We start from the raw sequence: 231,207 nt of genomic DNA, 5'->3' as shown, positions 1-231,207 counted from the left end.
AGTATAACAGAAATACGAGTTACCTAGGATGAGGATTGACCTTAAGGTGGCTACAACTGACCCTGTGGATATCTCCCCTACATGGGCCTTGGCTTTTTTAGACCAGAGATCATTAAGGAGAATTACTTCCTCATTTTGACTTAACTGTAAGTAACCAAGAGTTCCCCACAGCACATCCTTATCACCTACCTCTGGAGCTGTGACACATGCTGTGGGGGGACATGGAGACGTGCTGTCCTCACTTCCCTTCAAGGACTTGTTGTTCAGCTGCTGGAAGTGCTGCCAGTGGGCAGTCTTCAGTCACCAGTTTTTCTGAAGGCAGCTTCTATGCAATGACCTGTCCAGGTAGAGATATAAAGCCCTGGCCAGTGGACATGTCAGAATAACCTTGAAAGGCCATCTTCACTCCAGAGCCCCCACAGGGTCAGATAAGGTTGCCTGGCCAATATTCCAGCTTGACTTTTTCCCTCTGTATCCTTATCCCATTTCTTCCCTCTTCATTCCACAAGTGTTGATGCCAGGGGCACCCCTAATACGCATGCCAACACTTAGCAGCATCCACGTCTGCATCTCAGAGAACCAACCTGCACGAGGTATCAAAAAACATTCCAGTACTTGGGGAGGATTTTTATTTGAACATTACTGTTTATATATATAACATTTTTAAATTGCCAAATAAAATGGTGGAAACAAGGATTTGTGAATGTGGTTACCTTTGGTTTAAAACCCTCAATCTAAAGTTGTCTGACCAAAATGAAAGTTATATATTAATAATAAAAGAAAACTATCATGTTGAACTATATGAAAGTACCATTTTATAGGTTAAAAAAAAGGCTGAATGATAGCAGTTACATACACAGAGTTCAATCTAACAGAAAAAATCGATTAACATTTAAATTTAGAGAACTTTACACTTATTAATAACTCATGGATAAAATATATAATTAATGAATCAAATTAGAAATCAGAAACTACATAATACTATGGTTATTGATCAGTGCCAAGTACCAAAACTTGTAGGCTGCAGCTAAAGTGGGACTTAGGGGGGAAAAAAAGGCTCTATGTAGTATATAAAAAGAAGTAAGTTAAAAATTAATGTTTCCAATTTAACAAATTAGAGAAAAAAATCTCAAATGTGGAGGGAAATAAAGAATAATATGAACTAGAAAACAAAAAAAAAACTAGAGAGATTCAATCAAGCCAAAAAAATTGATTCTTTGAAAATAGGAAAAAGTCATGTAAGACTATTCATAAAAGACTCAAAGAAAATTAAAAAGCATTAAACCACAGTTATAGATGCTGCAGAAATTAAACATAAGATATTGTGAATAACCTTATGCTAATCAAGCTTAAAATTCACAGAAACAGATTCACTCCTAGAGAAATGAAACTTAACCAAAATTAACTCTGTAGAAATAACAAACTGAATAGTCCTAAAATAATTACCAGAAATTAGCCAGACATTGATGGTTACACAGCATACTGAATATGATTAGTGCCACTGCAACTGTATCTTCAAAAACAGTTATGTGGCAAATTGTTATACATATTTCATGATTTAAAAAATGTAAAAAAATCCTCAATCTAGAAGATAATAGATCATACATATTTTCTTATTTACCAAATCACCTAGAAGGGCTCCTATTTTCAAAAAGTATATTTCTCTCCCTTCTCTTTTAAAATATATAATGTTGTCCTTCTGTATTTTTTCTTTTCCCTGGAGGAAGGATGCCCTGCTCTCATATAATGTCACTTAAACTAATCTACATTTTTTTGTTTTTCCCATTTTCTCTGTACTGTTTTAACCAGAGGTCTTTGGGTAGGATAATAGAGCCCAGTCCTGTTAAAAGAAGTGGTGAGACAAAAAGGCAACTTCACATAGTCTTCAAGTAAATAGAATCCTGTCTAATATAATTGGACAGCAGTATATAATTTGGGGAGAAGCCAAAATCATCTGTGATGACTTCAAATTGTACCTTAGAGAATGAGCTTTGGCTCTGGAGTCGCTCAAGGCACAAAACTTTGTAGACAGCTTTTGCTGGTGGCCTGCATCTCTGATTTGGATAAGAAAAAAATAGTATTATATACAAATAAAAATTGCAAGAGCTTGGGATCAAATTAAGATTTTGTATCTGTAAATATTTGTTGCTGGTGTAAGGAAAATACAATACAGCTTATGCAGTGCAAAAACTATTGGATAAATGCCTTTAGAATAGATGTGACCTTATGGTAGAATTACAATGCTGACTCCAAAAGTAAGTCTGAGGGCTGTCCATTGAAAGCCTTCATAATCACCTGGTCACTGTGAGTGCTATCTGGCTATTTTCTTTTAAAGTGCACCTGAGGAGAAAAAAGACAAAAACAACATGTTTAGAAGTTTTAAGGTCCTCCTCTCTAAGGCAATGTATTTCTAGGCTTCCCCAGTGGTCTAGTGGTAAGAATTCACTTGCCAAAGCAAAGGGACACAGGTTTGATCCCTGGTCCAGGAAGATCCTGCATGCCGTGAAACAACTGGGCTCATGCACTACAACTACTGAGGGTGTGTGCCACAACTACTGAAGCCTGAGCACCCTGGAAGCTGTGCTCTGCAACAAGAGAAGCCACCTCAATGAGAACCCCAAGCATCCTGGAAGCTGTGCTCTGCAACAAGAGAAGCCAACTCAATGAGAACCCTGAGCACCCTGGAACCTGTGCTCTGCAACGAGAGAAGCCACCGCAATGAGAACCCCGAGCACCCTGGAACCTGTGCTCTGCAACGAGAGAAGCCACCGCAATGAGAACCCCGAGCACCCTGGAACCTGTGCTCTGCAACGAGAGAAGCCACCGCAATGAGAACCCCGAGCACCCTGGAACCTGTGCTCTGCAACGAGAGAAGCCACCGCAATGAGAACCCCGAGCACCCTGGAACCTGTGCTCTGCAACGAGAGAAGCCACCGCAATGAGAACCCCGAGCACCCTGGAACCTGTGCTCTGCAACGAGAGAGAAGCCACCGCAAATGAGAACCCCGAGCACCCTGGAACCTGTGCTCTGCAACGAGAGAAGCCACCACAATGAGAACCCCGAGCACCCTGGAACCTGTGCTCTGCAACGAGAAGAAGCCACCGCAATGAGAACCCCGAGCACCCTGGAACCTGTGCTCTGCAACGAGAGAAGCCACCGCAATGAGAACCCCGAGCACCCTGGAACCTGTGCTCTGCAACGAGAGAAGCCACCGCAATGAGAACCCCGAGCACCCTGGAACCTGTGCTCTGCAACGAGAGAAGCCACTGCAATGAGAACCCCGAGCACCCTGAAGAAGCCCATAGTCCACACTTGCCACAACTAGAAAATGCATGCACACAGCAACAAAGACACAATGCAGCCAAAAATAAGTAAACAAAATTTTAAAAGTTGACATTCTGACAGCTTGTTCTCTTAAGAGGATTAAGCACATGCAGAAATAATGTCAAGAAGATACTCAACTGGGATGGGAATCAGGATAAGTATTTTGTTATGTCTTTCCATAGAGGTGACCTGAGCCAGTGGCAGGACTGAAATCCAACACTGATGTTCTGTCACCCTGTGAACCTGGGTGATGGTCCAGCCTTGGCTACCATGTGACAGAAGGAGCAGTGTTCTCAGACTTGACACAGAACGCAGTATCTAGGGCAGCCCTCAGCCTCCCCCAGTAATTGCCCCTCTGTGATCCCTGGACCAGGTGACCTTGGGTGAGCCCTGGACCCAATCTCCAAATCTATGATATGGATAAAAATGGACCATCATGAGATTAAGCAAAATCATACATGTGAGAACAATGTACAATAAATTATAAAGAACTAGACAAATGTAACTTACCATTAATATTGTTAGAGTAGGTGCAGGATTACTAGACCAGGAATACAAGATTTCTAGTTCTATGACCTATGTTTACTTCTGCATGTATGTTATACTTGATTTAAAACATTCATTGAAATAAAAGGTTTTTAATTCTGTATCTGTTGCAAACTTAGCTTAACACCAGTTATATATTAGTACATAGGGCCATCTGCCTTCTAAGGGGTCTTAGTTTCCTCACCTGTAAAATGAGGGTGTTGAATCGTATTATCTTATATGGACCTATCTAAAATTCTGTGATTAATTTCCCATTACTCAGATCAGATCAGATCAGTCACTCAGTCATGTCCGACTCTTTGCGACCCCATGAATCGCAGCACGCCAGGCCTCCCTGTCCATCACCAACTCCCGGAGTTCACTCAGACTCACGTCCATCGAGTCAGTGATGACATCCAGCCATCTCATCCTCTGTCGTCCCCTTCTCCTCCTGCCCCCAATCCCTCCCAGCATCAGAGTCTTTTCCAATGAGTCAACTCTTCGCATGAGGTGGCCAAAGTACTGGAGTTTCAGCTTTAGCATCATTCCTTCCAAAGAAATCCCAGGGCTGATCTCCTTCAGAATGGACTGGTTGGATCTCCTTGCAGTCCAAGGGACTCTCAAGAGTCTTCTCCAACACCACAGTTCAAAAGCATCAATTCTTCAGCACTCAGCCTTCTTCACAGTCCAACTCTCACATCCATACATGACCACAGGAAAAACCATAGCCTTGACTAGATGAACCTTTGTTGGCAAAGTAATGTCTCTGCTTTTGAATATGGTATCTAGGTTGGTCATAACTTTCCTTCCAAGGAGTAAGCGTCTTTTAATTCCATGGCTGCAGTCACCATCTGTAGTGATTTTGGAGCCCAGAAAAATAAAGTCTGACACTGTTTCCCCATCTGTTTCCCATGAAGTGATGGGACCAGATGCCATGATCTTCGTTTTCTGAATGTTGAGCTTTAAGCCAACTTTTTCACTCTCCACTTTCACTTTCATCAAGAGGCTTTTGAGTTCCTTTTCACTTTCTGCCATAAGGGTGGTATCATCTGCATATCTGAGTTTATTGATATTTCTCCCAGCAATCTTGATTCCAGCTTGTGTTTCTTCCAGTCCAGCGTTTCTCATGATGTACTCTGCATATAAGTTAAATAAACAGGGTGACAATATACAGCCTTGACGAAATCATTTTCCTATTTGGAACCAGTCTGTTGTTCCATGTCCAGTTCTAACTGTTGCTTCCTGACCTGCATACAAATTTCTCAAGAGGCAGATCAGGTGTTCTGGTATTCCCATTTCTTTCAGAATTTTCCACAGTTTATTGTGATCCACACAGTCAAAGGCTTTGGCATAGTCAATAAAGCAGAAATATATGTTTTTCTGGAACTCTCTTGCTTTTTCTATGATCCAGCAGATGTTGGCAATTTGATCTCTGGTTCCTCTGCCTTTTCTAAAACCAGCTTGAACATCAGGAAGTTTACGGTTCACATACTGCTGAAGCCAATGTCTTGATAATATACAATAGTAACAGTTTTTAATAGAAGACTTTGACACATAGGTGAGGACACTTTTCTTTGATGTGAAATACCTAAGCTCAAAAGACCAAAAGGGTTTGGGAGATTCCTGGCTGTTCTGTGACTAGGTTATACAGGGAATCACAAATGACTATCAAATGTTCAGAAGTACGGTTTGACTGGGAGACACACTAGAGTGGTTGAAAGCACTCTGATTTTCAGGCATAAAAATATATATAGGACACCAAGTGCAGCTACTCTATACCTGCATACAATATAAGTACTTTGAAAAGTTCAGAATACAGACTGTCATCCCTGAACCTAAATTTGAATGACTCTGTCAACCATTCACCCAGTTCTGTGACCCTGTGCAATTTCCTACCCTTTGAACAGTGGAAGGTACAGCTTTTCATTTCTTCATTTATGAGGAGGAAGAATGAGATGAAACAGGAACAGATGGAACTTAGGCTATATTTTAGATAAACTTTTCATAAAGAAGTACTTACATACTGGGACATGTTTTATTTAAGTGATATTTTAAATATTACACAAGTAATTTTATTCTACATACAAATGAATATCTGGGAAATGCAGAAAAGTATAAAGAAGGAAATATGACCCATGATTTACTGTCCAGAGATAAAGTTTCAATGGGAAGCTTCATTCCACCCTGAGCCATGCATCTCAAGGGGCAAGAACACCAGACCTTCCCTCCCTCCATCAACCCCACTCCCACCTTGTTCCAGAAAGAATTACAGGAAGCTACATGACATTGGCTAAGTCCTTCAACCAAACCTCAGTTACCACATTTGTAGGACCTGACCATTGTTAGGAAGATGCCACGTGACCTGAATGCTATCCATTGAGAACCCTTCTCACACTCTGTACACTGCTTAGTACTTCACACACGTCATTTCTGAGAAAGTGCTTTGTAAACCTTCAAGCACCATTCTGACTATGGAGTTAGGTATTGTGAGTTCTTGATTTGTCCTGATGACTATTTCATCTTCTAGAAGGTAGAGGAAGCATGGGGGGTAACTGGACCTCAGTCTAAACAACAGAGAATTAGGGAGAAAGGGACAGTATCAGGTAGATATTTTCTCTACAGATTAGAAAACAGAAGAGACCTACACTTTTCCCTGGTAGATCTTAAACCTAAAATATTCCAAAAATTTTTCCTTAAACTCTCAAATTTGCTGGATGTCCCTTGATAGCACTTGTATTACAAATGTGCTGAGCACCAATCAGAATGAAATGTAAAGGTTCTGCAAGATGAAAGTGTTCTATGCTCCATGCGAATCAAAATCCAGAGTCCAAGCGTGTGGGAAGTCCAATCTGCCATCTCTCACTTATTAACGTGAGTGAGCACACATCGTGACCCCACCCCACCACTGCTGCGTATTCTCAGATCTGCCTTCCACCTGCCACATGTTATTAAGACCCAGTCATGAAGCTTAGTTTCTGGAAGCTTCTAATTGAAAAGGGCACAAAGTTCTTGTTACCAGACCCCTAGTGTTAAGAGTGAACCCTAGAGACGAACTTTAATCACAACTCTCTGCAGCAGGCTCACCTCTTTTGCTCTTTGAGCGAGAGCAGCAGCCTCAGTCTCGCCCAGTTGTTGTGCCATCTTGTACAATAGACTGTTTTTATTGTGCATCAAAATATGTGGCTTATCATATTCTTCCAGTTTCCCTGAATCCAAGACCTGTTAATCAGCAGAAAAAAATAAAACCCATAGTATACAGTGTTTTGCAATAAAGTATTATAACTCAGACAATATTTTGTAAAGGGACAGGAGGAGAAGAATAGAGAAAATTTATTTGGGTGGTAGACCTGGCTGGTGTTTTAATGGTTTGATTGCCTTGTTCTACTAGGCAGACAAAGGCCTAACGTGACCTTTTATTATAACATTATAGGAAAGAAAGAAAAATGAAAGTTTTCAGCAGTGTGAAATATTTTAAATTCTGCCAAGGGGATTTGGGGTGGTTATCATTAGTCTTTTAGCTCAAACTCTGAGCTTTGAAGGTTATTTATACATATACACAGAGTTGGGAAATTTCCTGGTTCAAGAAAATCAAACTCAATTTATGTAAAAACCAGGTTAATTTCAGACAAACCAGATGGCAGTGACCTGACAGCAAATTAATTGTCAAGTTGGTTTGATCTGAACAATATTTGGGAAAAAAGTAAATGTCTCCAGAATTTCATTAGGGTTGTAAACTAAACAATTGCTTGCAGTATCACCAAACAGAGGACATTGCAACCATCAAGCCACCACAACTCCGGGAGTTGGTGATAGACAGGGAGGCCTGGAATGCTGCAATTCATAGGGTCACAAAGAGTCAGACACGACTGAGCGACTGAACTGAACTGAACTGAAGTGGGGCAGAATACCTTGTCTGAGAGGTTAAGATGCTTCTTTAGCTTAACTTTGTAGTTTATTACTCTCAGAGTGAAAGACTGGCAAAAGGAGCTGCTACATAGCAGCATTAGCAGAGGTGCTCTATACAGAAGAAATCTCTAGAAATCCAATTTTTTCTTTGAATAAGGCTAAAGAAGCAAGTAAGAAATTGAGCTTCAAATTCTAATGCTCATAGCCCACACACAACCCGGGTTGGTAGCCCAATCTGAACTGCAGAGGATTTGAATCTGTTTTCACAAATTGTCTTTCTTTGCTCCTTTTTTTTTTTTAATTTCTTCAGGGCCCTGTCATTTGGCCCTTTTGTGCACACTGATATTCCCCTAGCTGAAAATTAAGAGGGAGAGGAAGAGGCTCTTAACTCTGCCTTTATATTTATTAGTGACTTTGCGTAATGGTTTTACAGTAGAAAAGAGAGTCTGAAACCACTGGCTTAAATGACATAGCTATAAAAATACTTCTGATGTTAGGTGGTACTTAGTTCTTCATTTAGGTCATATTTAGAGTAACTGTATCTTAATAGAATACACTGAAACTCTAAATGAGAAGCAGGTTGTTTTTTTCCATATCTAGGTATCACAGTTAATTCCATCCCATGGCATCTAATTGGAAACATTGTCTCATTGTCCAGTTAATTTTTTGTTTACTCCTGTGAATCATTGCTAAGGATGGCAATGATTCACAGGAGTGAATCTCTCTTGAATCTCCCTGCCATACCCCTGCCCTTGTCTACCCTTTCTTAGATTAATTTACCACAGGTGATAGAGACCTGTGTTTTAAAACTGCATTTTTTCTTCTTCAACATCAAGAAGAGTAGTTATGTTTTATTGTGCTATGTTTAAGTAAAACTACACAATTGGGGTCATCTAAAGTGACACGGCATATTATAGAGCTTTTAAATTACTATGTGGATGTGACTGGCAACCCACTCCAGTGTTCTTGCCTGGAGAACCCCAGGGACGGGGGAGCCTGGTGGGCTGCCGTCTATGGGGTCACACAGAGTCAGACGCGACTGAAGTGACTTAGCAACAGTGACAGACTCAATTATTCTTGAACACTTTTGAGAAAGCCATCCTTAGCAATGATTCACAGGAGTAAACAAAAAATTAACTGGACAATGAGACAATGTTTCCAATTAGATGCCATGGGATGGAATTAACTGTGATACCTAGATATGGAAAAAACAACCTGCTTCCTGTTTAGAGTTTCAGTGTATTCTATTGATACAGTTACTATAAGTATGACCTAATTCATGTTGATGTATGGCAGAAATGAAACCAATATTGTAAAGCAATTATCCTTCTATTAAAATACATTAATTAAAGAATATAATATATATATATATATATATATATATATATATAATGGAGAAGACAGTCTCTTCAGCAAGTGGTGCTGGGAAAGCTGGACAGCTACATGAGAATCAATAAAATTTGAATACTCCCACACATCACATACAAAAATAAAACGGTTTAAAGACCTAATATAAGACACGACACCATAAAACTCCTAGAAGACAAATATGAAAGACATTCTCAGACATAAATTGTAGCAATGTTTTCTTAGATCAGTCTCTCAAAGCAAAATAAATAAAAGCAAAAATAAACAAATGGGACCTAATCAAACTTAGAAACTTCTACACAGAAAAAGAAATCGTCAACAAAATGAAAAGACAACCTACAGACTGGGAAAAAATATTTGCAAATGATGCCATCGACAAGGGGTTAACGAAAAAGTAAGGGGTTAATATCTATAGACAGTTCACACAACTCAATTTTCCTTTGAGGGATGATTGTCTTATTTTATAATGCCACATCCTAATGTTTATAAACCAGCAGGGAAAGAACAAAGAAAGATAGAAGATGAAAATGAGAGAGAGGAGGAATAGAAGGAGGAAGGAAGGAAATAAAGCTAAGGAAGGAAATTATTGGATTATTAAATTACTAAGGAAGAAAGAACCAATGAAACCTGGAAGATACTAGACGGACATCCAGAAACCAAAACTTGGAGCCTGCTGTGTGTGTAGTCCAGATCTACCGTGTAAGAGAGCTGCTGGTTGTTTATCTGTAGTATCTCAGCCCCCATCCACTTTTCTTTTTCTACTCTCATCTGTGATGCAGGGGCTGGGTTTCTGCAAATCACGTTTCAGAGTACCCTTGGTCTGCTGGCCCACTGTTAGGTTCTGCCAGTAGCTGGCACTCAAGGAACACTGAAAGTGGGAGTCAGAGCCAGTGGTCTATCTGGTTTCTGCTCCTCATGCAGCATCACCTCAGCAGTGAGATGTGACTCCAGCTCCCAACTCCTATTAGCACATGGAGAACCAGCCCCATTCTGCTCCCTCACAAATACGACCAGAACCTGGGCAGGGACTTCTCCTTGGAGGTCTGAGCACTGACTCTTTAGAGCTTCTCCTCTGAGTTCTTAGGTCTGGAGATCTCTCCTAGGACATGATAGCTGCTTCCTAAAATTATTACCCCAGTGTTTCATTTTTCTAGCCCTCTGATTTCTATGTAGCAAATTTCCTGTATTAAGTCCTTTCTGTAGAAACACTTTGTTTTTCTCATTAGGCCCTTTGTTCTCATAGACTCACCTCTGACAGCAACAGCTGTGAAATCCTGCAACCTTAGCCAACAACTTCTCAGCAGTCTAAATGAAACGCTAATTTTTTGATTAAGGGAATACAAAAATGCTGAAGCAGTTGTGACTCAGCCAAAATGATGGTGTTCTACCTCTCTGAAATACGAAGTCATAACTTGGATTTGGCATATTTTCAGAGTTGGACATCTTTTAAAAAAATGACAATTTAATAAATTTTTAACTCATTATTGACCAGAGATGCATTGATACATCTTTTGTTACCTGAATGTTACTGACCAGAGATGTTTCAATATTCACTTACATAACAAATCACCAGCCATGGTGTTAGTTTTTGCAAAAATCCCCTGGTCAATAATGTGTTAATATAAAAATAAGAAATTCCTGGATATATTATTTAATAGCACATTCTTCATGAAAGTATAGTTGAGTACTTGAGTTATTGTCAGGAATGAGAGGAGAAACCGAGAAAATTAAATTACTGGAGGTTCCTGTCACATTGTGCAAGGAAGGGTAAGTTGAAGGACTGAGCATAAATGGAAACAACTGAGACTCTGCAAGTGAGGGGTCTTACCATTATCCTGTTACTGTCAACAACGCTGCTCAATCTGTTTGTGATGGTTAGCACAGTGCACCGAACAAGTGTCCCATGGATTATTTTTTGTATTAACTCATCAGTTCTAGAATTAAAGAAGTGAATTTCATTCAGTACTGACTGGAAAAGTTGACTTAAGATTTTAAAATATCATATGATATTTTTATAATGTTTTTATTTATTTTTTTAATTTATTTATTGTTTTTAATATAAATTTATTTATTTTAATTGGAGGCTAATTACTTTACAATATAATGTTTTTTAAATGGACACTTTAAGGCAAAATCTTATTCCTAAAAACATAAGTATAAAAGCTCTTAGAAGTTTACAATTTTTCATAAAACAATGGGAAATAGTCTTCCCTTAAAATTGCTTGAAAGTATCAGGAGCTGGATTTAGGAATCTAGCTCTCTCAGGATGCCTCATAATAACATTAACACCATATAACATGTCTTGGTTTCTTCTTTTGTTTCCTGGAATTAATATTAACAAGACATACATTTAAGGGAATGAGAGCTCTTAGAAATTTTTCTTAGCATCACTAAAAGATTTCCATTTACCACATTTCAATCTTGGATACCAGGTTTTATAGATCTCAGCTCATTACCTTGGATCCACGTTTGATGTGGCTTCATCCATAATCAGTATCCTACTTTTCCTGAGAATAGCCCTGGCAAGGCACAACAGCTGTCTCTGTCCAACACTCAAGTTTGATCCTGATTCTGCTAATTCAGTATCCATTTTACCAGGAAGACCTTGGATGGTTTCTTTAAGTTGTACCTGTGGATACAGAAAGAACGTTTTCCTAAACAAACTACTACTGAATAGATAAGCCTCCTGGGCTTCCCTTGTGACTCAGCTGGTAAAGAACCCACCTGCAATGCTGGAGACCTGGGTAATCCCTGGTTGGGAAAATCTCCTGTAGAAAGGAAAGGCTACCCACTCCAGTATTCTGACCTGGAGAATTCCGTGGACTGTATTGTCCATGGAGTCGCAAAGAATCAGACACGACTGAGCAACTTTCACTTTCACTTAGACATTAGAGCTTTGAAGTCCTTACGACTTCTTATGTACATGTACAGCCAGATAATGGAGAGAGCTATTACCAATTGGTGTTCACTGAGAAAGATGGTAGAGTCTAGTTAGGACAGAAAGATTTCAGTGTCCCTTACATTTTGTGGAAGCTTCTTCTCAAAAAGAAAGGCTAGTGTGGGCAGGATCAAGCCCGTGAAATGCCATTAATAGATGGGGAAGTGCTTTTACTAGAGCAGGACAGCAGTAAATGAAGTAAAAGGAGAGCCTGTTCACCCAAGGCCCGGGTAAATGGACAGGTGATCTGTCACCACTGCAAGGACTGAACCACGTGGTTCCTGATGTACAGGCTATTGACACTCAGATTTCTGTATCTTGGTTTCCTGTGTGATGAGACATACTTGCATCCTAACAGAGACACTATCAATGTTGAACATTTAACTGCATGCTCCCAGTTTGGACATAACAGACCATGTTCTTAATTGTATATATCCTAGTATCTAAGGTGTTTTGCCCTTCCAACAAAAGCAACACATCAATGATTCATTTCCAGAGTATTATCTACTGTACTCTTTTAGCCTTTGAGTGATAAAGTGCTCACTCATATGAGTTCCTACTCATGTTATATCTGTAGAGCTGCCCTTGCTTTTTAGGTGCCCCAATTGGCACTAATTTCTGATAAGCCTTCTTCAGTTGACCATCAGCTGGCTATTATTCAACATATGAAAAATGTATTTTTGGCATATTCTGAAAAATAACCAAGATGAATTGGGCTCCATTCTTAGGACTGTCTTCTTTTTGAATGTCCATATTTGCCAAGAGTGAAGGAGGACATAGATTAAGGGAATTTAAAAACTTCTTTAAAAAGTATATTTTTCTTTTAATGGAAGTTCTTAAAGAAGAAAACATATTGGTGCCCTCCACTCACTTGCAGGTCAACTCTATGAGTTTGGGTCTGCAGGTTCCATTTAGAATCTTTTAAAAACCAATGACTTGGGTTTTTAGTTCACTTGAAAATTGACCTCACTGCTTTAGTGACAACTCTTAGAGTGAGGAATCATCCCATCATTCTGTTTCTCCAGAAATTATTTATTTATGACATTTGTATGTTTTTCCATGAAAGATGTGGTAGTTTTTCTTTTTAAAAGTCATAAAGAAACAATTCCTAGAGAAATAAAGTGGTGGAATGATTTCTTGCTCTAAGACATATCAACAAAGTAAAGGGTCAATTCCAGAAGCAATACATGGAAACTACTCGCTTCACTTTGTGAAATGAACTCGTGTTTATTGCTTTTCACAGAAAGCTCCAAATGTAGTTTAAATAAAGGTAGATCTTAGTGTTGTCTACCACTTCCACTACCTCATCATTTTCAGAATTGTGAGGGTACTAAATTTTGGCTGGTACAGATGAATTAAGTTTGGGCCAAGTACTAAGGTAGCTTTTGACAGGATTTGTCTCCCAGTTAACATTTCCTCTCTGTCCATGGAACAACGTGTTCTAAAATTCTGGAGTAATTTTAGTACCTGAGATCTTCACAGATCTTCACAGATCTTGAGCTGGGGAACAAATAGAAAAATAATTTTCCAGTACTTCTTTTTTTTTTTTTTTTTTTTTTTTTTTTTAAGACACCATGCTATCACCATTAAATATACCCTGTGGTTTCAAGATCAGTGGATCATTCTATCTTTATCTTTGACTGTTAATATACTCACTTCTTCTCTTCTAGAATTTCACTGTAGAAAGACTCACAAATTTAAATGAAATCAGGAGTGCACAACTTCTCAAATAGAAGGTGAAGTAGTCAGCCTGATTTAGGAAAATAAAATCCCCATGTTGTTGGAAAGCAGGGTGGGTGTGTAAAGACTGGGTGCTGACATCCTTCAGAAATCAGAATTACTGGCAGGAAATCATCAGGCCTCCAAATCTGCTTGCTCACAGTCAAAGTTCATCTGTATATTTCAGAGCTATCCTTGGAAGAATGACACTAAATGACAAATGCATCAATTCAAAACAACATGGACAACTGGTCATTTGGATTTGTGTAAAAAAAAAAAAACAACAAAAAAACAATTTTTTTTTTTAAAGAAATAAGCCACACTTCGAACCCAAAACAATAAAGTAAATGGCAATGGGATCATACTTATCAGTAATTACCTTAAACGTAAATGGGTTGAATGCCCCAACCAAAAGACAAAGACTGGCTGAATGGATACAAAAACAAGACCCCTACATATGTTGTCTACAAGAGACCCACCTCAAAACAGGGGACACATACAGACTGAAAGGGAAGGGCTGGAAAAAGATCTTCCATGCAAATAGGGACCAAAAGAAAGCAGGAGTAGAAATACTCATATCAGATAAAATAGACTTTAAAATAAAGGCTGTGAAAAGAGACAAAGAAGGTCACTACATAATGATCAAAGGATCAATCCAAGAAGAAGATATAACAATTATAAATATATATGCACCCAACACAGGAGCATCGCAGTATATAAGACAAATGCTAACAAGTATGAAAGGAGAAATTAACAATAACACAATAATAGTGGGAGACTTTAATACCCCTCTCACACCTATGGATAGATCAACTAAACAGAAAATTAACAAGGAAACACAAACTTTAAACGATACAATAGACCAGTTAGACCTATTTGATAGCTATAGGACATTTCATCCCAAAACAAGGAATTTCACCTTTTTCTCAAGCGCACATGGAACCTTCTCCAGGATAGATCACATCCTGGGCCATAAAGCTAGCCTTGGTAAATTCAAAAAAATTGAAATCATTCCAGGCATCTTTTCTGACCACAATGCAGTAAGATTAGATCTCAATTACAGGAGAAAAACTATTAAAAATTCCAACATATGGAGGCTGAACAACACACTGCTGAATAACCAACAAATCACAGAAGAAATCAAAAAAGAAATCAAAATTTGCATAGAAATGAATGAAAATGAAAACACAACAACCCAAAACCTGTGGGACAGGGTAAAAGCAGTCCTAAGGGGAAAGTTCATAGCAATACAGGCACACCTCAAGAAACAAGAAAAAAGTCAAATAAATAACCTAACTCTACACCTAAAGCAACTAGAAAAGGAAGAAATGAAGAACCCCAGGGTTAGTAGAAGGAAAGAAATCTTAAAAAATTAGAGCATAAATAAATGCAAAAGAAACAAAAGAGACCATAGCAAAACTCAACAAAACCAAAAGCTGGTTCTTTGAAAGGATAAATAAAATTGACAAACCATTAGCCAGACTCATCAAGAAACAAAGGGAGAAAAATGAAATCAATAAAATTAGAAATGAAAATGGAGAGATCACAACAGACAACACAGAAATACAAAGGATCATAAGAGACTACTATCAACAATTATATGCCAATAAAATGGAAAACTTGGAAGAAACGGACAAATTCTTGGAAAAGTACAACTTTCCAAAACTGGACCAGGAAGAAATAGAAAATCTTAACAGACCCATCACAAGCACGGAAATTGAAACTGTAATCAAAAATCTTCCAGCAAACAAAAGCCCAGGTCCAGACGGCTTCACAGCTGAATTCTACCAAAAATTTAGAGAAGAGCTAACACCTATCCTGCTCAAACTCTTCCAGAAAATTGCAAAGGAAGGTAAACTTCCAAACTCATTCTATGAGGCCATCATCACCCTAATACCAAAACCTGACAAAGATCCCACAAAAAAAGAACACTACAGGCCAATATCACTGATGAACATAGATGCAAAAATCCTTAACAAAATTCTAGCAATCAGAATCCAACAACACATTAAAAAGATCATACACCATGACCAAGTGGGCTTTATCCCAGGGATGCAAGGATTCTTCAATATCCACAAATCAATCAATGTAATACACCACATTAACAAATTGAAAAATAAAAACCATATGATTATCTCAATAGATGCAGAGAAAGCCTTTGACAAAATTCAACATCCATTTATGATAAAAACTCTCCAGAAAGCAGGAATAGAAGGAACATAACTCAACATAATAAAAGCTGTATATGACATACCCACAGCAAACATTATCCTCAATGGTGAAAAATTGAAAGCATTTCCTCTAAAGTCAGGAACAAGACAAGGGTGCCCACTTTCACCATTACTATTCAACATAGTTTTGGAAGTTTTGGCCACAGCAATCAGAGCAGAAAAAGAAATAAAAGGAATCCAAATTGGAAAAGAAGAAGTAAAACTCTCACTATTTGCAGATGACATGATCCTCTACATAGAAAACCCTAAAGACTCCACCAGAAAATTACTAGAACTAATCAATGACTATAGTAAAGTTGCAGGATATAAAATCAACACACAGAAATCCCTTGCATTCCTATACACTAATAATGAGAAAACAGAAAGAGAAATTAAGGAAACAATTCCATTCACCATTGCAACAGAAAGAATAAAATACTTAGGAATATATCTATCTAAAGAAACTAAAGACCTATATATAGAAAACTATAAAACACTGGTGAAAGAAATCAAAGAGGACACTAATAGATGGAGAAATATACCATGTTCATGGATTGGAAGAATCAATATAGTGAAAATGAGTATACTACCCAAAGCAATTTATAGATTCAATGCAATCCCTATCAAGCTACCAATGGTATTCTTCACAGAGCTAAAACAAATAATTTCACAATTTGTATGGAAATACAAAAAAACTCGAATAGCCAAAGCGATCTTGAGAAAGAAGAATGGAACTGGAGCAATCAACCTACCTGACTTCAGGCTCTACTACAAAGCCACAGTTATCAAGACAGTATGGTACTGGCACAAAGACAGAAATATAGATCAATGGAATAAAATAGAAAGCCCAGAGATAAATCCACGCACATATGGACACCTTATCTTTGACAAAGGAGGCAAGAATATACAATGGATTAAAGACAATCTCTTTAACAAGTGGTGCTGGGAAATCTGGTCAACCACTTGTAAAAGAATGAAACTAGAACACTTTCTAACACCATACACAAAAATAAACTCAAAATGGATTAAAGAGCTAAACATAAGACCAGAAACTATGAAACTCCTAGAGGAGAACATAGGGAAAACACTCTCTGACATACATCACAGCAGGATCCTCTATGACCCACCTCCCAGAATATTGGAAACAAAAGCAAAAATAAACAAATGGGACCTAATTAACCTTAAAAGCTTCTGCACATCAAAGGAAACTATTAGCAAGGTGAAAAGACAGCCTTCAGAATGGGAGAAAATAATAGCAAATGAAGCAACTGACAAACAACTAATCTCAAAAATATACAAGCAACTCCTACAGCTCAACTCCAGAAAAATAAATGACCCAATCAAAAAATGGGCCAAAGAACTAAATAGACATTTCTCCAAAGAAGACATACAGATGGCTAACAAACACATGAAAAGATGCTCAACATCACTCATTATCAGAGAAATGCAAATCAAAACCACTATGAGGTACCATTTCACACCAGTCAGAATGGCTGCCATCCAAAAGTCTACATATAATAAATGCTGGAGAGGGTGTGGAGAAAAGGGAACCCTCTTACACTGTTGGTGGGAATGCAAACTAGTAGAGCCACTATGGAGAACAGTATGGAGATTCCTTAAAATAGAATAGAACTGCCTTATGATCCATCAATCCCACTGCTGGGCATACACATTGAGGAAACCAGAAGGGAAAGAGACACGTGTACCCCAATGTTCATCGCAGCACTGTTTATAATAGCCAGGATATGGAAGCAACCTAGATGTCCATCAGCAGATGAATGGATAAGAAAGCCATGGTACATATACACAATGGAGTATTACTCAGCCATTAAAAAGAATATATTTGAATCAGTTCTAATGAGGTGGATGAAACTGGAGCCTATTATACAGAGTGAAGTAAGCCAGAAAGAAAAACACCAATACAGTATACTAACGCATATATATGGTATTTAGGAAGATGGTAACAATAACCCTGTGTACGAGATAGCAAAAGAGACACTGATGTATAGAACAGTCTTATGGACTCTGTGGGAGAGGGAGAGGGTGGGAAGATTTGGGAGAATGGCATTGAAACATGTAAAATATCATGTATGAAACGATTTGCCAGTCCAGGTTCTATGCACGATACTGGATGCTTGGGGCTAGTGCACTGGGACGATCCAGAGGGATGTTATGGGGAGGGAGGAGGGAGGAGGGTTCAGGATGGGGAACACCTGTATACCTGTGGCGGATTCATTTTGATATTTGGCAAAACTAATACAATTATGTAAAGTTTAAAATACAATTAAAAAAATATTTAATACCAAAAGACTGATTTGGGAGAATGGCATTAAAACATGTATAATATCATATAAGAAATGAATTGCCAGTCCAGGTTTGATGCAGGATACAGGATGCTTGGGGCTGGTGCACTGGGATGACCCAGAGGGATGGTATGGGGAGAGAGGTGGGAGGAGGGTTCAGGAGTGGGAACACGTGTACACCCGTGGCAGATTCATGTTGATGTATGGCAAAACCAATACAATATTGTAAAGTAATTAGCCTCCAATTAAAAAAATAAAATATTGAAAAAAATATTTAATACCTATTAAGGGTTACTTTTCAAAAGCAAAAGATTAATCTCGGTCCTATGAAAAATTGGAAAGTCTAACTGTATTTTAGAAGTCTAAATACAGTTTCTGCAATCAATTTGCAAAACTAGGGCCAATACACAAAATAATTTGTATCAAAGTATACAAACCAACAGCAAATTAACAAGTCAAAATCCTTTGCATGCAAGGGTGAGTAAATTCACAGAAGTGGACCAAAAGAACATATAATACAAATAACAGAAAATTCTCTAGAAATGAACATATCCATTAAAAAACTTAGCACATCTCCAGGGTCTCTAACCTACATTCATTCTGCAGCATTAAAAGAACCTGATTGTCAATAAGTAACTATCACATTCCAATTATATAATTTACCTTTATAGATACTTTCTTCTTAAACTTCATAGCATTTTATTAGTATGATCTCATTTGTCTTTCAGTTAATAATGAAAAACTACTTAGTTGCCTCAACTTAATTGATATTCCTTAAGACCAGAGGAGTAAAGTGAACATTGCAAGGTAATTAAGGTAAATAATTCACTTAGTCACTTAGTAGAATTTGAACCCATAATTATAAATTCTAGTTTAGTGTTGTATTTTAAGACAAGAAAATGTATCTAGTTGATTTGGGTATTAGGGGAAAAGCTAAAATGAAAGCATATGGCATTATCTTGTTGCTTTCCATCACTATTATATACATATTTTAATTTACTCATGTACCCATTTCATCAGTGTTCTCCTAGCAGGTAAACAAAGTCAGTTAAACCAATAAACTCTCTTTAATTACCTGAAAGTGAAAAGTGAAAGTGAAAGTTCCTCATTCGAGTCCAACTCTTTGTGATCCCATGGACTATACAGTCCATGGAATTCTCCAGGCCAGAATACTGGAGTGGGTAGCCTTTCCCTTCTCCAGAGGATCTTCCCAACTCTGCACTACTATAAGTGTACATAATCATATACTGATGCTAACAAGTTAATTTCGTTACAAAAATTACCTCTTCTAAGGCATTCCATAGATCCTCCTCCTTATGCTCTTTAAAGGGATCCAGATTTTTCTTCATTGTTCCAATGAATAAAACTGGTTCCTAAATATCCAAAAACAGGAAATGTTATTACTGTAACATCTTTCATCTTGTTTGTATGCTTACAGAACAGAATTAAAGTGCCAAAAAATATCCCCCTCACAATTCACTATAATCATTAATAATAAGGCTGCAAATGCTTGTTTATAAAATAGCATCTCTAAATTAACCTCCCACTGTAGAAAGTATGCTCCAAAATATCTCTGGACCATTGGACACTAACAAAAGAAAATGTTGAAAAGTGTCACCTTAAGAAGAAGAGAAAGGAAGATTTGATTTTTCAAAACTGCCTTCCTGGTAATGTCTTGCTATTCAGTCAGTCATGTCTGAGTCTTTGTGACCCCACAGACTGCTTCCTACCAATTATCTGCTTTTCCCCCAAATGTGGATGTACTTATTGGAGGAACTTTACATCAAGAAAACTAGATAAACTCATTGTCAATCCTGGTGTGATACTGGGAAATACCAACAGCACAATTAGTTGCAGTTTGTGCCTCAAAGCAAACCCATTAAATTTCCACACATTGGCAATGAAGAATGAACTAGGATATTTTCTCCATCAGTAAAACAGCCTTCTGGGGTAGGGACTTTCTCCACAGGTGTGAATGGAATATCTGCACCCATAACAAAGAGAACACCAGCTCCTGGGGTCTGGTTCCTCTGTCCATGGAGAGATCTCCTCTGATTCTGCACCAGCTGGTCCCCACGTTCTCTCACCTGTGCATCAGGATGACCTGCCTCACAGAACCTCATTACTAACTGCAAGGCCAGGAGGACCTGAAACCACTGTGACTTGTATCATAATAACATTATTTTAAATAGCTCTTCCTATTCATCTGCTTTGGGAGGAACCACAAGATAATTACTGTGGAAATATATGCCTTTCTGGGTTTCATGAGAAAATCTTGTACATAAGCCCATGTAGGCCATTTGCATTTTCCTCTGGAAGGCTCTAGTAAGCCATGTCACAAGAATGTGGGCAGCAGAGAAGAGCCCAATAGGCTCATTTCAGTGAAGGGGGCAGGACAAGAGGAGGCATATGTGTGGGAACAAGAGGAGACCTGACTCTTCCACAGTGCCCGGAACTGCTCGGAATCACCAGCCTCAAAATCCTGCCTGGCCTTGGGGCTAGCTTTTCTTCCTCACTTCACAAAAGCCTGAGAAGAAAGATGAAGAAGACAGACATTTCTTTTCCCTAGTCATGAAGAAGAATAATACTCAGTGAGCCTCCCTCTCTCTCCCTATTGTCTTTGTTTCAAGTCTGGTGAGAGAGAAATAGATGCAGAATTATATCCCACCAAAAAAGATGTATCCCTGAGCAAAATCCAAAATTAAAAATACATTATAGAGGGAGCTTCATTTGCCCAAAGTTGATTAAGTGGCTGATATACCTCCAACGCACTGAAAATCACTGGTCACATGACATTTCAAAATGATTATTGAATAGCACTGAAAAATATGAGGCACAAATTTAAGGTCTCCCTTAAAACTCTCTAATTTAGAATCAAAGACTGAACAACCATGTAAGCAATGGTAAGAGTTCCTCGTCAAGGGAATAATCATAATTCTACTTTAGATGTTTATAAAAAACTGCCTCTTGTAACTATTACCTTTAAGAGCCTAACATGCAGGCGATTTCCCTTCCTTTTAGCTATTCCCATTAGGTTTACAAAATCATGTAGATGTGGCCAGGCAAAGGGTGGAAGGCTGGCCCCCAATATTCCGTCCCCCTCCCCCAAGGGCAGGATTCTGCTTTGAGGTCCAAGATGAGAGATTCTTCAAGGACTGGTTTTTGAGGAGATGAAGGGCCCAAATGAGGCCAGGTTAAGGAATCAGCTTTGAATCCAGTTGGGAGACATGAGACGGGACTCTGTGTTCAGCAATGACAAGAACATTTCTTTCCTGGTCATGGCTTATAATGACCTGAACAGTTTTACCCTTCATGTTCCTCTCAGAGCAAATTTACATCTACTAAGAGGTCTAAGCTTTGAATTCTCCACCTGGTTTTTCAAGGTACACTCTGTACAGGCATTACCTGAGCTAATCTGTCAGTCTAAAAAGACATATTGGGCAATTATGTGTGTTTATTTAGCAGTATGAGATGGAATAACATAGTTTAGTAAAGCAAGAGTATTTCTCTTTGGTATGATATGCCAAATATATATTTTAAAATCAGTAAAATTTCAGTAAAAAGTTGAATGAAAATAATGATTCTTTAGGCAGCAATCATACAGGAAAAAAGAAGGTAAAGGTATCTAAATTGAAAGAGAAGAAGTAAAACTGTCACAGTATACAGATGACATGATACTATATATAGAAAACCCTGAAGACCATTACAAAAATTACTAAAACTGATAAATGAATTCCACAAAGTAGCAGGACACAAGATTAACATACAGATACTTGTACATTTCTTCACAGTAACAGTGAAATACCAGAAAGGGAATGTAAATTTTAAAAAATCCCTTTAAAAATAACATGAAAAAAAGTAATATACTTAGGAAGAAACCTGACCAAGGAGGTGACAGACTTATATGCTGAAGACTAGAAAATATTATAAAAGGAAACTGAAGATGATTCAAAGAAATGGAAATATAGCCAATATTCAAAGAATATGGAATGATTCAAAGTAATGGAAATGATTCAAAGAAATGGAAATACATCCAATATTAAATGCTCTTTAATTATAAGAATTAATATTGCTAAAATGACTATTATCCAAAGCAATCCACAGATTTAAGACAATTTTTAATCAAATTACCTATGACATTTTCCACAGAACTAGAACAAACACTCCTAAAATATATATGGAACCATAAAGACCCACAATTGCCAAAGTAATCCTGAGGAAAAAGAACAAAGTAGGAGGCACAACCTTCCAGACTTTCAGACGATATAGCTACATTTATCAAAATGGCATGATATTGGCATGAAAACAGACACTGTATAAATGGAACAGAAGAGAGATTCCAGAAATAAACCCACACACCTACCACCAACAGTCAATTAATCTTCAACAAAGGAGGCAAGACTATACAATGGGGAAAAGACAGTCTTCAGCAAGTGGTGTTGGGAAAGTTAGACAGCCACACGTAAACCAGTGTAGTTAGAACAAAAACCCTTAGACCATATGCAAAAATAAATTTGAAATGGCCTAAAGACTGAAACGAGATATGACACCATAAAACTCTTAAAAGAGAACACAGGCAAAATGTTCTCTGACATAAATCGTACCAATGTTTCCTTAGGCCAGTTTCCCAAGGCAATAGAAATAAAAGCAATAATAAATAAATAGGACTAATCGATGTGACAAGCTTTTGTACACCAAAGAAAACCATAAAACAAAAAGACAACCTGTAGAACGGGAGAAAATATTTGCAAATGATGAGACCAACTAGGCTTAATTTACAAAATATACAGACAGTTCATAAAACTCAACAACAAAAAACTCAAACAACCCAATCATAACCGGGGCAGAAGACCTAAACAGACATTTTTCCAAAGAAGATATACAGATGACCAACAGACACATGAAAAGATGCTCAACCTTGCTAATTATTAGAGAAATGCAAAACAAATCTACAAAGAGGTGCCACCTCACAAGGGTCAGAATGGCCATCACTGAACAGTCTACAAATAATAAATGTGGAAGAGGGTATGGAGGAAAGGGAACCCTCCTACACTGTTGGTGGGAATGTATTAAGAAGTTGATGCAGCCATTATGAAAAACAGTATGGAAGTTTCAATCCCACTTCTGGTTATATATCTGGTATGTGTGTTAGTCACTCAGTCATGTCTGACTCTTTGCGATCCCATGGACTGTAGCCCACCAGGCTCCTCCATCGATGGAACTCTCCAGGCAAGAAAACTGGAGTGGGTTGCCATACCCTTCTCCAAAGACAAACTATTCCTCAAAAAGACATGGAAACAACCTAAAGTCCACTGACAGATGAATGCATATAGAAGAGGTGGTGCATATATACAATGGAATACTATTCAGCCATAGAAAAGAAGGAAATGCCATTTGCAGCAACATGGATGGACCTAGAGATTGTCATACTAAGTAAAATAAATCAGATAGAGAAAGAGAAATACAGATAATATCACATATATGTGGAATATAAATATGACATATTTACATGTGCGTATAATCCAGTCTCCAAAATACTCAGTGAAATTTGTACTTGTTTAAGAAACAGAACAAAAGAAAATAGAATCAGAGCCCAGGAAGAGAAGGTCAATTCAATGCCCCACCATCACAGCAACCATATACTAGGTCTACATGAAGCATCCTACATATGCTGATCTATTTATATAGTCCTCAAAGCGGCTCGAGGAGTTGGTACTGTTAGCTGGCTTGCAAGGGAGAGAAAACTGAGGAGCACAGAGATGGAATTCTGTGCCCTGTGTTCTTTCTCACGATACTGTACTGCATCCCTGGTTAATAATTTATTAAGGGTTAAGTTCTGAGTTTCTCTACAGCATCAACACCCTGTAATTCTCAAAGCTCCACAGTTTCAAAGAAAGCCCTCAAAGACAATCACCTCTGAAAAAAGATAGCTTTATTTTCTACAGCAAAATTCCATCTGTAAGACACTTACAATTCATGTTTCCCTACAGGAGCCTCTCAAGTGTTAAACATTTATCATTTTGTTATTAGTATTATGTGGTTATCAGTGGGTAAAACTGTGGCATCTGAAGAAGTGTGAGTGCAGAAATCTGCCTGGGTAAGTTACTAAATCATAGGCTCACAGAACAGATGAAAAAACAAAAAAACAAACCCTGGTATCTGATGAAAATATCTGTTGAAAACACCTTTTATTTCTTTTTCTGCTCTGATTGCTGTGGATGCAGGTTGATGTATGGCAAAATCAATACAATATTGTAAAGTAAAAAAAAAAAATAATAATAATAAAAAAAGATTCATCCATTAAAAAAAAAAAATACCTGCTGCTATGATCTATTGGGGGAAAAGGGATCAACCCTTTAATGCAATTTGAAAAAAAAAATTATCAACATAAAAGCAATTGAACTTAGGTGCTTTATAAAAAGAATACATGAAAATGTTCTGACATGCATACCTGAGGTACAACTGACATTTTCTTCCTTAAATCATGAAGTCCAATACTGGTTGTCAAATTTTTATCAATCGAAATTGTACCTTGAAGTGTGAGAATCTGAAGAGTGCAGCAATGAGGGAACTTTTTCCAGCTCCTGTTTTTCCCACGATGCAAACCTGTAGAGAGATCCAGGAGGGATTAAGAATTAACAACATGCAGCCAACCTAGGAGAAACCCTGGATATTGATGATGAATTTTAAAAGTTCTATATAGAGTAGTCTATAAGTTTGTTAAGCATGGCCCTGTTGGCATTATGGGCCAGGTGATTCATTGTTTGGGGGGTCAGGGGACCTGTCCTGTGTATTATAGGTTGTTTAGCAGTAGCCATGGACTCTATCCACTTGACACCAGACACAACCTCCAAACTGTGACAACTAAAAATGGCAGATATTCACAAATGTCCCTGGTTGAGACCCCTGGTCCTCAAGAGTTAAAAAAAAAAAAAAAAAAACAGAATAAATCTACTGGCCTTGGAAAAGCCAGCAGTCTCCTAAGTGGTCCATAAGAAGTTCACCTTTAAATTAACTTTATTCCTACTCTCTAGGTTTTTTGACCTTGAGAACTACATGGATAATTTTAGAGATATCAACAAGTCAAGTCAGAAGTGTTATACACAAACAAGGACTTATTTTCTCAGGGATCTGTTATTCGAGAATTATTCCTTGACAGAGAAACTAAATCATTTCCTGATGGCAAATATATTAATTATATTCTAACTTGAAAGGAAACATCTTAAAATTATAAAATGCAGGTCTCAGTGTCTTAAAAGACATTGGTCTGTGATTAACAACATTTGCTCTTTATATGGGACCTTTCATTGGAACAGTTCAAAAGGCATTTTATAAACAACTTAATACAACTGTTTCTTGGAAAGATACATGCAAGTTTCAGTCTAGTTATTAAAACCCAAGTAGAGAGAAATTAAGTGCATTAAGAATAAGATTAAGGAATCAATATAATGCAGGTAAAATGCTGGTTAGGAATAAAATTATACTGTAAAAACTGGCTTACAGATGTGTGCATATAAACATGTACTATATAGAAACTGGCTTTTTTTTTTTTTTTTTTTAACCAATGAGCTTGCCCAGCTCCCTTGTGGAAGTTTCCAAGAGATGATTTCATTTCTCTTTCGGAATTTGAAATTGATGAGGGGTGTTAGACATGCTTTCAATGATTTGTAAATTCATTCAGTAATTTTTTTAAACCCATGGCTTTATACAAAGAGAACTAAATCTTTCTGAACATTGTAATCAGAACACTGGGAGCTTTTCACATTTGCTCATTTAAATGTCTCAAATGTCTGCAAATTCAATCATAGCATTTCAAAAAAGAATTTTTCTCTATAGAGATTAAATGTAAGAATAGTGAGTTTAGATATTTTTATTATTTTGTAGCCATTTTGTACTTTATGCTATACCCCAATTTATATAACACAGGCCATTTTCTGCTTATAGGCAGGGCCTAGCGTGTATATATATGATTCATGTTCTGTGTACCCACAGACCTTGACCATACTGTGGATTTAGTTCCAGACAACCATAATAATGTGAACATTGCAAAATACAGTAATTCATATTAATTTTTGTTCCTCTTTACATACAAAAGTTATGTTTATTCTATACTGTAGATGACTAATTGGATAATAGAATTGTGTCTGAAAAATAATATACATACCTTAATTTTCAAATACTTAAGTGCTAACCATCATCTGAGCCTTTACTGGGTTGTAACATTAAAGAACACTGACCACTGATCACCATGACAAATATGATAGTAAAGAAAATGTTTGAAATATTGCAAGAATCACCAAAATATGACACAGAGACAGGGAGTGAACTAAGGTTGTAAGAAAAATGACGCAGATGGACTTGCTGGATTCAGGGTTGGCAGAAACATTCAATTCATTAAAAATACACTATCTGTAAAGCGCAATCAAACCAGGTATGTCTGTATTTCTGGGTGCCAAGCTTGGTGCCAAGCCTTGAGGATTCTACTCCTCATGACTCAATCCCTCATTTTAAGGCCTACATTCAGTACCTGAATGCCAGTCTGTATCACCTATTAAAACACAAATTAAAGCAAACACTTTCCTTAATCATAATCAGTGCAAATGAATTTGAAAAGTAAATAAATTCTAACTATACTCTGATAAAAACCATTCTTAAGATGTTGATGTTTTTACTTTCTATACTTGTATGTGGCTGTGTTCATATATTTAAACAGAATGGGATTAACATGAACATACTGTTGTAATCTCTTTTCATTTAGTATTTCATAAAAGTATTTTAATGGCTACATAATATTACAGTGTGTATGATCATTTAACAAACCCCTGATTTCCAGGTAGTTAGATGGTCTCCAATATTTTACTATTATAAATAACTATTTAATATTCTTGAGGCTAAATCTTTGCAAACAACCTCCATAATTTCCTTCAGAGAAATTCTTAGATATGTAATTGACAAGAAACAGGTATGAACATTTTCAGAGGAAGCTGTTATGGAGTGGCAACCTACTTTCTAGAAATAAGATTTTTTTTTTTAGCTATGCCATGTGCCTTGGGGGATCTTAGTTCCCAATATGGAGATCAAACTCTGGGCTCCCAGCAGTGGAGGGGCCAGGTCTTAACCACTGGACCTCCAAGGAATTCCACATGCCATTTTCTACTCCCACTTGTTTCTCTGCACATTCACAAACCTGGGTGTTACAGCTTTGTTTTAATCAACATGAGTCTGATTCCAAAAAGTGGAGTCCCTTTCCCAGAACGTCTTACTGGAGACACAACAGCTATAGGCTCCCCGCCTCCCACATCTGCTGACTCTAGTCCACTTCTCAGGTTAAACTCCCAAAAGCCAGCTCCATCCCCATCACTCCACCCCAGGATGTCTCTTCTATGAAACTTCTCCCACTGACCTCTCCATCCTTCATCTCTACAAGTCGGCTTCCTTGGGGTCCTAGGTAGTTGTGAGGGTTGGACATGTAACTATTGCACACCTGGTGGTTCACTGCACGGAGGAGTGAACTGCCAGGTGCCTAGTTCTTCATTCATTGGGTCAGGGCACTACACCTTTGTTATGCGGGTCCCACTACCCGGAATGCCTTCCACATGCATTTCCACCTGATGAAATCCTAACCACACATCACTAAGTCTGTCTCACATGCCTAATTTCCCAGGAATTCTCTCTCTATCCTCTCCTGTCGACTTCTCCCCACCCTAACAAATGCTATATCATCTTTTCCCAAACTTCTATAAAAATCGTGATCACTTCTATCTTACAAAGCTAACTTAGTACTTTTCTTGTTTCATCAAGTGGACTAGATGTGTTGACAGCAGGATCTGTATTGGATTTGCCTTTGTGTTATTTATATTGTCTGTGGTATCCTGTGCAAAAGAGGCTTCCATGGGAGGGTGAGATTTTTAACTCAGACTGGAGAAATTTATGGAAAATTGATTGTCATATTGCTTACGTACATAAATAGACAAAGAGACAGGCATGGGAGATTAATCTTACAGCTATAAATACAGTTGCAAATGGCCAATTCCTCAGTTTCAACTGGATAAACAAAATTTTATACAGTGTAAGTGGTTAAGGTAATTTTACATTCTATGAAAATGACAACTATCTTTGCTCAAGCACTGGCTTGTGTGCTGGTCTTCATGCCAGGTGTTATGTGTCTTATCTTGTTTAAGTTGTTCAACAACCCTAAAGGTTAGGTCCTATCACTTGCATTTTGCAACAGAAAAGATTGAGGCTTATAAGAGAAATTAGTCTCCTGAAATAAGAGAGCCCATAAGTCACAGCATGGGACTCAAATCCATGTTTGTCAGGCTCTTTTCCATCTACTGATGGCCTCCTTATCACTGGGATGGCTTGACCCCTTAGTATGTCCCTCTGTCTAAGTAGAACAGAGAAAGTGGAAAGAGGTGTAGCTGCAGTTCAAACAACTAGCTTCACATATAGGTCCTATGGATAGACAACTTAGGCATGGCATCAATATTGGTGAGTATAACGTGGTGGGTGGGACAAGGGGGCTGACGTCACTGAGCAAAGAGGGTGCTTGAGGTCAGGTGAGCTGGCTGTCAGCAGGAAGAAATGGCACCCATAGCTGGGCTGGGAAGAGAAACCTGCAGCTAAGTGGGGTACATGGTTCCCCAGGAAATAGGCCAAACAGACCTCGTACCCTGCTTGGAGCAGCAAGACTCATTTTTGATCTGATCCCATCTGGTAGTGAAAGGATCTCACACTGTCTTTGTCTCCGGGTTCAGGCAGGGCTGAGCTTGTGGGAAATCCTTCCAGTCCCTGCAGAAGGCTGGTGTGGGGAAGGTGGGAGAAGGATGAAAACTGCCTGTGATGAAGACAGACTCCACGGAAAGATGCAAGGAAATGCAGTGGAATCACAGTGTATTAAATTATGATGCAAAGGCATGCTTTGCGGAATATAAAAGTGAATAAATCTGTAGGATAAGTGACAGAGAACCTTCTAGAGCCTCATGCTCAGTTACCAGAGAGGTTTATGTGATTCATGAGCTCAATTTCAAAATGTCAAAGGAAATATCTTGGAAATCACAGGTTATCAGTCATCAAAAACTGCCTATGGGAGAGAAAGGACTTTACTGGAAGGTCTTGTTCAAATGCGATGCTGAGTCAAGAGGTCTGGGTGAACCTAAGACTCTGCATTTCTAAGAAGCTCCAGGAGATAGAGGTGCTGCTGGCCCTGGCACCACAGTCTGAGTCACAGGGAATTAGGAAGCAGGCAGGGTAAGGGGGACAGTCTGGGACTGAGGAGAGGGGTTTCTGAGAAAATATCATGTAAAAAAGGAGCAAAGTTAGGAAACATATTTTTGCACATTATAGCAAGGTCTAGTAAGCATCTCTAAAAAATGGATTATCCAAGCAATAGCTCTGAGCAAGAAAAAAAAAAATCAATCTACCTCCAGTGATGGAAAATGCTCTAAAATGGCCCAGGACTCTCTAAAATGATCAAATCAATTACAAAATCATCTACATGAGAAATGCAGCCCATGTTCAGAATATACCCAGGAATTCTAGGGTGATATTTACCTCGTTTGGGGGCTTTATTTTTACTTGCTATTTCTTTCACGAATTAGAAACCAGCATAGTACCTTCTACACTTTCTTATTGACTCTATCGTCCAGGAATCAGGACAACAGGGGAAACAATGGAAAAAGAACAGACCCCCACTTCTGCTGGGCGGGCTCACTCCCATATCCCTTCCAGCAGCCTCTCCCAATCAAATCTAACACCAAAGGGGTGACCGGAGTGATGGGTTTGGGACAGGTGAGCAGGAGAGGGAACATGGGATGTGCACAGGTGGAGTGCAATGGTTTCATGAACACACTGCTGCTGCTGCTAAGTCCCTTCAGTCGTGTCCGACTCTGTGCGACCCCAGAGACGGCGGCCTACCATATTCTCCAGGCAAGAACACTGGAGTGGGTTGCCATTTCCTTCTCCAATGCATGGGAGTGAAATGTGAAAGTGAAGTCGCTCAGTCCTGTCCAACTTTTCGTGACCGCATGGACTGCAGCCCACCAGGCTCCTCTGTCCATGGGATTCTCCAAGCAAGAGTACTGGAGTGGGGTGCCATTGCCTTCTCCACTGACTGGGTATAATCTCCAAACTCAGAAATGAAGCTACTGGTGATGGTCTGAGTAGACCAAGACACCATGAAAAGTCAAGCTACCACAGTTACTAGCTCAGTCTCCAAATCTAATTTTCCCTCAAGCATTTCAGAATCTCAGGTTAACTCTAAGACTTTGGGGGTTTAAAATGGAAGAATAAAAGTATGTTTGTCTCTAAGATGTACTATAGAGTCATACAATAATAACTAATATTTTTGGCACCTGGGGAAATTTAAGATGGGTGTGAATGAACAGAATTACATTTGTAACGGGAAATCTGACAGACACATTGCTGAACATGAGCTCCAGTGAATGTTTTCCCAGCACAGGAGTCCTCACCTTCTCCCTGGCCTTCAGTGAAACTGGTAATAATAAGGAGAGAGCTTTTGCCATATGATTTACTGAAACTGATCATTTAGGCATCAAGGTGAATATTTTTTTCTATCGCAAGTGTTGTTTAGTCACTAAGTCATGGCTGATTCTTTTGCAACTCCATGGACTGTAGCCTACCAGGCTCCTCTGTTTATGTGATTCTCCAGGCAAGAATACTGGAATGAGTTGCCATTTCCTTCTCCAGGGCATCTTCCCAACCCAGGGACTGAACCCATATCTCCTGCTTGGCAGGTGTATTCTTTACCACTGAACCACCACTGAAGCCCATGTCACAAGGGTATCACTCATTAAATTATAGCTATACTCTACTAGATGCGTCTATGGTGGAAAGAGTTTTAAAGAACAGTTCTTAAAGTATTTAAAACACAAGGTAATCAGTTTATGGAGTTGTCTTGTGTGTGTTTTGGTTATTGGTTGCTCACACCTGTGTTACTCACTCACTCTCCCAGCCAGCAGTCCCTCAGCACCCCCTCGGTGCCCTGCAGAATGCCACTTTCAGGAGATGCTCTCTGATCTTAAGAAGCCTCAGGGTTCTGTGTGACACAGATCCAAAATTACAAAGCATGCCACGGGTGCTTTTATTGTTATAACATTTATCAATTCAACCATTGTTAAGTGGACAGTTTAATGTTAAGTACATTCACATTGTTGTACAAAACAACTTCAGATTATTTTTGCCTTGTAAAGCTATACCCATTAAAAAACATTTTCCCATTCTCCAGCAATCATCTTTCTACTTCCTGTCTTTATAATTTTTTTTTTTACTCTAAGAACCTCATATAAGTGGAATCATACAGTATTTATTTTTTTTGTGTCTGGTTTATTTCACATATCATGATGTCCTCAGGGTTCATCCATGGGTCAGAATTTTCTTCCTGTTTTAAAACTGAATAATATTGCATTTTAAGGATATAATACATTTTGTTTCTTCACTCACTTTGAAAACAGGGGCACTTGGGTTGCTTCCTACTTTGGCAGCTATGAACACAAGTGTACCACACACACTGTCTTAAAGAATATATAAGATCCTGTGGAAGCATAGAGGGGCATTAGAGTTGATTGTGAAAATGATACATCCACCATCTAGAGATGGAAAAGTGTCCCTGGGGTCTAGGGCAACATTCACACTGGAAGCTGGGAGGACAAGGTGCTCTGAGAGAATGTACACAAGACAGAGGCTGAGATGGTTAGATGGCATAAAGGACTCAATGGACATGAGCTTGAGCAAACTCAGAGAGATAGTGGAGGACAGGGAAGCTTGGCCTGCTGCAGTCCCTGGGGTCACAGAAAGTCGGACACAACTTGGTGACTGAACAACAACAACAACACAAGATCCAAGTGTAGGGGGTGTGTGTATGGACTCGAGGCTGGAGAGGTAGGTGGGGAAAGAGATTCCCACTGCCTTGTCTGTTATGGTTTATTCTTTTCTTAAGGAGTCAACCCTAGTCCCAGCTGAGGGTCCCAAGCTGAGTGTGAAAGGAACATCACCAGCAGACATGGACACTGGCAAGACCACAAACCCTTCTGCCATCTCCCAAGTGGATCTTCCCCTGCTCCTTTCATTTTGTTTTCATCCACTTTAAGCAGGTCTCTGGACCCTGCATCCAGCTGGGGGCTCTGGTTCCTCACCCTTGACGGACTCACGATTCTGGACTCTTCTCTGATGGCCCCAAGCTGGCCAAACAGTCCCTATTTGGAGTGTACCTAGGGGTGAACTATGGTTCCAGCATCATCTTACCCAGGCCAGTAAGGATCAGATCTGTGCTAAAGAAAAGAGAAGTCTGTGGGTGACAGCAGGGGTATGACAGCTCAGTGAGGGTGAGTGGAGGAAAGTCTCTGGGAAGGGCCAAGGGACAGAGGAGGAGGCTGCAACTGAAAGGTGTCATGGGAGGAAGAGAAGATTCCAGAGGCATAAAGAAGAAAAGATGGACAGGAAGGAGATATTGGAGAGTTATGGACAGGGCAAAAGGGTTGACTTCAGAGACTCCACATGAATAATCAGGTGAAACATATAGTATCCTGGGTCAGGTTAAGTTCCAGCTCCAGGATCCAGGGCCCACCAACCACCATGAGGGAGCTCACAACACAAAGAAGTGCTGGGATCCTCACTACATGGTTAGTTTCTAAGAAAGTTTCACCCACGATGCCACTGATCTAATCTGCATCCAAGAGGAACAAAGAGTTCCCTGACACATGGACAAGGAAGTAAACAGCAGATGTGGTGCTAAATTTAGATTTTAAAGAGGTAAATGGCATAAACAAACCTTTTCTTTTGGTTCAGTGCTTACTGTCAAGTCCTTCAATACCAGAGGCCCGTCTGGGCTGTACTTGAAATTCACATTGTTAAAGGCAATCATTCCGTTGTCAGGCCAGTATGCTGGTGGACGAAAGTCAAGTTCCCAGGGTTCTTCTTCCTTAAGCTCTGTATATTCAATCACCCTTTCTGCTGACATCATCTGAAAGATACATGACATCACATGGGTTAGGAACAGAGGGTCTGGTTTATGAATGTTCAGAGACTGTAAATGAGACATTTTGCTTTTTCATCTTGATATCTGCTTTTTTATGGTTAAGAATATCCCAGGTCTTATTATCCCCAAAGCACAGAAGTAGGAATCTAAGGAGGACTTTGATGATATGCCATTTTCTTGTAACACTTTCACTTATAGCTACTTCCTTCAACATGGTATTAAAACTAAAAACTTTAGAAATATGGTAAGATTTTATTGATCCACCTTTCACATCTGAATAAGCAAACAAGAGTTTTCTCAAAGAAAAGAATAATTATGAACACTAATCAGTAATGTATGGCTACAGAAGGGCCCTGTGTCATTGATGAGCAGAAATGGACAGTCATCAAGCCTCATTTTAATTATTAATCACTTTCTACTCTATAAGAAGAGAGAAGTGGAAAGATTTCATTTTTATTGCTTTTCTCCCTTTAGAAGAAGATGTAAATATTCAAAAGAGGAAAATTTTACATATTGATTAAGACTTACTAAACAACCACAATTCAACAAATTTGATAGCACATTTCGAGATGTAGCTTATCCTACAAGAAGGGACAACCACTAATTCAGGTGGTCAACAAGCATAAATGGTGAAATGGGAGATGGCTAGGAGATATGTTAATTAAACAACCAACCTCCAAATGTTAAATTTTACTTTTACCAAGAAAGAGAAATTACCCATTAAGGAACAAAAATAAACCCCTAAGAAATTAACATATCCTCTTCAGGATTTTAGAACTTCCTTCCTACAGTGACATTTATTATCTTTGAAGACATCTTGTGATGAATATAAAACCTGCTGACATGATACACATAAGACTGAAGAAAAGATATATGTATTTTATTTAACATTAATTTGAACAGATGGAGGAAGGATCTCAAAAACCCTTGTTACTACAATGTAAAAATAACAGCTTTACTACTTTATGCAAGAATTGCTTTTATGCCATTTAATGGCAAGGAGACTAGAAGAGGCTAAGAACATTATGATAAACATCACCATGTTCTCCACTTCGGTGCTTTGCCTGACACACCACTGGAACATCCTCATGAGTGTGAGGGTGAGAGACAGGACCAGGCCAATCTGCCCAGGAGTCCAAGCTAAACGAGGAAGAAGGGGAATAAAGTCAGTCCCATTCTTTTTAAAATTTTATTTTGTCAAAGTATAGTTGATTATCTTTGCTGTACAGTAAAGTGATTCAGTTATATACACATTTTTCATATTTTTCGATTGCAGTTTATCACAGGATATTGAATATAGTCCCTTGTGCTATACAATTAGACCTTGTTGTATATCCATATTATATGTAATAGTTGACATCTGCTAATCCCAAGCTCCCAATCCATCCCTCCCCCATAGCAACCATAAGTCTGTCCTCTATGTCTGTGAGTCTGTTTCTGTTTCACAGGTAAGTTCTTTTGAGTCTTATTTTAGATTCCTCATATAATGATGGGCTTCCCTGGTGCCTCAGTGGTAAAGAATTCTCCTGCCAATGCAAGAGACTTGAGTTCTATTTCTGGGCTGGGAAGATCCCTGGAGAAGGAAATGGCAACCCGCTCCAGTATTCTTGCCTGGGAAATCCCATGGACAGATGAGCCTGATGGGCTACAGTCCATGGATCACAAAAGAGTTGAACATGACTGAGTGACTAAACAACATCAACCACATACAAGTGATATCATGTGGTATTTCTATTTTACTTCACTTAGTATGACAATCTCTAGATCCATCCATGTTACTGCAAATTGCATTACTTCATTCTTGTTTACATCCATTGTATATATGTATCACATCTTCTTCATCCATTCATCTATTGATGGACATTTACATGGCTTCCATATCTTGGTTATTGTGAATACGGCTCCTATGATGCAGCAGGGTGCATACATCTTTTTGAGTAATAGTTTTGTCCAGATATATACCCAGGAGTGGGACTGCTGGATCATATGGCAACTCTATTAGTTTTTTGAGGAACCTCCACACTGTTTTCCTTAGTGGCTGTACCAATTTACATTCCCATAGACAGTGTTGGAAGGCTTCCTTTTCCCCACACCCTTTCCATCATTTGTTATCTGTAAGACTTCTTAACGATGGCCATTCTGACTGGTATGGCATGGGGTCTCATTATAGTTTTAATTTGCATTTCTCTAATAATTAGCAATATTGATCATATTTGCTTGTGTCTGTTGGCCATCAGTATGTTCTTTAGAAAAATGTCTATTTAGGTCTTGGAGAAGGAAATGGCAACCTACTCCAGTGTTCTTGCCTGGAGAATCCCAGGGATGGGGGAGCCTGGTGGCTGCCGTCTATGGGGTCACACAGAGTCGGACACGACTGAAGTGACTTAGCAGCAGCAGCAGCAGCACATTTTTCAACTGGGCTTTTGTTGTTATTGAGTTGTATAAGGCGTTTGCCTATTTTGGAAGTTAAGCCCTTGTCAGTCACATCATTTGCATATATTTCCTCCCACTCTGTAGGTTGTCTTTTCGTTTTGTTTATGGTTTCCTTTTTGATGCAGGAGCTTGTAAGTTTGATGAGGTTCCATTTATTTTTATTTCTATTGCCTTGGGAGACTGACTTAAGAAAACATTGGTATGACTTAGGTCATGGAATGTTTCGCCTATGTTCTCTTCTAGGAGTTTTATAGTGTCATATCTTATGTTTAAGTCTTTAAGGCATTTTGAGTTTACTTTTGTGTATGGTGTGAGGGTGTGTTCTAGCTTTATTGATTTACATGCAGCTGGCCAACTTTCCCAACACAGCTTGCAGAAAAGAGAAAGTCAGTCTTGTTCTTAACTCTAACCTTCTGTCACTATACCAGAAAAAGTCCTTTATAATATTTAAATCACCTGCCTATAGTGATTGGAGAAGGCAATGGCACCCCACTCCAGTACTCTTGCCTGGAGAATCCCATGGACGGAGGAGCCTGGTAGGCTGCAGTCCATGAGGTCACACAGAGTCAGACACGACTGAAGAGACTTAGCAGCAGCAGCAGCATATAGTGATATTATTACTTATACTTTTACTATCTATTGATTGAGACCATGATACAATGGAAACAAACAAACCAGAAACCCCACTATGAATCCAGAAAGACTATTAAATGAGTTTATTAATCCCAACAGGATTGAGGTACACTTGACAGCATTATACAAGTGAGAAATAATATCATCATTCAAACTTTGGTCATTATGGTTTCAAGAACCATCATCTAATTTCACTTTCTACATCCAATGCAGCTATAGGCAGAAACCACAGAAAACAAGGCAATGGATTCAAAGAGTCAGTGCTTAAAAATATAAAATACTACTCTCATTGTTCTATTATTAAAGACTGTGATTAAGTGTTGTTGTTTAGCTGCTAAGTCGTGTCCAACTCTTTGTGACCCCATGGACTGTAGTCTGCCAGGCTCCTCTGTTCATGGAATTTCCCAGGCAAGAATACCGGAATGGGTTCCCATTTCCTTCTCCAGGGGATCTTCCCAACCCAAAGATCAAACCTATGTCTCGCACTGACAGGCAGATTCTTTACCACTGAGCCACCTGGCAATCCCCAAATTTTTATTTATTTTCGCTCTTCCAGGTCTAAGTTGCAGCATGTGGAATCAGTGTTGTTAATATGGAATAATTACAGATGGTGAATTTATGCCACATGTCAACACCTGTACATCTGGTATCCAAACAGTGGTGAAGACATTGTTCTTTCATATAAAGAATCTTTATCACCCCAGTGCACCAGGCACCTGCAACCAAGAGATCAGAGAAGCCTTAAAGCTAAAACCTAAAGCCCAAGGGTGGACAAAATGCTTAATTGTAAACTTGGCTCTCTCCTCCCAACTACATAAGTCTGCTTGCTACAGCTATGTAGAACTTAACTCATTCAAAGAAAAAGAATAAAGGCCTCATCAAGACTCAAATGACTCCTCTATATGGGCCAAACTGTGGAATCACACACTGCAAATGCTTTACTACAATTCATTAGAACCAATGGTTTATGATGTTAAATAAAGTGGCAAGAGTTCAATTTAATAACTGTTAATACACCTAGAAATTATAATCATACCACAAATAGTTATTCACATCTGTACTTACATTCTTTCAGAATCAGGGCCCCAAAGGCAACACCGATGACCAAGATGGCACAGACAACATCCAGACACATGGCAAAACATTGGGACATGGTCAAAAGCATGAGCCAGCTCTCTGGATTTATGAACCATAATAAGCATAATAAATAAGTGGGAGAAAAAAAAACATGTTAGCTGCTTTGAATGAGTCAGTAAAGCTACATAAGATTTTTACACAACGTAGTAGATCAGCCAAGTGACACACCCACATAACTAGGTCTTGACATCAGACCATATATAGGACACGTACACAGGAATCAATCCAGGTGCTTTATGGGAAGCACCCACTGAAAATGTCAACCCACAGGTTAGAAACAGAAATGTGATCCTAATAAAGAAGATGGAGAAATGGTCTCATTGGTGCATTTCTTGCTGTGCTGGGTGTCAGAGTGAGGCTCATCCTCTCACAAAGTCAGCCGTTCCCAGCTCCCTGATAGAATGTGCAGCTCATACACTGCTTCCAGCACTGTCTGCACTTACTATACATGTTTACTCTGAGGAGCTGGTATCTAAAGGGCCATGAGTTAACAGGATTTTCAATGTGGCTTTCAAAGTTCCATTTTATCTTCAAAATACAATAAAGGTTGGAAAGATGGGTCTGAGTTTTACAGGCTTAGAGCACATTCTGAAATTTCTGCCCAGGAAAAAAAAATCACTGATACAAAGTATAATACATATCAACTGGGTGGGAAATCAGGAAATTATTTTCCTCAATTACATCTGCTGCCCTGAATGTTCTGAAAAGAGAGTCAGCAAACTACAGCAGGGGTAGGGGGCAGGGGAGGGTGGGGAGTGGCAAGAACAGTCCACCACTTGCTTTTATAAATAAAGTTTTATTGGAGCACCATCATGGCCATTTGCTGATGTATTATGTTTGCCTACTTTGGTGCTACAATAGCAAAGTTGAGCAGCTGGAACAGAGACAGTATGGCACACAAAGCCTACCATGTTTACTATTTGGCTCTCTGAAAAAACTGTTTGTTGACTCCTGCCCTAAAGGGACAAAGCCATAGGGCATACTGACAGTTGGACAATATAAGCCAGTTAGGAGAGAAGTGGGGTGTGACAGGGGGAGAGGGGAACACAGAGGGGATGCTGAGAGGAGGGTGGGAGAGGCAGGTGTGCAGGGAGGGAACCTGAGGCTGACACAGACAGAGCCGCTGGCCAGCAAGGCCACCTGAGAGGGGGGTCAGGACTCTGAAGGGAGCATATCCCATCCTTTGAAATCATTTCCAGAAACTTACAGACCTGAGTGCAAGTCTTGGCACGTCTCAAACAGTTTCTGAAACTTTTGTTTGGCTTTGTATGCCTGGATGGTCCGGAGTCCCTGGAGAGAAGATGCTAAGTGGGAAAATACTGGGCTTTGTTCTGTGGAAGCAGAGACAAACAACATAGATAGTCAGGGAGGCTGGATGTGAGGAAACCCACTACCTCCCATGTTCTTTGGTTGCGTGTCCTGCCAAAGGGCACATCTGGCGCTTCCTGGAGGGCTGCCTGGGGGAGGAGGGATGATGCCCTTTCTGGAGTGGATCCTCCACGTGACCCTCAAGCTCCTGCTCACACCAACCTTCACTTTAACAACCTGGAAATGAAAAATTCTCTTTGAACCTATCTTTGACTAAATTAAAATTGTAGCTAGTTTTAAATAATGAACTCAGATTTTTCCACTTAGTAGATACAGACAACCATGGGAAACAGTATATTTCTCTTCTTGGCTTTGTTTCTATAAAATGAAGTTTGCATTAATTTGCAATCACTATCCATAGTCAAGGTTTCTGATACAAACATCTTTCCTTACTTTTTTATAATCATCCACATTCCTTTTTTAAAAATCTTCTCTCCTTATGATTTTATGTTAATAATGATTAACTATATCTGTGCATTAACAATGAGATAAGCACTAGATAATTTCATCCTATGTGGTTACCTGTGGAATAGAATGAGTGAGTGAAAGTCACTCAGTTGTGTCTGACTCTTTGCGACCCCATGGACTATACAATCCATAGAATTCTCTAGGCCAGAATACTAGAATGGGTAGCCTTTCCCTTCTCGTGGGGATCTTCCTAACCCAGGGATCAAACCTAGGTATGATTAACTATAAATCATGCTCCCTATTATTCTAAAACTAGGAATTTGAATGTAGTAATAGACTAAATGGGTATTGAATAGATCCCCTTTCTTTGTTCTCCCAAGGTGGTTATTTTCAGCATTCATTTATATGAAAAGCCTTGGGGAAGGCGGCCACAGTGTGGCATCACCCCAAGTATTGGTGATGATAAAGAGCAAATCTTAAAATAACAGGGCTTATCTTTTCAAAACACTTAACAACTGCAACTTATTTGCCATCTTTGGAGTATGTGAGAGAATGTATTATCCAAATGTATCACCTCTGACATTGTGAATATATTTCCTGATGCCTCTTTTCCTTTTCCTAATCTTTTTCTTTCCTTATTTTTCGTAAGTCTGGGAAAGAAAAATTCCCTATTTTCCTTCTGCATTAATTGCAACATGATATAACATTTTATGTTTAGAAAAATGTTTACTGAGTGGCTGCTATGTCACGGAGTGTGCCGTGAGCTAGACAGAAGCAGTCCCTGTCCTCATGGGGCTCACATTCGCTTTCCTTGTGCTGAAATGCAAAAGCTGCAGGTGACCTGCCACCAGCTGTGCTTGCTTTAAGGGCCACACTGACTCACAAGGGCTATAATATGCAATTACCTAATATTGATCTAGGGAGAAATTCCAAGATAGAGTCTGCAGGATGTCAGGGGTCTGGGTAATTACGGCATAAACGGAAGCCAGCCTGCACTGCCACCCTAGCCTGAGAGCCCTGGTACTCACTTGCACATTCCAGGCGTTTGACATCTCCTGATGTATTTAGGAAATAGAGCTGAAGCAGGAAAAAAATGAGGCCAAGGAGAGCCAGGGGTATCACAGTCCAAGGAATCATAGCCACCATCACGATCACCAGGCCAATCACAAGTAGAAATGTCTGAAATAGTGAAGAAAGACACGGAGGCCTCCTTATGAAGGATTCTTTTCAAAGATAAACTTTAATAGATTGTTCTGTTAGGATTAAACTTCTTTCCTCAAAAGATGTGTTGGAATGGCAGGGAAAGCTTTCCTATCCAAAGGAAAAAAAATTATAGGTGCTCATTACAATATGTATTGCATGTGTCCAACACTATGATAAGAACTTTCTAGGTGTTAGCTCTTTTGATACACTCAGTAACCCTATGAGGCAGGCATTACTTTTTATTTTGGCCATGCCATGAATCTGGCGGGATCTCAGTTCCCTGACCAGGGATTGAACCTGGGCCACAGCAGTGAAATAAATCAATCCTAGCAGTCCTCACCAGTAGACACCAGAGAACTCCCCTAGGCAGTACTATTTTTAATGGATGAGAATGTTTGAGACTCAGAGGGTAGTTGTTGAATCCCAAACTATCAGGAGTCAGTAGGTGTTACTGATACTAAACAGATGAGCAAGAAGATATCACAGATGAGAAATTCAGAAACCTTAGCTATACACGCAGGGATAAAAAAGTGGTCAATTATAAATTCTAAGCCCAGTAAAAGGGGGGAAAATGGAAATGTCTACCTTTGGAAGTAAGAATTCCACTTTCTTGGTTTTCCATCCTTAGTTAATATATACTGAGTGCTGACTGCGTACAGGGCTGCACATTTGAAACTTCACATGTGTGAAGTCGATAATCTTTACAATAGCCCTATCAAGTAACAGTGTTATCTCATTTTACAGATCGAGACACTGAGGCACAAGAAGAGGAAAAGCAACTTGATGGAGACTGGAGACTGCAAAGCCTAAGTCATGGAGCCAGAGAGGTCATGTCTTGAGCCATTATGACATATTTAGGCTTGTTCCCAACATACAGCTAAGTAACATTATGCTAAGTATTTAAAATGTCCATTTCAAAGGTGAGTGATTATTGCAACAGCAGATACCATTTACCAGGTGTTTGCATGTGCTAAGAGTTCCACAAACATTTCACTTAGTCATCACCTCACCCCACAAGGTGATTTTATATTGGGAAGTGATCTTGGCCCAAAAAAGCAGCAGGTAGACTAAAAACTCAAGTCCTTGGCTGACTCTGATTTAAGTATCTTTATCAAGAAAAGTATAATATGATGGTGGAAAGCTTCAGGCAAGAATGCAGTCAACACTTAGCATCTGCCTGTTATGAAAGTGGAGTGAATAATGAACATGTGCAGATTTACATGGCCTGGACCAAGAACTCTGAAGGTTACAGACCTTCAGTTCAGTTCAGCCGCTCAGTTGTGTCAACTCTTTGCCACCCCATGAATCGCAGCACACCAGGCCTCCCTGTCCATCACCAACTCCCAGAGTTCACTCAGACTCACATCCATCGAGTCAGTGATGCCATCCAGCCATCTCATCCTCTGTCGTCCCCTTCTCCTCCTGCCCCCAAACCCTCCCAGCATCAGAGTCTTTTCCAATGAGTCAACTCTTCGCATGAGGTGGCCAAAGTACTGGAGTTTCAGCTTTAGCATCATTCCTTCCAAAGAAATCCCAGGGCTGATCTCCTTCAGAATGGACTGGTTGGATCTCCTTGCAGTCCAAGGGACTCTCAAGTGTCTTATCCAACACCACAGTTCAAAAGCATCAATTCTTCGGCGCTCAGCCTTCTTCACAGTCCAACTCTCACATCCATACATGACCACAGGAAAAACCATAGCCTTGACTAGACGAACCTTTGTTGGCAAAGTAATGTCTCTGGTTTTGAATATGTTATCTAAGTTGGTCATAACTTTCCTTCCAAGGAGTAAGCATCTTTTAATTTGATGGCTGCAGTCACCATCTGCAGTGATTTTGGAGCCCCCCAAAATAAAATCTGTCACTGAAGCAATGGATTGTTTCCCCATCTATTTGCCATGAAGTGATGGGACCAGATGCCATGATCTTCATTTTCTGAATGTTGAGCTTTAAGCCAACTTTTTCACTCTCCACTTTCACTTTCATCAAGAGGCTTTTTAGTTCTTCTTCACTTTCTGCCATAAGGGAGGTGTCATCTGCATATCTGAGGTTATTGATATTTCTCCCGGCAATCTTGATTCCAGCTTGTGCTTCTTCCAGCCCAACGTTTCTCATGATGTACTCTGCATATAAGTTAAATAAGCAGGGTGACAATATACAGCCTTGACGTACTCCTTTTCCTATTTGGAACCAGTCTGTTGTTCCATGTCCAGTTCTAACTGTTGCTTCCTGACCTGCATACAGGTTTCTCAAGAGGCAAGTCAGGTGGTCTGGTATCCCCATCTCTTTCAGAATTTTCCACAGTTTATTGTGATCCACACAGTCAAAGGCTTTGGCCTAGTCAATAAAGTAGAAATAGATATTTTTCTGGAATATTTTTTGCTTTTTTGATGATCCAGTGGATGTTGGCAATTTGATCTCTGGTTCCTCTGCCTTTTCTAAAACCAGCTTGAACATGTGGAAGTTCACAGTTCACATATTGCTGAAGCCTGGCTTGGAGAATTTTGAGCATTACTTTACTAGCGTGTGAGATGAGTGCAATTGTGCGGTAGTTTGAGCATTCTTTGGCCTTGCCTTTCTTTGGGCAGACCTTAGTTGGATACAAATCCGTGATGGTTTGCACAAGGCCCAGAGTGCTATGGAAACACAGGGAAGAATATGTGAACACTTTTCTTAGAGGATTCTAAGAAGACACTTCAGAAATGAATTTCACAGGCTGGTTTCTCTGTCAATATGAAGGCTTGCTTAAGCTTCTGATCTTTCTCCTAAGATGCTTCCCTCTCTCTGGGCAATCTTATCACCTTCACAGATTTAACTACCACCTGCTCAGTGAAGAATATGCAGGTGCCCTGCTCATCCCAGACTCTTATTTCATTATCTGCAGTATGCCTCAAGGTCCTAAGATCTAAGATAATTGAATTAAAACTGACAGACCTGGGATTGGAAATCAGAGAGACTAAAATTTTCTCTCCTCACATGACTGAGATTGTTTTACACTTAAAATCAAGTAGCATCTCTCCCTGTCCCTCTTAAAAAACATTCAAAAATATGTGATGGATTTGGATTTATGAGGGCTAATTAACCATGGGCTAAGCACACAGTGGGCCAGCCAGCTGTGGAAACTCAACCTTGGCTTAGTTTGCAGTAGCAAAGAGAATTCTTCACAAAAATTTAATGTAATTAATAATCACTGTCAAAATAGAATATTGATTTAGTGAGAAATTGATTCTGGGGATAAATTATATACCTAACCTACATGACTAATTTAGAAAATAAGGTTGCAGAGGAGAAAACAATCAGATATCTGTGCAGTAAAAACAGTCTGCCTCCAAGTCTCAGCTTAGCTCACGTTAGTGAACAGGAGAAAACTTTGTCCACAGGCTATGTGGCCTGCAGTCAGATAATCATTGCTGCATTTTTTTGTGTGCAATTTTTGATAAATGCATTTCATTTCCACAATTACTACTTGGAAATGAAAAAGTCCCCACAAGCTTGGTCACTAAAAGGTAAAAAGAATTAAGCAACAGGAGAAACATCCCACATGAACAACAGCACTGAATGAGATGAGAGCTGAAGTGACCCCAAATCATTCTTTAGAACCTCAAGTTTCACAGACAAAACAAAGGCAGTGTAATCATCTTTTGACAGGAAAGAGTTTTCTGTAGGAGGCACTCTTTGTCTTAATCTTAAACCAGATATCTCTATATTCTATGCATCTCTAGGCTTAGCACAACCTGCAGATCTTTTAGTCACATACTGTGCTGTGGTTAGTCACTCAGTTGTGTCGGACTCTTTGTGACCCCATGGACTGTAGCCCACCAGGCTCCTTTGTCCATGGGGATTCTCAAGGAAAGACTACCAGAGGGGTTTGCCATTCCCTCCTCCAGGGGATCTTCCCAACTCAGGGATCAAACCCAGGTCTGCTTTACTGCAGGTGGATTCTTTACCATCTGAGCCACCAGGGAAGCCTTGATCACACAATACCTTGCTTAATCTGTTGATTCTTTCCATGGGTCACAGTGGAAATGAAGAATGATTAATTAAAGGATGACTTGATCTCTTCCCTAGCTTCCCCTTCACTAATTTTGTGAATAAGATGGCATCTGAAGAAAGAGCATGAGAAGTCGACAAACTTGCACACAGTGGGGGACGGTGATGACTCTGACCTCCATCTCCCTGATCAACTAATTACTTCCCTTTTTCCCTTTAAAAACTTTCATGGCTGAGCATACTCTTCAGAGGTAGTTTCTGGGGGACGCTGAATCCACCATCTCCCCATCTCCCAATTGCTGGCATTTGGGTTAAAGACAATTATTCTTCCTACTAATATTTATGAGTATTGATCTTGTAGGTGGTGAGCAGTGGGACCTGGTTCCATAACATCTGGATAAAAGATATTTCTGTAGGGTTGTTTGTTTGCTTAAATACCTTAAGTTACAGCACTCAACATGTGAAAAGCTACCTACAAAAACAAAATTTCTGAGATGACTTTGATCCCATGCTCAAATTATGGGCTTAGATGCACTTTCCTTTAAAAGCTTTGTATCTTAAACAACTCCTCTCTACTGTCCTGGTAAAGGTATTCAGATCAGATCAGTCGCTCAGTCGTGTCCGACTCTTTGCGATCCCATGAATTGCAGCACACCAGGCCTCCCTGTCCATCACCAACTCCCGGAGTTCACTCAGACTCATGTCCATTGAGTCAGTGATGACATCCAGCCATCTCATCCTCTGTCGTCCCCTTCTCCTCCTGCCCCCAATCCCTCCCAGCGTCAGAGTCTTTTCCAATGAGTCAACTCTTTGCATGAGGTGGCCAAAGTACTGGAGTTTCAGCTTTAGCATCATTCCTTCCAAAGAAATCCAGGGTTGATCTCCTTCAGAATGGACTGGTTGGATCTCCTTGCAGTCCAAGGGACCCTGAAGAGTCTTCTCCAACACCACAGTTCAAAAGCATCAATTCTTCGGTGCTCAGCCTTCTTCACAGTCCAACTCTCATATCCATACATGACCACAGGAAAAACCGTAGCCTTGACTAGATGAACTTTTGTTGGCAAAGTAATGTCTCTGCTTTTGAATATGCTATCTAGCTTGGTCATAACTTTCCTTCCAAGGAGTAAGCATCTTTTAATTTCATGGCTGTAGTCAGGTATTATTTTCACCTTATTATTACATATCTTTATAAGTAACCACACCTGGCTTTATCCAAAACAAAACAAAAAAGTTGCAGTAAATATGTGTCCTTTGTGGTAATACAATGCATAATTTAGCTCATCTAAGCTATCTCTCTATGAGAGGTGCTTGTTTCTGTTATGAAATGTGCTCACAGTAAAGGAAATCCACACCAGACATCTGGAAGGCAGAGGGAGGATCACTTGCCCAGCATGTCGCTGCTTCAGACCAACCTCATCGTGACTGTGGAGCCACTTCTGCCCCAGGAGTTACTCATGTTAACTCAGCCTCCCTATCACAGCTGCCCCTTTCTCTCACAACCATGACCTTCTCTGAAGGTAACAAGCACATCACCAGGCTGAAAGCCCACCCTTAACCAGTGTGAAAAGGCCTTGAAAAACAGGCACTTTACTATTCCCTGTGAGAACTCTGACAGGACTGCTTTGTTACCTGGATTAAATCTTGAAATGTCAGGGGCAGTAAGTCATCCATAAGCCCAATGTCTTTGCAGAAACGATTTAAAATTCTTCCTGAAAGAACAGGATATGAGAAATTACTCATTTCCCCAGTCACACCCTTTAAGAGAAAGAATTCATGAACAATGAAAACAATATTTTTAAAGTACATATGTGTATATATATATATATATTTAATATATTACAGAGTCATAGGAAATATGCCAATGTCAGTGGTAAAGAAAGAGAAAATAGGATGATACCTAGAGAAATAAAAATACCAAATGACCGTTGGTGGGGAATTGAAATTGAGGCATTTTTTAAAAAGAATTGGTGGGGGGAATCTCGTGGCAGTATCAAGAAAGGTTGGTGGATTTGAGAAAGTTTCCTCCTTTATATCAATCCAACCTGAGATATCTACCAAGTGCCAAATTGGTAAACAGCTACAAAATACTTAAATTAATCCCAATTATTACACTAATTTTGCTGATACTTTTTAAATAAGCATAATTACAAACTCTCTAATTTTTTTTTCCTTAAAAAAGTTTATAGCACCTTACATTTTGAAAAATTGTGGATTCCTGCCATTTCCAAGTTATGAGCTAACTACACGGGTAATAAATCGTTATTTGCAGAGGTACAGCAGGTGGGGCAAACACAGACTCATGCTTAAGCATCCAAGAAGACCAGAGGCATATAGGTAGGAAAACAGAAATATTTCTTAATGACTAAAAGGTAACTTATCATCATTGATTTTATTTCCCTTCTCAGAATCCATGAAAACAATATATCCTAAAGACTGAAGGTTTGGAAGATTGTCACTGAGCAGGATCTCTGATAAAAGCTATGGAGCATGTCCACTGGAAAATGCCCATATGCATTGTTTTATGATTTGGGGGGGATTCTTAAACCATGAGCCATAAGAACTGGGGTGGCCATGAGAGACGTGGGCCAGGTGAGAACTGCTCATTCTGGGGGAACAGGACATCACCTGTCAGTTGACTCCTCCTGTCACAGGAATGCACTCCTAAAAAGTACATGCACTTTGTCTCCAAGAAGGGTACTTTTCCTGGCCCAGTGCACCTCGAATGCCCTTCAGGGCAAAATGCAGTCTGTGGCTCCTATCTTTGAGAGAATTATAACTGCCAAAAGTTGAAACCTCTGTCATGCAGCAGATCTCTGAAACATTAGATGGTATATGGAAACTACTATCACAAAAATCCTCTGAAGTTTTATAAGCTATTTTTGCTTTTCTTTTTCATTAAATGTATATAAGCGAGTTCTACAGGATGACAGAATCATTCATTTCAGAGTTTCAGGCCTTTCAGACATGATTGAGGCTGAATGTAAGACTCAGGACAAGTAGATGCTCCCTGCCTAACACACACAGCTACCTGACAGCCAGGTGTTCATCGAGTAAGTGCTCTCTGTCTTCACTCAGGTCTCTCTACCCAAAACTATGCATTTCTTCACCGACCTTAATGCCATTATATATCCCAAATGGTAAGTTATGACATTTACATGGTTAGTTTGCTAATGCTAATTGGGCAGTATTTATTCTGTTGTATTTATTCTGTTGCATTTGTTATGCCTTTAACAGCTTTAAAAATATAATCTACAGCTTATAAGAACTGACCAGGAATCTCATTTTTATCCCAGGTTGCTTTAACCATATTTTGCATAAAAGGAAGTTTTGAGGTATCAGACTGTCCATGTGTTAGAAATGCAGAAAGACTGCCTGGATTTAACCAGACTGAACAAAACACAGAATGTCTCTAAAAACATCCTGTAATGAAATTTGAAGCTTTGACAATCTAAAACTGTCTTAGGTCAACTTTAATTCTCACTTGAGAAATTTGTCATTTTTCATACTTTTTGAAAAAGCTGAATACATAGGCATTCTACGTTTTGACCAGTAATAACCTTTTTTAAAACTATAGTAAATTCCTGCTACTCTTAAAAAGTGCATCCACTTCCCTGGAATAATTCCAATGTTCATTTTAAATAGAACTTATAACTTTATAAAATTTCCAGCTGTCTATTACACAATAGACCTGTAAGAAACTTTTGCCTTATCATTTTCTTTCTTTTTTTTAATTTTTTTAAATTTTATTTTATTTTTAAATTTTACATAATTGTATTAGTTTTGCCAAATATCAAAATGAATCCACCACAGGTATACATGTGTTCCCCATCCTGAATCCTCCTCCCTCCTCCCTCCCCATACCATCCCTCTGGGTCGTCCCAGTGCACTAGCCCCAAGCATCCAGTATCGTGCATCGAACCTGGACTGGCAACTCGTTTCTTACATGATATTTTACATGTTTCAATGTCATTCTCCCAAATCTTCCCACCCTCTCTGCCTTATCATTTTCAAGCAAAAAGTAAACCAGATGTTTGGTGCTTATATGCAAAATTAAGCTCTCCCTCTGAAACCAAATTAAAATGAACTCATGAGTGAAGCAAAGCCCTGATGAAAACAGAAACAAGGACAAAACAAGTAAACAAAGAAAAAACATGCTGTGGATTTTTTGTGGTTTATTTGTCTTAGTTATTTTTCTATTTTTCCTTGCATCTGGGAAATCACACGCATCGTTTCCCATTCCCAATTGTTTTATCAAATTTATCATATTAATTTGGATTTTATAGAAGAAAAAGACCAAAAAATCCATAACGTTGCATCAGGTCAGTTAATCAAACAATCAGTTAATGCCAGCTATTTGCTATGCATTTCTTTAAATGCTTTACATGTATTAATTCTCCTTGTTCTCACACACAAAAACGTTGAGAATATTATCTCTACTTAGTAGAGTACTAAGTAATAGTTGAGTACTAGTAATAGTTGAGTACTAGTAATAGTTGAGTACTATTATCTCTACTCTACAGAAAAAGTTGAGGTCAACAGAGGTTAAACTTGACAAAGACCTGTCTCTTGGTGGCTGGAATGGGATTCACATTCAGAAGTTCAGTTCAGTCCAGTCGCTCAGTTATGTCTGACTCTTTGCAACCCCATGAATCGCAGCACGCCAGGCCTCCCTATCCATCACCAACTCCCGAAGTTTACCCAAATTCATGTCCATCGAGTTGGTGATGCCATCCAGCCATCTCATCCTCTGTCGTACACTTCTCCTCCTGCCCCCAATCCTTCCCAGAATCAAGGTGTTTTCCAATGAGTCAACTCTTCACATGAGGTGGCCAAAGTACTGGAGTTTCAACTTCAACATCAGTCCTTCCAATGAAAACCCAGGACTAATCTCCTTTAGGATGGACTTGTTGGATTTCCTTGCAGTCCAAGGGAGTCTCAAAGTCTTCTTCAACACCACAGTTCAAAAGCATGAATTCTTTGGTGCTCAGCTTTTTTCACAGTCCAACTCTCACATCCATACATGATCACTGTAAAAACTATACCTTATGTTGGCAAAGTAATGTCTCTGTTTTTTAATATGCTATCTAGGTTGCTCATAAGTTTCCTTCCAAGGAGTAAGCGTTTTTACTTTCATGGCTGCAATTACCATCTGCAGTAATTTTGGAGCCCCCAAAATAAAGTCTGACACTGTTTCCACTGTTTCCCCATCTATTTGCCATGAAGTGATGGGACCAGATGCCATGATCTTAGTTTTCTGAATGTTGAGCTTTAAGTCAACCTTTTCACTCTCCTCTTTCACTTTCATAGAGACTCTTTTGTTCTTCTTCACTTTCTGCCAGAAGGGTGGTGTCATCTGCATATCTGAGGTTATTGATATTTCTCCCAGCAATCTTGATTCCAGCTTGGGCTTCTTCCAGACCAGCGTCTCTCATGATGTACTCTGCATATAAGTTGAATAAGCAGGGTGACAATATACAGCCTTGACGTACTCCTTTTCCTATTTGGAACCAGTCCATTGTTCCATGTCCAGTTCTAACTGTTGTTTCCTGACCTGCATATAGGTTTCTCAAGAGACAGGTAAGGTGGTCTGGTATTCCCATCTCTTTCAGAATTTTCCAGTTTATGGTAATCCACACAGTCAAAGGCTTTGGCACAGTCAATAAAACAGAACTAGATGATTTTCTCGAACTCTCTTGCTTTTTCGATGATCCAGCAGATGTTGGCCATTTGATCTCTGGTTCCGCTGCCTTTTCTAAAACCAGTTTGAACATCTGGAAGTTTACAGTTCACGTACTGCTGAAGCCTGGCTTGGAGAATTTTGAGCATTACTTTACTAGCGTGTGAGATGAGTGCAATTGTGTGGCAGTTGAGCATTCTTTGGCATTGCCTTTCTTTGGGATTGGAATGAAAACTGACCTTTTCTAGTCCTGTGGCCACTGCTGAGTTTTCCAAATTTTCTGGTGTATTGAGTGCAGCACTTTCACAGCATCATCTTTTAAGATTTGAAATAGCTCAACTGGAATTCCATCACCTCCACTAGCTTTGCTCATAGTGATGCTTTCTAAGGCCCACTTGACTTCATATTCCAGGATGTCTGGCTCTAGGTGAGTAATCACATCATCATGATTATCTGGGTTGTGAAGATCTTTTTTGTATAGTTCTTCTGTGTATTCTTGCCACTTTTCTTAATATCTTCTGCTTCTGTTGGGTCCATACCATTGCTGTCCTTTATTGAGCCCATCTTTGCATGAAATGTTCCCTTGGTATCTCTAATTTTCTTGAAGAGATCTCTAGTCTTTCCCATTCTGTTGTTTTCCTCTATTTCTTTGCACCGATCACTGAGGAAGGCTTTCTTATCTCTCCTTTCTATTCTTTGGAACTCTGCATTCAAATGGGAATATCTTTCCTTTTCTCCTTTGCTTTTCACTTTTCTTCTTTCCACTTTTCTTCTTTTCACAGCTGTTTGTAAGGCCTCCTCAGACAGCCATTTTCCTTTTTTGCATTTCTTTTCTATTGGGATGGTCTTGATCCTTATCTCCTGTACAATGTCACGAACCTCAGTCCATAGTTCATCAGGCACTCTATCAGATCTAGTCCCTTAAATCTATTTCTCACTTCCACTGTATAATCATAAGGGATTTGATTTAGGTCATACCTGAATGGTCTAGTGGTTTTCCCTACTTTCTTCAATTTAAGTCTGAATTTGGCAATAAGGAGTTCATGTTCTGTGCCACAGTCAGCTCCCGGTCTTGTTTTTGCTAACTGGATAGAGCTTCTCCATCTTTGGTTGCAAAGAATATAATCAATCTGATTTCGGTGTTGACCATCTGATGATATCCATGTGTAGAGTCTTCTCTTTTGTTGTTGGAAGACGATGTTTGCTATGACCAGTGAGTTCTTTTGGCAAAACTTGGATGTGGGATAGCTCCTCTTGGCCGTGCCCCTGACCTCAGACGTGGGGTAACTCCTCTTGGCTGCGACCCCTGACCTCCCACATTCAGAAGAGCTGACTCCAAAGTCTGTTTTCTTTACCAAGGGTAATATGGATCCCACATGACATATTGGTTCAAAACCACTATTGAAAAATAACGAAAAACCATTCAATTTAGTCTGGGTAAAGTCTAGAGTCATTTTAATTTGCTGGTTAATTTTCAAACTTTAAATTTCACAACTCTTTAATAGAATCTAATAATATGGATCTTATTCCAGTGTGACAGTCTAATTCAAAAGGAGCCTTTCTCTCTCTCTCTCTCTGAATCAGTGATACCACTGATACCACTCTGAATCAGTGCTGCTTAAGATAACTGTGCTTCTGTCAAAAGGATCTTGACTGTGCCAGTGAAGTGACTGGCACAGCTATTACAAAGCTTTGTCCTAGCAGAACTGAGACACTGGAACATCTCTGCCTTCATCCCAACTCCATGTCTATTAATAGATTTTAAATGTATACTGATGACAATCAAAGTTTCCTCTCTTATCTGACATCAAATTTTAAAAAATGGACATAACAATTAAGGGAAGAGAAAAGATGAGGTATGTTTTAAAAAATACTCAATATTTATCCACAATTTATAAGGTACTCATTTTAGCACCTAAGACTTCAAACCTTAATCTCATCTAGAAAGCAGTCATTGGATACAGCAAGAACCAAGAGAAGACATACCTGAAAACCAGGCCAATTAAGCATGAAACTCCTACAGTTGCTTTGTGAAGGGAGATGGGAGTGGTTAGAAAATTTGGCACCAAAAGGAATTCAACCTCCTTCAGTTTTTAGAATTTCCCATTGTAGGAGTGAAATCTACTCACCTGGTCTAAAACATTGGTCAATTTGTTAATAAAACTAGCTGATCTTGTAAGATAAACCACTAATTGTCTAGGTTACACTGGTGCTGCCTTTTATACCTTTTGTTAATCTGGCTATTTGTGTCACAAGTGTTTACTTAATCTTAAATCAAGGAAAAAACAGTTTTCTAGTAACACTGATGACTCATCATTTTGAAATAGGTATTTATTTTCCTTCCATTCACAGGGCTATGTCAAGATTAACATTTAAAAATCAGCATTCCTCCCTTTTACCTTTTAAGGGCCTATAGATTATAAAGTAAAACAATTAGGTATCAAATATTTGATCCTCCTAAGATTCATCTTCAATGCACATTAAATCCCAGGGAAATGTATTAACTGTTTGGCAGTTTTGTCTCCTTTATTGACAGACAGCAGAAATTTGGTGACAGAAAACTGACAGAAAACAGAACTTGGAAGCTTGACCGACAGTCAACAGAAATTTATGGTTCCATGAAACAGCTTCTAGTGAACTAATATATGTGGTTTTCTCTTCATGACATCATATACCAGAAACAAAGTCCATCCTAAATTATGTATTACAAACTCTACTTTTGAAAATACGATAGGAAAGAGTTCAATTTAATCTACCACTAAGTGAGTAGATAATTGATTGACCCAAACCTTTTGGGCAAACTAGGCTTATCTTTGTGATACTTATTTGAGTTTGAATTTTCTTGAAGGAATGAAGTCCTGCTACTAGATATAGGAGGGGGAAGCAAGATAAACATTAGTGTGCTGGCTGCTCTAAGATCAGTGAACTTGAAGATTTAAACTTGGTCCCAAATTCTTGAATAATAAATGAACTAGTGTCTAGAGAAGCCTATAGGTCTTGAACATGAAGAACCTGGCTAACTGTGGTCATGAGACCTCAGAGGCTGAAATAATAGAAATTCAGTTCCTTTTAATGCTCCCAACTTTACAAGTGTAGTTTTCACATTAACAGGCAAAGTGGAGCAACTTCACAGCCATAATAGCATGGGGCTCCTCCAGTCACTTCCTTGTTCTAACTTCCTAATAAGATGTGATCTGTGTGGGCCACTGCATTTTACCATCCTGTGCTCCTCACAGTGCCTGGGCAAACAACATGCACTGAAAAATTTACACAAGACGCTGCCCTCAACATTCTTATTTAATCCTCACAACAGTCTTGTGAAACAGGAAGAGCAGCATCTCCACTTCACAGGAGATGAAGTTCCCAGACACCATGTCATCATTGTCACTAAGGCTCATTAGGCACCGACCATGTGCTAAGCACTGTGAATGTATTAACTAACTTGGCACAGTTATAAAAAATCTGACTGCCAATGCAGGAGATGCAAGAGACACGGGTTTGATTCCTGGGTAAAGAAGATGCCTTGGAGTCAGAAATGGCAACCCACTCCAGTATTCTTGCCTAGAAAATTCCATGGACAGAGGAGCCTGGTGGGCTATAGTCCATGGGGTCACAAAGAGTTACACACGACCAAATGACTGAGCACAACAACAATACCCACAACATTAAGATCAGTCAGTTTCATTCTTTTACAAGTGGTTGACCAGATTTCCCAGCACTACTTGTTAAAGAGATTGTCTTTAATCCATTGTATATTCTTGCCTCCTTTGTCAAAGATAAGGTGTCCATATGTGCGTGGATTTATCTCTGGAAGAACTAAATAGACATTTCTCCAAAGAAGACATACAGATGGCTAACAAACACATGAAAAGATGCTCAACATCACTCATTCTCAGAGAAATGCAAATCAAAACCACTATGAGGTACCATTTCACACCAGTCAGAATGGCTGCGATCCAAAAGTCTACAAATAATAAATGCTGGAGAGGGTGTGGAGAAAAGGGAACCCTCTTACACTGTTGGTGGGAATGCAAACTAGTACAGCCACTATGGAGAACAGTGTGGAGATTCCTTAAAAAACTGGAAATAGAACTGCCTTATGATCCAGCAATCCCACTGCTGGGCATTCACACTGAGGAAACCAGAAGGGAAAGAGACACATGTACCCCAATGTTCATCGCAGCACTCTTTATAATAGCCAAGACATGGAAGCAACCTAGATGTCCATCAGCAGATGAATGGATAAGAAAGCTGTGGTACATATACACAATGGAGTATTACTCAGCCATTAAAAAGAATACATTTGAGTCAGTTCTAATGAGGTGGATGAAACTGGAGCCTATTATACAGAGTGAAGTAAGCCAGAAGGAAAAACATAAATACAGTATACTAACGCATATATATGGAATTTAGAAAGATGGTAACAATAACCCGATTAATGACACAGCAAAAGAGACACTGATGTATAGAACAGTCTTATGGACTCTGTGGGAGAGGGAGGGGGGAAGTTTTGGGAGAATGGCAATGAAACATGTAAAATATCATGTAGGAAATGAGTTGCCAGTCCAGGTTCGATGCACGATGCTGGATGCTTGGGGCTGGTGCACTGGGACGGCCCAGAGGGATGGTATGGGGAGGGAGGAGGGAGGAGGGTTCGGGATGGGGAACACATGTATACCTGTGTCGGATTCATTTTGATATTTGGCAAAACTAATACAATAATGTAAAGTTTAAAAATAAAATAAAATTAGGAAAAAAAATAAGATCAGTCAGGTGTGAATAGAATCCTCATTTTTACAGGTAAGAAAACCAAGAAATAGAGAATTTAAGTAACAAACACATACGTATTAACATAATTATAAATTGCTATTACTATTAGTAACTAGCACCAGTACTGAACCCAGGCAGTTGGCTCGAGAGTCCATACTTTTAAATCAAGGCAGACAAATCCTACCTTGAGATCTGCCTGCCCAATAGTGTACACCTGCTTTGGCCTACAGTCCTGTGGCTAGTTGATGACTAGGTCAAGGCTACTTCTGTCTGACCTCCAGCCCACCTCCCTTAACAGGTCCTGTCAATTATTAGTTGCATAAGCAAAGCCACCCTGGGCCTCACAAAAAATCTAACCAATTAGATAAAGTGGGCATGTACACTGATGAACTAACTCCTCAAAGAAACCCAGTATAGAGGCTACCTTCCAAAACAGGATAGGTGAAAGACACAGGGTGGAGACATCAACCACTGGGAAACCTCCAGGGACACTCATATTGAGAAACTTACTACTGAACATCCACCTGCTACGTACCACAAAGCCTCTTCTTACATGTCAGCAAAAGTCCACTATAGAGTTAATTTCATTGAAGAGGATATTTACATTTCATCAATCTTCTAATTAATTTATCATTGCCATTTTAGGTAAACCTCAAAGTGTCCACACATGCCAGAAGCTCTGTGATTCCAGAAATGGATGGGAAATGAAAGAAAGAAATGCGCAGCCTGTCTCATGGAGAGAGATTCCTTGTAAGAAGGTCCTTCCTAAAGAATAACTTAGCTTGTGGGCTGTGCTTAGTCGCTCAGTCGTGTCTGACTCTTTGTGACCCCATGGACTGCAGCCCACTAGGCTCCTGTGTCCATGTGGATTCTCTAGGCAAGAATACTGAACTGTGTTGCCATGCCCTCCTCCAGGGGATCTTTCCAACTCAGGGATCAAACCTAAGTCTCCCACATTGCAGGTAGATTGATTCTTTATCATCTGAGCCACCAGGGAAGCTTAACACCACATAACACAGCCAACATTTTTTTAATTTCTTTTTTAATTAGAGGAAAATTGCTTCACAATGTTGTATTGGTTTCTGCCATACAACAATGTGAGTTAGCCATAATTATACATATACCCCCTTCCTCTGGAGCCTCCCTCCCCCCTCCCCATTGCACCCCTCTAGGTTATCACAAAGTGTCAGGCTGGGCTCCTTGTGTTTTATATCAACTTCCCACCAGCTGTCTATTTTACACATGATAGTGTTTGTACGTCTGTGCTACTCTCCTTCCCCTGGTGTGCCCGGAAGTCCATTCTCTACATCTGAGTCTCCACTCCTTCCTGCAAATAGGTTCATCAGTACCATTTTTGTAGAGTCCATGTATATGCATTAATATACAATATTTGTTTTAATCTTTCTTACTTCACTCTGTATAACGGCTATAGGTTCATCCACCTCACTACCACTAACTCGAGTAGTCAGCAACACTGAAATACACTTCCATCAAATATATGGTGTTTTGTATGCCAGGCAACAAATGGGTTCCTAAATCATTCTGCAAAGGGAATATTTATTTTTCCACAAACACAAATTGGAATAAAAGCTTATATGCTTCTATATTCATTTTCTCTGGTAGGAGGAAAAACATCAGCTTTTTATAGAAAATGGATCAACACAGGACAGTGATTTTCTTTCAAGTATCTCCTCCATTTTCAAACATAAGCTATAATAAGGCACAAAATGGGTTTGTTAACAACCATTTTTACTGAGAAAACTTGGTGTCTGACTTACCTATTGAGTTTCTATCGAAGAACACTACCAGAGATCTCAAAATGGACTCTACCATTTTGTTGTGCAAAATTTGTGAAGAACGAACAAGGATGTAGAATAAAACCAGAGATCTCGTGATGCCAAAAAGGATGGTAAATACATTTAAACCTGAAATAAAGAAACATCACTCAGCACAAGATCTCTGCTTTTTCTTCAATGATCCTAAAGCAGAGCAAACACTTTATAAGTGCATTATATATTTTATTCTATAATTTATGTATAAATTCATATATAATATATAAATTTATACATATAATAGATTCTATAAGAGTTTAATACAATCACAAATACATTTATAAAGAATATAAAAATCACTGTTTCTCATTAAATAGAAACCACATGGGGAAAACAGCAGGTGTAAGCTACAACTTCAGGCTTTCCTAATTCAAGTACAAGTTCTAATAAAACTGAGAAGAAAGAAAATGATAAAATGCAGTCATCTTTTTCTCTCTGAATATCAAATCTTACTAATTACAACATGTCTCACAATTTAAAAGTGAGGTATGTTTTGGTACCAAACAAAAGTTGGCTTTAAGGCAATAAATAGTAGACTGAATAATGCAGAAAATGAATATGTGATGTGAAAGATTGATCACGGGAAATCACCCAATCAGAACAGCAGACAGAAACACAAATGTAAAAAAAAAAAAAAAAAAAAAAAAATATGAGACCTATTTGATAATATAAAGCATGCCAATCTAGGCATAATAGAAATTCCTGAAGGAGAATAAAGAGGAAAAAAAGGATTAAAATGTATCTGAAGAAACTATGGCAGAAAACTTTCCAAATATAAAGAAGGAAACAGATATTTTAGTACAGAAGCAGAGGGTCCCAAGTGAGATAAGCCTGAACAGACCTAAACAAAGACATATACAATTAAAATGGCAGAAGTTAAAGAGAAGATTCAAAGGCAGCAAGAGAAAAACAAAAGTTAATTACAAAGGAATCCCACCCCCATCCCCAGCCCACCCTGGGCCAAGGCTATTAGTTGTTGTTTCTACAGAAAAGTTGCAGGCAAGAAGGGAATGGCAAGATATATTCAAGGTCCTAAAAGGGAAAAAAATCTGCAACCTAACATACTCTATCCAGCAAGATGAGCACTTAGAAGGAGAGATAAAAGTTCTCAGACAAGCAAACAGCAAAACAATACCAAACTGTCCTAAAGGATATACGAAAAGTGAAAATGAAAGTCGCTCAGTCTTGTCCTTTGTGACCCTGTGGACTACAGTCCATGGAATTCTCCAGGCCAGAATACTGGAGTGGGTAGCCTATCCCTTCTCCAGTGAATCTTCCCAACTCAGGAATCAAACCCAGGTCTCCTGCATTGCAGGCAGATTCTTTACCAACTGAGTTATCAGGGAAGACCGCCCCACCCCCAACCCACACACACCATATACTATAAGGTCTTCTCTAAACAGAAAAGAAGCAAGATTCCATGGGAAAGAGAATATCACAGTTGGACAGAAAATCACTTAAATAAGCCAATACATAGATTAAACATTTTTTTCTGTGAAATCGATGATAACCACATGAACAGCAAAAGGGTAAACATTAAGATGTATAAGAGGCACATCAAAATCATAAAATGGGATATGAGAGTAAGAAAATGCAGATATTCTTTCAGAATGTGTTTAAGCCTATATGTTGTTAAGTCATGTTGCTAAGTCATGTTTGACTCTTGTGAGCCTATGGATTACAGCCCACCAGGCTCCTGTATCCATGGATCTTTCCAGGCAAGAATACTGGAGTAGGTTGCCATTTCCTTCTCCAGGGGATCTTTCCCAACCCTAGAAGCCTTGTCTCCTGCATTGGCAGATGGATTCTTTACCACTGAGTCACCAGAGAAGCCCTAAGCTTATATGACTACCAGTTTAAAGCAAGCAGATATAGGAAGAAGTTAACATAATTGAAAAAGAGGGTAACCATAAATCAAAAACATACAATAGATTCCAAAGCCAAAAAGAAGAGAGCAGAAGCATAACACAAAAGAAAATCATCAAAACTAGAAAAGAAAAAATAAAAGATAAGGAACAAAGAAGAAATAAAAATCAACGAGAAAACAAAGTTGAAGATGGTGATAAATATATACATATCAAAAATTACCTTAAATGTCAAAGAACTAAACACACAAAATACACAAAGTGGCATACTGAATAAAAATAATAAGAGCATACAATATACAATATGCTGCTTATAAGAGACCTGCATCAGGGCAAAGGACACACATAGATTGAAAGTGAGGGGACAGAAATAGATATTTCATGAAATAACAAGAAAGTGGAGGCAACAATACTCATATCAGACAAAATAGACTTTAAAACAAAGATTATACTGGAAAATATAGAAGGACACTAGATAATGATGAAAAGATCAATATAGGAAGATAGTACACTTGTCAACATATATGCAACTAATATAGGAGCATCCAAATACATGGAACACATACTGATAGACATAAAGGGAGAAATTGATGAGGATGCAATAATAGTAGGAGCCTTGAACACCCCACTCACAACAGAGATCTTAAATGAAACCATAGAAAAATCAGACTTACTAGATATTTATAGGACATTATATCCCAATAAACCCTAACATACTCATTCTTTTCAAGTGCAGATGGACCATTCTCTAGGATGGACCCATACGATAGCACAAAACAAGCCTCAACAAATTTAAGAGGACAGGAATTATTTCAAGTATCTTTTCTGACCACAATTGCATAAAACTAGAAATCAACCACAGAAAAATAAGGAAAGAAAGATTACATGGAAACTAAACAACATGCTGGATTTTCCAGGTGATGCAGTGATAAAGAATCCGCCTACTGATGCAAGAAATGTGGGTTCAATCCTTGGGTCAGGAAAATATCCTGGAGTAGGAAATAGCAACCCACTCCCACTCCAGTGTTCTTGCCTGGAAAAGCCCATGGACGGAGGAGCCTGATAGGCTGCAGTCCATGGGGTCGCTAAGAGTCAGACACGACTGAGCGACTTCACTTTCATTTTTCACTTTCACGCATTGGAGAAGCAAATGGCAACCCACTCCAGTGTTCTTGCCTGGAGAATCCCAGGGACAGGGGATCCTGGTGGGCTGCCATCTATGGGGTTGCACAGAGTCGGACACGACTGAAGCAACTTAGCAGCCAGTATTCTTGTCTGGAAAATCTCATGGACTGAGTAGCCTGGTGGGCTATAGTCCATGTGGTCATGAAGAGTCGACACAGCTGAGCAATTGAGTGCACACACACACAAAAACATGCTACTAAGGGAAAAAAAATGGATCAATGATTAAATCAAGGAGGACATTTAAAAATACAAATGACAATGAAAACAGCCATACAAAATCTATAGAGTGCAGCAAAAGCAGTTCTTAAAGGGAAGTTCATAGTAAAGTAGGTCTTCTTCAAGAAACAAGAAAAACCTCAAATAAACAACCTAACCTACCACCTAAAAGAATTAGAAAAAGAAGAACAAAACCTAAAATCAGCAAAACGATGGACATAATAAATATCAGAGAGGAAATAAATATTTAAAAAATAGAAAAAAATCAATAAAACCAAAAGCTGGTTCTCTGAAAGGGTAAACAAAATTGACAAGCCTCTGGTTAGTCTTACCAAGAATAAAAGGAGAGAACCCAAATAAACAAAATAATAAATGAAAGAGGATAAGTAACAACTGATTCTACAGATACATAAATAAACCATGAACTGTATTTACTAACAAACTGGACAACCTATGAGAAATGGACAAGTTTCTAGACACATGTTGCTGCTGCTACTGCTGCAAAGTTGCTTCAGTCATGTCCGGCTCTGTGTGACCCCATAGATGGCAGCCCACCAGGCTCCTCTGTGTGTGGGATTCTCCAGGCAAGAATACTGGAGTGGGTTGCCATTTCCTTCTCCATTCTACAGCACACCAAAACTGAACCAAGAAGACATAGAAAATTAGAACAGACTGATCACTAAAATGAAATAGAATCTGTAATTGAAAAAAAAAAAAATCCCTACACACAAAAGTCCAGGATCAGATGGCTTCACAGGTGAACTTTACCCAACAACAAAGGAAGAGCTTATACCAATCCTCAAATTCTTCCAAAAGATTGAAGCAAAGGGAATATTCCCAAAGACATTCCATAAAGCCAACATCATCCTGATATCAAAACCAGTTAAAGATACTACCAAAAATGAAAATCATAGGACAATATCCTTGATGAATATAGATGCAAAAATTCTCCACAAAATATTAGCAAATTGAATCCAACAACACATTAAAAAAAAAATCATGCACTATGATCAAGTTGGATTTATCCCAGGGTTACAAGTATGGTTTAACATACACAAATCAATTGATATGATCCATCATATCAATTAAAGAAAACACAAAAGCCACATGATCATCTTAATAAATACAGAAAAAGTATTTGATTAAATTGAACATCCATTCATGATAAAAAAAAAAAAAAAAACCTCTTAAGAAATTAAGTACAGAGGAAATAAATCTCAACAAAATGAAAATTATTTATGACAAACTGAAAGTATAAGTCTTTCATTCATGTCCAACTCTGCAACTTCATGGACTGTATGCAGACCATTAGGCTCCTCTGTCCATGGATTTTTACAGGCAAGAATACTGGAGTGAGTAGCTATTCCCTTTTCCAGGGAATCTTCCCAACCCAGGGATCATGCATTGCAGTCAGATTCTTTACCATCTGAGCCACCAGGGAAGCCCATTTATGACAAAGCATACGGCCAATATAATACTCAGTGGTGAAAAGCTGAAAGCCTTCCTGTTAAAATTTGGAGAAAGACAAGGATGCCCACTCTCACTATTTCTATGCAGCACAGTACTTGAAGTCCTAGCTACAGCCATAAGACAAGAAAAAGAAATCAAATTTATCCACATTTTGAGGGAAGAGGTAAAACTGTCACTATATGCAGATGATAATATATATACAAAACTGTAAAGACTCCACACAAAAACTAATAGAACTGGTAAATGAATTCAGCAAGGCATAAGGATACAAGATTGACACACTGAACCAAGTTATTTTTTATACTCATAATGAAACATTATAAAAGGAATGTAAAAACAAATCAAAATCACATCAAAAAAACTTAAAATACCCAGGAATAAACATAATCAAGGAGGTGAAAGATTTATAAAACATTAAAAGAGGAAACTAAACATGATCCAAAGAAATGCAAAGATATTCCATGCTCTTGGATTGGAAGAATTAATACTGTTAATACTGTTAAAATGGCCATACTACCCAAAGCAATCTACAGATTTAACAAGATCCCTATCAAATTACCCATAAATTTTTCATGAAACTAACAAATACAGCTAAAACTTATATGGAACCACAAGAAATCTAGAACTGCCAAAGCAATCCTGAGGATAAAGAACAAAGCAGGAGTCATAGCCCTCCCAGACTTCAGATGATAGTACAAAGCTATAGTTATCAAAATGGTGCAGTTTTGGCACAAAAATAGACTATGAATAAATGGAACAGAGAGCCAAGAAATAAATGCATACACCTTCAACACCTGTTAAAGTTAATCGTCAACAGAAGAGGCAAGACTTGTTTATTATATACAATGTATATTATAAAAGACAGTATCTTCAGTAAGTAGTTTTGGGAAAGTTGGACAGCTGTATGTAAATCACTGATGTTAGAACAACTCTCACACAAAAATAAACTCCAAATGGCTTCAAGACTTAAATATGACATGACACCATAAGACTCCTAGAAGAGAACACAGGTAAAACTTCCTCTCACATAATTGTACCAATGATTTCTTAGGTCAGTCTCCCAAGGTGATAGAAATAAAACCAAAAATAAACAAATGGGACCTAATCAAACTTATAAGCTTCTGCACAGCAAAGGAAACCATAAATAAAATGGAAAGACAACATACAGACTGAAAGAAAACCTTTGAAATTGATGTGATTGACAAAGCCTTAATTTTCAAAATCTAAAAACAGCTTATATAATTCAACGACAAGCAAACCTGCTCAAAAAATGGACAGATGACTTAAATAGACATTTTTCCAAAGAAGACATACACAGATATATGCCAACAGATCTATACAAAGATACTTAACATTGCTAGTTATGAAATGAAAACTACAATAAGGTACCACTCAACATCAGTCATAATGACCATCATTGAAAAATACAAATAACAGATGTTGAAGAGGGTGTGGTGAAAAGGGAACATATGTACACTGTTGGTAGGAACGTAAACTGAGGCAATCACTGTGGCAAACAGTGGAGGGTCCTCAAAAAACTAAAAGTAAAGTTGCCAGCAGTTCAGTTCAGTTGCTCAGTCATGTCTGACTCTTTCAGACACCATGGACTGCAGAACGCCAGGCCTCCCTGTCCATCACCAACTTCCAGAGTTTACTCAAACTGATGTCCATTGAGTCAGTGATACCATTCAACCATCTCATCCTCTGTCATCCCTCTCTCCTCTTGCCTTCAATCTTTCCCAGCATCAGGGTTTTTTCAAATGAGTCAGTTCTTTGCATCAGGTGGCCAAAGTATTGGAGTTTCAGCTTCAACATCAGTCCTTCCAATGAACATCCAGGACTGATCTCCTTTAGGATGGCTTGGTTGGATCTCCTTGCAGTCCAAGGGACTCTCAAGAGTCTTCTCCAACACCACAATTCAAAAGCATCAATTCTTCAGTGCTCAGCTTTCTCTATAGTCCAACTCTAACATCCATACATAACCACTGGAAAAACCATAGTCTTGACTAGACGGAACTTTGTTGGCAAAGTAATGTCTCTGCTTTTTAACATGCTGTCTAGGTTGGTCATAACTTTTCTTCCAAGGAGCAAGCATTTTTAATTTTATGGCCAATGGCAACATCTTCAGTGATTTTGGAAATCAAAAAAATAAAGTCTGTCACTGTTTCCACTGTTTCCCCATTTATTTCCCAAGAAGTGATGGGACCGGATGCCATGATCTTAGTTTTCTGAATGTTGAGCTTTAAACCAACTTTTTCACTCTCCACTTTCACTTTCATCAAGAGGCTCTTTAGTTCTTCTTTGCTTTCTGCCATAAGGGTATTGTCATCTACATATCTGAGGTTATTGATATTTCTCCCAGCAATTTTGATTCCAGTTTTTGCTTCATCCAGCACAGCGTTTCTCATGATGTGCCCTGCATATAACATAAATAAGCAAGGTGACAACATACAGCCTTGATGTCCTCATTTCCTGAATTGGAATCAGTCTGTTGTTCCATGTCCAGTTCTAACTGTTGCTTCCTGACCTGCATACAGCTTTCTTAGGAGGCAGGTCAGGTGGTCTGGTATTCTCATCTCTTTAAGAATTTTCTACAGTTTGTTGTGATCCACAGTGTCAACAGCTTTGTCATAGTCAATAAAGCAGAAGTAGATGTTTTTTTTTTCTAGAATGCTCTTGTTTTTTCAATGATCCAATGGATGTTGGAAATCTGATCTCTGGTTCCTCTGCCTTTTCTAAGTCCAGCTTGGACATCTGGAAGTTCATGGTTCACATGCTATTGAAGCCTAGCTTGGAGAATTTTGAGCATTACTTTACTAGCATGTGAGATGAGTGCAATTGTGCAACAGTTAAAGCATTCTTTGACATTGCTTTTATTTGGGATTGGAATGAAAACTGATCTTTTCCAGTCCTGTGGCCACTGCTGAGTTTTCCAAATTTGCTGGCATATTGAGTGCAGCACTTTCAAAGCATCATCTTTTAGGATTTGAAATAGATCAACTGGAATTCCATCACCTCCACTAGCTTTGTTCATAGTGATGCTTCCTAAGGGCCACTTACCTTTGCATTCCAGGATGTCTGGTTCTAGGTGAGTGGTCACACCATAGTGATTATCTTGGTCATGAAGATCTTTTTTGTACAGTTCTTCTGTGTATTCTTGCCACCTCTTCTTAATATCTTCTACTTCTGTTAGGTCCATACCATTTCTGTCCTTTATTGTGCTCATCTTTGCATGAAATATTCCCTAGGTACCTCTAATTTTCCTGAAAAGACCTCTAGTCTTTCCCATTCTATTGTTTTCCTCTATTTCTTTGCATTGATCACTGAGGAAGGCTTTCTTATTTCTTCTTGCTATTCTTTGAAACTCTGCATTCTAATGTGTTTATCTCTCCTTTTTAAAAAATTTATTTTATTTTTAAACTTTACATAATTGTATTAGTTTTGCCAAATATCAAAATGAATCCACCACAGGTATACATGTGTTCTCCTTTGCCTTTCACTTCTCTTTTTCTCAGAGCTATTTGTAAGGCCTCCTCAGACAACCAGTTTGCCTTTTTCATTTATTTTTCTTGTATAGTCTTGATCCCTGCCTCCTGTATAATGTTACGAACCTCTGTCCATAGTTCTTCAGGCACTCTATCAGATCTAATCCCTTGAATTTATTTCTCACTTCCACTGTATAATCATAAGGGATTTGAATTAGGTCATACCTGAATGGTCTAGTGGTTTTCCCCTGCTTTCTTCATTTTAAGTCTAAAGTTGGCAATAAGGAGTTTATGATCTGAGCCACAGTCAGCTCCTGGTCTTATCTTTGCTGACTGTATAGAGCTTCTCCATGAGGTCGCTAAGAGTCAGACATGACTGAGTGACTTCCCTTTCACTTTTCACTTTCATGCACTGGAGAAGGAATTGGCAACCCACTCCAGTGTTCTTGCCTGGAGAATCCCAGGGATGGGGGAGCCTGGTGGGCTGCCGTCTATGGGGTCACACAGAGAGGGACACAACTGAAGCGACTTAGCAGCAGCATAGAGCTTCTCCATCTTTGACTGCAAAGAATATAATCAATCTGATTTTGGTATTGACCATCTGGTGATGACCATGTGTAAAGTTGCCATATGATCCTGCAATCCCACTCCTGGGTATACATCCAAAGACAACTGATTTGAAATGAAACATGCACCCTGTGTTCACTGCATTACTATTTACAGTAGTCAAGACATAGAAACAATCTAAATGTCCATCAACAGATAAATGGATAAAGAAGATGTAGTATACACACACACATATATAATGGTATACTGAAAGTATACACACACACGCGCACATATAATGGAATACTGATCAACCATAAAAAGAATGAAATAATGCAGCATGAAAATTGCAGCAACATGAATGGGCCTAGAGATTATCATATTAAGTGAAGTAAATCAGAAAGAGAAAGACAAACATCATATCACTTACATGTGGAATCTAAGATATGATACAAATAAACTTATCTACAAAATAGAAACAGACTCACAGAGAGAACAGACCTGTGGTTGCCAAGGGGAAGAAGGGTGGGGAGGGGTGGACTGGGAGTCTGGGGTGAGCAGATGGAAACTATTATACTGAGAGTGGATAACCAGATCCTACTGCATAGCACAGGGAATGGTATTCCATAGTCTGTAACAAGCCATAATGGCATATAATATGAAAAAGAATATATATGCACATATATATTCATATACACATATATAGCAATGGCATACAATATGAAAAGAATATATATGCACATATATATTCATATATGCATATATGCATATATAGCATTCTATATATATGAAACTGAATCACTTTGCTGTACAGCAGAAATCAACACAACTGTACTAAATCAACTATACATCAATAAAATAAATTTAAAAAGTCTTCATTCAATCTCTTTCTTCTAGTCAATTTTAAAAATAATCATTCCAATTAATTCACAGAGTAAATGCAACTGAGACTTAATCTGTTAAGACATTACTGAATTACTCCTGGAAGCCCTAGTTGCTTGCACAGGCTCACTAAAAGCATTTCACACTCCTGTATAATAGAGTAGAAGATTCAACTTTACCTGAATAAACTACTAAGTACCAGTTCAGATCGATCGTCTTCATTTCATTTCCTTGTCTACTAACATTGATGTGGTGTTCATTCGCCCTATGGAATAGGGAAGAGAAAAAAATGCAGTAGATAGAATTAGGTAAAGACAAAAAAAAAAAAAAACAAAAAACCTCAATTTAGGAGACATGGTTTATGCTGGAAAACAATTCCCAGCTCATGGGGCCTGGTGTCCCTCTATCTTATAAAAATTCAACTTGAATCATGAGTTTCAGTTCTCAAACTGTCTACGAGGAAGCTGCTGAGGGTCAGACATGGGGACAGACCATGGGAGGGTGGGGTCATATTCCACCAGCAAGAAACTTTTTCTTCAGGGAAACTCCGTGAGGGTTAGAAGAGGAGGCTGAACAAGCTCCACCGCCCTCCCTGGCTCTGTGGGAATAGGAGGGAGCTTCCTGTCGACTTCCAGCACTTTGGGTCAGACCAGGAATCACTCACCAGTCTAAAAGCCACCAATCCTGCAGGACATAGGCAACCTGGGAGCAGGAAACAACAGTCACTCACACACTGATGTTACTGAACCCTCACATCCTGCTCACTAGGATGGGGGACGGAAAGGCTCCAGAGCATGGAGACGGTCCTTCCAGCTCAGGTCTGTGCCAAGCCCCACACCCCAAATGACCACAGGACAGGGGAGGGCATGCTGCATTTTAATATCTCCAAAAGACATTGTTATTTTCCTAGAAGCTCTCTGTCATGTACACACAACACCAGTAAAGCTCACTTATTTAGCTCCCCACAAAAAATGCTTTTCAATGCAAATCCAGATGAACTGCAAATACAGTAATAATAGTGTAAATGTTGGAGTTTTTCAAATGAGAGAAACTTAACAGGTACTGTGATGGTCAGTTTTCTATGTCAGCTTGGCCAGGCCAGTCTCCAGTGATTCAGTCACTGGTCTAGACATTGCCATGAAGGTATTTTGTGAATGTGGTTCACATCCATCATGAGCATGGAAGTAAAGGGGATCACCCTCAACACTGTGGTGGCCTCATCCAGTCAGTTAGCCCTGAAGAGAAAAACCTGAGGCTTCCCGGAGGAGGAAGAAATTCTGCCTCAAGACAGCAGGGTCAGCTCCTGCCTGAGGTTCCAGCCTGCAGGCCTGCCTTCCTGATTTCACACTTACCAAGCTAGATCCCACAGCCTCATGGGCCAGTTCTTTAAATATCTTCATATACATACTAAGAATAATGATAAATAAAGTATAAGTGAAGTGAAGTGAAGTGAAGTCGCTCAGTCGTGTGTGACTCTTTGCGACCCCATGGACTATAGCCTATCAGGCTCCTCTGTCCATGTGATTTTCCAGACAAGAGTGCTGGAGTGGATTGACATTTCCTTCTCCAGGTGATCTTCCTGACCCAGGAATCGAACTGGCGTCTCCAGCATTGCAGGAAGACGCTTTACCATCTGAGCCACCAGGGAAGCCCATATAAAGTACAAATAATATGTAAATACCAAACTGAGGGCACAAAGCAAAATAAATGTCCTTATTTACCTGAGCTGCGATGTTCACTAGAATAAGGAAAATGATGATAGACCAGTGAGTACCAGCTGTGAAGTAATTCTTGTAGGTCTTACAACCAACTTGTCCCTTTGAATCGTCCTCCAGGGGTAGTTTAACCAGTATATCCTCAGTCTGTGAGGGGAAAAATGTCAGTGAGAGATAAAACATTAAGTAATTAATCCCCAAATATCAAAAGTTCAACAGTAACTTTCATTGCAAAAAGGTGGGGACACATACAAAACTCATATGCTGGCAGGAGTGAAAAGTCTGTCTTCTAAAGAGAAGGGTGTGGAAATACCTAGAAAAACCACATATGCATTTATGCTTGGACCCAGCCATCCCATTCCTAGGGATCCATTAGGGAAAAAAAAAAAAAAAACATCATCTGCATGAGGCTATTCACGGTTGGCTAGTTTTGCTTAAAGTCAATCATGATTCTCAACACAAGCACACCATACCCAATTCAAGTATAAATGCAGAAGCTTGTTCAAAATAATACACAAAATGATATTGAACTAATGTTTAGCTTGTAATCTTTTATTTTGTCACTCAATGATGGAAACATAAAACATAACTGAGCCTCAAAATACTAGTCAAATACAGTAAACTGAGCTTGCACAGCAAGTTGGAGTAAGGTGAATCTGGGTAGCAGGGGACAGCATGTGATCAAAATCTATGTGGTTCCTGAATTTCAGAGAGTGATTCCTGAGTGTGGAATGTGAGGGACTAATCTGAACACTTATCAGAATCATCCAGGCTCCTGGGTTTGGATATCGAGGAGGACCTGTGTATGTATAACTGGAGCAGATTGAAGGCCCACAAGGCCACCAAGAGCAGATGGATCTGGACATGTTGCAGGATGAGAAACTCACATCGTGGTCCTCTGGGGCTGCATCTTTCATTGACTGTGTGGAGGACTCTTGAGGCTGGTCTGGAGACTTGGAAGATGGTTCAGGCTCCTCAGTCTTCTTCTTTGAAAGGGAGTCAGAATCTATTCTGGATTTCAGGAACTCAGTGTAAGGCCCCTTTTCCACCATTTCACCCTAAAATTAAAAAAAAATCGAAAGGCATGTATTTGCATTTGTTAATACTAACCTAATATAAATGCTAATCAAGAGAAGTAAACGGATCTTAAGTTATGATTTTTGTAAGAAAGTGATCATTAGGTCTGAAATTCTGGAGGACAAATCTAGTTCGGTTCAGCTTGACATAGAACTGAGCATTGTGTTCTCTGCCAAACGCTGTGTTAGGTGCTGGGGTATATGAAAGAAATATGTTCTCATGTGTTAAAGATGGATATCATTAACATAAGAAATGGCAGGCCACTCCAGTATTCTTGGAAAATCCCATGGACAAAGGAGCTGGGTGGGCTACAGTCCATGGGGTTGCAAAGAGTCAGACATGACTGAGCAACTAAACAACAACATGTTTGAGAAATCTGAGCCCCACATTCCTAGGGGAGTGGAGAATCTACACATGGAACTACTTCTATGGAGTTAGAGATTGTACATTTTAATAATCTTTCCCAGAGTAGAACTTCACTTGATAAGTGAGGAATCTGGCCACGGGCCTGTGGAGCAGACAAGGGTTTAGGACACTGTTGCTGAGGCCCAGAGGCAAACAAGCCAAGACTGAAGCATCAACCAACCAGTAAGCCTGAAATATTCTCATTTATCTCCAGTCCACCACCAACCACACTAGGAGTTGTGGATTGAATGGTGGCCCCCCAAAAGTACGTTCAAGCCCTAAACATGACATCTGTGGGTATGACGTTATTTAGATACAGGCTCTTTGCAGATGTAATCAAGTAAAGATAAGGTCAGACTGGAACAGGGTGACCCTACATCCAGTAATACTCATGGCCTTATGAGAAAAGACCCAGACAGACACGGGGACAATGGCCATGTGACATTAGAGGCAGAAACCACAGTGCTGCAGTTAGAAGCCAAGGAACACCAAGGGAAGCAGATGAGCACCAGAGGCTGGAGGGAAGGATTCTCCCCCCGCTGGAGTCTTCAGTGGGAGAATGGCCCTGCCAGTACCTGGATTTGGGACCCATAGCCTCCAGAACAGGGAAATGACAAACTTCTGTTGTTTTAATTCACCCAGTTTGCGGCGCTTTGTTACAGCAGCTCTAGAAACTGACATCCTAGCTTAAGCCCATGCTGCTGTCTCCTCAGCATTACTAAGACTTGTAACTGCTTCTGCTGTTACCCCTCCAGTGCATCATAGGACTCTCTTAACTCTCACATCAGACCACATCCCTCCTCTGCTCTGGACCATCCAAGGCTTCCATCCCACTTCCGGTCCCCTGCCCATTGCTCAGAGACCAGCTCCCTCCTGTCCCCCTGCTCACTCTCCTCAGACACACTGGTCTTCCTGCTGTTCCTCCAACCTGCCAGGTCAGCCTCATCCTGAGGACCCCCTGCTTCAGACCCCCTCCCCCAGGTGACTGTGTGGCCTCCACCTTCATGTCACTCAGACCCCATGAGGCAGCAGCTCCTCAAAGAGGCCAGGATGTCACCCTTTCTGTCACACCCATCCCCATAAGAACAGGAGCCCCGTGAAGGCAGGGCCTTGACCTCCTGCTGCACAGGCTCCCACATGGATCAGGCACATAGAGACCTGCGGAGAGCTGCCCGTGAGAACGGGGTCCTTTGTCCGAAGGACACAGCTCTGGGAGCTGCCTCAGTCTTGAGGGTTTGCTTGCAAACATAGCTCTCTGTCCCGCCACCCCAGAGATTACGCGCTTATTTACTGCAGGCACCTGGAGTTCTGTGCAAACTTCTCACGCACAGAGAAATGTTATCTGGTGTAAGAAATAATAACAGGGTGCCATTCCCATGCTCTCAAGATTTCTTGTGACTGTTTGTAAGATGTATAGGTCAAACAAAGAAAATGTTAACTGTCTTGTCTTTCTCACGCTCTTCTGTATAAATATGAGATGCTGAATAAAGTTGGTGTCAGACTGCGTCCCTTCGTGGAGACGTGTCTGAACCTCTCGACCCCATCTTTGTTGTAGATTTCTCTTGCTTTAGTTTCTTTTCTCAGCCCCGCCGTGCATGTTCTCGGGACCTGATGGACTTTGCCGGCTGGCACCGGCAGAGACCTGCACAGGGAGACCAGCAACTGGAGACACCAGCAGAGTGGGCATCTCTGACCCAGGTGCTCGGCTACCCAGCCTCACTTCTGGTGCTAATGGAAGATGTTTAGCAAACTGCGTTTGACTATAACATGGTTACAATGGGTCTTAGTATCTATAATTTCCAAATTAGTATACTCTGACTCAAATCCTGGAAGGGGAAAACAAAATCTTGTATATAATATAGCATTATTATCCTTAACAAATTTCATTAGAACAGTGATGACTCAGTAATTCTACAGTAGCAATTTTATACACTTTAGGGTTTATGTGGCTTAGAGCATAATAGTGACATTTCTATGGTCTTTGAATTCATCCTCAGGGCATGAGTACCACCAGCTCTGGGAAGAAGGGGGCAAAAAACTGAGGGAGAAGAGGGCATTTATCATGACTCCTAGGAGAGTGCTAGCAAGCTCCACAGATTTCTAGAAACTACTTACATTTTCCAATTGCAGAATCTTACTTGCAGCTTTTAGGTACTGCAACTGATGAGTCACTAAAATTGTGACCTTATCTTTCAAGGCTTGGCAAATACACCTACAAATATAAAAGGTATGGCATGCAAAAGCACATTAATGGGGATATACCAAAGTAAAAATTTATACTTTTAAAACATAGTGAGACAAAGACAACATAATAGTCAAAAATCTGCACTTTAAATACCAAATAAATGACAAAATTTAATACAAACATAAATCAATGAATTTGGCAAGGTCTTCAAATTCATCAGCAGCAAGCTTGACTCCAGCTCCACTAAAAAATATTCTAAAAAGCAATCCAGTGAAGGAGGCACCAAGAGCTAACTTCTTTTACCTAAAACTCAGCTAAGCATTTATATATTTCATAAGAAAAGCAATTGAGCAACACTGAGATTCCAAAACTCAACTGAACTAAAACACTGTTATTTCTATGTGAGAATAGGAGAACAGGAATCTATGTCATATAAAAATGGTACAGGATGCTTGGGGCTGGTGCACTGGGATGACCCAGAGGGATGGTACAGGGAGGGAGGTAGGAGGGGGGTTCATGATGGGGAACATGTGTACACCTGTGGCAGATTCATGTTGACGTATGGAAAAACCAATACAATATTGTAAAGTAATTGGCCTCCAATTAAAAGAAATAAATTTATGTTAAAAAAACAAAATTATTTAACTCCTTGAAAAAAAAGTGTACATTTTTAGGCAGTTTTCTATGCGATTATTTATGATTTACGATGTACAGATTAACAACAAAAATGAATAGTTTCTTGATAACCTTTGCCAGAGTGCATATTTTAGACCCTTCCCCCCAAATAATATTAGACAGAAAATGAACGCTGGCATGGCCTCAACATTCTCTTCAACATTCCCAGTCCCATTCAGGAAGCAATTCTTCTTTCATTAGGACTGAACACCTTCCAAACATGGAAATGAAAGAACGGAACCCAAATGGCCCAAATCGGAGTGGAAATCAACCAACAAATCAAAAGACATACCAACTCTCTTAGCCAAGACCCCTGTGTGGTCAGACCACCCAAGATGGCTCTTCTCTTGTCCTCTCTACATCCCCTGCCTGACCCAGTGCCTGCTTCAACTACACCTCCTCACGTGACTGACCTTCCTATATGTTTGTCCCAGAGCCCAGCGAATGGCTGTTCTAGCTTTAGATCAGAACCCTCCACTATGCTTGTCAAAGGGGCAGGAGGGGCATGACCCTCTGCTGGTTTCCATGGTAACCAACAAGCCAACTGGATGTCAATTCCCCTGAAACTGGTAATTACCTCCTGCCTGTTAAGAGCAACAGCTGCTGCCAAGTTCTGCCAAGGTGTAACCCAACAATCCCCTCAGTGTCCTTCACATTATTAAGTGTCCTTTCACAGTAACCCCTCAATCTGCTCCTCATTTTATTTTTTTATTTTTTTTTAATTTTATTTTATTTTTAAACTTTACAATATTGTATTAGTTTTACCAAATATTGAAATGAATCCGCCACAGGGACTCAACCCGTTTCATCCTACTGGGTCCACAACTCCTCCAGGAAGTTATAGCCTGGGTCCAGGACTCTGGTGACCATAGGCAGGGCTCCAGAGAGGTAACCTGGGAGCCCAAGCCCCTTGCAGAGCAAATCTCAGAAACAAGGGCCAGAGCTCAGCCTGTGAGTGAGTCAGATGGAGAGTCTGGAGGCAGCAGACTGAAGCTCAGTCCTTCTCATGAGACTGACGATGTCAGACAAGCTACTAAACCTCAGTTTCTCCATCTCAAACAATGTCAATGACAACTCACCCACATGTTCTGAGAAATCAAACCATCAATCCGCCCAGTAAAGGTCATCCCCCTTCCCCACTCCTCCCTAACCACAGGCTGTCATGTACTTTGGACTCAGGACAGAAAAGTCCTAAGTGGACACTCTGGACACTGGTTCTGTGATCAGAGGATCACACCCTAGGATGTAGACACAAACACCATCAATTCATTAAATCCAAAAGGATTCATTTTTACCCTTTGAGATGTAGGAAAACCACTAGACCATTCAGGTATGACCTAAATCAAATCCCTTATGCTTATACAGTGGAAGTGAGATAGATTTAAGGGACTATATCTGATAGATAGAGTACTTGATGAATTGTGGATGGAGGTTCGTAACATTGTACAGGAAACAGGGATCAAGACCATCCCCATGGAAAAGAAATGCAAAAGCAAAATGGCTGTCTGGGGAGGCCTTACAAATACCTGTGAAAAGAAGAGAAGCGAAAAGGAAAGATTCAGAACTCTGAATGCAGAGTTCCAAAGAACAGCAAGAAGAAATAAGAAAGCCTTCCTCAGCGATCAGTGCAAAGAAGTAGAGGAAAACAACAGAATGGGAAAGACTAGAGATCTCTTCAAGAAAATTAGAGATATCAAGAGAACATATGCAAAGATGGGCTCGATAAAGGACAGAAATGGTATGGACCTAATAGAAGCAGAAGATATTAAGAAGAGGTGGCAAGAATACACAGAAGAACTGTACAAAAAGATCTTCATGATCAAGATAATCACTATGGTGTGATCACTGACCTAGAGCCAGACATCCTGGAATGTGAAGTCAAGTGGGCCTTAGAAAACATCACTATGAGCAAAGCTAGTGGAGGTGATGGAATTCCAGTTGAGCCATTTCAAATCCTGAAAGATGATGCTATGAAAGTGCTGCACTCAATACACCAGCAAATTTGGAAAACTCAGCAGTGGCCACAGGACTGGAAAAGATCAGTTTTCATTCCAAACCGAAAGAAAGGCAATGCCAAAGAATGCTCAAACTACCACACAATTGCACTCATCTCACACGCTAGTAAAGTAATGCTCAAAATTCTCCAAGCCAGGCTTCAGCAATATGTGAACTGTGAACTTCCAGATATTCAAGCTGGATTTAGGAAAGGCAGAGGAACCAGAGACCAAATTGCCAACCTCTGCTGGATCATTAAAAAAGCAAGAGAGTTCCAGAAAAACATCTATTTCTGCTTTATTGAATATGCCAAAGCCTTTGACTGTGTGGATCACAATAAACTGTGGAAAATTCTTCAAGAGACGGGAATACCAGACTACCTGACCTGTCTCTTGAGAAATCTATATGCACATCAGGAAACAACAGTCAGAACTGGACATGGAACAACAGACTGGTTCCAAATAGGAAAAGGAGTACATCAAGGCTGTATATTGTCACCCTACTTATTTAACTTCTATGCAGAGTACATCATGAGAAACGTTGGGCTGGAAGAAGCACAAGCTGGAATCAAGATTGCCAGGAGAAATATCAATAACCTCAGATATGCAGATGACACCACCCTTATAGCAGAAAGTGAAGAGGAACAAAAAAGTCTTTTGATAAAGGTGAAAGAGGAGGGTGAAAAAGTTGGCTTAAAGCTCAACATTCAGAAAACTAAGATGATGGTATCTGGTCCTATCACTTCATGGGAAATAGATGGGGAAACAGTGGAAACAGTGTCAGACTTTATCTTTTGTGGCTCCAAAATCACTGCAGATGGCTGCTCATGATTGCAGCCATGAAATTAAAAGACGCTTACTCCTTGGAAGGAAAGTTATGACCAAGTTAGATAGCATATTGAAAAGCAGACACATTACTTTGCCAACAAAGGTCCGTCTAGTCAAGGCTATGGTTTTTCCAGTTGTCATGTATGGATGTGAGAGGTGAACTGTGAAGAAATTTGAGTGCTGAAGAATTGATGTTTTTGAACTGTGGTGTTGAAGAAGACTCTTGAGAGTCTCTTGGACTGCAAGGAGATCCAACCAATCCCTTCTAAAGGAGATCAGTCCTGGGTGTTCTTTGGAAGGAATGATGCTAAAGCTGAAACTCCAGTACTTTGGCCACCTCATGCGAAGAGTTGACTCATTGGAAAAGACTCTGATGCTGGGAGTGATTGGGGGCAGGAGGAGAAGGGGACGACAGAGGATGAGATGGTTGGATGGCATCACTGACTCGATGGACACGGGTCTGAGTGAACTCCAGGACTTGGTGATGGACAGGGAGGCCTGGCGTGCTGGAATTCATGGGGTCGCAAAGAGTCGGACACGACTGAGCGACTGAACTGAACTGAGTTCAATGTTTGTAACTAAGTTCCTTGACTGAGTTAGCCCTCTTCAGTCTTATTACTAAAGCTTTTAATGTAACTGTTTCTCCTTAATTTAGAATTACTTGCCAATTGTCCCTGAAAGTGGTTGTAAATCAAATCTGATGGGCTGCTATGTCCAAGATAGATCAACCCAAAAGTTGTAAAATGTTTTCTTCCTAATATTCCATCACATATAATGTAATATAAATAATTCCAAAGTGACCAATTAAGGGCTTTACATTTTTTCTAAATAATGCTTTTTATTAAGCATTATTTATTTAGCATTATTATTGAGGACTGTGGGAAGACACAGGGCACAGGCACTCCCTGGAGGAGCAGGAGGCAAAGGCAGGACCCACCTTTCACCTTCCTCCTGTGTCCTGCTGCAGAGCTCCCTGGCTCTGGGACAGAGGGACCAGTGTGCACCGACAGACAGGGTGAGAAATGACCCCCACAGAGCCAGCACAGCTGGACACCAAGTGAGTAAGGGGACGAGCTGGAAAGGCTGATGGGGGCAGATGGCAAAGAAGCCTGTTCTCTGTTTGAGGACCTGGAGCTGCTTCCTGAACATGGGGTGGAGTGGCAGTGGCCTGTGAAGGGCTGGAGCAGGAGGGTGAGCCGTGTAGACAGGAGGGTAAGCTGTGTAGACAGGAGGGTGTGCTGTATAGATAGCAGTGTGGCAGTCTGATCAGGACAGACCTGAAAAGCTGATGACCAGGAGGTGAAGGTCTGGTGATGTGGTGCTGAAACACGTCGGGATCCATAGCATGGTGAGACAGCATCAGTTCGCCTAAGGCCTCTCACCTTCTTTAGGTGACAGAACCCACTTAATATTCAAGCATAAAGCAGTAAAACTTTAACAACCTGGGATATAGCCTCATGACTGAAGGAAACTCTTAATGTCAAGTAGAAGTGCGATTCATTCATATTTTTTTTTTCGATTCATTCATTTTTAATAAAAGCCTCCAGCTTCCACTACTGCTTCTATTCAGCACTTACTTATAAGCACAACACACTTATCCTGTGTTGAAACTTTCTAAAGCTTGACTCTGCTGACCTTTCCCCAGGCATCTGTCTTAACAAGCTCCATGTAGAGACAGGTTCCTTAGAGGCAGGAATGAGAGCTGGGCGTCCTATCTCCCTTATTCTGCCCAGTGTGGTCCTTCCCCTCTCCTGGCTCACTGTCCTCCTTATAAACTGAGAGGTTTTGTGCAGGGACATCTGTAAGGGCATCTAACTCAGTGCACACAGCAGGGTGTTAAGTGTAGCTGGAAGGCCCATTGTCTTTATAGGGTGAACAGCAAGGGAACTAACTCTGGGGGGAGATGTGGCGGCTGTTTCAGCAAAAGCAAGTTCATGAGGCTTTCAAGGAGGCCAATTTAGACTCCATCAAAGGCCTCAGTCAGTATATGTTAAGACATATTATACACAGAAAAGCATCGTAGTTGTTCTGTTTCAGGGATTCTATGGCCAAGCAAGAGCCACTGACACCAAATTCCAGAATCACAAATTGAGAGTCAGGATTTAAGAAAGATTCTAGATAACTAGATTCATGTTCAAGTTAACCCTATATTGTGGGTCTAAGTATTAATTCCACAAGCATCCATGAAGCAACATTAAATGATTGAAGCCATACTCTGATATCAAGTATGGCTCTGATAAGTTATTCCTGAATTCTAGACTTTGCTAAGTATTTTCAGACCTAAAGAATAATAAGCATAAGATAACAAGGCCTTTCCATGGAAGCTCTATGTCAGTACTGAAAACACTGTACCTTCTAATGTGCCTTAAATGATGAGGGAATGATGGAGGAAAAGAACTGGCAGCCAAGTATCAGATTACAGACTTCCACTCTATGATTTAAAAATCGGATAGCATCCTTCTGATTCCTGGGGTGTGGATCTGTCCACAGCATCTGGATCCATCAACTGCAAGTCACAGGGTAGAATCTGCCATCTATCCCTGACTCCCTAAAGCATGGACTCCACTGTGCTCCACACACTGGAAGCACCTGCTGTATTTTTCTGTCCTGACCTCAACATGATGCAAGATTTCTCTACAATGGATCTTCTTTTGAGGAAATAAAGGGAGAGAAGGACAGCAGCACACAATGAGCTGAGTCTCCTGAATCACAAAGGCTTTCCTGAGCTTCCTTCCCTGATCCCTACAGGGCTCTTGGAAAGAAGAAACGATAGAAAACAGGAGCAAACTCACTGTTCGAACAAGTGCCTGCTGACTTCTACATCCACTGCGCTGAGCGGATCGTCCAGGAGGTAGATGTCTGCGTCCTGATATACGGCTCTAGAAAATGTAGAGATGTCAGGATAGAATACTTCACACTCCCTGAGTCTCATCTCTGAATCATGATGGTGTCCAACAATGTCATGTTCATTCCAGGAGCCCAGGGAAAGGGCCAAGAGCCTGCTTCACCCAGGCCCACCTGGTGAGCGGGGTCTGCGTGCTCACGTCCACTAGGAGCCATGGAGGAGGAGGGGCGGATGGCAACTGAAACCCCATTTACCTGGCGAGGCTGATCCGGGCTTTCTGCCCTTCACTCAGCGGGGTTCCTCCATCTCCTATCACAGTTTGATCTCTTTCCTTCAAATTCTGCAAATTCTATAAGGAGATAGAAAAAGAAAAAGATTTAAAATGTGTTCTCCTAGCATCCTAACCTTTCAGCAGCTGTTCTCCCCACAAGTGTTTGATCAATGATAATGGGCTTATTTCATAGTGAATAACGATAACCTTGAACATTAAAACAACAAACCTCTCGGGGTTTTTTTTAATCTTTTCTTCATTCTGTAGTTTTCCACAGCATTTATGCATTTGACCATTTTAACAGATATTTACTGAGGACTGACTACATGCTAGACATTGTTCTGGGCACAGTGAATTCAGCCACGAGGAAACAAAGTCCCTACAGTTTCTTTTCATGTTGAGTGCAAGAACTAAGGACGAAAAGGAAAAGGAAGTCGAATGGAGAGTGAAGGAGGGAAGTGAGTCCATACTGGGGTGTGAGGACTCTGCTCAGAGGGGTTGTGAGCAGATCTGGGGAGGGGGGCTCTAGCAGACCTGGAGAGGCTGCTCCTCACAGAGGGAGGGGCGGGTGCAGGGGCCACAGGGAGGTGCCCAAGGGGTTCAGGACAAGGAGGCAGGAGAGCAGAGCTGAGTAAGAATGAGGGGAGTGAGGGCAGAGCCAGAGCAGGAGGAGCCCTGGGGTCACTCCAGTAAAGGAGGAAGGGGAGGACTGACATGGTCTTGGGTTTTTTAAGGAATCACTCCTGTGCTTTGCAGAAAACAGGCAGTAAGTGGGGAAGGGGAAGTATGAATATAAGTAAAGAGGCTACTGGAAAAATCTAGGTGAGAGATGACTGTGGTCAGGACCAGAGAGGGAGCACTGAGGATGCAGAGATGGCGTCACACTCCAGACACATTTGGAAGGTGTCCGTGTTCCGACCACGCAGACTAGGAAAGCAGTCCATGTTTATAATGGTCACATCATGTACAGAAGAATCGCTGTGCAGCCCGGTCCTGCAGGGCCCCTTCCCACCAGACACTGCAGCATAGACACCCGAGGGTGGGGGAGGCCCCAGAACACTGCCCACATTACTGGTCCAATCAGCCCATGTAGCTACGACAAAGCATTGACCCCCAGGGAAAAAGCTGAATATCAGCCGCTGTCCCATCTCTTCTGTAGAGATGCTCAAATGTGGGGAGAAAGAAGGGCTGAGCTTCACCAGTAAGGCAAAGTCATGAAAGAAACACCTCACCCTGGCCTGGGTTTCTGGAGTCTGATCTGGGCATTAGGGGCTGGAAGTGATTACAGTAAAGAGGAAATGCCTGAGATCTGTTTACTCCACACCCCACCTTATACCTTCATCTATTACCTGCTCTATGATCCAGAGAGATGGTATGGGGAGGGAGGTGGGAGAGGGGCTCAGGATTAGGAACACGTGTACACCGTGGGGGATTCATGTTAATGTACGTCAAAACCAATATGATATTGTAAAGTAATTAGCCTCTAATTAAAATAAATAAATTAAAAAAATTCTTCCTTATACATTTCCTCAACTGAGAGGCAGCACAGCACCAAGGACAAGCAGGGAGTCTAGAGTCATGCAGAAAGGGATCTGAACTTGAGCTGAGATGAGCTGTTTGATCCTCCAAGCCTTAGTTTTACCAACTACAAAATGAGGATGTTAATGCTGAAGACACTGATAAAGAATCAATAACTCATATACCCTCTTACATGTGTGCACACACAGGGGTGAAAGACAGAAAAATGATTTGTATATGGACTCTGAATAAATGGGAGCTACTGTTCTCACTGTTCTATATGCACTTCCCTCTTCTTTTCTTATACAGTCTCAACACCATTTAATACAAATCTAGCTCATTCCTACTAACTTGACATTAGAAAAGAAGCCCATTAAAGGAGCAATTCTGTTTTAACAACATTATTGTAAAATGCTACTCACATGATACAATCTATGATGTTTGAGCTGTGCTTCAAGCAAAATTACTATTTTCTATTTCCTCAGGAAGGAGGTTTTGGAGTCTTAACTCCTCACCTCTGAAAGTCTGTCCTGGGCTCTTTCTCACAGTATAGAAGAATACTCGGATGTACAGACTGGACTCAACAGACTCAAGGGGAACAACCCAGGAGAGTAACATACTGTTTAATCAGTATTTACATTGTTCTTCCTTTTTGCCAAATTACATTCCCCTCTCAAGTAAGTTCAATTTTCATCATTCATTCACTAATTTCATTTAAATCCCAAGCTAGAATTAAATGTTTAATTTTGTCATTTTCTGTGAAATGCAATGCCATTTCTGAAAACAATCTCTCCCCCAAAGAAAAGATGCAGTATTAAGAAGAAATGTTAAAGTATTCTATTTTCTTTAAATAAAAATACAAATGCAAGTCAAAACCAAGTGGAGAGGGAAACCTAGGGACTGAAAAGGCCTGAGGAGGCACGAGCCAAGGGTCAGGGGGGAGACCTCATGTGCAGGCTGCCTCCAGGGGCACTGAAGGAGATTCCTCAGTGAGATGACTAAGGACATGTAAACAGAGACTAGCAGGTCGATGACATTCAGGAATCTGGGTTATTTTTCAGGTGAAATAATGTGATTTTTTCCCAAAGGCTTTCCTATCTTTCAGAGAAAACTAATAATACATTTGCAGATGAACTAATCTGAGGTCTAGGATCTTTTCCAGAATAATCCGGGGTGGGGGTGGGGCTGGCAGAGTTGGAGATGCAGCCAGACTGGCCACCAGCTGTTCCTGGCTGAAGCTGGGGGGGTGGTACATGAGGGTTCATTACACCATGCTCTCTATTTTTTACAAAGTTTTGCAATTGTCCATTAAAAAAAGAAATTAAAAGTGAATGAGGAAATCCCCTGTTCACTGGTGGTCCAGTGGTTGGGACTCTGTGCTCTCACTTGCCAAGGGACCGAATTCAGTCTGTAGTCAAGGGACCGAGTTCAGTCTGTAGTCAAGGGACCGAGTTCAGTCTGTAGTCAGGAAACTAAGATTGTGGAAGGCGTGTGGCACAGCCCTCCATACCAAAAACAATGAATGAAATTTCACAAAATGAAACAACCACACAGCCCCCCATCAAAGTTATTCTGTGAGTGTTGTTATCACATCAGGATTAAAACAGCAACATATGTGCCTGCATATTTACCCAGAAGACCAGCAAATATATTGAGCAACAATCAAAGACTTTTCAAATTAAAAAGAAATTTCAACTAACTTCAGAGTTTAAACCAACATTATCACTATTTGAAATTTGAGTATATACAGCTCAAAAGTCATTATTCACCTTTTCCAAAGCACACGCCTTTATTACTTCTTTGTATCTGTCTTCTTCATATTTCTTCCCAAATAAAATGTTACTCCTCACAGTTCCTGGAAACACCCAGGGCTGCTGAGAAACATATGCAATCCTCCCGTGGACGTTGACATTTCCCTGGATCAAGGAAAGCTCCCCCAGCAAAGCGCTTAACAGTGATGACTGAAACAGATGGCAACACACAAATGAACAGGCAGCACTCAGGATGGAACATGCCCTGCAGCACAGCCGACCTCACCCTGGTGCTTGATACACAGTAGAACCCTTTCCTTCAGAACAGGATAAAGTACTGCTCTGGTGATTGTGATGAAAATAAAAATAAAAATAAAAATAATACCATTGGTCAAGGTAAACTAAAGGTTGATAAGGAATATGAATAGTATAACAATCTATGCTGCCTGAGTTTCCCCCAAATGAAGTGCTCTACTCAGCAAAGACTAATTAAGAATCTTTAACATCTTTTTCTAGTAGAGCAGCCCCACAGGATGTGTATTTCATATATCTGATGTTTAATGCAGTTGTTCCTACATCCGGGATATCCTTTATTTGACAAATACTTGTTCTTAAAAAGCTATGTATAGGGAACTCCCTGGTGGCCCAGAGGCTGGGACTCTGAGCTCCCAGTGCAGGGGCTGGGGTTCAATTCCTGGTCAGGGAACTAGACCTTACATGCTGGAACTAAGATCTCATGCAGTCAAATAAACAAATATTTTATTTTTTTAAGTTATGTGTAAATAATATATCCAAAGATCGCAGCACTGTTTATAATAGCCAGGACATGGAAGCAACCTAGATGTCCATCAGCAGATGAATGGATAAGAAAGCTGTGGTACATATACACAATGGAGTATTACTCAGCCATTAAAAAGAATACATTTGAATCAGTTCTAATGAGGTGGATGAAACTGGAGCCTATTATACAGAGTGAAGTAAGCCAGAAGGAAAAACACCAATACAGTATACTAATGCATATATATGGAATTTAGAAAAATGGTAACGATAACCCTGTATACGAGACAGCAAAAGAGACACTGATGTATAGAACAGTCTTATGGACTCTGTGGGAGAGGGAGAGGGTGGGAAGATTTGGGGAAAAAAAAAAAAACACATATAACTTCCAAGCTAATGGAGAGAGATGATAAAGTAATAGAAAATAATCCAAGAAGAAGGGAAGAAGCAAATAAATAACTAAATAAAACAAAGACACGCGAACAGATAGGATAAATAGTAAAAAGCAAGTAATACAGTAGCTTCAAATTTTACTTGGACAGGTAAAGTTGAACAACTAAAAAAAAAAAAAAACTGTTTATGTTAAACACCATTAAAAAAATTTTATGGAGGGAAGGGACATATGTATACCTATGGCTGATTCATGTTGACATTTGACAGAAAACAACAAAATTCTGTAAAGCAATTATCCTTCAGTTAAAAAATTTTAAAAATCTTAAAAAAAAACAAAGATGATGAATTAAACTATGAAGTGAGTTGTGTCTGCAGAGCAAAAGTCCATGATAAAGGAAATCATCACCCTTTCATGTACATATCCCACATTTAAGTTTCTGTATGTTGTTGCACAAAACACATGAGACTAAGTCAATGTGCAAATTTCAAATTTTTTACAACACATAGGTGTGTTCTGTCTGTGTCTACACATCAGAGTGCTCATTGTCCTGGGCTGAAATAACCTGCCTGTGTATCTGTCTCATCCCAGAACCTGGCTGCTCTGGAGCAGAGGCGTCGAGCCCTGGCTCATGTCTGTACCTTTATCTCCAGCACGTGGCTGCACATTCACTACATGTGCACTGATAGGACCAAGTCAGGTCACGTGGGGAAATGCTCAGAACTTCCTGGAAGAACCTGCACCACCTCCAGACTTCCTGGAGGGGCCACTGTGACAAAAAGAAATCCCCATTGTCTCCATCCATTCTGAACAGCTGTCACATCAATAATTTCCTTCACTGAGATGTTCAGTGCTTTACAAGTGGTTCCCAACTGGGCAATGTGAAGCACCAAGAAGGAAAACACTGTGTGCATTTATTCAGATTTATTTGCCACAAAACCTTTTCACAAAATGAATGCTCCACAGAATACACCTAGAGAAACACTGTTCTAGACACACTGAATTCAAACTGAGTCACACTCAGCTCTGGGCTCCACTCTGAGAATATAACCGGGGCTGTTATCAAGCTGTCAAAACCCATCAGAACGTACCTTTCCTGCGCCTACAGGTCCGACCACAGCTAACAGTTCACCGGGTCTGACAGTAAAGGAAAGGCCTTTTAGGGCTGGGGTTCCTGATTCCTGCAAATGAAAGTTACAAAAATGTACCCATTTCAATAAAGTAACACAAATTACTTCAAATAGTGGGGAAAATACCATAAGAGTCACGGAAATGCTAACATAGCCCACATTTTTCTCATTTGAAGACATTGTGTTCTAGTTCCAGTTTTTTAAGGAATCTCCACACTGTTCTCCATAGTGGCTGTACTAGTTTGCATTCCCACCAACAGTGTAAGAGGGTTCCCTTTTCTCCACACCCTCTCCAGCATTTATTGCTTGTAGACTTTTGGATCACAGCCAATCTGACTGGCGTGAAATGGTACCTCATAGTGGTTTTGATTTGCATTTCTCTGAGAATGAATGATGTTGAGCATCTTTTCATGTGTTTGTTATCCATCTGTATGTCTTCTTTGGAGAAATGTCTATTTAGTTCTTTGGCCCATTTTTTGACTGGGTCATTTATTTTTCTGGAGTTGAGCTGTAGGAGTTGCTTGTATATTTTTGAGATTAGTTGTCAGTTGCTTCATTTGCTATTATTTTCTCCCATTCTGAAGTCTGTCTTTTCACCTTTCTTATAGTTTCCTTTGTTGTGCAGAAGCTTTTAAGTTTAATTATGTCCCATTTGTTTATTTTTGTTTTATTTCCAATATTCTGGGAGGTGGGTCATAGAGGATCCTGCTGTGATGTATGTCGGAGAGTATTTTGCCTATGTTCTCCTCTAGGAGTTTTATAGTTTCTGGTCTTATATTTAGATCTTTAATCCATGACCCAGCAATCCCAATGCTGGGCATACATAGCAAGGAAACCAGAATTGAAAGAGACACGTGTACCCCAATGTTCATCGCAGCACTGTTGATAATAGCCAGGACATGGAAGCAACATAGATGTCCATAAGCAGATGAATGGATAAGAAAGCTGTGGTACATATACACAATGGAGTATTACTCAGCCATTAAAAAGAATACATCTGAATCAGTTCTAATGAGGTGGATAAACCTGGAGCCTATTATACAGAGTGAAGTAAGCCAGAAAGAAAAACACCAATACAGTATACTAAAGCATATATGTGGAATTTAGAAAGATGGTAACAATAACCCTGTATATGAGACAGCAAAAGAGACATTAATGTATAGAACAGTCTTTTGGACTCTGTGGAAGAGGGAGAGGGTGGGATGATTTGGGAGAATGGCATTGAAACATGTATAATATTATATATGAAACGAGTCGCCAGTCCAGGTTCGATGCACGATACTAGATGCTTGGGGCTGGTGCACTGGGACGACCCAGAGGGATGGTACGGGGAGGGAGGAGGGAGGAGGGTTCAGGATGGGGAACACGTGTATATCTGTGGCAGATTCATGTTGGTTGCCTTCTCTGTGATATATGGCAAAACCAATGCAATATTGTAAAGTTAAAAAATAAAATTAAATTAAATTAAAAAAAAAAGACATTGTGTTTTACAGGTCTTTTCATCCAGTCCTATCTTTTTGGGAGTTGAAACAGCTTTAGTTGCCTTAGGAAGGCTTCTTATACCAAATTTCAATATGGACTCCAGTGTAGACACCCACAGAATTTAAGGAGTTGAAATGACAAGGAACCTGCTTGAAATGCAAACTGAATGATGTACATAAGCTTATTAAAATAATGTACTTACTAGAGTATTCAGTGTGGGAGGTTTTTACTACTTACCCTTTCATAGCCACTCTAGTATCCTTGCCTGGAAATTCCATGGACAGAGGAGCCTGGTAGGCTACAGTCCATGGGTTTACAAAGAGTCTGACACAGCGACTGAAGACACACGCAATAATCTTTGGTTTTAACTATCTCATTAATTTCCACAAGGTGGCAGCAGAAGAACATAGTGTGCCTGGTCCTATACTAATAAACAGTGTAATTTGAAATCCCCATTAATATCTCCATTTTCATTTGATAAAGAAAAAAATCTCAGTAACACTCAGCAAGAAGAGGACACTTTACATAATAAAATCACTCTTGGTAAATTAACTCTTGTAAATAATGGTCTAATTTCACGAGAGCTCTAATTTAACACCAATAACACCAAAATAAATGGGGAATAAGGAAAATTATGACGTTGTGAGTCAGAGGAATAAAGCCTCAGTTTTATACATGTTATATGCATTACCTGTCCTGGATAAACAGGGAAAATAAAGTACCTATACCTATACTGTAAGGAAAACAAAAACATTTCATGAGGAAGAAGGACAAAGTACTCATCATGCCAATCACAGGGCGTATTCCTGGGAGACTTGAGGGTATGTGTACTTCTTTACATATTCTAAGTGTTAAGAAAATTGTCAGTAACTGTTATGTTTAAAAATACATACACAGTGGTTACATGTAATTAAGTAAAATGCCCCAAAGACTAAAAGCATAGAGTCTGTATAAAAAAGTCTAGATAATCTTCAAAATGAAAGATTTCTCTGTAAACAGCTGAACTGATAATAAGGCAATCATTTACTAAAAAAAAATAATTAACTTTCATCACCAAAAAAAAGTTTCAGGTTTAGAAAAAATAGAAATCATCCCAAGCATTTTTTCTGACCACAATGCAGTAAGATTAGATCTCAATTACAGGAGAAAAACTATTAAAAATTCCAACATATGGAGGCTGAACAACACGCTGCTAAATAACCAACAAATCACAGAAGAAATCAAAAAAGAAATCAAAATTTGCATAGAAACGAATGAAAATGAAAACACAACAACCCAAAACCTGTGGGACACGGTAAAAGCAGTCCTAAGGGGAAAGTTCATAGCAATACAGGCACACCTCAAGAAACAAGAAAAAAGTCAAATAAATAACCTAACTCTACACCTAAAGCAACTAGAAAAGGAAGAAATGAAGAACCCCAGGGTTAGTAGAAGGAAAGAAATCTTAAAAATTAGAGCAGAAATAAATGCAAAAGAAACAAAAGAGACCATAGCAAAAATCAACAAAACCAAAAGCTGGTTCTTTGAAAGGATAAATAAAATTGACAAACCATTAGCCAGACTCATCAAGAAACGAAGGGAGAAAAATCAAATCAACAAAATTAGAAACGAAAATGGAGAGATCACAACAGACAACACAGAAATACAAAGGATCATAACAGACTACTATCAACAATTATATGCCAATACAATGGACAACGTGGAAGAAATGGACAAATTCTTAGAAAAGTACAACTTTCCAAAACTCGACCAGGAAGAAATAGAAAATCTTAACAGACCCATCACAAGCATGGAAATTGAAACTGTAATCAAAAATCTTCCAGCAAACAAAAGCCCTGGTCCAGACGGCTTCACAGTTGAATTCTACCAAAAATTTAGAGAAGAGCTGACACCTATCCTGCTCAAACTCTTCCAAAATTGCAGAGGAAGGTAAACTTCCAAACTCATTCTATGAGGCCACCATCACCCTAATACCAAAACCTGACAAAGATGCCACAAAAAGAAAAAACTATAGGCCAATATCACTGATGAACATAGATGCAAAAATCCTTAACAAAATTCTAGCAATCAGAATCCAACAACACATTAAAAGATTATACACCATGATCAAGTGGGCTTTATCCCAGGGATGCAAGGATTCTTCAATATCCGCAAATCAATCAATGTAATACACCACATTAACAAATTGAAAAATAAAACCATATGATTATCTCAATAGATGCAGAGAAAGCCTTTGACAAAATTCAACATCCATTTATGATAAAAACTCTCCAGAAAGCAGGAATAGAAGGAACATACCTCAACATAATAAAAGCTATATATGACAAACCCACAGCAAACATTATCCTCAATGGTGAAACATTGAAAGCATTTCCTCTAAAGTCAGGAACAAGACAAGGGTGCCCACTTTCACCATTACTATTCAACATAGTTTTGGAAGTTTTGGCCACAGCAATCAGAGCAGAAAAAGAAATAAAAGGAATCCAAATTGGAAAAGAAGAAGTAAAACTCTCACTATTTGCAGATGACATGATCCTCTACATAGAAAACCCTAAAGATTCCACCAGAAAATTACTAGAAATAATCAATGACTATAGTAAAGTTGCAGGATATAAAATCAACACCCAGAAATCCCTTGCATTCCTATACACTAATAATGAGAAAACAGAGAGAGAAATTAAGGAAACAATTCCATTCACCATTGCAACGGAAAGAATAAAATACTTAGGAATATATCTACCTAAAGAAACTAAAGACCTATATATAGAAAACTATAAACACTGGTGAAAGAAATCAAAGAGGACACTAATAGATGGAGAAATATACCATGTTCATGGATTGGAAGAATCAATATAGTGAAAATGAGTATACTACCCAAAGCAATTTATAGATTCAACGCAATCCCTATCAAGCTACCAACAGTATTCTTCACAGAGCTAGAACAAATAATTTCACAATTTGTATGGAAATACAAAAAAACTCGAATAGCCAAAGCGATCTTGAGAAAGAAGAATGGAACTGGAGCAATCAACCTACCTGACTTCAGGCTCTACTACAAAGCCACAGTTATCAAGACAGTATGGTACTGGCACAAAGACAGAAATATAGATCAATGGAATAAAATAGAAAGCCCAGAGATAAATCCACGCACATATGGACACCTTATCTTTGACAAAGGAGGCAAGAATATACAATGGATTAAAGACAATCTCTTTAACAAGTGGTGCTGGGAAATCTGGTCAACCACTTGTAAAAGAATGAAACTAGAACACTTTCTAACACCATACACAAAAATAAATTCAAAATGGATTAAAGATCTAAACGTAAGACCAGAAACTATAAAACTCCTAGAGGAGAACATAGGCAAAACACTCTCTGACATACATCACAGCAGGATCCTCTATGACCCACCTCCCAGAATATTGGAAACAAAAGCAAAAATAAACAAATGGGACCTAATTAACCTTAAAAGCTTCTGCACATCAAAGGAAACTATTAGCAAGGTGAAAAGACAGCCTTCAGAATGGGAGAAAATAATAGCAAATGAAGCAACTGACAAACAACTAATCTCAAAAATATACAAGCAACTCCTACAGCTCAACTCCAGAAAAATAAATGACCCAATCAAAAAATGGGCCAAAGAACTAAATAGACATTTCTCCAAAGAAGACATACAGATGGCTAACAAACACATGAAAAGATGCTCAACATCACTCATTCTCAGAGAAATGCAAATCAAAACCACTATGAGGTACCATTTCACACCAGTCAGAATGGCTGCGATCCAAAAGTCTACAAATAATAAATGCTGGAGAGGGTGTGGAGAAAAGGGAACCCTCTTACACTGTTGGTGGGAATGCAAACTAGTACAGCCACTATGGAGAACAGTGTGGAGATTCCTTAAAAAACTGGAAATAGAACTGCCTTATGATCCAGCAATCCCACTGCTGGGCATACACACTGAGGAAACCAGAAGGGAAAGAGACACGTGTACCCCAATGTTCATCGCAGCACTGTTTATAATAGCCAGGACATGGAAGCAACCTAGATGTCCATCAGCAGATGAATGGATAAGAAAGCTTTGGTACATATACACAATGGAGTATTACTCAGCCATTAAAAAGAATACATTTGAATCAGTTCTAATGAGATGGATGAAACTGGAGCCTATTATACAGAGTGAAGTAAGCCAGAAGGAAAAACATAAATACAGTATACTAACGCATATATATGGAATTTAGAAAGATGGTAACAATAACCAGGTGTACGAGACAGCAAAGGAGACACTGATGTATAGAACAGTCTTATGGACTCTGTGGGAGAGGGAGAGGGTGGGAAGATTTGGGAGAGTGACATTGAAACATGTAGAATATCATGTAAGAAACGAGTTGCCAGTCCAGGTTCTATGCGCGATACTGGATGCTTGGGGCTGGTGCACTGGGACGACCCAGAGGATGGTGTGGGAGGGAGGAGGAGGAGGGGGTTCAGGATGGGGAACACCTGTATACCTGTGGCGGATTCATTCTGATATTTGGCAAAACTAATACAATTATGTAAAGTTTAAAAATAAAATAAATTTTTTTTTTTTTTTTTTTTTTTTTTACAAAGTGAAAAACAAAATTTACATAAAGATAGGATCAGTAACAGTGCTGCCCTGTCCCATATCAGAGTCTGAGGCAGACCGGTGACTCCTGAGAGTGTTGGTGCCCCCTTAAACTTTACATGGGAGGCAAGGGCTTCTCTCAACCCTAATCTTGGCCCTGTTTTTTTTTTTTCTAATTTTATTTTATTTTTAAACTTTACATAATTGTATTAGTTTTGCCAAATATCAAAATGAATCCGCCACAGGTATACATGTGTTCCCCATCCCGAACCCTCCTCCCTCCTCCCTCCCCATGCCATCCCCCTGGGCCGTCCCAGTACACCAGCCCCAAGCATCCAGCATCGTGCATCGAACCTGGACTGGCAACTCGTTTCCTACATGATATTTACATGATCCTGGGTAACCATAATGGGAGGGGACCCAGAGCCTCTGAGCTGTCAAGTGCTGCCCCCTTCTGGTCATGGCAGAGTAGTGCCTGCCCGAAGCCTGAACAGGGAGGGAACTCAATGTCCTGTCCTGACAAACTATGAGGGGAGGGGACAGGGATGATGATTGTATGTGGTTCATTGTTTTGTTGTCACACCTGAGTGAAAAGTAGTAAAATAGGACCCTAAGTGTCAACGCGAAGAAAGGCGTGAAGTTTAAACAAATGCTTCTTGTATATTAAAATCTAGCTTCTTACTGATTTTTCTTTTTTTTTTTAAATTGTATATTAAAATCTAGCTTATTACTGATTTTTTTTTTTTTTTTTTATTTTTTTTTTTATTAAAAATATTAAAATATTATTAAAAATAAAATAAAATTTAAAAAAAAGAAAAGAAAAATCAGTAAGAAGCTAGATTTTAATATACAAGAAGCATTTGTTTACACTTCACGCCTTTCTTCGCGTTGACACTTAGGGTCCTATTTTACTACTTTTCACTCAGGTGTGACAACAAAACAATGAACCACATACAATCATCATCCCTGTCCCCTCCCCTCATAGTTTGTCAGGACAGGACATTGAGTTCCCTCCCTGTTCAGGCTTCGGGCAGGCACTACTCTGCCATGACCAGAAGGGGGCAGCACTTGACAGCTCAGAGGCACTGGGTCCCCTCCCATTATGGTTACCCAGGATCAGGGGACACTGACTCAACAAGGATCATCAGCTGAGCCCTAACTCTGTGCAGACACAGTTGGAAACCCCTGTTCCATGAAATCTGGAGGCTCACACAGGACCATTTATTTTAGAGCTTAAAAACAGACCAAGTCCCACCATTTCATGAATGAGAACTGGGTCCCTGAGACCTCCCCCCACCTGCCCACCTGGCTGTCTAGGGGAGCAGGTTACAGAATCTCCTGCCTCCCAACCCAGCAGGGGCTTCATTCAGACTCAGCTTCTCTCAAAAACCCCAACGTCTGTGCCCCTCTCCCTCCTGAGGGCTCCCTATGACCTAACCCATGACCTAACCTACCCTCCTGTGGTGTGGGTTCAGTTTTCCTGACTCACCCACACTGACACAGGACGGTGTGCACAGAGGACCATGGAACCAGGTTGCAGGCGAGCATTTCAATTGTCAATAAAGGGGCTGCACTGGGGGTGCAATACTTGAGAGCAAATTCTTCTGTTTTCCCTGTTTGCCTGAACATTATAAATAAACCAAGTGTTGGAACATCGCCAGTTCTCCATGTCAGCTTCCATACAGTGAAAGCTTTGAACGGAATCACTGGAGCTCACGATGTCCACTTGCTGTCTCCTCCTGTCCCTGGCTGCCACCAAAGTAGCCAGAAGCTTCCAGAAGATTAGGATGGGGGAGCCCCACTCTACCCCACAGACAAGATCCAGATCACAGCCTCACTCCGTGTGTAGTAAGATGGTCTGTGAAGATCAGTATACAGAAAATGTACATGATTCCCCACAGGCTGTTGTTTCTAACAACTGGTTGTGTATTTGTTAGTTAACCCACATCATACCGCAGCATTTTGTATGCCCAATCCTGTAAATTCTAATATTACCAATGTACATAATTTAAGTTCAAGATATGCTAATACTCTAAAGCTCTGTTGAAAATGAGAGAGAGAACAACCTGTAAGATGTCTTAGCTGATTTTATAATCTCCAGTAGTTTCAAACCTTATTCCTGATTTTGAGAAGTTTTATAACATACTTTCAGTGTATGAGTAAGTCACATTTTACACCATGTGTAAAACCTCAAAATTTTCTTATAAATCTATGTCACAGTTGTTTTATTAGCAGTCATGATCCTGAGGTGGAGGACTTGTTACCTTATCCCAAAAAGCAGTTAAATCTTGCACATCCACAATTGTTTCACCATCTGATGGCAGCAGCTGATGGTCATGCAGTGGTATCTCTTCGAGTAACAGAAAGTCCTACAGAGAAAGGAAAAACAGACAGTTTAGTTTGCAGGATGAAAGCACAAACAAACATAACTGCTTTCCTGGAATTGATAACAAACTTCATATAGCCTACATATCATTTTTCCAACTGTACTTAAAGTGTTGGTTCACATCAGAACACACTAAATAATATATAGAATAAAATATACAGTGCATCAGATATACAGCAACATAGTGAATACAGGATACATAGAGTATTTTATATATATAGGTTTGTGCGTGTATATAATACACACATATTATATATATATGTGTGTGTGTGTGTGTGTGTGTGTGTGTGTAGGGTGTGTGTGTGTATGTTTGTGTGTATATATAATATGAAGAGTTTCAGGCCATGAGGAAAGTTGTAAGTTTCTCAGTAAGTGGACTAGTTTCTCCTCAAGGAGAAAGTCTGGCTCCAAACTCCAGCACATTTAGAACCTGCAGCCAGAGGGAACTCTGAGATGATAAAAAATCTTAAAGTTACCTGTAGGGACTTACATAGTCCCCTGATCAGGCCTCTAGCACTCCATACTCTGGAGGCTCAAACATTTTTGGTTCCTTAAATGCATGAATGCCCTTCTCATGCACTAAAAGCCTTTATCACATTACCTTCCCCAGGAAAATGAGAAGCATCAGCCTCCCACCTCCCCCAGCCCTACACACGGAATTCTTCAGGTAATTTCCTCAGCCTTCCCAGGAAACACGACCTCCAAAATTACACCAGTGATTCTGCCAAAGCACTTCATGGCACCTCAGACTTTTCCTTCCAAGGACTAATGACAGACAAATGTGCCTCCACTATGAGTTTCACTATTTGATTCTATTTTAACCCCTCACTCAGAGAAGGCAATGGCAACCCACTCCAGTACTCTTGCCTGGAAAATCCCATGGACGGAGGGGCCTGGTGGGCTGCAGTCCATGGGGTCGCTAGGAGTCGTACACGACTGAGCGACTTCACTTTCACTTTTCACTTTCATGCATTGGAGAAGGAAATGGCAACCCACTCCAGTGTTCTTGCCTGGAGAATCCCAGGGACGGGGGAGCCTGGTGGGCTGCCGTCTATGGGGTCGCACAGAGTCGGACACAACTGAAGTGACTTAGCAGCAGCAGTAGCAGTAACCCCTCACTTGATAAAATATACATTCCAAGGAGGAAGGACTTCTCTGCATGTGCTTATCTGCCACTGAACATACTCATCTAGCCTGCTCCAGACTTCAGGTAGGTAGTATTCCATTATTTTGTGAAGTGATGAAATAGGTGGATAAACTTCAAATTTACTCCCCCGCACCCCACCAAAAGTCTAGCATAAATTAAGACAGGGTTTTCCTCTCAAATTATTTTAATCTCAACAACATCCTGTCGTATTTTATATTTGCTAAAATACCTGATGACTTTGTGTGTTTCTGTCTACAACTAGGGCAATATTTCCCAGGTTTGGCTGATTTTCAGATGCATGGCACATTGACTAAAGACACAGATACTTTGGGCCCTAGCAAAAACCTAGTGAATCAGAAACACCAAGGTGTGATTTTTTTAAAAGGCATTCAAGGGATTCTGATGAGCTAGAGAAATAAAAATTTCTTAAGCATTGCAGAAATTATATGAGCTGAATAAGAGTCTAATATGTAAAAGAAAAAAAATAGTTCAACAATTATTTCTACTCACCTTGGAACAATGTGTCATACTAACACCAACCTTCTCACCATGCTTATTCTTGGCCATTGGTCCCGCCTTTACTGAAAACAACTATTGCCTAAAAGATCTCTAAATTCCTAGACCATCATCCCGCCAGAAAATGTATGAACATGAGAAAATCTAGGTTTCTTGCTCAAATCAATGATGTTTAATCAGAACACAAAGCATCCTGACAAAGCCCCAGGAAAATTTAAAGTTCTCAGTAGGTTATAATTTTAATGTTACCACACACATTTACATGGAAAGTAATTTTAAGCCTCAGACACTGTTCAGGTACATTTTGGTGGAAAATAAATAAAAAATCCTGCTCAAATATTTTTGAGCACAATACTCCGAAAAACTCTGCAGGTCCCCTTTCATGCATCTCCTTTAAGTGCGTCACATAATTGATTTGAGAATCAGAGTTACCACTGTCTCCACTACAACCATTCTTAATAGTTAGGCATCTGCAGGAGCCTAGACATGATGGAGCTGGAAGGTACTTCAGTTGCACATTTTCTGAGCATTGGCTATTTGTGAGGAGTACAAAGATGAACAAGGCACTGTAGCTGCCTTTTAGATAAGTCTGGAGTTCAGGGAAGGAAAGAAATCCACAAACACGTGGCTTAGTCAGCTCAAAGTTACATCCAGGAGCTCAAAGAAAGAGATGTAGGGTCACAGATGATGAAAGCCACACTTAATGAGAGATTCCACATGCCAGAATATACTAACAAGGCGATGCAAGAAACCAGGCTTTGGGCAGAATCCTAGTTCTGTCACTTATGAGAGATGAAAAGACGGGTGAACTATTTCATCTGTTATAGGACCTGTTTCCTTACCTGTAAAATGGGGACACTTATGCTTATCCCATTCAATTGCTATCAGGATTCTATTTCTGTTGTCATTTTATTACAGTAAATTAAAGGTACATCATTGGTAACAACAGAAACAACACTGTATAGGAGATAATCCAAAATATATTCATCTTTCTTACCTGAAATTTTATGTCTATTGATCAGTAACTCCCTATTTCCCCTTTAGCTTTGATTTTGATTCTATGAATTTGATTATTTTTGATACCTCTTACAAGCAGAATCATACAGCATGTGTCCTCACATGACTAGCTTATGTCACTCATCATGTCTTCAGGTTTCACCCATGTTGTTGCTATTGCAGAGTTTCCTTTTTTCCTAACACTGAATAACATTCTGCTTTATGTACACACTCACTTTATACTCATTCACCCACCAGTGAACATTCAGGTAGTTTCCACATCTTGGTTATTATGAGTAGCATTGCAATGAACATGGGAGTACAGATATATTTTGAAAAGATATCTCTTATTTCATTTTATTTGGGAAAATACCTAGAACTGGAATTGTTGGATCATATGGTAGTTCTTCAGAGAAAGCAGTGGAACCCCACTCCAGTACTCTTAACTGGAAAATCCATGGACAGAGGAACCTGGTAGGCTGCAGTCCATGGGGTCGCGAAGAGACGACTGAGTGACTTCATTTTCACTTTTTACTTTCACGCATTGGAGAAGGAAATGGCAACTCACTCCAGTGTTCTTGCCTGGAGAATCCCAGGGACGGGGAAGCCTGGTGGGCTGCCGTCTATGGAGTCGCACAGAGTTGGACATGACTGACGCGCATTAGCAGCAGCAGCATGGTAGTTCTTTGGGCTTCCCAGGTGGCTCTAGTGGTAAAGAACACGTCTGCCAATGAAGGAGACAAAAGAGAAGCAGGTTCCATAGGTCTTAATAATCTGGATAACTGCAATGGTGTGATCACTCACCTAGAGCCAAACATCCTATAGTGTGAAGTCAAGTTAGCCTTGGAATCATTACTATGAACAAAGCTAGAGGAGGTGATGAGATTCCAACTGAGTCACTTCAAATCCTAAAAGATGATGCTGTTAAAGTGCTGCACTCAATATGCCATCAAATTTGGAAAACTCAGCAGTGGCCACAGGACTAGGAAAGGTCAGTTTTCATTCTGATCCCAAAGAAGTGAAAGTTGCTCAGTCAAGTCTGACTCTTTGCAACTCCATGGACTCTACAGTCCATGGAATTCTCTAGAATACTAGAGTGGGTAGCCTTTCCCTTCTTTAAGGGATCTTTCCAACCAAGGGATCAAACCCAGGTCTCCTGCATTGCAGGTGGATTCTTTACCAGCTGAGCCACCAGGGAAGCCCAATCCCAAAGAAAGGCAAGGTCAAAGAATGTTCAAACTATTGCATAATTGTGCTCATTCCACATGCTAGCAAAGTAATGTTCAAAATCCTTCAAGCTTCAGCAGTATGTGAACTGAGAAATTCCAGATGTACAAACTGGATTTAGAAAAGGTAGAGGAACCAGAGGTAAACTGCCAATATCCGTTGGATCATAGAAAGAGCAAGAAAATTCCAGAAAAACATCGACTTCTGCTTCACTGACTATTCTAAAGCCTTTGACTATGTGGATCACAACAAACTGTGAAAAATTCTTAAAGAAATAGGACCAGACCACCTTACCTGCCTCCTAAGAAACCTATAAGCAGGTCAAGAAGCAACAGTTAAAACCAGACATGGAACAACGAACTGGTTCAAAATTTGGAAAGGAGTGCATCAAGGCTGTATATTGTCACCTTGCTTATTTAAATTATATGCAGAGCACATTATGTGAAATGCTGGGCTGGATGAAGAATAACCTGGAATCAAGATTGCCAGGAGAAATATCAATAACCTCAGATATGCAGATGACATCACCCTAATAACGGAAAGTGAAGAGAAACTAAAGAGTTTCTGGATGAAAGTGAAAGAGGAGAGTGAAAAAGTTGGCTTAAAACTCAACATTCATTGTCGGGGAGTGTTTAACTACGTGCTGTTTCTCACAAATCCTCTGTTCTTTATCAGCTTCTGCCAGAGGCCAGTAAAACTGCATGCAGCTCTCAGGACAGAGGTCATTGTGTGAGACAGGCTTGGGTCTCCTTTAGTAAACATTCTCTTTACAACAAAACTGCTTAGTCTTGCCCCCCTTTTCCTTGAGATATGGGTTGTCTCTTGACCTTGTGACCATTATTATCCCTTGTTCCCTTGGTAACAGTTACTGTACATTTGGTTTTCTGATCTTTATCATTGTTGAAAGAAATTTCTTGTACTACAGCCTATTTATGCTCACAGAAAAATCATTAAGGCACCTTTGCTCCATAAGAGTTTGGGTCCCCATGTCTGTCTTTCTTTCTTTCTTTTCTCTCTCTGTCTCTCTCTCTCCTTCCCTTTGGCTCTCTCTTTCACTTTCTTATCATTGATCTGGACCGCCAGGTCCTGGTCCATTAAAGGACCCCAACAATTCAGGAAACTAAGATCATGTCATTCAGTCCCATCACTTCATGGCAAATAGATGGGGAAACATGCAAACAGTGAGAGGCTTTACTTTTGGGGCTCCAAAATCACTGCAGATATGAAATTAAAAGACGCTTGCTTCTTGGAAGAAAAGTTATGACCAACCTAAACAGCTTATTAAAAAGCAGAGGCATCACTTTGCTGACAAAGGTTCATATAGTCAAAGCTATGGTTTTTCCAGTAGTCATGTACAGATGAGGGTTGGACCATGAAGAAGGCTGAGCACCGAAGAACTGATGCTTTTGAACTGTGGTGCTGGAGAAGACTCTTGATAGTCCCTTGGACAGCAAAGAGATCAAACCAGTCAATCCTAAAGGAAATCTACCCTTTGAATTGAATGAATATTCAATATTCATGAATATTCAGCATTCATTCAATTTCATGAATATTCAATATTCATTCAATTTCGTGAATATTCAATGTTCATTGGAAGGATTGATGCTGAAGCTAAAGCTCCAATACTTTGGCCACCTGATACAAAGAGCTGACTCACTGGAAAAGACCCTGATGCTGGGAAAGATTGAGGGCAGGAGGAGAAGGGGGCAACAGAGGATGAGATGGTTGGATGGCATCATCGACTCAGTGGACATGAATTTGAGCCTATTTTGGGAGTATGATAAACTCAGGCGACCAGAACTGAACCCACATGATTGATATGTTTTATGGGTAATAGTTTTTTATAGTAGAGAAAACTAATGACAAAAAAATCGGCTTTGATGACAAGACCCAAAAATAAAATATAATCACACCCAGAGTGATCTAACTTCACTAAAGAGCTATTACCAGCCCATCCATCACTGTAAGAAAGTAAGAACAAAACAAATTAGATTTTTTGTAAAGCCCAGACACTCAAACTCATGCCCGGCCAGGTCACAGTGCCAATTTATCCTCATTTTAGACCTACTCATACAGACATGAATAATTGAGCACCTACTGTGTGCCAAGCCTTTGTCTTGATGATGTAAATTATTTGCCCTTGGAAATTTACAGACTCTTAGGAAAAGGAGACAGTGGGTATGATAAGAATCACAAGTTAGAAAGAAGAGGGAAGCTTGAGATGGATTAAGCAGAAAGGGAAAAGAGAACAGGGATGAAAAGGCAGATCCAAAAGGCAAGCTCAGCAATCAAGAAGAAGAGCATCTATGGAAGAAATAACACATTTTTAAACACAGAGAACTGAGTGAATCTGTGGCTACTCTTCTTGCCCAGGGAACAAGGACCTCTCAGCAATCTCCTCCCCTCCCGGCTCAGAAAGGAATCCTGTTCACACCCGGAATGTACAGTCACTACCTTGTCATTCCAGTCAGTGTAGGAGATGGAATCTGTTTGCTGCTCCTGCTTTTAGATATTTTAATCACCCTGCAGTCATCACTACACATCAAGAGCCTGTGCCTCTGCTACTGCCGCCCATAAACCAGCAGGGATCTTATGATATTTGTTATGCACTCTATATAAGAAGTCGGAGAAGGCAATGGCAACCCACTCCAATACTCTTGCCTAGAAAATCCCATGGACAGAGGAGCCTGGTAGGCTGCAGTCTGTGGGGTCGCTAAGAGTCGGACATGACTGAGCGACTTCACTTTCACTTTCCTGCATTGGAGAAGGAAATGGCAACCCACTCCAGTGTTCTTGCCTGGAGAATCCCAGGGACAGGGGAGCCTTTCGTGGGCTGCTGTCTATGGGGTGGCACAGAGTTGGACACAACTGAAGTGACTTAGCAGCAGCTTAGCAGCTATATAGGAAGAGAGGGGAGTATGTATGACATTTTGGAAAGACTGCCAGCTTTGGCAATGAGACTTAAATGTCACCAAACTGGCACACAGTGACACCAAATAAGACATTGTTCATAAAGTTCACCTACAACTAAAAAAAATTGCTTTTCATCAAACCTTGATTCTGTTGATGCTGACAACGGCCTCTGACACCTTCTCGATAGCCATGGGGAAGTAGAGGGTGCCTGTAAACCTCACAGTCTCGAACAGCATCACCACCAGAAACACTTGGCTGACTGTGATCCGGTTGTTAAGGACCACGGCAATGATGAAGGTGATAAAAATCATGATTTTGCTGGCAGCAAAAAAAATTGCCAAATTCATTCCTCTAAGGTAGGAACTTTTCAGAATCTTGGAAATTTCATCCCTGGAAAAGAGTAGGAAACAGGTTTTAAAAGGAACACCAACATCAACCCATGAATTCAGTGCCCTGTGTGAGTGGCCCTTTTCTAGGCAGTGGACACAGATTAAGATAAACCATCCCTCACATCACAGAGACACTACACAGTGCACACCTGGGGGTCTGCCCTGACACCAGGACCACACACTGCATTGCCACTTCACTCTTCCAACTAAAAGCGTCCTTCATGTCACACTTTTAAACATTTTGAGTCAATCAGATTGGATTTGAATATTCAGTCAACAAGCATTTGAAATCACAAGTCGTGTGCCAGGTACCTTGAGAATGTCTAAGACAAAGCCCATCCCTGCAGGAGCTCATGAACTTGTTGGGGGACAGAATAAGCAACCCCCAAATTGTGAGACACCAAGACATTAGACAGGCAGCCAGCACAGCCCCCGTGGGAGTACAGAGCAGAGGCGTGTACCCCAGAGCAGTGGAGTCAGGGCAAGTCACAGACACATGGAACCTGAGACGACATGCAGTTAGTCAGGGCTGGCGGAGGCCAGAGAAGAGGAAGGATGAGAGTGTTTCCCCAGCAGAGGGAGGGGCGCCCACAAAGGTGCAAAGTGAGAGGTGACAGGGAGCACCCAGAGAATTCTAAGCACCCTGGGCTCGAGTATAAACAGTCATCAGATATTTAACTGAAAGATGAAAGAAATTCTACAAATATAAAGCAGAGCAAAACCCCAGCATTTTCAAGGAATACTACTCAACAATAAAAGGAACCAGCTACTTATACATGAGACAACTTGGATGAGTCTCTAGGGAATTCTTCTTAGTGAATAAGGTCAATCAAAAATGGTAACATACTGTATGGTATTATTTAGATAACATTCTTTAAAAATGAAAAAATTATAGAAATAGAGACCAGACTAGAGATTGACATGGGTTAAGGATGTGGTAGGGACAGAAGGGAAGTAGGTGTGCTATAGAAGGGCAACATGTTTAATCCTGGTCCTGATGAAAACATTTTGTATCTTCCCTGTATAGTTGTCAACATCCTGTTGCAATATTGCACTACAGTGTTTCCAGAAATTACCACTGAGGGAAACTGAGCAGTGGATTCACGGGAGGTCCCCGTACTATAAGCAACTGCATGTGAATCTATGATTATCTAAAAATAAAAACAATTACAATTAAAAAAACCTGATATTTCCATGGCTGTTTGGAATGAAAAATACTGATTCGTAAAGTTGGGCCTGACACAGTTATACCCAGCCTTTATAATCTCCCCTTTGTACTACATTAACATAAATTACAGCTTTAGTTTAAATATCATTTCAAATACTAAAATTTTATAATTATTGCTTATTTGGGATTTGCACTATTAAGAAATATTATGAATTTTATTTCTGTATAAGAAGCATATATATGTGTGTGTGTGTATATATATATATATATATTTTTTTTTTTTTTCCTTTAAGAACATAGTAAATGAGAAAATTCCCTGGTGGTTAGGACTCTGCACTTTCATTGCCTAGGGCCTTGAGTTCAATCCCTGGAACTAAGATTCCACAAGCCATCTGGTGTAGCTATATATACATATATATATATATATACATATATATATATGGTAAATGGGAGAGCAGATTAAAATTATGTTCCCACTATTCTACTTAACCCCACTGCCACATATGGGAGTGGGGTATAGTTAAGTTTACATTAATGTGAAAACTTGGTAAGACTCCTAAATTCATTCAGTAAAAACAGGAAATAAAAAGTACAAAATGTGACTTGATATATATAAAAACTTACCTTCTCAATGTGGTAATAAGCTCTACAAATGACTTTTCCCAAGCATACATTTTTATTGTTCTGATGCCAGTTATGACTTCACTCATGGTCTTGATCCTGTCGTCTGTGAGAGCTGCGGTCTTACTCCTGAGGGGACAGACATGAGAGATGAGCCTTAGTGACCACAGCCCAGCTTTCCATAGCAGCAGCAGGGGGCACAAGCAGAGAACAGGGATCAAATGATTCCCTATAGCTCTTTTGAGCTGAAAACACAGACCAATGTACAAATGGAGAAATGAAAAAAAAAAAAAAAAGATTTCAATTAGAAATTAAAACCTTCAGCCAAATTCAACATATACTTGGAAAACTTGTAGTAATGTATAATAAAGTCCTGAAATGAAACAGATACAGACTGTCTGCTCAAGTAGGTCACAGCTGGGCAGAGAAGGCAGAAAAGACCTTGACTCTAACAGGAAGACAGTGTCTGTGCTGTAATAAAATAGGATTAAAGTGCTAGGGGCAGATAAGATGGAACTGTTAATTCCACTGGGAAAGGAGAACAAGAAAAGCTTCAGGGACCCGGTAGCATTAGAACAGGCTTCAAAGGATAAGGAACATCTCTCCACAGCAAAGAGAGCAAAGGAAATTCCAAGCATAGAAAAATACACATACAGACACCAACAAACAACCCTCAATATACTTCAAACAACATAACATCTCCATCACCTGGCTACCTAAACAATGACCCATCTCCAACTCTCTGTGACCTGCTTCAGGTGTAACTCATTATCGTTTGGCTCTTCATCACCAGCCACTTATCTATTACATATACCGCTGGGGCTATGGGGCTTTATAAGGACATAATTAAGATTGATCTTGCCCTTGGGACACTGATAATTAAAAACACTGAATTATAAACAAGAAAAAAATATACATACCTGAAAATGGCTCTAATACAAACATAACAAAAATAATGTAGCTAGAAAAGGGCCTGTATATTATATAAAAGTATTAGTACTTTTAATAATGTTTAAATAACTTTAACATCAGTGAATTCTGCTTAAAGACACTATTTATTTGGTTACAATGTTGGGAAAAGTCAGCAAATGTTGTCACTTTTCCCCTTAAAGGTCAGCCTTCAGCTTGAGGCTGGAGCTTCCACTGGCTAAGTCTGAAGCATCTACAACACATGCAACAAAGAGACAAACGAAGGCACTTCTTGTTTTTGAACAAAAGCATCAAGCAGACTGCAGATGCTACCAATTAAATACACATCACCAATTTTTGAAATCAGTGTTTCTCTTACCGGAGTGATGAAAATAATTTCCCAAAGCAGCTTTGCAAAACCAGAAGAATGATGAGAATCGCCATCCCAGCAAGACATGATATTCCTATTTCCATATAGAGCAGGGCGGTCACTGCAATAGCCTGTAGCGGCCCCACCCACAGGTAGTGCAAGAACGTTGTTACCTTAAAAGAGAAGGACAAAGCCTTCTTAAGATGGTATGAAAACAAAACCAGTAAGGACCCATTATAGAAAAACTATGCTTGGAAACAATAGACAGGAACCTAAACGGGAATGATCTCAGTGGGTTTTAAACCTGCTGAAGCAGAAACTCAAGCATCTACCCCAGATGACGCTATTCTGGGGCAGCACAGGGCTGGCTTCAGGGACATCCAGGGAGAACCAGAGCAGCAGCACTGAAGGAAAATGTTGATTTTGTCTACACCACATATGAGCTCAGGGCTTCCCCAAACTCTCTGTCCCAAAATTCAGCCCCCATCTCTCCCTAGCATCCTAGGAAAGCCTATTTTATGGTACCTACCACATTCTCCAGTAACTACTTGTGTATTTACCTCCTGACAGCCTGTGGCTTCTCCAGGAAAGAAATAGTATTCATCCCTGAAAGTGGGTAGGGGGATCTTACTTCATGTTTGATGAATGAATAATTGAAAGAGAAGTGTCTAGTGCAATACAGATCTGAGCAACAGCTACAACACCGTGGGTTACATGATCTACTCATAAGCTAAGTGGATAAAAAGAGTGTGGTGAGATAGCAGAGAAGAGGTTATGTCTGGCTGGGGACCACCCACTTGGCATTATTCCTCGAAGGCTTCCTATACAGAAGGCACTGAACAGGGTGTGGGGGAAAGAACAATCCCTGCCCACAGGCCTTCATCATCCAGAGGAGGAGGAAGACAGTTCAGGTAGCAACACCAACACCATGTGCCAAGAAGGTCCATGCCAGGAGGACACCTCAGTTCAGTTCAGTTCAGTCGCTCAGTCGTGTCCAACTCTTTGAGACCCCATGAATCGCAGCACGCCAGGCCTCCCTGTCCATCACCAACTCCCGCAGTTCACTCAGACTCATGTCCATCGAGTCAGTGATGCCATCCAACCATCTCATCCTCGGTAGTCCCCTTATCCTCCTGCCCCCAATCCCTCCCAGCATCAGAGTCTTTTCCAATGAGTCAACTCTTCGCATGAGGTGGCCAAAGTACTGGAGTTTCAGCTTTAGCATCATTCCTTCCAAAGAAATCCCAGGGCTGATCTCCTTCAGAATGGACCGGTTGGATCTCCTTGCAGTCCAAGGGACTCTCAAGAGTCTTTTCCAACACCACAGTTCAAAGGCATCAATTCTTCGGTGCTCAGCTTTCTTCACAGTTCAACTCTCACATCCATACATGGCCACTGGAAAAACCATAGCCTTGACTAGACGGACCTTTGTTGGCAAAGTAATGTCTCTGCTTTTCAATATGATATCTAAGTTGTTCATAACTTTTCTTCCAAGGAGTAAGCGTCTTTTAATTTCATGGCTGTAGTCACCATCTGCAGTGATTTTGGAGCCACAAAAGATAAAGTCTGACACTGTTTCCACTGTTTCCCCATCTATTTCCCATGAAGTGATGGGACCAGATACCATGATCTTCGTTTTCTGAATGTTGAGCTTTAAGCCAACTTTTTCACCCGCCTCTTTCACCTTCATCAAGAGGCTTTTTAGTTCCTCTTCACTTTCTGCCATAAGGGTGGTGTCATCTGCATATCTCAGGTTATTGATATTTCTCCTGGAAATCTTGATTCCAGCTGAGGACCCCTAGGGACATGAATTAAGCTGGGGAGCAAGACTGCTGCCTATTACTGAAGTATGCCATAGATTATCTCAGAAAAAAAAAATTATTGTCTAAGGACAACACAAATTATTACATCTCAGTTGCACACAGAGGAAATGAGAGTTGGATAAAATGAACCCTTGTTTTAGACACTCAACAAATCCTGGTCAACAGCAAACACAGGTATCCTGCATCAACCATAAGCTAAACCCAGTCAGAAGGACTGGAAGTGGAAGAAGATCCCTCAGGGGCAGCTTACCTGATCAAATCTTTTCACATCGTTGGACAGCAGGTTGACTATCTGACCTGTGGTGGTCTTCCTCAAGGCCAAGTTACTCAGGTGAAATGCCTGAAACGAGAAAAGATACTGAGCTGGATTCCTGTGGTAATAACAAGTCACTTTTCTGTTCAATTACTCAGTCATGTCCAACTCTTTGCGACTCCATGTACTGCAGCACACCAGGTCTCCCTGTCCTTCACCAACTCCTAGAGTTTACTCAAACTCATGTCCATTGAGTCGGTGAGGCCATCCAAACATCTCATCCTCTGTTGTCCCCTTTTCCTCCTGCCTTCAATCCTTCCCAGCATCAGGGGCTTTTCAAATGAATGTTCTTCACATCAGGTGGCCAGAATATTGGAGGTTCAGCTTCAGTATCAGTCCTTCCAATGAATGTTCAAGACCAATTTCCCTTGGGATGGACTGGCTGCATCTCCTTGCTACCCAAGGGACTCTCAAGAGTCTTATCCAACACCACAGTTCAAAAACATCAGTTCTTCAGTGCTCAGCTTTCTTTATACTCCAACTCTCACATCCATACATGACTACTGGAAAATCCATAGCTTTGATTAGATGGACCTTTGTTGGCAAAGTAATGTCTCTGCTTTTTAATAAGCTGTCTAGGTTGGTCATAACTTTTCTTCCAAGCAGCAAGTGTCTTTTAATTTCATGGCCACAGTCACCATCTGCAGTGATTTTAGAGCCCCCAAAATGAAGTCTTTCATGGTTTCCCCATCTATTTGCAATGAAGTGATGGGAGCAGATGACATGATCTTAGTTTTCTGAATGCTGAGTTTTATTTAAGCCAACTTTTTCATGCTCCTCTTTCAATTTCATCAACAGGCTCTTTAGTTCTTCTTTGCTTTTTGCCATAAGGGTGGTGTCACCTGCATGTCTCAGGTTATTGATATTTCTCACAGCAGTCTTGATTCCAGCTTATGCTTCATCCAGTCCAGCATTTCTCATGATGTACTCTGCATATAAGGTAAATAAGCAGGGTGACAATATACAGCCTTAACGTACTCCTTTCCTGATTTGGAACCAGTCTGTTGTTCCATGTCCAGTTCTAACTGTTGCTTCTTAGCCTGCATACAGATTTCTCAAGAGGTGGGTCAGGTGGTCTGGTATTCCCATCTCTTTCAGAATTTTTCCACAGTTGATTGTGATCCATACAGTCAAAGGCTTTGGCATAGTCAATAAAGCAGAAATAGATGTTTTCCTAGAACTCTCTTTCTTTTCCAGTGATCCAAAGGATGTTGGCAATTTGATCTCTGGTTCCTCTGCCCTTTCTAAAACCAGCTTGAACATCTGGAAGTTCACAGTTCACATACTGTTGAAGCCTGGCTTGGAGAATTTCGAGCATTACTTTGCTAGCATGTGAGATGAGTGCAATTGTGTGGTCACTTTTAGTACATAACAAAACAGAGTGGGTTTTCATGGGGTTGTACATCAGGACAAGTAGGATGACTCCTGACAGCTGGGCTCTAGGGACGTGATTCATTGTTAAATGTCTCTTCAATATGGCAGCAACTGCCCTCCCCAATAAGACCAGAAAATGGAGAAACAAGAGGTAGAAGCAAAATCCTCCACCCTGTTTCTCAAGGATCTCGGACCCACCTGAAGAATAAAAGGACTTTCCTAGTGGCTTAATGGTAAAAATCTGCCTGCAGTGCAGCAGCACCAGGTTTGATCCCTGAGTTGGGAAGATCCCCTGGAGAAGGGAATGGCTACCCACTCCACTGATTTAGGATTAAACTAAGTAATTCTGAGCCAATTATATGAGAATGATGAGGATGCCTTCAGGAAAGAAAATTGGGGATGTAGATTATAAATCTGGAATCAGTCATTAAATCTGTGGTTGATGTTATTGAAAGACCTTGGTGTTAGTTTCCACATTTTGAAATGAATGAGGATAATGTTCCATACATGTTCCTGTGAGGAAACTGTGTTCTTAATGCCAGTCGGGGTGAGAGGGGGGATTCCCAAGATGGTGGAGGAATAAGATGGGGAGACCACTTTTTCCCCTACAAATTCATCAAAAGATCATTTGAATTCACCACAAAACAACTTCTAAATGCTGGTGGAGGATATCAGGAACCCAGAAAGGCAGCCCAATCTCTGTGAACGGAGTCTTGAGACTACTGTAAGAGGAGAACCAAAACCCAGAGGCAGAAGACTGAACTCCCAAACTTTAGAACATCAGAGAACTCCTGACTCCAAGGAACATTAATAGACAAGAGCCCACCCAAAAGTCTCCATACCTACACTGAAACCAAGCTTCACCCAAGAACTAACAAGTTCCAGTGCAAGACACATCACACTAATTCTCCAGCAAAACAGGAACACAACACTGAACATTAAAAGACAGGCTGCCCAAAGCCATAACAAACCATAAGACACCCCAAAACTCACTACTGGATACTTCATTGCATTACAGAGAGAAGAGATCCAGCTCCACCTACCAGAACACAGACACAAGTTCCCACAATGAGGAAACCTTGACAAGCCACTGGTCTAACCCCACCCTCAGGGAGCAGATGCCACAATTAAGAGGAACCATGAACTTCCAGTCTGCAGGAAGGACACCTCAAACAAAGCAATCTAAACAAGATGAAAAGGAAGAGAAATATTCAGCAGGGTAAGGAACATGATAAAAACCTACCAAATGAAACAAAAGAGGAGGAGATAGGGAGTCTACCTGAAAAAGAATTAAGAATAATGATAGTAAAGATGATCCAAAATCTTGAAAATAAAAATGGAGTTACAGACACAGACTAGAGATAAAGACTGAGAAGATGCAACAAATGTTTAACAAGAACCTAGAAGAAATAAAGAAGAGTAAATCAATAATGAACAATGAAATAACTGAGATTAAAAACACTCTGGAGGGAACTAACAGTAGAATAACTAGAAGATAGAATGGTGTAATAAATTAAGCATAGAGGAAAAAAGAAAAAAATAATAAAAATAAATGGGGACAACCTCAGAGAACTCTGGGATGATGTTAAATGCCCCAATATTTGAATCATAGGCGTCCCAGAGAAGAAGATGAAAAGAAAGGGCATGAGAACATACTTGAGGAGATAATAGTTGAAAACTTTCCTAAAATGGGGAAGGAAATAGCCACCCAAGTCCAAGAAATCCAGAGAGCCCCAATAGGATATACCAAAGATGAAACAACCCAAGACACATATTAATCAATCTAACAAAAATTAAACAAAAAGAGCAAATATTAAAATCAGTAAGGGAAAAGAAACAAATTACAGACAAGAAGATCTCCATAAGAGTAACAGCTGATCTTTCAATAGAAACTCTTCAGGCCAGAAGGGAAAGGCAGGACATACTTAAAGTGATGAAAGAGAAAAACCCACAACCAAGATTACTCTACCCAGCAAAGATCTTATTCAGTTATGAAGGAGAAATCAAAAGCTTTACAGATAAGCAAAAGCTGAGAGAATTCAGCACCACCAAATCAGCTCTTCAACAAATGCTAAAGGAGCTTTTCTAGACAGGAAACACAGAAAAGGTTTACAAAAGAACCCCCCAAAAAACAAAGTAAACGGTAATGGTATCCTACTTATCAATAATTACCTTAAACGTAAATGGGTTAAATGCTCCAACCAAAAGACAAAGACTGGCCAAATGGATACAAACACAAAATCCATATATATGCTGTCTACAAGAGACCTATCTCAAATCTAGGGACACATACAGACAAAGTGAGGGGCTGGAAAAAGATGTTTCATGCAAATAGAGACCAAAAGAAAGCAGGAATAGCAATACTCATATCAGATAAAATAAATAAAGACTGTATTAAGAGACAAAGAACACTACATAATGATCAAGGGATCAATCCAAGAAGAAGATATAACAATTACTAATATATATGAATCCAACATAGGAGCACCTCAATATGTAAGGCAAATGCTAACAAGCATGAAAGCGAAAATTAAAACAATTAATTGTGGGGACTTTAAAACTCCATTCACACCTATGATACATGAACCAAACAGAAAATTAGCAAGGAAACACAAGTTTTTCAATGATACAATGGGCCAGTTAAACCTAATTGGTATCTACAGCGCATTTCACCACAAAACAATGGATTTCACCTTTTTCTGAAGTGCACATGGAACATTCTCCAGGATAGATCACATCCTAGGACACAAATCTAGCTTTGATAAGTGGAAAAAAAAATTGAAATCATTTCAAACATCTTTTCTGATCACAATGTGGTAAGATTAGATATCAACTCTACGGGAAAAAAAAAAACTATAAAAAATACATATGGAGGCTAAACAACATGCTTCTGAATAGCCAACAAATCATGGAGGAAATAAAAAAGGAAATCAAAATATGCATCAGTTCAGTTCAGTTCAGTTGCTCAGTCATGTACGATGCTTTGTGACCCTAGGCATTGCAGCATGCCAGACCTCCCTGTCCATCACCAACTCCCAGATTTCACTCAGACTCATGTCCATCGAGTTGGTGATGGCATCCAGCCATCTCATCCTCTGTCGTCCCCTTCTCCTCCTGCCCCCAGTCCCTCCCAGCATCAGGTCTTTTCCAATGAGTCAACACTTCACATGAGGTGGCCAAAGTACTGGAGTTTCAGCTTTAGCATCAGTCCTTCCAAAGAACACCCAGGACCAATCTCCTCCAGAATGGACTGGTTCGATCTCCATGCAGTCCAAGGGACTCTCAAGAATCTTCTCCAGCACCACAATTCAAAAGCATCAATTCTTTGGCACTCAGCTTTCTTCACAGTCCAACTCTCACATCCATACATGACCACTGGAAAAACCACAGCCTTGACTAGACGAACCTTTGTTGGCAAAGTAATATCTCTGCTTTTGAATATGCTCTCTAGGTTGGTCATAACTTTTCTTCCAAGGCGTAAGTGTTTTTTAATTTTATGGCTGCAGTCACCATCTGCAGTGCACCAAAAAATAGTCTGACACTGTCTCCACTGTTTCCCCATCTATTTCCCATGAAGTGATGGGATCAGATGCCATGATCTTCATTTTCAGAATGCTGAAGTTTAAACCAACATTTTCACTCTCCTCTTTCCCTTTCATCAAGAGGCTTTTAAGTTCCTCTTCACTTTCTTCCATAAGGGTGGTGTCATCTGCATATCACAGGTTATTGATATTTCTCCCAGCAATCTTGATTCCAGCTTGTGCTTCTTCCAGCCCAGCATTTCTCATGATGTACTCTGCATAGAAGTTAAATAAGGAGGGTGACAATATACAGCCTTGACATACTCTTTTTCATATTTGGAACCAGTCTGTTGTTCCATGTCCAGTTCTAACTATTGTTTCCTGACCTGCATATAGGTTTCTCAAGAGGCAGGTCAGGTGGTCTGGTATTCCCATCTCTTTCAGAATTTTTCACAGTTTATTGTGATCCACAGTCAAAGGCTTTGGCATAGTCAATAAAGTAGAAATAGATGTTTTTCTGGAACTCTCTTGCTTTTTTGATGATCCAGCAGATGTTGGCAATTTGATCTCTGGTTCCTCTGCCTTTTCTAAAACCAGCTTGAACATATGGAAGTTCATGGTTCACGTATTGCTGAAGCCTGGCTTGGAGAATTTTGAGCATTACTTTACTAATGTGTGAGATGAGTGGAATTGTGTGGTAGTTTGAGCATTCTTTGGCATTACCTTTCTTCAAAATATGCATAGAAACAAATAAAAATTAAAACAGAACAACCCCAAACCTATGGGATTCAGTCAAATCAGTGCTAAGAGGAAGGTTCATAGCAATACAAGCCTACCTCAAGAAACAAGAGAAACTTAAACAACCTAACTTTACACCTAAAGCAACTAGACAAAGAACAACAACAACAACAACAAAAAACCCCAAAAGTTAATAGAAGGAAAGAAATCATAATAATCAGAGCAGAAATAAATGAAAAAGACATGAAGCAGACTATAGCAAAGATCAAGAAAACTAAAAGCTGGATCTTTGAGAAGATAAATAAAATAGACAAAATGTTAGCCAGACTCATCAAGGAAAAAGAGGAGAATCCAATCAATAAAATTAGAAATTAAAATGGAGAAATCACAATAGACAACACAGAAATACAAAAGATCATAAGAAACCACTATAAGCAACTATATGCCAATAAAATGGACAACTTGGAAGAAATGGACAAATACTTAGAAAAGTATAACCTTCCAAAACTGAGCCAGGAAGAAATAGAAAATCTTAATATACCCATCACAAACATGGAAATCAAAAGTGTAATAAAAAAAATCTTTGAACAAACAAAAGCCAAGGACCAGATGGCTTCACAGATGAATTCTACTAAAAATTTATAGAAGTGCCAACACCTAACCTACTCAAACTCTTCCAGAAAATTGCAGAGGAAGGCAAACTCCCAAGATCATTTTATGAGGCCACCATCACACTGATACCAAAGCCAGACAAAGATGCCACAAACATAGGCCAATATCACTGATGAACAGAGATGCAAAAAACCTCAAGAAAATTCTAGCAAACGGAATTTAACAACATATTAAAAAGATCATACATCATGACCAAGTGGGCTTTATTCCAGGGATGCAAGTATTCTTCAATATTTGCAAATCAATCAATGTGATACACCATATTAACAAATTGACAGTTAAAAATCATATGATTATATCAATAGATACAGAAAAAGCTTTTGACAAAATTCAACACCCATTTATGATAAAAACTCTCCAGAAAGCAGGCATAGAAGGAACATACTTCAACATAATAAAAGCCATATTCAATAGATTCACAGCAAACATTATCCTCAATGGCAAAAAAATGAAAACAATTCCTCTAAAATCAGGAACAAGGCAAGGGTGCCCACTTTCACCACTACTATGCAACATAGTTCTGGAAGTCCTAGCCACAGCAGTCAGAGAAGAAAAAGAAAGAAAAGAATCCTAATTGGAAGAGAAAAAGTAAAACTCTCACTGTTTGTAGATGACATGATCCTCTACATAGAAAACCCTAAAGACATCACAAGAAAATTACTAGAACTAATCAATGAATATAGCAAAGTTGAAGGATATAAAATTAATACATAGAAATCCCTTGCATTCCTATACACTAACAATGAAAAAATAGAAAGAGAAATTAAGGAAACAATACCATTTACCATTGCAACGAAAAGAATAAAATACTTAGGGATAACTTTACCTAAAGAAACAAAAGATGTATATATAGAAAAATACAACACACTGATGAAAGTAATCAAAGATACCACAAATAGATGGAGAAATACACCATGTTCATGAATTGGAAGAATCAGTATATTGAAAATGAGTATATTACCCAAAGCAATCTATAGATTCAATGCAATCCCTATCAAGCTACCAATGTTATTTTTCACAGAACTATAACAAATAATTTCACAATTTGTATGGAAACACAAAAAACCTCAAGTAGACAAAGCAATAATGAGAAAGAAGAATGGAACTGCAGGAATCCACCTTTCTGGCTTCAGACTATACTACAAAGCTACAGTCATCAAGAGAGTATGGTACTGGCACACACACACACACAAAAAAAAAAAAACAGAAATATATAGCAATGAAACAAAATAGAAAGCCTAGAGATAAATCCACACACCCACAGACACCTTATCTTTGACAAAGGAGGCAAAGTATACAGTAGAGAAAAGACAATCTTTTTAACAAGTGGTTCTGGGAAAACTGGTCAACCATGTGTAAAAGAATGAAACTAGAACACTATCTAACACCATACACAAAAATAAACTCAAAATGAATTAAAGATCTAAATGTAAGGCCAGAAACTATAAAACTCTTAGAGGAAAATATATGCAGAACACTCTGACATAAATCACAGCAAGATCCTCTATCAGCCACCTCCAAGATGAATGAAAATAAGCAAATAGGACCTAATTAAACTTAAAAGCTTTGGCACAATGAAGGAAACTATAAGCAAGGTGAAAAGGCAGCCATCAGAATGGGAGAAAATAACAGCAAATGAAACGACTGACAGAATTAATCTCCCAAATACACAAGCAGCTCATGCAGCTTAATATCAGAAAAATGAACAAATCAATCAAAAAGTGGGCCAAAGAACTAAACAGACATTTCTCCAAAGAAGACATACATATGTCTAATAAACACATGAAAAGAAAATATGCTCATCATCATTCATTATTATAGAAATACAAATCAAAACCACAGTGAGGTGTGGAGATTCCTTAAAAAACTGGAAATAGAACTGTCATCAGTGCAGTTCAGTTCAGTTCAGTTGCTCAGTCGTGTCTGACTCTTTGCGACCCCATGAATCACAGCATGCCAGGCCTCCCTGTCCATCACCAACCCCTGCAGTTCACCCAAACTCACGTCCATCGAGTCAGTGATGCCATCCAGCCATCTCATCCTCTGTCATCCCCTTCTCCTCCTGCCCCCAATCCCTCCCAGCATCAGAGTCTTTTCCAATGAGTCAGCTCTTCGCATCAGGTGGCCAAAGTACTGGAGTTTCAGCTTCAGCATCATTCCCTCCAAAGAAATCCTAGGGCTGATCTCCTTCAGGATGGACTGGTTGGATCTCCTTGCAGTCCAAGGGACTCTCAAGAGTCTTCTCCAACACCGCAGTTCAAAAGCATCAATTCTTCTTCAGTGCTCAGCTTTCGTCACAGTCCAACTCTCACATCCATACATGACCACTGGAAAAACTATAGCCTTGACTAGACATATGACCCAGCAATCCCACTGCTGGACATACACACCGAGGAAACCAGAATTGCAAGAGTGCCCAATGTTCATCGCAGGACTGTTCAGAATATGTAGGACGTGGAAACAACCTAGATGTCCATCGGCAGACAAATGGATAAGAAGGCTGTGGTACACATACACAATGGAATATTACTCAGCTATAAAAAGGAATGCATTTGAGTCAGTTCTAATGAAGTGGATGAAACTTGAGCCTATTATACAGAGTGAGGTAAATTGGAAAGAGAAACACCAATACAGCATATTAACACATATATATGGAATTTAGAAAGATGGTAATGATGATCCTATATGCAAGACAGCAAAAGAGACACAGATGTAAAGAACAGACTTTTGGACTATGTGGGAGAAGGCGAGAGTAGGATGTTTTGAGAAAATAGCACTGAAACATGTGTATTACCATATGTAAAATAGATGACAAACATTGTATGATTCCACTTATATGAGGCATCCAGAATAGTCAAACTCAGAGAGAGAAGTAGAATGGTGATGGTTGTAAGGGGGAGTAGCCTGGGGAGTTAGTATTTAATGGTTGCAGAAGTTCGTTTGGGAAGATGAAAAGTTCTGGAGATGAATAATGGTGATGTTTCCACAACCAGGTGAATGTACCTAATGTCACTAAATAGCGCACTTTAAATGAGTTAAATGGTAAATTTTATGTTGTATATATTTTATCATAGTTTTTAAAAATCAATGATCAAAAGTAATTTTATCGAAGCTGTGGAAATGTAAATAAATAACAAGTCATTTTACATATGATCCCTCCCACAAGATCAAAATTCAGCTGAAAAGAGCATGAAAATGCTGAATGGGCCATTTTAGGACCAGCAGATGTGCAGCCTTAGAGATCTTCTTGAGACGTGCCCAAGCCCGGATTCCACAGTGTAGATAAACTACAACTATGAGCTGAGCAGTCATTCATTTTTAACGTCTTAATCTGATTCCTACCCAGGACCAGGGATCAGGAGATGGGGCCTGAACATGAACCACAAACATTCAGAGGGGTCTTTCAGAGCCACTTGGCAGCACCAGCTTTGCCCTAAGGAATCAGCCCGCCCATAACCTGCAAAGAAGAAGTGTCTTATTTCTGTACCCCAGCAGGACTCTAGATGCAAGGCTACGCATGAAGAAATGTGTCTTTCTCATGTTCTGGAACTACTTCAGGTTATGTCCATAGTTTTAATCCCAATAATTCTTGATTTGATACAGGGACAATCTTTTCAAGAATAATCAAGCTGGCAAATAAACACCTTTAGAGATGTTTACATTCACACATGCGTATGTGCCAAGACAGATTGGATTTTCCAAAAGCAGCTTTCCAAAGTGTCAGTGGAAAGAGGAAGAAAAACAGGTGAACAATGGCAAAGACCCAGCTTTGACTGAACCATTACCTCAAGCCTAACTTAAGGTTTTCACTGTGCTGTGTTGGTGAAATTTCCTCTTTATGGGCATTAAGCATGATCCAGAAAGATAAACATCTAGCTAATTTATGGGGAAATCTGGGTATTTGTCTCCTAATAGTTGATGCCACAGAATAAAAAAGATGAAGATGAATGACAAACCAGACCTCTGACTAGAGTGTACAGTCACTGTTGCCCTTTCCACATTACCCAGGAAGAAACTGGCTTAGATGCTGTAGTTAAGCACAGACAGTGAGATGCCAGGGCTCCAAGTTCACACAGCCCTGAGGTTAACAACACTTTGCTCAAGGGAAGATGAGGAGAAGTCATACTGAATTTTTCCAGGACAAGTACTCCCAAGAAACAGAAGCTCTAGGGAAGGAGCAACCAAGTAAAAGTGGTGATAATTTCAATTTAAATGTTTTGTTTTTACTTTTCAATGAGGACTTTTTAAAATAAAAACTATATATGTTTATGGTGTACAACATGATGTTTTGATATAAATATACATTGGGAAATGATTACTGCAGTAAAACCAATTAACATATCCATTACCACATGTTTTTTTGTGTGTGTGGAACAAAACACTTAAAGATCTAATTTCAAGTATATGACACAGTTAAATAAGGATTTATTTTAAAGCAAATAGCCCAAGGTAAAGAGGTATCCAGGATCAAGTTTATAAAGGGCCCTTTAATTACTGGCAGTGTATTTGTGTCAATTCCTTTGTAAAGACATCTGAAATCCTTACTCCTTTTATATCAGTTAAGATCAGAGTAAACTGTGGAATAATGCTATGGCATTTCTCAATGTAAAGTCACTGAACACATCAATGTAGGTCTTATGAGAAGTGCTATAATGCAGGGAAGGCCCTGGTGGTTCAGTGGTTATGACTCAGTGCTTTTACTGCCTTGGACCTGTGTTCAGTCCCTGATTGGTGAACAGATCCCACACTCCATTCAGTGCAGGAAAAAACAAACAAACAAAAAAAAAAACTCCTGTAATCTTTATTACAGAAAAAAAGGAAATATTGTTTTAAGACAGTAACTTGAATGAACAGCAACAAATGCTCTCCAAAATTACTAAAACCAGTGGAAAATTTCAAGCTTTGTCCTGAACATACAACTATTTTTCCTAATACCATTAAAAGTAACCTTAACTGTAGAACACAGTGAATCTGTTTTTGGCATAGATTCCATTTATATATATATATATATTTGAAAGTGAAAGTGTTAGTCACTTAGTCGTGTCCAACTCTTTGTGACTCCATGGACTGTAGCCCACCAAACTCCTCCGTCTATGGGATTTTCCAGGTAAGAATATTGGAGTGGCTTGCCATTTCCTTCTCCAGGGGATCTTCCTAATTCAGTGATTCAACCCGGGTCTGCTGCACTGTGGGCAGACTCTTTACCATTTGAGCCACCAGGGGAGCCCATATATATTTTTAGTTAAAACAATTATATTGAATATAATTAAATGGGTAATTCAAAAATACAATCATAAACTTTCTCAAATACATTCTTGTTTCCTAGATTTAATTTTAGAGATCCAATCACTAAACCTCATTTTTAAACATAAATTTGATGTAAATGAAATTTACAACAATAACAAAATTTCCATAAATACCACTGAGATTTAGGCAGGGAAAACACTGAAAATCAACTAGATACTTTTCATACTTATTTTTTAATTAGATTTCATTATAAATTTAGTGGGTATTATGCAACAGCCTGTAGATTAAATTTATCAAAGGTGGCCTTGACTTGCTCTCAAAAACTTTTAGTTATATATTAGTAAAGTTTGCTTAAATGACAACAAACTTGACTTGATGCAAATAGCAAGCTTCTCTAGTAAAGCATCAATGATGCCAGTTACAAAACGCTTCTGACGCTTTAGCAGAGGTATGCAGTGCAGTACCAAGTGACACTTACCCTGTGGTAGATCATATGGGAGGTGGCCACTCTAAGCCTCATCCCCACGCGCTGAAGATGATTGAAGTTCAAGTGGTGCAGAATGGCCCACAGGAGCACACAGGCACTCAGCACTGCAGCGCAGATGTATGCATCATGCAAAGCATTAGAACCTTTGGGGTTTTCAAAATAACTAATCATTTTCCCCAAAAGTAAGGGCAGAAGTACCATGGTGCATTCCTGAAAGAAAAAAGTCTCCATTAGAAATTCAAGTCATACCTATTTTTCTTAACACAAGCTTAAATTTTATTTTTGCTTGTTGAAAAGCATTTTAACAAAATGCTACATCCATGGCTCATCTAAAAGAAAAGTGTACAGATTCACTATCTTCTATAAGACAAGCAGTTTTAATCTTAGGCAAGAATTTTATGTTGAAAGACAATAAAGCCTTAGCACACTGTGCTTATACATTGTGAATACTCAATAAGTATCACAACTACTGCCTTAGAATGCATTTGGCAAGATGCCAAGTGACTCTTTGACTAAGATGAACAAAGAAAAAGGTGGCAGAGAAGGGTGAGAAATTCTCTATGAACAAGCCCTGCTCACAGCTGGCCCTTGTTCCCATTCTCTCATCATCCCAGCCCAACAGAAAATAAAGATGGTTTATGTACAGGAAACATTCTCTTGCCATCACCTTCTGCTTTAAGAGCATTTTTGAACTGAAACATTGGCACAAGATCTTCTTATGAAAGTTGCTCAGTCGTGTCCAACTCTTTGTGACCCCATGAACTATACAGTCCATGGAATCCTCCAGGCCAGAATACTGGAGTGAGTAGCCTTTCCCTTCTCTGGGGGATCTTCTCAACCTAGGGATCGAACCCAGGTCTCCCACATTGCAGGCGGATTCTTTACCAGCTGAGCCACAAGGGAAGCCTAAGAATACTGGAGTGGGTAGCCTATCCCTTCTCCAGAGGATCTTCCCTATCCAGGAATCAAAACAGGGTCTCCTGCATTGCAGGTGGATTCTTTACCAACTGAGCTATATGGGAAGCCCAAGACATTGGCACAAACACATCCAATCTTTTCCACCCTAAACTGTACATGTTCAGAGATTAAGAGAATGGAGCCCAGCTTTTGTTGAACATCACAAGGAAACCAGGCTGGGGAGGTTCCTAGGCTCTCAGCTCCAGGGAATACTGTATTATTACGTCTCTACCCTCTAGAAGCTGGGATGTTCCTTGGAGTCAAAAATTAAACATGGCAGAAGCCAAACTAAAAAAAGAAAAAAAATGCCATCCATGGTTCTCCATCTAACAAACACTGCAGGTGCTGCTTTGGAAGAAATATTACAAATCATCTCTTTCCCAAGGCAAAAGTCAAATCTCAAACCAGTCAGTTGGGAGGCATTGAGGCTTAATTCCTGAGTAAGACTTAGGGAAAGCAATTTTCTTTCCCAAAACTAAAGAAACACTTGCCCATCCTGCCAAACAGTCATTCCATCCCACAACCTACCCCTTCCCTCTAGTCACCCCCTAAAGGTTCCCTTCTCCCCTATTAAGGAAAATCAAACACTCAACAAGAATCCAAGTCACCAAAAGTAAACACCTCCACCCTCAACATCATTTCTTCCACAGACTTCTCAAAAGACAAAATGCCAAAAGTTTGGAAATCTTTCAGGAACTTGACTTTCAAAAAAGATTTTCCTTTTAAGCAATATTTTTTAAATTTAATGCAGAAAGTCAAGGTGGCTCATGTACAGGAGACAAAGCTGGGCCATTTCTAACAGTCAGGAGAATAGGACATAACCCCCGCCACTCCTCACCTCTCAGGGGAGGGGACTGGGCAAACGGCTCTTTGAGATCACCCTACTTACACAACAGCATATGGAAGACTTATCTCTAAGAGGGAATCCCTGATGACCTGGGGATGTCTGTGGGTCCCCATGGAGATATTTTCAGGGGCCAGACATGCTGGGGACTTACTGGATGTTCTGTTTTCATTATTGTTGGTTTTTCAAGACCTCCACATCAACATCAGCCTGCCATTTGTTTTTCTGAGCATCATAAGTCATTCTTTCATAGGACAGAGATTTTCATACTTCAAAATCCTAACTCCAAAAGCCTCACCTTGGACTGACATTGCCTGCCTCTTCCTTCTGGTGCTGCCAGGAATACCGGCACTGTGGGTGGTCACAGCACATTGCTTGGGAATCATGGATGATCTACAAGGTGTTCTATGCACCAGAGGAATTAAAAGAGGGCTGGAAGTCATAAAGAAAATGTATTTGCATGTTAAAGCTTCCCAGCTGGCCCTAGTGATAAAGAAATCGCCTGCCAATGCAGGAGATGTAAGAGTTGCTGGTTCAGTTCCTGGGTTGGGAAGATCCCCTGGAGGAGGGCATGGCAACCCACTCTGCTATTCTTGCCTGGAGAATCCCATGGCCAGAGGAGCCTGGTGGGCTAAGGTTCATAGAGTCTCAAAGAGTCAGACATGACTAAAGTGAATTAGCAGGCAGCACATTTGCATTTTAGAGAATCCTGGGCTGAGTTTAGATCTTCTGCCGTCTCAAATATAATGACCAACAAGCAGCATAGACAGAAGATCACAAAATGAGACATTGCTTCATAAAATCAGTTATTAACACTCATTCCATCCAACTTGGCAACTAGCTTTAATCATCCCAAATTCAAAACAGCACCTAAAAAGATCTTTAAAATGTAAAAGACAAGGGAAAAAAAAAAGCTAAATCATTACTAGCTTTGTCATGAGAAATCATTTCTTTGTAACTTCTCCAAACAGTAGATTGTCAATAGCTAAGATTAGGCAAACAGGAGTATTTATGTTGTATTTCAGGCTTCTTTTGGTGGACAGGAAAAGAAAAAATTCAAGGTTCACTTCTCCATGAGTTTTAATGGACCTCAACTTCTAGAATATCACTGCATTAGAATGAAGAGTTCTGCCAGTTATAACCCTAATACCACAAAGTTAGAAGGAGTTTCATATGCCAGTCAGCATCCTTACCTGGGTAATCAAGGCCACTGCCTAGTTCTACACTGTAAACCACCTAGACATTGGCTTAAACAGCATGATCAAGCAAGCTCCCTCCTGAGAGAAAGTCCAGTCCTGGCACTTCAGAGCTGATTTATCTGCTATTCACCCAGGGATGGTCTGGTCCCACCCAACTCTCACCCTAAGACCTAGGTCTGGGGTACACCCTCTGTGTGGGGAAGTGTATTTGGAATGCAGGAGAACCGCTCCACACCCTAGTAACTGACCTGGGGTTCTCATTCTTGCTCAGCAAATGCACCCCCAGAATCACAGACATACTGGGTCTCAGCAAGCAACCAGGAGCACTTAATAACAACATAGAGGATTCGGCCTCTGTCCAGATCATCAGTCCCAACATAGTCACCATCCAAGACCCAACATCTTCTCACTGGTCCATGCCAGGGAGCCCATCTGGAGCAATGTCTTAAGAGTATGGATGGATTTAGAGTTAGCTCTCCAGGGCAGCCATAAACTCATTCATTGGGAATAGTAATGAGGGCAAGGTGGCTTCCTAAAGGGCTCCTGGTCCATCTGAACTCAATATGACACTGCTGCTAGTGTCAGAGTCCTCATCACTTCCAGTATTGGGGGGGATGTGGTCCAACCTGGACTCCACCCTCATTTATGATCCCTAATCTGACATCCCAGGGAGTTCTTGTATCCCATTTCTTATCCTTAGGCCAAGTTCAGGACATGTGTGTCTGAGATCATGAAGACAAAGCTCTCAAGACGAGCCTTTCTGATCATGGACAAACTTCCAGTCATCCAGATGATCGGGCTCATAAGTCAGAGCACCTGAGAGGGAACCTCAGTCTGTCCTTGACTCTTCATATGACCGCAGACACACTATGTAACTATTGAACAGAGTGTCCTCTCTTCTAAAATGGAAGTAACATAATATCTATGACTTAATTGAATTAGCCAAAGGATTTGGTGATATGACATGCAAAGTGCTTATAGCATTTTTGCTACATAATGTTTTTGGAGTACTTACTATTGTACTACTACACTATTAACTACACTATTAATAGTACTGCTGCCCCTGCCACCTGGAGAAGGCACTGGCACCCCACTCCAGTACTCTTGGCTGGAAAATCCCATGGATGGAGAAGCGTGGTAGGCTGCAGTCCATGGGGTCGCTAAGAGTCGGGCATGACTGAGCGACTTCACTTTCACTTTTAACTTTCATGCATTGGAGAAGGAAATGGCAACCCACTCCAGTATTTTTGCCTGGAGAATCCAAGGGACAGAGGAGCCTAGTGGGCTACCACCTATGGGGTTGCACAGAGTCGGACACGACTGAAGCGACAGCAGCAGCAGCAGCAGTCCCTGCCACCACCACTACTATGAGTATGATCCTCTGTTACTGCCACTAGTACTTCTAGTACTACAGAGCATGAGCCCCACATTTACCAGGTCCTCGACTCCCCACTTCTCTGCCATGACCACCCAACAATCAGCCTCCTGAAACAGGGGCCAGAGCTCTGCCAATTGCACCTTATGCAGCCCCCAGGCCTGGCCTTCCTGGATCCCCAGCAGGAAGCATGGCTGGGGTTGGGAAACTGTGAAATCAACACATTACCCTGCCACAAGGCACTGCAATATCTGGGTCGTCAGAGCCCTCTTAAAGGTAGCACTTTCCCTCATATACCTGTCCCCAGTCTCTAGCACAATGGCTAGTCCACCTGTGTCATTAATGAGACTTCAACCTGCGAGGGCCATCCAGTTACCAGTGAATTGACAGATTTTCTGGTTTTTTCAGTTGTGTGGGGTGGACTTCACCTACCCAGCTGCCTGCATGCTCTTCAGAAGAAAACAACCTTAAGAGCCACACCTTCCACCTGAAAACCACCTGGGCTATCACCTCACCCCCCAATACAATGGAATGATGACAACTCACCACCTTCTCCACCTAAAACACCTCCCTCTCAGCAACTGTATCTTCCATCCCTCCTGCTCCCACACACTCACAGGCCACCCGTGTCTCTAAGGCAGTGCTAAGGGACTACAGAGAGCACGAGCCACCCAGGGGGGTCTGCAGTAGACCTCCAGTAGGCTCAGCCAGAACAGGGGGCTGATGGCACTGTCCCCAGTTGAACTGTCCTCTGGGGATCTTGACCCGGGATCTTCAGGGTCATGGAGGTCACTGACCTCATGGCTTTCTACTCTGGTTTTCCCTGCACATGCCTTTCTCCACCCTCTGCCAATCCCAGGTACCAAGACTCCCCCTTCAACCAGAAAACCACCCCCACAGCCAGGACAGAAACTAGCATGAAGGGTGAATGAATTCATGGTGAAGCTGGAGCTCCTCCACACGGGGGTTTTGGCTCACAGTGCCAGCCATTGGGGAAGTGGAAAACCCAGGGAAGGATGTGCTCTTGGGAGTTCTGGGCAGCTCCAGCCCAGATGCAGGGTCCCGGGTTCTGTTCCCCTGGAAGGGGAGAGGGGATGATCTTATCTTAGGAAAGCATTTATCACATGTGACCTGGTCAAATTAATTATTATTTGCTACTGCTGCTGCTAAGTTGCTTCAGTCATGTCTGACTCTGTGTGACCCCATAGATGGCTCCTCCGTCACTGGGATTCTCCAGGCAAGAACACTGGAGTGGGTTGCCATTTCCTTCTCCAATGCATGAAAGTGAAAAGTGAAAGTGAAGTTGCTCAGTTGTCCGACTCTTAGTGACCTCATGGACTGCAGCCTACCAGGCTCCTCCGTCCATGGGATTTTCCAGGCAAGAATACTGGAGTGGGGTGCCATTGCCTTCTCTGTATTATTTGCTGAGTACCTATAATGAACTCCTTATTGCAAAATTCAGACTTAAATTGAAGAAGGATGGGAAAACCACTAGACGATTTAGGTACAACTTAAATCCCTTATGATTATACAGTGGAAGTAACAAATAGATTCAAGGGATTATATCTGATAGGCAAAGTGCCTGAAGAAATATGGACAGAGGTTTGTGACATTGTACAGCAGGCAGGGATCAAGACCATCCCCAAGAAAAAGAAATGCAAAAAGGAAAAATGGTTGTCTGAGGAGGCCTTACAAATAGCTGAGTAAAGAAGAGAAGCTAAAGTCAAAGGAGAAAAGGAAAGATATACCCATCTGAATGCAGAGTTCCAAAGAACAGCAAGGAGAGATAAGAAAGCCTTCCTTGTAGATCAAGGCAATGAAAGAGAGGAAAACAATAGAATGGCAAAGACTAGAGATTTCTTCAAGAAAATTAGAGATACCAAGAAAATTTCATGCAAAGATGGACACAACAGAGGACAGAAACCATATGGACCTAAGAGAAGCAGGAGATATTAAGAAGAGGTGGAGAGAATACACAGAAGAACTATACAAAAAAGATCTTTATCAGCCAGATAATCATGATGGTGTGATCACTCACCTGTAGCCAGACATCCTGGAGTGCAAAGTAAAGTGAGCCTTAGGAAGCATCACCATGAACAAAGCTAGTGGAGGTGATGGAATTCCATTTGAGCTATTTCAAGTCCTAAGTGATGATTCTGTGAAAGTGCTGCACTCAATGTGCCAACAAATTTTGAAAACTCAACAGGGGCCATGGGACTGGAAAAGGTCAGCTTTCATTTCAATCCCAAAAAAGGCAATGCCAAAGAATGTTCAAACTACCGCACAATTGCATTCATCTTGCACTCTAGCAAAGTAATGCTCAAAATTCTCCAAGTGTGGCTTCAACAGTATGTGAATGGAGAATTTCCAGAAGTTCAAGCTGGATTTATAAAAGGCAGAGGAACCAGAGATCAAATTGCCAACATCCATCAGATCATAGAAAAAGCAATAGAATTCCAGAAAAACATCTACCTCTGCTTTATTGACTATGCCAAATCCTTTGACTGTGTGGATTACAGCAAACTATGGAAAATGCTTAAAGAGATGAGAACACACCAGACCACCTTATCTGCCTCCTGAGAAATCAATATGTAGGTCAGGAAACAACAATTAGAACCAGACATGGAACAACAGGCTGCTTCCAAATTGGGAAAGGAGTTATGTCAAGGCTGTATGTTGTCACCCTGCTTATTTAATTTATATGCAGAGTACATCATGCAAAATGCCTGGCTGGATGAAGCACAAGCTGGAATCAAGATTGCCGGGAGAAATAGCAATAACTTCAGATATCCAGATGACACCACCCTTATGGCAGAAAGTGAAGAGGAACTGAAGAACCTCTTAATGAAAATGAAAGTGGAGAGTGAAAAAGCTGGCTTAAAACTCAACATTCAAAAAATGAAGATCATTGCATCTGGTCCCATCATTTCATGTCAAATAGATGGGGAAACAATGGAAACAGTGAGAGACTTTATTTTCTGGGGCTCCAAAACCACTGCAGATGGTGACTGCAGCCATGAAATTAAAAGACACATGCTTCTTGGAATAAAAACTATGAACCACCTAAACAGCATATTAAAAAACAGAGACATTGCTGACAAACATCTGACTAGTCAAAGCTATGGTTTTTCCAGTAGCCAAGTATGGATGTGAGAGTTGGACCATAAAGAAGGCTGAGCACTGAAGAATTGATGCTTTTGAACCGTGGTTTTGAAGAAGACTCTTGAGAGTCCCTTGGACTGCAAGGAGATCCAACAAGTCAATCCTAAAGGACTCAATCCTGAATATTCACTGGAAGGACTAAAGCTGAAGCTCCAATACTTTGGCCACCTGACTCGAGGAACTGACTCATTGGAAAAGACCCTGATGCTGGGAAAGATTGAAGGTAGAAGGAGAAGGGGATGACAGAGGACGAGATGGTTGGATGGTATCACCTACTCGATGGACATGAGTTTGAGAAAGCTCCAGCAGTTGCTGATGGACAGGGAAGCCTGACATGTTGCAGTCTCAAAGAGTTAGACATGCCTGAGCAACTGCACTGAACTGAGCACCTGTAAAATGTCTTATGTTACTGGGGCTCTGCCCCAAGTTTACTTCCTCCAAACCACATATTCCTTTAGGTTTTAGGGTATTCTCTTGATCTAGGATTAATTTTAGCATTTATATCATTTTCTGAGCACCAACGATGTGCTAACATGGTCTAAAATGTCTTTGCTTTTCAGTCTTTCCTCCCATGACACTATGTGTTAATTGGTTAAAAGACAAATAGCAATCTCCAGAAGACCAATTCCCTAGGTAAATGCCTGTTTATGCTGAGAATAAATACAACCACTGGCCTACAGGATGTTAAACCACTGGTCTCTCTCATCAGTTGCATCCATCTCAGTACTGGCCCATGTACAATGAAAGCAATGCACTGTTTATAAAAGCCTTTACCTCAAAAAATATAAAAATTGAAGATAATAAACAGGATTTCCAGTAGCACTTTATGATTGCTTTCTTTAAAGAAGGCTTCTCTCCATTTTCCTCAGCTCTGTCAACTTCTTGCTTCCAGTACCTGTGATGAGCAAAAGCACAGTAAAGAACAGCACTGCCATAGGGAAAATGGGGGAGGGGCCAGGGTGGAAGATTAGCCTTCACTACAGGGCGCTCTGTGGCTGCCCCATAGATACTGGCTAACTGCTCACAGGGCTCCTGAAAGATGAGTGGTGTAGACTGAAGCACCAGAAAAATAGGCCTTGAGGCTTTGCTGGATTCACAGGTCATGAGCAGCTCAGAAGGGCAGACACTGTCCTCCAGGGACCCCACCTCTGGGGACAGAGCTTGGCCTTCAGGGCCTTGACCGCAGGCTCCCTTCACATCCACAGATGCACAGGGAACACGGGCTCCCCCAGCCTCCAAAGTGGGCTAAGCCTGGGGTCAGCCTGAGGGACTGAGCAGGCAGAGTCAGGGGAGGAGTCTCAGAAGAAACCCCCAAGTGGAAATTCTCACTCTTCCTCCCCTTCTCCCTGCTGTCTGTGCTCACCCTTGCAGCTCTTCTCCAAGGTGCTGGGAGCAATCTTTTGGAAGCACTGAGTGTATCTCATTTTCTTTCAATCTCCATTTGTGACCAAATAGGAAAAAGGGGTTTATCCACCTGTTATAAATTAAGAGAAAAGGAGAGTGGTATATATTCAAATTATACAACTCTAATTAGAATCCTACATTTATGGGCTTTGTAAAAAGAAATAGTCTACACTGTAAATATATAGAAATATGGAAGAAAAAAATTGGATATTTACACACACAGGTGACACCACCCTTATGGCAGAAAGTGAAGAGGAACTAAAAAGCCTCTTGATGAAAGTGAAAGAGGAGAGTGAAAAAGTTGGCTTAAAGTTCAATATTCAGAAAACGAAGATCATGGCATCCTGTCCCATCACTTCATGGGAAATAGATGGGGAAACAGTGGAAACAGTGTCAGACTTTATTTTTTGGGGCTCCAAAATCACTGCAGATTGTGACTGCAGCCATGAAATTAAGAGACACTTACTTCTTGGAAGGAAAGTTATGACCAGCCTAGAGAGCATATTGAAAAGCAGAGACATTACTTTGACAACAAAGGTCCATCTAGGCAAGGCTATGGTTTTTCCAGTGGTCATGTATGGATGTGAGAGTTGGACTGTGAAGAAAGCTGAGCACTGAATTGATGCTCTTGAACTGTGGTGTTGGAGAAGACTCTTGAGAGTCCCTTGGACTGCAAGGAGATCCAACCAGTCCATTCTAAAGGAGATCAGCCCTGGGATTTCTTTGGAAGGAATGATGCTAAAGCTGAAATCCCAGTACTTTGGCCACCTCATGTGAAGTGTTGACTCTTTGGAAAAAGACTCTGATGCTGGGAGGGATTGGGGGAAGGAGGAAAAGGGGATGATAGAGGATGAGATGGCTGGATGGTATCACCGACTTGATGGACATGAGTTTGAGTGAACTCCGGAAGTTGGTCATGGACAGGGAGGCCTGGTGTGCTGGGATTCATGGGGTCACAAAGAGTTGGACACGACTGAGCGACTGAACTAAACTGAACTGTCTAGCTCTATATCCTGAAGGACCCTGGAAGCAATGACACACTAGTAGCAAAGAACACTCCAGACCCAGATCTCAAAGTTATTTTTTTTAACATACACAATTATTTTTTTTTTGTGGTGAGAACTTTTAAGGCCAACTTTCAGCAGCTTTCAAATATGCAATAAAGCACTATAACTGTGGTCACTCTATCAGACATTACATTCCCATGACTTACTTATTTTAGGGAAGTTTGTCCCTTTGGCCCCCTCCACCCAGATCCTGACTTATTAATATCTTTCTTCTCTAAAAGGAACCAAGGTTCCTTGAAGAAATGGCTGGTTCCAAGGTTGTGGCAGTGTGTTTTAGCACCTGATAATCACCTTTTTTAATTGCAATATAAACGCCTGACATTAAGCTTTGGAGACATACACCTCAAAGCTATCCATCTCCAATGAACATGAGTCAGTTATACAACCAGATAAAGAGCCAGGCCGCCCCACCCATGCAGTTCCCTTTTTCAGAAAGTGCTGGTTGACTTGATAACAGACCATCTCACTGACTACTTGCTTCTCCCTTCCTGCACTTTAATTCCCGCTCTTATTTTTTAAATTCACCAATAGAGTGAACCTGCTAAATCCTAGCACACCCCACCTTCAATACCCAAAAGGCAGAACACCAGGTCCAAGCTCTTTCACTCGCTAGTTTTCACAGTCTCTTTCTCTCTCTCTTTCTACCTAGGACCTCCTTATGTAGCTCCAGGCATGCCTTGTACTCTTCAGGTCATGTGAGTGATACACCTTGGCATTTGAAAATTCCCTGATGGTTGTCACTGAGATGTGTCTCACAATCCTAAGAGCCACAAGGGCCAGTCCAACTGCAACACTGGCTCCAGAAGGGGAATGCCTGTGGGGCTGCTATAACTAGTACAGGCCAAGATGAGCAGAGCTCCAGGCATTCCCACCAACCGCATCACTATCTACAGGCTGAGACCAACAGGCAGAGAAAGTAGAAGATAGACCTGGTGGAAGATGGACTTATGCTAAAAAATAAGGAAGCACTCAAGGAATCATGAGGATGTGTAGGAGGACAGAGAAGCCAGCTTGAATGGCTCTTGCTAAACAAATCTGGGATTCTTTAGGCATCAAAATAAATGGCAATGAATCACAATCTATTAAATAACAAAAGGATCCATCAATCCATACTGCTACATATACATGAGAGAAGGGAAAGCTCTTGTATTCAAGAATGCAAATAAACAGAATGAACATGGAGTTAGAAAATTATCAATGGAAGCTAAACCTAATGGTTGAAAGTTTGATGTGCAGCATGGTATTCATATAACCTCAAATTATCTTTCTCCAAATTACTTATTAACTATAAAATGAAATGGGCTTCCCTGGTGGCTCGGCTGGTAAAGAATCCACTTGCAATGTGGGATACCTGGGTTCTATCCCTAGGTTGGGAAGATGCCCTGGAGGAGGGAACAGCTACCCACTCTGTTATTCTGGCCTGAAGAATTCCATGGACTGTATAGTCCATGGGATCACAAAGAGCTGGACATGACTGAGCAACTTTAACTTCACTTCATAAAATGAAAAACAGTAACTGTATAGAGGATTCCTCCAAACCCTATTAAATTGATTATGTATTAGTTACATGTTAATAATATGTGGAAATAGCCCAAGGATTAACACTATTTTACTGGGTAAGGAAATTTCCAAAGCCAGACAATAATAACCCATGAGCAGAGACCATGTTTCTCTTATTTATTGCATTATTCCTAGTACAGTATGGGTACAGAGGAGATGTTTAAGAATTATTTTTTAAGTAAATGAATGTCTATGAACTATTAAAGAAGGAATAAGAGAGACTGAATTTCAGATTTTGCTAACCCTGGTAACTTGGCACTTCTAAAGAATTCCAGTCCAGGAATCTGAAGACTGGACCCAAGAACTGAGGACCCAGGACCTCAATTGTCCTCTACTCCAATTTTCCACTCCAGGTGAGTATCACCATGACCCTTAATATGTTGCTCTAAATTTCCTTCTAAAACAAAAGCATTTGTCTCTGTGCTTTAACCACTTAACAGATTTGAAACACCTGGGTCATTCATCCTACAGTTATTCCCTATAAGAAATACTCAGACAATTAGCAGCAGGACTTACTCTGAAAGACCCTCTTTAAAAGTCTGCTTGCAGATTTTTATAGTCAGTGTGGGCCACTGAAGACCAATTAGATGTCACTGGCATAGAAACTACAATTTGGGGAACTTAACGGTTAATTTGAATTTGTAATTTGATTCGTGCACCAGAGTTTTATTTTGTTCATACTGTTTATAGGCTTAATGAGCTAAATGTCATGCACATTTGTAAGAAATATCCTTCTTGGTCCCTTTTGGGAATGAGAGGCACTCCTTGGTCTTTATGAATGACAGGTTACTGTTTTGCCTTATTGCTTAACTTCATGTAGTGAAAGCTTGAAGAACAACAATAACAACAAAAAAAGGTTTCCCTGCAGAGGAAAAGATGCTTAACATCACAAATCCTTGTGTGTGCTAAGTCGATTCATTCGTGTCCATCTCTGTGTGATGCTACAGACTGAAGCCTACCAGGCTCCTCTGTCCATGGGATTCTCCAGACAAGAATACTAGAGTGGGTTTCCAAGCTGTTCTCCAGGGGATCTTGCGGACCCCAGGGATCAAACCCAACTCTCTATGTCTCCTGCATTGGCAGGCATGTTTTTTACTAGAGCCACCTGAATCCTTAGGGAAATGCAAATCAAAATCACAATCAGACACCACTTCACACATATTAGGAGGGGTGAAGAAGGAGGAAGAGGAGGGAGAGGTAGAAAGAGGAGGTGAAGGAAGGGAGGAGGGGGGACAAGGCAGGGAAGAGGAAGGAGGAAAGCAGAAGGGGGAAGACGAGCAAGAGAAGGAGGTTTGGCAAGGATATGGAGAAATTGGAACCCTTGCACACTGATCATGGGGGTGTAAAACACTGCAGTCACAAAAGACAAGCACTGTATGATTCCACTTTCATAAAGGTGCTGAGAGCAGTCAAATTCAGAAAGAAACAAAGTGACCCTGTGGTTGTCAGGGGCTGAGGGAAAGGGGAGTGGGGAATTAGTGTTTGATGACATATTGATGCAGGATGAAAAGAGTTCTGGAAACTGGTTGCACAATAATGTGAATGTACTTAACAACACTGAACCAAATGCTTAAAAATAATTCAGATGGTAAATTTTATGTTAAGTGCACTTTATTACTATTTTTTAAAATTAAATGAGGAAAAATTTTACTCGATACACCTCAGGTATGAAATCTTCCTGTGTTAAAGTCTAGATTGCAGATTTCTGGTTGTAAGAATTTGAACTAGCCACATAAGCTCGCAGTATTGGCCTCTGACAAACAGGGGGAACATGTGGAGGTAACACTCCCCAAAGCTGCTGAGAGGGTCCTCTGAGAGGATCACTGGTGTTTTGAACAAAGTCCTGTCAGACAAAGGGAAGCTGTCACCCCCGACAGTGCTCTCTAGTAATTCCATGTGGTCCCCAGTAGAAAGCCTCTGATAACTTTGATAGATGAGGTTACAACAATAGCAGAGTCCAACAGGAAGAAGAAAGACTCCTCTCCTTTCTGGCAAGGGCTCAGCTAATGAAAAGCCATGGACACTTTTTTTGACAGTCCTCCCAACTTCCTTTTCCCTTATATAAAGATGCTCTTCATCCCTTGCCCTTTGGGGACTTGAACATGGCTCACTCTGGTTGCAGGTATGGAACCGCAATTCTCTGCTGATCCTGAATAAAGCCATCTTTGCTGCAGAAATATCTGATAGTCAAGGCAACAGAGGAAAGAGAGTCAACATGATCAGGGGACCCATGGACAACTCAGAAAGGCAAATTATCCACTTGACACATCTGAGTGGACACTAGCTAATACCTCTCAGGCTGACCAGATGCAGAACTATAAAGACCAAAGAGATCAAGCATAAACTATAGGCGATAAACTTGGATATGTTAGGCTTTTTATTTTGCCTTAAAGACATGGTAGTAAATTTGAATATACCTTTGGGATGTTCTACATCTTGCTTGGGGCTGTAGTTATTGTATTAAAATTACCAAAACTTATCAAAAGAAATGCTTAGGAAAGGGGAACAGATCAAGACCAGAGAAAGAGCCATGGAGAGCTCACCCAGCCTCCATCAACAACATGTGGATTTTCTGACTGTTAATGAAGAACAACAAGATTCATACCAGTCGTATTCTGAAAATGGTGCCAAGAATCCTGGTTTGATATTAAACATTTCTATGCTTTCATGGTAGAGTTACTGAGGACCTAACAGGACCAATCTGTCTAAACCATCTCAGCATTCAGCCAGTTCATGTCCCTCTCATGCCATCAGTTTCTCTGACAAGAATCTCTGGAGAGTCTGTCTTAACACCAGTGACAGTTTCCACGTCCACACTCCCTTGGCAAGGTGTCAGTTCACTGACTGTGACGTGCCCAGTGTTAGGGTAGTGAGGATGTAACCACTCCCTGAAGGGCCAAGTGCTTCTGGTCCAAGGCCCTGCCCCACCCTCATCTCTGGGGACAGGTCCTGCACTCACCCCCAACCTGCTGGCCTCTGGGACGAGGGTGGAGAGAAATGCAGAGCTCACCCCAGAGGCTGCAGTGAGGACATCAGGGACATCATCAGGGAGGATCTCGTCAGACTGGACATGGTTCATAAATTGTGCCACTGATTTCCAATAATGGGTAAAAGGAAGAATCATTCAATAAACCATGATGGGAAGAAGAGCTGTTTCAGAAAAAAGGAGGAGGACTATCTTATATCAAATACTAAAAGAAATTTTAGTTGCCTTTATTCTTATAAATGAAACAAAAATGCTGAAATAAAATGTTTACAGAGAGGTAGATGATGCTGGAATTTTAAAAAGGTGGAAAAGAAACAGGAGAAACCAACATAAATAATGATAGCTCTAAAGTAAAGGACAAATGAAAATCTGGAAAAAATATTATAAGCATTATGGAAAATTATTTCAAAATATAAATTCCTCAGAGAGAAAAAAATCTATTAATAGACAATTCAAATAAACACAAATAAATGGTCAATAAATGTAAATGTTTCCAAAAAAATCCCATCTATATAGATCAATAAATTCAAATTGTTTCACATTTTTTTTTTAACTTTAGACCTTGAAAAAATGTAATTCACATACTCAAAGTTGGCAATAAAATAGGCACACTAAGAGCTACTATGAGGGCAAACTGGCAGTTCCCTAGCGGTCCAGATATTAAGACTCAGAGCTGTCACAGCCAAAAGCCTAGATTCTTTACTAGTCAGAAACTTAGATTCCACATGCAGTTCAGTGTGGCAAAAAAATAGAAGAGGGAAAATTGATCTGAACATTGTGGAAAACAGTTCAACCTTTCACAAGTTATTGTATTCCTAGGACTTTAGAAAAAGGAAGATACACCAAAGTACATGTTCGTGGATATGCATATCATAATCAGCAATAAACTACATTAAACTTAAGTACAAGATTGCATAAATGACAATTAAATATCATGCTCTGAACATAACTTAATGTTATAAATAAATGTTAAACACAGAAAATTAAGAAGGAATCAAGATTCAAAACTAGTTTTATAGAAAAGATGCATGCATATGCACAGGTATACAAAAAGAGTTCTGGAGGAAAGATTAAGAAACAACCAAAATATCGGCAAATCTATATGGTAACAGAAATAAATCCTACTTTCTTCTATAGCTTTAAATGTCTTACAGAAATAGAAAAATGTTTATCATTTTAAAAAATCCACAACAAATACCATTAGCTATAATGTCAACTTCTCTTAGACCCTAACTCTAAACTGTGTTGTGAAAACACTAAAAAGCCAGTGAGGCCATTTGTATAAAATCAATAAGCTAGTTACTGGCATCACTTACAAGTTTAGAAAGCTGATGAAATTTGAGAAAAACAAAAAACAAAAACAAATACCCAATGAGAAGATGAAAACATGGTTTCTCTCTACAAGTTGGGTCTTGTCTCTGGGCAGCATTTTCTAGCTGGACTCATTTCCACTTCCCAGGATCAGCAAGTGGGGGACACAAGGAAATCACGAGGGTACCTCAGACTTTACATACAAGATGGCAATCATGGTCAACAACCAACTTCACAAAGTCTGCTGCTGCTAAGTCGCTTCAGTCGTGTCTGACTCTGTGTGATCCCATAGATGGCAGCCCACCAGGCCCCTCCGTCCATGGGATTTTCCAGGCAAGAGTACTGGAGTGGGGTGCCATTGCCTTCTCCTCACAAAGTCTAAACCCCTTTAAAAAAGTTAATAGTGAAGTAACAATGCCAATGGGAGGAATAACTTAAAGCAGAAACCAGCCTCCACCTTCCATCAGAATCACCTGGAGCTTGTTTAACCCCATCCCCAGAGTTTCTAACTTTACAAAACTGGTCTAGAAGGAGCACGGTGGGGAATTTTATTTCTAACAAGATCCCAGGTGACAAGGATGCTGCCGGTCTGAAAGCCAGACTCTGAGAACAGAGAACAGCTGAGAACAGCTATCCTAAAGCTTGATTATAGAATGTTTCACATGCATCATCTCCAACAGCAAGAACTTTAAGAACTTGGAGAAACTCCTGCCAACAAGACCAAAGGCGTGTTTGGAATTGCCTTCTCCCTGCATTTAAGAACAAGTGTCCACAAAGGCAGCTCAGTACAGCAGTTACATACAGGATAACACAGGCTGGGGAGACAGATGGCCTGGTTTGAGATCCAACTCCAACACTTACTAGCTGTGTGATATGGGCAATTTACTCAGCCTCTCTGCTTCAGTGCCTTCAGGTGTTAGGTAAGAGGTACTAGCTCTTTCCCCTCTGGCAGGAAAACTGGAAATAGGTGGCTACCCAAATCAATGAGGAGTCTTCACTTTCCCATTTCCACACATACATATACACATTTTGCAAATCTACAAATAGAACACGCCCGGAGAGTTGCCTGCCCTGCAGAAGTTAAAGAGACATGTGTCTATTTTGTTATTATTTACAGTAACCACCCCTACACTCCTACTTCTAGGCCTCTCTTGCCTTAAGGGCTGCCAAATGGCCAAGAGATGTAGCTACACACTGAACACACTACCATGAAGATAAGTACAGTGACTCCCATCCCATGAGGATCCCCTATATCTTCCCCTTAAAAAAGGAAATGTCAGAATGTATGGGAAATATGAATGGGTTAGGGTCTAGAAACAAAAAAAAAATCTAATTATCATCCAAGAGCAATTAAAACCCAAAGCTTCAGGCCCAGCTAGTTAGTAGTCCCAGTTACCAGAGGGAAAACTTTCTTACATCTCTCTGTGCTGTTTTTCATCTGTGTGTGTTTCCTCCCATCTCAGGGACCCCTGAGTGGTTTCAGGACCAAATGACTCCAAGGTAGAACCACCTGCATCAAGACCTTTCACCTCTTCTCCAAAGGCTAAAGATCCGGTTAAGACCCCACAGCCTTCAGTGACCTTATGCCCCAAGTGGTCCTCAAAGGTGAAAGCAGAAATATTCACAACAGGGAAAGGGGCTGTGATCAAATGCACACTCTATTCCAAGATGTATATCCCAGGCAAAAGCAAAACATGTTCAAGAACAGGGTCCCCATTCATTAAACAAAAAGCAATAGAGTTTTTTTTACATACATGAAATTTGTCACAACTAGGTACCAGGACATGCAGTGTAAGCCACACAGGAAGAGAGAGAGGGAGGAAAAGAAAGACATGGTCATAGATACAGGGACAGACAGAGCCCAGTGCAGCTGGAACCCAGGTGTCACCTAAGTTACATGGGAAATGTAACTTCCAGTGGGGACATCACTGGAAGATGGCAAAGACATCTAATGGCAGGGTACTAATTAGATAAAGGAAGCTGTTCATAAACTGCTTGCTTGTTTGCACCCTTGTGGGGAAAGGGTGCAAATTAGTTTAGAACTGGAAATCCTGAGCTGTACTGGGGAAGCCCGCTAAAAATGGAATGTAGGGATCCAGTTCGTTCTCCGTTTGGGTGGCGACTCCCCCGGGGCAATCTGGGTTTTTAACCTCCCTGCCTCCTGCTCCCCGGGCCCAGGGCCCTGGAGGATGCTGGAGCAGCGAGAGACCAGGCTAGGAAATCCTGCGCTCCGGATACCAGGTTTCTGCGTCCCGCTCCTACGCCCAGGACTTCCCCTCACTCCTCACTCCTCAAGCCCAGGCGCAGGCGGGGACCACGAGGCCAGACTGGGGAGGCTCCACCAGCTGCCTGGGCGCCCGCGGAAAATGCTCCCTCGCCTCGACTCTCCCCTTGGTCACTGCAAGGTGCCTGCGGCGGGCGGGTCACAGCTCAGACGGGGCGCTCACCTGAGAAACAAGAGGGAGCAGAAGTTCGAGTGCAGCAGCGGGTTGGGATTCACCTCCGGGTACACCAAGTGCATCTTGCTAGCGGCCACGGGCGAGGGCGCGGGGACCGGCGAGGGCATGGGGACCGGCGAGGGCTCCGGCGTGGGCTCCGGGGCCGGCGTGGACTGGGGCTCCGGCGTGGACTCCGGCGTGGGCTCCGGGGCTGGCGTGGACTCCGAGGCCGGCGTGGGCTCCGGGGCCGGCGTGGACTGGGGCGCGGGCGCCGCTTTGGCAGGGGAGTTGCTCGGAGTGCTCATGGTGGCGCCGACGGGGATGCTGGAGGCTCAACCACAGTGCCAGTCCGCTAGGCGGTATACCAGAACCACCATTCTGGAAATGGAGCGTCAGCTCTTGCCTGTTCCCAGCCTTCTGGACCACCCTCTAGGCGCCTCTGCCACCACCGCCTGGAGCCCTGAGTCGGGAGCGGTGTGGACAGCGGGACGAAAGGGTGGCCAGACAGGAGCCACACGCAGGTGCGCGGAGAGGATGCTGGCGCAGCTGATGGAGGCGGGTAGGACGGTGCTGCACTCGGAGTCCTGCACCAGGGCGCCAGCGTTCAGGCACCTGGCTGCAAACTCTGCCGAAGTGAGAGCTATGAACCCAGGCACCCACCCCGAAGGTGGAGAAAGGAGGTACCAACTCTATCAGCCGCATCTGCTCAGAAACGCCCGTCAGCTGTGGAGAGACCAGGAGAGAGCTGGCCGAAAGAGATAGCACCTCGCCTTCTGGGCACTCTGCCCTCATCAGGACCAAACAAGGGCGCTGTGGGAAGTTCTCCAACTGTAATGGAGCAGGACCCTATGGGGCCTTCCTGGGATGGAGCACACCACCTCATGCCCTCTTCCTGCTTCCCTTTTGTAGAAAAGCTTTAGTCTCCCAGATCTCCTCTGAATTACAAGAGGTGGCTCAATAATTGATGATTGGGGCTTCCTTGGTGGCTCAGTGGTAAAGAATCTGCCTGCTAATGCAGAAGACACAGGTTGGATCCCTGGTCAGGGAAGATCTATATGCCTTGAAGTAACTAACCCTGGGGTCCACAACTTGAAACTATGCTCTAGAATCTGGGAGCAGCAACTATTGAACCACCTGCTACAGCTATTGAAACCTGCATGCCATAGAGCCCATGCTCTACAACAAAAGAAGCCAGTGCAATGAGAAGTCTGCTTAACTGCAATCAAGAATAGCCATCTGCTCGCTGCAATTAGAGAAAAGCCTATGCAGCAATGAAGACCCAGCATAGCCAAAAAGAAATAAAACTCTTTTTTAAAAAAGACTGAAAGAATGTGAACATGTAATTTAAAAACAAAATTAAACACTAGATAAGCCATGCAGCAGTCACAGAATCCATAGTTCCTCACTGAAGGACATATTAATAGATAACAATATCAAATGTACATTCCTGAGTTATTCTGCAGATACTAAAACCCCCACCAGATGGAAGAAATTAACTGTATGATGGCCACAAGCAGGGAGCCCCCACACCAGCTAGAGCCTAAGGACTGATGATATAAAACCCTGTGACACCACCCTGTTACCTCACCATCAACCAAGCAGAAAATAATGCAACAGTTGATCACATACACTGGACTTTCTCTTCACCTTGCCTTTTAAAATTATCCCCTGAAGTCCATCAGAGAGTTCTGGTCTTTATAGCATGAGCTGCCTGTACTCTTTGCTTAATCGTTTCAATAAACTTTTCTCTGCTTCATCTCCAACATTTTGGTTTGTTTGGCCTCACTTTACCTCAAGCACAGGAACTTGGGTTGGACAACACAACTGGTGCCTAAGCATTTGACTTCCACCAACAACAGGATTTAGCACAGATTATGTATGTAGAGCTGCAAGACCTAAGGAAAGGAAACAGAAGATTAGAAGAGCTTGAACGATTTTAGATGACTGAATGCTGTTATTGGAGATAGGCTTTTGGCATCTCACATGTTGATCTGTGCATGGGACCTCTGTAAGCTTTTAGCTGCCCTCTTAGATTGGGAAAGGGGATTATGGGGAGAAAAAGACTGCTTTATGATTTCTTTAATCATGTGCTCAGGGCCTAGCAGAATAACAGTGGCATATGTTACAGAACACAGGTATGTGCATTTCTGGGGAACTTCCATCATTTTTAACTCTAACAATGCCCCATTCAAGAAGGTATTATTATCCCTATTTGACAAAAATGAGAAAGATGAGGTTTAAGGACAGCACTTCTCCAAAGTCATAGAATCAGTAAATGACGAATCCTCACTTGGACTCAAGTCCAAGTCTAGTGTGATCTGTCTCACTGGTGGATGGTTATTGTGTGGGGAAGGTGCCTAGAGTGCACTGTTTGAATGAATGAATGACAGTAGGGATGAATGAACAAAATCTTGGACTCCCACTCAGAAGTCTAGTTATTTGTGTGGCCATCTTCCCAGCTTAGCAGTTTCCCTTCCCTTCCACCCTAAAAGAAGGATATCAAAGTTTGTGGTGCTTATAATAGGGTCACTTTATTATGCTCATGTACCTTGGCTAAAATGGTATGATTAATTAAGGCTTTTGGCTTCATTGGGAAGATCCCCTGGAGTAGGAAATGGCAACCCCCTCCAGTATTCTTGCCTGAAGAATCCCATGGAGAGAGAAGAATTTCTGGCTACAGTCCATCGGTCGCAAAGAGTTGAATATGACTGAGCAACTTAGCAAGCACACAGGCAAGTTATAAACTGGTGTACAATAATGTGGTTACAGTTGACAATACTGAACTGTGTACATTGGGCTTTCTAAAAGAGTAGATGTTGGATCTTTTCACCATAAAAAAAGAAAAAAAATGGTTAATTTATGCATTGGGGGCCACACTGATTAATTTGATTGTGCTGAAAAGACCCTGATGCTAGGAAAGATTAAAGGCAAAGGGAGCAAAGGGGGCAGTGGAGGATAAGATGGTTAGATAAGCATCACTGACTAAATGGACATGAATTTGAACAAACTCTAGTAGATAGTGCAGGACAGGGGGAGCCTGGTGTGTTGTAGTCCATGGGGTCAAAAATTGTCAGACAGGACTTAGTAACTGAACAGGAACAATATGTGTATTAAGTCATCGGGGCTTCCCAGTTGGCACAGTGGTAAAGAATCTGCCTGCAGGAGACTCAGGAAACATTGGCTCAATCTCTGGGAAGATTCCCTGGAGGAGAAAATGGCAACTCAGTCCAGTATTTTTGCCTGGAGAATCCCATAGACAGAGGAGCCTGGTGGACTACAGTCCATAGCGTCAAAAAGAGTCAGACATGATTCAGCACACATGCACTGTCAAGTCATCAGGTTGTACATTTTAAACATAAACTATTATTGTCAGTTATACCTCAATAAACCTGAAGGGGAAATAGCTTTTAAAGAAAGTGTTAATGTATTAAAAATTTTTTAATATGGCAAAATATTGACAATTTTCTATTGATGGGCATGATAGGAGTTTATTATACAATTTTCTTGATATTTCATGCATGTTTGAAATTTTCTGTCACAAAAAAGAAAATGATTAGAGCTGAAAAATAAAATTTTTCAATTACCTACCTTTCTTGTGTTAGCTCTTTCTCAGATAAGGCAATCTACAATGTATGTAACCAGACCTACCTGATTTATAGTTCTCTTTTACATTACCTACCTTTTCCAGCACTGTAAACACTGAGCTACTAGTTCTCCTTCAAAGATGAAAGAATTGCTTGCTGAGGTTGGAAATTTAGTGACTTCCACGTCAGACTGCTGCAGACTGTTCTCTTCAGTCCCCACAAATATCTCAGGATGATAACTGTGTGTGTGTGCTAAGTTGCTTCAGTCGTGTTCAACTCTTTGCAACCCTATGGACCATAGCTTGCCAGGCATCTCTGTCCATGGGATTCTCTAGGCAAGAAGACTTGAGAGGGTTGCCATTTCCTTCTCCAGGAGATCTTCCTGACCCAGGGATTGAATCTGCATCTTTTATATCTCCTGGATTGGCATGTGGCATTAGCACCAACTGGGAAGCTTAGTCATCTCCAAACTGCCAAATACACTCAGTCCCTTCAGTTTCTGCTGTTTTTATTTTTTTTGAAACTTCTTAGAATTCTTTTATGAACAATAATGAATATAATATTTGTAAAACATACTGAAAATCAGTGTTGATTTGTACAAAGAAGGTTGGATATGAAGCCAGGGGACCAGAGCTCTAGATGCTTCACTTCTTACCTAAATTTTCTGACTAACCACTCAGGTCTACATAGGAAATTCCTACCTGCACTATATCCTATAAGGTTAATGGGAGCCTCACAATTTGTGAATGCACTTTGTAAAATCTAAAAAGACAACATACAAAAAGTTGTGTTTTTTTTTTTTAATTCATTCAACAAATATTTAGTGAATGCTTTATAGGTGCATGACCACTAAGCCAGGCATAGAATGTACAAACATAGGGAAGATGTCATAAGGTCTCTATATGTACTTGTTTCTCGATCTTAAATGGTTCAGTACTATAACTAAAAAGACATTAACAAGTGTTGAAGAGGATATGGAGAAACTAGAACCTTTTACATTGCTGGCAGAAATGTAAAATGGTACAGCTACAAAGTTTCCATATAAACCAGCAATTCTACTCCTAGATATCTACCCAAGATAAATGAAATATATGTCCACATAAAAATGTACATACAAATGTCATAAAACTAAAAAAAAGTAAAAATGAGTTGCGGGTGGAGGGAATCAAGGGTACATCAACTGATAAAAGAAACATGGTATTATAGGTAGTGGGGTATTATCTGGCATTTTATAAAATAGATAGACATACTGATGCAAGCTACAGCATTGGGTAAACATTGAAAATATGCTGAGTTAATGCAGCCAGACATTGACTCAAGTGAGGATAATGAGACAGCATCTAAGGAGAGATTCAATCTTGCTGGAATTGATGATTCATTCCCAGATAAACTCCAGGGACACATGATAAAAATTGTAACTGTGTAAACTATAAATTATTAATGGTTCATAGCACCTCCATCAAATAGTCAAAGCATAAAGTGTTAAATCTGCAGGAAGTATAAAATCAGTACTAAACTAGTTCACCTAAGATAGTGCTAGTCCTCAAGCATTTTTCTATCAAGACATATATGATAAAAGGCATTCACAATCTACATGCTCCAGTGAGTATTCAAAATTCTGAATATAATGACAATCTCTTTGTCACTGTACCTTCTAGTACCAAAGAATGTTCAAATTATTGCACAATTGCACTAATTTCACACAATAGCAAAGTAATGCTCAAAATTCTCCAAGCTAGGCTTCAACAGTATGTTAAACAAGAACTTCCAGATGCTCAAGCTGGATTTAGAAAAGGCAGAGGAACCAGAGATCAAATTGCCAACACCCTTTGGATCATAGAAAAAGCAAGGGAATTCCAGAAAAACAGCTACTTATTGTTCATTGACTATGCTAAAGCCTTTGACTGTGTGGATCACAACAAACTGGAAAATTCTGAAAGAGATGGGAATACCAGCTCACCTTACCTGCTTCCTGAGAAACCTGTATGCAAGTCAAGAAGCAACAGTTAGAACAATGGAACAATGGTTCCAAATTGGGAAAGGATTACCTTAAGGCTGTATATTGTCACTCCGCTTATTTAACTTACATGCAGTGTACATCATGCGAAATTCTGGGCTGGATGAAGCATACCATGGAGTGAAAATTGCCAAGAAAAATATCAATAACCTCACATATGCAGATGATACCACCCTTATGGCAGAAAATGAAGAGGAACTGAGGAGCCTCTTGATGAAAGTGAAAGAGAAGAGTGAAAAAGCTGGCTTAAAAGTCAACATTCAGAAAATAAAGATCAGGGCATCTGGTGCCATCACTTCATGGCAAACAAATGGGGAAACAATGGAGACAGTGACAGAATTTATTTTCTTGGGCACCAAAATCACTGCAGATGGTGACTGCAGCCACAAATTTAAAAGATGCTTGTTCCTTGGAAGAAAAGTTATGATAAATCTATACAGCATATTAAAAAGCAGAGACATTATTTTGTCAATAAAGGTCCATTTAGTCAAATCTAAGATTTTTCCAGTAGTCATGTATGGATGTGAAAGTTGGACCATAAAGAAAGCTAAGCGTCAAAGAATTGATGCTTTTGAACTGTGGTACTATGAAAGATTCTTGAGAGTCCCTTGGACTGCAAGGTGATCAAACCAGTCCATCCTAAAGGAAATCAGTCCTGAATATTCATTGGAAAGACTGATGCTGAAGCTGAAGCTCCAATACTTTGGACACCTGATGGGAAGAACTGATTCACTGGAAAAGACCCTGGTGCTGGAAAAGATTGAAGGCAGGAGGAAAAAGGGACAACAGAGAATGAGATTGTTGGATGGCATCACCAACTCAATGAACATGAGTTTGAGCAAACTCCAGGAGATGATGAAGGACAGGGAAGCCTGGCCTGCTGCAGTCCATGGGATCACAAAGAGCTGGACACAGTTGACTGACTGAACAACTTCTAGTAACATCCTCCTCTTGAACCTCAGAAGTGGACACCCAAATTAAATCTAGCCAATCATAATATGCCATGTCTGTATCCAAAGGGTTTGGGACAGATATAATCTTGTATCTGTTATAATGGATATAACTCTATGCCAGGCCAACTGGCATTCTTCCTTGAGAATGTTTTGTTGCTGTTCTTGGTTGTTCTTGTTTGGCTGCACCAGGAAGATGGCTTACCAGGTGGCGCTAGTGGTGAAGAACCCTCCTGCCAATGCAGGAGACGTAAGAGACTTGACTTCCATCCCTGGGTCAGGAAGATCCCTGGAGTAGGGCATGGCAATCCACTCCAGTATTCTTGCCTGGAGAATTCCATAGACAGAGGAGTCTGGTGGGCTATGGTCCATAGGGTTGCAAAAAGTCAGACACAACTGAAGTGTCTTTGTAGGCATGCATGCACAGAAAGGGAAAAACTTGACTTTCTTTTCTGATGAGGGAGTTGTAAGGGTATGACCCATAACTGCTGGTGGCCACGTCTCCCATTTACACAGATGGGCTGGAAAGTACAAACAGATACCGAAAGGTCATGCAATCAACAACTATTTATTAAACACCTACTGTGTGTAAAGACTGAATCAGGAATAAGACACATAAGAACAGGATGAGTGGTGTAGAGTCTTAGTGGCATCAAGTCTCTGGGGCTCCTGAGACTTAAAGGATCCCTCCTTGGATGGTGTGACCTGCTGGAGCAGAAGCTGTCACTTTCCAACTCAAGTCCTCTGACTCTTCTCCAGGACTAAAGAGTTCACTGCTTATCTGCAACTCTCTGCTGAAGGGCCTTTTGCCAGCTGCTGGAGCACAGTGGGGTCATATGCAAGATGAGGAAAAACCCCTGGATTCCAACCTCAATCAGTGATGGATGGGGAGTGGGTAGATAAATGTTCCTGTGCCCTTGCCTGTCAGTTGGAACAATTCTCTCCCTGGGTGACCCAGCAGGAAGGAGTCCAGTTGCCTGAGCATTTACTCACTTGTAACAGGACTTTATTGGCTTCCTTCCCTTCTATGTCTCACTTCTCCACTCCCTCCAAGTGTTTTTCTAGGATCACTTCCAAATTAAACTACTTCCACTCAGATCCTTGTCTCAGGGTCTGTTTCTGGGGAACCCAAACTAAGATACCTACCAGAACCATCCTTCTAATTATTTAAAAAATATATTCACTCCTTGCACCCATAACAATCCTAACTAGTACTATGAATGCTGGGTTGTCCAATACAGTAAGGAGGATTGTGAAGAATTCAGATGCATCTGGCCCAAACTGAGGTGTGCTGTATGTATAAAATACATTATGCACTTCAAAGAGAAGAAAACCTTTTTCATCTTACTAGTGATTTTTATACTGATTACATGTTGAAACAATATTACTTTTGATATTACTTTTGGATATAAAAATATCTTACTAATATTATTTTCACTTGTTCATTTTAGATTTTAACATGACTACTACAAATTCTAAAATGACAGATGTTGGGATTTCCTGGCAATACAGTAGTTAGGACTCCACACTCTTATTGCCAAGGACCTGGATTTAAACCCTGGTCAGGGAACCAAGATCCCACAAGCCAAGCAGCATGGCCAAAAAATAGACAAATAGATAAATAAGTAAAATTATGTAAAATTAAATTACAGAGGTGGCACATTTTATTTCTCTGGACAAAAGATAGGTGGTAACTTTAGATAAGAGGCAAGTGGGAAAGGGCAGCTGGCCTCTGCCCCAAAGATGGTGGTTTTGGTCAGAAAGCCTGAGGTGCCACCTCTTCAAATGAGCTGGTCTGCAAAGTGAAAAAGTGAGTGTTAGTTGCTCATTTGTGTCCACCTCTTTGCAAACCCCATGGACTGTAGCCCACCAGACTCCTTTATCCATGGAATTCTGGTCCAAAGTGTACATTTAACTCCATGTCATGTGTCCACATAAAGTTCAGAATCAAAGTTTGTAGTATAACTTGTTTGTATCCCAAGATTCATTCTCCCCAAATTGAGAACAAATTCTAGACCAAAAATTTTCAGCCTTTTCACTAACTCGTGTGTATGTGGACATCATTTATCATTTTTCAACAGCCAGAAGATGTAAGTCTTTACTATTAATCAGAACAGCCAGGCAGAATATTTCTAGCACACATCTGTGTGTCCTATAGGATCACAACCTCTTTGTTATCCTCAAACAACTTTTCTTATTTTCAAATTTAGAATTTTATCCAGCAATTGACTATCAAGCATTGCCATCCATCTCTGCCTATCAGTCAACGTGTTCAGTTTCCATAAAAAATTATCTCTGTGTTGTGATGGCTCTTATTTGTAGATCCATTTGGGTGTTTTATTACATTTTCCTGAATTCTTTAAAACAAACAAATAGAAAACACAATATGCTAACTTTAAAAATGATGCAGCTAATGTAAATATGGGGAGAACAGGAAGTGGAAGAAAGGAGGTGCCTCTTCATTTGGTGAATGCATATTGAAAGAAGGCTGGTTCATTATATGTTTAATTTTGAGAGAAGAGGAATCAATTTTTTAAAATCTATGAAATTCCTATGTGTGCTTAGTCACTCAGTTGTGTCCAACTGTGACCCCATGGACTGTAGCCTGCCAGGCTCCTCTGTCCATGGGGATTCTCCAGGCAAGAATAATGGAGTGGGTTGCCATTCCCTCCTCCAGGGGATCTACCCAACCTAGGGATTGAACCCAGGTCTCCCACATGACAGGCAGATTATTTACTGTTTGCACTACCAGGGAAACCCAAAATATCTATAGTGGCCCTACTCATAATTAACCAAACTTGGAAGTAACCAAGATATCCTTCAGTAGGTGAATAGATAAATGAACTGATTTATCCAGGCAATGGACTATTCAGTTCAGTTCAGTTCAGTCACTCAGTCTTGTCCCACTCTTTGAGACCCCATGAATTTCAGCACACCAGGCCTCCCTGTCCATCACCAACACCTGGAGTTCACTCAGACTCACATCCATAGAGTCCGTGATGCCATCCAGCCATCTCATCCTCTGTTTTCCCCTTCTCCTCCTGCCCCCAATCCCTCCCAGCATCAGGGTCTTTTCCAATGAGTCAACTCTTCGCATGAGGTGGCCAAAGTACTGGAGTTTCAGCTTCAGCATCATTCCCTCCAAAGAAATCCCAGGGCTGATCTCCTTCAGAATCGACTGGTTGGATCTCCTTGCAGTCCAAGGGACTCTCAAGAGTCTTCTCCAACACCACAGTTCAAAGGCATCAATTCTTCGGCACTCACCCTTCTTCACAGTCCAACTCTCACATCCATACATGACCACTTGGAAAAACCATAGCCTTGACTAGACGGACCTTTGTTGGCAAAGTAATGTCTCTGCTTTTGAATATACTATCTAGGTTGGTAATAACTTTCCTCCCAAGGAGTAAGCGTCTTTTAATTTCATGACTGCAGTCACCATCTGCAGTGATTTTGGACCCCCCAAAAATACTCAGCACTAAAGAGAAATGAACTACCAAGTCAAGAAATGACATGGAGGAAACTTAATGCTTACTACTAAGTGAAAGAAGTCTGAAAAGGCTACATAATATATAATGTAACTATATGACAAAAAGACAAGACTATGAAGACTGTAAAAAGCTCAGTGGTTGCCAGAAGGTGGAGGTGGGGGTGTAGGATGAAAAGGTGGAACATGGAGCATAGAGGTTTTATAGAATAATGAAAATACTCTATACGATACCATTGTTAGGTAATTAGAATAGGAAAAAGGAGTCCAATATAGTGGTGGCTAAAAGACAAAGGAAGGAAAAAGCCTGCACAAATAGAACAAAGGAAGGTTCAAGAACCTCAGGTGAAACAAAGGCCTGGCTTGCCCAATTTACATAAGGTAGGCTCAGGGAAGAGGGGGTGGGGAGGAGAAAAAAACATATAAAAAGAGGAGCCAAAATTGAGCCCCCTGCTTCTCTGATCTTCTTTCTCTTCTGTGTCTTTTGGGTCAGCCTGCCCTCACACTTCAAGGATGTATTTTCCTTTGCTTGCCAAATAAAACTGAACTGTAACACTGGTCCACCCTTGGCCTCAAGGTTTTGCTGCAGTGAGACAGAACTGAGGAAATTACAAACTCCCCAACATATATGGTGATATTTCTTGGATTTAACTTGACTGAAACAACATTGGCTCAGCCCAGAGGCCAAGCAGAGCAGAAGCCCAATTTGGGGAAAGCTCTCATGGTGGAAGATGAATGTGAAGAAAACCCAGTACAGTGAGAGTGACAAGAACCTAAGCATGCTGGAAACCAGGACAGCAAAAACAAATTCAGCAGAAAGCTCACATGGCTCAGTCTCAGATTCCAGGAAACCTGTTGGGGTATAAAGTCCTCACCCCTATGGCAGGAAGGACATATTGCTAACAAAATCTTAATTTCTTTACTATCTCTCATTTCTTATTTCCTCAAATCCCCTGTGAACAGGCAAGTGGCAGTGGGTGCAATCAAGGGACTCTGGAGAGGCTATTCCCCATTGTGTCCCAAAGGCTCCACTATCCTCTGTACTCTAGTAGCTGTTGCCCAAGTGGGTGGGGGTTCTTCTGTCCTTAATCTTATTTGTGCCAAGGATCAGGCCAATGAAAACTGTGAGCACAGGTCAGGTCTTTAGCAGATTTTCTGGCAGGTTATGAAAGGGATTCTTCAACACGTTTTCCCTACTGTTTTTTCCTCCCATCCTTTAGCTCCTCTCTATATCTATGCCACTGATTACAAAGTATTGGGCAGGTCATCATCTTTCCACTTCTGAAAGTTGTGCTTGAAACCATTTATTTAAGATTGGGACTCAAACCCATGTGGCAGGGACTCTGCTATGCTTATTCACTCAGTCATATCTGACTAGGACTTTAGCCTGGCCAAAACCCATGGTGCCTGGTTTTAGGCTAATGAAGCTCAGGCTCTTGATGTCTCATTGCAAAAAAAAAAAAAGTGAGAGATACAGCAATGGATAAGAGATGGATTTGTTGGGATTTCAAAAGAAGCACACTCCAAGAGTGTGGGCCATCACAGAGCGGAGAGCAGTGGCCATGGAATGTGGTGTGGTTTTCCCAAGCTGGGTTATTGCATAGGCTAAGGAGTGGGAGGATCATTCCAACAGTTGGGGAGTCACCCACTCCTCAGTCTTTTGACAGTGTCTTGGAACTGTCCCCAGCACCTCTGGGTGTCATTTAGCTTGCAGATTAAGGATCAAGGTTTAGTTGAATTTGACTTGTCATCTTGGACCCATTTGATTTTAATTGGCTTATGTTATGTCCTTGGGCTCTGTCATTCTTTCAAAGTCCACTTCTTGGGCTATGCCCCTTCCCTGTTTCATGCTCTTTTCCTGGCCCTGTCTGGGCCCACAGTGTTGCTTCTACAATCTTCTGGAGGGACAACCAGGAAATAGCTGGCCCTTGAGAGGGAAATACTGTACAATAGCCAATCCCTCTAGATATTCAGGCCTTCATCTTCCATGTTTCCTATATGTGCAACATCAGCATTTCTCAGTGAACCCTCTAGGGTGGGCAACAGGTGCACAATGCCTGCCAAAAGTCCATCTGTTGGTGGCATCCTTTCAAGGGCAATTGGGCTTTCAGGGATAATGTTTGCCACTTTGGGAGTTAGCCCTGCAGGCCCTTTGGGCCTAAACCCTGACCACCCTTCTCCTAAAGTTACAAACATACCCCCATATCAAATCTCCACTCCACTTTTATAGAACATCTGGTCTGTTGCCTCTTATCAATTTGTTCTTAAGCCACTTACTAACTCCTACAACCAAGACCCTGACCCCTGGTAGGCAACATTACTCCACCTCACTTATTATTAAAATACTCTTAATGCCCCTAAAAGGACCAGAAAACCCACCCCTTTGTCATTACTGCTGCTATTACCTAGAGTCCGGAGAAGGCAATGGCACCCCACTCCAGTACTTTTGCCTAGAAAATTCCATGGACAGAGGAGCCTAGTAGGCTGCAGTCCATGGGGTCACTAGAGTCGGACACGACTGAGAGACTTCACTTTCACTTTTCACTTTCATGCATTGGAGAAGGAAATGGCAACCAACTCCAATGTTCTTGCCTGGAGAATCCCAGGGACGGGGAAGCCTGGTAGGCTGCCGTCTCTGGGGTCGCACAGAGTTGGACACAACTGAAGCGACTTAGCAGCATTACCTAGAGTGTATCTATGACAATGAAATGTTTACCATTGGAAGCACCCTGCTGCTGCTGCTGCTGCATCACTTCAGTCGTGTCCGACTCTGTGTGACCCCATAGACAGCAGCCCATCAGGCCTCCCCCATCCCTGGGATTCTCCAGGCAAGAATACTGGAATGGGTTGCCATTTCCTTCTCCAATGCATCAAAGTGAAAAGTGAAAGTGAAGTCATTCAGTCAAGCTGCTCTTATTGAGGACTAGGGAGGAAATCAGTGACTTACATTCCCTCAGAGCAATAAGAGGATAAGACTTATGGCTGTTTCACCAGGTTCCCAGTCTCAGGCACAGGCTTGGACTACTTTACATCATGGTATTCCCATCCATGATGGACAAACCAGCAATGAGTTAAGATTACAACCCCTTAACCCTACCTAGCACTAGTCATGTTGGAGACCTTGTGGACACCCAACTCCAGTCCAGGGGTCCCAGGAGGTTGACCTGCTTTGACTTGCCTAGGGATCTGGCTCCTGGGAGGTTGTCACACCTCAACCTGCTTGGGGATCTGCTAATCCAGGGGCCCCAGGATGTCAACATGCCTCCACATGCCCAGGGACCCAACTCTCAGGAGGCTGACCAGCCTCAACCTGTCCATGGATTCGACCTCCAGGAGACTGTCATGCCTCAGCTTGCCTGAGGATCTGCACCTTGACCTGGGGATGCCTGGCTCTCATGTTGCAACAGTACTGGGTAGAATAAGTTTCAGAAAGACTCACCTCCAAGGTAAGTCCACCCATAAAATAGAAGGAGGCCTATTAGTTTTTTTTTTTCTCCTCCCTGTCATCACTGTCTTTCAGATGGGAAATAAACCAATCCACTTCCCAACAGACACCCTTGAGCTGCATCCTTGATAACTGGAAGCTGTTGGATCCTCTAACTCTAAGGAGATGTCACTTAAAATTATTTTGTGCCACTGTGTGGCCACGGTATCCTCTGGAGGACAAGGAACACTGGCCTGAGGATGGGAGTTTAAATAACAATACCATCCTAGAGCTAGACTTATTTTGCAAAAGACAAGGGAAGTGGACAGAGATCCCCTGGGCCCAAATTTTCTTCTGACTAAAAGATATGAAGGAACTCTGTCTTAAGTATAGGGATTCTTGTATGCCCTAAAAGTGAGCCTACTAAACAAATGGTGTTAGGCACAGACAACCAAGAGAAGGAAGCCCCCATGAAGGCTCACCTCCCATGGCTCCCGAGTTGCTTGGTGCTCCTTCCTTGTGCCCCCAAACGTGCCCCCATATGCAGGAGCACCCCTTCCACAAAAGCCAACTCCAGTATCCTTAGTTGAAACTGGAGGAGAATTTGAACTAACCTGGGTCCATAAGCCCTTCTTCCTCTTAGAACTAAGATGGATCAAACAAGACCTGGGAAGTGATACAGATGACCCAGGCAAATATATAGATACATTATAACGCATTACCTTGGCCTTTGACTTGACATGGAAGAACATTATGGTCATATTTAATCAAAGTTTATCTGATCCTGAGTATGCTAGGGTCTTAAAGGAACCCAAAGGTATTGTACAGGGCTCCACATGTCAAGTAATAAATACCCAGTGGGGGAAATTTCGGTCCCCTCCTCAGATCTTAATTGGAATTATAATGACCCTGAACACATCTGGAAAAGGGATCCTTTTCTGATCTCTGTAAAGGCAGGACTAAAAGCAGCCCAGTGAAAAGTAATCAGCTATGCCTGGGTCTCAGCAATAACTCAGGAGCCCAGTGAGAACCCCATTGCCTTTCTGGAAAGGCTGAAAGAGGCCCTCCAAAAGTTTATCAATGTGGACTTAGACTCTTATGAGGGACAGGTGATTTCAAAGGACAAATTCCTCTCCCAATGTACATCATACATCAGGATAAACTTAACAACAGCTATAGCAACAGGACCCTGCTACCTCTTTAGGTGAGATGGTCCAGACAGACATTAACATCTTTTATAACAGCTAATAGGAGAGGAAGGAGAGGAGGCCAAGGCCCAGGAATGGGAGAAAAGGAAAGAGAAAAGGCATCCCCAGATGCTGGCCATCCTCCAGGGAAACCCTATGGCAAACCTCGAGTCCTTAAAGGACAAGGCATGAGGCAAATGCCTAAACTGTAGACAGGTGGGGCATTGGGCCAAAGAGTGTCCAAACCGTGACAAGTCTCCTAAAATGGCTTTCTACAAATGACATCAACTGGGACATTGGGCAGCACTCTGCCCTGGGGACCCAAGAGCCTCAAGGTCAAGCGCCAAGCCTTCCCTCAGGATGGTTCAACAGGACTAAAGTGGTCCACTCCAGCCAGCCTGACTGTCACAGATAACCATCATGGGGCTGGAGCCAAGGGTGCTACTGGATGTGGCAGGTAGGTCTGAGAATTTCTTGGTTGACACGGGGGCTACCTACTCTGTCCTGACCTCCTACTCCAGAGCCTTCTCCTCCCAAACCTGTACCATTTTGGGTGCTTCAGGAAAAACAATTACAAAAAGATTCACCCAAGCACTTCTTTGTTGCTGGGATCGGCAAATATTTTCCCACCAGTTTCTGGTGGACCCTGAGTGTCCTACTCCCTTATTTGGAAGAGATCTCTCCCTGCCTTCAAAATCTTGCATCTATTGAAGTCCTGATAGAAGATGCTTTAAAACTCTCTCTTGGGGGCAAATTAACTATCTTTATCAGCCACCAAGTAAAATAACTCCTGAATGGTAGAGGCCATTTATGGATGTCTGATCAAAGGATTCTCAGATATCAAGTAATGCTGATGTAAAATCCAGGCCTTACTATATCCCCTTGTGAGGTTCTTAACCCAGCTACCCCCCTGCTTACCCTGGAGGGCTCTCTCCCCTTTCACTCTTGCCTAGAAACCTTGGACCACTGGACAAAACCCTGAGAGGGATTGTCAAAAGATATTCTGACCAATCCTGAGGAAATCTGGTACAGTGATGGAAGCAGCTTTGTCTTAGATGGAAAAAGAAGAGTTGGACATACAGTAGTCTCCAATTTCGAGACCATAGAGGCTAAACCTTTGACACCAGGTACTTCAGCCCAATTAGCTGGGATCACAGCCCTGACTCGAGCTTTAGAGCTGGGAAAAGAAAAAAGAGTAGCCGTTTACACTGACTCTAAGTATGCCTTTCTGGCATTACATGCACATGCTGCTACTTGGAAAGAAAGAGGCCACTTGACCACCCAAGGGTCCCCAATCAAATTTGGTGATCAAATCCTTAGGCTCTTGGAGGCAATCCATCTTCCTGCTGAGGTTTCAGTCTCCATTGTAAAGGACACCAAAAAGGGAGCACAGAAGTGGCAAGAGGAAACCAAGCAGCTGATCAGGCAGCTAAGAGAGCAGCATTACAGAACAATAACCTAACAGAGGTTGCCACCCTAGTTCTGCAAACTAATTTGCTAGAAACTCCCTCATATACTGAAGGTCAGACTCTTACAGCTAAGAGTCAGGACTTTCAAGAAGATCATATGGGTGCTTCCAAAAGGAGAGACTCCTTTTTCTGCCTGGGAGCCTCCAATGGAAGTTGGTTAACTCCTTACATGCCACTACTCATTTAGTGGAAACAGCCCTCCAAAGATTACTAGAAAGGTCCTTCAGAGGAACAGGCCTTCAAACGACTATAAGGCAAGTGGTCTCCTCTTGTCCCACTTGCCAATTAAACAACCCTCAAGGACCGTGAAGACCCCAGCTGGCCCAGCCCATCCAATGATGTGGGATCTGCCAGGATAATACTGGCAGATGGACTTCACCCAGATGCCAGTTTCTCAAGGATATAAATACCTATTAGTCATGATAGATACATTCACAGGATGAATTGAAGGCTTTCCCACCCGGACTGAGAAAAAAAAAAAACTGCTCCATGAAATCATTCTGAGATTTGGTATGCTCAGGTCATTACAAAGTGACAATGAGACATCATTTACTTCTAGGGTCTCCCAAGGGGTCTCTGAAACATTGGGCATTGCTTATAATCTCCATTGTGCCTGGAGGACTCAGTCTTCAGGAAAAGTAGAAAGAGCTTACCAATTCTAAAAATCAGCAATATAAAAGATAATCCAGGAGACCTCCCTGGGATGGAAGGAGGCTTTACCAATAGCTCTCCTCTAGGCCTGTATTGCCCCTAAGGATCAGGTTTGTCTTAGACGTTATGAGATGCTATATGTGAGGCCTTTTGTTAATCTCAATGACCTCTTCCTAGATCCAGAGGCTTAGACCCTCTGATCTTATACCATGACCATTGAGCAATTCCAACAAGATATACACTTGTGGGTGTGTCAACCAGGACCAAAAAGATTCTAAAGAGCAATCAGTATATGCTCCAGGAACTCAAATCCTAATTAAAGTCTGGAAAGATGGGTCTCCAACGGCTCAAATCCAGCCCACATGGAAGGGCCCCTACCCTGTACCCCTACTTTCTACCCCCCACAGCAGTCAAGGTACCAGGAGATGTCTCCTGGATTCACTGCTCATGAGTCATGCCTTTGAAGAAAAAAGGGAGAGGACAATCAATACACCTGTGAACACCTGGGAGATCTCAGATACCTATTCAGAACTAAAAATGAGTGTGACTCTAATGAACACCCTCAAAATTATGTTTCTGTGGATAAGATTTCTCAGGACAACTCTAAAGAGCCAACACAGCTTGACAGGGGTTATACTCAAAAATAGATAGGAGATAGACCTCATGACCCCTGAACAAGGAGGGACTTCAGCCAACTTGAATGAGACTTGTTGTTTCTGGGTAAATACCTCCAGCTAAGTTAAAGAAAGTCTCACATTCTTCAAGAAAAACATTCAGATCCTCAGTTCAGTTCAGTCGCTCAGTCGTGTCCAATTCTTTGTGACCCCATGAATCGCAGCACGCCAGGCCTCCCTGTCCATCACCATCTCCCAGAATTCACTTAAACTCACTTCCATCGAGTCGGTGATGCCATCCAGCCATCTCATCCTCTGTCATCCCCTTTTCCGCCTGCCCCCAATGACTCCCAGCATCAGAGTCTTTTCCAATGAGTCAACTCTTCACATGAGGTGGCCAAAGTACTCGAGTTTCAGCTTTAGAATCATTCCTTCCAAAGAAATCCCAGGGCTGACCTCCTTTAGAATGGACTGGTTGGATCTCCTTGCAGTCCAAGGGACTCACAACAGTCTTCTCCAACACCACAGTTCAAAAGCATCAATTCTTCTGTGCTCAGCTTTCTTTCTTTCTTTCTATTTTTAATTTTATTTTTTTAACTTTACAATATTGTATTGGTTTTGCCATATATCAAAATGAATCCACCAGAGGTATACATGGGTTCTCCAAATCTCACATCCATACATGACCACTGGAAAAACTATAGCCTTGACTATATGGATCCTTGCTGGCAAAGTGTAATGTCTCTGCTTTTTAATATGCTATCTAGGTTGGTCATAACTTTTCTTGCAAGGAGTAAGCGTCTTTTATTTTCATGGCTGCAGTCACCATCTGCAGTGATTTTGGAGCCCAAAAGATAAAGTCTGACATGGTTTCCACTGTTTCCCCATCTATTTGCCATGAAGTGATGGGACCAGATGCCATGATCTTCGTTTTCTGAATGTTGAGCTTTAAGCCAACTTTTTCACTCTCCTCTTTCACTTTTACCAAGAGGCTTTTTAGTTCCTCTTCACTTTCTGCCATAAGGATGGTTTCATCTGCGTATCTGAGGTTATTATTATTTCTCCAGGCAATCTTGATTCCAGCTTGTGCTTCTTCCAGCCCAGCATTTCTCATGATGTACTCTGCACAGAAGTTAAATGAGCAGGGTGACAATATACAGCCTTGATGTACTCCTTTTCCTATTTGGAACCAGTCTGTTGTTCCATGTCCAATTCTAACTGTTGCTTTCTGACTTGCATACAGATTTCTCAAGAGGCAGGTCATGTGGTCTGGTATTCCTATCTCATTAAGAATTTTTCAGTTTATTGTGATCCACACAGCCAAAGGCTTTGGCATAGTCAATAAAGCAGAAATAGATTTTTTCTGGAACTCTTGCTTTTTCAGTGATCCAGCGGATGTTGGCAATTTGATCTCTGGTTCCTCTGCCTTTCCTAAAACCAGCTTGAACATCTGCAAATTCACAGTTCACATATTGCTGAAGCCTGGCTTGGAGAATTTTGAGCTTTACTTTACTAGCGTGTGAGATGAGTGCAATTCTGCGGTAGTTTGAGCATTCTTTGGCATTGCCTTTCTTTGGGATTGGAATGAAAACTGACCTTTTCCAGTCCTGTGGCCACTGCTGAGTTTTCCAAATTTGCTGGCATACTGAGTGCACCACTTTCACAGCACCATCTTCCAGGATTTGAAATAGCTCAACTGGAATTCCATCACCTTCACTAGCTTTGTTCGTAGTGATGCTTTCTAAGGCCCACTTGACTTCACATCCCAGGATATCTGATTCTAGGTGAATTATCACACCATTGTGATTATCTGTGTTGTGAAGATCTTTTCTATACAGTTCTTCTGTGTATTCTTGCCACCTCTTCTTAACATCTTCTGCTTCTGTTAGGTCCATACCATTTCTGTCCTTTATTGAGCCCATCTTTGCATGAAATGTTCCCTTGGTATCTCTAATTTTCTTGAAGAGATCTCTAGTCTTTCCCATTCTGTTGTTTTCCTCTATTTCTTTGCATCGATCGCTGAGGAAGGCTTTCTTATCTCTTCTTGCTATTCTTTGGAAAACTCTGCATTCAGATTGGTGTATCTTTCCTTTTCTCCTTTGCTTTTTGCTTCTCTTCTTTTCACAGCTATTTGTAAGGCCTCCCCAGACAGCCATTTTGCTTTTTTGCAATTGTTTTCCATGGGGATGGTCTTGATCCCTGTCTCCTGTACAATGTCATGAACCTCATTCCATAGTTCATCAGGCACTCTATCTATCAGATCTAGGCCCTTAAATCTATTTCTCACTTCCACTGTATAATCATAAGGGATTTGATTTAGGTCATACCTGAATGGTCTAGTGGTTTTTCCCTACTTTCTTCAATTTAAGTCTGAATTTGATAATAAGGAGTTCATGATCTGAGCCACAGTCAGCTCCTAGTCTTGTTTTTGTTGACTGTATAGAGCTTCTCCATCTTTGGCTGCAAAGAATATAATCAATCTGATTTCGGTGTTGACCATCTGGTGATGTCCATGTGTAGAGCCTTCTCTTATGTTGGAAGAGGGTGTTTGCTATGACCAGTGCATTATCTTGGCAAAACTCTATTAGTCTTTGCCCTGCTTCATTCCGTATTCCAAGGCCAAATTTGCCTGTTACTCCAGGTGTTTCTTGACTTCCTACTTTTGCATTCCAGTCCCCTATAATGAAAAGGACATCTTTTTTGGGTGTTAGTTCTAAAAGTTCTTGTAGGTCTTCATAGAACCGTTCAACTTCAGCTTCTTCAGTGTTACTGTTTGGATATAGACTTGGATTACTGTGATAGTGAATGGTTTGCCTTGGAAATGAACAGAGATCATTCTGTCATTTTGGGGATTGCATCCAAGTACTGCATTCCAGACTCTTTTGTTGACCATGATGGCTACTCCATTTCTTCTAAGGGATTCCTGCCACAGTAGTAGATATAATGGTCATTTGAGTTAAATTCACCTATTCAAGTCCATTTTAGTTCGCTGATTTGTAAAATGTCGAAGTTCACTCTTCCATCTCTTGTTTGACCACTTCCAATTTGCCTTGATTCATCGACCTAACATTCCAGGTTCCTATGCAATATTGCTCTTTATAGCATTGGACCTTGCTTCTATCACCAGTCACATCCACAACTGGATGTTGTTTTTGTTTTGGCTCCATCCCTTCATTCTTTCTGGAGTTATTTCTCCACTGATCTCCAGTAGCATATTGGGCACCTTCTGTCCTGGGGAGTTCCTCTTTCAGTATCTTTTCATTTTGCCTTTTCATACTGTTCATGGGGTTCTCAAGGCAAGAATACTGAAGTGGTTTGCCATTCCCTTCTCCAGTGGACCACATTCTGTCAGACCTCTCCACCATGGATGGCCCCACAGGGCATGGCTTGGTTTCATTGAGTTAGACAAGGCTGTGGTTCTAGTGTGATTAGATTGACTAGTTTTCTGTGAGTATGGTTTCTCAAAGAAAGAGGTGGAGAGTCCTCAGAATGGCTACAATCTCTCTTTGGGGGATCCTTGTCCTGGTGAGGGGGAATTTGGAGTTGGCTAATGCCCCTACTAATCCCTGTTATCAGCATATTGATGCTGCTTATGATTGATCCATGTATTACCGATTGTCTAACCTGTTTTGCCTCTGCCCAGGTCAACAAGCTACAACATGCAGTGCCAGTTCAACAGGGATATATATATATATATATATATATATATATATATATATATATAAAAACTACACCTGACCATGGAAAATATCACTCACCCTAAGATCAGTTTAGTCAGTCAGTTCAGTCACTCAGTCATATTCAACTTTTTCCAACACCACTTTAAAGACCCTGAGGCTTGAGACCAACAAGATGGGGAGGCCCAATGCCTCTCACCATCCCAGTTCAGCAGGAACTAGCCAGAGAGTCCTTGACACCACAATTCCCAAAGAATTGGGCCTCCCATCTCTTGAGGGGGAATGTTAGGTAGTTAGAAAAGGAAAAAAGAGTCCAAAATAGTGGTGGCTAAAAGACAAAGGAAGGAAAAAGAAGCCCACATAAATAGAACAAAGGAAGGTCCGAGAACCAGAGTGAGAACCTCAGGTGGAAGCAAACAGCCTTCCTGGCTCACCCAATTTACACAGGGCAAGCTCAGGGGGAGGAGGAGAAAAAAACATATAAAAAGAAGAGTCAAAATAGAGCCCTTCACTGCTCTACTCTCTTCTCTTCACATCTTTTGGGTTGGCCTGCTTCATGCTTTGAGGATGTATTTTCCTTTGCTTGCCAAATAAAACTGAGCTGTAACACTAGTCCATCCATTGCTTCAAATTTTTGCTGCAGCGAGACAGAACCAAGGAAATTACAAACTCCCCCAACACCATAATGACAGAAATGTCATTGTACATTTGTCCAAAATTGTAGAACTAACACAAAATACCAAGAGTGAACCCTAATATAAACTATGGACTTTGGGTGACATGACGGGTCAATGTAGATTCATCTGTTGCAGCCAGTGTATCATCTGGTGGGGACTTTGGTGGTGGGGAGGCTGTGGATTGTGAGGGCAGGGAATATGTGAGAAATGTCTGTAATTGACCCATTCAATTAAATAAAAGAAAAAAAATCAATGAAATACTGGTAAGATATTGGTGAAAATTATATATCCAAATGGTGAAATAACACAATAGAGAAAATGGAGAGTTCTTTCAAGTTATAGACCAAGATTCATAATCCATTAATCCCTTAGAGAATTTCAGACTTTCATACCACCTCACACAGATATAGCTTTCTCCATTTCAATTGGGAAAATTAGAAGGCCAGACTTAGCCTTTCTATAAGTAATTTATAGAACACTACTAAAGTTATCATTATAATCTTCTTTGCATCCCTTACAAATCACCATTAGCAGGTCCATTTTTAATTGATAAAAATATTTTTTGTGTTTATTAAATGTGACTTTCATTTAACTGAAAGAAATATAATTTAAGGTAAGAAATACATTTGAAAATTAACTTGCAATGCATATTATTAATATTTAATCTCTATTTTAGATACTTCTAGATCTATTATACATTCAGGGGTTAAAAAAGCTGAAGCACTCTTCCCGAGCATAAAGAATTTTAAAATTCTTTTTTGATTTTGCATAAGAGACTTACCTTCATTCCTTTTAAATAGTCTATTTTCAACTGCACTCTCAAAGAAGCTGCAGGAATAAAAGTAGAAAATGGCATGTAAATGAAATGTATGTTTCCTACCCTTACAGAGCTTACAATTTTTACTATGTGTGCAATTACTAATGACAAATGTTTGGCATCATTACTGACAGGTAGTATTGTGCCATGTAGTACAATATGTGTAGGACTTAATGAAACATAGATGTAGGGATTTATGGATTTACTTACACACTTTGAATAGATATAATTTAACTTTTTAAATTTTCATGACAATTTTTAATATATTTTTCATCTCTTCACTTTTCTAAAAATATTTTATTTAAACTGTCTTGTAAAGTAAGTTTTAACAGGCTTTAAAATAAAGATATGAGGATTTCTGCTAGGAATAAAAATGATGACTTTGGGCATATAATTTTAGCAACTTAGAAGCCTCTGGGTCACAGTTGTCTTCTGTGAGACTGAAATTATCCAAAGAATGATAGCTGAAGAAGTGGATATTATCAGAAGACACTTTGGTTTGCTAATGGCTTAATGAAGTGAAGTGTTAGCTTCTCAGTCATGTCTGACTCTTTTCAACCCAATGGATCCACCAGGCTCCTCTGTCCATGGGGTTCTCCAGGAAAGAATACTGGAGTGGGTTGCCATTTCCTTTTCCAAGGGATCTTCGTGACCCAGGGGTTGAACCCAGGTCTCCTTCATTGCAGGCGAATGCTTTACCTCTGAGCCACTGGAATATTAAAAGTGAAAATGAAAGTTGATCAGTTGTGTCTGACTCTTTGTGACCCCATGGACTATATGCATTTCTTTTAGTCCCCTAGTCCAAGGAATTCTCCAGGTAAGAATACTGGAATGGCGAGCCTTTCCCTTCTCCAAGGGTTCTTCCTAACCCAGGGATTGAACCCAGGTCTCCTGAATTGCAGGCAGGTTCTTTACCATCTGAGCCACCAGGGAAGCCCATGAGTCACCAGAGTGTTCCTAAACATTTAGTAAATTGCCCTCTTCTTTTAACATTAAATATATCAAGGATGCTAAAAATACCCCAATTTTAAATTTTATTATATATATAAATCCCAGATTATATAAGATCCTGATAGTTTTTCTACTAATTTAAGAATTTTTGTTAAATAAGAATTAAGAAAGAAAAAAGTGAGAGAGAACAAAAGACATAAAGAGATAGAAGCCAAAGACTGAGGCCTGAGGCCAACATTCACAGGTAGAGACTCATCCAAGGAGGCTGAGGTGAAAGAGAACGTGCTGTCACAGAGGTGAAGAGTGTGTTTCTAAAAGGTGAAGCTGGAGTCCATGCTTCTGAGTAAGATGAAGACAGAAGAGTGACAATGGGATTTGGCAAAGCAGAGGTTTTGGTGAGTTAATAAAAGCAGTATTTTAAAGAGAGACAGATTGTCATTTGCAGTCTCACTGCTCCAGGAACTAGAAAACATTTTAGAGGTTTCCTGGGGAATGGGGGGTTGTGCAGCAACTGGATCCCTAACTATGACCTAATAGGCTAGACCTTTAGAGGAAAAGTTGAAAGGATAAAACGATGGACTTTTTGAACAGAATTAAAAATGCAAAGGGCTTTTCAAGAATTGGAAAAGCAATTACTTCAGGCCACTGCCCTGTGCCTCTCAGATTTAAGTAAACCTTGACCTTTGAAAAGGAAAGGAAAGAAAAATGAAGTTGATTGGTCGTGTCTAACTCTTTGCAACCCCAAGGACTGTAGCTTACCAGGCTCCTCTGTTCATGGGATTGTCCAGGCAAGAGTACTGGAGTTGATTGCCATTGCCTTCTCCAGGGGATCTTCCCGACCCAGGGATAAAACCCGAGTCTCTCGCATTGCAGGCAGACGTTTTACCATCTGAGTCACCAGGGAAGTATGAATGTCAAGCTTGACCTTTACATTCATGAAATAAGGGGAATCACCCCTGGGGTATTAGCTCAAAGACTGGGACTCCTCCCTGAAGAGACTGTTTATTTTTCAAAACAATTAGATTAAACTGGGCTGGAGGAAGCACAAGCTGGAATCAAGATTGCCTGGAGAAATATCAGTAACCTCAGATATGCAGATGACACCAAAGTGATAAAGAACTAAAGAGTCTCTTGATGAAAATGAAAGTGGACAGTGAAAAAGTTGGCTTAAATTAGCTCAGCATTCAGAAAACTAAGATCATGGCATCCGGTCCCATCACTTCATGGCAAATAGATGGGGAAACAATGGCACATTTTATTTTTTTGAGCTCCCAAATTACTGCAGATGGTGACTGCAGCCATGAAATTAAAAGAGGCTTACTCCTTGGAAGGAAATTTATGACCAACCTAGACAGCATATTGAAAAGCAGAGACATTACTTTGCCGACAAAAGTCCATCTAGTCAAGGCCGTGGTTTTTCCAGTAGTCATGTATGGATGTGAGAGTTGGACTGTGAAGAAAGCTGAGCACCAAAGAATTGATGCTTTTGAACTGTGGTGTTGGAGAAGACTCTTGAGAGTCCCTTGGATTGCAAGGAGATCCAGCCAGTCCATCCTAAAGGAAATCAGTCCTGTGTGTTCATCGGAAGGTCTGATGTTGAAGCTGAAACTCCAATACTTTGGCCACCTGATGCAAAGAGGTGACCCATTTAAAAAGACCCTGATGCTGGGTAAGATTGAGGGCAGAAGGAGAAGGGGAGACAGAGGATGAGATGGTTGGATGGCATCACCGACTCAATGGACATGAGTTTGAGTGGGCTCCGGGAGTTGGTGTTGGACAGGGAGGCCTGGCGTGCTGCAGCTCATGGGGTCACAAACAGTTGGACATGACTGAGTGACTAAACTGAACTGAAGGAATGTTCTCTTGGCCTTTGGGCAGTAGCAACTACTATATCTTCCTAAAGGAGGAGGCACAAATTATAATGTTTGGTGAGACAATCTCTATGTGGACCTCACACCAGGTTCAGGCTTTAGTAAGTACTAAGGGAACACACAGGCGGCTGCGACAACCGGTGCACTAAGCGCAGGTGGCTGCAAAGACCGGCACACTAAGCACGGCCGAGAGGAGTCACCCCATGTCCGAGGTCAGGGGCAGAAGCTGGGAGGACCCCATGCCCGAAGGGCAGCGGCCAAGAGGAGTTACCCCAAGTCCGAGGTCAGGGGCAGCGGCGGAGAGTACCAGACTGTGACGGCACAGGAAGGGCCGAGAGGAGCTACCCTGCGTCTGAGGTCAGGGGTGGTGACAAGAGGAGTTACCCCACATCCGAGGTCAGGGGTGGCGGCTGGGAGGAGCTACCCCATGCCCCTACACCTGAGGCTGGGGCAACTGCTGGGAGGAGCAACTCATGCCCAAGGCCAGGGGCGGAGGCCCGGAGGACCAACCCCATGTCCAAGGAGCTGTGGCTGCACAGGCGCAGGAGGGCCTAGAGGAGCTATCCCACGTTGAAGGTCAGGAAGGGCGGTAGTGAGGAGATACCCCTCGTCCAAGGTAAGGAGCAATGGCTGCGCTTTGCTGGAGCAGCCATGAAGAGATATCCCATGCCCAAGGTAGGAGAAACCCAAGTAAGATGGTAGATGTTGCAAGAGGGCATCAGAGGGCAAACACACTGAAACCATACTCACAGAAAACTAGTCAATCTAATCACACTAGGACCACAGCCTTGTCTAACTCAATGAAACTAAGCCATGCCCATGGGGCAACCCAAGATGGGCAGGTCATGGTGGAGAGATCTGAAAGAATGTGGTCCACTGGAGAAGGGAATGGCAAACCACTTTGTATTCTTGCCTTGAGAACCCCATGAACAGTATGAAAAGGCAAAATGATTGGATATAGAAAGAGAAACTCCCCAGGTCAGTAGGTGCCCAGTATGCTACTGGAGATCAGTGGAGAAATAACTCCAAAAAGAATGAAGGGATGGAGCCAAAGCAAAAACAATACCCAGCTGTGGATGTGACTGGTGATAGAAGCAAGGTCCAATGCTATAAAGAGCAATCTTGCATAGAAAACTGTAATGTCAGGTCCATGAATCAGGCAAATTGGAAGTGGTCAAACAAGAGATGGCAAAAGTGAATGTTGACATTCTAGGAAACAGTGAACTGAAATGGACTGGAATGGGTGAATTTAACTCAGATGACCATTATATCTACTACTGCGGGCAGGAATCCCTCAAAAGAAATGGAGTAGCCATCATGGTCAACAAAAGAGTCCAAAATGCAGTATTTGGATGCAATCTCAAAAACGACAGAATGATCTCTGTTCATTTCCAAGGCAAACCATTTACTATCACAGTAATCCAAGTCTATACCCCAACCAGTAATCCTAAAGAAGCTGAAGTTGAACGGTTCTATGAAGACCTACAAGACCTTTTAGAACTAACACCCAAAAAAGATGTCCTTTTCATTATAGGGGACTGGAATGCAAAAGTAGGAAGTCAAGAAACACCTGGACTAACAGGCAAATTTGGCCTTGGAATACAGAATGAAGCAGGGCAAAGAATAATAGAGTTTTGCCAAGAAAATACACTGGTCATAACAAACACCCTCTTCCAACAACACAAGAGAAGACTCTATACATGGACGTCACCAGATGGTCAACACCAAAATCAGATTGATTATATTCTTTTTTTTTTTTTGGAATTTTATTTTATTTTTAAAACAAGACATAATTGTATTAGTTTTGCTCAAATATCAGAATGAATATTGCAAAATTCAGGTATAAATTGTTCCCCATCCTGAAAAACCACTCCTCCTCCTCCCTCCCCAAACCATCCCTCTGGATTATACCAGTGCACTAGCCCCAAGCATCCAGTATCGATCTGATAGAACCTGGACTGATGAACTATGGAATGATGATATTTTACATTGTTTCAATGCCATTCTCCCAAATCTTCCCACCATCCCCTCTCCCAAAGAAAGTCCAAAAGAAAATGTTCTATACATCAGTGTCAAATTTTGCTGTCTCGTAGAAGAGTTATTGTTACCATCTTTCTAAATTCCATATATAAACATTAGTATACTGTATTTAAAGTTTTTCCATCTGAGATAAGAAAGTCTGTTCAATAATCAATGGAAAGAAATACAGAGTGAAAATAACAGAAGCCAAAGATGGAGACTCTTCAAGAAAATCAGAAAAACAAAGAACAGGAGCTGAAAGATGGCTCAGACAGAAATGAACTCCTTAGAAGATAAAATTCAGACTTAAATTGAAGAAAATAGGGAAAAACTACTAGACCATTCAGGTATGACACTGAAATCAAATTCCTGGCTGATTATACATTCCTGGAATGTGAAGAAATAGATTTAAGGGCCTCATCTGATAGATAGAGTGTCTGATGAACTATGGAATGAGGTTTGTGAAATTGTAAGATGACAGGGATCAAGACCATCCCCATGGAAAAGAAATGCAAAAAGCAAAATGGCTGTCTGGGGAGGCCTTTTTCATAGCTATCCCAAAGAAGAAAGCAAAAAGTGCAAAGTAGAAAAGGAAAGATATAAACATCTGAATACAGAGTTCCAAAGAATAGCAAGAAGAGATATGTGAACTGTGAACTCATCAATCAATGGTTTTAAAGAAATAGAGAGAAACAACAGAATGGGAAAACTAGAGATCTCTTTAAGAAAATCAGAGAGTACCAAAAAAAATTTCTATTTCAAAGATGGGCTTGATCAAGCAAAGAAATGGTATGGGACCTAACAGAAACAGAAGATATTAAGAAGAGATGGCAATAATACACAGAAGAACTGCCTCAAAAAAATGTTCATGACCCAAATAATCACGATGGTGTGATCACTGGACTGGAGCCAGACATTTCTGGCTCCAAAAGTTCCTCCAGATTCCTGGAATTGTCACCCTGTCAATTTAACCTTAGAAGAGCATCACTATGAACAAAGCTGGTGGAGGAGATGGAATTCAGTTGAGCTATTCCAAATCCTGAAAGATGATGCTGGGAGAAATGCAATAACCTCAGATATGCCAGCAAATCTGGAAAACTCAGCATGGCCAAAGGACTGAGGAACTCAAAAAGCCTCATTCCAATCCCAAAGAAAGGAAAAGCCAGAGAAAGCTCAAATTAAAACCGAAGATCATGGCACTCATCTCACACACTACTAAAGTAATGCTCAAAATTCTCAGTGTCACGCTTTATTTATGTGAACTCCAAAACTCACTGCAGATGTTGACTGTAGCTGGTTTTAAAAAACGCAGAGGAACCAGAGGTCAAATTGACAACATCTGTTGGATCATGGAAAAAGCAAGAGAGTTCCAGAAAAACATCTATTTCTGCTTTATTGACTTTGCCAAAGCTTTGGCTGTGTGGATTAAAATAAACTGTGGAAAAAGCTTCTGAAAGAGATGGGGGCATAAAGAGACCACCTGACCTCCTCTTGAAAAACTTGTATGCAGGTCAGCAGTCTGTTAATTAGAAAAGGAATGGAACAACAGACTGTTTCAGGCCCCTACCCAAAAGATGTATGTTGGGATAAATGGTTGTCACCCTGCTTAAAATTTAACTTGAATCTTGAAGAAGGGCATCACCACCAACGAGGACTGGAAGAAATAGATTAGGGGAACAATATTGCTGGGAGAAATATCAATAACCTCAGATATGCCGACTTGAGACACCCTTTGGCAGAAAGGCATAGAAGAGGAACTTAAAACAAACTTGATGAAAGTGAAAGTGGAGAGTTAAAAGTAGACTTAAAGCTCAACATTCAGAAAAACGAAGATCATGGCATCAGTCCCATTTTAAGAGAAACACTTTAAATTTGAAATAGAGAACAGTGGAAAATAGTGTCAGACTTTGTTTTCCTGCCGCTCCAAAATCAAAATGATGGTGACTGCAGCCATGAAATTAAAAGACCCTGGCCCTTGGAAGGAAAATTATGACCAACCTAGGTAGCATATTGAAAACCAGAGACATTACTTTGCCAACAAAGGTCCGTCTAGTCAAGGCTATGGTTTTACCTGTGGTCATGTATGGATGTGAGAGTTGGACTGTGAAGAAGGCTGGGTGCCAAAGAATTGATGCTTTTGAACTGTGGTGTTGGAGAAGACTGTTGAGAGTCCCTTGGACTGCAAGGAGTTCCAACCTGTCCATTCTAAAGGAGATCAGCCCTGGGATTTCTTTGGAAGGACTGATGCTAAAGCTGAAACTCCAGTACTTTGGCCACCTCATGTGAAGAGTTGACTCATTGGAAAAGACTCTGATGCTGGGAGGGATTGGGGGCAGGAGGAGAAGGGGACAACAGAGGATGAGATGGCTGGATGGCATCACTGACTCGATGGACATGAGTCTGAGTGAACTCCGGTAGTTGGTGTTGGACAGGGAGGCCTGGCGTGCTGCGATTTATGGGGTCGCAGAATCGGACACGACTGAGCGACTGGTCTCATCTGATCTGATCTGAAGGGAACAGAATGCCTATCCCCTAAAGGTCAATTCAAGTTCAAACTATTCAGTTCAGTTCAGTTGCTCAGTTATGTCCGACTCTTTGTGACCCCAGGGACTGCAGCACACCAGCCCTCCCTGTCCATCACCAACTCCTTGGGAGTTTGTGGGAGCTTACCCAAACTCATGTCCATTGAGTCAGTGATGCCATTCAACCATCTCATCCTCTGTTGTCCCTTTGTCCTCATGCTTTCAATCTTTCTCAGCAGGGTCTTTTCAAATGAGTCAGTTCATCGCATCAGGTAGCTTCAGCGTCAGTTCAAGCTATACTTTTAGATAAATCAGTGGCTATCATAAACTAAATCCTGCTACACAGCTACCCACAGAAACAGGGTCCCTGGAGCACAATTGTGTATCTAAACCACATATATGAACTGTTTCAGCAGCCCTGATGCCAAAAGCTCAGCCTCAATGCAGCAGCACCTGATTGAATCTTGGAAACAGAATTTGGGGTGAAGCAAAAAAAAAAAAAAATAATAAAGCTTTATAGCTTTGCCAGGTAAAAGGGGACAGAGTGGACTCCTGCTCCAAAATACTGTGAGTCCCAACCCCAGGAGATTTGGATGAGGAGTTTTATAGAAACAGTTTAAGGGTGGGATTGCTGATAAGATTACAGTGTGTGTTCTAATCTGTTATTCAGTTGCTCAGTCCTATCCTACTCTTTGTGACCCCATGGACTACAGCATGCCTTCCCTGTTCTTTATCACCTCCTGGACCTTGCTCAAACTCATGTTCATTGAGTTGGTGATGCCATCCAACCATCTCATCCTCTGTCATCCCCTTCTCTTACCTTTAATCTTTCCCAGCATCAGGGGCTTTTCTAAAGAGTCGCTCTTCACATCAGGTGGCCAAAATATTGGAGCTTCAGCATCAGTCTTTCCAATGATTATTCAGGACTGATTTCCTTTAGGACTGACTAGTTTTATCTCCTTGTAGTTCAAGGGACTCTCAAGAGTCTTCTCCAACACCACAGTTCAAAAGCATCAGTTCTTCAGTGCTCAGCCTTCTTTATGTTCCAACTCTCACATCTATATATGACTACTGGAAAAAACATAGCTTTGACTAGATGGACCTTTGTTTGTCTCAGGTAATCTTCCTGATGAGCTTCACTGGTTCTTTAATGTAGCATCATGTGGTCAGGAAGTCTGGAGTGTTGCAGTCCCTGGGATCACAAAGAGTTGGACATGACTGAGCAACTGAACAAGAACAACACATGGTCTTTCTCTGGTATGAACAATGCTGACAGCTTAAAGAGCTCAAAGATATTATGTGTATTCCTTGAGACAAGACTACGATGCTGTTCCAAGGCTCCAGTATTGTTTTCTGACTCTCTGTCCCTTGTCTTTGCATCCCTTCCCTTCCCAGATTAGGAACTGTTTGAATCTGCCCTTTATTACTCAGGGAAGGTCATGGAGACTAGAGGTCTGTTCCCTACAAGAAACAGGGGACAGAAAGGCTTCTGTGCCCAGGAGCACCACAAGGTCCTGCTTGGTTTCACCCTGACCTGGAAAGTTAACCTCTCCTAAGCACTGAAGAGAAGTGGATCACAGATTCAAACAGTTTTATAAGACAATGAAACAGGATGACAGAATACTTAGTAACCAGACCCAAGTCTGGATCTGGCACAAAGCCTAACTCCAGGGACATCCACCTCTAGGGCTGAATAGATGGCTGTCACTGGAGCCTTAGGGCTTGCAACAGGGAAGATCTTAAATGTTGACACAGATTTCCAGTATGCATAAACATCCTACTCACAGACAGGTTATTGGAAATAAAGGGATATACTTACTGCAGAGAATAAGCAGGTGAAATATGGATTAAATATATTGAGTCTCCTACAAGTAGGGCAGCTTCTAGAAAAAGTGGCAATGATTCACTGTTCAGTTCAGTTCAGTTCAGTTCAGTCACTCAGTTGTGTCCGACTCTTTGCGACCCCATCAATTGCAGCACGCCAGGTCTCCCTGTCCATCACCAACTCCCAGAGTTCACCCAGACTCATGTCCATCGTGTCAGTGATGCCATCCAGTCATCTCATCCTCTGTCATCCCCTTCTCCTCCTGCCCTCAATCCCTCCCAGCATCAGAGTCTTTTCCAATGAGTCAACTCTTCACATGAGGTGGCCAAAGTACTGGAGTTTCAGCTTTAGCATCAGTCCTTCCAAAGAAATCCCAGGGCTGATCTCCTTCAGAATGGACTGGTTGGATCTCCTTGCAGTCCAACGAACCCTTAAGAGTCTTCTCCAACACCACAGTTCAAAATCATCAATTCTTTGGCGCTCAGTCTTCTTCACAGTCCAACTCTCACATCCATACATGATCACAGGAAAAACCATAGCCTTGACTAGACGGACCTTTGTTGGCAAAGTAATGTCTCTGGTTTTCAATATGCTCCTAGGTTGGTCATAATTTTTCTTCCAAGGGGTAAGCGTCTTTTAATTTCATAGCTGCAATCACCATCTGCAGTGATTTTGGAGCCCCAGAAAAATAAAGTCTGACACTGTTTCACTGTTTCCCCATCTATTTCCCATGAAGTGATGGGACCAGATGCCATGATCTTCGTTTTCTGAATGTTGAGCTTTAAGCCAACTTTTTCACTCTCCACTTTCACTTTCATCAGGAGGCTTTTTAGTTCCTCTTCACTCTGCCATAAGAGTGGTGTCATCTGCCTATCTGAGGTTACTGATATTTCTCCTGGCAATCTTGATTCCAGCTTGTGCTTCTTCCAGTCCAGCGTTTCTCATGATGTACTCTGCATAGAAGTTAAATAAGCAGGGTGACAATATACAGCCTTGACATACTCCTTTTCCTACTTGGAACCAGCCTGTTGTTCCATGTCCAGTTCTAACTGATTCACTGTTGGGGTCAGCTTTATCTGTATCAGGCAATGTATAAGCCTATGAAATTCCTAAAGGATCAATGGGACATAGACTCTCAATCTATAACTTCAAAATACTCTCCATTTCCTCTATTATAACCTTTCACCATTTGGATATGTAATATTTACCAATAACTTAAAAGTATTTCATAGTTCTTCTTTTCTTTTCTTTTCTTTTGTTTTTTTAGGGGCAAGTACAGAGATTCCCCATATCCCCTTGCCCTCATACTCCATAGCCTCCCCACTCTCAACATCCCTACCAAAGAGACACATTTGCTACATCTGATGGATCTACATTGACACATCATAGTCACCCAAAGTCCATCACTTGTATTAAGGTTCATTCTTGGTGTTGTGTATTCTATGGATTTGGACTGTGAAATGGAATATCTCTGTCCATATGAATAAACAAGGATGTAACAGGCATCAACCTTCAAATGTGAATGAGGGCTCTCAAAAGGGAACACAATGCCTGAGATCCAGCAGATGCTGCCACCCCCCCACAGTGACTGCTGAAGAGATGGGTGTTTAAGGGGAGAAGAGAGATGTGAGAAGAAAAAAAAGAAAAGGCACAGGATTTGGCTCCAGATAGCTGAGGTGCATATGAAAGGAATGAATTCAGTGAGCCCAGAGTCTTACATCTTCCCACACACAGAAGAATGCTAAATTCCTAAGCTTGATATCTGGTTTTTCTTACTTAACAATAATCTTTGATGTTCAGACTGCCTGCCACCTTTGTTGCAAACTTGTATATAGCCTGACTTCCCCTCCTGCCTCCTTAGAGCAGTTTTCTCAGAGTTACTAAGATGCTGTCTCCTGTGCTTGGAGTCCTTAATATTCCCACCAAATAAAATAGTTCTACTTTCAGGTTCTGACTAATTTTTTAGTTGACAGGGCAAATGTATAATGACATTTCAGTCATCATGGTATCATAGAGTGTCTTCATTGTCCTAAAAATTATCTCTGCTCCTCTTATTCATCCCTCACTCCCACCTCTACCCAACTCCACCCTCTGGCAACCACAGATCTTTTCACTGTCTCTATAATTTTGCCTTTTTAAAGAATGTCATATAGTTAGCATGATATAGTATGTAGCTCTTTTTAGACTGACTTTCACTTAGTAGTAATGAATTAAGTTTTCTTCATGTGGTTTCATGGCTTGGTAGAACATTTCTTTTAGTGCTAAATAATATTATATTGTCTGAACAGGATAGTTTAAAGGCCCTTCCAGGGCCCAAGATGGGCTCTTGTCTAACACTCTTGTCCAAGGAGACATATATGCTGACAAAGCAAGTGACTTTATTGGGAAAAGAGGCACCCAAGGGGAAAGTAAGAGAACCCAGGAGAACTTCTCTGCCACATGGCTCCCAGTCTTGGGGTGTATGGTGATGGAATTTATTTCACAGTTGTCTCTGACCAATTGTTCTGGCTCAGAGTCCTTCCTGGTGACACAGCCAAGATGGATCCCAGCAAGGAGGATCTGGGAGGTTGGCAAGACATATGAACTAGAGTCTTCTCTTTTCTTTTCACCTTTCCTAATTCTTCCAGTTGGTGGTGGCTTGTTAGTTCCACACTTCTTACCAAGCCCTCCTTCTTAAATAACTAATGCAAGTGGTTACTATGGTGCCTGGCCAGGGCAGACAGTTTGGGTCTGTGTTTTCCCTAAGACATTCACCTACTGAAGGACACTTTGGTTGCTTCTACATTTCAGCATTTATGAATAAATTGCTATAGATGTTTTATAGATTAAAAAATTGTTTCTCTTCCTTCAAAATTAAAAATATAATCAAGAACTTACTTCCAATTTTCATCCAAACCAGGCTGAAAAGTCACCTACTCTCTACTTTGTGCTCTCCTCATAATTGCCTTAGTTGCATTATTGCTGATATTAGCATATTAATTTTCCCATCTTCTATCTCATTATTTTAAAGGATGCAGGAAAATGTAAGAAAACACCCAAATGGATCTACAAAGAAGTGTCATTATGGTACAGAGATGGTTTTTCTATGGAAACTGAACAACTTGACTGGTAGAGATGGATGGCAATGCTTGATAGTTGTTGGGTGAAATCCTAAATTTGAAATAAGAAAAGTGGTTTGAGAGTAGTGGACTTATGATTGTAGCCCTACAGGACACACAGATGAGTGCTAGAAATAGCTTGCCTGGCTGCTTTGGTTAACAAGTAAAGACTTTTTTTGGTGGGGCCGCACCATAAGGCATGCAAAATCTTAGTTCCTCAACCAGGGATTGAAGTGCCGAGTCTTAACCAGTGGACCACCAGGGAAGTCCCAAGATTAATGAGTAAAGAGTTAATTGAATAGTTATAAACTGTACAACATACACACTAGGTGGTAAAAGGGTTGGGAGGTCTTGGTCCAGAATTTGGTCTCAGTTTAGAGAGAGCGAGATCTCCGACAGGTTGCAAGCAAGCTATACAACATAGTTTGATTGTGAACTTTGCTAGATACATGACCTGGAATTAAGTGTATCCATGCAGACCAGCTCGTTTGAAGAGGTGGCACCTCAGGCTGTCTGGCCAAAACTACCAGCTTTGGGCCAAAGGCCAGCTGTCCTTTCCCACATGTGTCTTATTTAAAGCTACCACTTTATCTCAGGTTCATAGAAAAACAAAATGAACTACACGACTAATATTATTAATAAACTTTGTAGTAGCCATATTAAAAAGTAAAAAGGAACAAGTGAAATTAATATTCAGAAGATATTTGAAAACCAATTTGTCCAAAATAATATCATTTCAACATGTAAAAAATGTAAAAGATCATTAATGAGACATAAAGATTTTATTATGTCTTTGAAATGCATTGTGTATTTTATACATACAGCACATCTCAGTGTGAACCAGATGCATTTCAAGTCCTCAGAGTTCTCTTGTGGATAGTGCTATGATGTTGGACAACCCAGGATTTATAGTACTCAGTTCAGTTTATTCACTCAGTCGTGTCCGATTCTTTGTGACCCCATGAATCGCAGCACGCCAGGCCTCCCTGTCCATCACCAACTCCTGGAGTTCACCCAGACACACGTCCATCGAGTCAGTGATGGCATCCAGCCATCTCATCCTCTGTCGTCCCCTTCTCCTCCTGCCCCCAATCCCTCGCAGCATCATAGTACTAGTTAGGGTTTATATGGGTGCAATGGAGTGCATATATTTTTTAGTAATTAGTTTCTGGTAGGTGTCATAGTTTGGGTTCCCCAGTAGCTGACCCTGACAAAGATTTGACTGGAAGTAGTTTATTTTGGAAGTGATCCCAGGAAAACACTTGGAGGGAGTGGAGAAGTGAGACAGAGAAGGGAAGGAAGCCAATAAAGAGTGTGTTAACAAGCAAGTTACTGCTCAGGCAACTAGACTCCTTCATGCTGGGTCACCCTGGGAGACAGAATTATTCCAACTGAAAGGCAAGGGCATTAGGGCATTTATCTACCAAGTCCCCATCCATCTCTGAAGTGAAGTAAAGTGAAAGTTGCTCAGTCGTGTCTGACACTTTGACACCATGGACTATACAGTCCAGAATTCTCTAAGCCTGAGTACTGGAATGGGTAGCCTTTCCCTTCTCCAGGGGATCTTCCCAACCCAGGGATCGAACCCAGCTCTGCTGCATTGTGGGCAGATTCTTTACCAGCTGAGCCACAAGGGGAGCCCAAGAACACTGGTGTGAGTAGCCTATCCCTTCTCCAGTGGATCTTCCCAACCCAGGAATCGAACCAGGGTCTCCTGCACTGCAGGAGGATTCTTTACCAACTGAGCTATCAGGGAAGCCCTCCATCCATCTCTGGCTGAGGTTGAATCTAGGGGTTTGACCTTCCTTGCATATGACCCCAATGTTCTTCCACAGCCAGGAAATGGTCCTTCAGCAGAGAGTTGCTGATAAGGAGTGAGCTGCTTTAATTCTGAAGGAGTGTCAGAAGACACAAGTTGGAAAATGACAGCTTCTGCTCCAGCAGGTCACACCATCCAAGAAGGGATGTTATTAGCCTCAGGAACCCTGGAGACTTGATTCTAATAAGAATCTCCTTTACACCACTCATCCTACTCACTTAGGTATCACTTACTCCTGGATCAGTCTTGCCACACAGTGAAAAAAAGAAAGTATAGTCACTCAGTTGTGTCCACCTCTTTGCAATCCCATGGACTGTAGCCCGTCAGGCTCCTCTGTTCATGGAATTGTCCAGGCAAGAATACTGGAGTGGGTTGCCATTTCCTTCTTCAGGGGATCTTTCCAACATAGGATTGCCACACAGTAGGTATTTAATAAATAGCTGTTGACTGGATGACTTTCCCTGACCTGCTATATTCTTTCAGGCCTCTTCATGTAAATGGGGCATGTGGCTACCAGCAGTTACAGGCCATACCCTTATAAGTTCCTCATCAGGAAAGTGAGGTTTTTCCAGAAATAAATTAAAACAACAACAACAAAAAACCACCACCAAATCAACATTGTCAGGGAATAAAGTCAGTTGGCCTGGGCCATGAGGTTATCTCTGGGCCACGCCCTTTGGACACAGACTTGGCTAGATTTGAGTTTGGTGCCCACTCCTGAAGTTACAGAGGTGGATGTATTACTAAAAGGTGGGGTGACAAAGAAATTGTCACCATATTCAGAACAGTAGGTACTCACTGGAGAATGTTTAAATTGTGAATGCCATCCGTCTAAATGCCTTGGTACTGCTCTTATACCTACTGCAGATTTTACACTTGATGCTTTGACTTTTTGATAAGATCCTGAAGATCATTTAATAATTTATAGTTTGCACAGTCACAATTTGTGTCATGTGTCCCTGAGGTTTTTTTCATAATGAATCATCAAGTTCAACAAGATTGAATCTCCTTAGATGTTGTCTCATTATCCTCACCAGAGCCAATGGCTGGCTTCATTAACTCAGCATAATATTTTCGATGTTCATCCATGTTGCAGCATGCATCAGTATATCTACCATGCCAAATACGATTTCATTTTTTTCATGTAATACATTTCATTTATCTATTCATCAGCTGATGTACACTTGATGCCCCTTGTCCACAACACACTTTTTGGTTTTTATGAATATTGCTTATCCGACATTTATATCTAAGTTTTCTTGTCAACAGATGTTTTCATTTATCTTGCATTGATACCTAGGAGAACTGCTGAAATATATGGTAACTTTGCAGCTGTATCATTTTACATTACCACAAGCAATGAATGAGGATTCCAGTTTCTCTACATTCTCTTCAACACGTGTTATTGTCTTTTTAATTGTAGTACTGAACCATTTAAGATCAATAAACAAGTGTGGATAGAGGCCTTATGACATCTTCCCCATGTTTCTAAGTTCCATGCTTGGCCTAGTGGTCTTGCATCTAGCAGGCATTTGCTAAACATTTTTTAATGAATGAAAAAAAAAAGAAACAAATCCCAAATCTTTTGTTTGTATGTTGCCTCAGTTTTAGGTTTTACAAAATGTGTTCACAATATCTGAGCCTCAGGATGACCCTTCAGGTCTTAGGAAGAGTGGGTATTTCCCATTTTAGACCTGAGAAGGTTGGGTAAAAAGTGAAGAAGCATCAAGATCACTGGTCCCCTGGCTTCATATCCAGCCTTCTTTATACAATTCAACACTGATTTTCAATATTTATTTCTTCTAAGCACCTATTGGTTAATGTTTGGAAAAGAACACTAAGAAGTTTCAAAAAAATCTTAGGCTAAAAAAAAAGTAAGATAGCAGAAACTGAAGGGAATGAATGTATCTGGCAGTTTAGAGATGGCTAGTTATAGTTCTAAGATAGCAGTAGGGACTGGAGAGCATAGTATGGGCCGTCTGAAAAGGGAATTCTCTAGATTTCCAACTTTAGCAAGCAATGTCTTTATCTTTGAAGTAGCTCTAGTAGCATTAGCCAGATTCATCAAGAAACAAAGGGGGAAAAATCAAATCAATAAAATTAGAAATGAAAATGGAGAGATCACAACAGACAACACAGAAATACAAAGGATCATAAGAGACTACTATCAGCAATTGTATGCCAATAAGTTGGACAACTTGGAAGAAATGGACAAATTCTTAGAAAAGTACAACTTTCCAAAAGTGAACAAGGAAGAAACAGAAAATCTTAACAGATCCATCACGTGTACAGAAATTGAAACTGTAATCAGAAATCTTCCAGCAAACAAAAGCCCAGGTCCAGACAGCTTCACAGCTGAATTCTACCAAAACTTTGGAGAAGAGCTAACACCTATCCTACTCAAACTTTTCCAGAAAATTGTAAAGGAAGGTAAACTTCCAAACTCATTCTATGAGGCCACCATCACCCTAATACCAAAATCTGATAAAGATGCTACAAAAAAAGAAAACTACAGGCCAATATCACTGATGAACATAGATGCAAAAATCCTTAACAAAATCCTAGCAATCAGAATCCAACAACACATTAAAAAGATCATACATCATGACCAAGTGGGCTTTATCCCAAATCAATCAATGTAATACACCACGTTAAAAAATTGAAAAATAAAAGCCATAAGATTATGTCAATAGATGCAGAGAAAGCCTTTGACAAAGTTCAACATCCATTTATGATAAAAACTCTCAAGAAAGCAGGAACAGAAGGAACATACCTTAACATAATAAAAGCTATATATGACAAACCCACAGCAAACATTATCCTCAATGATGAAAAATTGAAAGCATTTCCCCTAAAATCAGGAACAAGACAAGGGTGCCCACTTTCACCATTACTATTCAACATAGTTTTACAAGTTTTGGCCATAGCCATCAGAGCAGAAAAAGAAATAAAAAGAATCCAGATTGGAAAAGAAGAAGTAAAACTCTCACTGTTTGTTTGCAGATGACATGATCATCTACATAGAAAAATCCTAAAGACTCCACCAGAAAATTACTAGAGCTAATCAATGAATATAGTAAAGTAGCAGGATATAAAATCAAAACACAAAAATCCCTTGCATTCCTATACACTAATAATGAGAAAAGAGAAAGAGAAATTAAGGAAACGATTCCATTGCAACAAAAAGAATAAAATATTTAGGAATATATCTACCTAAAGAAACAAAAGACCTATATATGCTGCTGCTGCTGCTAAGCTGCTTCAGTCATGTCCGACTCTCTGCGACTCCACAGATGGCAGCCCACCAGGCTCCCACATCCCTGGGATTCTCCAGGCAGGAACACTGGAGTGGGTTGCAATTTCCTTCTCCAATGAATGAAAGTGAAGGCGCTCAGTCGTGTCCGACTCTTAGCGACCCCATGGACTGCAGCCTACCAGACTCCTCCATCCATAGGATTTTCCAGGCAAGAGTACTGGAGTGGGGTGGCATTGCCTTCTCCTATATATATAAAACTATAAAACACTGATGAAAGAAATCAAAGAGGGCACTAATAGATGGAGAAATATACTGTGTTCATGGATCGGAAGAATCAATATAGTGAAAATGAGTATACTACCCAAAGCAATCTATAGATTCAATGCAATCCCTATCAAGCTACCAATGGTATTTTTCACAGAGCTAGAACAAATAATTTCACAATTTGTATGGAAATACAAAAAACCTCGAATACCCAAAGCAATCTTGAGAAAGAAGAATGGAACTGGAGGAATCAACCTGCCTGACTTCAGGCTCTACTACAAAGCCACAGTTATCAAGACAGTATGGTACTGGCACAAAGACAGAAGTATAGAACAATGGAACAAAATAGAAAGCTCAGAGATAAATCCACACACCTATGGACACCTTATCTTTGACAAAGGAGGCAAGAATATACAATGGAGAAAAGACAATCTCTTTAACAAGTGGTGCTGGGAAAACTGGTCAACCACTTGTAAAAGAATGAACCTAGAACACTTTCTAACACCATACACAAAAATAAACTCAAAATGGATTAAAGATCTAAACATAAGACCAGAAACTATAAAACTCCTAGAGGAGAACATAGGCAAAATACTCCCTGATATAAATCACAGCAGGATCCTCTATGATCCAACTCCCAGAATATTGAAAATAAAAGCAAAAACAAATGCGACCTAATTAAAATTAAAAGCTTCTGCACAACAAAGGAAACTATAAGCAAGGTGAAAAGACAGCCTTCAAAATGGGAAAAAAATAATAGCAAATGAAGCAACTGACAAAGAATTAATCTCAAAAATATACAAACAACTCCTGCAGCTCAATTCCAGAAAAATAAACTACTCAATCAAAAAATGGGCCAAAGAACTAAACAGATATTTCTCCAAAGAAGACAGACTGATGGCTAAGAAACACATGAAAAGATGCTCAACATCACTCATTATCAGAGAAATGCAAATCAAAACCACAATGAGGTACCATTTCACGCCAGTCAGAATGGCTGCTATCCAAAAGTCTACAAGCAATAAATGCTGGAAAGGGTGTGGAGAAAAGGGAACCCTCTTACACTGTTGGTGGGAATGCAAACTAGTACAGCCACTATGGAGAACAGAGTGGAGATTCCTTTAAAAACTGGAAATAGAACTGCCATATGACCCAGTAATCCCACTGCTTGGCATAAACACTGATGTATGTGTGTATGCATATGTATGTATGTGAATACATACATTTTGTATTGAAGAATTGAAAGAGACACATGTACCCCAATGTTCATCGCAGCAATGTTTATAATAGCCAGGACATGGAAACAACCTAGATGTCCATCAGCAGACTAGTGGATAAGAAAGCTGTGGTACATATACACAATGGAGTATTACTCAGATATTAAAAAGAATATATTTGAATCAGTTCTAATGAGGTGGATGAAACTGGAGGCTATTATACAGAGTGAAGTAAGCCAGAAAGAAAAACACCAATACAGTATACTAATGCATATATATGGAATTTAGAAAGATGGTAATAATAACCCTGTATGTGAGACAGCAAAAGAGACACAGATGTATAGAACAGTCTTTTCAAGTCTATGGGAAAGGGTGAGGGTGTGATGATTTGGGAGAATGTCATTGAAATATGTATAATATCATATGTGAAATGAATCACATGATATAGGATGCTCAGGACTGGTGCACTGGGATGACCCAGAGGGATGGTATGGAGAGGAAGGTGGGAGGGGGGTTCAGGATGGGGAACATGTGTACACCCGTGGCAGATTCATGTTGATATATGGAAAACCAATATAATATTGTAAAGTGATTAGCCTCCAATTAAAATAAATAAATTTATATTTAAAAGAATAAAATAAAGGGACAAAACTGTATGGAAGATCAAAGTGAAAGTCATTCAGTCATGTCCAGGACTGAAGTCTGACAGACTCCTCTGTCCATGGAATTCTCCAGGTAAGAATACTGGAGTGGGTAGCCATTTCCTTCTCCAGGGGAATCTTCCTGACCCAGGGATCAAACACGGTCTCCTGCATCACAGGGAGATTCTTTACCATCTGTGTGCTGTGTACTTAGTTGCTCAGTCATGTCTGACTCTTTGCGACCCCATAGTCTGTAGTCCACCAGGCTCTTCTGTCCATGGGGATTCTCCAGGCAAGAATACTGGAGTGGGTTGCCATGCCCTTCTCCAGGAGATCTTCCCAACCCAGGGATCAAACTTGGGTCTCCCGCAATGCAGGTGGATTCTTTACTGTGTGAGTCACACCAGGGAAGCACCATCTGAGCCACCAGTAAAAGATCAAAGAGAACTGTTGATGAGGTGAGGGCTGGTTATGTAGGCTGTATATTGCATTATCTGAGAAAGAGCTAACACCAGAAAGGCAGGTAATTGAAAAATTACAATTTTCAGCTCTCCAGCACTTTTGCCTGGAAAATCCCATGGACGGAAGAGCCTGGTAGGCTGCAGTCCATGGGGTCACTAGAGTCGGACACGACTAAGTGACTTCACTTTCACTTTTCACTTTCCACTTTCATGCATTGGAGATGGAAATTGCAACCCACTCCAGTGTTCTTACCTGGAGAATCCCAGGGACAGGGAGCCTTGCTGGGCTGCCATCTATGGGGTTGCACAAAGTCAGACATGACTGAAGCGACTTAGCAGCAGCAGCAGCAGCTAAGTATTGCAAATTGGCTTCCATTTTGCAATAGAAAGTTTCAAACATGCATGAAAAATAGAGAAAATTGTATAATAAACCCCTGCCATGCTCATCAATAGAAAATCATCAACATTTTGCCATTCTTATATGTTTGGCAAAACATGTTTATGTTTTTATTCAAGCATAAAAAAATGCTTGAATATACTAAGACTTTCTTTAAAATTGATTTCTCCTCCAGTGTTACTGAGGTATAATTGACAATCACAATTTAAAAAAAAATTTTTTTAATATAAACTTAAAGCTCAACATTCAGAAAACGAAGATCATGGCATCTGGTCCCATCACTTCATGGGAAATAGATGGGGAAACAATGGAAACAGTACCAGACTTTATTTTTCTGGGCTCCAAAATCACTGCAGATGTGACTGCAGCCATGAAATTAAAAGACGCTTACTCCTTGGAAGGAAAGTTATGACCAACCTAGATAGCATATTCAAAAGCAGAGACATTACTTTGCCAACAAAGGTCCATCTAGTCAAGGCTATGGTTTTTCCAGTGGTCATGTATGGATGTGAGAATTGAACTGTGAAGAAAGCTGAGCGATGAAGAATTGATGCTTTTGAACCGTGGTGTTGGAGAAGACTCTTAAGGGTTCGTTGGACTGCAAGGAGATCCAACCAGTCCATTCTGAAGGAGATCAGCCCTGGGATTTCTTTGGAAGGAATGATGCTGAAGCTGAAACTCCAGTACTTTGGCCACCTCATGCGAAGAGTTGACTCATTGGAAAAGACTCTGATGCTGGGAGGGATTGGGGGCAGGAGGAGAAGGGGATGACAGAGGATGAGATGGCTGGATGGCATCACTGACTCAATGGACGTGAGTCTGAGTGAACTCTGGGACTTGGTGATGGACAGGGAGGCCTGGCATGCTGCGACTCATGGGGTCACAAAGAATTGGACACGACTGAGCAACTGAACTGAACTGAACTTATATAAATTTATTTAATTGGAGGCTGGACAATCACAAATTGTATATATTTAAGATGTACAACCTGATGACTTCATATACATTATCAAATATTCACCATAACCAAGCCAATCAACATAGCCATCACTTTACATCTTAATCATTTTTTCTTTTTTATGTCAAAAATATCCAAGACCTACTCTCTTAGAAAGTTCTAAGTACACAGTACAATATTGTCATCTGTAGCCACATAGCTATATACCAGTTCTACAGAGATTATTCCTCTTACATGACTGAAGCTAAAAGCCATTATTAATAACACTATTCTTAGCCAAAGTACATGGGGAATTACCAAATAATACCAAGATGATCTTGTTAGAAGCATGGCCAATTTTTATATTTCTTCGCTGAGGATGGAAGGAAAGAGAAGCTGATGGGCTGGTAAGATCGTTACACAAATAACTGAAGACTTATAAGTTGGAGTCCAAGATTTTATTCACTCAGTCCTACAGTTATCCAAACAGTGTGTTGTAAGTACTTTTCATGCACATTGTCAATCTGCCAGTAAGACAACCATATCGGACTTGAGTCCCAATCAGGATTCATCATTTACTGATTTGGACAAGTGCTATCTGTAAGCCACATCTTTTTATCCATAAAAGAGATAATAATATCTTCTTGAATAGGACATTGTTAGAGTAAAAAATGAGGTAATATTCCTGGAAATGCATATAACCTTGCTTTCTGTAACATATATCACTGTTATGCTGCTAGACCCTGAGTTCATGATGAAAGAAATCATATCAGGCTCTCTCTCCCCATATTCCCCTTTCCCTGTCTAAGAGGGGAGCAAAAAACTCTCAGAGGTCCCCACATAGTCCAACATGTAAGATGAAAAAGGCCTGTCCCCAGTGACAGCATTGAGTCATTTTCCAAAATCATTTGAGCTTTTCTAATCTTCTGTTACTTTTCTTTAGGTCTCTGTAGCTCTACAAACAGAATCTGTGCTAAACTACGTTGCTGCCTGAGGTCAAATGCTTGGCCACAGGTTGTGTTGTTGAACCCAAGTTCCTGTGCCCAAGACAGTGTGGTGCCAAAGACACTGAAGTTTCAAGCAGAGAAAGGTTTATTGCAAAGGCCAAGCCAGGAGAAAAGGGACCCATGTTCAAAGACCCAAACACCCCAGTAAATTTCAGGGGAGAGTTTTTTAAAGGCAAGGTGAGGGAGAGTCCAGGGTACTAAGTTGAGAATTCTGATTTATTTGGCAGACTCGCTGAGGATTTAAGCCCAGGAGACAGCCTCTCTATAGCTCTGAGGGGCTACTCTGAAGAGGGAAGATCCAGGACAAAAAGGATTTTTTGCAAAAACTGGTAGTCAGAATATCAAAAGAAAATCAGACAGGACTTCCCTGGTGGTACAGTGGATAGGAATCCACCTTCCAATGCAGGGGACATGGGTTCAATATCTGGTCTGGGAAGATTCCACATGCTGCACCACAACTAAGCCCATGAACCACAACTAACAAGTCCCTGTTTCACAGCTACTGAAGCCTGTGAGCTCTAGAGCTGATGCTCTGTAACAAGAGAAGCTGCCACAATGAGAAGCCCTCAAGCCGCAGCAGAGAGTAGCCACACCTCCACCCTCACCCACCCACCACTGCTCATTACAATTAGACAAAGCCCATGCAAAGCAAAGAAGACCCAGTGCAGGCAAATACAAAACAAAAACTTAACCATAAAGAAGATATTCAAAAATAATAAAGAAAACCAAACATCTCAAGTTAATGAATTTAGTGCTTTTCTAAACATGGGAAGATGCAAGATCCTGGGCTTAATGAAATCATTCCTTTGATATACATCTTAACTATTAGGGATAGTATCAATATCCTGTTTTCCTCCATGCTGAAGCCCCTCAAGGTGCACATTTGGGGTTGGCTGCAGTGGCTGATACCTGGATGACCTCAACATCATTTGTTTACTGATATGGTCAGGTACCATTCTTCACCCACAGTACAGTAATCAGCTCATACACTATTCCCCGGTTGATGGTGAGATAACAGGATACTGTCATGGGGCTTGACATCATCAGTCCTTAGGCTTCAACTGGTCTGGGACCTGTTTGCTCATAGTCATCATGCAGTTACCCTCCTCCATCTGATAAGTGGTTTTAGTATCTGCTTCCCAGGTGGTGCTAGTGGTAAAGAATTCGCCTGCCAGTGTAGGAGATACAGGAGACCCAGGTTTGATCCCTGAATTGGGAAGATCTCCTGGAGGAGGAAATGGCAACCCACTCCAGTATTCTGGACTGGATAATCCCATAATCAGAAGAGCCTGGGGGGCTACAGTCCATGGGGTAGGAAGAGCCAGATGGCACTAAATACACACACAACAACACAAGAATATGCGCCAGATACTGTTATTTGTGCCCTTCTGGGAGGAACTAAATATTCTATGACTGATATATGGCTGATCTATTATTTAAATTTTGTCACTATACTTCATAATCTTTCAATCACCAGCCTTCTGTGACTCAGGGGAGGCCTGGGAGATTCAAGTTTTTCTACAAACAAGAGGCATGGGGAGTGGGGTGGTCTGTCTCGAGAAGTTCCTATAGGATTGCTGTGCTGTGCTTAGTCACTCAGTCCTGTCTGACTTTTTGTGACGTCATGGACTATAGCCAGACAGGCTCCTCTGTCCATGGGGATTCTACAAGCAAAAATACTGGAGTGGGTTGCCAGGTCCTTCTCCAGGGGATCTTCCCAACCCAGGGATCAAACCCAGTTCTCCCACATTGCAGGCGGATTCTTCACCGTCTGAGTCACCAGGGAAGCCCCGAGAAGTTCCTATAGGTTTAGGCTTCTTTAAAATTGGTGAATCTACCACAACACCCTGTTTGGTCCAGATAAGGGCAGAATGCCCAGAAGGCAGGTTAGTATTGCTCTCTGCCAGCTTTCTCCAGATCTCCCCTGCAGCCCAGTGAGCATTACTGAGCAGCAAAGACTAACACCGCCCCCACCCTCAGCCCCGCACCCCCGCCCCCACTCTCCACCTTCTGGGTGACTGCCAGGGCTCAGTGCAGGGACTTACTACAGTTCGCAGCCGGGTACTCAGGGGCCGCGGGGTACCGCGTTTGCCCTTGTCTTTCTACCCGCCTCCTTAAACTTCCCCAGGACTTTGTAACTAACTTCGTACCTGCTTGTGGCTCCCAGCAGAGTCCGCCTGGTAACCCCGAGTCCCGCCATCGCCGTACCCGGGGCCGAGCTCCTTGTTCCAGGTGCAGCGGCGCGTAGAGGGCGCCCTCGGGTGACTCGGAAGGCGGCTCTGAGGCGGGCTGCCTGCGCTTTCCTCTCCAAAGCAGGGGGTTGTCTACTCACGCGGAGCGGACCGGCGCCGTGGCAGGGGCTCTCCTGGCAGGCAGTGCAACATTCTCCCATGGCCGCCTCCTGGCAGCAGCATTCTCCCGGGGCCTCCTGGCCGCCCTGCCGCTCCGGCCGTCAATGCTGCGCGCGTCCGCGGAGGTGAAGGCCAAGCCGCTGCGGGCGCTGATGAGCGCCTGGCCCGCGCCTGCTGCCCTCAGCGCCTTTCGCACAGGGTTGGCCTAGGGTGGGGTAGGAGCGCTTTCCATTGGCGCTGGACTTTTTGCATGGCTTAGTGCCGCCCCAGGCAGGCTGTGTGGTCCCAGCTGGCGCCCTGGTACACTGTGGAAGGGAGAACCGGGCCGAGAATGGAGAACTGGGGCCCTGGTGGCCGGGGGTACAGGGTCTTCTTGCCTTGTTGGTCGTCGCCCCTTCAGCCTCCAGCACGCAAGAGCAGCAGTAGCAGGAGGCAAGGAGACTGCCTAGGGGGGCTCACCGCCCAGCGGGAGAACAGACTGGACCTCCCACACTCCACTTTTAGCTGACTTCCCCTTTGTAGGTGTTAAGTTCCTTCAGTCAGCTCGCCAGGCTCCTCTGTTCATGAAATTCTCCAGGCCAAGAATGTTGGAGTGCCCATGCCCTCCTCTAGGGGATGTTCCCAACTCAGGGATTGAACCGGCGTCCGTTATGTCTCCTGCACTGGCACCAAGGTCTTTACCACTAGCGCTGTCACAATCCTTTTTACCAGTCAGGAATTCTAACTTCTTAAATTCTATCTAATTAGTACCCTGGACTACGGCCATCTTCTAAGAATGTCATCTTTTCCTATATTCCTTAAGGAACAGCTGGGTTCCAACTCCACCAGGCTCGCTCTGTCTCTGTCTCTATGAGCATCTCTCCCTCCCTCTCTCCCTGTGTGTTTTTCACCTTAGGGAACCTAGTTGTGGCAAATTTCATGTGGGTAAAAAAATATTGTTTATTATTTAGTGAATGGGGACACTATTCTTCAGCACATTTTGCTTCTCCTTGGGACACACAGACAGGACTGCAGTATGGATTTGACCAGCCTTTTTCCCTGTTGCAATTATTTCTACTTCCACCTTTTGAGGACCATTCCAGGTATGAGTATCCAGAAGCTATGGGTTCTTTTTAAATTGGAGAGTAATTGCTTTGCAATGTCCTGTTGGTTTCTGCCCTACAATGCAAATATATATAGTCTCTCTCTTGAGCCTGTCTGCCATCCCACCCTTCTAGGTCACCACAGAGCACCTGGATGGGCTCCCTGTGTTATACAGAAGATTCCCACTAGTTATCTATTTTACATATGGTAAATGTGTACCGCTCAGACAGTAAAGAATGTCTTCAATGCAGGAGACCCAGGTTCAATCCCCAGGTAGGGAAGATCCCCGGGAGGAGGAAATGGCAACCCACTCTAAAATTCTTGCCTGGAGAATTCCATGGACAGAGGAGCCTGGCAGACTACAGTCAATGGGGTTGCAAAGAGTTGGACATGACTGAGCAACTAATACACCCACACGCATACACCCAGTGTGTATATATCAATGCTCCTTTCTCAACTTGCCCTACCCTCTCCTTCCCAGCTGTGTCCACAAGTCCATTCTCTACATCTGTATTTCCATTCCTGCCCTGCAAATAGGTTCATCAGTACTATTTTTCTAGATTCCATATTGCTTTAATATATGGTGTTTGCTTTTCTCTGACTTTCTTCACTCTGTAAAACAGGCTCTACATCCACCTCACTACAATGGACTCAAATTCATTCCTTTTTATGACTGAGTAGTATTCCATTCCATGTATGTACCATGTCTTCTTTATCCATTCATCTGTCAGTGGACATCTAGGTTGCTTCCATGACCTGGCCACTGTAAATAGTGCTGCAATGAACATTGGGACACATGTGTCTTTTTTAATTGTGGCTTTCTCAGGGTACATGCCCAGCAGCGGGGTTGCTGGATCATATGGTAGTTTTAGTCTTAGTTTGTTAAGGAATCACCATTCTGTTCTCCACAGTGGTAGTATCAATTTACATTCCCACCAAAAGTGCAGTTTTTGTTGTTGTTCAGTCACTCAGTCATGTCCAACACTTTGCAGCTCCATGGACTGCAGCGTGCCGGGCTTCCCTGTCCTTCCCTATCTCCCGGAGTTTGCTCAAACTGATGTCCACTCAGTCAGTGAAACCATCCAACTATCTCTTTCTCTTTCACTCCCTTCTTCTCCTACCCTCAATCTTTCTCACCATCAGGGTCTTTTCCAATGAGTCAGCTCTTTGCATTATGTGGCCAAAGTATTGGAGCTTCAGCTTCAGCATCAGTCCTTCCAATAAATATTCAGGGTTGATTTCCTTTAGAGTTGACTGGTTTGATCTCCATGCAGTCTAAGGGACTCTCAAGAGTCTTCTCCAGCACCACAGTTTGAAAGCATCAATTCTTCAGTGCTCAGCCTTCTTTATGGTCCAACTCTCACATCTATACATGACTACTGGAAAAACCATAGCTTTGACTACATAGACCTTTGTTGGAAAAGTGATGTCTCTGCTTTTAAATATGCTGACTAGGTTTGTCAGGTTTTCTTCCAGGAAGCAAGTATCTTTTAATTTCATGGCTGTAGTCACCATCTGCAGTGATTTTGGAGCCCAAGAAAATAAAATCTGCCACTGTTTCTACTTTTTCCCCATCTGTTTGCCATGAAGTGATGGGACCAGATGCCATGATCTAATTTTTTTGAATGTTGAGTTCTAAGCCAGATTTTTCACTCTCCTCTTTCACCTTCATCAAGAGGCTCTTTAGTTCTTGTTGGATTTCTGCAAAATTAGGGTGGATTCATCTGCATATCTGAGGTTACTGATATTTCTCCTTTCAAACTTGATTCCAGAGCTCATACTAATGAGTATTCTCTGGGACCATCAGTGTCCTTGCCCCCACAGTGAGTGGTTTTCCCCTCTGCTTTATCCTGTTTCTTCCTGTTGATTTCACAAGCCTTGATCCCAAGGCCATCCCTAATAACCATACCAACACTAAACTCCATCTGGGTCTGTATTCCAGAGAACCAACCTGCAACATGTATCAAAACACATTCCAGTGTTTGGGGAAGATTTTTATTTGAAAATTGATGTTATACACATAATTAAAACATTTCCAAATCCCCAAACAGAATACAAAATTGTAGAAACAATTAGTTAACAAAATTTAAAGTTATAATTTATAAGGCCCAGTTCAAAATGGAAAGAGCAAGGTCCTTCTTTTAAAAATTATTTCAAGGTGGTGACAATAGGACATTAAACCACATATGATTTAGTGTAATAAAAGAGAGGCAGTTAGGGTATTACATAAATATGTTTTACCAAGGATAAAAATTGATCTTAAGGTGGTTTTCCAAAGAGGTGAAAACTGGATTGACACTATAGAATAAGGATATCTCCCTTACATAGACCTTCTCTGTTTTTTAGACTGCAGGATATTGAGGATAATCACTTAGTCATTTTGACTTAAACATTTAGTCACTGAGAGTTCTGTCATAGTACATCCTAATCATCTACCTCTGGAGCAGTGACACATACTGTGGTGGACATGGAGATGTGCTGTCCAGACCTCCCTTCAAGGACTTGTTGCTCCAGCTTCTGGAAATGATACTAGTGGACAACTGTAAGCCACCAGTCCTTCTAGGGGCAACCTAACTGCAATGACCTATCAAAGTGGAGGTGTAAAGCTCTGGCCACTGGATGTGTCAGGACAACCTTGAAGGGCCACCTTCATCTAGAGCCCTTGTGGGGTCAGCTAAGATCACATCTGGCCAGTGATCCAGCTTGAATTATCCCTCTGCTTTATTCTGTCCCTTACTCTTGATTATGCAAGTCTCGATCCCAAGGCCATCCCTAATAATCATCCCAACACTAAACTCCATCTGAGTCTGTATTTCAGAGGACCAACCTGCAACATGTATCAAAATGCATTCCAGTGTTTGGGGAGGAATGTTATTTGAAAATTACTGTTATACACATAATTTCAACATTTCTAAATCCCCAAATAGAATACAAAATTGTAGAAATAGGCTTATGTGTGTGAATGTGGTCACCTATAATTTAAATTCCACAATCTTCTCTGACTAAAATGAAATATTAAAATTCTTATATTGAAACATATGAAACTATAATTTTTATAGGTTAAAAAATAAAAGGTTGACTGTTAGTTTCATATGTTTCGATCTAATAGAAAAAGCCATTAATACTTGGAGTCTAGAGAATATTAGTTATGAATAACTCATGGTAAAAGACATAATTAATAAATAAAATTAGAGACTAGAAAATAAATAATACTATGGATTTTGATCAATACTATGTACCAAAAGTTGTAGGCTGCAGCTAAAGTGTGTCTTTAGGGAAAAAAGTAGGTTTCATATACTTAATCTTTAACTTATATAAGGAAAAAAATAAATGTGTAATTTAAGGATTTAGGAGGACTTTCCTGGTGGTCCAGGGGTGAAAACTCTATGTTTCCAATGCAGAGTGTGCAGGTTTGATTCCTGGTCTGGGAAATAAGATTCCAATGCAATGTGGTACAGTAAAAAAGAAAAAAAATTAGAGAAAATATATCTCAAAATACATAAAAAAATCGAAGGACAGAAATATGATGAACTAAAAAACAAAAATACAGAAGGATAAATCAAGCAAAAGAAATGATCCTTTGAAAATTAATAGGAAAAAGTCATGAAAGGTTATTCAAGAAAAAAATGGAGATAGCTCTAAGAAAATTAAAAAGGAAAAGAAACCCGACAATTATAGATGCTGTAGGGATTGAATATTGAAGATATTGTGAATGACTTTATGCCAATCATGCTTAAAACTCATAGGAAAACCATCAGTTCCTAGAGAAATAAAATTTACCAAAAATGATTATTCAAATAACTGAATACTACTAAAATAATTACCAAAAATGAACTCAATGGTGATAGTTTCACAACATTCTGAATGTGGTTAATGCACAGAAAGGTATTTTTATTTTTAAAAGTGGTTATAATGTTAAATTTTATGTTATATATATATTACAATTAAAAAATGTGAAAAACAACTTCAGTCTAGAAGATAATTGCAAATCACATGTCTGTCTTTCATTATCAAATCCCCTAGAAGGGCTCCTATTTTGAGAAAGCATATTTTTTCCCTCTTATATAGTTAAATACTGTTCTTCTGTATTTTAACCATATATTGCTTTTTTTTGGGGGGGGGGGAACCTCTCTCTCCTATGGTATCACTTAAAGTATATTTTTTAGTTTTCCAATTAGTTTTCTCTGTAGTATTTTAACAGAGATCTTTAGGTGGAATAATGGATCTTACTTATGTTAAAGGAAGTGATGAGACAGAATGGCAACTTCACAGTCTACAAGTAAATAGAATCCCTGATATAACTGGAAAGTACAATGAAATTTGGGGGGCAGTAAAAATCTGTGATGACTTTATCTTTAAGCTTAGAAAATGAGTTTTGGCTCTGGAATCTCTTGAGGCAAAAAACTTGGTAGATAGCTTTTATTGGTGGCCTGTACCTCTGATTTGCATAAGAAAAAAAAACAATATAACATATAAATACAAATAATTTGTAAGAGCTTGAAATCATTGGGTAAGGATGGAGAAAAAATCAAAATAAACTTTCAGTTCAGTTACTTAGTTGTGTCAGACTCTTTGCATCCCCATGGACTGCAGCACACCATGGACTGCAAACTATCATATATGTGTAACTATTTGTTGAGGCTGTAGGAAAATATAACATAGTTTACGCAGTGCAAAAACTATTGGAAAAACACCTTTTGGAATAGATGACATCATGGCAGAATCACGGTGCTGACTCAGCTGTCCATTAGAAGTATTCATAACAACATGCCGGGAGCCAGCAACAGGAGTCCCTACCCATAACAAGGTTATGTGGGAGAGTTCTGGTGGGCAAGGCGAGCCAGAACTCGAGGGGTGCCCCTCTGGGCCTGCCTGAGTGTCTACCCCAAAACCAGAGTCTGCCTGCTTTACTGCTTTGTGCTCTCACCTACACCTCTGACTTAATGGGGGGCTGTCCCCCACCACCATCTCCCTCTCTGAAAAAGAGTTAACTTACAGCTCCAGTTAATAAAGTTCCTGGGTGTGACAAGAGTGTTTTAGTTCACAAACCCCTCAGATGGCTCTCTAACTTGCCTGACAGGTTTACCTGGACTCCTATAGCTATGCCATATGATTGTTTAAAGTCTCCCAGCCAGCGAGAGGCACGGGAAGCTTAAGATATTCAAATAGTATAGAGTCTCTCGGAGAGTTAGAAATTGTCAGAATAGAACTAGTAGAAGATTTCATTGTTGAGCCAATGCTTGCTGCCAAGTTTCCACATCCCCTGTATTGTATCCTTGGAAGTGTATTAATTAATATAGTTGGTATGTAGGAAAAATAAGTAGTGGCCTTGGTGTTAACAACTTTAGACCCTTAAGGTAATAAATTCTTTCCTTTGTTGTAAACCCATTGCACCTCTACCCTGTAGGAATGCAACTTTATCTAACACCTTCAGAGGATGGCTCCAAACTTTAAAATAATTACTCTTAGAGAAAATAAGTCTTATGGTTGACAAACCTTTATCAGAGTCATAAAATGTTAACAGGCCTTCTGGCCAGAAGATGATGTAAATCACTTAAACCATTTGTATACGATAAATTTACAGAAAAGAGAGCTTGGTCTCAATAAGGATCAAAGACTGCTGGCTTTGCATGATTTCACACCCCCTATAATCCTCTGTGTGCAACTTAGGGTATAAAAGCCCCTGTTGAAAATAAAGCTATGGGCCTTGCTCACCGACGCTTGGTCTCCCCGTGTCGTTCTTTCTTGTTTCCTTTTCCTCCTTTTCTCTTCTGTTCTTCCTTCATGCCAAAATAATTGGAGCACAGGGGTCCTCTGCAACCAATTATTTGCCTGGGCTTCTAAGACCCACTCAAGAATGTGCCTAAGGTGGGGCACCTTCTGCTATTCGAGAGGGCGCCTGTGGCCTCCGTGGTCAGAGCAAGTTTGGTGTCACGAACTTTATTGATTTCCTGCGTAAACCAGTTATTATAGAGCATCTAATAAATCTCTGCTTTGCTATTCTAAATCACTGATGCTGTCATCTTGAGGGAATCCCTGGATCCAACTGGGGCTGGACCCCGGCAAACATGTTCATTATTAGTAATTTCCTTTCAATGTATATCTGAGGGGGCAAAATAAAGCAATATATTTAAAGTTTGAAAGTCCCCTCCTAAGGCAATGAATTTCTATGTCCACATATTCATGTGAAGCAAACACATCACTAGTGGAGGCGCAATTGGAAAATCCAGGGATGTATTTATTCTGTAGAGGAAGTAGCCCCATTAGAACCCTTACTGGGGCTAGGCTTAATGCCAAACAACCTACAGATGCTCTTTAGTTCTCACCATTCTGACTCACATAATTTATCATTACATTAAACTAAGTGAAATAATTCTACAGACTCAAAATCTGGAGAAAGTTAAAAACAGGGTGACAAAGCAGCTGGAAAATCCTGCATCTGAACAAGGATTGAGCAAAATGAGCACAATAGATTTGGATGTTAATATTAGGTTCTAATTCCTATGTTTTATACACTCTGACTGACAAGCATCAAAACACTTGTGTATATGTATGAAATATCCTGATGTTTAATTTGTGCAGCAAAGCAGTTATAGTTAACTTGTTGCAGCCCTATTTCTATAGGGCTGGTAGAAATGTGATCTGTGGATAGTGAGTCCCAAGAATGAAAAGAGAATCAAAAGCTTTAACAATGACTCAACCAAGTGACTTTTCTAAAATGTAGGATGATACCCAATAATAGGACAGCTGTTTGCCAGGTCTTTGAGTTCTTGAATTCTACCAATTTCTAACTGAACTGGAAGAGACACACTTTTTCTGATAAATGTATAATCATAACATAAAGGAATGGACAAGGAAATGGCAACCCACTCCAATGCTCTTGCCTGGAAAATCCCATGTATGGAGGAGCCTGGTTGGCTGCAGTCCATGGGGTCGCTAAAAGTCAGACATGACTGAGTGACTTCACTCTCACTTTTCACTTTCCTGCATTGGAGAAGGAAATGGCAACCCACTCCAGTGTTCTTGCCTGGAGAATCCTATGGACGGAGAAGCCTGGTAGGCTGCAGTCCATGGGGTCGCACAGAGTTGGACACGACTGAAGTGACTTAGCAGCAGCAGCAGCAACATAAAGGAAATGAAATTCTGTCAAGTTTCTCTTTCCACAATCACTCGTTTTTAGGCATTGTACCATATCTCAGTTCCTTGATAGATGCATAGAACAAAATGAAATAATGTCAAGACTTGTGAGCTCTTATCTCAAAATGTGTTATGTTGAAAAAGGACTTATTTCCTCAAGAAGAATGTGAAAAGATTTGTTTGAGTCTTTAAAATAGAATTTATACCATCTATCTGAGACTGACTCATGTCACAAACTGTGTCACTTATATAACTCCAGATTACTTTATAAAATGGCTTCATGGCCTGAAATACTTGAAACTGAACACTGAAAATGAGGTTTCCGTGTATAAAATCTTTGATTTGACCTTCCTCTTTCTCATCTTTTGCCATGTTGTAGATCACACTCTCGGAGAAGGCAATGGCAACCCACTCCGGTACTTTTGCCTGGAAAATCCCATGGACGGAGGAGCCTGGTAGGGTACAGTCCATGGGGTCACTAGGAGCCAGACACAACTGAGTGACTTCACTTTCACTTTTCACTTTCATGCATTAGAGAAGGAAATGCAACCCACTCCAGTGTTCTTGCCTGGAGAATGCCAAGGACAGGGGAGCCTGGTGGGCTGCCATCTATGGGGTCACACAGAGTTGGATATGACTGAAGCAACTTAGCAGCAGCAGAAGCAGCAGCAGCAGATCATACTCTGGATGACAGCAGAAATAAGAAAAAGCATCTTTTCACAGGGCAGGTGATGAAGGGAGTTGAGATGTCTGAACACTTGTTAGCAGAGTCCTTGTGGATGGGCTGTGCTTGGGATAGAGAAGCCCAGTCTCACCTCTCTCTCCTGGGACCACTGCAGACCCTGGAAAAATCACTTAAGTTCTCTCTGCCCTGGCTGCCTCATTTGTGAAGTGAGACAATTGGCCTACCTCATAGGAACTAAGGGATGGCTACAAACTGCAGGTTGAAAACGCTGAGCTAAGTTTGGGTGTGATAATGATGCTGTTCAGAGATGTGTCCCCTTAGTCCATGGAAAGTAGCAGCATCAGCCAGCTTAAGCAAGGAAAACAAAACACCTGGGAGCCCCTCTTGTGAATCTTTTTATTTTATCTTTATAGAAGTTCAGAGTCAAAGATAGTTAAAAGATTACTAACACCTTTTAACTTGTCCCTTTGAAAAGTTACTTAGCTTCCTCTGCCTCAGTTTCTCCACCTGAGGGATAATACTGCCAGTTTTGTCTTAAAACTCAACATTCAGAAAACTAAGATCATGGCATCCAGTCCCATAAGTTCATGGCAAATAGATGGAGAAACAATGAAAACAGTGACAGTCTTTATTTTCTTCTATTTTCACCACTGCAGATGGTGACTATAGTCATGAAATTAAAAGACACTTGCTCCTTGGAAGAAAAGCTATGACTAACCTAGACAGCATATTAAAAAGCAGAGACATTACTTTGCCGACAAAGGTCTATCTAGTCAAAGCTATGGTTTTTCCAGTAGTCATGTATGGATGTGAGAGGTGGACCATAAAAAAAGCTGAGAAAGCCAAAAAATTGATGCTTTTGAACTGTGGTGTTGGAGAAGACTCTTGAGAGTCCCTTGGACTGCAAGGAGATTAAACCAGTCCATCCCAAAGGAAATCAGTTCTGAACATTCATTGAAAGGGCTGATCCTGAAGCTGAAGCTCCAATACTTTGGCCACCTGATGTAAAGAACTGACTCATTGGAAAAGACCCTGATGCTGGGGAAAATTGAAGGCAGGAGGAGAAGGGGACGATAAAGGATGAGATGGTTGGATGAGCAGTTGGCGATGGATAGGGAAGCCTAGCATACTGCAGTCCATGGGGTCATGAAGAGTCAGACACAACTGAGTAACTGAACTGAACTGAACTGAACTGACAGCTCAGAGTGGTTGTGAAGATTAAAAGACACAATGCCAAAAAAGTTCAAAATCAGGGCAAGGAGTATATAAGACCAGTGAGTATTTGTTTTCTTATCCCTCTTCCTCTCCTTCTTTTGGGTTTGTTTCATTATAGTTCCTCCAATGTAGGTTGAAATTAAGTTTAGTATTTAAACTCCAGCTTCTAAAGAAAGTCATCATCATGGAATTAGATATAACTGAAAGCAACAGAGCAATAAAAGGTGACCTATATGTATAAAGTTCAGCAATCAATGATTCAGTATATGCAGAATTCTGGCTACACTCTGTACATTCTCACTAAATTGCATGACAGAGTATGACATGATTAAAGCGACTTAGCAGCAGCAGCAGAAGCAGTTCAATCCCCGAAACTCTCAAATTCTTCATCTTCAAAGTAGGTATAACTTTGATACTGTTGTCTGCCAGTATGTATACAAAGTTAGAGTTCTGGAAAGTTAGAGAGGATTTTGCTTTCAACTTAATGGAATAATGGATTTTCTCTCCCCTTATCCTCTCAAAAAGCATCCCTAAAACCCAGCGTACTGAGAGATTAAAAATTAGCCTCATCTTTGTTGAAATAAGAAGTCATTTGAAACCCCAAATGACAAAATATCTGGACAGACTGCTCTCAGCAACTGGATACAATGGGTGTGGCAAGACAGAGAGATGTTTTTATGGAGCCAGATTCCAGCAGTCATGGGAGAGCACAGTTTTCCAACTAACTGTCAAATTCTAAGGTTTGTCAGGGAGGAACTATCATCTGTGCCTAAAGAAGGTACATTGGTGGGGTTCTAGAGAAGCAAGATTCTGACATTCAGTCAGCATTGATTGTCCATCTCTGCAGGTTAGGGAGGAGTACAGGCTAAGTGAATATTTCTCCTTCACTTATACATCAACACATACACACGTAATCTCTCTCTCTCCCTCTCTGTCTGGGTCATAAGGAACATCTTTTTTAAGCAGAGAGAATTTCCATTAGCCTGAAATAATGCCTTAGCCAGAACTATCCAGCAAATATGTATGCATACGCATGTGTGTGTGTGTGTCGCTCAGTCATGTCCAACTCTTTGTGACTCCACGGACTGTAGCCCACCAGGCTCCTCTGTCCATGGAGTTCTCCAGGCAAGAAACTGGAGTAGGTAATCCCACAAATAAATGGCCCAAAAAACACTCAAGTCAAACGTGAATGGTAGGAATCACAATGATTTAAAAAATAGCAAAGGATCTATAAAATACACAGGTGGAAATGAGGAAAAGGAACAAGATAAGCATATGATGGATGAAAAAATGTTCCCTGAGCAAATTAAAATTATGAAAAAATCATAACATTACATTCAAAGAAAATTTAGTAGAACAAAAAACCCATGGACAACAGACATCTGGGAGCACAGGGAAACATGGCATAGCAACAGATGATGAAACAAGAGTTGAAAGAGCACAAAAATGAACTGGAAGAGGAAAATTAAAGCAACAAAAAATTGATCTTTTTGAAGGCAGCACAAAGAAGATTAGCCATTGCTGAGAAAAACATATAAGACATGGGGGACAGGATTAAGAAAGCAAGGCAAATAATTTTAGTTTTGAACCAGTTTGGATTTAAAGCTGGGAATATTAAATGAATGAAAGTCACTTAAAAATAATAGAAAATAGAATTCATATTGAAAACCCAAGTCATATATCTATGGACTGAAAAATTGGATCATCAAAAATACCAAAACAAAATGACAAGAACTATAAAGTGAAACTTGGCACAATATAAGACCAGGTCACCTCTCTAAATCCAGACCACATCAAATAATGTGGTCCAAAATAAATAATGATAGAGAAAACCTAAATAATGACATTAATAAACTGATCTAACTAAAAATTAAACTCTAAGTAAGTTCATTTGTTTCACTTCTTTTTAGATTCCACATATAAGGGATGGATCCACTGGAGAAGGGATAGGCTACCCACTCCAATATTCTTGGGCTTCCCTTGTGGCTCAGCTGGTAAAGAATCTTCCTGTAATGCAGAAGACCTGGGTTCGATCCCTGGGTTGGGAAGATCCCCTGGAGAAGGGAAAGGCTACCCACTCCAGTATTCTGGCCTGGAGAATTCCATGGACTCTATAGTCCATGGGGTCACAAAGAGTTGGACACAACTGAGCAACTTTCACTTTTCATATGATATCCCTCCAAAATGAACTTATAAGACAGAAATGGACTCACAGACTTAGAGAACAAACTTATGGCTGCCAGGTGAAGGATGGAGGAAGGGGTAGTTAGGGAGTTTGGGATGAATTTGTACACACCGCTGTATTTAAAATGGATAACTAACAAGGACCGACTGTATAGCACATGGAATTCTGCTCAGTGCATTTTGGCAGCCTGGATGGGAGGGGAGTTTGAGGGAGAATGGATACAGGTATACGAGTGGTTGAGTTTATTTACTGTTCACCTGAAACTATCACGTATTTTTACTTGGCTTTACCCTAAAACAAAATTTAAACTTTTTAAAAATTAAACTCTCTGCCTTAAATAGTAGTCCATCTTTTTAAATGCCCAAACAACTTTCACAAAAATTACCTATGTATTAGCACACAAAAAAGTATTAATAAATAGTATTTCTGAGTGTAAATAGTATAGACAACTCTTTTGGATCACAAGTCAACACTGATGAGTAAAATAGAAAATGTAAAATGCAATCTTCTATCCCCAGGAAGTCTTGAAGAACTCTTTCTCAAATAATTTTTAGGCTGAAGAGGATATGAAAACCAAAATTGCAGAATTTATATAAAAAACTTAAGTATGATCAAAGTATACACACCAGAAACTATAAAATATAGCTATATCAGTATTCAGAGCCTTAGAATATTTATATTAATAAAAAGTAAGGATGAAGATAAATTCATTCAAAAAGAAGCAACAACAAAATAAATCAATGGAAGGAAGGAATTAATACAGACAAAAACAGAAAAATGATAAACAGAATACAAATAATAAGTTTGAAAGCATCTTCCTTGGAAAAGTGAAAGTCACTCAGTTGTGACCACTCTTTGTGACCTCATGGACTATACAGTCCATGGAATTCTCCAGACCAGAATACTGGAGTGGGTAGCCTTTCCCTTCTCCAGGGGATCTTCCCAACCCAGGAATTGAACCCAGGTCTCTCGCATTGCAAACAGATTCTTCTCCAGCTGAGCCACAGGGGAAGCCCTTGGGGGAAAAAAAAATCAAACTATATTTGTTAATTTGAAGGGAAAATGAGGGGTAGGGAATGGAGAAAGCATAAATACTAAGTAGCCATTACAAAAAATTAAGAAAACTAAATGCATTGATATAATCTGAGATATAATAATAAATGAAAACATCAAGGAACAACTATCATTTATGTTTAAAAACAGGGAGACCACATATGCCCAAGTTTCTTCACTGATGCACAGAACATGTCAAGAGGGCAGTCAGAGATGGAGCTGGATCTCCACCTGGGGGAGGAGTTGTGTGATGACCAGAGTGGGAGAGCAACTTGCAATTTATCAAATGTTAAACCATTATTATTATCCCCATTTTTAAAGAAACTGTCAAAACTATAAATATTGACCTTTGAAAAATTTAAATTGGTATAAAAGTTAATTAAAAATAAAATGAACAGCCAAACTAAAAAACAAAAAAGAAACTTTTAAGAAAAAATTTTGGAGTTTTGTAGCATTAGGTATGGGCTTCCCTGATAGCTCAGACAGTAAAGAATCTGCCTGCAATGTGGGAGACCTCGGTTCAAACCCTGGACTGGGATGATCCCCTGGAGGGGGAGGGCATGGCAACCCACCCCAGTATTCTTGCCTGGAGAATCCCATGGACGGAGGAGTCTGGTGGGCTATAGTCCATAGGGTCACAAAGAGTCAGACAGAACTGAGCAACTAAGCACAGCACAGCATCAGATATATCATTTGTTTAAAAACTGACAATTAAAAATACATTTTAATTATTTTGGGTTTCTAAAGCTTAGAAGAACTATGGGTACATTTTTTTATTATTGGGAGGTAAGGGTTCAATGTAAGCATTTATAAAATGATCCCACCTTTATATTATACTCTACATTTGCACACAATATAAGTACTTATGAAAAGTTCAGGACACAGACTTCACTGCCCCTAAATCTAGGTTTGAACTCCGACTCTGCCAACTCTTCAGCCAGTTCTGTGACCCTGGACAGTGTCCTACCCTGTTAACAGTGGTAGGTACTGCTCTTCATTTCTAAGGAAGAGGAGTAAGATGAAAGAGTGACAGAGGGAACTTGGGATACATTATTAGATACATCTTTCATACAGAAGTACTTAGATACTGGGACATCTTTTCTTTAAGAGATGTTTTAAATACTACATAAGTAGTTTTATTCTACTCACAAGTGAAAATCTGGGAAATGCAGAAAAGTATGAGCAAAGAAAAGGCACCCACCATTTAATGCCCAGAGATAAAGTTATGACAGGAAACCTCACCACATACAAGTAGAAGTCTCATCCCTCCCTAAGCCACGCATCTCAAGGGGCAGGAACACCAGACTTTCCTTCCCTCCATCCCCCATCAGTCCCATTCCCACATTGTTCCAGAAAAAAATCACAGGAAGGAAGCTGCACAGCAATGGCCAAGGTCCTTAAGCCAGACCTCAGTTACCACATCTGTACAATAGGACACTACCACCTGACCACTGTTAGAAACCATGTGACCTGAATGCTACTCATCTAGCACAGTTCTTGTGGTCACCCTAGGGTGAAAGAGCAGATAAAACCAAGGAGGGTCTTGGAATGCAGGAACAGAAAAACCAGACCCTTTTCATCTTTACCCTCACCCATGTTGTGACTATTAACAGATTTCAGGTCCTCCTGAGCAGTATAACCTGTCTCCCCTCCTACCCCATATAGGGAGAAGGTATTTGCCTTACTTTTCCCCCAACCCAATATACCTGCCTCATCCAATCAGCAAATGACCCACATAACCCCTATCCCATTCCTTGTATCCTGGGTATAAAAATGGATCAAGGACACCTGTTCAGCATTGGCTCTCTCTAAGGATGCCAGCCCACTGTGATGGCAGTGACTCACCACTCCCCCACTCAAATAAACTTTATTCTCCTTTCAGTCTGCCTTGTGTCTGGAAATTCTTTTCCAACCCACACTCGGACCACAACAGTCCTCACACATGTACAGGGCTTAGTGCTTTCACACATCTCATCTCTGCGGAAATGCTTTGCAAACCATCAGACTCCATTCAGAACACAGTGTTAAGGTATTGTGAATTTCTGATTTGTCCTGATGACAACTGCATTTTCCACAAAGTAGAAGCAGCATGTGGAGGCAAATCACCTCATTCTGAACAACAACAACAAAAAAACTAGGGAGAAGGTGACAGTATCACAAAGTAGTTTTCTTCACATACTAGAAAACAGAAGTGACCTACACTTGACCTTCAAGATATTCCCTAGACCCAAAATATTCCATAATTTTCCCCACAAACTCTCAAAACTCCTAGATGTTCCCTGAGAGCCCTTGAATCACAAATGTACTGAGCACCAATCAGAATGAAGTATAAGGGGTGTACAAAAGGTGAGTGTTCCGTGTTCCATGGGAATCTGAACCTACAGTCCAAGTGTGTGCTAAATCCAATCTGAAATCTCTCAGGCACATGAGTATTTACACATCCTACACCCCTCTCACAGCACTGCTGCAGATTCTCAGCAGACCTGCCTTTAATCTGCAACGTGTTGTTAAGACCCAGTCATGAAGCTTTGTCTCTAGAGGCTTCTGACTGAAAAGGGCACAGAGTGCTTGTTACTAGACCCCTGGTGGAGATTGTAAGGAGTGAAACCTGGAGAAAAACTTTCATTACAACTTCCTGCAGCTCACCTGTCTTGCTCTTTCAGTGAGGGCGGTGGCCTCGCTCTTGTCTAACTCTTGCACCATCTTGTGAAATAGTCTGTCTCTATTTTGCACCAAAACATACGGCTCATCATATTCTTCCAGGCTCTCTGAATCCAAAACCTGTTAATTAGCAGAAAGAAACCCATTGACACACAATGTTTCTCAGTAACAAAACTCAGACAATATTTCTAAAAGGGATAGGGCAGGGAGAATACAATCTACTGGGTTTTAGACCTAGTGACTTTTAAATGGTTTGATTTTACCCTTTTTGACTAGGCAGATAGAGGCCTAAGTTGACCTTTTATTATTATAGTGTTATAGGAAAGGAAGACAATGAAAGTTTTAGACTCTGATTATGGGCACTGAGCTGTCTGTGGCATTTGATTTTTGCCAAGGGCATTTGGGGTTGTTACAATTAATTAGTGCTTTTAGCTCTCAGATTTTGAGCTTTGAAGCCTATGTATACAGACATTCAAAGTTGGGAAATCACTTTATTCAAGAAAATCAAATTCAATACACCTAAAAATTAGGGCTTCACTGGTAGCTCAACTGGTAAAGAATCCATCTGCATTGCAGGAAACCCTGGTTCAATTCCTGGGTTGGAAAGATCTGCTAGAAAAGGGATAGGCTACCCACTCCAGTATTCTTAGGCTTCCCTGGTGGCTCAGCCAGTAAAGAATCCACCTGCAATGTGGGAAATCTGGGTTCTATCCCTGACTGGGATGATCCCCTGGAGAAGGGAACGGTTGGCTACCCACTCCAGTATTCTGGCCTGGAGAATTCAGTGGCATGGACTATACAGTCCATGGGGTCATAGAAGAGTTGGACACAACTGAGTGACTTTCACTTTCAAAAATTAGATTCATGTCATACAGTGACCTGTATGACAGTGACCTGATAGCAAATGAATTGTTAAGTTGTTTTGACAGCATACATGCATATTTGGGGAAAAAATAAGTGCTTCTGAATTTCTTTGGCATCCTGGAATATGTCGGTTGCTAAGAGGGCTTTCCCAGTGGCTTAATCAGGAAAGAATACACCTGCAATGCAGGAGATGAGGGTTTGATCCCTGGGTTGGGAAGATCCTCTGGAGTAGGGTATGGCAACCCACTCCAATATTCTTGCCTGGAGAATCCCACAGACAGAGGAGCTTAGAGGGCTACAGTCTATGAGGTCACAAAGAGTCGGACATGACTGAAGCGACTTAGCACGCATGTAATAGGGGATCAAATCTCTTGCTGGAGAGGTTAAGGTGCTTCTTGAAGTTGATGTGGTTGTTCTTTATTTATGTGTGTGTGTGTGTGTGTGTGTGTGTTTTGTTCTGAGAGTGAAATGCTGGCAAAAGAGCTGCTACATAAGTAGCTTGAACAGGACTGTGTAGCACAGAAGGGATCTGTAGAAATTCAATTTTTCTCTGTAAATAAGACTAAATAAGTAAGAAATTGAGCTCCAAATTCTACAGATCATGGTGTGCACAGCACAGCAGAGTAGCTGAATCTGAATGCTGAAAATCTGAATCCATTTTCAAAAATTACCTTTCTTTGCTTCTTTCCCTTTCTTCAACTGCTTACCTTCCAAGCACTTTTATACACAGTAAGATATTGTGTATCTAAGGCAATACACTAAAACTCTAAACAGGACACAGGTCATTTTTCCACATCTAGGTATTGCAGTTAATTTTATCCATGGTATTTAATTGAAAACATTTATTAAGTCTCATAAAGCCATCATGTTCCTCTTTTGTTTACTACTGTGAATTACTTCCAGCATGTGGCTTTCTCAAAAGAGTTTAACAATAATTGAATCTATCACATCTACATGATAATTAAAATGTCCTATGATTTGGCATGCCTGTCTAGATGCCCCAAGGGCTTCTCAGGTGATCTAGTGGTAAAGAACCTGGCTGCCAGTGCAGGTAGATGTAAAAGCTGTAGGTTCGATCCCTGGGCCCGGGAAGATCCCCTGGAGGAGGGCTCGGCAACCCACTCCATTATTCTTGCCTGGAGAATCCCCATGAACAGAGGAACCTGCTGGGCCATGGTCCATGGGGTCGCAAAGAGTTGCATATGTCTGAGTGACTAAGCACAGCACACTCAACAACCTCCTGGCAATTTAAAGGAAAGGCTAATTTTTTGATTAAGGGAATCCAAAAATGCTGAAACAACTGACACAGTGAAAATGACTGTATTCTTACCACTCAAATATGAAGATGCATCTTGGATTTGGAAAATTTTTATGGTTGGCTGTCTTAAAGAAAGATGACAACCCAAATAAACTTTATATGAAACTATGAAATTACTGGATATATTATTTAATAGAACAGGACCTGAGTCATTGTCAGGAATGAGAGGAAAACCTGAGAGAAAAGTAACTTACTGGAGGTTCCTATTAAGTTTTACAAGGAAAAATACATTGAAAAATTTCATATAAATGCAAACTGAAATTTCACTAGTGAGGGTCTTACCATTATCGTGTCGCTGTCAATAATGGTGTTCAATCTGTGTGTGATGGTCAGCACAGTGCACTGGGCAAATTTCTCACGGATTATTGTTTAATCAACTCATCAGTTCTGAAATCAAAGACGTTGAATTTAGTTTAGCAAAGACAGAAAAAGAAGCCTTATGAATTAAAAATATCATGTGGTATCTTTAAAATTTTTGAAAACTCAATACTTTAAGACATAATCTTGTTCTTGAAAAACTAAGTATGATAAGACTACTTAGAAATTTACAATTTTGCATTAAACAATGAGAAATAGACTTCTCTTGAAATTGCTTATAACTATCAGAGCTGGATTTAGGAGTCTAGCTCTCTTAGGATGCCTCATAACAACATTAACACCCTATAAAATATTTTGGTTTCTTTCTTTGTTTCCTGGAATTAATGTCTCTGGGGTAAAAGAGCACTTAGAAACACTTCTCAGCATCATTAAGTGTTTTCTGATTATCACATTTAAAATGCTAATTCCAGGTTTCATGGACCTCAGCTCCATACCTTGGATCCACATTTGATGTGGTTTTGTCAATAATCAGTATCTTGTTTTTCCTGAGAAAAGCCCTGGCAAGGCACACCAGTTGTCTCTGTCCAACACTCAAGTCTGAACTTGATTCTGCTAAGTTGGTATCTATTTTACCAGGAAGATCTTCAATGGCTTATTTCAGTTGTACCCGTGGATGCAGAAAGAAGGATGACATTTTATAAAAGAATTACTACTGAAATAGATGACTTTTGGACATTAGAGCTTTGATGTCCTCAGGACTTCTTATGTATCTTACATGTACAGGCACATGATGGGGAGGTCTCTTTCCAATGACCATTCCCTGAGAAAGTTGGTGGAGTCAGTCAGGACAGAAAGATCTCAGTGTCCCCCATCCCTGCCACAGGACATTCACCAGAAACACACCAAGGGATTAAAGAAATTTCTCACAGATGAAGCTATTTCTCTCAATGTGGTTTAAACAGAAAAGTTAAAGGATCCTCATGGTTCAGTTGTTTCCCATAGTACATTCTGTATAGGAGTTGCTACAATAAAGAGAAAAAAAATATTTTTAGTTACTGCAGAAGGTATGGTTCTCTGAAGATATAAACTTATCACTACTTTATGATTTTGGAAGGTGTAAAGTTTTAATCTGCCTACAATGCAGAAGATCTGGGTTTGATTCCTGGGTCAGGAAGATCCCCTGGAGGAGGGAAGGGCAATCCATGCCAATATTCTTGCCTGGATAATCCCATGGACAGAGGAGTCTGGCAGTCTATAGTCCATGGGGTCACAAAGAGTCAGACACAACTGAGCAACTAATACTTTTACTTCACTTTCAAAGGTTTAAAAAAAAAAATACAAATTCAAACAGTGACAAACTGTACTTCATACATTAGTAAACCTACAGTGTATTTTGGCTTTGGTTCTTTCCCAATTTTAATCCCTTAAGTACTGGCCCAGTCAAGTGCATTTTCTTCAATGTTATAAATGTTTTTTCTGGTGAATGAAAACTGAGGAAAAACAGTACATGATATAACATCTTATTTCCCACATACCATGGAAATAGGTGATGTTTGGATTAATCTATCTCATAAAATCATAAACACAAAATCTTAAAAAAACAAAATTTTAACCATCAATTTTAATCTGAAACTACATTGGGTGGCAGGAACCAGTGAATATTTGTTTTGGGGAAATATAGAATAAAAACCAATCTCAAGCTATACTTGCAGTTAAAGAACAAAGAGTAACTATACTTTGTATTAAGAGACCAATAGATTATATTGATGAATATTGGCCAATAACCATGGTCACAGAAAAACAAAATCAAATAAGAAAATGCCAAGGGTGAGTGGGCAATGTTTTTGTGGTATCCTAAATGCTCGAACACTTCTTTGAATGGGATCCTGAACTGTGCTCTTGATGGAGTTTAATCCTGGGAAAAGGCAATTCTCAGTTAGGGTTAAACATGGTATTATCATTCAGTGATAGCATGAAAGGTATTCAAAATCTAAAGGGCAAGATTTGGATTGTGGTGCAAGTGGTTATACTTAAAATTACAAAATGGAAGATGTCAGCTTGGTTACCCCCTGCCCCACCTCCATTACAGGGAAGACAACTTACTGAGTACTCTATGAAGCATATTCATAGGTCTACACTAGGTGATGGGACTGATAAAAAAGCATGACTGTGGCAAAGCTTTTAATCTATTTTCCTTCTGAGTTGAATTTGGCAATCCTTGTATATGTAAACAGGTCTTTTATTTTTTTTTTTTTTTTTGACCTTGGGCAGTAATTATGAATTTATTTGGGAATTTCATAATCCTCTATTGGAATATACATAATATGTAAAAATATTGATTTACACAATAGTAAAATTATAATTACCATGTTCATAAATCTTGGTTTTTACATTTCAATTCCCAAAGCAAACTTCATTAAAATTGGTAGTTCTTGCTTGACTATGATGTTCAGCAAGTGCAGTTATTTTATTTTATTTATTTTAATAAAAATTCAGAATTCTTGAACAGTAATTCATACCAAGTAACAAAACTCAGATACTATATAACTGATTTAGATAAAACCTTAAATATTAAACAGAAGTCAGCTTACCAGGCTCTGGTAATAAAAGTCCAAAAAACCAATTCAGTTTACTAAATTTACTTCCCTGTCCAAGCCCTGACCAAATTTCTGCTTTGAGCCTACAGTAGACAGTACTTTAAAAAGCAGAAGCAATGAGAATGAGAAAGGGAAAAAATGTATTACTTTTATTTTAAGGTTGCTTTTAAGTCAGAAGTTGCACTGAAAGGTTCTCAATGCTTAGTTCAAATAGGTTGTTGTTTGATCAACAACCTTAGTGTGTTGTCACACACTAAGTCACGTGTGACTCTTTGTGACCCCATGGACTACATGTAGCCCACGCTAGGCTCCTCTGTCCATGTGATTCTCCAGGCAAGAATACTGGAGTGGGTTAAACTGGTCTTTGTTAAAACTGACATCCTGACTTTGAAGAAATAAGCTCACACTTGTGCCTGACTCATGCCATTTTATCACTAATCTAATTTATTTTCCTTCAAGTTATCCATATTGGCCTGATAATGAGTAACAGTTGTAAGGTGAAAATGTTTTTCAGAAAATACTGTTTTCTGAGACTCTGTCTTCATTTATGAATCAGGATTGTTATGAGAATGATACAAATATGAAGACCCTCTGTAGTGTAATCATATAATCAAGTTATAACTAAGTATTAGAATGGAAAAAAAGGCAACAGAGTCAGTAGGAGTTTCAACCAGAGAATCTTAAAACATATTTGATAATACTGTAATATTATTATTCTACTTATTGAATGAGATAACTGTACTATGTAAATGAATGTCCTTGCTCTTATAAGGTATATATTAATGTATTTAAAGGTGAATTGCAACTTTTAATGAAAGTGTCAGTGACTTACTTTCAAACAGTTTAGCAAAATGTAGATTGTAGAAGCAAAGAAGCAAATATGGAAAAATATTAATATCTGGTAAATCTAGGTGAAATTGTGTATATGTGTTCATCACACTACTCCTTTTGTGTTCTTGTGATCTGAAAATTTTAAAATGAAAAATTAGGGCCTTGAAGCTAGGCAGCTGATGCATAAGTCCTGCCTGGTTCTGCCAATTGGATAAATTCCTGAACTTCATTTATTTTGGATTTATAAAATGTAAATAAGCCATTAATGCTGTAATAATAAAGGTGTGTACCTACTAACATTGTTAGAATGTGGAGAACTTACAAAACTTCTTGATACAAAGTGATCAATAGAAAAGTGTAAGTGAAGTCACTCAGTTCTTTGTGTCCAATTCTTTGTGAACCCATGGACTGTAGCCGGCCAGGCTCCTCCCTCCATGGGATTCTGCAGGCAAAAATACTGGAGTGGATTGCCATTTCCTTCTCCAGGGGATCTTCTGACCCAGGGATTGAACCCGGGTCTCCCAGATTACAGACAAACTCTTTACCATCTGAGCCACCAAGGAATCCCAGATCAGTAGATCAGTTGCCCATAATTAATAATGCTGTCAGCTAGCCTCTCTTCATGTTGTGATTTATTTTTCTCCTTTGCATGTATCAACACTGAGACTATTACATATGCACTGGATGTTCTCCATCTTCTCCACAAGAATTTAAGCTCCAAAAGGGTAGAGATTTTGCCTCTTAATGACTGTGACAGCCCCAGACTCTGCAACCATGCCCATCTAAGAATTTCTTAGCAATATTTGTTGGCTGGTGTGAACGAAGCTAAAAGATCATCTCATTTTGTGACATATCTGTTCCTGTAAATTAGAAAAGAAATTTGTACAGATAGATAATTTATATGTAACATTGTTTTCTTATTAAATGTCAATGTAAAAGGAATATTGTCTTAGAAAAATTAACTGGCTCCAAGATATCATCTCATCATACTTTAAACTGTGGAAACCATTTTTTAAAGTTATTATTCAAGGTAGAACAAATAATACTATTCAAAACTATACATCTTAGTATAGACTTCAGATTGTTTTTGAGCTTGGGCAAAATAATAAGCTATGACAGAACCAAAATAGTAGACAACTTATAAGATGCCCTGTTTATATCACTATAAACATTTTCAAAGTATCCTGCTACATGTACTGTATCTAGCAGGTGTCAGCACCCTTCACAGAAGGTCAACGTAGATGTCAGATGGTTTCCATGTTTTGTGGAACCTTCTTACTTATCAAAAAGAAAGGCTGGTATGGGCTGGAAGGAGATGCTGAAATGCAATCAACAGATGGGGAAGAGTTTTTAATAGAGCAGAACCAACAGTAAAGTAAGTAAAGGGAGAGTCCATTCACCTAATACAAGGCCCAGGAAGTGAACATGTGACCTGTCGCCACAGCAAGGAGTGAACCATGTGTTCCTGATGCAAGGCTGCTGAAATCCAGATTTCTGTATCTTGATTTTCTGTGTGATGAGACCTACTTATGTCCTAACGGTGATACTATCAGTGTCGAATATTTAACTGCATGATTTCTTCCCAGTTTTTACATGACAGACCATATTCTTAATTCCATATCCCAGTATCTAAGCTGTTTTGTTTTTGTTTTTAACAGAAGAAGCACATCTATGACTCATAGTTTTATCCTTTAACCTTTGAGGGATAAAGTGCTCTATCTTCAGTCACTGCTCATGTTATATTTGTAGAGCTGCCCTTTCTTTTAAGGTGCCCCAATTGGCACTAACTTCTGATGAACTGTCAGCTAGCTATTCTTCAGTATATGGGAAAAAAAAAAAAATGTTCAGCCTACTTTAAAAAAACAAGATGAGATTGTTTTCTCAGGTTTGTTTTCAGCAACTTTCATAGTACTGTCTCTCTTCTGAATGTCCACTACCTCCAAGGGAGAAGCAGGAGCCAGAACTGAGAGGACTTTTATTAAAAAGCATTCTTTCCTTTTAATTGAACTTTTAAATGAAGAAAACATAGCAGTGCACTCTTACTCTCAGCCAAGTCTATGAGTTTGGGTTCACATTTCCAGGTTGGCATCATTTAGAAACCAATGACTGGGGGTTTTAGTTCTCTTAAAAATTGACCTCTTTGCTGTAGTGATACTCTTTAGATTGAGAAATCATCCCACCATTCTGTTTTTCTAAGAATTATTTCTTTATGACATTCATATGTTTTTCAGTGAAAGATTTGGCAGATTTTCTAAAAATTAAGATACCAAATCCTTGATTAAAAACACACACAAAAAGTCTTAAACATTTCCCAGAGAAACACAATGATGGAACGATGTCTCACTCTAAATGATATCCCTAAAGTAACTGTCAATTCCAGGAATGACACATGGAAACCACACACTTCACTTGTGAAATAAACTCATGTTTATTTCCATTTACAGAAACTTCCAAATATAGTTTAAATAAAGGTAGATCTTAGTATCATACATCAAATCCACCATTTTATCATTTTCAGAACTGGGAGGCTACTAAATTTCATTTTCATTTTGACTCCTACAGATGAATATAAATTGTGGTCAAGTTCTAAGTCAGGTTTTAGCCAAATTTGTCTTCCAATTAACATTCCCCTCTGCAAAATTCCAGAGTAATTTTTCCACCTGAGAATCTGTGAAGAGATATCTCAAGCTTGGAAACAAATAGGAAAATAAGTTACTAGTACTTCCAGGTTTTTTTTTTTTTTTTTTCAGGTGTCTAATAATTTCACCATTCACTCCTTCCTGTGAGTTCGACAGCAGTGGATCGTCCTATCTTTACTTACATTTGATAGTTCACTGCTCTCCTCACCTCTTCTCTTCTAGAATTTCACTGTAGAAAGACTCACATGCTTAAATGAAATCAGAGATCCACTGATTTTCAGGTAGGAGAAGGTAAAACAATTGATCTGATTTAGGAAAATAAAATCCCCACAGTTGCTGGTAGCAGGGTGGGGTTGTAAAGACAGTGCCCACATGTCTTCAGAAACCAGAATGACAGGCAGAAAACTGTCCAGTCTCCAGATCTGCTTGCTCACAGTCAAAGCTCGTCTATAAATTAGAGATTCCAGAGCCATCTCTGGAAGACTGATACTAAACGACAAAGCACACTAATTCAGAATAGCAGTGTGAGCAATCAGCCACTGGGATTTGTGTGATTTTTTTTTTTTTTTTAAAGAATATAAGTCACACTTCTCTGAAGTAAAGAGATCAAGCAAACAGTCAGTACCTATTTATTAAATGGTTATTTTTTTGTTCACTTTTCATTTTATTTATTTTTTCCACTGTTTATATTTAAAATTTTATTTTTATATAATTCTAAAGGTAATTTTCCATTTTCAGTTATTACAAAATATTGGCTATATTCCCTGTGTTGTACAGGGCATCCTTAAGCCTATTGTATGTGCAATAGTGGCACCTCTCACCTCCCAACTACTATACTGCTACTCCCCTCCCCCCACTGATTACCACAACTGTGTTGTCTATATCTGTGAGTCTGCTTATTTTTTGTTTCATTTCCTAGTTTTCTGTAATTTTTAGATTCCACATATAAGTGATACTGCATAGTATTTGTCTTTGTCTGATGTATTTTACTTACCATAATACCCTCCTCCGTGTTGCTGCAAATAGCAAAATTTCGTTCTTTTTCTAATGAAATAAATTCAAACTGGATGAAAAGCCTAAGTGTAAGACTGGGTACTATAAAACTAGGGGAAAACATTTTTTTGACTTTTGTTGTTGTTTAGTTGCTAAGTTATATCTGACTCTTTTTGAGAAGCCATGGATTATAGCCCACCAGACTCCTATCCATGGGATTTCCCAGGCAAGAACACTACAGTGGGCTTCCATTTCCTTCTCCAGGGGATCTTCCAGACCCAGGGATAGAAACTGCATCTTCTGCATTGGCAGAAGGGTTCTTTACTGTTGTGCCACCAAGGAAGTCCTAAATCATTTTCATTTTAGTAAATTTCACTTATACTATTACAATGGTCAATTAATAGGGGTAAAAATAATGAAAATGTTTAGTATTTTTAAGTGGAAAGAGAAATTCTATAAAGTTTCAACATCTCAAGTATAAAAATTATCTTTTTCAACCAAAACCCATATAAACTGATTTATATATCACACTTTTTATACAGTTAAACTAGAACAAACATGCCCCTTAAGATCTGACCCTAAGCTCTATTAGCACATTTTTACTACAATTCCTTCTTCACTGCTGAAGTAGAATTCAACCTAGCTTACTTATCCATCTATGTTGAACACTAGAAGATAAAGGTTGTGGAATATACCTTTTATTTTCTTAGTTATATTGAATACCACAGCACTAAGACTCATATTTATGATTATTAAAATCCACCCCAAATGTGTCTTCACTGTAGATTTTCCAAAGAGAATTGCATGAATGAAAGTTGCTCAGTCATGTCTGATGCTTTGTGACCCCAAGGACTGTACAGTCCATGGAATTATCCAGGCCAGAATAGTGGAGTAGGTAGCCTTTCCCTTCTCCAGGGGATCCTCCCAACCCAAAAATCAAGCCAGGGTCTCCTTCATTGCAGGTGGATTCTTTACCAACTGAGCTGTTAGAGAATTAGCAATTATCAACAAAAAATTAATTTCTTATAAATAACTTGGATATTAAAAGTATTCTCAAATATAATAAAGCTTAGTCTTTTCTGGTTATTCCAAAATCATATAGGTTATAGTGTTATTTATATTTTGTTATATGATTACATTACATTTATATCTTTATTGTTTGTAAAAACTTCGAATCTTATATTTTAGAAGGAAAATGGGATTGCTTTCACCTGTAGTATATCTGTTTTCAATTTATGATAAATTTTCTTTCCATAAGAAAGCACTTTTGCAAGTTTCATAAAAGTCTTATTTAGGTTGGAAATATTATAATAAAAATTAAAAATTAAAATCTTAAAATATACATTGATATTGGTAGGACTCTTTAGTTAAAAGTCAATGTAAGCATGTGGTATCATATTTTTATGGGCTTCCCAGTGAAAGGTTGTTGTTGAATCACGTGAATACACCAGGATTCTTGGCCCCCGGAGGAGAATTCAATCCGGGGCCAGAGACGAGGCTTGATCGCTCAGAGCTTTTGTGTAATAAAGTTTTATTAAAGTATAAAGGAGATAGAGAAAGCTTCTGACATAGGTATCAGAAGGGGGCAGAAAGAGTACCCCCCTGTTAGTCTTCAGCTGGATGTTATATAGTCACTAGCAGTCTGTTAATGAAAGAAAGGAATGTCTTAAAATTCAGAAGGGCACCAGGCCCCTCGGCACCAAATGGTTTATCCTGGGCCATAAAATGATTAACTTGAATCTTGAAGAAGGGCAGACCACCATACAAATAGTTTCATTTACATAGATTAGGGGAACAATATCCATACTGGTTTGTCAAGTAGGTTCTGGGCCAAGAGGTGGAACCGACTTGGAGACAGAGTTTGGGGTAAAGGCATAGTACATTAGCATAGCTTAAGACGAACATTTCCATAAGAAAAAGGCATTGGTTATCTCTAGGCTCAAGAATAGCTAACTTCAGGTGAAACCAGGTGTCATTATGGCAACACAGTATTTTAAGAGAAACCTCCCTTTAAATTTGTATAGAGAAGGAAAAAATATTGCTAGTTTGTTTCCTCCTGCCACTTAAGAGAGATAAAAATGTCTGACACTTGCAGGCTATTTCCTCCATTTGGAGACCCCTGGCCTTCCTGCCTGTTACCCTCTCACCAGGTGGTGCTAGTGGTAAAGAAAGTGTTAGTCACTCAGTCGTGTCCAACTCTTTGTGATCCCATGGACTATATCCCACCAAACTCCTCCATCCATGGAATTCTCTAGGCAAGAACACTGGAGTGGGTTGCCATTTCATTCCAATGGAGACATAAGAGACATGGGTTCAATCTCTGGGTCAGGAAGATACCCTAGAAAAGGGAATGGCAACTCACTCCAGTACTCTTGCATGGAAAATTCTATGGGCAGAGGAGCCTTGCAAGCTACAGTCCACATTGGGTCACAAAAAGTCAGACATGACTGAAACAACTTAGCACACATGTACAACACACATAACAGATAAGAACTACATATTATGCTTTTTATTGCTATATACAATGCTCCTTATCTATTCTATTTTTATTTCTTATTTGTATGTCTGTTGACACTTCTCTCCAGTTTTAGAGATTTAAAGGAAAGGATATTCACACTTAGAAGAGATTTTGAAATAGTGCTTACTACAGTCACCAAATAGAGAAGGAAATGGCAACCCCCTTCCGTACCCTCGCCTGGAGAAGCCCATGGACAGAGGAGCCTGGTGGGCTACAGTCCATGGGATCGCAAGAGTTGGACATGACTTTGTGACTAAACCACCACCACCACCACAGTCACCAAATAATAGATTGTTGTTAGCTTCACCTCTGTATCATACTTTTTAAAAAAATAATTTTATTTATTTATTTATTTATTTTTGACTGTGCTGTGTCTTTGTTGCTGTGCGGGATTTTCTCTAGTTGTGAACAGGGGCTACTCTCTAGTTGCTGTGTGCCAATTTCCTACTGTGGTGGCTTCTCTTGTTGAGAAGCACGGGATCTAGGGTGTGGGGGTGAGTAGTCATGGTTCCCACTCTCTAGGGCACAACACAATAGCTGTGGGGCATGGGCTTAGTTGCAACTCAGGACATGGAATCTTCCTGACCCAGGGATCGAACCTGTGTCTCCTGCACTGGCAGGCAGATTTCTTTTTACCACTGAGCCATTAGGGAAGCCCCTGAATCATAATTCTTTTAACATCGTTAAACAGATCCTAGGAAATTTTGGAAATAAGTCATGGCACAGCAGAATAACGAAGACAAATATACAGTAGATAACAAAATGTAAGTGCTTACTTTTAAAAACACAGGACTGAGTGCCAGGAGCCAGCATGGGAGTTCCCACCCATGACAAGGTCATGTGGGAGAGCCCTGATGGGCAAGCGAGTCAGGGCTCAAGGGCCGCTCCCCCCACCCCCACCCCTGAATCTGCCTGAGCATCTACCCTCAAACCAGAATCTGTCTTTTTACTATTTCACGACTTTCACCAACTCTTCTGACATTAACGGGGGGCTATCCCTGACCACCTTTCTCTGTAAGAAAATCAACTTAAAACTCTAGTTAATAAGTCTCCTGGGCATAATAGGAATGTTTCAATTCAAACCCCTCTGATGACTTTCTAGCTTGCCTGACAGGTTTGTTCAGATTCACAGCCTCCCAACCACGAGAGGCACGGGAAGCTTAAGATATTCTAACAATGCAGAGCTTCTCAGAGAGTTAAAATTGTTAGAATAGAACTAGTAGAGGATTTCTTTGTTGAGCTAATGCTTGCTGCCAAGTTTCCATATCCCTTACCTACTGTGTCCCTGGGAGTGTTTTGATTAATATAGTTGGTATATAGAAATGTATGCAGTAGTTTTAATGTTTGTAACCTTGGACCCTTGAGTTAATTCTTTTCTTGTTATAGCCCACCACACTTCTGCCCTATAGGAATGCAACTTTATCTAATGCTTTCAGAGGGTGGCACCTGACTTTAGAATAATCACCTTTAGAGAAAAATAAGTTTTCTGAAGAAAGGGTCATAAAATGTTACCAGGCCTCCTGGCCAGAAGATGATGTAAATCACCTAAAGCTTTTGCATATGATAAGTTTGCAGAAAGAAAGCCTGGCTTCGATAAGGATCAAGGACTGCTGACCTTGCATGACTCTACCCCTCCATTATCCTCTATGCACAGCTTAAGGTATAAAAACTACTTTGGAAAATGAAGTTGCGGGTCTTGCTCACCAAAGCTTGGTCTCCCCATGTCGTTCTTTCTCTTTCCTTTTCCTTTTAAGGTTGATTCCTGGGGCACAGGGGCCCTCTGCATTCACTTTCCTACCTGGGCTTCTAAGACCCACTCGAGAAGGTGCCTAAGGTGGGGCACCTTCAGCGATTTGAGAGGGTCCCTGCAGCCTACGTGAACAGAGCAAGTCCTGTGCTGGGGCTTTATTGGCTTTCTGCATAAACCAAGGAATATCAGCCTCTTTTCTCTCCTCTGTTTTCTTAACTGCAAAATTCTTTCCTTATCTCTTTCTTTATTTCTATCCTTTTTGCCAATGCCGTACTCCCAAGGGAATCCCTGGTCCAACCAGGGCTGGTCCCTGGTAAGTGGCACCCGAACCAGGCTCCCAGTAAGGTAAGCCCCCAATTCTGCAGTTTTCGGATAGCTAAGACCCCACTCAGGGTGCTGCGGACCCCCACCCTTCAGAAAATAGGTAGGGTAAAGAGGAGTGGGAAGTAGTGAAATCTTTTTGAAGAGAAAAGTAGAAAAGATAGTAGATTTTCTGACACGGATAACACTAAAACTAAAGAATGGCAACTCTTTATACCAGTACTCTTGAAACTGTTAAAAATATTCTCAAAAAAAAAAAAAAAGGAGGGAGACTGTGCTCTACCTCTCGAGGATACAGAAAGATCTAAAGATAGAGAAAGAGCTAAAGATAGAGAAAGATCTAAAGAGTGAAAAAGAAGAGAGGGAGGAGGGAAGAAAAATTAGAGAGAAAGAGGGTAAAGGGAAAGAAACAAAAGAAAGAGAAGGGTACCGAGAAAGGAAGGGGGAGAGAAAAGTGAGAAATGCAGGGAGACAGGGAGAGATAGAGAGACAGTAAAAAGGAAGAAAGGAGAATGAAAGAGGGAAACAGGAAGGAAATGATTGAAAGTGACAGAGAAGAGAAGAGGAAGGAAAGAAGATAGAGTGAAGAAAAAAAAAAAAAACTTGAGAAAGATTGAAAGAGAGGAAGGAAGAAAGAATCAGCAGAGGACAGAGGAGAGGACTTACAGGACGCTGCGGCCGGGTGTCCTGACGAGCTCCCTCCCCCTGTGCGCAAACCTTTAAAAACTTACCCACCACTTTCTGATTTAAGGCGATCACCGCCACCTCCGTTTGCACCTCCCAGGGCCCAGGAGTTCCCCACTTTGCCCCCAAATCCTCCCAAAGCGTTGCCTAAGCCTGAAGAAGATAAAAAGTTTTTTTGAACAAAGGAGCTTTTAAAACAGACTGCATACACAATATGCAGGGTGTGCTTCTTGGAGAAAACCCCCTTAGGGGGCGCCTCACCCAGGCTAGGAGAAACTCGGAACTGGTAAGGGGATTTAGCAACAATATTAACCCCTGACCTGCCGGTTACTCCAATTCCAAAGGGAGTAGCTGGCCCCCTACCTGAGGGCATTGTAAGATTTGTGCTGGGGTGTAGCTCTCTTTCTTTCCAAGAAATTTCAGTGGTGCCTGGTGTAGTAGATTCTGATTATGTTGGGAAAATTAAAGTTTTGATCTTGCCACCTACCAAAACTGTGCAAATTAATAAAGAGTAACAGAGCTTTTGCTTTTACCTTATTATCAGACAGGAAAAAACTTGACTTCTCAAGCTAGGGGCCATAGAGCATTTGGATCTAGTGATCTAGCCTTTTGGGTCCAGGAAATTACAGCTCCAAGGCCTTTAAAAGATCTTTTAATTCAAGGGAATAAAATGTAAAGGCTGAGTTATGAGCAGTTATTTAGGCTTTTCAACATTTAAGAGACCACACCTTCAATCTTTTGACTGACTCCCCATATATTGTAGGGTTGTTTCCTCATATAGAGACTGCTAATATTCCAGAAAATAAAACTACTATCTTCTCCTTGTTATCTGATTTACAAAAAGGAGATTAAACACAGGGATAAAAAATATTTTGTGGGACATATTAGAGCCCATTCTGGCTTGCCTGGCCCTTGACATGAAGGAAATGCTTTGGCAGATGCATTGACTAAAGTAATTGCTTTAAACTTACATAAAAAGATTGATAAGGCCAAAAATTCTGACAAAATTCACCATCAAAATGCAGCTGGTTTAAGGTATGGATTTCATATCCCGGCCAGATGTGTTGCTAACTTGTGGGAAAGGGTATGCTTGTATTTTTCCTCAGGATGCAGATTCGCCAATTTGGATCCTGGACAGATTAAGAGACCAGGTCTGTGGCGAGCGCACTTGCTTGCTCGCCACCCCGCAGCCAGCTCTCACCTCCGCACCCTGCACCCTCCTCGCTGCACCCCGTGACCTAGAGCCGAAAATGTTTGTGCAGCAAGTGAGGGCCAGAGAAGAAAATGCGCCTGAAGAGTGCCATCCAGACCAGCGTGGCCCCTCTGGCAAGAGGGGAATGCCCTGAGCCCAGGCGCCAGCTAGCCCGAGTCTGCAAACCTCACCCATCCACCAGCCATGGGCACTGCAGCCCACAGCCTGCTGCTTGCATCCTGCTTCCTGCTGCTGGGGACACTGCTCCCCTGAGCCGACACCTGCAGCTGCTCCCCGGTGCACCCGCAACAGGCATTTTGCAATGCAGACATAGCAATCAGGGCCAAAGCAGTCAGTAAGAAAGAGGTGGACCAAATATAGCAACTTGTGAACAATGTATGCTTTCATCTTGTTTAAACCCTCAATATAATGTTTGCTCCTTTGTGGTGTTGCAATGCCCACCCTATCTTATGGTGCCTATGAGATAACTATAGTCTTTCTGTATTACAACTACAGGATTTAATGCAATCACAGTGGTTTGTGGGCTTACTTATCTTGGGAATATCAGCATTAATAACTGCAATTACTTCTGTTACTATGGCAGCAATATCATTGACTCAACAAGTACATACTGCTCAATATGTTGGTACTATGTCCAAAAATCTTTCTTTAACATTGGCAACACAGGAAGCTATAGACAGGAAGCTAGAGATGAGGATAGATGCCCCAGAAGAAGCAATAATGCATATTGGAACTGAATTTCAGGCTTTAAAAGTGAGAATGGCACTGTCCTGTCATGCCGACTACTGATGGATTTATGTAACACCCCTAAAAGTAAACAAGACAGATTATAACTGGGAAAAAATTAAAAACCATATTTCAGGTGTCTGGAACAGCTCTGACATTGGTTTATATTTAGGGAGACTTCATAATCAAATAATGACCATGGAACACTCCTGATTAGATTTTACTGCCGCAGGAGTAGCAAATGACTTCTTCCATAAATTCTCTAACTGTATTTCAGGAAAAAACATGCTTTCTACTATTTTTAGCTATGCTGCTGTAGCTGCTCTAATTCTGCTTCTCATAATTATTCTTCCTTGTTTTGTCAGAACTCTTCGACAGAGCACTCAGAAGCTCGCGACTGAATTATATCTGGCTGTCTTAAGAAATAAAAAGGGGGGAGATGCCAGGAACCAGCATGGGAGTTCCCACCCATGACAAGGTCATGCGGGAGAGCCCTGATGGGCAAGGCAAATCAGGGCTCAAGGGCCGCCCCCCCTCCTCCCTGCTGAATCTGCCTGAGCATCTACCCCAAAACCAGAATCTGTCTGTTTTACTATTTCACGACTTTCACCAACTCTTCTGACATTAACTGGGGGCTATCCCCAACCAACTGGACATGGAACAACAGACTGGTTCCAAATAGGAAAAGGAGTACGTCAAGGCTGTATATTGTCACTCTGCTTATTTAACTTATATGCAGAGTACATCATGAGAAATGCTGGACTGGAAGAAACACAAGCTGGAATCAAGATTGCTGGGAGAAATATCAATAACCTTAGATATGCAGATCACACCACCCTTATAGCAGAAAGTGAAGAGGAACTCAAAAGCCTCTTGATGAAAGTGAAAGTGCAGAGTGAAAAAGTTGGCTTAAAGCTCAACATTCAGAAAACGAAGATCATGGCATCTGGTCCCATCACTTCATGGGAAATAGATGGGGAAACAGTGGAAACAGTGTCAGACTTTATTTTTGGGGGCTCCAAAATCACTGCAGATGGTGACTGCAGCCATGAAATTAAAAGACGCTTACTCCTTGGAAGGAAAGTTATGACCAACCTAGATAGCATATTCAAAAGCAGAGACATTACTTTGCCAACAAAGGTCTGTCTAGTCAAGGCTATGGTTTTTCCTGTGGTCATGTATGGATGTGAGAGTTGGACTGTGAAGAAGACTGAGCACTGAAGAATTGATGCTTTTGAACTGTGGTGTTGGAGAAGACTCTTGAGAGTCCCTTGGACTGCAAGAAGATCCAAACAGTCTATTCTGAAGGAGATCAGCCCTGGGATTTCTTTGGAAGGAACGATGCTAAAGCTGAAACTCCAGTACTTTGGCCACCTCATGCAAAGAGTTGACTCATTGGAAAAGACTCTGATGCTTGGAGGGATTGGGGGCAAGAGGAGAAGGGGACAACAGAGGATGAGATGGCTGGATGGCATCATTGACTCGATGGACGTGAGTCTGAGTGAACTCCGGGAGTTGGTGATGGACAGGGAGGCCTGGCATGCTGTGATTCATGGGGTTGCAAAGAGTCGGACACGATTGAGTGACTGAACTGAACTGAACTGAGACATGTTAGAACTGGAAGGTCCCTTCAACTGCACATTTTCTGAGCATCTGCTCTCCATGAGAAGTACAAAGATGAACAAGGCATTGTATCTGCCCTTTATATAAGTCTGGAGTTCAGGGAGGGAAAGAAATCCATAAATATATGGCTTAGTGAGGACAAAGTCACATCCAGTAGCTCAAAGTAAGAGTTGGGGATTCAAGAGGGTGTGATGGTTAATTTTATGTCAATTTGGCTGAATCACAGTCCCCAGACACTTGCTGAATCACATATTACAGTGAAAGTATTTTTAGATGAAATCAACATTTAAGTCAGTAGACTCTGAGTAAAGCAGATGATCCTCTATAATGTGAGTGGGCCTCATCTAATCAATCAAAGGCTTTAAGATAAAAAAGACTGACCAGCTCCAAAGAAGGAATTCTGTCTCAAGATCATCTTCAAACTAGAGATGTATTTTATCATAAAGGCTTGTGGTTTTATACCATATGACTCAGAAATACCACTTGTAGGCATATACCCTGAATAAACCAAAACTCAAAAAGACACATGTACCCCAATGTTCATTGCATCACTATTTACAATAGCTAGAACATGGAAGCAACCTAGGTATCCATCAACAGATGAATGGATAAAGAAGCTGTAGTACATATATACCATGGAATACTACTCAGCCATAAACAGGAACACATTTGAGTCAGTGCTAACAAGGTGGATGAACCTAGATTAGAGCCTATTATACAGAGTGAAGTCAGTCAGAAAGAGAAAAACCAATATCATATACTAATGCATATATATGGAATCTAGAAGGATGGTACTGTTGAACCTGTTTGCAGAGCAGCAATGTAGACCCAGACAAAGAGAAAGACTTAGGGACAAGGACTGGGGAGACAAGGGAGAGAGTGAGATAAATGGAGAAAGTAGCATGAAAGCATATACACTAACATATGTAAATAGATAGCCAATAAAAATTTGCTGTATGGCTCAGAGAACTCAAACTGGGGCTCTGTCATAACCTAGACCCATGGGAATAGGCACAAGGGAGTTTCAAGAGGGAGGGGACATATGTACATCTATGGTTAATTCATGCTGATGTATGACAGAAATCAAACAAATATTGTAAAGCAATCATTAATCAATTAAAAGCAAATAATTTTTTTTAAAAATATTATGGTTTTAATCTTATTTCATGATGACCAGCAAGACAGACTAACTTTGTTAACCAAGTAATACAGAGTGTTTCTAATTATCTACAAGACCCAAGAGCCCAGCCCAAGGTACAGGCCAGAAGAGTCTGCATGAAAACCAGGCCATGCAGAGGACCACTATTCTCTTTAGACAGCAGGTCCATCAAGTCCAGTTGGACTGGTTTGAGATACACAGATGATCACATAGAACAAGGGAGGGGGGATTCATTTCTATTACCACTCTGGATAAGATCCAGCTCTCCTGAGTTGAGACCCCCTCTAAAGCCAGATGTTGCAGGAATGCCTAACTCCAATCTGCTCCCTCCCCCTGCATTTCTCCAGCTTCTAGAGCAGACTGACCCACCCTGGGCCTCTGTGGGGTCCCAGCTATTTCCTGGAACTCTACTTTCAGTCAGTCCAGTGTTTATTCAATGCCCATGATGTGTCCAGCATGGACCGGACACTACACAAAAGAACCACCAGACACAATCTGCTGTCATGGGGCTCAGAACATTCCCAGGGAGACAGCATCACCCCACCTGACACAAGGCTGGGTGGTGTGGGACTCATCGTGCACTAGACAGAAGCCCTGGATCAGCATGAACAAAAGTGCTGGGCGAGGGTCATGGGACTGTGGGAGGCTCAGCAGTATTTGCTTAAATCAAGGACAGAAGAGAAGGTAACCCAGGGGACCAAACAGAGTGAGCCAAGACCCCAAAGTGGGGGTGAATGTGGAGGTCACAGAGACAAACCACCTTCCCCACCAAAGTGGAGGGTCACAAGCAGGGAAACAGAGTGGCTAGGGAGCTTAAAATTTAAAATGCTGATTCTGTAAGGAACAGGTAACCTAGTAAGACTAGATGATGAAAACTACACTTAAAATGATGTGACACAAGACAGAAGCTATCAAGAAGGTAGTATAATGATGGTTAAGAATCCTAGTTCTGTCACTTACATGCTGTGTGAGGATGGGTGAGCTATTTTACCTGTTGCAAGAACCTGTTTCCTTATCTGTAAGAGGGGACATTAATCCTTATCTCATTCAGTGGCTGTCAGGAGGAAATGAGACTACATGTAAAGGTTTCAAGAGTGTCTGGACCACACAGCAAGCCCTGGCAGCAGAGATAGAAGACCATGGCTGCAGGGGCAGCAATAAAATCACAGCAGCAGAATACACGTGTGAAGCTTTCATCTGGACAGGTCACTGTGTGCACTGAGAACATTACAATGGTCCAGGGATATTCCTAAATGTTCTCTTTCAGTATGTGAAACTTCATAAAAGAAATTCTATTGAATTGCATGGACCATCTGTTCATAATGTTGCTAGAAACCCCTGTCAGAAGGAATGATAAACTCAGGGGACCAAAATTGATGAAACTCAGCTTTTATGGAAAGACACCAAAATAAAATATAATCACACCTAGAGCTATTTAACTTCCATACAGATCAGTTACTGGGCACCCATCACTGTGAAGAATTAGGTACAAAATGAATCAGATTTTTCATAAAGCTGAGACACTTAAACTCAAGCTCACAGAGCCAATTTATCTTCATTTTAGACCTACTCATAAACACACTAAAACTTGAACACCTACTATGTGCCAGACCCTTATCCTGGTGATGTAAATTATCTGCCTCTGGCAACTGAGAGACAGTTAGTTAGGAAAAGGAGACAATGGGTATGGTAATGTAAATTATGGAGAGGGTCACAAATTGGAAAGATTGAGGCCAGCAAGAGATAGGATTAAACAGTAAGTGAGAAAAGGACAGGGATGATAAAGCAGATCCAAAGGATAAGCTCAGATATCAATAAGCAAAATGTCTATGGAGGAGAGAATCTAGTTTTAAATACAGAGAGCTAAGTGAGTCTAAGGCTACTCTTCCTGAGCCCAAGGAGTAGGGAGATCTCAGCAAGTTCCTTTCCTCTCAGTCCCAAGAGGAGTCCTATTCACTCCAGGACTGAGAGCAGTCACTACCTAGTGGTTCCAGTCAGCACAGGAGATGCAATCTGTTTGCTGCTCTGGCTTTCAGACATTTTAATCATCCTGCAGCCATCACTGCATTTCAAGAGTCTGTGCCACTGCTACTGGTGCCCATAAACCAGCAGGGATCTTATAATATTTGTAATGTACTCTACCTAAGAAGAGAAGGGAATATGTATGACATTTTGAAAAGACTGTCAGCTTGGGCACTGAGAAAGCTAAATGTCATCTAACAGGAACACAGTAACACCAAATAAAAGAAGTCATTTTGCATAAAATCCACCTACAACAGAAAAATGTTATTTGTCTCCAAACCTTGATTCTTCTGATGCTGACGATGGCCTCTGACAACTTGTCTGCAGCCATGGGGAGGTAGAGGGTACTTGAAAACTGCAGAACCTCAAACAACATCACTACCACAAACACACAACTGGCTGTGATAACAATGCCAAGGAGCACATTGGTAATGAAGGTGACAAAAATCATGATTTTTCTGATAGCAAAAAATGATGCCAAATTAATGCCTCTAAGGTAGGAACTTCTCAGAATCTTGGAAATTTCCTTCCTGGAAAAGAGAGTAGGAAATAGATTTTAAAAGAGGCACTAACATCAATCCATGAATTCAGTGCCCTGTGTGAGTGGCACCTTTCTAGGGAGTGAACACAGATTAAGATAAACCATCCCTCATATCATGGAGACACTACACAGTGCATACTCGGGGGTCTGCCTGATACCAGGACCACACCCTTCATCACCACTCCACTCTCCCAACTAAATGGGAGGTTTAATAATCAAACTTTTAAATATTTTGGGTTAATCAGACTGAGTTTGAACATGTATTCAACAGTTTGTAACTACAAATCCTGGGCCAGGCTCCTCACTGATGACAGAAAGAAATAGTCCATCCCATCCAGGGGCTCATGAACTTGTGGGGGAAGAGAATAGGCAATCCCAAAATTGTGAGACATCAAGACAATAGACAGAAGCAGTCAGCACAGCCCCTATGGGAACTCAGGGCAGAGGTGTGTTAAGTCAGATAAGTGCAGTTAGGGCAAGTCACAGACACATGGAACCTGAGAAGATGAGTAGGAATCAGGCTTGGTGGAGATCAAAGAAGAAGGAAGTTGAGAGTGTATCCCCAGCAGAGGGAGAGGCCCCCACAAAAGTGCAAAGTGAGAGGTGACAGGGAGCAGCCAGAGAATTCTAAGCACCCTGTGCTAGAGTATAAACATTCATCAGAGAGTTAAATTTAGATTTTTTTTTAAGTCTACAAATATAAACCAAGCCAAAAAAATAGTATTTTCATGGCTGTTTTGAATGAAGAAAACTGATTCATATGGTTTAGCCCAGTAGAGATACACTCATTTGATTCATCTCCTCATTTGTGCTACACCAAAATAAATTAGAGTTTCAGTATAAATAGTAACATTTTACAATTATTGCTTATTTGGGATTTGCAGTTTTAAGAAATATGGAGTTTAATTTCTTTATATGTAAGTAGTATATATTCTTTCCTTTAAGAAGATAGTAAGTGGAAAAGCAGGTTAAAATGACAATCCATTAATCCACTTAAAATTACTGCCACATTGCAGGGGATGAAGTGGATAGTATTTCAGTTCACCTTAATATAAAAACTTAATAAGCTTTTAAAACTCATTCAATAAAAAAAGAAGTGAAAAAGTACAAGGTTATGGTGTAACACTACAAAAAGTTACTTCCTGAGATGGATAATAAGGGCTTCGAATGACTTTTCCCAAGCATACATTTTTATTGTTCTGATGCCAGCTGTAACTTCACTTTTGGCCTTGATCCTGTTGACTGTGAGATCAGCGGTCATACTCCTGAGGGGAAAGATGTGAGAGATGAACCTTAGTGGAAAACCACAGCCCAGTTTTCCTTATCAGCAAAAATAGCAGGGGGTGCAGGCAGAGACCAAAAATCAAATGACTCCCTACAGCTGTTTGTGCTGACAACACAGGCAAGACCTACTCAGAGTACAAGTGGAGACAAAGACTTCAATTAAGAAGCCATCCGTTCAGCCCATTTCAAAAAGTAACTTGGAGAACTTGTAGCATTGGCTAAGGAAGACCTGAAAAGAGTCAGATATAAGCCATCTGTCCAAGAAGGTAATGGGGAGCAGGCAGAAAGGCACCCAAATCTAACAGGAAGAACTTCTCTATATTGTAATAAAATGGGAGTAAAGTTCTGAGGAGCAGAAAAGATGGGGGTGTTAATTCCACCAGGAAAGGAGAGCAAAAAATCTTCAGAGACCTGGCAGCATTAGAATAGGGCCTAGAAGGGTAAGAAACATCTCTCCTCAGCAAAGACAGGAAAGGAAATTCCAAGTAGAGAAATACACCACACAGAGGTATGTGCACACACATACACACAAGAACTCAGAGCTTTAGATAGCACAGCATCTCCATCACCTGACAACCTAGACAATGACCCACTTCCAACCCTCTAAGGCCTGCTTCAAGTCTAACTTGGCACCATTAGGCCTTGCATCACCAGCCACTTTTCTATCACATACAATGCTGAGACTGTGGGGTTTTATAAAGATGTAATTAATTAGGATCAACCCTACTCTTGGGGTGCCTATAATTTAATGAGAACATTGAATTAAAAACAAAACAAAAACACACATAACTAAAAATGACTCAACATAAGCATAACAAAAATATATGCAGCTAAAATTGAGCCTATATGATTATTACAATTCAATAATGTTTAAATAACCTGGACATGGGTAACTTCTGCTTAAAAACACTCTATTTATTCAGGTATGGTACTAGGAGGAGCAGCTAATGCTGTCACCTTTCCGGCTTCAACATCGGCCTTCAGCTTAAGGCTGGAACCTCTGCTGGCTAAGCCTGAAGGGTCTGCAACCTGCAACCTGCAAAGAAGAGACCAGAGAAGGCATTCATTTTGTTTTTGAATAAAAGCATCAAGCAGACTGTGGATATCACCAAATATATGTTACCTTTTTTAAAACCAGTATTTCTCTTACCAGAGTGATGAAAACAACATCCCGAAGCAGTTTTGCAAAAGCAGAAAAAAAATGAGAACTGACATCCCTGCAAGACACGATATGCCTGTTTCCATCCAGAGCAGGGCAGTCACTGCGACAGCCTGCAGTGGCCCCACCCACAGGTAATGGAAGAATATGGTCACCTAAAAAGAGAAAGACAAAGCCCTCTTAGGATTGTATAAAAACAACACCACTAAGGATACAGTGGAGAAATAATCTCCTCTAAAGGAACAGACAGGAGTCTAAACAGAAATGATCTCAGTGGGTTTTACACCTGCTGAAGCAGAAATCCAAGCGTCCATCTGATGATGCTATTCCAGGGTAGCATAGGATGGGTTCCAAGGAGAACCCAACCAGCCGCACTGAAGGAAGATATTGATTTTGTCTATACCACAGTTGAGCTCAAGGTGTCCCCAAACTCTCTCTGTCCCTAAATTCAGCCCCTATCTCCTCTAGCACTCCCCAGGAAAGCCTAATTATGGTACCTACCATACTCTCCAGTAATTTGTCTATTTACTTCCCTGACAGGCTATGGCTTTTCCAGGGTAAAACCTAAATCTTATTCATCCCTGAAACTTAGTAGGGGCCTTAGTTTATGTTTGATGAATTAAAAATTGACAGAGAAGTGGTCCAGTGTGATACAGATCTGACCAACAGCTACAACTCCCTGGGTAATATGACCTATTCATAAGTGCAAACAAAATAGCATGGTGGGTCAGGGGAGAGTAGGTTGTGTCTTGCTGGGGACAATCCCCCTGGAGTTATTCCTCAAAGGCTTCCTATGCAGCAGGTACTGAACAGGGAGCAGAGGAAAGAACAATCCCTGCCCACCAGGCCTTCATAACCCAGAAGAGGAGGAAGACAGAAAGTATAAAATTAGCATATGGCACAGCAATTCCATTTCGGGGAACGTACTCAGGAGAACTGAAAACCCAAGCTTGAGCAGATATTTGTACACACATTTTCACAGCAGCAATGTTCACAATTGTCAGAAGGTAGAAGACAGTTTAGCCACAAGGCACAGTGACACCACGTGCCAAGAAGGGCTACTCCAGGAAGACCACTCAGACCCTAACCAAGCTGGGCAAGAACATTGCTGCCTGTTATTGGAGTATGTTGCAGACAATGTTAGAAAAATAAAACTCTCATCTTCCAGACAATGCACATTATTACTTCTAAATTATACAGAGAAGAAATAAGCATTGGATAAAAAGAACCATTGTCTTAAGTCCTCAACAGAATCCTGGCTGACACCAAACCCATCCCAGTAAGCTGAATCCAGTGAGAAGGACAGGACATGGAGGAGGATCCCTCTGGGGCAGCTCACCTGATCAAACATGTTCATATCATTGGACAGCAGGTTGACTATCTGGCCTGTGGTGGTCTTCCCCATGGCTGAGCTACTAAGGCGAAGGGCCTGAAATGAAAGAAGGAAACAGACAATAGGATTCCTATGATGAATCCAAGTCATTCTCAGAATATAACAAAATGAAGCACATTTTCATGGGGTCTTGAGTGGTGTCAGGAGGAGCAGGATGGCCCCTGATGGCAGGGCTCTAGGGACACTCATTCATCTTTCATCTCCTCAGTGTGGAGGCAGCCCACCCACAAGGACTGCAAAGGGTGGAATAGGGGCTCAGAGGGTAGAGAATCCTCTTGCAATGCAGGAAGAACAGGAGATGTGGGTTCAGTTCTTGTACCAAGAAGATCATCTGGAAGAGGAAGTAGCAACCAACTCCAGTATTCTTGTCTGGAAAGTACCATGGACAAAGAAGCCTGGCAGGTTACAGGCCAAAGGGTTGCAAAGAGTTGGACATGACTGAGTGACTAGGCATGCATGCAAAATCATGCACCCTGTTTTTCAGTGAACTTGGACTTGCCTGAGGTATAAAGGGATATAGGTTTAGAGTTAGGAGCCAACTAAGGTAAATTTGAAGCTAATTAGATGACAGTGGAGAGGCTGCCTGAAGGAAAGAAATTAGGGGACTTGGACTATAAATCTGGAGTAAATCATTAATTCTGTGTGTGACAACATTAAACATTTTGGTCTTAGTTTAATTCTGAAAGAAATTAAGCATTCAAAACATTAATTCCATAAGGATCCTGTGTTCTTAATGCCAGTCTACTGACAAAAATCACAGTCTGTGTTGTACAAGCCCTTTATTTGGTAAAAAGTTCTTTAAAATATCCTAGAGATCTGAGGAACCTGAAGAGACCATCTTGAGTATTTCAGTAAATCACCAACTGGAGGCTTTGACCGCCCCCCCCCCCCAAAAAAAAGTCATAGTTCTGAAAAACATCTCATTTAGTTCTCAAGTTAAACAGAAAAGTCAGTGATCAAGTGGGAATGCAAAATAATGTAGCCATGCTGAGAGTGTATGGGGGTCAAAAAGTTAATCATAAAATTAGCATATAGTACAGCAATTCCGTTTTAGGACTGTACCCAAGAGAATTGAAAGCACAAGCTTAAGTAGATATTTTGTACACCCATTTTCACAGCAGCAATGTTCACAATAGCCAAAAGGTAGAAACAACCCGATTGTCCATTGATAGAAGAATGAATACAGAGAATGTTGTATAGACCTATAATGGAATATTATTCAGCCTTAAAATGGAATTAAATTCTGACACCTACTACAACATGGATGAACCTTGAAGACATGTCTTATATGACAAAAACCAGACACAAAATGACAAATACTGTGTGACTCCATTTATATGAATCACCTAGAGTAGTCAAATTCATAAAGAGAAGAAGTAGAATGGTGCTGGCTCAGGGGAGGGTGTGGCAAATTTTAGGAAGTGGTATATGTACCACTGGAGACATGCCCCAGTCTGAAACCCACAGTGTAGACCAACTACGACTATGAACTTAGCAGCCATCCCATTTCTAACACCCAACCTGATTTCTCCTCAGAATCAGAGATCAGGATGTAAGCCAGAGAATGAACTACAGACATTCAGAGGGACCTTTCAGAGCTGCTCTACAGCACCAGCTTTGCCCTAAGGAATCAGTCCACCTGTAACCTGCACAGAAGGAGTGTTTTATATCTGCATCTCAGAAGGATTCTAGATGCAAGGCTGGGCCTGAGGAAATTTGTCTTTCCCACATTTCTTGAATTTCAGATTACATCTTTGGTTTAACCTCTGCAATTTCTAACTTCACACAGGGACAACTCTTTTAGGCATAATCAAGCCAGCAAATGAATATCTTTGGGAAATAGTTACATTCAAATAAGCAAACGTGCCAGTTCAGATCAGATTTTCCAAAGATGATGTTCCAAAGTATTAGTGAGAAGAGGAAGAAAAACAGAAGCTCACCTGTGCAACAAAGACCAAGTGCTGACTGAAGCATCATCTCATACCTCACTTAAGATTTTCACAGTACAGTTCTGGTGAAATTTCCTACTTATTTATGGGAGATAAGCATGATCTAAGAATACAAACATCTAGTTCATGTGTGGGGAAATCTCAGTATTTGTCTCCTAAATGGCAGAAGACACAACAAAATAAAAAGATAAGGATGAACAAGAATGAAGACCCCAGACTAGAATGCATGGGTGCCACTTCCATTTCCTTGTCACCCAGGAGGAAACTGGCTCACGTGCTGTAGTCAAGCATAGACAGTGACATGAAGGACTCCCAGGTTCACACAGCCCCAAGACTGACAAGACTTTTCTAAAGGAAAGGTGAGGTGAAGACATCTAGCATCTTGCCAAGAAAAATATCCCAAGGAAAAGAAGCTCTAGGTAAGTGGTAACTGGGTAGAAGAAGTAAAAGTTTCAATTTAAATTGTTTGGTTTTAGCTTTTGATGAGGACTTCATATTTTTTATGAAAATTATATATATTTAAGGTGCACAACATGATGTTTTGATATAAATATACATTGGGAAATGATTATTGTAGTAAAACTAATTAATATATCCCTTACACAGTTATTCTATTTTCTGTGTATGGTGAGAACACTCAGGATCTACTCCTTCAGAAAAGGGATTCCTTCTATACTGTTAGTAGGAATGTAAATTGGTGTAGCCACTATGGAAAACAGTTTGGAAGTTCCTCAAGAAATTAAAAATAGAATTGCCATATGATCCCATAATCCCATTCCTGGGCATATATCCAGAAAAACTATAGTTCAAAGGTATATGCATCCCTATGTTCATAGCAGCATTGTTCACAATAGCCAAAATGTGGAAGCAGTGTAAATGTCTATTGACAGATGAATGGATAAAGAAGATGTAGTACATGTATATAATAAACTATTATTCATACATAAAAAAAAATGAAATAGTGCCCTGTGCAGCAACATGGACAGCCCTAGAGATTATCATAGTAAGTGAAGTAAGTCAGAGAGAAATATCATATCCCTTACTTGTGGAATCTAAAATATTAATACAACACACTTGTGGGTGCCAATGGGGAAAGAGGCAGAGGAGGGAAGTACTGGGAGTCTGGGATTAGCAGGTGTAAACTAGTATATATAGGATGGATAAACAACAAGATTTTACTGTATAGCACAGGGAATTATATTCAATGTCCTGTGATAAACCATAATTGAAAGAATATGAAAAAGAATAGATATATGTATAACTGAGTCACCTTGCTGTACAGAAATTAAATGCAATATTGTATTAATAAATCAACTGTACTTCAATAATAGTTTTAAAAATAACAAAGAGATCTACTCCCTCAGCAAATTTCAAGTAAACAATATAGTTATATAAGGATTTTTAATTAGACTTTGTTACAAATTTAGTAGATATTATGCAACATCCTATGGTTGAAAGTCACCAAAAGCAGCCCTGACCTGATCTCAATAGAAAGTTTTTCATTATCTATTGGTAAAGTGTGCTTAAATGACAACAAACTTGGCTCGATTCAAATAGCAACCTTCTCTTGTAAGGTGTAAATGATCTTAGTTACAAGATATTTAATTTACAGAGAAAGTGAAAGTGAACGCAGTTCAGTCATGTCCAACTCTTTTCCACCACATCGACTATACAGTCCATGGAATTCTCCAGGCCAGAATACTGGAGTGGGTAGCTGTTCCCTTGTCCAGGGGATCTTCCCAAGCCAGGGATTGAACCCAGATCTCCCGCATTGCAGACAGATTCTTTACCAGCTGAGCCAACAGGGAAGCCCAATTTACAGAGAACTTTCTCCAGATATTTCTGATGCTTCAGGAGAGGTACACACTTCAGTACCGAGTGACACTCACCTTGCGGTAGATCATATGGCACACGGTTACTCTCAGCCTTATCCCCATGGCTGCATGTGGTAGAAGCACAAGTGGTGCAGAACGGCCCACACGAGCACGCAGGTGCTCAGCCCTGCCGCGTAGCCATAGGCTTCGTGAAAAGCGGCAGAATTGGTGGGATCCTTGTTTTGAACATAACTAATCATTTTCCTGAAGAATATGGGCTGAATTACTCTGGTGCCTTCCTAAAAGGAAAAAAAAAAAAAAAAGTAATTAGAAATATAAGGCATGTCAATTTTTCTTAACTCAAGCTTTACTTTTGTTATTAGCATGTAAAAAGGCATTTTGACAAAATGCTACATTCATGGCTAATCTAAAAGAAAAACACACTATCACTTATAGGTAACCTACTATCACCTATAAGACAAGCAGATGGTAATTTTAACCTTATGTTCGAAGACAATAAAGCTTTAGTACATTGTGCTTAGAACACAGTGGATGTTCAATAAATATTAAGCACTTAGAATGCATTTGGCAAACTACTAAGTGACTCTGACTAAGATGAATAAGGAAAAAGGTGGCAGGAGAAGGTAAGATATTTGCTTTCATGTGAACAAGCCCTGCTGGCAGCCTGCCCCGTCCGATATTTTCTCAACATCTCAGCCCATCAGAAAGTCAAGATGACTCATGTAGGGGAGGCAAACTCTTACCTTCTCCTTTATGCTATCTCCTTCATAAATGCTTTAAGCCTTTATGAACTGAGACCAGTACAAATATGGATTCAACCTTCCCCACCCTGAACTTCTACTTGTCAGTAGATGAAGAAAATGGAGCCCGGCTTCTGCTGAAGTATCACAAAACAACCAGCCTTGAAAGGTTTGTAGACTCTCAGCCCAGGGGATACTGTGTTCATATGTATATACCCACTAGAACCTGTAATGTTCCTTGGAGTCAAAAATAAAACAAGGCAAAAGCCAAGCTAAAAAATGTTGTCTTCCTCTGTTCACTTAACAAGGTTTTATTATCTCTTTTTGCTCTTCTCTGGAACTATGCAATCAGTTGGTATATCTTTCCCTTTCTCCTTTTTTTTCTTTTCTCAGTTATTTGTAAAGCCTCCTTAGACAACTGTTTTGCCTTCTTGCATTTCTTTTCCTTTGGTATGGTTCTGGTCACTGCCTCATGTACAATGTTATAAACATCTGTCCATAATTCTTCAGGCACTCTGTCTACCAGATCTAATTCCTTGAATCTATTTGATGTTTTCAAACTGTAGTGCTGGAGAAGACTCTTGAGAGTCCTTGGACAGCGAGGAGATCAAACCAGTCAATCCCAAAGGAAATCAACCCTGAATATTCATTGAAGGACTGACCCAAAACTGAAGCTCCAATATTTTGACCACCTGATACGAAGAACTGACTGATAGGAAAAGACCCTGATGCTAGGAAAGATTGAGGCCAGATGGAGAAGGGGCCAACAGAGGATGAGATGGTTGGATGGTATCACTGATTCAATGGATGAACAAGAGTTTGAGCAAACTCTGGGAGATAGGGAAGGACAGAGAGGCCTGGCATGCTGCAGTCTATGGGGACACAAAGAGTTGGACACAACTGAGCGACTGAACAACAATTTCCGCCTGTATACATGGGAGATACCCAGGAAAACTAACTCCCTGAGATGACCCAAGTAACTACCTTAAATACTATCTTCAGCTAAAAACAAAAGAAAGGTCAGTGGTATGAGGTGGGGGTGGGGAGGGGCACTTATAAGAGGTTAACAGAAAAAGCAGCTTAAATTAGGGTAGGGTTGGGTTTGTTAAGGAGATATAAGTCTTCTTAAACATTTCTCCACTGACAAGATTCTCTTGTGATTTAAAGTTATCTTTCTCTTTCTGGTACTGACAGGAAGATAAGCTTTACAAAAGATTTCCTTTATCAATGTAAATGTCCCTCAGAGAAGGGTTAACTTCTACTCTGTCTTCAAAACTTTTCCTGTGTTTATTTCTCATTAAAAAAATAATAATAATCAGATCAAAATAATCTTTATGCTAAACAGGCATATTCTGGTTATACATTCTGCTACCCTTCAATCCTATTCTATTTTTGTAGTTTTAAAATGTTCTCTAAAACCTACAAACTAAAAAAAAAAAAAAATCCACCGCAGAAAGGAATTGACAGAGGAGTACAGAGCTGTTGACAGAAAAATGCCTACTCTTGGCTCTGAGCCTTCAGTGGAGGCTCTAGCAGGGAGAAAGCCTCAGAACAGAACACAGAGAACACTGGTCCAGGAATCAGAATACTGTGCTTCAGAAATCAGGTCAGTCTCCTCCAAGTTACATAACCAACCCTAAGCCCTCCTGTGCCTCCAGGTTTTTGCCTAATAAAATACTTGCCTGATCTACTGTGGAGGGATACTGGTAAACTAAATAAGTCACAACACCTCAAAGTGCTCTAAAACCATGATTTAAAAAGTAAGTGTAAGTTATGCTTAATTTTATTACATAAAAGTCCTGTGAAGAGATCTACCTTATCATAATGGCAGAGGCTGGTTTCACAAAGGGCTTGGAAAACTCATTGCTGCTCAGAGACCATCATGGCAGAACAATAACTCTTGAGAAAAGTAATGTAATTTTCTAGACAGTAATTAAAAGTTTCATTTCTAAGCAGCTTGCTAGAAATTTTAACCATTATGAATGGATTCTTTTAAAAATGAGTCACCTACTTTCCTGATTTCTTAAAGAAAGTGGATTGAGGGGAGTAAGAGTAATGAGTGAAACATGTGAGAGAGATTAAGAGAACAAACTTCCACTTATAAAATAAGTCATGGGGATATAAAATACAGCATAGGAAATACAGTCAATAATATTTGAAAAGCTTTGTATGGTGACAGAGGGTAACTAGACTTATAATGATGAACATTTTATAATGTTTAAAAACATTGAACCACTATATTGCACACCTGAAATTAATGTAATATTGTAAGTCAATTATACTTCAATTAAAATAAATTTAAATGCTACAATAAAAATGTAGATACATATGCTTTAAGGAAAATGAGTTGAGAAAGCATCACCTCATT

At 40.6% G+C, this 231,207-nt stretch overlaps 2 protein-coding genes across 2 annotated transcripts; both read right to left on the bottom strand.

Moving 5' to 3' along the window:
- Positions 1–675: 675 nt before the first annotated feature.
- Positions 676–135,499, bottom strand: LOC102286200 (ATP-binding cassette sub-family C member 4). Its single transcript, XM_014478932.2, is given in 32 exon segments — positions 676–2,340; positions 6,935–7,069; positions 10,953–11,058; positions 11,581–11,753; positions 19,578–19,667; positions 24,746–24,831; positions 24,834–24,900; positions 33,083–33,274; positions 34,329–34,429; positions 37,421–37,531; positions 38,704–38,823; positions 40,297–40,447; positions 46,088–46,167; positions 56,684–56,830; positions 66,566–66,651; positions 67,051–67,088; positions 68,108–68,248; positions 68,989–69,159; positions 71,699–71,795; positions 78,058–78,144; positions 78,365–78,459; positions 81,669–81,860; positions 83,910–83,999; positions 92,298–92,402; positions 99,359–99,608; positions 101,400–101,525; positions 102,685–102,848; positions 104,749–104,838; positions 116,842–117,060; positions 125,162–125,282; positions 125,751–125,861; positions 135,163–135,499. Coding segments are annotated over 32 exon segments (4,143 nt in total). The 5' UTR covers positions 135,459–135,499; the 3' UTR covers positions 676–2,235.
- Positions 135,500–182,320: 46,821 nt separating this feature from the next.
- On the bottom strand, positions 182,321–228,377 carry LOC138986823 (ATP-binding cassette sub-family C member 4-like; the record flags this gene model as incomplete). The annotated part of the gene is given in 8 exon segments (XM_070366754.1): positions 182,321–182,548; positions 198,348–198,482; positions 220,219–220,468; positions 221,619–221,744; positions 222,914–223,077; positions 224,262–224,351; positions 228,154–228,203; positions 228,206–228,377. Coding segments are annotated over 8 exon segments (1,215 nt in total), but the record flags the coding sequence as incomplete, so codon positions are not given.
- Between the last annotated feature and the right edge of the window lie 2,830 nt (positions 228,378–231,207).

This window comes from Bos mutus, unplaced genomic scaffold (assembly GCF_027580195.1).
Source record: "Bos mutus isolate GX-2022 unplaced genomic scaffold, NWIPB_WYAK_1.1 CTG201, whole genome shotgun sequence".
Lineage (NCBI taxonomy): Eukaryota > Metazoa > Chordata > Mammalia > Artiodactyla > Bovidae > Bos > Bos mutus.
This window is presented reverse-complemented; position numbering and strand designations above follow the sequence as displayed.